Source organism: Thamnophis sirtalis, unplaced genomic scaffold, assembly GCF_051295495.1.
Source record: "Thamnophis sirtalis isolate CommonGarterSnake01/CBP01778 unplaced genomic scaffold, rThaSir2_p1.2 scaffold_7, whole genome shotgun sequence".
NCBI lineage: Eukaryota > Metazoa > Chordata > Lepidosauria > Squamata > Natricidae > Thamnophis > Thamnophis sirtalis.
This window is the reverse complement of record NW_028261387.1, coordinates 63,940,587-64,200,030: the sequence shown is the minus strand read 5'-3', so window position 1 is coordinate 64,200,030 and position 259,444 is coordinate 63,940,587. Positions and strand designations below refer to the sequence as shown.

General features: G+C 38.4%; 5 protein-coding genes and 1 long non-coding RNA gene across 13 annotated transcripts; 2 read left to right on the top strand and 4 right to left on the bottom strand.

Moving 5' to 3' along the window:
* The first annotated feature begins 3,436 nt into the window (after window positions 1–3,436).
* LOC148044697 (TLD domain-containing protein 2-like) lies at window positions 3,437–17,347 on the top strand. Its single transcript, XM_087720856.1, has 5 exons — window positions 3,437–3,586; window positions 13,468–13,620; window positions 14,927–15,022; window positions 16,173–16,246; window positions 17,188–17,347. Exons 1-5 carry the CDS (start codon window positions 3,437–3,439, stop codon window positions 17,321–17,323), a joined length of 609 nt encoding a protein of 202 aa, XP_087576982.1. The 3' UTR covers window positions 17,324–17,347.
* A 4,755-nt stretch (window positions 17,348–22,102) lies between these two features.
* SAMHD1 (SAM and HD domain containing deoxynucleoside triphosphate triphosphohydrolase 1) lies at window positions 22,103–50,346 on the bottom strand. Its single transcript, XM_087720303.1, has 16 exons — window positions 50,034–50,346; window positions 43,170–43,236; window positions 41,228–41,306; window positions 38,622–38,782; window positions 37,823–37,938; window positions 35,146–35,216; window positions 34,309–34,464; window positions 33,265–33,365; window positions 31,025–31,133; window positions 30,127–30,218; window positions 29,559–29,674; window positions 27,973–28,112; window positions 25,331–25,426; window positions 24,916–25,020; window positions 24,145–24,282; window positions 22,103–23,748 (listed from the first exon to the last, which is right to left on the bottom strand). The coding sequence occupies exons 1-16, from the start codon at window positions 50,239–50,241 to the stop codon at window positions 23,638–23,640; spliced, it is 1,866 nt and encodes a 621-aa protein (XP_087576429.1). The 5' UTR covers window positions 50,242–50,346; the 3' UTR covers window positions 22,103–23,637.
* Window positions 50,347–56,374: 6,028 nt separating this feature from the next.
* RBL1 (RB transcriptional corepressor like 1) lies at window positions 56,375–79,356 on the bottom strand. 3 transcript variants are annotated; one of them, XM_014062964.2, is made up of 22 exons: window positions 79,187–79,356; window positions 76,115–76,248; window positions 74,870–75,070; window positions 74,432–74,496; window positions 74,214–74,342; window positions 73,956–74,116; window positions 72,396–72,445; window positions 71,700–71,877; window positions 70,194–70,360; window positions 69,759–69,871; window positions 68,912–69,015; window positions 67,932–68,069; window positions 67,541–67,705; window positions 67,204–67,339; window positions 65,333–65,569; window positions 64,497–64,705; window positions 62,633–62,809; window positions 60,983–61,054; window positions 60,782–60,857; window positions 59,647–59,783; window positions 57,407–57,571; window positions 56,375–56,686 (listed from the first exon to the last, which is right to left on the bottom strand). In XM_014062964.2, the coding sequence occupies exons 1-22, from the start codon at window positions 79,334–79,336 to the stop codon at window positions 56,516–56,518; spliced, it is 3,135 nt and encodes a 1,044-aa protein (XP_013918439.2). In that variant the 5' UTR covers window positions 79,337–79,356; the 3' UTR covers window positions 56,375–56,515. The 3 variants fall into 3 exon arrangements, with proteins under 3 accessions (XP_013918439.2, XP_087576427.1, XP_087576426.1); XM_087720301.1 differs by lacking the exon at window positions 79,187–79,356 and adding an exon at window positions 75,951–75,992 and having other exon boundaries at window positions 74,870–74,927; window positions 76,115–76,249; XM_087720300.1 differs by lacking the exon at window positions 67,932–68,069.
* A 6,377-nt stretch (window positions 79,357–85,733) lies between these two features.
* CHD6 (chromodomain helicase DNA binding protein 6) lies at window positions 85,734–216,198 on the bottom strand. Of its 6 annotated transcripts, none has more exons than XM_087720295.1 (40): window positions 216,063–216,198; window positions 182,846–183,169; window positions 166,190–166,317; window positions 164,336–164,391; window positions 154,834–155,351; window positions 143,751–143,898; window positions 141,577–141,726; window positions 139,284–139,349; window positions 138,500–138,558; window positions 137,888–138,005; window positions 134,606–134,692; window positions 132,474–132,608; window positions 130,145–130,266; window positions 128,726–128,969; window positions 126,649–126,825; window positions 125,883–126,026; window positions 124,910–125,165; window positions 124,219–124,429; window positions 122,576–122,771; window positions 121,109–121,273; window positions 120,776–120,955; window positions 119,792–119,902; window positions 115,580–115,782; window positions 114,456–114,655; window positions 110,396–110,555; window positions 109,132–109,221; window positions 107,057–107,160; window positions 105,499–105,628; window positions 104,559–104,619; window positions 103,465–103,519; window positions 102,314–102,533; window positions 101,076–101,284; window positions 98,467–100,050; window positions 97,756–97,904; window positions 96,438–96,644; window positions 95,379–95,822; window positions 93,255–93,437; window positions 93,056–93,175; window positions 90,927–91,031; window positions 85,734–89,247 (listed from the first exon to the last, which is right to left on the bottom strand). In XM_087720295.1, the coding sequence occupies exons 4-40, from the start codon at window positions 164,366–164,368 to the stop codon at window positions 88,345–88,347; spliced, it is 8,247 nt and encodes a 2,748-aa protein (XP_087576421.1). In that variant the 5' UTR covers window positions 164,369–164,391; window positions 166,190–166,317; window positions 182,846–183,169; window positions 216,063–216,198; the 3' UTR covers window positions 85,734–88,344. The 6 variants fall into 6 exon arrangements, with proteins under 6 accessions (XP_087576421.1, XP_087576420.1, XP_087576423.1 ...); XM_087720294.1 differs by lacking the exon at window positions 216,063–216,198 and adding an exon at window positions 215,590–215,695; XM_087720297.1 differs by lacking the exon at window positions 216,063–216,198 and adding an exon at window positions 215,590–215,695 and having other exon boundaries at window positions 120,776–120,949.
* On the bottom strand, window positions 147,267–149,584 carry LOC148044695 (uncharacterized). Its single transcript, XM_087720299.1, has 2 exons — window positions 147,772–149,584; window positions 147,267–147,722 (listed from the first exon to the last, which is right to left on the bottom strand). Exon 1 carries the CDS (start codon window positions 149,029–149,031, stop codon window positions 148,060–148,062), a length of 972 nt encoding a protein of 323 aa, XP_087576425.1. The 5' UTR covers window positions 149,032–149,584; the 3' UTR covers window positions 147,267–147,722; window positions 147,772–148,059.
* A 445-nt stretch (window positions 216,199–216,643) lies between the features above and the next one.
* Window positions 216,644–230,040, top strand: LOC148044694 (uncharacterized). Its single transcript, XR_015697345.1, has 3 exons — window positions 216,644–217,590; window positions 218,004–218,077; window positions 229,663–230,040. It is a non-coding gene; the product is annotated as an uncharacterized LOC148044694 (long non-coding RNA).
* The last annotated feature ends 29,404 nt before the right edge of the window (window positions 230,041–259,444 follow it).

Genomic DNA, 259,444 nt, shown 5'->3' with positions numbered 1-259,444 from the left:
TTGTCGTCTGTTCCATGTTTTCAAATAAAAAGGCAGTAATTTTTTTTTTAAAGAGAGACTTTGAAGTAATTACAAATTTGATATCTAGCGACAGCACCTGCTATGATAAAGCAGATGTAAAGTGAGATTTGGACATTAAGTGTGAAACTTACTGGGTCAGGCTGGACAGCCTCTTAGAGCCCCTTTATGTCTATATTAAAGCCACATAGACAGAGTTGCAAAAGAAACAGGAAGCCAGTGGCTGACCATAAGATGTCTCTATGTCAAAAGCCTATGTCAAAAGTCCTAGGTTCAATTGAAGTTCGTTAATGACACGTACTCCATAAACAAAAGAAGTAAGACCCCATCTCCTTATAAGGCTTTCTCCTCAAGGTAACCACTAAGAAATGTGTTAAGTATTTCCGTGTTGCAATGCTTTTGAGAATGCATAAGAATGTGTGCTTTGATAATAAAGGTTGTTCAGAACTTGCAATGCTAAGCCATGGGCTAGCTTTCTGAACCTGGCTGCCAAATAAACTTTTCCTGTATCCTGAGAAGTCTAAAGCCTGTCATTTTCTGCAACAATGTGGTCCCATGTTCTAATCTGACTTCCCAACTCTCCTGAGCTTCCATTCTCTGGTTTCCTCTCCATGCAAAAAAGGTCTCGGACCCTTCCCCTCCTCAGACATGAGTGCGTTCCTTGGAGTCAGTGTTGAGACTTGGTGACCATGCAGTTTTCTTGGCAAGATTTAAGAAGTGGTTTGCCATTGCCTGCCTCCTAGAGCTGAGAGAGAGTGACTGGTCGAAGTCACCCAACTGGCTTTAGCAGGAACTAGTTGCCAGGTTTCTAGTTTGATCCCTTAATCCCTTAATTTAGTTTTGATCCCTTATAATTCTCCAATGTATAGTCACACACACCCTTCTAATTTAGTGCAATGGAAGAAAAACAAATATTGAGTCCTAAATCAAACAAAATCTTATTTCCCTTTTTCTTTTTGTATTATTCACTTCTCATCCACATGTCTTGGCAGGTAGTGATCTTTCTTCATCTCTGAAACTAACCAGGGATGGAGAATTATAATTTATAAGCTTGCAAGAAATTGAAAATGACAGTTCAGTTCATGTCCTGCCTATATTTCCTTATCTTGCCTCTTAATATTTGGACAAAATGAATCATCTAAGAAGGATGAGACAAATCGTGGGAAAAGAAAAGTGCATTCGCTAAAGTTTCATTTGACAATATTTTGGAAAGGCTCAAGTTTGAGAGTGATTGCCACTTTGGATGGATGGGAAAATGCCATGAGCTTGTTAAATATAAGGAAAATGGTCATTTAAAATATCATTTCAAGTATTTAAGGACAACTAAAGCATTATAATGCTACACAGAATATAACAGTATCTAGTGACAATCTACACACAGATGTTTAAGAAGTTTTAAGATTATCTCATAAAGATGAACTAAAGAAGTAGAAATATACACCTGTATCCATAGAAGCATAGCTATAGAGCAGGGGTGTCAAATTCATGTCATCACATGACGCATCAGGACTTTTTCCCCCTTCGCTAAACCAGGCATAGGCATGTGACGCATCCAGCCCGTGGACCACCCTGCTATAGAGGGGGACTGCAAGTGCCCTTTCTTGGTTTGGTTAACCACTAAACCAAACCAAGAAAGGGCACACATACAAAATATAGGCAATAGAGCTTACAGCCCCAAGGATTCTGTCCAATTATTTTGCCTTAACTGGCTCCACTGTGTCCTAATTACTTCCAAAGAATCTGCCCAGTTGGCATCTTAATTCCAAGAAAAGTCAAGCAACTTTATCCAACAGATCCTGAAAATATTCTTCACAGTGGCACTACAAAGGCTCCCATAGTCGTCCCTCCTTACCCAGAAAAGACCTGTTTAAGAGTGCTGCCCATTGCCATAGACTAAAAAGAACAGCCCATCATCTGGGTCATTTCCTACTATTGATTTAAAGTGCTACCCAAATATACTGGAGAAGGCAGACAGCTTATATTGCTATGGAATTTGTTCTTCCATTCTCAATCCCTTTCCTACCACCACTGTGGGAGTAAGTGGGAGACAAATCCTAGCAGATGTCTATGGAGATTCTCAATCATCCAGGACATGGTTGTCCAAAGGTGCCTTTTCAAGAGGCAACTGGACTCTCTGGTTTTTCTTTGAAGATGTTTTGCTTCTCATCCAAGAAACTTCTCCGAAGAGTTAAAAAGCACCTTTGGGAAATCCTAGCAGAATTTAAATATGCTGAGGCTGCCTTTAAATGTTATTGGGATAAGGGAGAAAACATCCCTTTAATGGCTGTACAACTAAGGGTAATGATTCAAGCTGTCTCATTCATGGCTGAAGACCAGATGAAGCCAAACACAGCAGGAAAAGGATACGGCCAGTGTATAGCTATAAGAGCCTGTCAGGGAAACTCCCTTTGATTCTGAGATATTTTTTCGCCACTGGCCTCTCTCTAGAGCAGGGGTCCCCATGGACCACTATATATGACCTGCCTATTGACTGGATGGGTGGGTGTGACTAGGTGGTCATGTGACGGAGTGGACGTAGCCAATTTGATGTCACTCACATCGAGGGGGGCCTCGCCGGCCTCCCCTCCCAGCCACTCCTCGCCTGCCCATCCGGGCTCCTTAGGGCCCCAATAGGAAACAGTTGTTGGAACTAAGCAGCCACCAGGAGAAAGAGTTGGCAAAATAACTGGCTCAGTTCAAATTGGATCTAACGGAGAAGGAGGCTAAGTAGAAGTATCTCACTGAGGACTATGAGCATAGGCTTTCCAAACAGAGGGAAGACCTGAAGGAGTGCAAGGCCAGGTACCAGCGCCTGGAGGCTCAGCAGACTGAGATGGTCTGCCAGTTCCAGACCATGATGCAGTCCCACTGGAAAGAAGAGCTCTTCGCCCAAAGTCCCACACCAGGAGGCTGAAGCAGACCGCAAATCAGAATTTCTGCTCCCCTGCGACCCACACAAAAGGACCCTGAAGGGCTCCCCACTCTCTGTAATACACATATTCATTGCACATATCCAGCCTAGGGGCTTTAGTTTGAAGACCCCTGATTTAGTGCAATATAAAAAATGCAAATAATTTTTCTGTGGACTACCAACATTTTGGACCACCAGTGATCGGCTGCTCTAGAGCACTCAGCGTGAAAATAAACCTGTTCCTTATTCCCTGGCGATGACGGGGAATCCCTTTTGGAGCGCTCTGTCCCGAACGAAAGTGTTTTTTTTTTTGAGGGGGGGTGGACTTTCCTATTCTAGTCTCTTTGGCAAATGCCCGGCAACCGCCCACCAGGTAGCGGCTCCTCGATGAACTTTTCCCGCCCCCTTGTTCCACTTGCCAGCACCTCGAAAGCGCTGCAGCTCCGCAGCTTCCAAGCCCTGCACCTGAAGGAAGGCGCACAGCTGCTCCGTGTCCCAGGATCAAGGATGGAGGCTAGTGGAACCCGCCGAGTCCGCAGCGGCAACGCCGCGCTTTTGAGGCGTCTGGAAGTGATCGGCCGAGCTGGTGGGACAGGCCAGTTTAAGGGCGCCTTCCCGGCTGCCGTTCGACATGGCTCTGCCGCACTGACGAGAAGGGCAAGCAGATGCGATCCTTCGCTTACGCGGACTCCGGACCTGCCCCGTTGCCACCTCGCGTTAACACGGGCGAGTCGGCGGAGGGAGGGAGGGAAGGAAGGAAGGAGCCACGTGACTGCTGCTGGCTTCTCCCGATCGGGAGGGGCTGTCAGGAATGGGGACCTTTTCGCGCGTCCCTCGGTCCCGCTGCAGATTCACCCGGCCACGTTAACAAGAGCTGGAAAGGCGTGGGAATAAGAGCCGCCTTTGAGAGCACGACGCGCCAATGGACCCATCCATCATTTTTGATTCCCCCGCCCCTTTCGGAGAAATGAGCTGATAGCTGATATCGCCTTTCGATCCAGGCTGATCGGGACAAAGGGGACATGTCTACCCAGACTCTGAGGTCTGAATCGGCCTGCTTGTCGTCTGTTCCATCTTTTCAAATAAAAAGGTAGTAATTTTTTTTTAAAGAGAGACTTTGAAGTAATTACAAATTTGATATCTAGCGACAGCACCTGCTATGATAAAGCAGATGTAAAGTGAGATTTGGACATTAAGTGTGAAACTTACTGGGTCAGGCTGGACAGCCTCTTAGAGCCCCTTTATGTCTATATTAAAGCCACATAGACAGAGTTGCAAAAGAAACAGGAAGCCAGTGGTTGACCATAAGATGTCTCTATGTCAAAAGCCTAGGTCGAAAGTCCTAGGTTCAATTAAAGTTCATTAATGACACGTACTCCATAAACAAAAGAAGTAAGACCCCATCTCCTTATAAGGCTTTCTCCTCAAGGTAACCACTAAGAAATGTTTTAAGTATTTCCATGTGGCAATGCTTTTGAGAATGTATAAGAATGTGTGCTTCGATAATAAAGGTTGTTCAGAACTTGCAATGCTAAGCCATGGGCTAGCTTTCTGAACCTGGCTGCCAAATAAACTTTTCCTGTATCCTGAGAAGTCTAAAGCCTGTCATTTTCTGCAGCAATGTGGTCCCATGTTCTAATCTGACTTCCCAACTCTCCTGAGCTTCCATTCTCTGGTTTCCTCTCCATGCAAAAAAGGTCTCGGACCCTTCCCCTCCTCAGACATGAGTGCGTTCCTTGGAGTCAGTGTTGAGACTTGGTGACCATGCAGTTTTCTTGGCAAGATTTAAGAAGTGGTTTGCCATTGCCTGCCTCCTAGAGCTGAGAGAGAGTGACTGGTCGAAGTCACCCAACTGGCTTTAGCAGGAACTAGTTGCCAGGTTTCTAGTTTGATCCCTTAATCCCTTAATTTAGTTTTGATCCCTTATAATTCTCCAATGTATAGTCACACACACCCTTCTAATTTAGTGCAATGGAAGAAAAACAAATATTGAGTCCTAAATCAAAAAAATCTTATTTCCCTTTTTTTTTTTTGTATTATTCACTTCCTCATTCACATGTCTTGGCAGGTAGTGATCTTTCTTCATCTCTGAAACTAACCAGGGATGGAGAATTATAATTTATAAGCTTGCAAGAAATTGAAAATGACAGTTCAGTTCATGTCCTGCCTATATTTCCTTATCTTGCCTCTTAATATTTGGACAAAATGAATCATCTAAGAAGGATGAGACAAATCGTGGGAAAAGAAAAGTGCATTCGCTAAAGTTTCATTTGACAATATTTTGGAAAGGCTCAAGTTTGAGAGTGATAGCCACTTTGGATGGATGGGAAAATGCCATGAGCTTGTTAAATATAAGGAAAATGGTCATTTAAAATATCATTTCAAGTATTTAAGGACAACTAAAGCATTATAATGCTACACAGAATATAACAGTATCTAGTGACAATCTACACACAGATGTTTAAGAAGTTTTAAGATTATCTCATAAAGGACTTCCTGTGGGCATGGCCTGTTGCCGAGGAGGGCTCCACCGAGCTCCTCAGAGATCTGGTCTGTATATCTAAATAAGATCATAGATAGCACCCCTTTTTGGCTAAGAAAGGGGCAGGGAGGATAGCTCCGTAGGTTAGGGTCTATTCGTAAGCCACAGCCCTTTTCTTTTTTTGGCTGTGGAAGAGATTAGATCCAGCCGAAGCGGAGCCTTTATCTCCGGCCAGTTCTTCTCAGCTGCCTTTTTTTTTTTTTTGGCAGCCCCAGACAGGCTAGCCCCCCCCAGGACAAAACAAAGTTTTTTTCAAGCTAGAGTTGATACGGGAGGGTACCACCCCTGTGAGATTTATGCTTTTATTACTATCTTAAATACCAGCACCATTTGTCTTAAAGACTTCTTTGTTTAAATAGACTTCAAAATGGCGATTTCTCTCCCTGGATGATTACTGGATGTACTTAGCCGGGCTTATCTTCCTGCAGACCGCTCCTTAAGAAAATAAACTCTTTTTCTTTGGAAATAGAGGGGAGCGAAGCGCTGCTTACTTGTTTATCTATTATGGCACCCAGATCAAAGAAACGTCTTGCTACAAATGTGTCTAAAGAATTTAAACAATCTTTTTTGGAAACACAGCCTTTGTCTCCTACGCCCTCTACTGGAGAAGTTTTAACACAGGAATATCTCTTTAAAATATTTAATGCCCTTAAGCAAGAACTTAAGGAATTTGTATTGCAACTTTATGATGATCTAAAATCTAAAGTTAATCAAATGAAGGCGAATACGTTTGCAGCCGTGTCTGCCCTGTCAGATTACTCTGCTGAAATAGAGAACAAATTGGAAAGTCTGGAGAAGGCTAATTTTGATTTGACTACCAATATTCAAATTTTACAAGAAAAAATTAGAAATAACGAAGAACAGCTTATGATGCTAAATTTTGATAGGAAGGCATTTTCAATAAGAGTCAGAGGATTCCGTGAAAAGGAGCAAGAGAATTTGAAACAGACATTTGCTGAAGCCTTCAGCCATGCGCTGGGAAGCCCGGGACTTAACTTTGATTGGCAGATTCGGAAAATCTATCGCCAGAACTCATTGATAGCGGAACAGCGACAGCTCCCGAGGGACATAATTATACATTTCTCTACAAAAGAATCTAGAAACGCGATTGAGCAAAAGTTTCATAATAACAGTCTCCGAGTTGATGACCAGGACGTGATTGTCTTCAAAGATATACCTTTCCAGATGTTGAAAGCAAGAAGGGACTACACTTTTTTAACTAAAGAGCTTAGGAGTCAACAGATTCGATACAGATGGGAGGCCCCTGCCGGCATCACGGTTACATTTGAGAATCAAAGATTTCGTCTTAACTCTGTTTCGGAGGCTCAAGATTTCTATTGTAGGATTCTGAAGGCGGGACTTCCTGACGCGCTTGGAAGAGAGGAGAGACAAGCGGAAGGAAAAAGCAAACGGCTGGCCATGCGGCTGCAAGATGGAGGGGGTAGCCCCTCCTCCCTCGGAGAAGCAGAAGAACGCAGATCGAGAATTTAGATACTTCAAAAGACTTCCTAAAGTTGAGGACTGAATGGGGGTTTGAGACCTCTCTCCGGTAGAAAAAGTGGACTAATTTTTATCAGAAGGGAAAGCTGGGTGAAACTACTTTGAGCTAGATTCTAAAGTAACGTTAGCATAAATCTGATAGTGGTTAAAAGAATGCGGAATGATTTATGTTGTTTAAACTTTGTTAGATGGGACTATTTTAAAATAGAAGGTTAACTGACTCTTGCTGAAAGCATTATTTGAATATGATCCATGCTATTTAACTTTTATTTGAAGGGAAAGTTGGTTGTAATAGTTCTGAGTTATTTTTCAAATAAACACTAGTATAAATTTGATAGTGGTAAATATTAGACAAGCAAGAGATGAGGGTAAAATGCATGTGGAATGAACTACGTTATTTGTGGTAAATATCAGACAAGCAAGGGATGAGGGCAAAATTTACGTTGTTTAAAGCTTATTAGAACAGGAAGCCGCTTGGGATTATCTTAAGATAACTGTAAAAAGAATGTGGAATGATTTATGTTGTTTAAACTTTGTTAGAAGCGACTACCTTAAAATAGAAGGTTAACTGAATCTTGCTGAAAGTATTATTGGAATATGTGGAATGATTCATGCTACAAATCGCTCTGAGTTATATTTTAAACAAATGGTAGTACTACGTTATTTGTGATAAATATTAGACAAGCAAGGGATGAGGGCAAAATTTATGTTGTTTAAAGCTTATTAGAACAGGAAGCCGCTTGGGATTATCTTAAGATAACTGTAAAAAGAATGTGGAATGATTTATGTTGTTTAAACTTTGTTAGAAGCGACTACCTTAAAATAGAAGGTTAACTGAATTTTGCTGAAAGTATTATTGGAATATGTGGAATGATTCATGCTACAAATCGCTCTGAGTTATATTTTAAACAAATGGTAGTATAAATTTGATAGTGGTAAATATCAGACAAGTGGGGGATGAGGGTAAAATACATGTGGAATGAACTAAGTTATTTAAATTCTATTAGAAGGGGAAGTCGGTTGGAATTATCTTAAGACAGAAATTGATTCCTGTGTAAAGTAATATCTGATCTACGCTGCTTAACTTTACTAAGAAGGGGAAATCGGGTTAGATTATTTTGAATTACTGTTTGAAAAAGGGGTAAAGAAAGATCATTTACGTTGTTTAAATTTTACTAGATGGGAAAGTTTGATTACTTGTCTGTAAAGTTATATTTGAATATATGGCATAAACTACGCTGCTTAAATCTTACTGGAAGGGATCATGAGGTTTAGGAAGGGAACGGGAGAGTCTACAGAAGGTCGGGGTAAATAGCAAAGAAGTAAGAGATGAGAATAAAATATAGATAGAATGATTTATACTATTTAAGCATAGATAAAGATGGGGGGCTGAGATCAACACAAAGAGTGGTTTCTTTTTTCTTTTTTCTCTTTTCTCTTTTCTTTTTTTCCTTTTTTTTTCTTTCTCTGCTTTTCTTTTTTTTTTTTTTGATATATTACTTTTATTTTTTAATCCATATGTATACAAGATATTTTAGATAGAAGGTAGTGCCAGGTGTGGGCCCTGGGAAGTCGGGAGGATTAGGGATGGGGATTGTGGGGGGTGGGGTGGGGGGGTGTTAATATAGTTTTAATAAGAACAAGAATGTATTTATATACGGTGGTTCCTTTTTTATTATTATTATTATTATTATTATTATTATTATTATTATTATTTTCCTTGGTTCACTTTACTTTTATCAGATCAAACAACACTCGAATAAAGGCATACACCAAGGAGGGAGGTAGAGGGAAGGAAGAGGGAGGAGTAAGGAAGGAGTAAGGGGAATGTAAGGAGTAAGGGGAATGTAAGGAGGGTGTCTGGGGAGTAAGGGGAGAAGGAAGGCTTGAGGGGAAAGGGAAGTAGGAGGGGAGTGTTAGAGGGAGAAAGGAAAGTTGGAGGGGGTAGATGGGGTGTATGGAGGATGCAAGGGTTAGGTGGGGTTGTGAATGATGAGTTGTGTTTCCTTTTTACTTGTTCGTGTTATTCCCTTTTTCTTTTTTTTTCTTTTCTTATAGTAAATACCCTGTATATAAATGATTGCAAATGGAATGTGAAAATTGAATAAAATATTAAAAAAAAAAAAAAAGATTATCTCATAAAGATGAACTAAAGAAGTAGAAATATACACCTGTATCCATAGAAGCATAGCTATAGAGCAGGGGTGTCAAACTCATGTCATCACGTGACGCATCAGGACTTTTTCCCCCTTCGCTAAACCAGGCATAGGCATGTGACGCATCCAGCCCGTGGACCACCCTGCTATAGAGGGGGACTGCAAGTGCCCTTTCTTGGTTTGGTTAACCACTAAACCAAACCAAGAAAGGGCACACATACAAAATATAGGCAATAGAGCTTACAGCCCCAAGGATTCTGTCCAATTATTTTGCCTTAACTGGCTCCACTGTGTCCTAATTACTTCCAAAGAATCTGCCCAGTTGGCATCTTAATTCCAAGAAAAGTCAAGCAACTTTATCCAACAGATCTATTTGGACATTCAATTCATTCCTCTGAAAACATAGCTCACATATTTTTTGAAACATTTAAATGGATAATTGTTGTGGCCCAGCAGGAACCATTGGAGCTGCCACCAGACTCCGACAGCAAGGGGCCCGATGAGTCGGCTCTGGAGGATGTGGAGGACCCTGGACAGAGTTCAGATTCAACTCAATCACAAAGCTTATTGCAGTGTTTTTCAACCTTTTTGTGCAAAGGCACACTTTTTTCATGAAAAAAATCACGAGGCACACCACCATTAGAAAATGTTTAAAAAATTTAACTCTGTGCCTATATTGACTATATATAAAGTAATTTTCCCACGGCACACCTTACACTATGTCACAGCACACTAGTGTGCTGCGGCACAGTGGTTGAAAAACACTGGCTTATTGGACACACCCTCTAACATTACTACAGGGGAATCCAATCTCAGATTTTAGTATCAGAGCAGATCATGCTTACTATGAAACAGGGAATCCAAGTGACCATGTAACAACATATTCTTTTCTATCCCATGTAGTTTGATTGTAACATATTTCTACTCTTTGAATAGACTAGACTAGACTAGACTAGACTAGACTAGACTAGACTAGAATAGAATAGAATAGAATAGAATAGAATAGCAGTATTGGAAGGGACCTTGGAGGTCTTGTGGGTCCAATCCCCTGCCTAGGCAAGAAACCCTTCACCACTTCAGACAAATGTTTATCCAACACCTTCTTAAAGACTTCCAGTGTTGGAGCATTCACAACTTCTGGAGGAAAGCTGTTCCACTGATTAATTGTTCTGTCAGGAAATTTCTCCTCAGTTCTAAGTTGCTTCTCTCCTTGTTTAGTTTCCACCCATTGCTTCTTGTTCTACCCTCAGGTGCTTTGGAGAATAGTTTGACTCCCTCTTCTTTGTGGCAATCCCTGAAATATTGGAACACTGCTATCATGTCAACCCTAGTCATTCTTTTCATTCTTTTTTTTTTTGCAATGATTTTGTTTTTTGCCAATTTCATGGATAAATCCAGGGAGATTTTTTGACAACGGTAGAGAAGTAAGTTTTCCATTTACTTCTTATGAAATATTGACCTGGCAGGTTTTTTTTTTACGTAGTATTGAGATATTTTATTAGACATGATCAGACCTGCCACAAACTTATACCTCTAATACAAATGATCCTTGGCTCCATTTGTTGAGAAAAGTATAGTGTTATTTGAAGTGCACTGCAGTAGTTCATAGCCAGAACTGAGAATCGGGTGCCAAAATCTCTAAGTCCAACTTTTCCCTCCTGTAACTATCTCCCATTTCCCACCCCCATCAACCAGTAAGGTTCAAGCAAGCCTATCCAAGCAGAGATTGGTATGCAGTTGGTATGCCAGGTGACCTTGAAGAAGAATCTCCAAGAGATACAGCATTCACTTTCGTTTTCCCCCTTGCTTCCCCACTCCCAGTACTTCATGGCAGTCTGTTACAATATAGTAGCGAAGCACAAGGAAGCTGACAATTACACTTTTATTAAGTTTCTGAAACCCATGGAGAGCCATTGCAATAATTCATCTGGGAAATGACCGGGGTTTAAGTGACTGTGAACAAAATATCCCAGTCCAGGAATGACTGCAATTGATGCATGAGATGGATCTGTTTAAAGGCATGACTATCACTTGTCCCACAAACAGAATTTTCAATAACTCTTCAGCCAATTTCCCAGGGTTGTTAGAATGATAGAGAATGCTAATATTGGATGCCCAGAAATCTAATGAGATATAAATGTACAAATTAACCACCCAGAGGTCTAGTTCCAATACGATTATTCCAAAAGATACAACTTACTAATTTTAGTAGACTTTGAATGCCAGAAATTAGAATGCTAAATAATAGTGTAGTTTTGTGGCTGCTATAATTTGCTTTTAAAAAGATATGCACTTAGCATTAATTGCAATACAGACGATCTTATGCCCCACTTCTAAGATGTAAAGAAGCACATGAACAAGATAGGCATAAGAACTGTTCACAGCATGAACAGTTGCATTTCGTTCACCAGTCTCATTTCTATGGAAAATGCTTTATGACGGTGAATTTTCTACAGAATGCAAAGTCAGGTCTAAGCCTCTTTGCTGCTTCTCCAGCCTGAATTCACAATGACTTCTAGGCACAGTTCATTTCCCCCATCATTTCTGATAGATTGCACAAGGGAGCCAGTGATGATATTCAATTTTTTTACCACCAGTTTGTGGGCCTGGCTTGCTGGGCGTGGCTTGGCTTGGTGGGCATGGCTTGGTGGGCGTGGCAGAGGAAGGATACTGTAAAATCCCCATTCCCTCCCCACTCCAGGGGAAGGTTACTGCAAAATCCCCATTTCCTCCCAATCAGCTGGGATTCAGGAGGCAGAGAATAGATGGGGATGGGGCCAGTTAGAGGTGGTATTTACCAGTTCTCTGAACTACTCAAAATTTCTGCTATCGATTCTCTAGAACTGGTCAGAACCTGCTGAATACCACCTCTGAAGGGAGTGCAAAAGAAGGGTCCTTTTTATCTATCATTAATATGTTTGCTTGAAGCTCAGTCACAACTATTGGCTGCCAATTGGACAGAACCTAAAAATATTGTGGCTCATCCACATCATTATCTCAATTGTCATTAATTTTACATTCAAAAAGAACAGAATAGATGTAGATTTCTGATCACATCTTGACCAACCTTCTAACAATGACTTTAAAAGATGTATGGCAGCAAGTTCTTATTCTACATACTGTATATTACTGCCAGGAGTTCTGTAACAGGATTAACCCTAGTCTCAGCAAAAGCCAAATAGTGTTGATGGGATTGGGGGGGGGGGCTGCTAAAAGTTAGGAAGAAATCCAGTGGGAGGAAGAAGAATTCTTATTCTTAAATTCTAGAAATTGTAAATTGGTCAAACATTTTAGGTAGTAGGAAGATAACCATTTTACTTTTTAAAAAAAGTTGGAAAAGGTACTTTTGGTCAAGTTATACATTTTAGAAACACTCCACAAGCAATTCCATCCACAGACACATTGACTTACAACCAGCTTACGAATCCCTCAGAATCCAAATCAACCACGCAGTCAACCAGAAAGTGCACCAACCCTCAACCAATCCACGCAATTCCCCCAGCAGCAGTTCACCTCCTGACCTGATGTAACCTCTTATCACACGACACATCATAAGACTCTTCGTGATGACTCACACCTGATCCATCACAAGACCCTCACTCGACACACCCACACCTGAAGCCCTTATAAACAGAAGAACATTGACACTGACATTCCCTAAACTCTGCTGAAGATGTTACTTAGCCTGGTAATGAAATGTTTGGAAACCAACCCACAAGCTCAGAGGATGAATCCTTAACCTCATTTTAGAAACATTAAATCATATATATTTTTCTCCTGGTTTTTTAATTATTATTTTTTTGTTTTAAACACTTAAACACATCAACAAAGACATAACTTAAAACAACACTGGAACTAAAAGTTCCGTCTTATAGCAGTTACATATCGGTGAATCTTTACAGTTATCGTTTCCACTTGTGGAAGCTACATTGTGTGACTCCAACCATTGTACTTTGTAAGCCATTGTTTTTTGACTTAGGTGCTGATGGTTTAGGGTGTAAATTGAGATGTATTCACTCAACTTTGGTTAAGCAATGATTTAGCCTGGTAGGTAAATCCAGCCATTTTGTTCTCTGATACCAAATTTCCCTGGTAGGACTGATGTAGTTTCTGGCAAAGATTGAATATTTACTTTGCTTAGGTACCATCCAGAAGCTGGATGAGGGAATCTCATTTTTAGTTATGTGTTTCATAATTTGCAGCCTGCAAAGAACATGCTGATTCTAATGCAACATTTTCAAAGATGAACAAACTGAGAAGGAAAAGATAATCAAAGGAAAATAAGAGTTGTTATGGGGCGAGATGAGAAAAATTGATCTTGTTTATATGGTCCCTCTCAGCTAACTCCACATCTCCCTCTGCGAGTGACTGCCTATCCTTGGAACCTTGTCTACTGCACAGCAAGGGATGGATTTAGTCTGAAGACCATGTATAGAAGCATGAGCAACTTGGCCTCTCCTGTGTTATTGGTTATCAGGGATACTGATGAGCAGGTAACCCAAATAGGTCTAAATCACAACTTTACATATGCAAGATTGATGATATGGAAAAGAAGAATGCTAATTAACGAGGTCTAACTCAACTTTAAATAATCAAGCAATTATTCTTCTTCATTCACAACATTAAGAAGCAGTCAACAATATTCAGTAGATCCTCCTGATCCATTAGAAGGGGTTTGAAATGGGAAATGGGAATATGTAACAGAAATGGAAAGATCCACTTTACTATGATATAATAACTGCACAACCAATTGGTCTAGTGCAGGGGTGCCAAACTCAATTTAATTGAGGACCGCATCAGGGTTGTGTTTGATCTCAGGGGTCAGGTGGGCATGGCTGGGGTGGGAGTGACCAGCTCGATATAACTTATGTGTGTGGGGAGCACCACCCCTAAGGTCCATTTTCAGCTGTGATGGCCTCCTGAAGCACTCTGCCAGCAAAAACGGAGCTTGGGAGGGAGAGCTGGCAGAGTGCTGCAGAAGGCCGGCACAGCCCAAAAAGGAGCACATGACCCTTCCAAGCTCCATTTTCACTGGCAGAGTCACCATGGGCTGGTCCCTTGATGTTTCCGGGCAGCCCCATGAGCCAGATCTAAGCACCCCAGGGGCTAGCACTGGCCCGCAGCCCTTGAGCTTAACACCCTTGGTCTAGTGGTTAAGGCACCAGGCTAGAAATCAGGAGACCATGAGTTCAAATCCAGCCTTGGCATGAAAGCCACCTAGGTGACCTTGGACCAGTCATCCTCTCTCAGCCCAACTCACTTCACAGATATTTGTAAAAATAATAAAGCAGAAAATAAACAAACAGCTCATTATATGTAGATTGAAGGTAATGCAAATCAGCTTGATGGATACAAAAAAGTACCTCGCTTTACCACCCAAGGCATAAGCTGCCTCCTGAGCTACTATTTTAACAGATGATTCGGAAGCCAAGTTCCACTTTAGAAATATAAGAATTCATGCTTATAAAAAAATCTATTCATATTAATGCTAAACAAACTGTTGCTGTCTTATTATTATTTGACAACAACTATTTGAAATTCTAGGGAGTTTTGTACACAACATTGTAATAATAGAAAGGATACTGGATTTAAAAGAGAAAAATGGCTTTGAAATATAATTCAGTAATTCGTAGACTGAAGTAATCTGCATTTTAGCATGTTTAATAAATAGTCAATGTTGGTTCATTCAATATAATAGGTTAAGCAGACCATGACATCATGATGAGTAATGTGCAGAAAAATAGACAGCATTAAACTCCTGAAAGCTGAAACATATTCTCTCCTCTGTAACTTTTTCAGATATTTGGAGCTTTTTCTTCTACAACTATTCATGTGAGCAGTTGTTTTTATGGCAATGGAGAAACATTTCTGTTCTCTTTCACTCCACAACTCAAGGTGATTGAAACACCATGTTAATCTCTATGTTGAGTGAGTTGCTTTTGTATTTACAGCTTCAGGGGACAATAGGTACGCAAATTTTGCCAGTCACTAAATTGCTATGGCTATAAAGGGTGCAGTTTAAAAGATTTTGTGATATTGTTGTGTTCCAGAATATAACTTGGCCAAAATTGTTTTAATGCCAACCCTGAAAGGGTTTTTGATTAGAGAATGGGCTAGGGAAACTGAAATTTAACAGAAACTTATGAATTTCTTCTTGTGATGAAGATGAAAGAAAAAGAAAACATAAATGACGAAACAGAAAGCATATGGAAATGTTTGGGATAGAATATAACCAGTCTGGTAATTTATTTATTTAATTTATATCCTATCTTTATTATTTGTGAAAAACATATTGGATAAATAGTTGGAATAACAGTGCAGATTAAACGTGAGTTGGTATTTTGATATCATTGGGAAGACTAATGTAATTTTAGGCTGCATCAATATAAATATTGTTCCCAAGTTCAAGAAAAACTAAGAGCTCCACTTCATTCTGTATGATTCAGGCCCTAAGTTGGTATTGTTTGTTTCTGGCACCACACTTTAAGAAAGATTCAGACAACCTGAAAGAGATTTAAGGAGCAACAAGATGAGAAGAAGAGTAGCTTGAAGAACTGGGATATTTAACCTTGAGAAAAACATATTAGAGGAGAGTATAGTAGTACTCTTCCACAACATGAAAAGATGTGCCCAAAAGGTCAGTGGAAAATATTCAATGAATTTTGCTAATAGCAAAAGGACTTTGACAATGGGTTCTTCCTCTTTAGATATCTTCAGATGAAGGTCAGACAATTTTCTGTTGGGAGGGTTAATATGCATTCATACACAGAGCAGTGAATTGCATCAGCACCATAAATCAGGATGCCTTCAGGAATTGTCCAGCCAGCATGCTACCTTTCTCTGATGCTTTATTTCTATGCATATCCACACGTATGTGATCATGAACAAGAGGATAATATACAATTAGATATGATCTATTAAATCACACTATGAAAAGATTCAAGCTATCACTAGAAATATGAGTGGGAAATCTTTTTTGGAATAGGAAGCTTATATGGTTTTATTCCTAAACTGCTTAATGCTGTGCTTTTGATTCCCTTGCCAGGTATTTAAATGGTCAGGCAAAAATACCTTCTTCATGAAAGGAGATGCAGATTCTTTAGCCATTGGTGGTGGCAGGTATGTAGCTTTGAAAGATAGCTAAGTAATAAGAAAATTAATTTGTCAGTTCAGCATGCCTGCTGCAATGCAATCTTTGTGGAGAATCTCATTACCTATTTTGCATGGCTAAGGAAGATCATGAATTGGAAGAGAGTTTCCCCTATTTTTTCCTCACCAAATCTACTATTACTAGCAACAGTACATGTTCTTTTATCATCCTATTTTTGATGTTCGTAGCTCATAAATGACATTGTCAATGCTACCAGGTGTTTCGAGAAAAAACCATTTGATCTAGAACAGTAAAATTGCCCTAAAATGTGGATTGGGTCTATTGTTTTTTTTTTTACTCAATGCAAGTCATCACTATCATGCTCTCCTTAGTTCTTTCTTCTGCTATATCATGTTGACTATGTCATTCTATCTCCTATTTCCTCTCTTCATATTCTTGTTATTCTAATGATATAATGCCAGCTGTTGAGTTTTTCTGCATGTAATTTTATTGGACATTGGAATAACTACCAAGTTGTGAATATTATTACTTGTCAAAGTTACCTGCTAGGGCATTTTCTCTTCCACACTGGTCTTTTTCATTTTCATGCACCAGCAAATGTTGGAAGAATGCTAAGAGATGCAATTGAGACTATCTCCAAAATGTCCAGGGTCTCCAAGAGTATGAAAGAATTCTGCATTTGATTTTCTTAGTAGTAGTGTTAAAGTGATAGGTATGTCACAATTCTGCCAGAGGAAAGCGAGATCTTGGAGTAAAAAACAAAACGCTATATATTCAGTATAGATTCTATCACCCCATAGGACTATCCAGCATCCCAACTTAGAAAACAAATGCAAAGCTTATGTTCTAAATGGACTCCAGCAAATGAGTCAGTCTCATAATTTGTACTATTGAATAGGTTTTGTGCTATGGAAGTTATTCTATATGCCATCTCTTGCCTTGTATGCAGTGGTAAATTTGGACTCTGGCTAGATGGAGATCTGAACCATGGAGGAAGCCACCCCTGTGAAACCTTCAATAATGAGGTATTATCACCCAAAGAGGAATTCGTCATCCGAGACTTGGAAGTTTGGACACTGTCTTAACTAGAAGAAAAATCAAGACATCTCTTCATGCACTTTCCAAGCACTTAAGAGGATTTGGCCAGTAGTCTTGCATCAGTTTGTCAAATCCTTCTCAAATGAAGATAATCTTCTTGTGGATTCCGTCTTTATAGATTGGGAAGAAAGCAAGCAATGCTGGAGTCTTACCAATTTCCTAATATTTATACCCCTCAATTACCACCCTCTTCTCATTAGTAGCTACCTAAAAGTAGTTTGTCCTTTGGGTGTATCCAGGTTAGTTGTCGACATATGTAGTTCAGATAGGAAGTGATGTTTGGGTAACAATCTTATTAGGAATTGGTAAGCAATAAACGTATTTGCCACCATTGCTTGCTAGGAAAGTAACATAAACCTATTTTGTTTTTTGCTTTATCAGATACCTGACCATGTATTGTATGGGTCAAACTATTTTCATAATAGAAGCAAACATATTGCTCTTGGGATTCACCAAAGACATTTTTACTTGCTTGTAAATATTAAGTAAATAAGGAGGAATTTCACGACAATGAGTTATTAAGCAGTGGAACAAGCTGCCTCCTGGAGTTTAGGGTGTTTAATCACTGAAGCATTTCAAGGAAAAGGTTGGAAAGCCATTTCTCTAGGAAGCCAGAAGATCCTGGTCCTGAATAACAGGTTGAGCTAAGATCCCTTCCAACCCAGATTCTATACTTCGGCTTTATGCTTTTTAGCCTTTTCCTATTAGAGAAAGTTCACTTTATTAGCAATGCATTTGCAACATTTTGTCTCCAGAAATCTCTCACATCTTCTGTAATGTAATATGGACCATTTTCACTATTGTATTTCTGGCATCATTTTTAAAAAATTTCAATATTCTATCACATTTATAAATGAATAAGAAGTTGGTTGTTGTGGCTGTCCAGCATAGGAATGCTGGCAGAGCTTTTTACAATAAATTAATTTTAAGAAAAGATTTTGAAAGAAGTCAACCAGTCATGGTTTGCAAATGGATGAGTTTTCTAGCTTTTGTGAAACTCCTCTTTTAACAAGCACTGTTCTTTGACCTGGCTGAGCACACTCTGAGAGTTGCAGTGGCCCAAAGAAGGAAAAAAAGAGATAATTTCAGAAAACAATATTTGCTCCCAGTCAATTCAACATTTCTCTTGATTTGTCTTCTTTCTCTTAGTTCTATTGTTACGAAATTATCTAGTGAAATTCCTAAAAATTATTTTAAAGCGGGTTAAATTGTGCAGTGTTCCTATTAATAGTCTCCTGACCTTCTAATTTGAACTGTATCAAAAAGCTACAAATATATTTAGCTTGATATAAAATAACATGGAATATGGGAAGGACCCAATAAACAATTTAGATACTCAAGTCATCCTAATGGCAAACCAAGTCAAGAATGGTCTTTTCAGATTAAAATTGGGTGAAATAGCTCGTATTGTACTCTGCTAGACAGAAACATAATTCAGATCATCATTGAAAGATTCAAGTGAGCTGAAAAAAATAACATGAAATCTAACAGATACGTGCTAATGTCTTTACTAAAAGGCAAAAAAAAAATCAGACATAAAGAGACATACTTGGGTTACTGGAAAAGATTTTGTACATTATCAGTATGATATGACTGGAAGAAAGGAACATTCATTTTAAAGGCATACTGTATGTACTCTATAGTCTTTGCAGCTGGGGAGGAAGCTGGGGAAGGGGTAAAAATTTTGTGCATCATGAATTTGCACCCATGTATAGGATAACCTGAATAGATAGCTGAATAGATAAAGGAGGACAAATGGGGGCAAAAGGAGGACACACTGTTTAACATTTGCATTTACATTCATTGGAGGGTAAGGAATTGCAAGTTAAGTAAACAGGCACACAATGGGGAATATACACTGAGATGAATGTATACTGCTCAAAAAAATAAAGGGAACACTTAAACAACACAATGTAACGCCAAGTCAATCACACTTCTGTGAAATCAAACTGTCCACTTAGGTAGCAACACTGATTGACAATTTCACATGCTGTTGTGCACATGGAATAGACAACAGGTGGAAAGCATAGGCAGTTAGCAAGACATCCCCAATAAAGGAATGGATCTGCAGGTGGTGACCACAGACCACTTCTCAGTTCTTATGCTTTCTGGCTGATGGTTTGGTCACCTTTGAATGCCGGTGGTGCTTTCACTCTATTGGTAGCATGAGACGGAGTCTACAACCCACACAAGTGGCTCAGATAGTGCAGCTCATCCAGGATGGCACATCAATGCGAGCTGTGGCAAGGTTTGCTGTGTCTGTCAGCGTAGTGTCCAGAGCATGGAGGAACTACCAGGAGACAGGCCAGTACATCAGGAGACATGGAGGAGGCCGTAGAAGGGCAACAACCCAGCATCAGGACCACTACTTCCACCTTTGTGCAAGGAGGGACAGGAGGAGCACTGCCAGAGCCCTGCAAAATGACCTCCAGCAGGCCACAAATGTGCATGTGGCTGCTCAAACGGTCAGAAAGAGACTCCACCAGGGTGGTGTGAGGGCCCAATGTCCACAGGTGGGGGTTGTGTTTACAGCCCAACACTGTGCAGGACGTTTGGCATTTGCCAGAGAACACAAAGATTGGCAAATTTGCCACTGGTGTCCTGTGCTCTTCACAGAAGAAAGCAGGTTCACACTGAGCACATGTGACAGACGTGACAGGGTCTGGAGACGCCGTGGAGAATGTTCTGCTGCCTGCAACATCCTCCAGCATGACCGGTTTGGCAGTGGGTCAGTAATGGTGTGGGGTGGCATTTCTTTAGGGGGCCGCACAGCCCTCCATGTGCTCGCCAGAGGTAGCTTGACTGCCATTAGGTACCGAGATGAGATCCTCAGACCCCTTGTGAGACCATATGCTGGTGCGGTTGACCCTGGGTTCCTCCTAATGCAAGACAATGCTAGACCTCATGTGGCTGGAATGTGTCAGCAGTTCCTGCGAGACGAAGGCATTGATGCTATGGACTGGCCCGTCCATTCCCCAGACCTGAATCCAATTGAGCACATCTGGGACATTTCTCGCTCCATCCACCAACGCCATGTTGCACCAGACTGTCCAGGAGTTGGGGGATGCTTTAATCCAGATGTGAGAGACCATCCGCCACCTCATCAGGAGCATGCCCAGGTGTTGTAGGGAGGTAATACAGGCACGTGGAGGCCACACACACTACTGAGCCTCATTTTGACTTGTTTTAAGGACATTACATCAAAGTTGGATCAGCCTGTAGTGTTTGTGTCCACTTTAATTTTGAGTATAACTCCAAATCCAGACCTCCAAGGGTTGCTAAATTTGATTTCCATTGATACTTTTGTGTGATTTTGTTGTCAGCAGATTCAACTATGTAATGAAAAAAGTATTTAATAAGAATATTTCATTCATTCAGATCTAGGATGTCTTATTTTTGTGTTCCCTTTATTTTTTTGAGCAGTGTATATAGTGCTTAGTAAATAGTGCCAGTTGTTTGTCTAACATGTTTATGGTTCTGTGCCAGAAGCAGGTTAGGAGGAAAAGCCTTTAGCATGTAACTGATAAAGGTTTTATCAGTTTCAGACAACAGTGCAAGTGGGAAGATTCTAATCAATTAATTAAGGTCATAGCTCTAACTTTGTAAACTTCCTGTTAGCACTTATTAAGGGAAGCTCACATCTATATTCTTCTTCTGGGGGAAAGCTCAGATATGCAAAGGGGAGAGGCAACATTTGGCTGTCTGCTGGATGGAGGTCATGAAGACAAAATGGAAGACACACCTTCTTTTTGCTGGATATCTGGTAATTCTACCCCTGTGTAAAAAGAATGGTTTCTTATCACAAAAGCAGCAAGATAATGCCCAGGATTACCATGAACAATTCACTAACCATTTAGATCTGAAGCTGAAAGAATAGCTTGATTTACAAATAGAAGCAACGTTTGAAAATTATTTCAACTGGACCAAATACTATACTATGCTTACCCTATGGTAAGCAGGTCTTTAGGAACTTCACAATTTCTTTCTCGTCATATAAATCCTGAGCTTGTAGCAGTTTGATTCCAACAACTACAGTCTACAGTAAATCTTTGAAAAATAACTTGAGGCTCTCCTAACACAAAAACAATTAAATGTACAAAAAACCACAAACCCCCAATATATCCATATTCTAAATCCTCTGAGGGGTAAGTATAATTTTCTACACACATTATATTTTAATTACAAAGTTCTAGCTTTGTTTAAGCGTGAATATTTTAAGAAAATTTAAGAAAGGTAAGTTTCAACATATTAAGGCATAAAGCAGCAGGATGTTATTGCTGAATGAAATATTCACCGGTTGATATTCAAATTCAGGTTATAAAATGTAAAGTTAGGTTGGACTGAGTATTTTATTAACTAAATTCTATTCTGAAGGTAACAAGGGAGAGGATGTCCATCAATTCCTTACAAGCGCCTTCATATCAGTGGTGTGAAAGGTAATGCAGGTGCTGCCAAAGGAATGCATGAAAATCACTTTGGTTTTCTCCAGTGGGAATATGTGTCTATCTTCTATACCACAGAAACAATGGTTCAAGGAAGGGCAAATCTGTAGCCAATCCATCATGTTTTAAAATTAAAAAAGAGAATTCTTCTGAAACTTACTCAGATTCGTTGAATGGCCTAAAACAAAAATTATACTTTAGAATTAAATATTAGATCTTGCAATTAACAGAAACACTATGTTATTGTATAAAGTACATGTTGTAGAACTTGGTAAAGAAACAACATACTGTCCTAAACAAATAATCCATAATATCTGACTACTACAAGAAATAAAAAATGTGTTCAAGTTGGCTTCAGAGAAGCTGGAAAAATGTTTCTCTTACAGTTCCTTTTTGTCTCTTTATGGTTCAACATAATTTTCTTGTGTTTCATTGAAAGCATGAGACTTATATTGTTTTATAATTGTTTCTTTTATTATAATAATGACAAAAATATAACTTTAAAATATTGTAATATTTATTGTGCTAATGAATATTTAGCTCTAAATCAACATACATTCACCAGCTGTCATGATCTAAAAGAGTTAAGGAATTATGGAATAATCCCTTCATATAGAAAATATATGAATTTCAAGCAAGTAGCACAAGATCTCCCCCCCTTCTTAAGTTTATTTTATATATTTACTCAGAATATATATGAAACTATGGGGTTTGTTCACTGATTCATTTCACGGTTGATGGTTTGCTGGTATTTCTGCAGCAGGATATGCTGCTCCAGAATGGAGTACATCCACATATGCAAAGCTAGTTGACATTACTGTCAATGAAGCAGTACACACAGTGACAGGATGCCCTAAACCCACACCAATTGAGAAAATGTATCCTCTGGCTGGTATTGCTCCACCTAGGATTAGGACAGAAGTAGCAACAGTTGCTGAGAGAACCAAACAAATGATCTCCGACATCCTCTGAATGGATACGTGCCCCAAACTCGTCGACTTAGATCTAGGAAGAGATTTTATGGCAGGAGCAAAATTCTATTAGAAGATGGGAGGAGGACAGAATTTATGGAACAAGAAATAATCTCGAAAGAAGACACGGCTGAGGGATTTGATCTCCCTATGTTATTTGGAAGACATTGAGGGTAGGAGTGCCTAAAAGTAAGATCAACATGCTCAGGTGGGGGTTGCTGGTGGATAACAACATGCAACATGAAAGTGGGGAGAGGCAGAGTCCGTTCCATTTGTTAGCCTGTTAATTACTATCAGTAGAATGCACCAAAATGATTTGTTTCTGGTCAAAAAGGTAGCATCAATTTGGAAGTTTAAAGTTTGATCTAGACACAAAATAAATAACAATCACTTAGGTCTACTTACTATTATCTCTCTCCCCACCCCTTGAGGAAGCAACATATCAAACAGTTCAGGAGAAGATAAACCCTAATGAAAATTGGTTACCCCTCCTTGTGCAAATTTGGAGAATTTATACTTAGAAAGCTAATGTTGAATTCAGTGAAGTATTCAGATAATTATAGAAAAAAGATTTATATTGTAAAACTGAAATCTATTTGTAAGTTTCTTGTTTTTTAAACCCGGAGGCATTTTTGTATATTTTGCTATATAAACAACTTAAATTAAATTACACTTACATTAACACTAAAATAGTGTTGATAAATTATTTAGCTTTCTCAAAATCGCAGTAATATACAATTTTGTGAAAAAGTCTACAGGTATTTTTCACTGCAGTTTTTCAAAGGCACCATACAGGCTTACTCTGTAATTTTACAGAATATCTTTTGAAGAAAATTTGGCTAGAATATATGCACACACACACAGAATTGAAGGAATGTACTAACTCATTTAAAAAAGTTTTACTTTACAACTACTGTTCCTGTTTGAATCCTGATTTTCATCATCCTTATTCCACCCTTTTTTCATTGGAGTAAGTTCTGGAGCAACCACATCACCATCCTATCAAATAATAAAAAAGAAAGAAATGAAGTTTTGCATTTCAGATCAGCTGTTAAGATATTTTATCACCTTCTCTCCTGACAATTGAAATAAATATGTGTACATTTAAGGGTTAAAATATTATCAGGCCTGACGTATCCCTGTGCATGGGATAAATCATGATTTTTTAAAATTCACAATCTTTTTTATTGCTGTTAATGAAAATACCAATTTTATATAAATAACATTTTAATTTCTAGTACGTTCATTAATATAATATAGCATATGAGCAACATTTGTGTCTTACCAATGCTTATTGCAGTAGCCCATTAAGAAGTACACAGTAAAGAATTACACCTTCCAAAATTTACAGGAGGGTGGCGCATTATGAGTGTACCCTATGTATGAACGTCTTACCCGTGGTTTAGTGAAATCCTTATCCATACACCACTGAATAAAGTATTTTGTAGCAGCCTCAATTATCTTTGCATCCTTTTTTTTACAATAAACTCTGATGATCTGCTCTGCAAATTTTTCTGGGAGCAGCTGTGAAACCTTAAAGACAGAAATAATTAAAATGCTTAACTTCAATAACATTCATGATCTTTCCCAAGCAGTGAAACAAAGCACTGAAAGCCATTATAAAAGGAACATCCAATACAATCATGATAGAGCTGGTGTAGAGGATTCCCCCCTTTAAAACAAAATATCATTACAGGTAATTCGTGACTTATGACCAGTTGCTTACCAATTGTCCAAAATTACAAAGAAACCTCCAAAAAGTACTTTTGACCCAGATTTGAAGCTGCCATGGCTATTCTCCTCCAGTCACATATCATATTTTGGGTACTCAGCAACTGGTCCACATTTATGGTTACAGCCACATAACTATGATTTACATTTTTTTTCAGCAACCAGCTGATTTACTTCTGATTTCGGGCAAAAAATGGATGAGGACAAAGGATTCACTTAATAATTGCAGGATTTGCACTACAACCACAGGGTTCATGTTACAACGGCTAAAAAACCCACTGTAAACTCAGATATGGTCACATGATAACCTCATGACTTCTGAACATAATCCTGGGCTCAAATATGCTCATAAATGGAGAACCACCTGCAATATAGTGGCTATTTTAAAACCAACACATTAAACTGGCAAAACCAAACACTCCCATTTTTACTTACTTGTTCTCTTGTAATTTTAACTGCCTGAGTGATGTCAGTCTTGCAGTAAAAGCGAACGCTATTGATAGGGTTCCTTTTTTTCATTCCATAATCCATATCAATAACCTTTATGTATAGGACAAATTCAAAATAAAGCACACTTAATAATTTATATACATACATGTTAAGAAAGCAAATATATTCTATAAAAAAACAAAACCTGAGCTTGGTTGTTTTCTTGCAGATGTTTTATTACCCAAACTAAATAACATCATTACTGCTAATGATCAGCGGTAGCACTGACGCTGTTACCTAGTTTGGGTAATGAAGCATCTGCAACAAAAAGAGCAAACTCAGATAGCACTAAGAACCCCTCATTTCAACTCTGAGCTACAGATATTCTGGTAAAGCAAAACCAAAAAAGCATCTTACTTACATCGACAATAAAATCTTCAGCCTTCAGTTCCACATCTACAGAGATTGTCTTAGGTTTGGAATTAACAATTTCAGCTCGCAATCCATCATAATCTTCCTGGAAGGCATAACATTTTTAACTTTTCATTGAGTCAGCAGACAACAGTAATTTCAGAAACTTGATTAATACCTAGAAAAATATTTGAGTTATATGTATCATTTACTGCAACAAATATATAATTGCTATTACGGTATATCTATATACTGGTATCATCTATGTATATGAATATGTATATTTATATAATTTTCAAAATTAGAAATTTTTGGGAATTAGATCAAAAGTCATCTATATTGGCAAGAGAATTCTAAACTCTTCAGATGGACTGAAGTTGGAAGTGAAGTTAATCTCCATTACAAAGAGAAGGCAAATATAGGTTGGTGTATTTTAGTATTTGTTATTTCATGATAAAAATGTACGATAACATTTTCTTGAAAATATACAGTATGTAATTGAAGTATGGGTTAAGCTAAGCTTAAGTTAAGCTATGGCTCATATGACCTAGCAGCCTCTAAGGTACCTGCAGTATTAAGATGCAACACTCTTATGAATGAAAAGCAACAATTCAATTTTACAAAAAGAAAAATAAGAATATTAGTTATATATAGAACTATGGAATGAAGAATTGGAAAATCTACACTAATGTATAATTAAGAAACACAAAACATAATTATTAAATATGAAATTAATTTATTGAAAAATTCATTTTTGAAATAAAGGTTTTGGGGAGGGGTTTTTTTAGTATCTTGTGAGGTATAAGCCTTTTGAAAGCATGTGTGCCTGCACAGCAATTTAATTCTACTGCTAGTTCCAATAGAAGTTTCTGTATGTTTTGTATGTATACATGCAAATGGAAACTGCAGTCATGCAATCTTCCTAAATGAGCTGCTTTATTGTTTGATGAGATGTTTCATTTGGGCCAATTCACAAAGTATTCAATTATCACTTTTGAATACTTTGCAAAACTTAAGAATGAATAATAAGCTATACTACAAGAGCTGTAAATATAACATTTGGCTCCAGACAGCAATTTTTTATGTTTTGTGCAAACAATTAAAGAAAACAGCTCCAAGTGAATTTATCCAAAAGAGAAAATTAAAGGCACTAATAGAACGAATATAGATGAGCAATTGTCTTTTTTATTCCCTGTGATGGCTGGGACATTTTAATTAACTCATTGAACATTCTGTTGCAAAGGGAAAAAGTCCTACTTAATTCAGTCTGTTTCAACTAATTGCAAAGGGATTTTTCAATGTTCAAAAACATTTTTTTCCTGCTACCCAGTTCACTACCCAGTAATTACAAAAGGCTGCCACCTCATCTTTTCCTGTGCAACTGGGATAAAAGGGCTCATTTCTATGATCTCTATGACCCAAACACTGAAACATTAGTTCTAATTAGACAATCCTTGCCCTGTTGGCTTATTGTTTCAGAAATATTTCCTTACCCTAAAGAAGAAATAAAGTTTGGGGGAGGGGGGAAGCAGTCAAAATAGAAGCAACTACTTCTAATTTCCTACTGCCTTCCCCATTTAGTTTCCTTCTGGGAATCTGTCAAGGAACATTGGAAATCTCTCTCCCCCCCCCCATTTCCGTCTCTTCCCTTTCAGGTAGGCAGATAAAAGACTGCTGCTGCATGGACGGGGAAAGCAAAGGACTGTGAGACTGGCTCAGAAACTGTCAGAGAAGCTTGAAAATAAAGATCACATATGATAGCAGCCATGACTTTCAAAAATTTTATCCCTTGGGCGTCATGGGCTCCAGATTTTGGAAGCATTCTGTAAGTTACTCCATTTGAAGTAACTCGGTTCAGAAATTGTTGTCCTATGATGCACCATTTCATCCAATTAAATGAGGTGAGAGATTTATTAGTATAGAAATGGAGTACTCAAGCTATTAAGAATTCGGTTTAAAGGTTATCACCTTTAAAACTCTACATGGCACAGACCAAGGTTATCTGCAAGATTGCCTTTTTTCTAAGGACGTCCACCTTTCTTACCAGGTCTGATAGGTTGGGCACAGTTCTCATCCCTTCCCCAAAACATTGCTACTTTATGGGAGCGAGGAAGCATGTATTTTTTGTGGCAGTCCCTGTCCTAGGGAACACTCTTCTCCCTGAAGTTGGCCAGGCCTCTACTCTCCTAGCTTTCAAAAAAACACTGAAGAACTGGCTTTTCCTCTAAGTGCTGGGATAGGATCAGGTGACTGCTAGAAGTTTGATTGCATGTCAGGTTTTTTTGCTTATAATGTTTATTGTTTAATGAGTTTTTATGTGGTTTATATTCTTGATTGAGAGCTACCCAGAGTTTGGTATAAGATGGGCAATTATAAAAATGTTTTAAATAAAATACATGTATACATAAACATATACCATTTTGCACATAACAGAAGTAGCAATACACTGGTTCCTGCAACATTTTTAGATGCCCTCAGTCATCGTTCCCTATTTTTAATGATCCAAGTCTCAAAATATTGCCAAACTTTATGAATCATGAGAGATTTATATTTAGAAAATGTAAAAGATATAGAAAATAAATGATTGTTCAATTATTATAGCTAAATGAATTCATACAATTAAATGATTTAACCAGTGCAAATTGTCTCAACCTTTTTAATTTCCTTGCCCTCTGGTGGCTGCGTTTCTCCCAAGCATTTAAAGAGATCACGCTGCTGTATTTTACACAGAATTTCACGTGCATCACTCAGCTCTGGTTCATCAGAATGTAGAATCTTCAAAAAGATTTCATCTGCCAGAAAGCATTATATAAATAATTATTCTCACATATATTTTGTTAGCTATTTCAATAATAAACAATAATGCAAACTAAAAGAAAGAAAAGAGAATAGAAAGAACAAAATAGGGGGGGGGGATTAAAGAAAATGAAGCGAAATAAAGAAGTGACTTCCAACCTTCATTACAAGTATAGACAAATTTAGTAACCCTTCACATCTTATATGGCAACAAATAGATAGCTCTTCATCCCATATCCCATCCCATATCCCATCCCATATCTATAAGTAAACCCATAAAACAGCAACTTTTCAATCCTGGTGGCAGCAAAGAATCTGTAAAGGGTTGCCAGAACTTCGTAACAAAGTCTAATTTTAACCTTGATCACGTAAACCAACCTGTCGTTTATTCACCCGTTCTTCGGTCTTTGCTACAATCATCAGTTCTTCTTTAATGCCTTAATTATTAAAGCTAACTAAATATTTTTATACCCATAAAAAAAATATAAGACATCTTTTTCCAAGTCTAAAATGGCAACCAGTAACCTCCCAACAAACAGAAAATGCTTGTTGTATTTACGACTTTTAATCCAACTGAAGTATATCACTCATAAAATGGAGGAACAACAGGATAAGATCTTTTTTCTCATTCTCTAATTCCACAAACCCTTCTGAACTGTGGATTACATAATTGGAGTAGCCTGCAGAAATACCTTGTTTTTGAAAGGATTTGCCATTTCGGTGGAAACGCTGTTACAATATGATAGCACCTTGCTACAAAACTGAAACCTGAGAAAAATACTTCTCATGCTTAGTGTGATAAGAATTTCTGGAGAATCCACACATGCGCTCTACATGGGGCAGCCCTTGAAGAGTATTCAGAGACTTCAACTCGTCCAGAATGCAGCCATGCGAGCGATTGTGGGTGCACCTCGGCACACCCACGTTACACCTATCCTCCGCGAGCTGCACTGGCTACCAATCAGTCTCCGGATATGCTTCAAAGTGCTAGTCGTAACTTATAAAGCCCTTCATGGTATTGCATCTGGGTACTTGAGAGACCGCCTGCTGCCAATTACCCCCCAAAGACCCATTAGAACACACAGGGTTGGCCTCCTCCGGATTCCGTCTACTAGCCAATGCCACCTGGCTACTACCTGGGGGAGGGCCTTCTCTGTGGCAGCTCCGGCCCTCTGGAACGAACTCCCCGCAGGGATTTGGACCCTCACCTCTCTCCAGGCCTTCCGAAAAGCCGTCAAAACCTGGCTTTGCCGGCAGGCCTGGGGTTGATGAGTTCCCCTCCCCTCTCGACTTGTGTGGTTGTGTGATTCTTGCCTATTTTAATTACTTGTATTCTGTTCTATGTTCCCCTTTTCCCCTTTTGAGTTGTTCACCGCCCTGAGTCCCTCCCGGAGAAGGGCGGCATACAAATAATAAAATTCAATTCAATTCAATTCATTCACCTGTCAGCTTGGTATAGGCTTCCATGTCTTCCAGTGCTGTAGAGATCCGGAACATTTTTCCACCTGAGCCCTTTATTTTGATATATGGATCAGCCTTTAGAAAGGCATCAGTAATCCTAACATGAAATAGATGATACGAATTAGAAATTATTAAAAACTGTATTTTCAGAAACTATATATTTAATTATACTTAAATCTAAACAATATTTACCTTCTTCAATGAAATCTACTTTGACAATGATTAAGAGGGAAAGGAAAGGGTATGTTCAATTGAGCTACATTAGCAGAGAAAAAGTTAATTGGCTAGATTAATTTATTAAAAATATTTTGAGAAATCAATGACTCTTCTAAGTATATTAACTGCACACAACTTATTTATAAAAAGTACAGCTAGACATCAAACCTTATTGAAGCAGCATTTTCCTCCCTAATCATGTAGAGATATAATTTCTTCAAATAATATCATGTTCATTGCAAAGATATGCAGATTTAAAACCATTAAAATGCATATTTTTATAACTGTTGATTTGATCAACAACTCCCACAGAGTAGATCCTTTCAAACTTACATGGTTTCAATAATGTTGCCAACTTTGTGCTGATATGCTCTGCGGTGCAGACAGTTTCGTGTGTGGAACATGTCATACAGATTTCCAACCTCCTTTTAAATATAAAACATATTATTTCTCTGTTATTAAAACTATAGTTGCAAAACAATACAGCATTGAGGGTAATATTAACCAACTAATTCACAAAACTGTCCACTTGCAAAATCTCTGACTAATTTTAATGGTCAGTAATAATACTCTCTCCAAATGCTTTTGGAGCCGAGGTGGCGCAGTGGTTAAATGCAGCACTGCAGGCTACTGCTAGATCAGCAGTTCAGCGGTTCAAATCTCACCGGCTCAGGGTTGACTCAGCCTTCCATCCTCCAAGGTGGGTAAAATGAGGACCCGGATTGTTGGGGGCAATATGCTGACTCTCTGTAAACCGCTTAGAGAGGGCTGAAAGCCCTATGAAGCGGTATATAAGTCTACTGCTATTGCTATTGCTATTTTTCCTTAGATATCCAGAAATGAATACTGATGACTATTTTGAAGAAATAGGGGACATTTCTGGAACATTTATTATGAATAAAATATTTACTATGTAATGCTATATATCGAGTTTATACTTCTCATCCCATTCATAGCTTCTCATAAGTCTAAAAAGGATCATTATTTATTATTGCAATCTTATTGTATCAATTTTACTATAGGTTCCTGATATTGGTTTGTTTTTCTAAATAGAAATAGTGGTTTTTTAAAAAAAACAAAAACTGCTCTTGAACACAGTAATACAATGACCATTGCAAAAAATTTGTATGAGAGTTCTATAAAGATAAAATTATTTTAATCAGTAAAAATTCTCCAACAGAGATACTTCTGTGAAATAAACAAAATACACAATCTGTCTAATGGAATTTACCTTGTCGCGGGTACAAATATGCATCATATCTTTCACTTGGCACACTCGAGCAAATTTAATGAAGCGCTCATAATCAAAATTGTTTTGAATTCCAAGATGATGACAATCCCTGAATATATTCCAAGAAGACAAATAAGACCATCAAATTAATTTTTTAAAAAATCTAGTTTGCATATGAATACATTTACAATGAGTCTAATAAATATTATTGCACACAAATTAATATACAGTACTGATTTAAAATATTATTTATGGAAAGCAAAACAGTAGAAAAATTATTAAACCAAAATAGACAATGAATATGAAACAATAACAGTAATTTTTGTTTTTAATATGTTGTCTTTGTCTCGTTCCCCCCTTTCCCTTGTCTTTTGTGAGCCGCCCGGAGTCCTCCGGGAGTGGGCAGCATACAAGACAAATAAATAAATAAATAAATAAATTTCAACGCTCTATAGTGATAGACATTTTTAAAGTTAATTTATCTGATGTTCCTAAGGAGTTTCCCATAATATGAAACAATTCATAAAAGTTAGAATTTTAATTATAAAACAATACACACACACACTCACTTAAAAGTCATAGCTATCATCTAAACAACATTCTTTCTCATTTTCCACCATATTGTTCTCTACTATGAATTACAGATCCACAAGTATCATTTCACTCAGAAAAACATCAAATGTAGACTGGTCAGGATACTTATTTTTACTCAAGCTTCCTCTACAGCTTTTTGATATATTATTCTGCAGAATCAATAGGGATAGTGCTACCAGTCAAGATATTGTAAAGGTAGAATGAAAATACTTGATAATTGACATTTGTAGTGATATCAACTTACTTTACACCGAACAAAATTTGATACCAACTTAGTGGCTTATCAAAAATTTCCCAAAGTGATCCAATTAATAGCTTAGTTTCTTCTTCATTTATTTATTTATTAAAATACATGATATAATATAGCTTGAGGTAAGACTGAGTTAAGGTCTACCCATTTCTTGCTTACTTTTTAAATATATGAATACAGTTTGATATCTTTTGAAAGGATACCATGTTTTCCCGAAAATAACACAGGGTCTTATTTTCTTTTTACACACAAAATAAGGCTTGGGCCTTATTAGGAGGGGTTTATTGTTTTGGGGTTGCCGGGTGGCTGCTCTCTTGCGAGCGGGCTTCCAAAGAGCCGGGCACAGCCTCATGGGCGAATGGCTGTGTTGCACTGTCTCAGCAGCGCAACACAGCAGCCATCAAGTGACCAAGCTCACGAACAGCCACCTGGCAAATCCCCTTTCACTGACCTAGAGGTATCACCAAGCCACGTGAGCGCCTGTTCGCCATCGCCCAGCTCCCACGGCTTGGCACCTTCGAAATGGCAGTAAATGGCGCTCTGCATGGCTGGAGAGGGGGGTTGTGCGAGCGGCTGTTCCACTGTTGCTCGCACGTCTCCCAGCCTCATGATGCCCTGGCCCAGCTCTCTCTGCAGAGCCAGGGGACCTCCACTGCTGCCACCGCATGGCTTTTTCTGCGGCTTCCAAACTGAGTCTTCCGGCAGTGGCCACTCTGGGCGTACGCTCTATGGTTGTACGCTCTGCCAGCAGCTGGCCCCGGGGTTTGTCGGGTGGGTGCTCATGAGTGTAGTGACAGCGCAACACAGCCATTCGCCCATGAGACTGTGCCTGGCTCTTTGGGAGCCCGCTCGCAAAAGAGCAACCGCCCGGCAACCCCCCTCTTCAGCTGAGCACAGAGCCGCTCAGCAACCTAGCGGTATCCCGAAGGCACTAAGCAATGCGATTACCTTTGCCTCCCTCCCCCAGTTCCCGTGGCTTGGCACCCTCGGGATACCACTAGGTTGGTGAGTGGCGCTCTGCCTGGCCAGAGGTGTGGGGGGGGTGTCCAGGGGGCTTATTTGCGGGGGAGGGCTTATATTTTTGCCCACCAGAAAAATGTGGCATGGCCTTATTACCAGGACATGTTGTCATTTCGGGGAAACACGGTACCACATTATATTATTTATTATTTCTGTTTGTGCTTGCCTTTCCATCAAGATGACTAATAATCTAAAATAATACATAATAATACAAATAGCATAAAAACAATTAAAACCACGTAACATTGAAGAAGTCTAACTGCAAAAAAATATACAAAGAAAAAAAATCACTTTGTTGAAGGCATTGTACACAAAAGACTTCCAAAATCGCTTATAAAAATGTTTTCAAGACCAGTAAATAGTAAAGTTTCCATACCTGGCAAAGTAGTCCCATTTATCAACATCAATGCCACTTGTTTTGTTAGCCACTATTTCGTAAAGAAAACTCTTGTTTTTGGAACGACCACAATAGGGCCACTGGATGAGAAAGACAAAAATGTAAGCAAATACCGTCTTCGAATTAATATTTGTACCTATTTCATGGTGAAAACAAGTTAAAACAATCAGACCAAGATTTTTAAGAAGTAACTTTCCAAAGTTTTGCAAATGCTGCAGCATATTAATTGCTATAATCTGTATTTTAATCATAAAAAATTAAACAGTGGACAGTCCCAGTCCGGCCAATGACAGCGGGGTGTGGGGGCTGAGGCAGCAGCAGTGATGGAAGAAGGGTGGCAGCAGGAGGCAGGACAGTGGCGCAGTGTTGGCATAGAGGGCAGGGCATCAGTGCAGCATGGGAGTGGACAGCAGGGTAGCAGGCACTGTCCACAATAGTCCCAGTTTTTTATGTGGCCCCTTGGGAAAATTAATTGCCCACCCATTATAGATGTATTCCATAATTATTCCCATTTCTGTATAATGTCTTTTTAAAACAGTTTGCACCTTTTTTTAACATGCAATGTTTTATTTGTTCTGTCTCCATGTCATATCTGAGTAAGAGTTTATATATGTGCCCCTAGTGGATATCTTAATTCTGTATGACGTTTCAAAATTTTCCTACAAGCTCTCCCTCATTTTTGAGTTCAGTTTTTAATTTTACAGCAATGTTGAAAGTAATTTGTATTTTTTATTTGAACAGGATTGGAAAAAAAACATTTATACATCTATTCTAATGATGGCTCTCAACATGTCAGCAAGTAGCATCTTCCACCCTCAGAAATGTCAGGACTAAGCCTGGGTCTTTCCGCATGCAACTGTTTGCTCTGCTATTGGACTCCTGCACTTTACATATTAAAAATAAAAAACTAACTAAAACTAATGACCTTGACTTTTGCCCCTTTCCTCTTCTGATCCCTGTTTATTCTAGTAAATTGCACAACATTTAGATAAGATCCAGGGATATGAAAAAAATGGAACTCACCTCTTTGTCTCCCATTTTCTCCTCAACAGGACTTGCTATCTGTTCTTTGATAAAATGTATGTCTTCATCGAGCTGGAGACCATACTTTTCCATGTCTGGCTTTAAGTTATTGGAATCAATTAAGTATTCAAACATCTGAACGGAAGCCAGCTCGTGCTGTAAATATATATAGATAGATAGATATTAAATCACTTCTTTTTAAGAGAATGGCATACATAGCTAGGGAAGTCTACAATGCTTTTTAGTTCCGGCAGCTTATGATTGCTACTTCATTTGGTTGCTCAGTAGCTAAGACATTGAGATTGTCAATAAGAAAGGTCGGCAGTTCTAATCCCTAGTACAGGTCTCCTGTGTGAGCAGGGGGTTGGACAAGATGACCTCCAAGATTCCTTCCAACTCTGTTAAAAATGAAAAGCCCCCTCTAAACAGAGAGGGAGGGATGACACCACCTATCTCCTGTCTACAACACAGTCCTCTCAGCAGTCCCAAGAAGGTTCCACACACCTATTTGCAGACCAATTCAGGTAACTCTGAGACACAGATAAACCCCCAACTGACCTCAATGACTTTCAGAGAGCTAATGATCTATTCTCAGAGTGCTAACAGCCAGATAACTGCAAAGAATATAAATCCTTCCATTCCCCACCATTCGGTCAGAACTGAAGAAGCCTGTTGGATAAGAAGTAAAACATTTTCAAGGGGGAAAAAACCCCAAGGAAGTCCAGTTGCCTTCTGGAAAAGCACCTTTGGGACAACCATGACCTGGATGATTGAGAATCTCCATGAGCATGTCTCACTTACAATACATATAAATTTAATAAGAAAAATAATACCCGCCTTCCATTTTAATCCCGGGCGAGCAAGTGGAATGAATTTTCCATCAAACATATGTGAAAATGGTCCATGACCTAAAAATAAAGATTATACAATTAATATTTGGCAGAGTTAAGATGTATTTGCATGTTTTTAAATGCATAAAGATATACTCAGATACACAGACAATTGTTCCTCAAATTATGGTATTACTAAATCTATTACAGCCAAAGTATTCATTTATTGTTTATTGGAGTTTGGAGTTTGGAGTTTATTCAATTTGTAGGCCGCCCTATTCCCCAAAGGGACTCAGGGCGGCTGAACAAAGCCAAAGGAGGGGAAATTACAAAAAGTAAGACAAAGACAATCAGACAATACGAACAATTTAAAAGCACAACAGACACAGCAAATTCGAGTTGGGGGGGGGGAACTCAACCCCAGGCTTGCTGAGACAGCTAGGTCTTCACGGCCGTCCGGAAGGCCTGAAGGGTAGAGACGGTCCGAATCTCCACGGGGAGCTCGTTCCAAAGGGCCGGGGCAGCCACAGAGAAGGACCTCCTCCGAGTAGTCGCCAGCTGACATTGGCTGGCAGATGGAATACGGAGGAGGCCTAATCTGTGGGATCGAATGGGTCTGTGAACCTGAGTTGGTCATTTTTTAATCCACTCCAGTGGTGGGTTCCGGATCCCATTGCAACCAATACGATGCAACGGGGCCTGGCGTCCACCATATGCGTATGTGTACTTACCGCCCACGACGCTCTGCGATGTTCTAGCTGCTCAGCGGAGCGTCGTGCAGGCGCCCTATGGTCTGTGGGCATGCGCGGAATCCCCGAAAACCTCAAATATCGGTAAGAAGTGTGGGCGGGCGGGTGGGCCCTCCAAAGCACTGTACCGGAACGGTGCCTGGTGCTCCTGGTAGGCACTGGTACGCCCGTACTGGGGCGTACCGGTCATAACCCACCATTGATCCACTCCCCCTCTCTCTCTGATTAACAATTACACTAGAATTTAAGTTTCAAACTGTTTTCAGTTGTTTTAATTGTGTTGAAAAGATCATGTTGAAATAAGTAATTTAATCTATAGAGTAGAACTTTAAAATTTAAAAGCAATATTAAGCAGAGAAACAAGCTAGAAATAAAAAAGTGGCATCTTCTTCCTGTTACATTATTGAAAACGTGGTTTGTAATCAGTTCCTCAAAATAGGAAAACCTTTGGACTTACTATTTGTGCTAATTGATAAGACACACGATTTATCTTTCTAACAACTGCATTGCATATTAAAACCATGTTTACTTTCCCTTTCATAGAATAATTATGCTAAACTATTGCCAAGGCAAGATCTTCCTGCCTTACCTTTCTTTTAGATGTTTCTAAATATTAACATTAAATGAGTATTATTAAAATGCTGGCATGCTGCAAAGCCAAACAGTGGCACTAGAGTCATTTACAGTTATTTCTGTAAATATCTCAGAATTCGACACAAAATTGGTGGCTGGCTACAGCTTAGGTCTTTGTTATAAATGAACAGAAAGTAATCTGGGACTTAAAAGCAGGTGGCAGAAAGCTAACAACAACAAAATCAATTATTTGGGACTGAAAAGCTCCAATCAGCAACAGCAGAAATATACTTCTATAGATGTTTAACTCTCTTTGTTTCAGCATACTTGACGGGATTGGCCTTGTGACCTTCTATCTCTCTCATAGGATTTGGAGTGGACTGTCACCCCGCCTAGATTACTTCTATGTGCCCCCAAGTCACATTCCATTGGTTGACAAACACTGAATTACCATATCTCTACAACAGATAAGAGTCAAAATAATGAATTCTAGTTGAGACATTTCATAATAAAATTGACTTTTGCAAACCTTATCTATAATCTTAAAGCTCAGCAACTACATTTTAAATACTGACACAGTTTACATCAAATTAGTATCGATTTATTCTTTTGTATAGAAATTGGCTCACCTGTCTTATGTTGAATGCAATATTTTACAATTCTGCCCTACTCCTTTTCCAGAAACATGAAATCTGCATTTTTCTTTCTCAGGGCTACATACATTTGATCAAGTTAATGCAGAAGTTAATACAGTTGTTAAAACTAAGGTGGCAGGCCAAACCAAAAGGTAGGCCTCAAGCCTGAACCAAACTAAGGCTCCATGATATTAAGTTTGAACTTCTCTACATATAAACTGCTTAGCTTGCTCTTAGGATAAAACGTGGTTAGACATGAGTTATAGTATCAGCAGAAAGGATGTCTGCATCCAAAATATGCTGAGGCAAGGAATCTATTTTAGCCCATCCGCCTGCTTATCTGTTGATTTGTGTATTAGACATATATTGTTAGTTCCTCAAAAGACCAGATGTACTGTCCATTGGCTGACCCATGTATTGTGACATTCTATAGACACTATATCTCTGTAACCCAAGGACAACTCCTGAGAGGTGTTTCCAAAACCAACAGATGGTTGATGACGAGATGGGGAGGATGCGTCATCACCACGATATAAGGAAGTCCCTGAATCCCACTTGGGGTTCAGGCCATTTACTCTTTGCTATGAACCTGCGCAAATAAACCTTTCCTTCTCTGAAGTGCTGGCTTGGGTCCCATCATTTCTACAACAAAACTATCACAAGAAATAGTTTGGAATGGTATAATATTTTTATATGCATATTACGTATTAACAAAGAACTAGCTTACCCAAGTCATGACAAAGTCCAGCAATTTGAACACAGAGAATATCCCTCTGATCAATATTCAGTTCAGGTTGTCGTTCTTGCAATGCCTGCACCAAACGGCCTGCGAGATGACTAACGCTTTTCCAAAAAAGAGAAGAAATTAACTTTTCTATGTCTTGATTTATAAATAAAACAGGAGTTAAGTTGTTAATGCAATGCAATTATGAACTGGGCTATAAGGCTTATTTAAATTCTGAATTTCAATATTATATAGTAGAGAATGTTTCATGTTACTGATCTTTGTTTCGAACAAAGTGAAATGTGAACTTTAATGTGAAACAAGGAAGATTTTTTTTTCATTTTTAAAGGAAGAAAACAATATCTGCATATTCTTACCTGTATTTTATACACACTACTATGTAGACACAAGTTTTTTTTAACTTAAGCAGAAATTAAGAAAAGTTTTGCATTCTCTCCTGTTTATTCTTTGCATGGAGCATGGAAACCCTACATTATAGAGACTACACAAAGCCCAATGGTATTCGACATAATAAAATGCACTATATTCAAGATAATGTTTACATAAACTAAGTAGTCTTTCTTTTCATCTACTATCAGTAGTGGTGATTCCCAAAGTTTAAGAAAAAATACTATGTATTATAAATTTTAAGGGTATCTAAATATACACTTACATAAAGCAAAATTTAAATATACAAATCTCCCTCAATGAAAAACATATAGCAGGAACTGTCTGTTTTAAAAAATTCAGTAGAATCATTTTATTTATACAAAAGCAGTTTCTGTGTATAGTACTCCTTTACCCAAGAGAATGTTCAAAGCGATTGTTTGATGCTCCTGGGAAAACATAGTAAGTGCCACCCAATTGTTTAATATATCGTAGACGCTGAAATTGAGGTGTGTCAATGATGCGAACAAGAAGAGGATGCATTTCAATATGACCATGGATTGGATCATTAAAAACCTGGAAAAAACAAAACAACATTTAAAAATATCAGTTAATCTATAATGAACATTTCAATCAAGAATAAACATTGCCTTTTTCTAATTCTAAAAAATTAAGATAAACACAGGGTAATTAAAGGCCTGACTCACAAATAACAAATAGCCCAAATGAAAATCAACTGGGACAAATTAACCACCCATATAAAACAAAAGTTGAAAATCCCAGGCTAATGATTTAAACACTCCGTTATCTTTCTTCTGCCATTTCCAGAACTACTGTAGATGGCTACTTTCTTATCATCTTCAGTAGATTTGGGGCAGGAAATAAAGCCTGCAGAGAAAGCAGGATTTTTTAAAAAACGTTATATGTTCCAAAAATATTAGCAAAATTCTTATGGAATGTATGGACCTTGTTTGTTTGTTTGTTTGTTTGTTTGTTTTAAGCAGGGAATTTTAACTTTCCAGATTTCTAGTTTTATCATCTAAACCTCCATTTCTTCACAGAATTTAAGTAATTCTCAAAATAATATGGTCATTCTTAGAAAGTTAATGTTTGTCCCCATTCTTATCTACCAAGAAATTGTTTCTGGTTTTACTCAAAAAAGTCTGTTGCCTCCCTTTCTTGCATTAGAGGTCACAAGACATATTTAGATGCTGCTGGGAAAGCTTAAACCAGATCTCAATTATCAGGAGAAATTGATACTTTAATGTAACTCCAGCTTGAGATCTGCAGGTAATAAGTGCTTATTTTCCTGCAATAATCTTCCCTGTTTTCAAAGTTACATATATGATTAAATACCTGATTTCCTGCTTAATTTTGTTCTGGTTATATAGGATTTTTGCTTTGTTTATTATAACAACTGATTTATTAGGTGCTATCAGGTAAATGCTGACTTTTAGTGACCATATATTTTTTTCCAAGGCACTCTGTCTTCAGGTTAGTCCTTTAAGTCTTCCAATGGTAAACTCTTACTGCTGGTCATCTTCCTTTCCTCTTTCTTGATGACCCATTTGTAGGATCATCATGTATAAAGTAGGCGGCTATATGTTTTCCAAGCAAATATATCAAATTAATGAAATAACTATTTGTTATGCCAGTTATTAGAATACACTAATTAAATGTTCAAGTGCACACAGAGGCATAAAAGAAATTAGCATATCGAGTTGATGAACATCAGTGAAAGACAAGATCAGCATCTATTGGCTATTATTTTTATCATTTTAAGATTATAGTTACATTTTTAAAAAGTATATGTTTTTTGTGCTGGACATGCATATATCCGTTCAGAAAGACTGTAATAGGGATTCAGTTAAATATTGGAGATGTGTAATTCAAAATACAACATTGGTTCATACGATCCAATCCCGTTCATGTCAAAAATACCTAAGATGCTTCCAGGTTAAAAGGATTAGCTGGTAAAATCACTGTTGCCCGGGGGATGCCCAGTTGGGGGCCTTTCATGTCCCCATTAATGTGCCCACCGAAGCAGTACCTCAAACTATTATGTTGGCTGGAGGTGAAATGAGACAACAGCACTCGGGTCTCAGACTAATCGTCAACCCAGAGTCCTAACCACCACAGTCCTGTGGTTCATAGATATGGTCTTCTGTTATTGTGACTTCCTTTTAAAAAACTGTTACTTCATTTATTAATTTTGTTTTAAAGTTCGTTGAATTTTATAGACACTAATGTTCTTTTGAATTTTATAAAAAAGATTTGGAAACTAATGGAGGACAGGAAGCAGACCAGGTGGTTTAACAATTGTAAAACAACATCTAAACAAACATATGAAAATGGAAGCATGTCTATTCTCTACCATTTATACAATGTCCAAAGACTTCTGTTATATTCTATCAAGCATTTTATGGCCAGGAGAGCCAATTCCAGGTCTATTTAGAAAATTAGAAATTTGGACTGAATTGTAGCTTGTTTCCCAATGTTAAATAAACTGAATTAAGTATTAAAATAATATAGCACACTGATAGCGAACCTATGGCACACGTGCCACAGGTGGCAAATGGAGCCATTTGCTAGGGCACGCGAGGCGTTGCGCTGGCCAGCTGACTTTTGAGGCTGTTTTTCGCCCTCTGGAGGCATCAAGAGCCTTCAGGAGGCTTCCCTGAAGGCTCTGGAGGATGAAAAACGGTCCTGCAAGCAAACTAGAAGTTTGTTCCTGAACTTCCAGTTTGCCCGTAGGCTCGGTTTTTCGCACTCCGGAGGCTTCAGGGAAGCTCCTGAAGCCCCCGGAAGGCCTCCGGGGGTGGGGGAGACTGTTTTTGCTGGGTTGCGCACATAGCATTATAGGTGTGGCACGCCCGCACACGACCCACCTGCACTCCCCCCACTTTTGACACGCGAGCTAAAAAAGGTTCGCCATCACTGATATAGCATTACAGGAAGACTAATTTTGTTTGGTACATTCCTTTTTCAACATACATGATAAATAAGAAAGTGTTTGTTCACCTTTGCTATTTCAGTGTAACTCTGACTTTGTGCCAGTTTGCGCAGACAAATTAGCAGTTTCTCTTTCACTCCTACAGCACTGAAAATGAAGCATATAATATGACTTAAACAATCATTCAATATTTTATTTAGTAATGAAGTTAATATGGAAGCTAAATTAACTGCTACTAAGATATGAATTTTTACAGAAGTTTTTAGCAAAATATCTTCTGGCAGAAAGCGATGGTTATAAATCACTCATTTTTAAAGGATAATGTCATGAAGAAAAAATACATTTATTCCTATTCTAAAAGAAATGTTAAATTTACATTTACACGTTAATTTTATTAATAAGAACATATACATATTTCATTTTCTCTTTTTATCCTGAACAATGTTTTGCATAGTGTAGCTATAAAACGGTATGCATACTACCATAAGTATAAGACGCACCAAGGTTTTGAAGAGGCAAATTAAAAAAAAAGTTTTTGCACTCTGCAAATCTCCCAAAAACGGCCCATTTTTCACGAAAACGGGACCATTTTTATTTTCAAAAAAGGGCATGAATAGCCTTTAGAAGGCTTGTAGAATGCTCCTGGGGGGGGCAGAAACAAGCAAAAAAAAAAACCGTTTTTGCAAAAATGGGCTCTTTTTTGTCAAAAAAAGGGCATGGATAGCCCTTAGGAAGCTTATAGAATGCTCCTGGGGGCTGGGGGGGGGGGAATTGAGCAAAAAACGGCCCATTTTTTGCTCAGTTCTGCCTCTCCAGCCCCCAGGAGCACTCTGAAAGCCTCCTAAAAGCTATGCACAGCCATTTTGGTGAAGGGAGTCGGGGTTTGGGGAGGCAAAAAATGCTGTATTCAGTGTATAAGACGCACCCAGATTTTCAGCCTCTTTTTTGAGGGAAAAAGGAGCGTCTTATACTTCGAAAAATACAGTATATCCTCATTTACATTCTGCAAGCAAAGAAGTATCCATTGTTGGGATGCTTTATGGCAGTGTTGATTCAAAGATGTATGGCACCCACCCCTAAACCACAATGACCAATGCAAGAGACCTTTGGCAGAAATCAAAAGCTTCTTAGTGTGACTTGTTTCTGGCTCTCCAAAGGAATCAGGCAAGTCCTTCAGAGCATGTCTCTAAAAGACCCAGAGGGGCTGAAAAGACCTACACAACTTGAATTGGGTAACAGTTCTTATCAAACAGGGTACAGAAATAAGTATCCTTTTTGAAATAAGGTTACAGGGTCAAGAACAACAAACAACAGAGTGCAGGGAACAGAAACGGGATGTAAAATTAGAAAATATAGAGCGAAACACAGTAAGAATATAAATAGCATTAAAAGGACAAAGCGAAATAAGATAAAATATAAAGTCTTATTTAAAAATAAGATATTACTAGCAATAAAAGGTCACACTATGCTATATCATCAGGGATAAACTTTATTTTATTATTCATCAACAAAAGTTACTTATTGTATATCTTTGTTATAATAAAAACATTTTTGTTCAAAAGACAGATGTGAGTGTACTGTCTGAGTTTGTACTACCCATGAAATATAAGGCATCTACCAGAGAAGCGTGTCACAGTGTATACAGTGGTACTCCAAATTTCTCATTTTGAATAAATAATTTGTGAATTAGCTCAATGGGAAAACAAATTAATATTTTGTAGCGGCAGGGTATAAGCAAAATTTAAAAATAGAGGCTGTTAAATGTTTGGTATGTATTATGTTTATTTTTTCTTGTATTTTTGCTTTTTTATAGCTTCCATTTTATGTGTGTGTGTGTGTGCACTAAAGCAATATTTAAAATTTTTCCTAAGAAACAGCATCTGAAAATGAAAGCCACTTAAATATATTATCATATTTAGGCAACCAATAACAACTAAAGAGCTATGCAGATACAAAATATATAACATTCATATAATTTCTTCAATTTGAATAGATAAAAAAGTTGCTTACCAAATTCCCATTTTTTCAAGATGAGATTCAGTGAGAGTTGGTACAGTTTTACCAGTTATTTTATGTTCTAGGGAGTTAAATACATAAATTTTAACATTTCTTCTGAAATTGTCACTTTGAAATTATTTGGCAGGTTACAATTAATCTATAGGACTACAATCAATGAATAATATATAATTAATAAACCTGAAATACAGTATTGCTTTGATTCATGCAATTACAAATCTTCAGAGAAGCTGTGACAATATAGTGTATGAAGAGGCTACTAATCCATATTAGCAGTTTATTGAGAGTCAGGCAATATAAACATTTAATAATTAAAATTAAAGGCATACATATCCTGTGAGTTAGTCTTTCATATTACTGTAATAGTGATTCTTCTTGTTCCTTAAATATAGAAAAACCTGAATATTACATTTATCCACAAATAAATTAGCATAACCAGAGGACCTCCAATATACATTTCAAAACTTCCGTGGATACGAAAGGAAGTTACATAGTAAAGACTGTGAGTCTTGCCAGTGCTCTGAAGATTTGCTAATTGCATGGTAGTTTGATCTTGCTTACTTATGAGATAAGAACAATTTACTGAGCTGAGCTAGCAATTCTATGCCAGACTGTCAAAAATGTCTAGAAGACTACCACAGCCTTCTAGATTCAACTCAATCACCAAGCTTATTGGACACACCCTCTAACATTACTACAGGGGAATCCAATCTCAGATTTTAGTTATCAGAGCAGATCATGCTTACTCTGAAACAGGGAATCCAAGTGACCATGTAACAACATATTCTTTTCTATCCCATGTAGTTTGATTGTAACATATTTCTACTCTTAGAATAGAATAGAACAGAACAGAACAGAACAGAATAGCAGAGTTGGAAGGGACCTTGGAGGTCTTGGGGTCCAACCCCCTGCCTAGGCAAGAAACCCTTCACCACTTCAGACAAATGTTTATCCAACATCTTCTAAAAGACTTCCAGCATTCACAACTTCTGGGGGAAAGCTGTTTTACTGATTGTTCTGTCAAGAAATTTCTCCTCAGTTCTAAGTGGCTTCTCTTCTTGTTTAGTTTCCACCCATTGCTTCTTGTTCTACCCTCAGGTGCTTTGGAAAATAGTTTGACTCCCTCTTCTTTGTGGCAATCCCCGAAATATTGGAACACTGCTATCACCCCTAGTCCTTCTTTTCATTCTTTTTTTTTTTGCAATGATTTTGTTTTTTGCCAATTTCATGGATAAATCCAGGGAGATTTTTTGACAACGATAGAGAAGTAAGTTTTCCATTTCCTTCTTATGAAATGTTGACCTGGCAGGTTTTTTTTTTACGTAGTATTGAGATATTTTATTAGACATGATTAGACCTGCCACAAACATATACCTCTAATACAAATGATCCTTGGCTCCATTTGTTGAGAAAGGTATCGTGTTATTTGAAGTGCACTGCAGTAGTTCATAGCCAGAACTGAGAATCGGGTGCCAAAATCTCTAAGTCCAACTTTTCCCTCCTGTAACTATCTCCCATTTCCCACCCCCATCAACCAGTAAGGTTCAAGCAAGCCTATCCAAGCAGAGATTGGTATGCAGTTGGTATGCCAGGTGACCTTGAAGAAGAATCTCCAAGAGATACAGCATTCACTTTCGTTTTCCCCCTTGCTTCCCCACTCCCAGTACTTCATGGCAGTCTGTTACAATATAGTAGCGAAGCACAAGGAAGCTGACAATTACACTTTTATTAAGATTCTGAAACCAGGTCCCACTTTGTTTTTGAAGATACTGTTGGCTTCTTACTTTTTGCAAGCCTTGAAGATAGCTTGCCCAAGGAAATGAGATAAGGCATACATTCCAAGGATAGCTTCACTTTAGATAAAAGTATTCTCAGAAAAATTAGAGGCCCTAGCAAGGAAGAAAGGAATAGAGTCCCTTATACAAAAATAGGCTGATACAAGAAAGAGGTGACTGAGTAAGGGAGTCATATTCTATAAGAGGGCTGATTGTAAGGCATATAATGTGTGCTAAATGGAAGAGGAGGGGGCTGTGCAGTCCCCACTTAATGGACTACTCTTGTCATTCTTGAAAAATAAAGTACTTAATCTCATGCCTGTTGTTTCTTTGATCCCAATTCATGATAAACTTGTTAAGGAATAAAATTCCAACACAATTTAGGTCTCCCATCCCACACCTGACCCTGGTTAGTTTCCAAACCCAGGCAAGCCACCATCTGCAAAATCTCTACTGAATCACCCAGTGTAATTATTTTTATAACCAAACTCCTAAAAATTATACTTAAAATCCTACAGATTAGTCAGAAATTAATATAATTATCATTCCAGGAAAACATCAGTTTTACTAAAAAGAGCAAGCCACTAGATTAGAATATAAATTGGCAGCAAACCGTCCTTCTTACTAGCTCTGGTGATGTTATCTAATTTGGATAATGAAATGTCTGCAAGAAAACAGAGAGCCCAGAGAGCACCGAGGACTCTGCAGATAATTTTGAATTATGTTTTCTAACAATTCATTTCTACAGTCACATTTCTAAGAGAGTAATAAGTTGTGTAAACTAAGCTGGACATTAGTTTTAAACTTACTGTATCATCTGTGTCTTGTAAGATTAGGCTACAAAAAATCAATAATAGCCCAAACTCACCCAGTGAAGAACCTCATACTAAACAGAGTTCAACCTGAGTTCTAACCTCCTAATCCACTTACCTAAAAGCTCTTTATACTGTAACCTAAGCAAGACAATTCACAGGAAGATAGAGCAAGCAAGATCATTGCCAGGTGATTTCAATTGAAATATTATTTAGACATTAGCAATGATCAATTAAGAATTGGCTGTAGCAATGTGAGGAGGCGGCAAATGAAACGATTGGCTTCTGGAAGTGGGGTTGAGTTCCACAGGCAGGATTGGAAGCAGTCTAGAGGCATTTCTTCATCAATGATTTATAGCCTCAGCCAGAAATTGCTGCACTGATGTAATCATAACAAAAGCATGCCTGATATTGCTGCTACTTCCCCAAGGGCGGTATAATCCAAAAGTCAGGACATCATCCAATAGGTGAGTAACTAAAACACTAATTTTATAAAATTCATTTTAAATAATCAGTATAATAAAATGTTTGTAAAGATATAAATGTTCTCATTGGAAAAAATTGGCCCTCTTATCATGATAGAACCTATGTTTTGCATAGAGTTAATGGTGGTTTAAGATAAGATATTGGGATACAATCTGATTGCTACACATCTTGGATTAAACCAACAGCACACCATTTTAATTCATTCTAAAAGGTGTGCTGCTTAGGTCCCTAGATGACAATGTTTAAGAGAAGGGACCTAGTGTGTACCCACTCTATTTTACCTAGAAGTATGGGCAGACACCCTCAAGAGAGTGGATCCATAAGTAGGCTAAGCCCATGCCATTTAGAGCTTTAAAAGTGACAACCATTGTCTGGAAAGAAACTGGAGCCATTGCACCTCATGCAATAATGATGAAATATGAGCAAAATGTGAGGCATCTAGAACTGCAAATGCCACCACATTCTGGACCAGTTGTAGTTTCCAGATGATCTTCAAGGGCAGTCCCATGGAGAGCCATTGCAATAATTCATCTGGGAAATGACCGGGGTTTAAGTGACTGTGAACAAAATATCCCAGTCCAGGAATGACTGCAATTGATGCATGAGATGGATCTGTTTAAAGGCATGACTATCACTTGTCCCACAAACAGAATATTCAAGTCCATGAATAGCCCCAAACTGTGTGCCAGCTGTGTCTGGTGGAATACCGGCCTGGCAAGAATCAAAATGACATACAGTATTTTTCCAAGAATAAGACACACTTTAGTTTTTGGGAAGGAAAATAAGAAGAAAAATTCTCCCTCTACCTGCCAGCATCCATGGTATTCAGCTGACACATGGCAACAAGGTCAGCCAATGAATAGGCATAGCAACTAAGTTGGCAAATGAGGGCTATTTGGACTCTGAAATTTGCTGTGTGAGCAACAAGGAGACAGGAAGGAGTCTGGCTTAGCGGAGAACTGAAAGTGAAACTGCTTGTGTTTTGCTTGTATTTACTGATACCATGGAAAACTTGTTTTTGGTAATGTATTGTATATTACTATTTTGAATCCTGCTGAATCAGTTACTGTGCTTTCTGAATGTGATTGCTGCTGCAAACTCTGACCAGCCAGGTCATCTTCAGCAGGGATTGCCACAGACCATCGCTGCCTCCATGCCTCATGTTTTTGGCCTCTGGTGAGGATGGGCAGGGCTACATTCAGTGTACAAGACACACCCAAAATTTCACCCTCTTTGGGGGGGGGAAGGTGTGTCTTATACTCCGAAAAATGCAGTATCCCTGGACTCAGGAGTCCCAACAATCCAGAGCCACTTGCTAGGGCTGAGTTGAAACTGGCTCTTTCCCATCCAAACCCTAGCAGCTAGCAGGTACTGGGCCAAAAGCAGGATAGTATCACTTACATAGCAAGGAATAAAGATGTATAATTAGGCATCCTCAGCATATTGACACTGCACCTGTGAGATTAGAATGAAGCTGCCATAACTAATCATAAAACAGGTGCAAAAGCAGAGAAGACAAAAGCCAGGAATCTTATCTAAAATATTCCTTCAAGAAAGTAGATAAGAAATGAAGTCATTAAGAAAACAAAGGAAAGATGTCACCTGAACAAGTCACAGAAAGTTGGCCCTGGGCCATGAAAAAAGATACAATCCCAGCTGACCAACAAAGCAAGGACTCTGGGGAATAAAAAGAGATCCAAGCCTATTCCTAAAGTCTTCTTTGGATTCAGACTTGGCAGCCTTGTTTAAAAGGATGTTGGTGTGTGTGTGTGAAGAGGAGAATGTTATACATTACAGCCAGTAAGTTTTCCTTTACTTTAACTGTGTGTCTGTGTATTCCAAAGAACATGTTGTGCCTCAGAGTTTGCCTGGAAGTGATTTCTGTGAGTCCCTAGTTATTTTCTGGCTGTTGAACAAGGATATGTGCCTTATCTAACTGCAGTTACATCTATCTGGTAAACTAACATATTTTTTTTAATATGTTGTATTGTCTCTATGTGGAATACTGTTTGTCTCCCCCCCCCCCTTTTGAACTGTGAGCCGCCCTGAGTCCCCCCAGGGAAAAGGGCGGCATACAAATAAAGGGTAAACTAAACTAAACTAAACTAACAGGAAGCAAGGGAGGGGGAGGCTTGCAAGATCTGCATGTAACACACTACAATATCAGATGACCCTTCCTGGCCTCTTGAGTTGATATATATCATTACCTCCTTCAAGGCCAGCAGCACCAGCTGTTTCCATGATTAATGATCACATGGACCCAGCTGTGAGGCATCTCTCAAGAGGCCTTATTATTTTATTTTTATTACATTATTTTTATCCCATTATTGCTACCCAAATATACTGGAGAAGGCAGACAGCTATATTGCTATGGAATTTGTTCTTCCATTCTCAATCCCTTTCCCACCACCACGGTAGGAGTAAGTGGGAGACAAATCCTAGCAGATGTCTATGGAGATTCTCAATCATCCAGGACATGGTTGTCCAAAGGTGTTTTTTCAAGAGGCAACTGGACTCTCTGGTTTTTCTTTGAAGACGTTTTGCTTCTCATCCAAGAAACTTCTTAAGCTCTGAAGAGCTAAAAAGCATCTTTGGGAAATCCTAGCAGAGTTTAAATATACTGAGGCTGCCTTTAAATGTTATTGGGATAAGGGAGAAAACATCCCTTTAATAGCTGTACAACTAAGGGTAATGATTCAAGCTGTCTCATTCATGGCTGAAGACCAGATGAAGCCAAACACAGCAGGAAAAGGATACAGCTAGTGTATAGGTATAAGAGTCTGTCAGGGAAACTCCCTTTGATTCTGAGATATTTTTTCGCCACTGGCCTTTCTCTAGAGCAGGGGTCCCCAACCTTTTGGACATCAGGGACCAATAATTCGTAATTTTAAATCCCATGGACCACTAATATGACCTGCCTAATGACTGGATGGGTGGGTGTGACTAGGTGGTCATTTGACAGAGTGGACGTAGCCAATTTGATGTCACTCACATCGAGGGGGGCCTTGCCAGCCTCCCCTCCCAGCCACTCCTTGCCTGCCCATCCGGGCTCCTTAGGGCCCCAATAGGAAACAGTTGTTGGAACTAAGAGGCCACCAGGAGAAAGAGTTGGCAAAATAACTGGCTCAGTTCAAATTGGATCTAACGGAGAAGGAGGCTCAGTAGAAGTATCTCACTGAGGACTACGAGCATAGGCTTTCCAAACAGAGGGAAGACCTGAGGGAGTGCAAGGCCAGGTACCAGCGCCTGGAGGCTCAGCAGGCTGAGATGGTCTGCCAGTTCCAGACCATGATGCAATCCCACTGGAATGAAGAGCTCTTCGCCCAAAGCCCCACACCAGGAGGCTGGCTGAAGCAGACCCCAAATCAGAATTTCTGCTCCCCTGCCGCCCACACAAAAAGACCCTGAAGGGCTCCCCACTCTTTGTAATACACATATTCATTGCTCATATCCAGCCCAGGGGCTTTCGTTTGAGGACCCCTGATTTAGTGCAATATACAAAATGCAAATAATTTTTCTGTGGACTACCAACATTTTGGACCACCAGTGATCGGCTGCTCTAGAGCACCCAGCGTGAAAATAAACCTGCTCCTTATTCCCTGGTAATGACGGGGAATCCCTTTTGGAGCGCTCTGTCCCAAAAGAAAGTGGGTTTTTTTTTGGGGGGGGGGGGACTTTCCTATTCTAGTCTCTTTCGGCAAATGCCCGGCAACCGCCCACCAGGTGGCGGCTCCTCAATGAACTTTTCCCGCCCCCTTGTTCCACTTGCCGGCCTTCCCGCGCACCTCGAAAGCGCTGCAGCTCCTCAGCTTCCAAGCCCTGCGCCTGAAGGAAGGCGCACAGCTGCTCCGTGTCCCAGGATCGAGGATGGAGGCTAATGGAACCAATCGAGTCCGCAGCGGCAACGCCGCGCTTTTGAGGCGTCTGGAAGCCATCGGCCGAGCTGGTGGGCCAGGCCCGTTTAAGGGCGCCTTCCCGGCTGCCGTTCGACATGGCTCTGCCGCACTGATGAGAAGGGCAAGCAGATGCGATCCTTCGCTTACGCGGACTCCGGGCCCGCCCCGTTGCCACCTCACGTTAACACGGGCGAGTCGGCGGAGGGAGGGAGGGAGGGAAGGAAGGAGCCACGTGACTGCTGCTGGCTTCTCCCGATCGGGAGGGGCTGTCAGGAATGGGGACCTTTTCGCGCGTCCCTCGGTCCCGCTGCAGATTCACCCGGCCACGTTAACAAGAGCTGGAAAGGCGTGGGAATAAGAGCCGCCTTTGAGAGCACGACGCGCCAATGGACCCATCCATCATTTTTGATTCCCCCGCCCCTTTCGGAGAAATGAGCTGATAGCTATATCGCCTTTCGATCCAGGCTGATCGGGACAAAGGGGACATGTCTACCCAGACTCTGAGGTCTGAATCGGCCTGCTTGTCGTCTGTTCCGTGTTTTCAAATAAAAAGGCAGTAACTTTTTTTTTAAAGAGAGACTTTGAAGTAATTACAAATTTGATATCTAGCGACAGCACCTGCTATGATAAAGCAGATGTAAAGTGAGATTTGGACATTAAGTGTGAAACCTACTGGGTCAGGCTGGACAGCCTGTTAGAGCCCCTTTACTTCTATATTAAAGTCACGTAGACAGTTGCAAAAGAAACAGGAAGCCAGTGCCTGACCATAAGATGTCTCTATGTCGAAAGCCTATGTCGAAAGCCTATGTCAAAAGTCCTAGGTTAAATTAAAGTTCGTTAATGACACTCCATAAACAAAAGAAGTAAGACCCCATCTCCTTATAAGGCTTTCTCCTCAAGGTAACCACTAAGAAATGTGTTAAGTATTTCCGTGTTGCAATGCTTTTGAGAATGCATAAGAATGTGTGCTTCGATAATAAAGGTTGTTCAGAACTTGCAATGCTAAGCCATGGGCTAGCTTTCTGAACCTGGCTCCCAAATAAACTTTTCCTGTATCCTGAGAAGTCTAAAGCCTGTCATTTTCTGCAGCAATGTGGTCCCATGTTCTAATCTGACTTCCCAACTCTCCTGAGCTTCCATTCTCTGGTTTCCTCTCCATGCAAAAAAGGTCTCGGACCCTTCCCCTCCTCAGACATGAGTGCGTTCCTTGGAGTCAGTGTTGAGACTTGGTGATCATGCAGTTTTCTTGGCAAGATTTAAGAAGTGGTTTGCCATTGCCTGCCTCCTAGAGCTGAGAGAGAGTGACTGGTCGAAGTCACCCAACTGGCTTTAGCAGGAACTAGTTGCCAGGTTTCTAGTTTGATCCCTTAATCCCTTAATTTAGTTTTGATCCCTTATAATTCTCCAATGTATAGTCACACACACCCTTCTAATTTAGTGCAATGGAAGAAAAACAAATATTGAGTCCTAAATCAAAAAAATCTTATTTCCCTTTTTCTTTTTGTATTATTCACTTCTCATCCACATGTCTTGGCAGGTAGTGATCTTTCTTCATCTCTGAAACTAACCAGGGATGGAGAATTATAATTTATAAGCTTGCAAGAAATTGAAAATGACAGTTCAGTTCATGTCCTGCCTATATTTCCTTATCTTGCCTCTTAATATTTGGACAAAATGAATCATCTAAGAAGGATGAGACAAATCGTGGGAAAAGAAAAGTGCATTCGCTAAAGTTTCATTTGACAATATTTTGGAAAGGCTCAAGTTTGAGAGTGATAGCCAATTTGGATGGATGGAAAAATGCCATGAGTTTGTTAAATATAAGGAAAATGGTCATTTAAAATATCATTTCAAGTATTGAAGGACAACTAAAGCATTATAATACTACACAGAATATAACAGTATCTAGTGACAATCTACACACAGATGTTTAAGAAGTTTTAAGATTATCTCATAAAGATGAACTAAAGAAGTAGAAATATACACCTGTATCCATAGAAGCATAGCTATAGAGCAGGGGTGTCAAACTCATGTCATCACGTGACGCATCAGGACTTTTCCCCCCTTCGCTAAACCAGGCATAGGCATGTGACGCATCCAGCCCGTGGACCACCCTGCTATAGAGGGGGACTGCAAGCAATAGAATTTATTACATTATTTTCCAGGCATCTCACTGTCATGCAACTTTGAGTGACTTACAGTCTTATAAAACAATATTATAAAATATTAAAACAGTAAGACAATAAATACATTTTAAAAATTAAGAAATAGCTAAGATAGTGGGGAGCATACAATAGAATAGAGGTGGGATATTCTAATCCAGTAATCAACTCTAGAAAGGGACACCCCCATTTGGATCCCAGAACAATCAGCAGAATAAGATTTTGAAGCCCTTAAAGAAGACCAAAAGGGTGGGGTCAGATGTCACATAAGGAGGATATGATGTTCCAGAGGGTGGGTGCTGCAGCAGAAAAGCCTCTTCTCCTGGACCCCACTAGCTGCAATTCCTTGCCCAATGGGGTCTCAGCATGCCCCTTCTGCTGGGATGCTTGCGCTGGCAGAAAGGGCATACTATGAACTCCATTTGGAAGTCAGTGGAGTGAGTAGTGATGCAAATAGGTGCAAGGGAATGTAGTTTAGATTCCCAACTGACAATCCAGACTACATTCTGCCATGACAGGTGCTGTATCAGACACATGGGACAAAGATGTAGGCATATGGGTACACGTGAGAGAAGGCAGAGGGGGACCTTATTTGTGGTAAGCCTATTTTAGGGTTTATATTTGTGTTCAAAATCATAGGAAACTCTAATGCTTATCTATAGCAAACATAGCCAGATGAGGGGGGATTGGGGAGGAGTCCAAATAACACCCAAAAGTTTTTTTAAAAGCTCAACAACATGCAGGAAAGAAAGGGTCATTATCCAGTCCCCCAGTCATTTCCTGTTTTAGTGATTTCCTTGGTAGTTGGAATGACAACATGCCTCAGTGTTTCCTCTGTTGTATCAAAGGCAATAGGAGAACACTTTTGGTAACTGGAAGAAGTTTTTCAAAGGAAAAAAAGTAATTCATTCCTCTGAAAACATAGTTCACATATTTTTTGAAACATTTAAATGGATAATTGTTGTGGCCCAGCAGGAACCATTGGAGCTGCCACCAGACTCCGACAGCGAGGGGCCCGATGAGTCGGCTCTGGAGGATGTGAAGGACTCTGGACAGAGTTCTGACTCCAAGCAGGGAGCAGAGAGGCTTGTTGGCCACCAGGAGGCACCTGAGCCTTGGACCAGTGGGGAGGAGACAAGGGACAGTGAGCCAGATACCAGTAGTGAGTTGTTCCTGGATGCACACCATCGAAGAGCTACTAGGCGTCAGAAACAGTTGCGCAGTTACAGGAGGTAATTGCACTCAGTTGGTGGTCATTAGGCTCCTCTTCAGACTATAAAAAGACTCCTTGTGCACACACCCCTCTTTGCAGAAGTCAACGCAGGATTGAATGTTGGAGGAGATTACTGTGAGCTTGGCAGGCTGGATTGCTGCAAAGCCTTATCTGTGTTTATTGCTGCCCAAGCTTGTCTGTGCTGGTTTGCTGCCAAGGACCTGTCTGTCTGTTAATTAAATGCCATAACTTATCTCTGGCTCGGAGTGTGTGTTGGTGTGGGACGAGGGGGGGTCAGAACAGATAATAATGTTGATAAATTTCCTATTTAAATACAAAGAATGCTTGACTTATTTGCCCTCCTCAGTCATCTTCAAAACTAGATTATAAACTTACTAAATGCATCTATACTCTGAAATAACTATGATATCTGATGGGAAGATCCTTAGGTCTGGGTGAGCATTTATTTCTAGTGTAACTTGGATTTATGATAAAAGATCAGCACTATTACACAGGTTAGGGACTAGCATAAATACTTGCTTTGTGCGCTAATTTCCTCATTTTAAGTAAACATTCATTGAGGCACTGTAATTCAAATACATAATTTCCATATGGTTCAAGATAACAAAACAGTTCAAATCAGATCAGAATAAAGTTTTTTTTAATTAATAAGTTCTATTTACAAGGATAGATCCAGAGTTAAGTTCTAGAAAATAAAACAAATTTTTAAACTGGAACATCAGTCATATATCATAGTCAACTTGTAATGAATACAAAAATTATAATTAATATAAAACTCAATATAAATTATTAATGTATACTTAAGCCAAATTTCAGCACCAAACTTTGAATGTCAGACCTGAAAATATCTCTATTGAATAGATAAAGAAAGCAAGGATATAACTAGAGTTCCATGGGTAGTAAGGTAAGCCTTTGGGAGATTGGGGCCTCCATCTAAACATTAGACATCAACATGGCTATATTGGATAGACCTATTCTGATGTCTGGGTTTCTATATCAGTGGTATACTGGACCACTCCTATTAGGAGCAGAGCTGTACTACTAGAACAGGACTATAAAAATCAGACAGCCACTAAATGGCACTCATAAATTAGGGATATCTGTTATCTCTGTGTTGCCACTTAGGAATCTCAAAAGTTAGTGGAGGCAGCTGCTATGTCTATTCACAGACAACTTCTGTCTGCTGATCTATATTCCTAACTACCTCTATAACATGCATTAAATCTCAGCAACAATCATTGTTCAGTCTTTGTTTTTTTTAAAGGTTGAAGGCCTGGGAGGGCACTTTTTTCTTTGAACATCCAAGGTGCAATAAACCTTCCCTGCCTTGAATGTATTTATATCATTGAGAGAAAAGTAAGACATTAAGACTGATTGACTAGAAAAGAAAGGTAAAAACCAGTTGCATATAATTGAAACTATACTCCGAGTATAATTTTATGCAACACACTCTGTGATAACAAGCCAATATTTCAAAAGATAAAACATTTTTCTCCCCAAAGAAAAAAGACATCTTTTATAAATATGTTTAAGTCTATCATAAAATATTTTTCAGCGTATTATTTGGCTTTGTGGTGGTTTATTAAATGATAGCTCTTTCTAGAACTGATAAAACTGTTCCAAAAGCAATCTTAACAAAATTTAAATCTTTCTTTATATGAATAGAAATGCAAAATATTTTATGGTTCTTACTTTTAATAGTTAGAATGATACTTTTTGATGGAACTCCTATCTTTCTATATTTTCATAAAATATTTCTAATAAACTTCCCTCTTTATAAAAACATTCAGCATTTTTTTTAAAAAGTAGCCAACTATACTACAGTTAAAACCTTATAATATTTCATATTGATTTATGCATACACTTAATTTGATAAGGCTTATATTTTGTGTAGATACTACACAAAGGAAATAAGCTTTTCAGTTGAAAAAAAATATTTTAATAGAATGTTACAATTTACAGCTGCTTAGCAGGTGGTTAGAGCTACCAAGTAATTCATTAAAGAAGGCTGGTATACTTTATAATATTGAGCCATAAATTTCTTTGATTTAGCAAAAGTTTGATAATGCATAGAAACAGTATTTTCCTAGGAAATCATTTTCAGTGTTGACTTGGGTTTTTTGGGATGAAGGGAGAAAAAGAAATCTTAAGTTTATAGGGAGTTTTTCAGTGCTTTACAACAGTGGTCCCCAACCTTTCTGGCTTTGCAGACCGCCAGCAATGACAGGAGGGTAGAGGGGATGCTTTCACGCAACCATGGGGGGAGTGTGTGTGTGTGGGTGTGTGTGAGTGCATGCAGCTCCATTTGCACAAGTCACAGGGACATGCACCTGTCGCTCACGCAAATGGAACTGCACATGCTCACACGCTCTCCCACTGCTTGCAGGGTCCAATTCCAAACAAGCCACAGCCCCAGGGTGGGGACCCCTGCTTTACAGAATAGCTTATTCAAAACATTCATCCAACCTTTCAAACAGGGGAAATATCTACATTCTAAACTAGGACACCTTATCTTACTGGATTAATGATTAACTGTATCTTATCTTATTTTATATTAAAATAATGCATATATTCTAATATTCTTTTAAACAATAATACCAAAAATGTTGTTAAGTGAACTATAAACCCAAACCACTATGCCAGTAAATAATAGACATTGTAAATGTTGAGAAAGTCATCTTAAATCAAGATTTTCTCACAAACTCCTACTTTCACATAATTATTCCAATAACCCTTTAATAACCTTAAAATGCATTATTTAATATAGCTCTGATCAAAACCTTCAGAATAATGACATAAATTCAGAGTATAAAAATAAAAATTCATAACTGCCATAAATTTTGTTTTGATAATGGTGCATCTTAAAATTCTAATACATTGATTGATAACCGTCTACCTACAAAGCATAAAAACTTTAGGAAGGACAGAGAATTGAGTCACAAGAAAGCTTTGGTGCTCACAGCATCTTTGCTGATTTAATGGTTTGCTCTTTCACTGACAACATCTTGAAGACGTTTAAGTAAAACATCATCATTCTCCTGGCAAAGTCTCTTAGCTGGTGATTCTGTGTCACTATCAATTGATATTGCTCTCTTCTTAGGTCTCTGTCCTTCTTGTTTAATCATATTGTTAATTTCCTTCAAACTCTGTCAAATTGAAAACATCACAATCAAAAATAATGCTAAATTTCACAGTTAAAAGAGCTTAATATGTTATTAGGTTTTGATTTTTCAAAGTAAATTTGTATACTGCAATTAATATTTTCATATAATAGTCCAATTTTTATCACTGTCAGGCCTGCTGCAACTTAAATCTCTAACTAGAATCGATCCTTGGCTCCATTTGTTGAGAAAGATATTGTTTTATTAAAAGCCAGTGCATTGCAATTGCATGCCAAAATTCATAAATTCAGCTTTTCCCTCTCTTCTCTGCCTCCCCCCACGCCACCCTCTCCCCCCAAATAGTTCAAGCAAGATGTTTTGAGAATGGTCACTTCAAACATAGGTTGGTATACAGCTGCTTTCTTCTCCCAGCTGGGTGATCTTGAAACAGCCAACCAGGGAGATTGGGAGGGGGGGAGGGGAATACAGCAGTTCCTCTTGCTTTCCCCCAGCAGTAACTTTTGCTTTCCCTCCCAAGCAAGGCTCCTCTCCCATCAACTTCCCCATAGTTCTTAGCAGACTGTCACCTCATGGTATAGAAGTACAAGCTGAGAGTGAGGTGGCAGTTGAGTCACTTTCAAATTTTCAATATAATATTTAATTATCATACTGTTATCTGGATCCTTTAAAAAGATCAGAAAGACTATACTGAAGTCAACATTTAAATATGATATTTTTAACTCTTGTTAGAAAAATATATCTTACCTTAGAGGGGCTCCCATTAAATTTATATAATAGTGCACTCTTAGGTGTTAGGCAAGAACCATTCTTGTGTGGTGAAACATAAAGAGAATGTTGCTGAGAAATTCGCCGAGGAGATACTGGTAACTGTTTAATGCTGGGGAAGGGGGAAAGCGGAGGTGCTTCCACCTGGGGAGAAAAAAATTACACTTAGATACTTTTTTATTATAACTTGAATTAATGTGTGTTTACTCAGAAGTTGGCCCTCTTTCACATCGGAGGACTGATCTTTTAAAATTATTGTTTTTATTCCTTCTGGGAGCCAAACAAGACATTGATATTTCAGGATTTCTTTTCCCATAGTACTAGTTGTGTATAATAAAGTTGTCTTTATTAAACTGGATTAGATATGTAGAATGAATATGAAGGCTTACACAATAGGTTTTTCTGTTTGCTTCTGAAATACATTTATGGTGATATTTTTTATATTTTGGATTCATGTTTTCTCAGTTAACCTTTCATCTAACTGAAGTTTAAAAAATGACAGTCATTTCTCTGCTCAAGTTATTTTATACCCCAACTAGCTGATAGCTCTTTTTTCTTCACTTAAGATTTCTAGAAGCTGTAGCCATTATTTAGCAAAAACTAAACCAAAATCATCATCAGATAGTTCAGCTGTACTCCAGTTTTTGGTACTGAAGTTTTAACTCACAGTATGATTTTCAACTACTTTAACTTCCCATTAAAATATAAACATTTAGAATATGGTATGTGAAAAGAAAATTATCTATGAAATACAGATAAGTTATTTTTAACTTATGAGTTGCATTTATATCTTGCCTTTCTTTCAAGAGATCAAATCCCCCCTGTGAATTTAATACTTGTAACAATCCCAAGAAATAGAGTGGTGATAGTGACTGGTCCAAAGCCACTTCATGGCTGAAGAAAAATTTCAATCCTATTTTCCCCACTTCCAATTACTATTCCACAACAATTAAAAATATGCTGTTACGGTAATTAAAATAAAAGAATCGTGGATTCTTGAACATTAGGAAAAGATGACTGAATTATTTTTCAAAAAAATACTTTAAAAATTAGAGATTAGCCTCTATAATAAATGAAAGCAATTTGCAATTATTCAAATAATAGTAGATAGATACTTTATGTTTTGAAGTACATTATAAGACAGATTTCCCTTGGTAACAAAAAAAGATGTTTAAAGGATTAGAAAGATAATATAGTAATTAAGTTATTGAGCTAAGAATAGGGGGACCTAAACTCTGGGCATCATTTGCCACTGAAGCTCACTGGGTCAATCACTTTCCTTCAGCCTAACCATGCTAACAGGGTTAGAAGGGAGCACTATATATACTGCCATCTGCTCTTGAATGAAAAATGGTAATTAATTGAATGCCATTAATTTTTAGAAAATTTTAGCTAACCCATCCTTATATATTATCTTTGAAAAAATTTCATTTGCTTTAAGTTCTAAATTCATACAAACTATGTGATAAATAAGAAGTTTAACAGAAACATAAATAGGTCAATTAGTACAGTTAATGAATCCTACAAAATTGTTACATTATTCAAATTCACATTTGTTGAAGTGATATTTCTATGGAAAATACGATAATTGGTTTCAGCTTAATGGAAATAGGCAATTAACATTTTAAAATATAAATGTAATATGCTTTATCAATTATTACTGTCATTAATAGATAAATCCACATCCACAGCAAAGCTATCTCTTGTATTTTGGTGCAGGTATTCAAAATGAGCTTCTTTTTTAAGCTTCTCTTGAACATAACTTCTTTTTTAGAAATTAGTGTCTAATACCTCAACAGTAAACGTGCATGCACTAGCTTTATCTTGTTCTAGCCTCAACTGTGCATGCACTAACTGAATTTTGTCTCACATCAAATGCAACTTGGTATTAATTTATAATTTCTTTTAAATAAATTTGTCACGCTATTCAAACATGGAAAAATGAAGGAAATTTAAAGGATGGGAAAAATAAATTAGTTTTTGCCAGAGCTTAGAAAGGTAAAAGTTGCCCTCTGTAGGAGAATACTGTCTAGCTGAAGATTACTATTGCGATGACCAGCTTTTCTTAATCATATAAGATGGGTATCTGGTGTTCAATTATAACCTGAATGGATGTATATTGTTAGAGATAATCCACCTCTCTTTATATCTAAGATGAGCAAAAAAAAAACCAGTAATCAAATTGTATGAACCCATTTGAAAATTTGAGAGTCACATACCATATAATCATGGTTGGAAACATATTTCAGTACAAAGTTTATCACTTTTTTTACATAAATAGTGTTGTAAAACATTATAAGATCGCTTCTATCTTCTTTTTCCAAATCTCTATAATTGTTCATCTTCCCGCAGACACCTTTGAAAAGAAGACAGAAGGCAAGATAAATATAATAAGCTTCTAAATTTAAAAAGGGAAGCAGAAAATATGTTGGCTTTACCACAAAGGCTATTTTTCCTCCCTTCTCTTTCCACCACCTGCCCAATCTGCAGAATTAATAAAAGCAAAGAACACCTGTAGATGCTTTATTTGGAAGCAAGTCACAAAAGGAATGCAAGTTAGTCCTATATACATATACAGTACATAGGATTGTAGTCTAAATGGTATTGCAATAAATATTGGTTGATCTAGTGCACATACATGAAGTAAACCAGATCACCATGTGTTAAATACAGACCAGGTTCCCTACCTAGCACTGTCACTATCACTGATGGTTTTGTTAGCAACAAAACTAGCACAACACATTTCTGTATATACGCTATATGAGAAAAAAACAGCAAGAAACCATGGCTAAATGTCATGTCAGGAATTAATTTTTACTGAGAGTAAACCCTATTGAACATGGACATCCTTTGAGTAAGTACACTTATGTTGGGAAAAATATTGAATACTAAAATACTTTGAAACCACGTTTCTTAGAATAGATTTAATTCTATTTCTGGGGCTGTTTTGTATAAAATCCAAGTCGCTGGGTATATCATGAACTAAAATGTTTCACTTAATCAGAAAATGGAGGTCACAATGCAAATATCTTGATATTATTTGTGAAGCCCACAGATTAAATTTTCAACTACATTTCCTTATTTGTATTATAACGGATATCACTCCGGTTGTTCCTATTCCCTTCTTTATGTAACAGTCAGCCTTGAAATATGTTAAAATGTTTTAATTTATGATTAAGGGGGGGGTAAGTAAGACAGTATTTTCAAACCTATAGACATATTTTAAAATAATAAAATGGTTTTTTATCTAATTTTGAATAGTCAGGCAACATATTCTAAATGTCCCATATTCAAGAGAATCCTATTGTCAAGTATACCTTTTAGCTTAAAATAGTGTAATTACCACCCTCTTACCTTCATTTGACATGCTTTCATGTTTTACATCTATTGCATCAGCTTGTACTTTTTTCAGTAAGACACTTCTATATACCTAGAGAACAAAAGACAGCAAAATTTTGTAAGTTGAGGGAGCATGATTGGAACTGTTCTTAAAACTGCAGATAGTATTTAAATAACAAAAACAAAATGTTTATAAATGTGCTGAAATATACTTACATAGCTGTTAGCTTGTGGCTGATTTCTATAACTTTTCATTATGTCTTGAAAAGTTCTTTCTTCTTTAGACACCTGAGCCAGAAGCAATTGTAACTGATTAAAAAGAAAAGGTCCCTACCGGTATACATAAACCTAAAATACACTATATTGCCAAAAGTATTCGCTCACCCATCCAAATAATCAGAATCAGGTGTTCCAATCACTTCCATGGCCAAGGTGTATAAAATCAAGTACCTAGGCATGCAGACTGTTTTTACAAACATTTGTGAAAGAATGGGTCGCTCTCAGGAGCTTAGTGAATTCCAGTGTGGAACTGTGATAGGATGCCACCTGTGCAACAAATCCAGTCGTGAAATTTCCTCGCTCCTAAATATTCCAGTCAACTGTCAGCTGTATTATAAGAACGTGGAAGTGTTTGGGAACAACAGCAACTAAGCCACGAAGTGGTTGGTAGGCCATGTAAACTCATCCAACATCAGTGTGCGACCTCACAAATGTGCTTCTGGAAGAATGGTCAAAAATTCCCATAAACACACTCCTAAACCTTGTGGACAGCCTTCCCAGAAGAGTTGAAGCTGTTATAGCTGCAAAGGGTGGACCGACGTCATATTGAACCCTATGGATTAGGAATGGGATGTCACTTAAATTCATATGCGAGTAAAGGCAGGGGAGCGAATACTTTTGGCAATATACTGTAGCTTTGTATAGCATTTTCAAAGAAGAGTCATTGTATATAGCACAACTAGGAAAAAACCTGTTCTCTATTCTTTCTGAATCTTGCTAAAAATTTGATCTCAAATATTAGAGGTCCACACCTAATAAAATTTAAGTATTTAAACTAATTCAATGTCTTGTTTGCTTAGCAACTGCTAACTTGGTTTCTCACTTCTAACAAATTAGAGAAAATTATTTTTCTTCCTGTAATCTGCTACCTGATTTTCATATTCATTTTCCACCAACCACATAATTTGGAATTTAAAAAATAAGTGGAAAGTATAGATTGCTTCAAACAATCACAAATACTTTAGATATGAACTGAAATGAGATTGTTAGAAACTGTTGTATGATAACAAAAATCTGATAAGCTACTAGTGGCAGTAGTAGTAATTTTATTTAACATGTGCTTGCAGAGAAAAGTATGTTCTAGAAAGGGACTAATTATGTATAAAAGGAAAGGGCATTCAATCAAACTTCTCTATAATGATGCTATGCAGTACTTCAGAAAAAATGAGTTTGCAAGAACCAATATAACTCTAAAGCAGCAGTGTCTTCTTTAGGGAATCACACTGCACACTGCAGTTGCTAGAAATCAGAAAATATATTATTGCTTTAAAGAATTGCACACAGGAGCTACATTTGTGCTCTTATTTTGAAGTACCCTTTTCCAATTTATTTTCAAAGCATAATCTTTCTTTTTTCCATATAACCATCTGTGCTGTAGTAATAATGGAAAATAGCCTATTACCTATTGCAGCAGTATCCTGCTTAGGTAGCCAAAAGAAAGCATTTATTTAGAGTACCTGGAAACAAAGAACCTAGAAATATGCAAAACATTTTAAGAATATTTGTTCTTTAAGCAATTTATTAAAACAAGGTATTACAAAGTTCATTCCAGAACATTAAAAAATTACATTTTGAAGGTTCTCTTACCTTTGCCATGATATAAAAAGCACAGAGAAGAAGCTGATCCAAGTGTCTATCTTTCATTAGGTCTGTACAATGGACTAAAGTGTATTCAAAACAAGTCCATATCTTCCCTCGTAAATCATTGGAAACATCCAGTTTTGAGCAGAGATCACGTAATCGAACACTTGCCAAATTGTATACCTAAGAGGAAAGGCCACACTAAGGATTTTTTTGTTTGTTTATTTTCAGGAATTTGAATCACTTCTGAAAAATGAGTAGTGGTATAATGTTTCTAAGTTTTTTTTTTTTGCAAGTTTATTACTATAATGCTGAAAATTACTGTGTAATTTAATTATTCCATCAAGATTTTAGAAACTCTATATGAATAGCAACTATCAGGTTACTCCCAAAGATACCAAAGAAATATATCATGACTATTAGGTCTTATCTTTACCAAATGGTGTGTTTTTTTCATTGATTTTTTCTTTCATATTTCTTCTCAATTAAGCCAGAATAGGTATTAGCCAAGCAGATCACTGTGCATGCAGCTGTTTGCTTTTTCCTCGCTTACCATTTTCATTTTTTCTGCTCTTGGATGATGCAAGTCTGTATTCTTTTTTTGCCTTCTATTTTTCTGAGTTCATTTTTAATAGCTTTCTTGCTTTTGCTTGTTAATCATGTCATCATCAGTGATATTTAAATATCACTGAGTAGTGATATTGTTAAATTAGAACAATTAGAAAGCAATAAAGATGGATTTTTATAATAAAAAAATTAGAACAATTAGTGAAAAGACTTGCCTCCAGAAGTTGTGGGTTTTTAAGGAGGTTGGACAATCATTTGTCTGAAAATGGTATAGGGTTTTGCTTAAGAAGGGTTTTGAACTAGAAGACCTCCCATGTCCCTTCCAACTTTGTAATTTTGTTATGTTACCTGACTAGCAATTCATTTGCAGATTCATTTGCTTATTATTTTAAATAAGTCTCAAATATTCAGGAATATTGATCCTGTTTCTCCTTCATGCCCTTCTATTTGAAGTTTCCTATTCTAAAGTTCAATGGACCTACTACAGGTTTGACTTCCTCAGCAATTTTCAGTTATGTATATGTTATATTTGAACGCACCATAGTCAATTTAATCTATTCCAGATTGAGTAATGAGTGCTACTTAGAATTAATCCTAAATTGATCAGAACAGTTTTAGAGCAGTTTTTAAAGAGTGTTTAGAAAGCTAATCTCTTTATCGTTTATATGAAAACTATACAAAAGTTTTGGAATTATCTTGGATTCTAGTTGGATATCTCTCTTATTCTAATTTCAACATCACTTTGAGAATTTTAACCAGGGAAAGAATACTCAAAATACAAACATATTTTAGGTTTCCATCCATAACTATTCTGCAGAGAGGTCTGCCTCCCATATTTCTGACCTTTAAATAGTTATACTCATTGGTGTTGCATGTATTTTTTTTTCTTAAAGAGTTTTCTTTAAGACATGCACTTAAATTGTGTTTTGGTTTATAAGCTTCTAACATTAACATGTAAGATCTGCAAAAAAGTGCCTTTCCAGATGTCTTTTTAGTTTATAATTCTTTGTTCTTGTTAGCAAGTTATGTTTTACTGTGGATTCATATTTGAGTTCATCTCATTGTGATTATAAAAAAAATATTGGTTTATAACAAACATTTTTATTTTCTAGAGATTATCCATTATAAGTACAATAGTCCTCATATCATGTTAGCTTTCAAAGTGTGTTGTGGTTTTTAATAACTCTATCTTGTGTATAGCTTTTACTGATTTTAATATGTTATTATTTTTATGAACGATTTCTGCTAGTGGTCATGGTGGAATATCATTTTAATACAAAACATATTTGCAAATACATTCTACCTTTCTGAAAAAAAGTGCTAGAGATCCAGTTTTCTTTGGCTTGTTTCCTGCTGAATGAATGGGTTCACTTGGAGGAAGCTGACTTGGACAAACAGTCATTAAAGCATCAGCACTGAGTGGGACTTGTCCATAGCTGTCCACTTTAGAGTCTTCAAATAGGTTGACTGCAATAGGTATCAATGTGATCCTTCCTGTCTCATTTGTGTTACCTAAGATACACACAAAAGTTACCGATCTGTTTATAATATCCTTTCTAAGGCTAGAATAAACATTCTGAAAATGCAGATTAAGTCAATACAGAAGACTCTACATCTTAATTCAACCTTAATTTTTTCAACAGATTAATGTAATTTAGGAATAGGTGATTCATGGGTCTACTGAGGTTCCCCATTGTTGCCTCAATAAACACTGCATTTTGTATTTACAGTAATGTGTATTTGTCTCCAGCTATTCCTATGATACAGCATAATATGAAGTTAAAAAAAATGGCCAGCCCTGAAATATTTCCCCATGGATGCCTCCAAAGCAATACATTTCTACAAAATTATACCTAGAAGTAACTAAAGACTTTTTGCTACCCAAGTGAGCTTATATTTTACTTCCAACACTTTCATCAGGGACTGTCCAGTGATAAGAAGCTAAATTATTTGGATACCAATCACACAAAATGCTATTAAGTAGCTTTCCCCCCCTGCTGGTTAAAAAAAAAGTAACACTAAATTGAACAATTTGGTTTTTTTTCATACCCATATCAGTTATTTCATTCCAAAAATGTTCACTACCATTACCTCTTGCCATTAAAAATTCTAATAAAAATTGTATTATTTCATACCAACCGTGCAATGGGATTGTTACTTTTTGCCTTGTTACTGCAGTTTGTGCCATATTTAGAGCAATTTCATCAGGTGAAATAGACATATGCTTGTCAGTGGTCAGCTTCATTGCTTCAGCACATTTTTTCTCTACAGATTTTGTGGGAGGGCTTTCATCTCCAAAAAGCCTTCTTTTAGCACTCCCTGCCATAGGAGAATTGTAACGGTCATGAATGGAGATTGGAGACAACAGCTGCAAATCTAAAATAAAAGAGAAAAACATTACTTCAAAATGCAGTAAATCAGAGACAAAATATTTTGCATTTGGAACTATACAAATTAGACTATGTTCAAAAGTGGAACACTGAGGGCCAAATAATACGTCTATAGTCTTATAATAATAAAATTAGTTTTCATTTTACAATAAATTATAATACTGTATTCCACTGGAATATTTTTTGAATTTATATCTAACTGAACTTTTCAGTTCTCTGCAAACCAAGGAATTTACTAGAAAATGTAGTATACTCAGTTTGTGTAAAATAAGGAGTGAAGAGACATTATCTGAAGGATCTGTTCTTTGACAGTGGGACAGTGAAAATCATGACTATCAGCCTCATTTCATATTGCTTTAGTCCATTTCCTGGTGCCAGTTATTGTCATTTCAATTTGGTTACACTTTCTCAAACACATTTTATTGAAAGGGATAAACTTTCAAGAGATGCAGCTTATTTCATCAGATCATGGAGTAACTAGACTGATCTAGAATTTAATATGGGATGGGAGCATGGAACTGCAGGGGTTATATTGATGCAGGCTACATATGAGAAGATTACAAGTATCATCAATTGACAGTTTTAACATGTTAAAATCCATTGTGTTTGTGAAAACTTCCTGAGATTGCTTGAAATTTTCTGATGTATGCGAGTCCAGCAATATCTTCAATTGTGTTTATTAAAGTCTCATTTTTTCCAAAACAGTCTCTTTAAGGTCTGCCATAAAATGTTTTGAGAAGTTGAAATGTCCAGGTATTACCTCATCTGACTCCTGATATCACATTGTGGCCATTAATTCTGTCCCATTTAGAACAGCATGTGAAGGCACCTTTAATATTGAGTGTGTACTTGTTGGGGCCTGTGAAAGTATAATTGGTATAGATTTGATGCTTTAAAAAAATCTTGAATTTCTTGCAAGGTCTGGGCAAGGGAGGCATACCTAGCATATTTGGGATTCACTGAGAGAGGTTTGATATAGTGGTTAAAATATCAGACTAGAAACTAGGATACTGAGTTCCAATCTTGTTTTGGGTGCAAACCAGTTGGATAGTCAGTCACTTCTCTCAGCCCTAGGAAGAAGGAACTAGTAAGTCACTTCTGAAAAATGCTGCCAAATACTGCAAACCTGCCAGGGGCAGCTGCCAGGAATCAAAACTGACTTAAATGTTTTCCCTGTCACTGTTGCACTAAAATAGATGACTGATGAATCAGCAGCATCGGCCCACATCCATATTTGCAGCTAGCCTCCTCACTGTCTTCAACAGTATTGGAAGTGTTTGCCTGTACGCAGGTGGACAGCTTTGGTATATCACAGTGGAGAACTGGATGGAAATGACAATTCAAGCAAGCTTAGTTATAAAATAACAAGTTCTCTTTTCACAGCCTAGTTTTCTTACTTACAAGCTCATATACTTTTCTGATTTTCTTTAGATGTTTTCTACAACCAATATTTAAGTATAGAAATATTACAGCACTAATAAAATTGAACTTAAAAACCTTTGTTGTATGGTTTTTAGAAAGAAAAACACTAAAATATGTTTCATCTAGATTTCAATTAGATTTAATTCTATCACTGTATCTAAGTAGATGTTCTTTTAGATATAAAATAATTCAACTTACCTCTTCTGTGACTGCCCTCATGATTTGTCCGAACCTCTTTTACTCTGGGATGCATTATAGGAGATGCTGGCATCATAGGAAGATATCCTAATCCTTTTCCTCCATTTCCTGTTTCAAAATTACTTGGAAATATTACCTGGAGAAGAAAAGATAACAATTTCAAGAGGTAAAAAATCATATTGTTTTACAATTCTGTTATAACTCATGTTTTTAATACAAGGAATTGAGCCTTAACATGTTTTAGTGAGACAGTATTTCCAGCGTTTCAAATGAAAATGATATACGTATCAGAATATTTTTCCTGTGTTAAATATGAATTGTTTGCCGGACAGCATACTTCATCACAGCGAGGAACCTCATCTTCTGAGGCTTGAAGAGCATCCCAAAGTACAGAGTCTTCTCTCCAGGCTAGATTTTCAAGTATCTGTTCCTCAATGCTGTTGAGGTGTTTTACCATATCTCTTGAGAGTCCTTCTTCCGAACGTATCAACACTTCAATCACCTTAAGTGCAGAAAGTAATTTAGTCACATACATACATAATACAAATCCAAATTTTATCTACCCCAATGTAGCAGTACAAAATACTTCATACACGTTTCATTTTACAAATTTAAGCATTTGTGATTTTTCATAGTAAACTATTGTTTAAAATATTTATTTTCCTCAGAATAGTTTTTAAAACACCTTATATAACACCACTTTCTTGCATACCTTTTCCTGTGCTTACCTTGTAGAAATAGAATGGCTTGACATTAAGAATATCAATGATCCAGGGAAAAGTTCTCGGTGAACGATATGCAAACAGAACTATTTCAAAACAACATGCAAGCAAAGAGCAATGGAAAATATCTTGTTCTAAAATGGTCTAGAAAGAAGAAGAAAATATTTGAAAGCTATAATCATACAAAAATTCTTTTCAAATTTTTAAAAATATTAGGAATACCAAGTGGATTCTTTGGAATTATCTGAGGTTAGATTTTATGAGAATCAATGACATCATACAGTAACCGTGATATTCAATATTCTGAGCATGAGGAACCCCAACCCATGAAATGTTACAACCCATCACAATTCTTATTTATACTGCAGTGAAGCAGCCCGGGTTAAGCATTGGTACAATAAGCAAAAAACAAAAAGGGCCATTTACTCATTTGTTGAATAATGATTAATAGAATATCAAGACATCAATTTCTTAGAAACATGTTGATACAATATTGCTAATTTGAGAAATCAGTGTTGCTGTATTTTTCTGTTGCAAAATAATCAAATCATTAGTACAGAACATAATTCATTTTTCGCACTCATTAGTTCACTGGTAGGTCACTGAATTAAAAAATCCCTTTAATATAATTTTTTAAAAACTCACTGCTATGATAGTACTCAATTATTATGAACTTTGAATTGCACATTTCATTGTAGAAGAAATTCCTTTGTAAAACCCATAAAAAAAATGTGTTCAGGAATATTTCAGTTCAAATAGCATCTGGAGAATCATAGCTTTGAAGAACATTTTTCACAATAAAATATAGTTTCCAAAATAAGATAACTGACATGTGAATTGAATGAAGCAGCAATAAACTGTGAAAAATACAAGAAGATTCTATTTTCAGAATGAAAAAAAAGCACAGCAAATAACAAGTGAATTATGAAACCATTTGATTTTTTTCAAAGTATTCTATTTTTTTTTCTCCATAGTTCTGAACTTACAGACATGTCTTTGCCAGGCAGCCTTCGCTTTTCTTGTATCATTATAGTTTCCAAACTTTTATAGTACAAAATTTCTGCCAATCTTAATCGATGAAGAGCAAAATCTGAAAATTAAGTCAAATGTTGATGTTTAATGATTAATAATAAATACATAAATAAGGAGGTTAATACTTAAAAGCTTGTCCAGTTTATCTGCAATTTTTCTATAAAACAGTATGTGACTTTATATTGATCAAGAAAGCATTAAAGGCTTCAGATCTTAATGAGTAAATTATATGCAGAATTATCAAACAACAAATTCCACTACTTATAGCATTTATATTTGAGTAAATGAATATACACCTGTAAATGCAAAAGATATTTAATAATAGAGACCATCAAATTCTAGAACTGTCCTTAATCCTGTTTGTACTCTAGAAAATTAATCATCATTTTGTAGTTTATTTTTATAAAACTAGCAAAAAAGAACAAATTTTCTAGATAAAATTCTAGGCAAGGATTTTCATGAGAATAAGAAATTTTAATGGAACCATTTCATTTCCAGACTCTTCAGAGGAATATAAAAGTTGATATTTTTGAGCAGAATGATTTAAGTCTGCTTTTGAAATACTTTATACCTTCAAAGTTATAATATAGAGAACAATCAGAGTCATCTGTGAAATAAAGTTGGTATTTTTATGGTAGTATTTTGCTTTCATCAAAAAAGGGACCAACAATATGTAATTTCTTACATTCTATGCAGTTAATTAACTGTTAGTTAACTCAATGTGTATCTCTGAGACCAAAGAGAGAAATATTCTTTCAATAGCTTTGGCTTTGCAATATATAATTTTTTTCATATCCTTACCTAAATGGCATACCAGTTGATCATTGACAGACAGAGTATAATTCTGACGGAAAATATCACCTATTTTTTTCACTCCTTTCAGGATATTCTCCATAGGATTCCGTGTACATGATCTATAGTGGAATATAAAAAGACATACTTTAAACACGATGAGCAAATAGAGTCTTGTTTAAAACAAAACATTAATATGCATTTCAAATTAATTAGAAGTGATTTAATATTTTTTAAATAATAAACTTTACAAACAAGTTTCCCATTATCATTTTAACAAGTAGATGCTTAATTTGCCCTGTAACATTTGAAGTTAGAATTCAGGAAACATAGCATGGTTGTTTATTATCAAATAAAATATCAAGTGTTCTAAGATATCATCAGAAAAATGAAAGACAGAAGTTATAGATACGAGCAACATAAAGCAAATGCAATTCAACTTACTCAAAAATAGCTACAAGCTGTTCACTTGGTTCATTTTTCAATCCTGCTACAATACTTTGTAAACGGCTCACACTCTGTGTTGCAGAAGCAACTGGTGTAATTACTGATTCCTTCTCTTTCAAGTAACTCCTGCCAGTTAAAGGGGTTGATGGTGCAAAGGATCTTTTCTGAAAGTCAAATTAAATGTGTTTAAATTGTTTTGGCCAACTGGGTAGAACAACACCACCATATAAATTTCAACAATTAAAAACAAATTCAGAAATCATTGATATTATGCAGAGACACAATATTACAATAACAGATGTATTCTCACTTTCCCATGGCAGGTCTTTTGTGCCAAAAATTACTGAGTTTCAGATATTCTGAAATCGGTAGAGAATAATATTGCTGTTCCTCACACAACCCCTCCCGCCTTCAAATCTATCAATACCGTATATACTCGAGTATAGGCCGACCCGAATATAAGCCGAGGCATCTAATTTTACCACAAAAAACTGGAAAAGTTATTGACTCAAGTATAAGCCTAGGGTGGGAAATGCAGCAGCTACCGGTAAATTTCAAAAATAAAAATAGATACCAATAATGTTTTTGAATATTTATTTCAAAGAAAAACAGTAAACTAGCGGTGTATTCAATGAAATACTTCACTCACCTCATGATGCTGATGTCCCGCTGTGATGATGATGTCCCGTGCAGCCACGGAAGCGATGTCCCGCCTCCTATGACACACGGCACAGTGATTCCTATCATTGGATCACTGTACCAGAGGAGGTGGGACATCGCTATGTGGCTGCTTGCCATAACAAGGAGGAGGTGGGACATTGTTGCAGAGTGGCAGGAGGGGGAGGAAGGGGAATCGTAAGATAGCCCTGCGTTACATTAGAACGTGAGGAGGGGGGATGGTGCAGTGCGCGCTGCGTGGCAAACTGACACAGAGGGAGGGGAAACTCACAGGGGCACTGGGCCATTCACGAGTGTCACCCAGTGGCATGGCCCCGCCCCTTTTTCTCCTCCATTTCGGGCAAATTTTTCACTGACTCGAGTATAAGCCGAGGCGGCTTTTTTCAGCCCAAAAAGTGGGCTGAAAAACTAGGCTTATACTCGAGTATATACAGTAATAGGCACAAGTTATGTATGACCTGTAAAATGATTGGTTTCAGATAGTATGGCAAGCCTCTATTCATTATGGTGGAAATGAACCTTAATCAATTTCAGTCCTACATATCCTCTTCCAATACAGTTCCTGACTTCTGAAAACGAATTACACAATAGTTTTGCAGTAAGTGCAACATACTTTCCACATATTTGGCAATATTCATTTATCTGCGCTAACAACAGATGAACCATTTCAGCGGTTGATCTGAGATCACCACAGAAAGAATTCCTTTTTTCAAAATTTTTATGCTTGCCATGACAGTTGATTAACGACTAGGCTAAAAATATATCATCCAAGTTATTCTTTAATACTACAACAAATGCATTTATTTCACACAAAACTTAAATTACTTCAAAATGTTGTTGAAGATGACATTCAACATGAGCTCTTATATTTCCGCATGGTGTAGCTGCACAACATTTTTTAGGTGTTCCAATTTCTTCTTCTGCATCTGCTCCCAAGAAAACTCTTTCATCAAAATCACCTTTTGTGAGAACATATTCTTCATATTCTTTATTTAGGGCTTTGCTGAAAAAACAAGCAATATGAAAGCTGATTTATTATTCCTTATCAATATACTCAATTATATTTTCCTTATCTTCCTACTGATTAAAAAAGAAAAGAATAATTTGATGTGATAGCAGGGAAAATGAAGCACCAGCAATTAATAAAGACCTTTAAAATTCCAATCTTCTTTCATGATGCTGGAAACACTCTGATTAAATGGGGCTGTTTGAAAGTTTTTTTTATTTCTAGAACTAGAGTCTAACATAAATAAATTCCCTAAATCCTATCCATAGCCTATTCAGGGTAATTATAATATGGTTTTACCTCATATTCATAAATACTCCCCAACAGCAATTCACCATATAACCCAGGCAACAGTAAAAACCTTAGTTTTAAAAATTCAGTGAGCAACTATTCCATCAGCTACCATACCTGTTATTAAAAATCAATCTAATTTGCAAGCTAAAATCACACAGAACAGCCACTTTTATAATATTTTAATATATACTTTAAATAGTGTGATTAAACAAAACACTTACTTGTTATTTACAAAGTAGCTTGGATCCAAAAGACAATCTCCTTTTAAAATCTAAAATCATTAGAAAAGCAGAAGCAGATAAACAAAAGCAAGGTATTAGACTATTTTCTGATAGACATAGTTTGTTGTAGTTTGTGTAATTTTTTAAAAGTTTAATAAAAGAAAACAATGTTCAATTCTAATTTCCTAATTTATTTATCCACTCATGCAAAGCTCATAAGCTTCTGGTTTATTATGTCAGAATTAATACTTTATTGTGAAGGTAAGTATGTTCCTAGAGACCTGCTACTATTCAAAAACTGACAAAGATAGTAAATAAATAAGAAGCCCACCTCTCTGGACGTCAAAACTGGATTGCAATATAGGTAGTCATTGACTTATGACCACAATTGATCCCAAAATTTCTGTTGCTAAGCAAAGCATTTGTTAAGTGAGTTTACCCTATTTATGACTTTTCTTGCCAGTTGTTAAGTGAATCACTATAGTTGTTAAGTTAGTAACATGGTTGTTAAGTGAATCCGGTTTTCCCTTTGACTTTGCTTGTCAGAAGCTCACAAAAGTTGATCACATGACCCCGGTCACTGCAACTGTCATAAATGTGAATCAATTACCAAGTGCCTGAATTTTGATCATGTCTTCTTGGGGATGCTGCAATGGTCATAAGTGTGAAAAACGGTCATAAGTCACTTTTGCAACCTCACTAAATGAACTTTTGAATGTTAAGGACTACCTGTACCCATACTGTTACTAAACAGAACCACTACTGGTAACTTTAGAAAGAGATGCTTTCTTTGTAGATGACCAAAAGAGAAATCATAATGAACTATCAGATCTAACATTTCTTTAATTTTAACTATTTATATTGCAGGCTCCAACCTAAGCACTGTTCACCTTTATTGAACTCCCAGAATTCTCAACTATGGCAATGCTCATGGAGAATGCTGGGAGTTCCAGAAGTCCATACTTCTGGAAAACATGTTGGTGAAGATGCCATATTGTAATACATAAGATTGGTGGTAGAAAGGTTGTTTGTAAGAGTTGAATTGCTTGATAACATTAAGTATATCCTGTTTCCCTGAAAATAAGGCCTCCCTGGATAATAAGCCCAATTGGGCTTTTGAGCATGTGCGCTAAAATAAGCCCTTCCCCCGAAAATAAGCCCTCCCTGAAAATATTGCAATACAGTAGCCGCCATGAGGTGACCACCCTCACCACCTCCTGCACCTCAAAAATATTAAGACCTCCCTGAAAATAAGGCCAAGTGCTTATTTCGGGGGGGGGGGAGAAAATAAGACCCTGTCTTATTTTCGGGGAAACACGGTCATAGGCAGAGTGCTTCTAATTTCTAATCAAAGGCAGCAGAAAATATTTTTTGGGGGGGGAAAGGTAAATACAGTGCTACAACATACAAGAGTTAAAAGATTATCGTTTCATAACTAAATTTTTGACAGTGCATTTCTAAGTATACATTTAAAGTGAACATTTCAGGAACAAATGTTTATCCTAGCAATGAAAATTTTAAGCATAATTACATGATTAGTAATTATTTTTGATTGTATACCTTCCTATCATAGAGCTTTGAAATATATGGCTTAAAATAATGTTCTTTTATGCCTTTGGCATCTACCAAAAGTCCATCATGTGATTCACACAGTGTAGAAATAATGCATGGTGGGCTTTCAGAAGTTCTGGAGTCAGTTGTATGAAAGTCTTCTGGCAAACCTTTAAAAAAAATGTCCCATAAATTTAGTATGTATTTATTTTTAAAAACAAATTAAAACTTTGCATTGCAGTTGGGAGACAATAATAAGGAACATACCTTTGAAAGATGGATTTATTAAATCTTTTTTATATGGACACAGAAGTGCATTTGCAAAAATCATATCCAAGCAGCATAAAAGTAAATGATATGAGTTCACTAGATCATCTCCAATCATACTGAAATTACCTTTAAAACAGAATACATCAAGTCATTTAACAATACAGCTAAAATATTTAATTAAAAATAGGCAATAAAGCTAAGCCATTATAAATTACCCTTTGTGTAGACAAATAGAGTCCAGCAGAAGTTGAATAGATCTTTAGCACTACAGGGTACCCGTCTATTGGAAGAGAAGTCTCATTTTAGTTGTAAATTATTACTTAGAATTACTGAAAATCACACAGAAGACTTAGATTCTATTAAATTTAAGAAGGACCATAAATGATTAACATACCATTTTGGAATGTTCAAGCATCTGCTACCATACCAATCCTATTATATCCATGTTTTTATGCATACAATATTCCATTAAAAGGTTCACACCATATTACACAAGCCCTTTACTTTCTCAACTACATTATTGAAAAAGATGTGCCTGGAGTCTGCCAAGAAGTATACCAAGGAATTTTATAATATTATATATTTACATTGCTCACTTTACTTTTTTTAGCAACATGAAATCCAAAATACCACAAAACCTTTGAGCATCTTACCTTTGTTTCCTGCTTCTTTGAAATTTGGGTTGTTCTTCATAAGGATTTTTAAATATATCTAAAAAGATTGGGGTATATTTTTTGAATATTACTGTGGACACTTCAAAGTTTCTCTCCAACTTCTCTACTCTCTCTCGAAATTCTTGACATAGGTTTGACATGTCCATCCATTTTTTCATTTTACTAAAAAACTGAATTAAGCTTAAAAGAAAACAAAATCAAATTATACATTTAATTTCTGTAGACATTCTCAGTCTATTTTATAACAATTTCATTAAGAATGCATTAATACATGCATATCACAATACGTTAATGAACATAACTAAAAATGCAGAGACTTCACTAAAACCACTGTTTGAAATAATATGAAGACACTATATTAATATCATAGTCATTAGGTAAACATGACTGAACCAGCTAATTATAATCCTGTAAAATAGGCTAGTGTGAAAAATGGTGATTAGCATTACTCAATGTGCTTGATTACACTGATTTGTTGAACAATGGTTTATTGAATACATTAACAATGGCTCGGATTCAGACTACACTCTAAATCAAAGAAAAATCATATTATAGCTTAATATTTAATTACCTGACCAAACCATCTACTTTCATAAAATCTTGAGTCCAATGTATTGTCATTCTTTCTTTGGAATGCTTAATAAAAAACAAGGTCAAGTCTCTGTGCTACTCTTAACAATGACCTTAAATCATAATTTTATTTGCTTTTGGCTTAGCATATTGCGTTAACACAATTATTGTGGCTTATAAATTACTATAAAGACATTTTTCTCTAAACACAGTCATTGTTCCTTATTCCTTAGAACATACCATATCTTAGACTGATCTGTTCAGTCAGTTAATATAATTACTATATCCCTCTTTACCTTGCTGCCTATGATCCTTAATAAGAAACAGTAAATGCATTAACACTGAACTCTCTACATAACCATATTATCACAACAAAAATTGCTTGATTTAGGTAACAATGCTTGATTTAGGTAACAATTAATAATGCTTGATTTAGGTAACAATAGTAACATAATCATTGTTATGATAATATTAACCAAAGTGCAGATACCAAATTCATTGCAATTTCCACTTGGAATGTTAGTCATCTCAGCTGTATCAGGGGTAGACAATAAAAGTAGGCATTCGTTTATGCAAGCTTTGAACCAAATTTAATATTTCTATTGCAATTTTAGACCAGAACGGTACAGGGAATATTGTTTAAAACAAAAATACCTTAACTTCGCTGAACGCAGAATTCTGGTCAGTGAGACACAATTTCCTTTCATCAAACTACTTCCCACAGTAGGCACTACACTTCTACGGCAAGCAACATAGAGAGCACAAGCCAACCAATGTATAATGTCTCCCTGCAAAAATAAGTTATTTACTGTTTTTAGGATTAATAATGATGATTATAGTGTGAATAAATACATTTAGCAAGAAGCTTTATAAATTAATAAGAACAATTCTGATTTGGTAGATAAAAAGAAAAGTTTAATAATGTATTTAATTCACAACATTAAATGTAAAGTTTAATAAATACTTATTTAACCCGAGCCATGTTATTTTACTTTACTAGAATATTTTTAATTGTTGAGATTTTTAAAAACTCCTATTGTTATAAGAGAGTCTGGCTAAATATAATTTTATTTTCATTCATAGTATGCTTTTTATGTTTATTCATTTTACTGTTTAAGCAGATTTCTATTCTGATTATTGGATGAAATAAAGTAAATTTTAATTTAACTTTTTATCTTTGAAATCCCTTTGGATAAAACCACTGGGAGGCTTATTCCTTTGAAAGATCTATTAAAATATATTATCTATATTCCAATACAAGATTGCCAGTTACAAAGAATGGCATAAAGCACTTTACACAAAAAAAAATTATTTCATTTTTTTTCCAATTGAATTTTGGTAATTTTCTGCCTTGCATAGAGATATAACAGTCACATGAAAGAGTACTTTTAAACCAAAGAATCTAATAATTACCAGCAGTCCTCAACTTTCAACCATTTGTTCAGCAGCCAAATTTATGATGGTGCTGGAAAAATGGGCTTGCAATATGTACCTGAAGTTACAGCTGCTGTTACACCCTGTTTCAAATGATCAAAATTCAGCCCATAGCAGACTGCATGCACTTATGACCTGCAGCTTTAGCTGGAAATGGGAGGGAGGTTTCCAAAGACTTTATTTTAATTTTAAAAATCTATCTTTCAATATTTAACCCTATCCTATTCCCAAGGGGCATTTATCCAGTTTGACAACTGAAATTCTGTCCAGAGGCCAACATTCCAGCAGCTCAGGCTATCTATTCTATTAGCAGACATTTGTCTTATATAGACCTCGACTTATGACCATAATTGTGCCTAAAATTTCTGTTGTAAGCTGAGACATTTGTTAAGGAAGTTTTGCCCCATTTTACAATCTTTCTTGCCATAGTTAAATGAACAACTGCAGTGGTTAAATTAGTAACACAATTGTTAAGTGAATCTGGCTTCCCCATTGCCTTTGCTTGTCAGAAGGTTGCAAAATGTGATCATGTGACTCCAAGGACACTGCAACCATCATAAATATGAGCAATGGCTAGAATGCAATATTGTAGTCTAATTCTGCTGACTGCCGTTTGATTCTGACCCACTCAAGGTTGGCTCAGCCTTCCATACTTCCAAGATTGGTAAAATGAGGACCCAGATTGTTGAGGGTAATATGCTGACTCTGCAAACCACTTAGAGAGGGCCATAGAGCTCTATGAAGCAGTATATAAGTCTAAGTGTGATGATTGATGTCTGAATTTTGGTTATGTAACCAGGGGATGCTACAAGTCATAAGTATGAAAAACGGTAATAAGTTACAGTTTTCAGTGCTGTTGTAATTTTGAACAGTCAATAAATTAACTGCTATAAATTGAGAACTACAGCACCTGTACTATGTTTATGAATCTATGATTCATTATACTGTAGTTTAAATTATGCTCCCACTGAATACCATTTATCTTTATACATCTTGAACATATTTTGTTTTGTCCCAAGGCTCCTGTGAAATTCTTTTGCGGATTTTGAATTCATTTATTTATTTCACTAGCTAGCCAAACAACTACATGTATGTGAATAGAAATTTAGCAGGTATTTTAAGATAGCTCACTGAAACAGTAGGAAAATAAAAATATTAGAAGATTGCAGAATGAAAGCTCAGAGGATGATAATGATTATAGTATCTTTTATTCCAATGAACTTTATTAAAGTGTATTTTCAGTATTTAATGCAAACCCCCAAAATATCAAAATAAACGAAGTTATGCCAGCTTTTTAACATCTCACATGACATGTCAAAGAATTGGATTATACTCTGCCATACATACATCTCATTAAAACATAATATGAAATGAAACTGGAGAAACTGAAATATGTATGTGTATGGAAATAATATGCATTTGCTTTGTTGTGGAAATATCGTTTGGAATGCCATAATCTAGAATAATGTAAAATAATTTTGCTCAATAACTCAGTTTTCTAGGTTCATACAATATACTGAATCATAAACCTTACAGTTTGGGGATCACACAGCGTATTGGCCTAAGTTATAATTCACTGCTTTTACGCTTGATTATATCAAGAGATAGTCATTCTATTTCTGGATAGTAATTCTTATTATTTAAGAATAACTTTTATGTGGTTCATATTCAGTATTTATACATTAAGACTTCTAAAGCTGTAGTACAGAAAAAGCAAGGCTCCGTATTTCCATCTCCTGAGGCAGTATTTTAATATCATCTTCAAGGAAATGTTCTAATGAACAATTAAAATAACACAGCACAAGAAGTTCCGGCCATCTGTATGTCTTTTTTCCTTGGCTTTTTCCGCTTTTTATCAAAATCCTTTCCGGGCTTATCTGTGACTTATTGCATTGAGTTAAATGGTTCTTCTATGGATCTCAGAAGATTTAAGACTCGTCAATGATCGTTCTTAGTTCGATGGCGAGCATTCATCTTTTCCGACGTCCACCCATAAGACCGCAGAAGGTCCCTGGGTCACAGCTCTTAAAAAGTGCTTTAAAAGGCAGTAATAAAAACTTCCTAGGAAACGGGACACTTGAGAGCCCCGTTCAGGACATGCCCTAGTCGAGTGTTGCTGAGACCCAGGAGCCCCAATCTAGGATTGTATACACACACAAACACACTACACCCACACACACCAAGAACAAGGAAGCCCCGGGATCTGCGTGGCCCCTCGAGCATTTAACCAGCTGCAGGGATTCAGTCAACCAGCCACCCATCCCTTCCTTGACAGACAAGCCGCCTCCCCACCTCAAGGCTGTAGGTGCCCCGCAAGGCTGTGAAATCCCGGAGGGCTTCCGAAGCGCTGTCAACGTCCAGATTGAGTTCCTGACACAAATGGTCGAGGGCGGCCCGGACAGGGCACTGCACAGCGGCAGCCTCCTCTCCTTCTTGCGACATGAGCGCAACCGTCCCGGCAGCCACAGGCGCTGCCTTACCCACAATGCTTTTCGCCGAGCGCGCCAAAACGCCTCAACCTGTAATGGCCAAGGAGACGCCCCTTCCGCCCCGCCCCCTTCCCCGCCTACGCCAGGCCGGCGGCTCGGTCGGAGTCTTCTGCCGGCGTTCCGCCTGGTCTCCTGTACGCGCTTACGTCATTGGTTTTTGCATATGCTCAAGCGTCGTTGTGATCTCCGAGGGAGATTCGCGCAAGGTGCTTGGTTAGTTTTGGGGGTCCTGTGTGGTGCCAACTACGCAACATTTGTGGTCATTCTTCTTCTTGGGCACAGCGAAGAAGAACGCCGAGAGAGGGAGATTCTTGGTTTTAAACGCCTGGCTTAGAGAATGCTTTATCACAATAGGTGCAGAGGCTTAGGAACAACTGTTGCGTCTAAGTAACGCAGCTACTTCCCAATTCTCTGGAGATGGTATGTTTTTATAGAGGAAAAATACTATATATAATATCCAATAAATCCAATAATCTCAGATGGTAATACACTAAGATTATTAATAGCACTTTCCTTTGTATATCGGTTACATTATAATACGTTGTCGCGTTTGTTTAGGACAGTAACATCCAGGACATATTCATCAATAACAGACTGAATTTATCCACTCTTGACAATATGAGTACAGGTAGACCTTCACTTAACCACAATTGGGAACAAAATTTTCATTGTTAAGCAAGGTGGCTGTTAATGTGAGGCACACCCAATTTTAGGACGTTTCTTGCCATGCTTTTAAGCAACTCACGCAGTTGTTAAATGAATCATACAGTTGATAAGTAACTCTACCTCCCTCCCCCCCCCTTGATTTTGCTTGTCTGGGGTTGTCTTCCAAAATGATCCCTTCTCCACACAGCACATGTCCAGCACACTCCACACAGCACATATTCACAACATTGCTTAGCCACAGCATTCTTGGTCCCAATTATCATGGTAACCCGAGAATTACCTGTAAAAGAAGCCAGAAGTCAAGAGAACTGTAATCCAAGTAAACATAAACAAAACCTTGCATAATTTTCAAAACCTTGCATAATTTTCATGAACACAGAGGAAGAGGAGGGAGAAGCATATTCATATTTGCAATGTTACTTTGAGTTTTTAATAAAAGTAATATTAGCATGCACTGCTTTTCTAATCTGATCTACCTTGAAGGGCTGACAAGTTTCCATGTTTGGAGTCACCCCACCACTCCACCCAAGAACACATCTGACATGGTGTAATTGTAGCCACATTCCTTTTATTTCTCCAGCTAACTTGGCTGAAAAACGTTTGAAGTTGGTATTATTTTGTAAAATCTTAAGATTTACTTCTCATAACTTGCAGGCTACTGTTACTATTTTAATAAGCACAATTGGTTTATAATGCCTGATGGCTTGTGGTGAAGTAATTTCTATTTAGAATCTTCTCATTTCAACACATTCCGGAAGACCAACTGTGTTGGTTTATTTGAATAAAGAAGCTGATGGCAGTTTGAAGACCAGCATATTCTACGACAGAACCTAAATTCATGTTTTAAGATCGTCACAGTATATTGATTAAGATATAAGTGATGATGTATGTCCATTGTTTTCGAAGAGGACCTTGACATCTAATTGGTTGTAGGCTGTCCACTGTGTGTCTGCAGGTGGCTGGTAAGTCCTATGTGGGCATGGAACGTTCTGCCACATGTCGGGCAGACATGTGTGGGCACCATTCTTGCAGCATTTGTAGCTCTGGCTTCTCTTGTGCTAAAGATGTAAGTAAGTAATGGGTGGCTACACAAATACATACAACCACAAACAGAACAAAGAAAAATATGACAAAATTGACTTGTTTGATTAGGAAAAGTCAAAAACTACATTTGTTAGGGACTGGAAACCTTTCACCTTTTTGCTAAAAATGGAAAATACTGAGGCATAATGTAACCTTAGATAGGATAAAATATAAATGCCTTTGTAACATGTAAAAAAGACCGAAAGCCTTCCCTTCCTTACTTCCATTCTTCCCTTCTGCTCTTCCCTTTGTTTTTTCTCTTTTATTTACTTATTACTTTTATTTCTATTTCCTATTTCTTAACCTCCCATCTCCCTCAAAGAAGAACTCTGAGCAGTGTACAATATAATCAGTATATAACAATGTATAAAATCAACATTAAAATCAGAATTATTTTAAGATTTAAAAGTTTTAAAATTATAAAAATATAATAAAAATTCAAAAGGTGAAAACTTCCAAGATGGGAGAGTTAGCCGATGTTAATATAGGCAGTTTTCATATGGCAGCCAGCCCCACATTTGAGAGGGATTTTGTATGCAAGGCTGCATAGTCAAGTTTTGACCACTTTGCAGAAAGAAAAAAGATTGGGCTGACTGCCGTGTTCCACATTGCAGGGACAGCAGCAGAGAACTCCTCCTTCCTAGACCCTGCCAGCCAAAGTTCTTTGACAGGGTCTGCAGCATATCCTCCCTGCTAGAATGAGTGGGAGGGACTGATGGGATGAAGCTGATTCCATAGCTTGTTTGGCCCTATGCTGGACAGAGCTTTATAGGTGACGACCAATACTTTGAATTGAACTTTGGCACTTAGTGCAGATCGCAAAGTATTATATATGCCATCCTTTGGGCACCCAATATGGCTCTTGCGACCCCATTCTGCATCAGCTGAAGCTTCCAGATACTTTTCAAGAGTAGCACATTGCAATAGTCTAATCAGCAGAAGCTACAGCATAACTGCCAGTGGACAACAGTGAGTCTCTCTCTGTCCAGGAAGTGGGATGACTGATGCACAATGTACAATTAGGCAAAGACTCTCTTAGCCACAGCTGCCACTTGCTGTTTGAGCAGGAGCCATGCATCCAGGAGAATCCCCAAGTTACCACTGGGTCTGCCTGGATTTACTGCAACCCCATCAAGGACCAAAGATGATAAACTTGATAGAGAGAGGCCCTGTTGAAGTCTTTTGTTTCCTGTTTAGACCCCAACAGCTTCCAGGCACTGTGATAGGACATCCACTGAATCATTCACTTTACCAGTGATAGAGAGATATACCTGGGTTTCATCAGTGTATTGGTGGCACCACATACCATGGGGATGATCTCACCCAATGGTTTCATGTAGATGTTAAATAGGAGCTAAGAGCATTGAGCTTTGTGAGACCCCCACAAAGGAGGGGCCATGAGCTGGACCTCTCGCTCCCCATTAAAATTAATTGGGACCAGCCTCAGAGGATGGTGAACCAGCACAAAATTGTGCTGCCCATGCCCAACTCCCAAAAGGATTTCATAGCTGATAGTATCAAAAGCCGCTGAGATCAGAGGAGAGCAAGAATGGATGCATCACCTCCATCCCACTCATGCCACAGATCATCCAGGAGTGTGACCAATGAAGTTTCAGGCCCTTATCTATGGGCCTGAAACCAGACTGAAAAGGATCCAGATAGTCTGTTTTCTCCAGGGTCCTCTGGAATTTGAAACTTTTTCAACCACCTTTCCTAGAAAGAACTGGGAGTCTTGACAAAAATTGTCAAGCATGGGTTCAGCAATGGCTTCTTGTGTAGGGAGCAAACCAGCACTCTCCGAGACGGATAAATTCATCATCACTGTAACCCACCCATCTACTTTACTTTTCTTTCCTCTTTTTTTTAACTTGGCATTGTTTTATTCTGTAAGAAAACTTGAATAAAAACAAGTTTAAAAAAAGGATAAAGAACAAAGAAACATAGTTAACTCCCCAATCAAGAGCAATGAAACCAGCCTTCCATGGTAAAAAAACACAAGGCAATTGAGATTACAAGTGGAAAACCAGCTATTTCCTTAGCAACAATTACTTTCTGTGGTCTATCAGGGTGTCTTTGAATAAATGATTTATATTTTAAAAAATGGAAATTGTCATCTATATGTAGCCTGCCCCCTTTTTATACCCTTGGTAGTTGTTTTCTTATGATTTCTTAAAAATCATTTATAAGAGTAATACTGATCTAGAACCATATACTGGATTTATAGAGATCTAAGTAGACCCACATGGATTAGGTAAATTATTGCCAGTTTTGGAAGAGAATATGATACATTTAAAACCAAAATAGTTGCTTCCATAGACTGTCAATTATATTAACAAATATCTGCCTTTTAAAAGCCTTCTGTGGATCCAGGTATGTTATAAGTCAAGTAGTTCATTTTTCTTTGTGTTGGCATCTATGTACCTTTTGTGCATTTATTTTATTAATGGATTTGATAATTCCATTGCCCAAGAATTGGCAAAATATCCTTGTCCTGTTTCTATATAAAGGGTACTTGCTTTTAAAATAATAATTCATAGCGAAGGAACTATAACTGAAAGAAACAGAATCTTGTACTGCAGAATTTTTAGGAAATGTTCATACTATACTATATATTGTCAATCTGCATCATCAAAAGAAGAAAAGGAAAACACTAAGAACCTAGAACTTTTTGGTACCTTAATTACTATATTGTTCAATTGAATTGCATGTGTTGCTGTTATACTTCAGTTATCTAGGCCATAACAGATTGGTTATATGTTTTAGGGTAGTTTAATATTCTAAATTAATTTGACTGCCCTCCAAAACATGTTTAAAGGTGCACACAAATTATCACCTGCATTATGAAATATATTTTTAATGATTTTCATTTTTTCCCCATAGTTCTCCACATTTTCAAGAAACTACCCTCTGCACAATGCTTCCCAACTGAACAGAAATATGAAGCTAAGCCAAGTTGAATATATGCAACAAGCTTTTGGATTTAATTTAATTAATTGATCAGTTAAAATATAGGGAGCTTACATTTTTATTTTTCCTAAATGAGCCGTTCTTTACCTTGTTCAAAGACCAGCAGGATGGAGAGGGAGAGGTAGCAGGACTGTGATATAATCTGATATAAGCTGCCTGGTTTTGATGCTGGTACCAAGACCAGGTTTGGGTTCACAATCTAAAATCTTTTCTCAGCAATAATGGTATTTTTAAGATGCATTCCATTCCAAAGGCTGGTGTCCTGAGATGGGAAGTAAATACTTAATCTTATTCTGATAAACTGTTATTTTCCTGATTGCTCATTTGTACCCTATGACTATCATTAAGTGCTGTACCTTATGATGAAGAATATATCTTGTCTTTTTATGTACGCTGAGAGCATATGCACCAAAGACAAATTCCTTGTGTCCAATCACACTGGCCAATAAAGAATTCTATTCTATTCTATTCTATTCTTCTATTTTGTTGAAATAGCAGGAAGATAGCAGCTCAGTTGTGGATCACTGAACAGGCGCAAGTGAGAATTCACATATGATAAACTCTGAAATATGGTTTATAAACTATAATTGCTAATTTTAATTATGTTAAAACTAAGCAAACAATATTAATGCTTGGCAAGATTTCTGCACCCATTCTCTGATGATAGGGACAATGTTTATCATGCTCAAAAGTTTTCTATTTAGATCAAATGTGATAGCAACTGAGTAACTTATCAGCTGATACTAGATCAAATTAAGATATAAATAATGGAACATCCAATCTCGTAGGTTTTTTCTCTTTAAGAGAAAGTGCATCAGTGAGTTTCAATTCAAGTTCCTACCTAGCTTCAAATTTCTTATATAATTTTTTCATTTAAAATATTGAATGTAGTTGATGTATTATTGCAGTGATTACTATATATTACAAATTTTACAATGCATGCCTATAATGAAATTGATCTCTTAAAAGATATCTGCTTAAGTAGAATATTCTAAATAACAACTTTATTTTTATATTAAATCCTGTCATCCAAGGCTCGGGTTTTTTTTTAATCTTCATATTCTGGTTAACTTGTTGCATACACAGATTTTGAATGACAAACTGTTTATCTTAAACAAAGTATACTATTCCTATTCTTAAAAAAATAACAGATTTAAGAATCAGAGCAAGCATGTTCATTAGCGATTTTTCTTTTGGAAATTTAATATCGAAATCATTTATTGGCATCTTCATTGTAGCACATTCTTCAAAGAGATTCTCAGGATCTCTGCTGGTGAAACTACCACATTTTGTTCTTGCTAGTTAAACATGCTGTGCAAATTCAGTGGATGATATGCATGAATTACTAGAAAATTATCCTAATAATGAACTTCTTTGCAAATCCATAGATACATGAACTGGAAATATTCTAATTGTATAGCTTGGGCTTCTCCCCACAGAAAAGTACTATCTAATGTAAGGGATGGCTTAAAAATAGTACTCATGTTTAGTTTCTTGAATTATGTGTAAATATTCTATAATCAGAGAAATACCCTAAGCTATTTTTAACCATTGCAGAGTTATCACAGCAGAGTATTCTTGGGTCAATCAGATAGAAAATATGAAAGAAAGAAAGCTGCAGGCCAAAACGGTGCTCATGCTAAGAAAAAGGCAATTCATGTTTAGTTCCAAATCAAGCAAAACAATCAGAAATAGATTTCCTAGAAAAAGGTATGTACATTTTTTTTGCAAGGCTCAGCCAAGTTTTTTTTTTTTAAAAAAAGAAACACATAATATAGGCACTAAATTCAAAAATTAAAATTTTGACCTTTAAATCTATGCATTGTACAAGCACAGACACTTTATTTTAACAGCACATCTTTTGGTGATTTATGTTGGTGTGAGTGTTCATGAAGTAAATGAGAAATTCGCATATGTTTTTAAAATGGATATGAAAAAAGCCATTTATGCCTTTCACTGTAAATAAGCCAAAACAGCTTCACACTGCAAAAGGGTCACATATTGAAAGTCAAACGAAGCCTACAAACATACATTAAAAAAGAAAGGACAAGGTATATAGAACATGCTGACAAACTAAAATTCAGTTTCAACCCTGTTCCTTATAAATGTAACCCTGCCAAACATTCGTATATATTACAAGTAGACTCCAGATAAGAGATTTGCATCCATTGACAGTAAGGCTTTCAAGATATATGAAGTTTTATAGCATTTGTATTTTAAGGATTTAGGGCAAGTACATGGTTTTTTTTTTACTAAATAAAAAGTTATTAGTACTTAAAAGGTTCAAAAATATATCAAGTGATTTTTTTTACATAAATAAATTATATTGATTTTGGATTTAACAGCTGAAAAAACCCTCTTTGCTTCCATTGGAGGCAAAGCTGAACAAAATGTTAGTCAAACAGAGATAGCAGCACTTCTAAGAAATCTGTCAATAGCCATACAGTATCTGTCCTATACAGCTGTATTAAATAGGGTCTATAATATTATCCAATTGTTCTACAACAGTGTAACCAAATTATGTAATTTGTTGGTATTGATTCCAATCCAATAGTATAAATTCACTGCAACATGCAGCCTTAATTTTAATTCATGGGTAACAGACTTCTTTGAGATGCTAAATTTAACATGTACACACTTTAAAATCCCAAATGTATAAAAGACAATGAAAAAAGCATCATAAATAAATAATGCAAACTGAAATAGTTATGTCAAAAACATTTGGACCACCTGATAAATTAGCAAACGGTAAAAGGAAAAAAAATAAAAAGTACAGTAAATTGTGACAAACCAAGTGTGAAACTGAATACTAGCATACACTCCCAAGCCCCTTTAAATGGTCTGCCATTTAAACATCGCACCACATTGTTTTTCAAGTCTCAAATCACGAGCTATAAATTAGAACAAGCCCAAGTGAAAGAAAAGTGACACAGGAGTGGGAATAAAGATAACTATGTAAGAACTGTTCTTGGGTGCAATTTAACATTTAAAATTGGCATATGTTTTTAAACAGTTTCGTTTAAAAGACAAAACGTATATGTGGAGATGCTGGGAAATATCATTTAAGAGTGCAAGGGCTCAAGAGGAATGGAAAGAAATAGCAAAAATGTTTTCACAGTCTGATAAAGAAATGAAGGATAAAGCCAAGTTATGAAACTTTGACAATCTCTGCCAAAGTCCAACTATAATGGAAAAATCCATTCCACAGCTTTTAAAAAAAGAGTTTTCAAAGTTTACACAAAGAAAGAAAAAAATGATATAACTTAGGTCCAGTTCCCACTTATGAAAATTTCATTGCTTTCTTCTTCCCTGGGGAAAAAATGCCAAGTGCCTTTGTGAAAAATGAGTAGTACAAAGTTGAAAAAATAATTGGTAGTTATTATAACCCTCTTCATGCCACTGTATTTTTTTAATAAAGGTAAGTTGTGCATAAATTTCTCAGCAGGAGCTGAAATGGGCTTGATATCTAAAGAAAAAAAAACTGAAATGCATCTTAAACATAAAACAAGATTTTCTTTTAGAAATATAAAAGTTAAGTAATCTTTCCCCTTACAGCAGTTTGTTTCCAAAACTTTGTAGTGTGACCAGGAAGAAATTATATATCTACTATTAATGCCTTAAAAAAAGAAATGAATATATGCATTTCAATCATTAGTTATATACTTCTGTCTATACTACTATTCTAGTAAACATGATAAAATAGGGAAATACTTTAAATCAAAAAATACACATTAGCACTTACTATAGCTGTGCTTTTTACTCCAAAATACAAGATTTGTTTTTTTTAAATTCAGTGTCATTGTAAAAACATCAACCTTTTCCTGTGTTCTGTATTTTCTTCTAAAAGAAGCACTTTCTTTTACCAGATTTTTTTTTTCTTTTACACAAGCAAGCAGTTTTGGGAATGACCACGTACTATTATTTGGAAGAAGGGAGGGATGACCAGTTTTAGAGATGATCAGATATTTTACTACTGTTTGAAATAAGGGAAGGGTGAATGGCGGACAAATGAACCAGAATTCCATTCCTCCCACACTGTTAGAACACTGCTTATTTCTATGGCAAGACCTTGCAACTATTAAATTGTCACCATAGTTTTCTTACCAGGAATTAGGTAGATAATATTACTTACAGAAACACAGTTTTTATGAAGGTGAGGTGGGGACAAAGAGCAATAACAAATATTTATGGGATGAGAAACAAGCCACAATATTTTTTTCAGAAAACAAAAAACAAAAAAAAAATCTAATTGATATTTTTAATTTCTTTTAACTCCTTCTCTTCCTCCTCCTCTGCTGGTACATCACGTTCATGCTCCATTGACACATATGGCATTTGTTCTGTACAGTTTTGTTTGTTAGCATGTTCCTTGTCAGATAGTGAGAGCGTTTCTGGTTCCACATTTGCTAATTCCCCTTTAGTTTTCTTTTTTTTCCTTTTCTGACTTTCTAGGTTTGTTGCCTCTGAGTGTCTGGTTTGTTGAAGACCTGGCAAGGCCATGCCAATACCAGGAGAAAGAAACATTGAGGGATATATCAGTCCAGATGACATTCCAGGAATAAGAAATGGGTTAAAGGCTACAGGACTACTGGTTGTTATTGCAGGTTCTGACTGATCAGAAAATGAATTAGGACTCAATTTGTCTTCAGAAACAGTTTCTATTTTTGAACCTGGGGTATTCTGTTTGTCTTCAGTTTCATTTTCTGAATGTGTTGTACCACTTTTAGTTGTGCTTGCTAATGACGTTGGAGCAGTTGAAGTACAAGTAGTAGCTATTGATGGATTAAGAAGTCCTCCAACACCAAACATCTGTGGTACAGCAGCCATGCCTGGTAACATCATTGGCAACATACTCAGAGTACTTTTGACATCCTCCCCAGCAGGTACTGCTGCAAATCCAGCAGGAAAGCCAACCAGTCCAGCCAAAGGAATGCCTTGCATGTTTCTCATACTCTGAAGTCCTACTAAATCCATTCCAGCAATAAGTCCATTCATGAATAATGGTCCCATTCCAGACGAAGCATCTGCTCCTATACCCGGAGCTTTAAAGAGTTCACTTCTTGGCCTTCTTCCTCTTCGTCGAGGTCCAACATCTCGGAGTACAGGCTCAGTGAGAATACGATGAAACTTGCTTTCAGGTAAAAAACCCTGAGAATGGAAAACAAAACAAAATTTCCACAAGTTATTGCTAAGGATAATAAAACTCTGAGGTTAACGAGGATCTTAGCTGTAGGAATAAATTCTCAAATATCATTCTGTGTTGTTCAAAATTATGGACAATGTGGAGACTTTCATAAAGACAAAACTATTTGCATAGAAATCTGAACCTTGATTTTGTAGATTAAATTATGTATTCATTTAAAAGTTGTGAATTTCCCCTAAAATAGAGTAATTTTTAACACATACAAAGTGCTATTAGATTAGGAAAGCAGTCCTTTTAATTCATAATTCTTTCACACAATGGTCAATGGCATGCATAACTACTCAGAGCTGCTCCACTGAGTTAAACAGAACTTATTTCTAAATAAGTGGATTTGGAACTTTAGCCTCAACTATTTTATTGTAGATTATACTCAATAATACTGGAATGCTATTAATTCTGTCTCTCACACTCATTTCCAGAGGAATCTAAATCTTTAAAAAATGTTGTATTCTTATTCAAAAGTTAGCAAAAAATATTATTGCAGTCATTATAAAACTTTGAGATTACTTTGGGGATGCATTAAGGATGAAATGCTGAATAGAAGGAATCATATGAATCATAGAATACTTTCTCAATGAAATCCAAAGAGTTTAGTAAGGAAAACAATTAAGTTATTACTTGATATTTTGGCTGACACTTCATACAAATGAATCATCAGTGCAAAAAGGCAAATCTGTCAACTTGGCCATACAGTGTACCTCATATTTAACTATTACTCAAAGGTAATCATTAAAATAATATTGCAGTTGCATATATTAGGAACTCTTCTACCTGTCCATGAAAATAGAAGGTTGGGAAAAGAAGATAAAACAAAAACTGTTCATTAACTGTTCAGTTATCACTGTGCCGAAAAGAGGGACTCACAGTTGGTCTTTGCACTTAATACCATCAGCGTCTCTGTGGTCACATGACCACAATTCAGGTGCTTGGCAACCAGCATGTATTTATAGTGGTTGCAGTAGGGGTGGTAATCTTTTTTGCTGCAATCATTAAGTGAAACACTGTGGTCATTAAGTGAATCCACTGACAGTCGGAAGCTGACTTGAAAGTTTGCAAATGGTGAGTATATGATCCCAGAATGCTGCAACACAGTGGTGGGATCCTACCGGTTTAACAACCAGTTCGCCCAAACTGGTAGCTCCGGCAATCAACTGGGAGTGAACCGGTTCAAGTGAGTCGGCCCGCCCTCCCCTGTCCCCTCACCTATATCTTCTCAGCTGAGTCACGCAGCAGAGTGGATTGTGCGCCTCAGCTGTTTTCCTCCCCACCACTAATGCAGAAAGCAAGTTGTCTCAAAACAGCACACACGCGCACAGCGAAGTGCACGATCACCGAACCAGTTGTTAAACCGATAGGATCCCACCACTGGGTTGCAGCATTCTGGGATCATATATTCACCATTTGCAAGCTTTCAAGTCGGCTTCCGACAGTCAGTGGATTCGCTTAATGACCACAGTGTTTCACTTAATGATTGCAGTGAAAAAGATTGTAAAATAGGCTAAAGTCATGTGACGAGTCATTTAATGACTGCACTGCGTAGTGGTGGGAAGTTCCAATCCCAATTGTGGTTGTAAATTGAGGAATATCTGTAATGGCACAGATTTTCCCTTTTTTTTTTACTTACTGAAAGTTTAACTATGTCAGACCAGTCTGCTGCAACAGCATACTCCATGTTTGCATCAAGCCACCTTGGTAACTCCTTCAAAGCTGGTGCCATGGCTCCCCCTAACTGCAAAACACAGAGAAAGAGTGACCTCCTCCGCATACAACTTCTAAGCCACACAATTAAGCATTTAACTATTTAGCTCTCCACTTATTTTCCAACTGCTCATTTCTTGTCTTTTTTAAAAAGAAAGATCTGTTTATTTTATGCTGTTAATTCCCTTATGCAAGAAAATAAATATCTACTTTCCCAGCTTACTCTGTACTAATGAATGCCACAATATGGGAAGACCCTTCAGACAGAAAGAAGAAACATAGTTGATGCAGTATTTTAAACAAATATTCTTACAGAGGAGGAGCAACTAGCATCTGTTCTTCCTCAGGAAACTTTAGAGAGGCAGAAATATAAAAAATCCTAATCATGTCCAGCAGACAGTTTAAAATAAAATTAAACTTTTACAAAAAATTTCTAGAACTCTCTGTTCTTAACCCAATTGCTCTACAAAGAATTTTCTACCTTTATTTTGCTAAGAAGGAACCTAGTGATATAAATCAAATACTGTAAATATGTATTTATTAACCAATACGAACTCAACAATGTGATGAGAAGATTACCAGGTGATAGAGGCAAAATTCAAAATGATAGAATCTAGCTTATATGTGCTTTCCTAAGGCTACAGCATGAAAATGGTAGTATAAATCTCCACCTAATAATGCTTGTCTTTATTTAATTCCTGCAATGCATTCCGTGGAAATCACTTTAATATTGCCTATTTTCTCAGCCAACAAACTTTAATCAGCAAATAATTGTAGCTTGCCATATAATACAGCAAACTAAACTTTCCATGTTTTAATAATCAATTAAATGCTAAATTGTTATAGTTCCAACCTATTTTTTTAAAATATCAGATTATCTTTCCTTAGCAGTTCCCCACTTCAGAAAGAAAGGGGTCTACAGTTTAAACACCAGGCCAAGGTTTTCACGAGAAGCATATTTACTTGGAGACGAGGATACTTATATTTAAATGATTCCGATGCTACTCCTTTTGCATATGCAGTTCAAATGCATAAAGCGCAGGAGAGAATTGAATTGAAGAAATAAAGATACATCTTAGAATTTTCACTTCCTTCCAGAAAAGAAAATAGATGGATGAAGACCCAGATAAAATTTCCAGATTGTGGACTGATTGATAGATTGATTTGTCAGAGTGCGCACTGTTAGGAATATAATCTAATGGTTCGGTTGGCAATATATAAATCATATAGCAATGCTGTACCTGTTTCTTTAAATCATACTGTAAAATGTGATTGGTTGCTGTTTTCCTCAATTGACCATAAGAGGGAGCCAGAATGACTGTTAGCTCTCTGTTCGTTAGATGCTGGGCTAATCTGATCTGAGTGCCGTGAGCTATTGTAAGTTTTGCAACTGCTAGCAAACTTTGAGTTCTGAACTGATTATATGATACTGGACTATGTTATTTGGATTATCCCTTAACTGAAAGACATTGATGATTGACTGTCTTATCTGTGTATGACTTGGACTGTTTGATGGACTCTGATACCTCTATTTCCACAAAAGTAAAAGCCTATTTAAACTGCAGTGTCTCTGTATGCTGGTTTGTGTGTTCTCCAACACAACTCTCACAATGTTTCTCTGAATGTACTCGCTCTCCCAACAGGGAGCTTATCTAACACGCACAGTGTGACTATTTTGAGACAACCCAGAAGCAAAATACAGTAAACAGAGGTTTGTCTTTCAAATAGTGGTTTATCTACAAGGAATACATACATACCATATGAGGCAATGTCAGGCAATCAGTCATCAACTATAGCATGGAGAGGCCCCTGACAGGGCCTCTCTTATATATACAGCCTCTTAAAGTGATAACTTAAATAACTCTGCTGACTCATTATCATTGCCTCATCATTTCAGTATTACAGCATTACAACATTACAGCAGCTGGTCAGCTATTAAATGACATGATTGGAATAATATGAATAAATATATTATTCATAATATATAAAAAGGCAGAAAAAGCTTTACTGGCTCAAGTCAAAGACAACATTACTTGTAAGAACACTTTCACTTACCTTCCGTCCTGTGCCCTTATGCACCACAGGCACCCGTTCCTCTCCTGTGAGAGAATTTATGTCTAGCTTGCTAGGATCTTTACAACGCTGCCTTCTTTGTTTAGGCTTTTCTATAAAATTCTGAAAGGAAAAGAAAGAGCAAATATGAGGGAACCCCAAATAATACTGTCCCGCACTGGAATACAAAACTTGCACTTACTGTGCCAAAGCCAGGGATTTCGAGAGTGTAATCAGACTGCTGTCTCAGCCAATCCAGAAGACTCTTGTTTGGAACAATCTTATCTGTCTGGACATTGGTAGCTGGAGCTGTCTGTTGACTTGAGGTAGTTATAACTGGCCCATCTGAATTAGAATTACTTGTGACGGTCTGACCTTCATCTTCCTGAATAACACGAGGAGGAGAAATAAAGAAAAAAAGGCAGTCCTCAGATATAAATTCTAATATTTTACATATGTTTATATGTAGATCTTTACTACGTAAATTACAATTGCTTGTAAGGAAAAAGGGATTTAATCTTTCAAAAACCATATTTGTCTATTTAATCTGGATTAATGACTGACACAGAAACTTTCAGAAATTAGCCCTTGTCTGCCTTCAACATAAGTGCTATTATTTGATCCCACTGAAGCCCCAGCAAGTATTAGGATCCCCAATTGTTCTTAGATTTATTCTATTAATGTGATAAGACACATTTCAAAAATATCAAATTGCTTTAATGCTTTTATTGGATTTAATACCTAAAGGAAGAAATCTACAGAATAGGGATATGATGCATTAAGTTAGCAGTAGCAGCTGAAAAAGAAAAACTATTTTGGGGAAGAGGGAAAGAAGATAAGATACACACATTTCCTCGTATCTGGAAGCATGTTATTCTTGGCTATACTGGAATATATCAAGATATAGAGAATGAAGGACCTTTCACATGTAAGGGGTGACCAAAAGATTTACAGCACTTTACTATTGCTATGTGTTGCTTGTCAATAATTGGGTTAGACTTTATCATCAAAGCAACAAGGAATAGTACTTTTGAGCTATTTGATTAATTTGTCTGAGTTGTTTTGCTTATAATAAAACTTTCCAGTCTTTAAAATATGTAATATATTGCACTACAACAATACAATATATGATTGTTTTCTTTGTGTTAATTACTAATTACTATATGACATATCCTCCTGTTTTAGTTATATGGGTATTGTGATGATCAGAAAGTATATTGAAAGAGAAAATAATCCACACAGTTCAGGTCTAAGACTAAATCCATCAAAGCTAAAGCTCTATAACCTTTTGCCAGGAAAGCCTGTTAAAAAAAATCAAAAACTCATTTCTGATTAGCAGCAGCTAACAGCATATGGTTTTTAATAAAATATGTTCGAGAAAATGCCATCAGACTTTTTCAGATTTTTTGACAACATACATCTAACACAGCTGTCCTCCTACAGAAAAGCCTGGGGAATTCAAACTTGAAGTAACTAATCAAAAGCAGGCAACTGCCACCTCCTCAGGTGAGTTCCTAAAAGAAAGGAGTCCCAGTCCATTAGGTTTAGTTCTTTTGCCTTCATTCCAGGAAGAGATCCCTCAGTTAAGCAAGAAGTATCATCCAACCTGCAGAAGGATTGGAGAATTGGAAGGAAATCTCTATCTAGAAAAAAATGGAGCTAGATGCAAATTAGGCTTGGTTAAAAATATTGTATCATGGATTAATGTGAGGTGTTTCCCTGTATTTTAATAATCTTATTTTGGACTGAGAATGTGTCTAGATATAGGGATTCACGTCTGGAGTTTAGCTGTGAATTAAAGCAAGATTCATGAGATTTTATGTTTCTCCATTGTCCTAAATTTTCATTTAGGTGCTTAACCTTGATCTACACAACCGTATCTTCTGAAACCACTAGTCTCATTCTGATGGCAAATTTAGCTTACATTTCAGCCACTCTACTAGCCACAAAAGAAAGAAAACTAGAAGCGGAACAAATTTTTCCAATTTTATTCCTCCCAAATATTATAGAGTAATTTTCTCTGTAAAGAGAGAGAGGTGACAGTGGCCAAAAGTACTGTCTCCACATTCAGGATTGGGAAAGAGTGTAATAGTAGGGATTATGGGACAGGGGCTTGGGATCCTTGATTCAGGAAGCCAGAAGGATTTAGTTGTACTGTGATGGATTTTTAAAAACTTCCCTTTCTGCCGAGTGTAGGCCTCCAAAGCAGCTTTCAACAATCGAAGTCAGAAAATCTCCAAAGGGTGCAACAATTGCCCAGGGGAAATTTGGTCCATTGTCCAAAGAAAACTGAAAATAACAAATGAGTATAGGGATTTGTACTCACGGGCAGCCCTGTCTGGAGGCTTCTCTCCTTCAAAAGTATCAGGTCAATCCCTTCCACATTTTTTCTCCTACCCCGTCGTCTTCTGATAGCAGCATCATCTCTTCGCAAGCTTCCATTGACAATCTGCCCTGTGACAGGATGAATAAGCCCTGCTTGAAGGATTCCAGACAAGTCCATGCCAAGGGAGCCCTGCAGAGCATTCACGGTCCCTAGCTTAGGTATATTTGTGCTCATGGAAAATGGAGTGCTGCTTGCTGAAGTTCCATCTGGCACTCTTGAGAGATCTACTGCATCCCGCCAGCCATTTAACACAGCTGAAGGGTGGGAGTGGGATGCTGCAAGCTGATCAAGACTCCGGTGCTTGGCATCTCTCTCCATTTCAAATTCATATGATTGCCGGTGCTTGGATTCATCTTTGACAAAGGTGGGAGCCAAAAAAGTTTCCTGTGGTTAAAGCCAGAGCCAGAAAGGTCACTTTTTATGATTAGTGGTATACAAAATGTACAGCTGCAGAATCTATGGCACCTCTTTACAAAAGGGATACCTCCATGCCCGTAACAATTAGAAAAGTTGACTTCTGCTCTCCATTATTCCCTCCTTTGCTGAAAATATTAAAAACATTGTCTTGAAGAAAGAAACAATCTCTCCTAGAGTTGTAGTGTCACATTCAAATGTAATTTAAATTAAAAGCTAGTTGGATTAGTTAAAAGTTAAATTAAAATTAACAAAGTCTTCATCTTATATTTTCCCAACTTATTCAAGGAACTCCCTTACAATTTTTTTCTATAAGCCTTAAAGAGATGCAACCTCTCACTAAGGAGTTATATCACTAACTGGATATTTGGACCACTGATAATAATCAATAAATAATGTGAATGATATCTCTCTGGGAGACCACATTAATGGTCTTCATCGCCTGCCACATAACCTTGATACACCAAAGATATTAGCACATAGTAAGTACAATGAAATAGGAAATATGCAATAGTTTTCTCTATAGGAACAGGAGTCTGAAATATGATACAAATAACTTTTAATAGAATGGATAGCCAAGCTTACCTTTGGGAGTTGTGTCGCTAACATTCCATTGCTGAAACTGGATTCAGAGACTTCTGGTTCAGTATAGCCACTCCTATTGCAAGTACTGCTGACTAAGGCAGGAGTGGGCATCATATATGGTATGTCAAAAGATTGACTGGAAGAAGGCCACTTTCCCTTTAAGATTGCATGACAGATGTTGTCAATACGGTTAATGATCACTCGATCCTGCCAAAGAATAGATATTCTTTGTTTAGTTGTATACGTTGGCATACCCTCATAATGCTCAGGAAAACTAAAATTAGTGAACAAACTCAACCTAAGACTCCTTTTCAAATAGGATGTTGAGAGATTGATTGGTCTGTGTATTTACTATTCTGTTTATCAAGAATATCATCACGCTCCAGGCCTGGGAATGCAGACACATAGTTACTCTTATGAATACAGTACATACCATATCAGGAACCTATGCATTAAATATCTGAGAGATTGCACACTAAAAAGGAAGCATGAGATTATTAGTTTATATCTATAAAGTATGTCAACAACCACGGTTACTCCAATGTGATACTCTCTGGAACTGCATTTTAGGAGGAGGGAATCAAGATGGGGAGGCAAATAAAAGAAAAAATATGGTAGATACTATGAAGGAAGGTTGCCACAGAATGTTACTGATTGAATGGCCAACGATGAAATGAGATCAACATTTCTGTCTTTTTAAAAATAATATCTGCATTAAAATATATTTTTTTCAAAGGAGAAATGTCCCAACCTTTATAAATATGTAAAGCAGGAAACTAGTACTACATACATTCACAAAGGAAAGGAGCTGTGATCTTGACTGTTGGACCCCTCCAAAGGATGATTATGCCATTAGAATCACACGTACAAAACATTTCTACTTTGTATATTAAAACACACAAATACCTATAGAAAGTAATGTTCATGTCTATCAAAATACAGTATAACATAAGTAGCATGACAGAAGAATGTTAAATTTACAGAAATTAATCAGAGCTACATAGAAAATTGGCACCTGCCTGTATGAAATATAGAAATAAAGAAAACTCTATAATGGCTTCTGCAGCTTAGAATGATCTGTGAATCTAGTCAACAAGACAATTCACAGATAGCGGAAGACTCATTAAAATAATTCCTCTTTTCTAATGAGGGGGACACCATTTTTTCCCTCGATTTCACCCCCTTAGAGTATGCCATATGATTCCAGATGTTGTTGATGTGCGGAAAAAATCTTGAGAAGATATGGGAAGTTGCTCTCAGTTCTCACTGAGCATTGATCTAAATCCTTTATTTATGCATACTGAAACTACAAAGTTACCTTGGGCCACTCTGAGAAAGAGTAGAGTGTCTTCTCCTGTAAAAGCTGAGCTATGGTAGGCGCCCGAACATCATGAAGGTCATCACTCTCTCCAGGAACAGCAAATGCAGAGCTCTTACTTTCATCTTCAGAAAACTTCTCAAAACCATCTAGTTTTTTAAAAAAAAGCAGTCTTGAAATTACTACATTGATGACTCTCAACAAATGACTGAAATAAAAGATACTTAGATGTCAGTTGCAGTATTCACTATTTCGGAGCTTTCTGCACTCCTAAAATAGCACTTAGGGTTTTTTTGTTGAATAAATAAAAGCAAAGTCATTTTTTTCATATTTTTCACAATTACATCTTTGTATTTTGTTTGAGTGATGATTAAAATTGATATGGCTACAATGTTAAAAAAGGAAAAACCTTACATGGGGTGCACTGATGTAACTTTTTCATGATTGCTTTAAGTAGTATCCTAGAGAGTTACAATTAATTAGCAATCATAGCTACACGGTTTTCTTTTTTTTTTAATGGAGTAGAAAAGTCCGTTTACTAATCTCTATTTTTCTGTTTTAGTTTATTTTAATTAACAATAAATGGGAAGCCGTGATGCCGCAAAGTGTCAAGCTGTAGCATCATCCTTACTGATGTGAACATTTCTAGTCCAACATATGCCCAAATTGAAAAAATGTAAAGAATTGAAATATTCCTTCATAATAATCTACCTTGATTTTGACTTATTCCATCCCTCTTGTCTAGGTCTTGGTGTTCACACTCTTCTTCTTCTCTCTTTATTTCGTTCTCATAAAGAGATTGAGTAACAGGACTATCTCTCTTCTCCTCAGAATCATCTCCCCAGAGGTCTCCTTCCATGCAAACCGGGTGTTGCTTAAGGAGTTCCACTTGAATTGCTGAAGCCTGGCTTCTTGCAGAGTGATGGTAGTGGTGGTGACAGGTCTGAATCTCCTGCAAGCCTGGGGTGTGCTCCTCAAGGCTTTCACACTCAGCTTGATCATCCTCACCCATCCCTGGCTCACTATCACATTTGGATGCTGCCAGCTCACTTGAGACTGATTCAACCAGGATCTTATTCCTTTCCTCCATTAATGCATCCAGGGTGGTGAGAATACATGAATTGTGTTTCTGTTCCTCCTGTGTTCTACATTTGGCTTCTCCTCTATCTTTCCCAATGTCGGTTACTGTTTCCAGATGATCTTCCTCTTCCTCTTCTTCCTCCTCCTCTTCCTCTTCACTATGGCTTTGACTCTGCATTAATTTCTCCTCCAAACTATTTTCATGCAATAAGCCCATCAATCTCTTCTCAGGTTGTACTTTGATGTCAAAATTATGAAGACTTGGACCATAGACCCCTATGCTCAGAACACTCTCCACACCATCTCTTTCAAAGGGAACTGCTTTTGGGCTCATATACTGACTTTCCATATGCTGAAGGGCATTACAGGTTTCCTGAGCAAAATTCTCGGAAGGCTTTGCCTCCTTCTCTGAAAGCTCCTGTCCTAGATTTTGACCTTCCAACTGATCACTGCCAAATTGCAAATGATCCAAGTAGGTGGACTCTCGTATGGTCTCAGCATCACAACTAGAGAGGTCTTCATCCCCATCTGTTTTGCCCTCTGCCACTTTGGTAGCATTGCTGCTGATGTCTGTGCAGCTAGGGCTGTCACGAGCAAAAGAACTGTGCTCACTATTGCAGGCCTTCTCATCATACATCATGCATGACAAAGAGTCAGGCAAAGAACTCTCATCATAGTTAGCGGAAATCATACTTCGGACCTTAGACATGAAATTTTCACAGCTCCCATCCTGAGAGGCATTTTCAGCCTGCAAAAGATCATTCCCTGAGATCATTAGCTTAGCACAGTTTTCTGTTTCTGCCTCTGCTGATGCCTGCTTTCTTTCTGCTTGATTATACAAAGGCGAGTAATATAGTTTAGAATTTGCTTGGTGGTGACAGCATAAGTGTTCTTCTCCAAGGAGCCCTGTCCTTTTATTCTGAGCGTAATTTCTGTAAGCATCCAGAAACGACAACTGTGGATCATTCATTATGTAATAGTCTGTGCGATTCAGTCCGTGCTTTGCCGTACCAATTAGCAGGTCCCGATCATGTTTACCGCATTCCCACCAAACAGGGAGGTATAGGCTTGGGCGGCAAAGTTTGAGTCTTTCATGTAACTGTGGACACCTCAACACTTGCTCACGGATCTTCCGCAAGAGTTCAATTCGATACAGCGTCCTTGCAGCACGTTCCTCTGTGATGGGTTCCACATAAATATTGGGATCTGTTGGGCCTATGCAAATAAATATAAGGTACAATAGATAAAACCAGAACCAATGAGAGAGAGAAAGTAAGAGGGAGGGAGGGAGAGAGAGATGCTGTAGCAGAATAGTTTTAAATTAAATCAAAGTGAAATAAATTTTCTGTGTCAGGATAGTTGATACTGACTCTAGTGTTCAAAGCTGTAGCGTAAGATGACAGTGAGGGGGAAAAAAGTTCAGAAAAAGGAAGATGGCTTATAGCCTGGGATGCCCTGCTACATATATTGGGGCCATTACGGTTCACATCAGCTTAGACAAAGAGAGGACTAGCATCTGTTATGAGTTGTTTTGGAATAGTTTTGCCATGTGAAATCACTCAAGCCCCTATATATAAACAAAATCTTTCAAATAATTGATAGATATATCACTTTTCTAAGAGCACTATACCTGGAGATCTCCCCTTATTTTATCTCCATAACAAAACCCTGTGAAGCAGATCATACTGAGAGAAAGTGGCTGTTCCAGAAGGGAGTTTCCTTGACTGAGAGTGGGCTGAGTCCTAGTCTCTTCAATCCTAGCCTCCATGGTCATTTCAAGGCCTCTCTTAGTAATAAATGGTCTCCTTGGATTTTTAGAGCTTTCAATCTGAAGATGAAACTACATTGGAATCCTTGAAATAGCAATAGCAGAGGCTTATATACCACTTTACAGTGCTTTACAGCCCTCTCTAAGCGGTCAGCATATTGCCCCAACAATCTGGGTCCTCATTTCTATCCACCTTGGAAGGATGGAAGGATGAGTCAACCTTGAGCCGGTGAGATTTGAACTGACAAACCGCAGCTAGCAGTCAGCTGAAGTAACCTGAAGTACTGCATTCTAACCACTGCGCCACCTTGGCTCTCAATGGATGGAAAACGTATTTACAGCAAAAGAGAGAGACACTTTGAAGACTAAAGATACTCAGAAGCTATGATAATTGTAATAGTATAAAGAATGACATGGAAGAAATCTTAAGCAGGAAACACTCAACAGCAACCCCTGAATATTTCTTACTCACCATCATCTTTCCAGTGGGGCAACCGACAAACATTTTTACACATAGCAACAAAGTTATAGAAATATTTTTCTAAACTTTCGTCAGTTTTCTTCTCCAAGCGTGAAATGGATCGGAATTGAGTCCAATCAAAGACTTTCTTTTCTGGCTCATAAATGACTCCAAATGAGGAGACTGTGCGATAGAAATCTGCTTGCTCTCTTCTGGTCCATCTGAAGAATGCACGAGGAATACAAATAAATATATCAAAATTGCATTTTCATCCCAATACTTATTATTATTTATTATATTTATATATCATTCCACTCCCAGAAATTCTTCCATGGTTGCAGTTTGGAATTAATTTTGATTATGAAAGAAGTCTATGTGCTGAAAACAGCTTAGTATGGACAATTATGAAGAACATGGCCCTGTCACATAATCCATAGGGCAGTTTCTCAATATAATCCCAGTTTATTGAAACATAAATACCAGGTTTCTTCCTTAAATATTAATCAGAAAGGCATCTTTTATCTTCTATAAAACCATATGTGTGAAGAAATACCTTGCTTTTCCATGGGCAAAGGAGGGAATACATTACTGAAGAAGGACAAAGCTTAAGGTTCGTTTGTTTGTTTGTTTAATAACCAGCAGTCACTATGGCAACTAGTGTAAAATAAATTAATAATCTTGTTTGGGTCTGACATTCCTATAATTTCTTTTCAAATTCATCTTGGCTTCCAGGTTTGTGCAGGAGGCCTTCAGGTCCAAAACGGGGCACCTTTTTTTTCGCTATCTAGTTCTAAGATTAGTGTGGAGAACAGATCATGTTTTAAAGTCATAATTATGCAGAAACATTGAAAATTCAAATGGGTTCACAAATTTTAAGCATGACTGTAATCCTTGAATTTTCATTAAGTTTGAAGCTAAGAAAATGGGGAAGAATGCCATGCAACTGTTCAAGTGACTATCCTATGTTTGCAAGTTCAAAGCTGGGAGAATGCCAATAACTTGCCAGAAAGAGATACCACATGATCACAATAAGCATATTTAGAATATAAGTATTAAAACATGCGCAGTCTATATTGCAGATTTACATTATACCAAAATCTAAAGTCAAAATATGAATTCAGATGTCTAATTGTACAGTAGTATCCGCATGATTACAATCAAAATGAAAAGCCAGAGAATAGGAAGCAGTTGTTCAGAATTAGCAATATCCGAATAAACTTAAGACTGATTTTTACAGTTTACTCTGTTACCTCTTCTGTATTTCATTGTTCATAGGGTCCATTTCATTGGCTCTCCTAATCATTTCCTCTTGGAGCCAATAGCCATGCTTACAAGTTCCAATAACATCAGGTCTAGGCAGCAGTTCTTTGCGGTTGCAACGCTGATAGATAGTGACTAGACGCCGAAGTCTGGCTGTGAGAGCAGATGACACAGGCCAGCTGGATTTGTCTGGGTCGGAGCCATCCTGGGCTTCAAACATCAACAAGGTTATTAGTATTTAACACAACCTAAAGAATCCTTTCACTGACATCCTCTATTCACTTAGATATATTGGAATATATAGCCTGATGCAGCATATTCATATGAACTCTGATTTACCGTACTTAACCCTATTAATCCAATTTCCTGAATTCCCTTGACACACAGAATTATAATTAAATGACTAAGTTTTCACAAGCTAAAATATGCTTCATTTATTTATAGCTGAGTATGTCTTGAAGGCAATAATCACTGTTTGCACTAATCCTTAGTTCTGTGGTTGTGACAGGCACTCACATTTCTTTTTGAGTCCTTCAATGTTTAAACACTCCTTAACAATAAGAGTTCCACAATGGAGTCAATTGTCCTTTGGTAGAGATGGTCAACTAGAGACAGGCAGCCATCTCTTGTGGATGATTTCTCTTGAGGGCTAGACTTCATGGCCTAAAACAAATGTCTTCATCCAACTCTATGATTGCATTATTTTGTTTGTTTTGCTCTTCTCAGTCTCTTTCATAATAATAGTAACAAAAATTGAAGGTGAATGATTTTAAAAAATTGCACAAAGATAGGTACGCATAAATGGAATAAAGCAAGCTAGATCTTAAATTGCAAACTACTTTGCAAACAATTTATTAACATTTCCAGCTGCGCTCAGCTGTACACCACTTTCAAAGATTGTAAAGCACCATTTGTTCTAAGCCATTTTAAGTATTCAAAGGAAAGAGAAATGAAAGCATTTGAAGAAGCAGCTAATATTTAGAGAAATAGGTCTCCAATATTATTGAGTTTTTCCATAATGATATTTGAATTATATTTTTATGGTAGGCATTTTATAGGCAATAGTTACACTAGAAAAGCTAACAAACTGCTATTTGAGCCAAAAAATTATTTTAAAGAACATTCAGATGCACAGCCTCACCTGCCACATTATCATCCTTCTTCTCAGGAACTGGACCACAAGTATCAGAAATTTCCTATGGAAAGACAAACTGCTGTCAATAAAATGCAATTTAAATCCTGGCAAATAGGACAAATTTGAGCACACAAAACAAGTAATTAATTAGGGACTGATATGTTGTTTCATTTCTATAGATTAGAAATGCTGAGTAGGAAGCTGGGAAGTGAAATCTCAATTCCTTTAGAGCAGTGGTTCCCAAACTTGGCAACTTTAAGACTTGTGGACTTCAACTCCCAGAATTCTCCAGCCAGCTCTGCTCTGCTGGCTGGAGAATTCTGGGAGTTGAAGTCCACAAGTCTTAAAGTTGCCAAGTTTGGGAACCACTGCTTTAGAGAATGCAGAGCTGAGAAAACTGGCTACATCTCTTAAAATATGCAGGAAGAAATACAATCTATATCACTTTCATTACTGTATATGGGGTAAAGATACTATTACGAATCTGCTTGAAAACCATGTCGATCTCCGGATGCGCTTCAAGGTGCTACTGATCACCCATAAAGCCCTACATGGCAGTGGATCTGGATACTTGAGAGACCGCCTTCTGCCAATTACCTCCCTACGACCTATAAGATCCCATAGGTTAGGCCTCCTCCGCATTCCATCGGCCAGCCAGTGTCGGCTGGCAACCACAAGGAGGAGGGCCTTCTCAGCAGCGGCCCCGACCCTTTGGAACGAGCTCCCCGTAGAGATTCGCACCCTCTCCACCGTCCAGGCCTTCCGCACAGCCTTGAAGAACTGGCTCGCCCGTCAGGCCTGGGGATAAGGACCATTACCCCGCCCGAATGTTGTATGCATGTTGCTTATTATTTTATTATGTGTTGTCGTCTTAGTGTTGTATTCCCCCCTCCCTGGTTTTCTGTGAGCCGCCCTGAGTCCCCTCAGGGAAAAGGGCGGCCTACAAATAAAATCAAATGAAATGAAATGAAATGAAATGTTAAGGTCAAGATGAGTCAGAATAAAATGGCTAAAGGTGATACTTGTTTTTTCAAATTGCAAAACAACTTTAAAACAGAAAACAGGTAGAATGAGCAATCCACTTTCTGCCTTGGACTTACCTCCTGTTTCTCTACTCCAGCAAGTCTATCTGCACTGCTCTCTTCTTTGTCTGTATTTCCTCTGAGAAAAAGAATCCAACATGAAATTAATCTATAGAAACTTTGCAAGTCAAAGCCATTCTAATAAAGCTCTCCAAATGCAAATATCACTGAGGTAATAACTGTGTTGGCTCCTTTATTCCTGCCATACATATGAATCTGCTTTATAGAGAAATTTATGTAACTTGTATGCCGTGCATACACTATTCCATCCCCATGTTTTTGCAGTCTTAATGTGACAAAAACACTAACAATTATTGCTATTTAATTTTTAAAGATTATGACTCTATATGTGTATGCAAAGCTCTAAGTAAATAGATGGAAAAGAGGACAAATAATGTAAAGGAGATTTTACTATGAGTCCTAACAGTATTTCAAGGGATGCTCGTTTGTCGGAGGATTGAAAAAAGGAAATAATATACTTAAAATATTTTAAATGTATTATAAGTATAACTAGAACATAGATGCAATATATATTACAAAATTTGAATCAGTAATAATTATCTATGAAAAGATCACTGGTGATGGTGGAAACTACAGGGAGATAGGAAAAGTAAAGCACAGGGAAAATTGATAGGTAAGCACTCAGGGCACAGGCCATTTGGGGGTGGGGGCGGGGGTGGAAGCACACTAATATTGCCTGACTTGTGCCATAAAATTCCTTTAGATTTAGTTTCAACTGAAACCCAGAACAACTAACATGTTCCAAGGTCTTGTGTGGTCGAACTACAGACCACCCAAAAAGGTTTGGCAGAACTTTTGAAACACAGTGTAGTTGTTTCAGATTCAAGACAAAATGTTTTCTGTTTTGTACATACCCTTATGCGCTAACTGTATTAGAAGTACAAACTCTCAGGCAACTCTACTCCTGTGACGGTTCTCCCTGCCCAGTTTGACTTACCGTTCTGGAGCATCCTGTACTCCATCAGTGACATTCTGCTCCGCACACAGCAGTTTCTCATCTGGCATGCCCACTTTCTCAAGAAAACACAGAGCTGGGTCAGCTCGCATTGCATTGTACCGTTCATAACCTAATAAAATAATTAAAACAGTTAAGTATTATCCAAAGAACAACTTAAAGCCATACTACTACTCCCTTAACAACCACATAAACAAAAAAAGTAAGAGCAGAATGACTAATTTCTTTATAGGATTCAGTGCCATTTCTGTTTGTATATGTGAATCTCAAAAACCTATAGAAACCAAACAGGATTTCAAATAGGTCAACCATGTAAGACAAGAAAATTTATGAAATATTATATTTAAAAACATTTTTGAGATGCAGAGACATGTAGGGGTAGTTCTTAATTAACAATAGTAATTGGGACTGGAATTTTCATCCCTAAGTGATGTGGTCATAAAGCACAAATTCAAGTGAATGTCAAGTGACTACTTCACTTAGTAATGGCTATCCCAGTTGTTTTGGTTGTCATTATACACTGAATCTCACTGTTCATTAGAAAAGGATCCATCCCAATCCAATCCATTTCAGCATTGGTTCCTCCCAGTCCTGAGCCTCAGTGAGATAGCAGACTGCTTCCTCTTGAATTCCCCACTCCACCTATGCCCTTTTTCCTAACCATACCTGTTCCCAATACCCAGACCTGCCCGCCACCATACATGTTACACCATATACCACTATTGCACCAGCTGGGAACTTCTTTCACCCTAGTGCATCTGGGCCTCCTCCTGCATCTCATCCAGGGTCTCCGTTCATGCCATACCCAGGAAATCCATTTGCAGTAGGCTTACATTCCTACTCCACCTGGGGTCTTAACAAAAGAAGCCTGGTATGTAAAAGAAGGCTCCAGCTAGGTGATAGGACAACTGGCAGCAGCGGGTAGGCAAAGAGCCAAAAAAGGCACTTTTTTGGGATGAGAAATGGGAATGAGAATTTGACCCAAATTTTGTTCATGTGAACAGAAAGGAGCTTCAACAGCCAGAACAGCCAATCATAAGTCCTTTAGTTCAGCACTATCATAATTGCTGGTTGCTGAACTAATAGACATAAGTAAGGACTACCTGTACTGAACTAAATCACAATCCAGGTAATGCATCACTCACACACCTTCTTTTTCACAATCTGAATATATAATATGTATAATCACATATTATTACTTTACTTTACTTTGGTCAAATTGTACAGGAGCTGCTGCAGCCTACTGTTCATATTTCTCAGAGGTCCAACAAATTTAATGAAGCCAATTCATTGGTAAGTGTTCATAAGATTTCCCTCAGAAAAGAATGTGATCCTTGTTTAGGCATCTAATATATACTAATGTGCATGAGCAGCACAACTCATAAAACTGGCGTGTCTTTTTTTAGGCTTTCATGGAAGCCTGAAAAGAGAGGTGGAAGGAGGGAATGCTGCATTTGCACCAGTAATGAAATATTTCCTCCAAAGCATTTTATATAAGAGAAATGTCTATGAAAGGTCCATCCCACATGAAAGGAAATACCATGTTTAAAAACTCCAATGAGGAGGGATTTATCTGCATCAGCATTCCACCAGTCCACAGGAATCTCCACATAGTCAATGTCTGGCAGCAAGACATCTAAATCTCTGCAAAGGATAAAGCATATTTCAACAGTCATAAACAGGTCTGGGCACATATTTAAATTACTTTTGTAAAAGGTTTACCTTAAATAATGTTAAGAAAAAGGACCTAATGAAATCTGTGTAAAAGAATGATATGAAACCACTGTAAAAAGCTGTGCTGTATTACCAGCTCTGATAATTATTCATTAATCTAGCATTTGGCTTCTAATGTCTACTTTAAAGTCTGGGTATTTTTATAAGTATACTCAAACTGGACTATATGGCATCATTTTAAATTAGATTCTAAAAGATGCTCAGAGCACATCTACCTACAACTCTTTAAAATAGCTGCAACTCTTCTTCTAAGAGCCAAGGTGGCGCAGTGGTTAAATGCAGCACTGCAGGCTACTGCTAGATCAGAAGGTCAGCGGTTCAAATCTCACCGGCTCAGGGTTGATTCAGCCCTCCATCCTTCCGAGGTGGGTAAAATGAGGACCCAGATTGTTGGGGGCAATATGCTGACTCTCTGTAAACCGCTTAGAGAGGCCTGAAAGGCCTATGAAGCGGTATATAAGTCTACTGCTATTGCTATTATTGCTATTGCTATTGCTATTCTCATAGATATCAACTGCAAAATTTGGGGGAAAGTCATAGATGCTTTAAAGAACTGCACAAATCATACTTGAGGAACCATCTCACCCCTATGAGACAGGCTGCCCCGCCCATGCCGGCAGAGAAGGAATGTTGCGGATCCCATCAGTCAAGGAATTCCATCTGATGGGGATCAGAAAAAGAGCCTTCTCTGCTGTGCCCCAACCCTTTGGAACATCTTGTCCTCAAAATGAGTTTGACTCCCACTCTGCCAGTTGGCTTGAAGCCCCAATGGGAGAGTATCACATTGGAGGTAGTTGATCAACTAATAGCAACTCCCCTCTCGCTCCCCCATACATTCTACTCCTTTTTCCCCCATCTTTTAATTTTAGTTATAATTTGTATTTTATTATAATTTTATTGTGATTTTACACATTTGTAGATCTATATTTACGGCTTTATTTTGATGTTGTTAGCTACCCAGAGTCACTTTGCAACAAAATGAGCAACAAACAAATTTAATAAATAAAATAATAAGTAAAATAAATATCTGTGAACCCACTTAATTCAAAGAGGTTGCTTCAGTTGATGGTGGTAGATTTTTTAAATCAAAACTGATGGGGTTAATAATTAACTAATAAGTATATATTAATGCTAACATTATTTCCCCTAGTAGCATTTTACTAGAGGAATAATTGAATCAACAGAATTTCAGCACTTTTCATATACCAATCACATATACCTAACGTTACACTATGAAAGGGGCAACTCTCACTCAAAAGAAAACCAATAGGTGTAAATCAAATTTGTTTATATTTGGTTCAGTTAATTTTTCTGTTATAATCTTGGAATACTTTGGTAATAGGTAAAATTAATACTTTTCATTACAGTACTATTATAGTATTTTTTTGCAAATTTCAAAGCAGTACTACTTTTGTTTAATATTATTTACTCTGCTAAAAAACTGGATTCATATGTCATGTTATATTTTAATGTGGTTTGTTTGAATTTGGCTTGTTATCTGAACCCATCACTGTGGTTCAGAATAACCATAGTGGTTGTAAATCATTATTTAGCACTTAGTAATGTCTAAATCTAACACATCATAATTAAACAATAACTTATACAATATATGAACTCAGAGAAATACTATAGACTGCATGCATGTAGTTTGCTCTAAACTCTGTGTTATGTATGTTCATTCATTCATTCTCTTTTAACTGAGAGCATATTCAATATGAATATATATATATATGCATTCAGAGTCCTACAGTTCCCTGCTAAGTGTTAAACTTATGCACATGCAAGAACTGCAATCCAAGCACATGCTGTCTATACTTCCAATATTGTGACTATAACACAACAGATTATAAAGCAAAACTCCAGAAGGCTAATGTAACATACTTGGCAGGGGTTCCTTCAAAGGCTTTATCAGCTGCCTCCCCCAGCACTTCAGCTTTCAAGTAATAGAGCATCCGTACTCTCAACAGCACTCTGCCAAAAGGAAAAGCAGAAGGTAACTCAGACAGTAAATCTGAGTTTCAACATGCTTTCCAGACCCACTTTAAGTTTACAGGATGTGTTGCCTTGTTTGTTGGCAATGGGGACTGCTATGATGCCATTCAAAGTTAGCACCATGGGGACCAAACACCATTCTTCTAGAAAATAATCTTCAAAAAGCTGGTATTGGTGAATAAGAAGTAAGAGATAGCTCACTTGCAGATGAAATTCATTGTCATAAAAATCTAATTGGCTGTAAGATTACTGGGCAGTGTTAAATAATAACCAAGTAAGTAAACCAGCCAATAGCAGTAGATAATCTAAATGAGACCATAACACCCAATAAGTGTGAATAAAAATATTTTAAAATTATACATGAGTTAAGGAAATGATAAGGAACTAGATGCTATAAGCAATGAAATTAAGAATAATATCCAGAAAGCTAAAAGCATGGTGCTTATTAACATCTCTTAATATCTACTTACTGATGCATGTCCTCCCCCTCACACCCCACATGCTTGCTCCATGAGGGGCAATTTATAGTACTTACATCCGTTGTTGAGATGCAAGTATTTAATGGCAACATTTGTGTGACATCACTGTATTTATGTCATTAATTTGGCATGACTTTGGTTTGATGCAGATGTCACTGCATCTTAATTATATTTGGGACATAGGAGATTACAAACTTCCATCATGTCTTCTGCACACAAGAGAAGTTACTAAATTTTTCAAATTGCAAACTGGCTCATAAAAACCTAAGAAATATCCACAAGGTTTTTACAATATTTGTTCCATGTAAACATGCCTTTTAATTTTTAGAGAAAAAGAGAAAAGAGTAATTTATACATTGGAAAGCCCTGCCCAAAATCTGGGCCAATTTGTTTTGGTTATAAATGCATGGACTGTGTTCCTAGTCCCATATGTTCTGGAAAAGAATGTGTGTTAAAAAGGAAAACAACAATAGCAATTAAAATTTTATCATCTATTCTCTAGAGCTTGTTAGCCAATTTCCATGGATCTATCTCACGGAATACATTTTTAAATACAAGCACCAATTCACGAGCCACTTCTAAGTTTCAAGACTGGCTTAGAATTTAGAACAGGGAAAATCAGATAAGTGTTCAAGAAGTATGAAAGCAGTGTCTTAATGCTTCCATTTGCTCACTTATTGCAATGTTGTTTCAGATGCTTTTTGTAGCTATCATCATGTAGGACAATTTCAGGGTTGCAAGTAGTAAGCCAATCTGCATTCTTAATCTCGGGTAACAGCATTTGACTTTTGGTTTTCTTCCCCTTCCTTCCTCTTGGCACTGGAGCTGATAATCCTGCAACAGACAAGGGAAAGCATATGAGCAGCACTGCTGAATCAGGATGTGTCTATATAATTGCAAATCAAAACAGAAAAAATAGTTCAGATGTAAATGGAACTGGCAGAGCACAAACACATTCTTCTCTTTGTAGTCCATCCCAGACATCTAATTATTCAAATAGAACCTGGGATTGGGAAAATGTACAATTCTTGCCCACATCTGGTAGTTGGAGTGGCATATAACCATAACGAAGTTCCTGGGTTACTTGTAGACCACACATTATACAGTTACGTTTCCAAAAAGGTAATTTAATATCACAAAGATAGATGCAGAATTCCCCTTTGCTAACTTCAAACTATGAACACCTAGCTCTTCAGAAAGTCAAGAAATATGAAATAAAATAAAAATCATGACTTCAGAAAAACTGCATTAAACTGTTCTGCTTTATTTATCAGTAATTATATATATGTAAACACACACACACCTCCCCCCCCCAATTCAGACACAGATTCTCCAAGGATTTCATTGACAGAATCCTTTTATTTTAGCAACAATATTTACTCAAGCCTCTATGCTGCTCCAATAAGAAAATTAAAAACAATACAAGGAAAGCCAAAAGTAATCAAAACCAATCATCACCCCACTCTCAAATCAATCAACAGTGCCAGTCAAGATCCTCAGAGGCAGAATCATTTTTTCATCCTGCCCCCAAATGACTTCTTGGAGAGACAGGTCTTAATTGCTTTATGGAAACTTAAAGCGGGAAGGATCTGACCTTATGTTGGGAAAAGGCTGTTTCAGAGGATGGGAAATCTTGACCACAGAGTCCATCATGGCCATATTCCTTCAGAGGCAGGAGCAATTTACTTTTTCTTCCCAATCTCACTGGATGGGCAGATTCCACCTGGAGCAGGCAGTCTCAGAAATACCTAGGCCTCAAGCCATATAGAACATTAAAGGCAACAACTACCAACTTGAATTGTACTGGACACTAAACTGGCAACTCCAATGCAACTCCTATAATAGAGGTGTCACAAAAGGAAACCTAGGATTCCCCAAACTATACTTTCAATCAGTTTCCATTTCTAATTGGGCAGACTCATGTCGAGTTAGTGCCAACAGTTGATACATGAAATGACAAGGACATGATTGATTATCAATAAAGCCTCCCATTCTAGAAATAGTCAAAACTAATGCACAAGATATAATTGTTTAAAGGCCCTCCTGGCCAAAGTCTCTACTTGTTAATCTAAGCAGGAGATGTGAGTCAAAGCGGACCATATACTACAAACCAGTTCTGCCAAGAGAAATGCACCCCTGCAAGAGATGAATTTTCTCCAGACTGATGTATGAATTTATACTATAGTTATATTATGGTTCAGCTAAGCCTGTTTGTCTCTGGTCAAATTGTGACAGCCTTAAGCTACTGGAACAAAATCTTCATTGCCATCTCCTGCACAGCCAATGGTGGAGGTATATAACTGGATATCATCAGATATCATGTTGACAGATAACTTCCCTCAATGACTTCATGTGAATGTTAAACATATTGGGGCGGGGGGGATAACCAAGTCATGTGGCACTTTAAATGTAGCTTCAATGGTTTGATCTCTCCTCCCCAACCAACTGGTACTGAGAACTACTGTAAAAAGTGCCTCCTCTCCTAATTATCACAGGTATTCCAGAAAGGTACTGTTTCTTTAATTGACTTCTTAGGCCATACAGTTGCCAGCAACTCAGCAGCATATAAAGAATTACAAACAACAATAATAAAAATGATTGCACTGTGGAGGAGACTAGAGAAACCATTGTATTGATCAAAGAAGAAGCATGCTAATCCTGCCTAAACATATAGAAAAGGCAAAACCAACTGGAGAAGGCAGTCCCACAGATGCCTAGGCCCTGAACCATGTAAGGCTATATAGATTATCATTAGCAGTTTAAATTAGAATCCAAACCCACCATTAACCAGATCAAACTAGAGATGTTACATGTGTACATTGAGGTGTGCCACAGCTACTTGAATTGCGTCATTCAGGATCAGCTATATCTACCAAATGGCCTTCAAGGTCAGATACATATAGCACAATCAATGGTTTTGAAGCAAATGAGTTTCAGGAGCACTAGGAGAGTTGTACTGCCACTATATCCTGGCCCAAACACTTTTATAGGCTCCTTTGCATCCCCTGAGGCAATATACAGAAGAACAAAAACATATGGATTTTCCTTTCAAGTCTTTTAAATGCATAGCAACCTCCCTCTTGAGTCAAGAGATAGTTGCAAAGAGAACCACCTTATTGTAGTCATTGATAAAAGATATCTAAATTGCATACAATCAGTTTCTAAGATCTGTAATGTAAGTGCTTTCTTCTTGTCATAAATTTAATTAATTAGAATTGGACTTTCTTGGCTATGAGCCACTGATAGGGATTTGAGCACCCAAATTAAAACCTCTCTCTCCTCAGTACCATGCTAAAATATATCAGCGGTTTTTAATTGGTTAAATAGTCTACATTTCATGTCAATGTACAAGGAAAAATATAATTATATAGCCATGTCCTCTCCTGAAACATTCCCCACATTATTCTCTATTGCTCCTACTACAAATATATGCAATTGCAATTAATATAGGAGGAAATAAACATTGTAAACAAAACAAAAATAATTATCAACATATAAAGCCAGAGGGGGGAAAAACAAGGAATTCTTCTTCCAAAAAATAATTAACCCCCAGATAACAGAATATGAAGCCAAATTTCCCAAATTGCCTGGAAATATGAATGTCAGAGGAGAATTATGCATATGTAATGAAGTCACCATCAATCAGAAATGAGCATAGGGAACAAACAAGGTCCATCACAGTGTGTGATATTAATTTCAAAATTCCACATCCTTCTTGATATCAGCTGAAGAAAGCAATGCTGTTTCCTAAACTACTTCTACTAGTTCAGGAATGAGAAGAAATAGCAGTAATCAATAAATCAACAATACTGATTTGGGGATTCCATACTAACATACACTCTGAATAGTGGTCAAGGTACCATACCAAAAAATGGAAAGGAATTACAATAATTGATCTAAAATCACTCTTAAAACTTCACCTGGAATCCAGAACTGTATGTTACTAATAAAACTCTATTAACCCACAGAAGAGCATTATATAACAGTCAGTTTGCTGGAATAGAATTGGGTGACCCAATCTTATCTTCAGGCATGGATACTCACTGGGTATCTATGTGAGATAGTATTTCTCACTCCAGCCCACCTAATAGAACTGTTATGGGAATAAAGCATTGGAAAATTATTATGAAAGCAGGTTTATTCTCCTAGAGAAAAAAAAGATATAAATCTAACAAGCTGCAAACAAAATTAAAAATTGAAAAGGTATCTCTGAATGCTTCAGGATGATAAGCTTATTGTGTAATCATTTTATTTCATTGTCTGAATGTTATGGGGTGTTCAGATATTATAATCATTCATTTGTATCCTTCCTGCTTCCACCTATTTTTATCTTTCTTCCATTTCTTACCTTATTATAGAAAATTATTTCAAGTGTTTAGTATAGAAAGGGCATCAAATTCACTTTGGTGGTATAAGAAGCCATTTTATATGGATATAACTGTTGTTGCAGATAAATGTCAAACAAGGGATAATAGATGTTAAAGAAGTAAATACAGAATGTACATTTTGAATTTATCAAGAAGCATTTTAATAGTTCATCTTGAAAAAAAATATTAGATGGACATCTTCAGGATTAACAAAATCTGAAATTCTCTGATTAAAAAATATTCTCCAACTGAAGAAATCTCATCTTTCAGAAAAGTATGATTCACTAATCAGATTAATCAATTTTTATTATTTATTAAGTAGCTTAAAGAAATAAGATTAGAACACCACAACATTCATTTCTGGTACCTGAATGGTTCTGTAGGGCTTGATTTTGTCCATCCTTTGTTGGAGTGATCAAATCCCAAATAAAACTCTTAATCTTCTCATCTCCCTTATAATGTCTAACACAGTAGACCAGCAGTGCTCGGCAGATCATCTCCATATCTTTTTCATTGAGATGCCATTTAAACCGGCCATGGGTCAGAATGTCTTTCCAACGTCCCCAGCTTGAGAAAAACAGATGCACAGTGTACAAAAACTATCAGAATTTCTGTAAAATGTTCATACAATTACCGTATTTTTCAGAGCATAAGATGCACCAGAGTATAAGATGCACCAAGGTTTTGAAGAGGCAAATTAAAAAAAAAAAAAAGGTTTTGCACTCTGCAAACCTCCCAAAAATGGCCCTTTTTTTTGCAAAAACTGGCCCGTTTCCATCCCCCCAAAAGGCATGAATAGCCTTTAGGGGGCTTGCAGAGTGCTTCTGGCAGGGTGGGGGGCCAAAAACAAACACAAAACGGCCCATTTTTCGTGAAAATGGGCCTGTTTTTCATTAAAAAAGGGCATGGATAATAGCCTTTAGGAAGCTTATAGAGTGCTCCTAGGGACTGGGGGGAGGGTAAAATTGAGCAAAAAGCGGGCCGTTTTTCACTCATTTATGCCCTCCCCAGCCCCCAGGAGCTCTCTGAATGCTTCCTACAAGCTATGCATGGCCATTTTGGTGAAGGGGGCAAGGTTTCAGGAAGCAAAAAATGCTGTATTCAGTGTATAAGACACACCTAGATTTTCAGCCTCTTTTTTGAGGGAAAAATGTGTGTCTTATACTCCAAAAAATAAGGTACTTTCTCATTAATTTATGAAAAAATAGAAGAGATATATAAACAATAGGAAACAAAAATTAGCAAAAAATGGTAAAAGAGGCAGCAAGGGAGCTAAAGGGATTTCTGTTTACCATAAAATAAAAAGAGGAATTACTCCACAAATTTTAATGTATAGCAATGGAAGAAAGTGCCAAAGGTAGCAGAATTATAGGAACTGGAATATTACCCTGAATTCAACGTTCAAAATACTATTTTTTTAAAAGAACTGCAATAATCCTTATATATAATACAGGACTGAACATTTAAGAGAGATTTAACAAAGAAACACACCCAAATATAAGCAGATTTTTCTCCACACGAAAACATTCTGCCCTTAAGTACCGACGTGTTTTTTCATTGAGACGCCGTGAACGTGTGGGTCGCTCATCAGAGTCACTGTCCAGCTCTGAAAACTCCATCAGCTCATCTTCCTCAAAGGAGTTGTAGTGTTTGGTTTGCTTACGGACACGGGGCCTGTCAATCACTAGGCTCTCCTAAAGGGGGGAAGGGGTTAACAAAAATATATATGTATAATTCTGGTATCTTACCCCAAACCGCTCATCAGCATGCTTAGCTACACATTTTTATGCTAGTGGTTAATACAATGATACATCGATCTAAGATATGACTGAACATTCAAATTTTACTTAATAATGTTTGTTAAGTTTTCAAAATTCTTGATTTCACACACTTTTTTCTTTATCTCGATGTTATTTTAATATGCTTGTTATAAAAAATAGTTTTTAAACTTTTTGTGATATAAATTAAATGGCTTTGCTGAGTTTGAAAAAATAAATGATTTGTTTATTGTCACTAAAACCTGACCTGACTTTGAAATGTGTGGTGTATTCTTTTTTTTAAAGCTATTATAAAGAGGCACGATGGCAATCAGTTTAAGATTGCTTATACAGATACTAATCAAACTAAAATTTGCATCCACATAAGGATCATCAGGAGAAAACGCTGAAAACAATGCCAACAAACTGAAAATTAGATTCTAAAGCATCAGATTGATTACTTTTTTTAAAAAGAAACAAACAATAATATCTCTTTTATTATAAACATTTAAAATTTAACAGCTGGAATGAAAATGAATTGCAAATACCATCATCAGTTACAGTTACACTTTGCCAGACATGCACATACAAAACAGAGACTATGTTTTTGACCTCCCCGTTAAACAATCACACTGATTTTCAATTATTTCTATCCACAGCCATGTGAATCTTAATGTGTTAACAGCAACATATGGGGGGGTGGGGTGGGTGTAAGGGCCTTTGTGATCTGTTGCTTAGCAATCTTCCTTGTGCTGCTGCCTAAGCTCCCTTTTGCCTTTCCCGCTGCCATTTGCTAAGCTGGAGCTTCACAAGGTAGGACCCCCAAGGGTTTACTGACGTCACTTCTGCAAGAGGAAGTTAGTATTGAGAAACCAGCTGTTTAACTGAAGAGGTAAACAAAATGATTGGGCACAAAGAGAAAGCATTTATAATGTTTTATTTTTGTAGGTATATAACAGTGGTGGGTTGCAGGTGGTACGCCCCGGTATGGGCGTACCGGAGCCAGCCCGGAGCACTGGATACCGTTCCGGTACAGTACCCGCCCGCCCTCCTTACCGTGTTTTAAAGCTGTTGGCACTTCTGTGCACGGTGCATACAGCACCTGCACAACGCTCCGCTGAGCAGCTGGACCGTAGCGGAGGCTTGCGGAAGCGTCATTTCCAGCTACAATGCATGCATGTGTGCCGCGCGTGTGTATGTGGGTGACATCGGGGCTGTTCTAACCATACCAATTGGAACCAAATCCGGAACCCACCACTGGTATATAATAAGAATTAAGATCCTCTTATCCAAAATACACTGCATCCATATTTTTTATATTCTATGCTTCTACTTTAAAAAAGGTTGGTTCTGATGGTTGGAATAGTCTGATATACCAGACACCCACTGCCATTCAAAGGGAATCTCATATTTTAGCTCTGGAAAGGAAGTAGGTGGTAGATTTTCCCTTTTAATGCAACAGCTTTTTGTTTCTAAACAAGCTTCAAAAGAAATAAAAGTTGACATTTTGGGAATAAATCAGCCCTACCTCTGGCACTGTGTAGAGTAAAAGAGTGATGCTGAGGTATTAAATTGAAATGAATTACAGATAGGCCTTGACTTAGAACCATTTGTTTAGTGATCATTCAAACTTATATCATCACTGAAAAAAGGGACATGATCGTTTTTCCCATGTACAACCACTGTAGCATTCCCATGGTCACATGATCACTTGGCAGCTGGCTCTTATTTATGATGGCTGCAAAGTCCTGGGGTCACCTTTTGTGACCTTCTGACAAGCAGTCAATGAGGAAACCAGATTTACTTAACCATGTTATTAACTTAACAACTGCAGTGATTCACTTAACAAAGATGTTAAGAACGGTTGTAAAATGGGACAAAATTAACTTAACTGTCTTGCTTAGCAACATAAAATTTTGTGCTCAGTTGTAGTCATAACTCGAGGATTATCTGCATACTGCTGTCAGAGAAATATAATGCAAATTTATTGGACCACTGTGATCCAAAGATTAAAATACTCATTTTTTCCAAGATGAATGCAAATGAAGAAACTAGTAGTGATCCATTCATTTGCTGTTTGTTACACGTGAACAAGATCCAGAGTTCAATTAGCTGTTTTATTACTCAAGCCTACACACAGAAATCTTTTCTGACTAATGGTTTGCATCTGGATTAGATTAGATGAGGTTCAACAGCATTCAAAGAAGGGTCAGATTTCACCCTCTTCTGCCCATGTAGGGACTCCAGACTAATTCCCTGCTTGACTCCTTCCCCTGGCTTGGCCCGTCTCTCTTCAACATTACCAGCATGTTTGTTTTAGATATATAAAATCCTAATTCAAAGTGATCTTTCTATTCTCAAATATATTTTTTTAAAAGACATTAAAAGATATTCACCCAACTAAAGCATGTTTTTAAATATGTTTCACAAAATAAAATATTAGGGAAACCTAATTTTTTAATATATCAGTAAAGTTTCTGCCTGGTCCTTGTCAGCATGGGATTATGGTGGTTTGTTTCTTTAAGTAGATGTTGCAAAAAGGGGGGAAACAACCTTAATTACATATTCCAAAATTTTACATTTTCACAATATCCCTTGATTTGCTGTCATAGCGTTGAGTATCTAAATTGCTACATGTAATGATAAGGATAAATTGCTTTTTAGGTTCAATTTAGAAACAGAGTTACAATTTTAAATAGTATTGAATGATCAGCTCTAAAATACAACCCAGCATCATTCAAAATGTTAATACCAAATTCAATCACTGTCTTTTCTTTTGCTATCTATCTTGAGGTAGTTACGTTTTCTTTCATTTAAAAAAAATTGTGCTGATTTTAAGTAAAAACACTCTTAACTTATTCTGAATGATTTTATGCAAGTAGATTGAGAGAGTATAATGTTAGGTAGACAGTTTACATTTAATATGGTAGGCTGTGTGGCTATAATTTTAAACAGAATGGCTTTGACATAGCATGAATATGATTTTATGATTCTTATTAAAGAATTTTAAAAAAGATGAAAACAATTCAAATTTTAGACATAAAATAAAGAAAAATAGTGAATAAATGAAAGATATTAGGAAAAATAAAGGATTATAAAGATTATAAAGAAGTGGTTTCTGGTTTCCCTAGCTTTGCCCTCTCTCAAAGGTTACATCATAATTTACCCTTTCTGATCGTCAGTCCCATAAATCAGAAGTTTATCCTTTCTCCAGCAAAAAGTTCATAAGGGATTTCTAGTCACAAATAAAAGTAGTTATTGTTGTTTTCTTAATGAGACAATCATCTCTACTAATTCCATCATCTTCACCAACCATTACGAGTATTTCAGAATCTTCCCATGTTTGTGCTTGTGATATTATTGCATCGGTTGTCTAATAGCAACAGCACTTAGACTTATATATGGCTTCATAGTGCTTTACAGCTCTCTTTAAACAGTTTACAGAGTCAACGTATTTTCCCCCATATTTGGGTCCTCATTTTACCAACCTCGAAAGGATGGAAAGGGAGTCAACCTTTAGCCGGTTAGGATCGAACTCCTGACAATGAGCTGAATTATCCTGCAATACTGAATTCTAACTACTACGCCACCACGCCTCCAAAATACTACGGCTCCTTACACAAAAATAATGTTGCATAATGTTTTCCAACTGTCTAGCTATTAATATCCTACTTTGTGCATCATAACACGCTGTTCCTGTCAACAAAAACTCAGTATCAGTATTTACAAAACAGATTTAGGATACAGATAGAAAGATCAAGAATTCCTATAGAAGTTACCTACACATACTCTGCATTCATCCCATATATTATTAGTGCCCCAAAACCTCAGTAAAACCTTTAACCCTAACCAATGTGTAATTAGGAGAACTTTTTGCAGTCAGCTCTGAGAATATGTAAATTTGGGAATGCAACTTAAGTTTCCAGAATAAATACATCATAATTACCTTTTCATCTCTTGCATCAGTATCCAATTCAGCTATTTTTGCCCATTTCTGCCAGAAGTTGGGATCATCCAATGAAATGTCAGTTCTGTTTCCTGAAGCAACAAAGCTGGCCTGGGAGTAAAATGCAAATTAATAGATTGTAAATAATAGAAAATCCCCATAAACCCTAGATGCCAAGCCAATTCTTAAACAAAGACCTAACCAGAGACATCCATAGGGGGGGAGGAGCAAGGAGAAATGATTAAAGCAACTATGTGGCTATACAACTCAAGCTGTGTCCTGCACACAACCAAAACATGAATTGAAACCACACTGGAATGGAATGTTGCTCGCCTTTGTTATTTTTTATGGAAACCTTGATCCTATAGTACCTTTGGAGCTTATGTATGGATAATATGGCTGAAAGCAGAAGACGATGGCTTGAAACTATTGTTTTTCATCTCTGTTAAACTATTCATTCTTTGAACACGTTAAGTTTAGTGATCATGGCAAACTATAATTTGGTTTAGTTTTTTTGACAATCATATAACAACTCAGCCAAGCCAAGTCTTAACAGAATATGAATCAATCATGTAGTTGATAATTCTGAATAAAATCTGTTTTCTAAATTACTCTATTTTCATTGATATATAATACTATCAAATTAAGAATATAGTGGGATATGAAAGCAGAAAAAAATTTAATCTTTACATAAGGAATGAATAAGATGTAACCTTCTAGATGTTGTAGGACTAACTCCATTCATCCCTCATGATTCCAACTGATTCCACTGGTTCCAACTGATCGAAGGTGGAATTCAACATGAGAATTATATCTCTGATTTGGGGAGAAATGGCTATCTAATACCAACAGGACTTGTACAAAACAACAAGAAGCTGTAGACTCCTTTCATGTTCTTTTTTGCATGTAGCTAATAAAAAGTAAAACTAAAACAATTTCCCACAATAAACTTAGATGGTTTTGTCCCCATAGCACACAACCAACCTTGGAAAATGTGGAGCCTTTCCCTTCAGTTTGAATAGTGATGGTTTGGGTCCTACGTTGCAGGATTTGATCTATGTCTTCTTCACAGAATTTGGAGCCTTCATCTTCTTCATCCATTAAAGCCCCATAAGCACCTTTTCGCAATAGGTCTTCAACCTCCATCTTGGAGAGCTGCTGCACCTTCCAGAAACAGACAGACTGATTGATTCCAGAATGGGAAAAAAGACAGGAACTCATGACAACTTCCAGATATAAGTTGACATGAAAATCTAAGGAGGAAGGGGAATAAAGATTAGAAGACCTCTAGGTCTTGCCTGTATAGGATACCCTTACCCCATTGTTGCTTCCCTTGCGGTTGATATCCTGCAACACTGCCTTGTCTAATCCTAGTTTCAAGCTGGCTTTGTCAAACATCTCTCGTTCATAGGAATTTCTGGTGATGAGGCGATAGACTTTAACTGCCTTGCTTTGCCCTATTCGGTGGCAGCGAGCCTGAGCCTACAGGAGGAGAAAGACATCACTCAAAGTAGAGTTGGCAGAACTGGGTTGAGGGAAAGATTAAGTTTCCTCAAGAAGAATATATCCCACACATGCCATCACCTAAACCATCATCTCCCACTCATGCCTTTCCCAATATAATTCCACTTTTCAGTAGCACATTGGGAGCCATATTCCAAACAATAGGTGGGGTCAGGACAAAACTAAAGATCAATCTAATTCAAATTTAAAATTAAGTATAGTGGGAAAATAATTTCCTCATCTGGCATATTTAAAATTATAAATTGGTAACTTCTTGAGTTAGTCCAGGCTTCTGAAGGGTAGATATGGCTGACAATGTTTACTTCTCACTTAAAATATTTAAACTACTTCCCAATAGGGATTTCCAACATTGAACTTAGACAATGAAGATTAGCTATCAGGCTAAGGCCCCTAATATGAACTATGAAACAAAAACAACTGTAGTTAAATTAACCCATTGCACTCCATTAAATAATCAAAATATGACCCATCTGAATGTTCAAGTAACTTTTATCAATACAGTAAAATCTCAATTTGAAAGGCAACATTGAACTGGACATGTCTTCTCACCCCACCCTCCATACAAGATAATATTTCTTTCATAGAGCTGGAAAGTGTCCAAGAAGGAGGGTCTGTGTCCTTTATTGTGGAGGCAAAAAGCTTGCCACTCCAGAAACTTAGTAATCCCATAGCAGCAAGAGTGTGCATGTGTAATTAACAGGACAGGGCACTTTTAAATTCTTTCTTGGTGGTTTCTCTCCTTAGCTATCATCTGCAATGCAACAGGGCACTTTAGGTTTGGTTTTCTGGACATCGTGCAAGTTCCTGACAGTTTGAAAGAATCAGGACACTTAATGTATATGTTTATGCAGGCATAATTCTACTTTTGGATTAATCAAACATTTAAATTTAACAGATGCTTCTTCCCTCCAGATGGTGTATATACCTTTTATTCTAGTTGAAACAATATGCCTTGGGCCTTTGTTGTTCTTTGCTGTTTTGTGTTTCTAAGCCTTTTAATCTTATTAAGGATATTATAAGCTGTTCGGAATCTCCTGACAGAAGTGACATATCAATCTGAGTAACAACATAAAACAAATCAAATGCATATACATATCAAACTGGAAGAGGTATTTATTGTGGTCCATGTCCTTTCAAGCACTTTTGTCTTCAGAGCAGCTGAATTCATATTTTCATAGGTCTTCTACATAATTTATATTCCCAGAGATAGCACTAAATTTCTCCTCAATCACCCCTTGGGCCATCTCATCTCTCAAATACCTGCAGATCATTCTGTGGATTCCAATCTGAGTCAAAGATGATACAGGTATCAGCAGCAGTAAGATTGATGCCTAGCCCTCCTGCCCTTGTGCAGAGCAAGAAAACAAAACGGTCTGAATCTGGCTTGCAGAAGCGATCGATTGCAGCCTGACGTAAATTCCCACGAACCCGGCCATCAATGCGCTCATAAGTATATCTGTATAAATGGAAGTCCATGTATTATTTTAGAAGTTTACTATAAGACTAGGAAACCCTGCTTCCATCTACCCACATTAGCAATACAGCTTTGGGATAGTAATAACTTGATTCAATTACCTCAGATTAGCACAGGAGTATCAAACTTACGTCATCACGGCAGCGTCATGTGACATATCGGGACTTTTTCCCCCTTTGCTAAACCGGGCATGGGTGTGGCCAGCGTGTGATGCACCCGGCCCATGGGCCGGGAGTTTGACAGCCCTGGTCTAGCATAACTTCTCCCAACCTGACGGTCATTAAGAAAGCAAGAAGGCTAATCTAGATGATAAAGGTATCAATAATCAGTCTCCCCCTTTCACAACAATGCTATGTGTGAGATGACACATGGTTTAAGTCCAAAGATTATACAATGCATTATACGAGAAAAATATTTCTCAGCCCTTCTGAAACAATAAAACAAACAACTGCATTTTTCTCAATATTGATTGATATCTATGTCTACAAGAATAATGTTACTAGTTTGCTACCTGACTAGCTGTATGAATGGAGCCTGCTGGAAATCTATTTTTGATCTGTGAGTATAAATATTCAAACATAGATCAATGCTCTCTCCGAGAAACTGACATACAGCATCTGAAAGTCAAAAGCATTCAGTAATATGATAGATTTTTCTGAAACTTGATTCCTTTCCTTCAACTTCTTCTCTATGTTTCTCCACTTCCTTTCCAAACTGAAAGGAAGACGGAACATACTTGAGAGTCATTCATAAGAGAAGTAGATGCTTTCAGACCAGCAAATGTCCTAGTCCATAAGGCTATTCTCTTCTCTGCAGTGCTCTGAGCGTCATTTAAGTTAATCTCCTACAGCTTCTTCACAGCACTACAACCCCTATTTTTCTTGAGAACTCTTGTCTGTTCCTATAAAGGCAAGATTTTATTTTAGTGATTTGCAAAATGACTAACATGAAAAGGACAATGTTGCCACCAAGCAATTGGCAAGGAGGAGGAAATCCTGCAGTTCTAATGACTACATTGACAATTTGATTGATTTCTGAGCTGCAGCATGCTCCTTCTATAAAGACAGATGCTGGATGACATCAATATTCCAAAAGTAGCCTTGCAACTAATTATGTTTACAAAAAACTGAAGAAATATTTCAGTTCAACATTTTTTTTCAATATAAGCCTTATATATGTTTGAAAAATACATTTCTCCTGCAAAGGATAAAAAAGGCAAAGTCTGAAACAGCATGCAGAGACAAACAAAATCAGAGCGAAAAGAGGAAAAAATAACAAGGTGGTGAAAGAATCTAAGACAATGAGAAGAAAATAGTATATACAGATGCACTAGAAGATACGTATAGTCTTATGAACTTATAGCCAAATAATTGCTTAGAATTGATCCAAATGATGCTCTTTTCTGCATAAGCTTCTAGACTGTACTGACCGCCGCTGGATGAGATAATCCTCCAGGATATCAAGGCAGCGCACCATCTGGGAGAAGATCAACACCTTGTGCCCGCCTGCAATCAGCTTTGGCAGCAATTTATCAATCAGCACCAGCTTGCCTGCTGCCTGGATCATTGCCTGCAACTGGAAATCAGGAGCTTCTGAGTTGTGGGTTTTACGGAAATCTTCTAGGATCTTTTCCTCTGCTCCTAACCCAGAAATAGAAGGGAGGGGGGGGGGAATCAGTAGGAATTAAGTTGCATAACCAATATGAAAAGCAATCCCATCATATAACATTCTAGCAGAAAACCTCTGGTGCTATTCCTTATTTTTACCAAGGCTTTGTAAAAAATACAAAGCAAATGCCAATTTTTATTCCTTTATGAAACATACATTCTTATAAAACGTACATTCTGTACACACATATAAGCATTCTTCATCTTTGATTCATCCACAATCTTTCAGCTAAGTACACAGAGCAATATTTGTTACTGTTATGAGGCTTTCCAAATGAAAAATAAATGAAAGCAATCATTATGCTACCATCATCAACTAACTAGGAAGGTAGCAAAGAAAACCAAGCAAAACATTGCTGACTATTGATGGGCAAATGGAAAATTGAAGCACCATTATTTCCCCATCATACGTTAAGTGGGCTGGAGTGCCCAACTTCCAGCCCTACCTCTTACCGTTAATGAGGTAGGGATGATTGCAGCACTTGCGCAACTCCATCATGGTATTGATGAGGTTAGGCATGTTATGCTGGTTAGCACCCTTGGATAGAAAGCTAAAATTTTTCTCCAGGATGGCTCGATAGTATTTCTTCTGGATGTTGGTCAGCTCTACTTCAATGATGGTCTCCTGTTTAGGTGCTAGATTCTTCTCCACATCATCCTTCAGCCTTCGCAGCATCATGGGTTTTAGAAGAGACTGGAGTTTCTTCACCTGTCGGGATTAAAAAATATAATCTACCAATATCATATATAACACTTTCCCAATAATTCATGAAAGTAATACAGAAAATAATTCTCAGTGATGCCAGGGCTAGTACGTTGAGGGAATATGTAACTGCTCAAATTATAAGATTATCATATTAGGGCAAAACCGCGTAATTGTACTATTTGTTTTCCAGCTCCTAGATTCAGCAAGAAAGTATGTACATGCAACACAGATAGTAAAGGCACCTTTGGAAAACATGAGTATAAATGCAGATATATCTAAATATCCAGTGATATATGAAAAATGAAAATCTTGGTGAATTAGGTTTGTTGGCAAGTAAATTACATATACTTTTCAATATGGTTGCATATGACCAGAAATATTTTGTATATGAAGAAATTGAGGATATGTTTATATATAATGAATGTTTTGAGTTTGCTGCATTGTATTCTTTCTTTTAAAAAAAGTGCAAATCAGAATACAAAAATAATAACAGAGATCTATTTTATCCAAAAAAAAGTATGGTCACACCATAGTTTGAGCAACCTTTTTGCACTGTTTATTTCTATACCCTTTTGTCACTGTAGCCAAATGCTTACTCAGTAGATAACTTAAGTTCATCTGCAAGAAACTGTCAACCCCACCCCCACCCCAATTTCCTTGGGCAAAAATCATAGTAAATCCATATCAGTGGAGAATTTATTAAACTGTTTTCTTGCTTACCTGTTCTTCTGTTTTGAGATCCCCAAATTCCTCAAGAAAGGCTGTCTCAGATGGGAACTGTTGTGGTTCCAAGAAGTTCAACAAGCTGAAGAGCTCCTCCACTGAGTTCTGCAGGGGTGTCCCAGTCAGCAGCACTTTATGTTCCTGTTTACCATTCAAGGAAAGATCATAATAGTCAAGTTACAGAAAGAACATGATAAGATTAGGCTTTATTTCCTAACATTGCTGCCGCAATATTTTTGTTGACTGCAGATCTCACTGCAAGTCAAAAATATTGTTTTCAGTTCTAGAAGCCTGGGACTGTTTTTACATCTTTAAAGCCAGCAGATATTCTGCTCATCTAATCACCCTTTAAGGAATATACAGACTTCATTTTGCCAAGCTAGAAAAGCTTATAGGAAACCTTTCTATATTTCAAGTCACTTAACCGTAAGCAACATTCACAGGCCATCAGATGTAACTACTATTAAAGCTGAAAACCATACAAAAATCTTCAGTTTCTATGGTTCTAGCATGCACACAGTAGAAGAAATATTTAGCTAGCAGAAAACTATAATAAATATTTTCTGTTATATTTTTGAAGCCACAGAACAATGAGATACTATAAAGTATAATAGCACTTGATGAAGACCTAAGAAATATTAAAGAAATGAATACACTTTCATATATGCACGTGTGCCTGCAGTATCTTTCATGTGCTTCTGTAATATGCAGAGTCAAATTTCCATATGATTCAGAAGAGCAATACCATTTGAAAAATTCTCACCAGACACATGAGCTTTAATCCTTCCAGTAATTTGCAGTTCCTGTTCTTGAGCCGATGGGCCTCATCAATAACCACACAACGCCAGTGGATCTTCTTCAGCTCTGGACAATCTGCCAAGATCATCTCAAACGTGGTAATAACTACCTGGAATTTGAAGAGCCCAGGAAGAGGAATACCCTAAGGATGATATTATAAAAAATAAGTTGGAATTTACATTCCTAGATAGCAATTAGTGCTGATCAGTTATGATTGCATTCCTGGTAGATGTTCGCTGAATACTGCAACAAACTACATGGTGTCTGAAACAAATGCATCAAAAGGAGATTTACATGTTCTACTTAAAAGGTTATGAGGGATCTACTTCATAATACAGGTAGTCCTCACTTAATGACCATTCATTTAGTGATTCTTCGAAGTAATGCTAGTGCTGGAAGAAAATGACTTATAACCAGTCCTTGCCACTTACATGATTGCAATTTGGGCACTTGGCAAGCATTACACATTTAAGACAGTTGCAGTGTCACACAAACAAATAATTACCATTTGCAACATTCTCAGCTGGCTTCCAATAAGAAAAGTCAATGAAGAAGCCATTTTCAATGGAGGAAGTTGCAAGTTGTGGTCATGTGATGTCTCATGACCATAGGTGACTCACCTAAAGACTGCAACCAGAACTGCCAGAACTTTAATAATTAAGCAGGGCAGTGACATGATGTTTTGCTTAATGACTACTTTGCTTAGCTACAGACTTGCTGATGAAAATTAGGGTTCTTAAATGAGGACTACCTGTGCTATTAATTAGCCATGACCATTCTCTTATTCATACAAATATTCAGCATTTTAATTATAGTGGTATAATTCCACTATCTGTCTGAGATCCTTTAAGGCTAAGACTATCTGTCTACATGCAGAAAATCCAAAGAAATGCAATGTGAATCTAGACCTGCAATCCAAAGGCAACCAATCCACACAAATACATTTTTCCATGTTGTAGTGTGCCTCTCTGGTTTTCTGTACAGGTAGTCCTCAAGTTATAACCATTTGTTCAGCAACTGTTCAAAATTATGAAAGCATTGAACAAAGGGACTTACAACCAGTCCTTGAAGTTCTGACCACCGCAGCACCCCTTTGCTCACATAAACAAAATTTAGGCATTGGTAAACAGCTTGCACTTATGATTGGTTGCAGTCCCATATACTCTTTCCCTCACCTTGATGAGCTTGCACACCTCTCTCCCACCTCCGACTTGCGTGCATCCTGTGTCAAGCCTCTCAGATCCTTCCTACCCCCTGCAACAAGCTACTATGGCACCCACACTGTTCTTACATGAACTCCCTTCGCTTCCTGTTTAACAACCCACATGGGGTTACAATAACAGTTGGGACTGCCTGTATTTGTGTTACCAAGTGATTCAGTCACATGACATCCAGTGGTGGGATATGATCGGTACACCCCGGTACGGGCATACCAGTGCTTGCTGGGAGCACCTGGTACCGTTCCGGTGCTCCAGAGGGTCCACCCGTCTGCTCATGCTCCTTTACCTGTATTTGAGCTGTTCGGGGCTTCCACACACATGCACGGAGCGTACAGCGCCTGCGTGAGGCTCCGCTGAGCAGCTCGAGCATCGCAGAGGCGTCGCAGGCATGCGCGCACTGTGCATGTGCTACATGCATTCATATGGTGGACGCTTGGCCCTGTTGCACCGTATCGGTTGCACCGTATCCAGAACCCACCACTGATGACATCACATTTACAACCACATTGCTAAGTGACAGCAGTCCTGGTAGCAACTGCCATTTTAATCTGAGGATTACCTGTAGTGTGTTTTGATTTTAAAAATGGCGAAGAAACATCCTGAATCTTTATTTTCAAGTCATCAAACATGGGACACTACTTAGCTAAGAAATGCCTAAATACAAGTTGGCCTTTCTTGTTACCTCTACATTTAGTGTTTCCACTGTCCCTTCTCAAAAGCTTTATTTTTAATCAATTCTCCCCATTCCACACTACAGATTATATTCCCAAGGCTGAAAACAAGCAAGAAAAAGTTCCTTAAAATATATACAGTAGCACAAACCTGTGTATCCCGATAAACCATCTCATACTGCTGGATCATCTGGCGGCTTATCTGGCTGCCATGGTACACAATGGCATTCAACTCAGTCCAAGTACGGAATTCTCGCTCCCAGTTTGTGATGGTGGAAAGTGGAGCAATGATGAGAAATGGACCTCGAAGACCCATCAGATAGATCTCAAAGAGGAATGTAATGGACTGGATCGTCTTCCCCAAACCCATTTCATCAGCCAGAATGCAGTTTTTCCTGTGGAAATGCCACAGCAGCCATTACAAAACTTTGGAAGCCCTTCTGAAAACGATTCCTTTACCAATGGGTGAAGTCCCCTGCAGACTAATACTGACACAAAATATTGCCTATGAGAGTTTTTTTAACCAACTTTTTATTCACTCTGCCATTTTAAAACAACTTTCTTTGTTCTTGGGATTTATTTCCAAATGCTGTGGTAATGAACAATGCATTTCCATTAGTGCATATGGAAAATTCACTTTTTCTTGAAGAGTCTATTCATCTTGAGAATTTCACCCTTTTGCAGTTCCTAAGCAAGGCTTCTTTCTCAATTTTTCCCTTCCCTATCCAGTTACCTCTTTCTTCGCCTCATTCACATCCAGTTTTGATCTCCCGTTCCTCTTTCCTTCCCTTTCCAGTGCAGCTATCCCTTCTCCTTAACTCATCTCCAGCCTGCTTTTTTGTCCTTTTTTGGGGGGAAGTTTCTGCTGAAAGGAGGGAAGGTAATGTGTGTATAATGTGTTTTTGCACGTGAGAGTTGCTTGTGTATGATAAAATAAATGGCTGGTAAATGCCAATGAGAGATCAATTAATTTTATAAATGGGACATCTTATTTTACAATGAATTAATTTTAATTAGACATTGTTCATTCAGCTAGTATCCTTTTTTACCTTCCCTTGTCTTTTTTTGGAATACGGATTTGGCAAGCATATAAACACACACCCATGAATCACACACAAGTGTGACATGCACACACATTCACAGGAGACAGGAAAAGCTCCATGTCTAGTTCTAACTGGAGATGGGACCCTTGGCTGACCAGATCCTGCGGAATCCAGAGGAATTTTATCGGTGTTTATATTTTTTTCCTATCTACTCTTCCTTTGGGCAGAGGAGCATTCAACTCAATGTAAATAACTTTGCAGGTAAATATGGAGGGCCTAAAGAGTATAGCAACATCATATGTACGAAATGCTGAGTTAACTTCCCCAACTTTCATGTTTTTAACTTTCAATATATTGTCCCAAATGGTTAAAATAGTTTTAAAATGTATGTAACAATGTGCACCTGCACCTACATTCACAGGCAGGGTGTGATCCAGAAAAGAATTAATAAGACAAACCAGAAACAATTCCCACAATTTCAGGAATATTATTATTATCCCCACTGAGAATGCCTATTTGCAACCCACCTATTATACCAGTTAAAAAGCAGCCAATTCATTCCCTCCAGCTGGTATTCCCGCAATTCGTTGTTATTCTTATAGTCCCGAGACTTCTCTAGCTTTTGCCAAGACTCTGAGGCAGGACGCTCCTACGACATAAAAAAATGAATTAGGGATGGAGGAAGGGAGAAAGCAAGGAAGAAATTGTATTGATCAGGAGACTCCCTGACCAGTTTGGGTCAATAGATATATTTGAAAAATGGTAAGGAGTATGTAGAGTATCATTGTAGATATACTACAGCCTCCCTCACAAATTTACCAGAATATGGAATTTGATCTCGGCTACATTTCTCTTCCTCTCTATTTAATACAGGAATATTTACCAACAAAACGTAAGATAGCAGCTACTCATCATATGTATTGTCTAAAAATAATGATATAGTCTATGTACTGTGGTAGAGAGGGGGCAATGATGACAAGTAAACCTCAAAGATCCATCAACTAGACCTTAGGGAAGAATGTAATAGAGTGGATTGCCTTCCAGAATATAGGTGAATCCACAAGGACTTTGCTATTCTGACTCATTTCTGATCATTTAGGCTACTGCAATCAGCTCTAGATGGGACTGCCTTTAAAGAGCTCTTGCAGCTTCATATAGTCCAAACTGCAACAGATCAGTGTATTTCCAGTATTCACTGCTCATGTTCATTATGTATTTGCTGCAGAGTCTGTATTGCTTTTAAAATATTGGTACTAAAATCAGTCAGATTCAAGCCAGATAGCCTTTTCTATCTTGCCAGAAAAAGTAGCAGGTGATTCTCTGCTTTCGGGAAGTGGAGGAAGCTGAAGCATGGAGGCACTGTCATTGTAGCAGTGTCAGGCATCTGGAATGGCCTCCCACTATAAATTACACAAGTCCCAATTTTAGTTACCTTCCAGAAATAATTGTCTTTTGGATTGTTTAGACGGACTGATTTTTTGGATTTGGGGTTTATATGTTTGCCTTTACTAGATTATCACTGTGTTAATTATATATTATTAGAAAACCAAAGTGAGCCCTATGGAAGTGCAGTGGGGTATAAATAAACAAACAAATAAATAAAATGTTACAGCAAAATATACGACCCACTGCAGTGATATATTCTGATCAATAAGCTATAGGTTGGAAACATGACAATTAAATGAATATATCAGTGGCTTGAAACTCAGACTCAAGGAATGCTAATAAATAGTTCCCCATTAAACTGGAGGGATTGTATCGGCTAGGATCTCACAAGGTTTAAGTCTCATCCTATACTTCTCAGATTTGCAAATTACTTGGCAATTTTGATAAGCATTCTTTCCATTTCCTAATGGATAGAAATAGAAATGAAATTCTGATAGATTAGAGAAATTTAATAGAGACAAATACAATATAGGAAATAAAAATAAAAGGATACTTAAGATCTAGGGACCTTGGTTTTCTTTCCTTGTTTTGTCCAAAACCCACCCTGTGATATCTGCCCCATAAATTTCCCCATTATAGATTTAAAAAATCTAATCTATATGTGGCAGAAAAACGAAGAAATACTGTAGTATTACTTTTGCAAACCACATAAAGAAACAGCATCAAAAGAACATATAAGAAAATGTATACAAATCATAACTTAGGAATAAAAGTATTTTAAAACGCAGAAACCGAGGGGGAGCTTTTTAACCAAAATATGGGAACCAGTAGATCAACTAAATCAATAAATCTATATAAAATAGCAGAATTAGATAATTAGATAAGTAAAGTATTTTTGCCCTTACTTAAACATATTTCTTCAGCTTCTGGCAAATATACATACAAACATACATAAAATATATCCAATTTGCCAATCATTATCTCAGGGAGAAAAACACCCTCTGTAAAATATAAGGAAATATGTTTTTGTATTTTGAAATATATTTTTGGAAAGGATAAACAATAAAATTGTATGTTTATTTATTGGAAAAATAGTTCAGTCGATCCATAGGACTGCAGCAGTGTGTAAGTTCCTCTGCTTAGGGCACTGAGAAACAGATTGGAATTTCCATGGACAACATGGGATACTATCTTCAACTTAGAAAATCCTATTTCTTCCTTTATTTTGTACTCTGACTGGCACAGTACAAATGGCAAAGGCATCTGAATGAAGACAAGAGAGGAATGCTCAGAGCTGCTGAGTTAAAGTACCAAGAAAAGACATAGCAAAGAATGGCAAAATTTAAAAAAAAACACTGCCAAATAAATGGCTCTGAAAGAGGAAATTATGCTGAACCACAATATTCTATTTCACGCATAACTATCAGTTTTTTCCCCCCCAACAAAACCAAAGCTTAATTCATTTTTTACCAAGGATTTAAGTTCTGGAGGAATTTGGAGAAATTCAAACTCTTTAATCTTCCCAGGATCAACATCCTCCTCAAGTTCCCAAGTACTTTCTTCATAGGGTAAGGAGCACCACTTCACCAGGTAGTGAGTCACCTCCTACAATCCAGGAACAACAAAAGGAGAAGCAGTGAGGGCTCAAAACAAAAAGCAACAAAGAATAAATAATGGAACTCTTTGAAGAAAGATAACCTTGGGGGGGGGGGGGAGAGAATCAAGATCATTATTAATTTGGTAAGATGAAACATATGATGTATGCAGGGGTATAACCATGATTGATATGATCATGGATACAACTTTAGAACCAGCTTTCACATGCTTCCAAAGAAAAGGAAAAACCTTTATATATATAAAAAAAGCCCTCTATCTTTCCAGAATCACTTTCGACTGTGAGATGGGCAACATATACATTTAATAAATAAATAAACATTTCCTCACAAAAAGGAGACATCAACTTCCAAGTGTACTTTTTTATGTAAATGTTTTTTAAAAAGGTAAACTCATAAAACATTTAGTCATCATTTGTTAATCAAAAACCCATGTTTTATCTTTTTTCTTAATAGAAATAATTGATTTAACATGAAAGGCAGGGAGTAGAAATATGGATTTTCAAAGATATGGATGTTCCACGGCATTTCCATAGGCCTTGGGAGAGAGGGATGATTTAGTATCAATACTCTCACTTATCTCTAATTTTTAAGACCACATACACTGTATAATTACACAGGTACATGGGAGGAGAAAAACATCCAAAATTAGGAATTTTGTCACCATGTAAAAATTATCTCCATATCTCATTTCTAACTTTTGTGTTACAAGTAGAAGAATATTTTCTTATAGCTATACAAAGGTTCATAATCACATAATTCCAAATGTGGAGTGAAAACTGAATAATGCTTTATCATTTACACTGAGATAAATTGTAAGAATTAAACCAATATATACTTATTTTAATTAATTCAGAAAGGTTTAAAGCATTTGTTAAAAAGTAGAACACTTCTCTATAGCCTCCTTCTCCCATCTGGTTTTCATTAAAATATGGAATTATAAAGACTTTACGTTGATTCCATTCTTTTTTTTTAGGTACAGGAATATTGCCTATATTGACTGGTAGATTCTTACTTTTCAAACCAGGAGGCTAAAGCAACCATAACTGGGCTGCAAAAATGCAACAAAAAGATGCACAAATTTATAAGCTGCCATCTAACAGTCATCTGGATTTTTGCAGTCCAGATGTAGTATGCCTTACCAAACAGAACTGAACCTGGGGTTTACTGCATGCACAACGTATGATGTGATAGCGTCAACTCCTAATAAATTTGACAACTGCTGAGATTTAAGGCCCATTTAGAGCATTTTACAGACATCATCACTGCCTTGAGGGGAGTTGGAACTCTCCTATTTACAAATTTGGTACTACTATGCTCCATTCTCAGTCATATGGAGCTTAGAGCCAGGAAGATGCCAAGGACTATACCCAAGGTGCTATGTTGTGGAGCACAGCTCTGAGGCATGAGAAATTAAAAGAATCTGAATTTTTTAAAGCCAGCTAAGGAATGTACCTCTCAAGCGTGGAGTGGGCTCTGCCTGAACTCTTGTCACTTTTCCATGAAGCAGAACACCTATATCATAATTGTGCTGATCTTATCAGTTCTAAACCAAAGTTACAAGGCAACATATCTCTTCCAAGGGAGCTGTGCAGTTCAAAGGAGAAGTCTCTTTCTAGACTATATTTGAGAATGGGTTATGAAGAAAAAAAAGGAGGCTGATTTTTATAGTTGCAATTTAAATACACATATGACTACAGAGATCTCAGAAAAATTGTCCTACAGAAACTTTATTCTAGTCACACAATGACTACATTTCAGTAATCTCTTATTTCCAGCACTAAACTTGCTGAGTCAGCAGGACAAACTGCATGGACGTTCACAATTACTTAGCTGAAAAACTCTTGGCAATTAAGAGACAGATTTGGTGGGGGGGGGGGAATTGTATCACTGTGTTTTACTAAGAAGCAGCTCCCTCTGCTTCCCAGACTGAGGTCAGCCATGGAAAATCAAGAATGTGGGTATGTGAATTGCAAATAACAATCATACCTCCCCAGTTTCGGAGTCCTTTGTGTGAGCCACTTCTAGAATTCTATCAACTTCCACATAGTCTGGATTGAACAGATCTTCATCAGGCTGGCAAAATAAGAATCAAACAGCAGATATGCATTAGGTCATGTTAGGCCTAGCCAGGAAAGAAAAACCAGTTTCTCAAGTTATTAATTTATGTCAGATGGCGAAACAAGAAAGTCACATGGGATGACAGAAATAAAAGTTTGGGCTTCCTGAACTAGCAAGAAGGAAGCAATTTTTACTGTCAAATGATTTCATTTTATTTTTAATAGAGTTGCAAGCAAAACAGCTCTTTAGCAGGTTCTTCCCTGGACTTTCTTGTAGAAATAAAAGCTTTGGCAGCTTTTTTCCTTACATACCTCAGTTGCAATCTTTGAAATATAAGCCCCAAATAGATGTGTGAAGACCAAGAGATCTTAGAAAAATAATTCCACCCAAACCTCCTTATTTTCACTTGTAAAACTGCAAATTCTGCTCATCTAGAATAAAAGTGTAAAGGTTCAGAGCAGAAACTCAACTCTTCCAAATGCTCCACTAAAGGTAAAGGTTCCCCTCACACATATGTGCTAGTCGTTCCTGACTCTAGGGGGCGGTGCCAAAGAGCCAGTGCTATCTGAAGACATCTCCGTGGTCATGTGGCCGGCATGACTAATGCCAAAGGCACACGGGACACTGTTACTTTCCCATTTTTCTACTTGCATTTTTACATGCTTTCGAAACTCCTAGGTTGGCAGAAGCTGGGACAAGTAACGGGAGCTCACTCCCTTATGAGGCACTAGGAATTCGAACCGCCGAACTGCCGACCATTCTGATTGACAAGCTCAGCGTCTTAAACCACTGAGCCCCTGTGTCCCTAAAAATGCTCTACTACTTCCCACTAAAAATAAATGAAACTAAATATAAAAAAAAAGATAGCAGTGGATAATGGTTACATAACATGAAAGGACATTCTTTGGAATTTGGAGCTGTGTTGGGATCCCTGAAGAATATAAGGGTGGATAGCATTCGAAGAGTCCAGCTGAGAAGACTTTATCTCTCTTCTTCAAGCAGAGAGTTTGAAACTTATTTCCACTTTTTACCTTTTCCCAACTAGTTCCCCATACCCTGAAACTAGAAAAATGTTTAATTTTGTAGAAAGAGACTACAATTTCCTATAGATAGTCCTTGAATTATGATGGCAATTGGGATCAGGATTGCTGTCACTAAGTGATATGGTTGTAAAGCACAACATCATGTAACTGGATAGCAAAGCTATGGCAATCCTGACAGTCCTGGAATCCCAGATAAGAAATACAAGGGTGTCACAGAGAAATAGGGGAGGCCAGGGAAGGTTAGGGAGGTCCAGTACAGGTTGCATGTGATTTGGGGGGAAGCCAAGGAGGGCCTGGGAGGGCTGGTGGAGGCTGCAAGCAGGTAGGGAGTTGCTGCAGGCTAGAACAACTTACGGAAACAACTTGAGACATTTGCTGTCAGCTTCCACATTGACTTTGCTTGTGGGAAGCTGGGAAGAAAAGTCACAAATAGCAACCACTTGGCCACAGCTGCCTGTATCATCATAATCACAAGCTGAACAACCAAGCTCCTGGAATGGGGTCACGTGATGGGGATACTACTTTGGGAACCAGTCCTATGTCCATTCTTTCAGTGCCACCATAACTTTGAATGGTTGCTGAATAAATGAACATGAGCCAAGGACTACCTGTATGGAAAGCGTGAGTTTTATGCCAACATTTCTTTTTCAAGATGCTGGTTGGAAGCAATTACCAAACAAAAACAGCAACCGTAAATCAACCAATATTCTCACTGAGTATTCATCTTGAGCTGTCAGAAATATAAATATCTATTATGATAAGATTGAAATTACCATACTAAATGAACAGGACATCAATTATTTATCTCTGCTCAGGAGAAAGTCAACCTCTTCCATTCCAATTCCACAATACATCCACAATAGCATCACATGTAACAACATGATAGTTAGAAAGAGCACTCTAAAAACAAGATTCTCAGGTATCTGTTGGCTGGCAACATGCCATTATATAAACCTTTCTATTCCTGATTTCCCCTGGCAGAGGTACAATAATTTTGTACTTTTATTTATCTAGGTCAGGGGTGTCAAACTCAAGACCCGGGAGCTGGATCTGGCTTGCAGGGTGCTTAGATCTTTCCCAGAGGCCCGCCCTGGAAACAGCGAAGGACCTGCCCACGGTGCCTCTGCTAGCGAAAAAGAAGCTTGTGAGGGCCACCCACGTCCCACCTGGGCTCTGTTTTCAGCTGCAACAGCCTCCTGCAATCTTCTGCCAACGAAAATGGAGTTCAGGGAGTCCACACGCATCCTGCCCAGGCTCTGTTTTTGGCAGCGACAGCCTCCTGCACCCCTCTGTCGACTAAAATGGAGCAGAGGGAGGCTGCATGCAGCCCACCCATGCGCTTGGGCTGCGTGTGACCTCCCCGAGTTCTGTTTTCACTGGCAGAGGCTGCAGGAGACTGTCATGGTTAAAAATAGAGACTTGATGAGTGACATTGAGCTGTCCATGCCCACCCTGTCCATGCCCTGGCCACACACCCTGGCCCCGAGGTCAAACACAACCCTGATGTTACTCTCAATGAAATCGCTGATGACTCCTGATGATACCCCTGATCTAGGCCATCATCATCATCTATTAATTTAAATTTATTATCCCCACCGATTCCTATAGACTCAAAACAGTTTATAAAATTCAGAGTTAAAATCAATTTTTAAAAAGTTAAATGAGTTACAATGGCAATTGGGAACACGATTGCCATAGCTAAGCAATTTGGTTATAAAGTGCAACATTATATGACTGCATGATTAGCAATAGCAATCCAAGAATTCTTGGTTGTAATCATAACCCCCAAGACATGTGGGTCATTAAGCAGAAAGTAGAGGGCATCCCAGGTAAGAAGCATGGGGATGCCATGGGGGAGAGGCTCAGGGAGATCTGGCAAAGATTGCTTATAAGTTGGGGGTTGCTGCAGTTCGGATTGAACTCAGGCAATTTGGGAAATGCGGATGTGAGTCCCTGTGTACAAGGGCAGGCAGGCTAGTAAAGGAGAGTCAAAGACAAGCTCTTTAACCATAATTTTGCTTTAGTTTACAGCAATGGTGCTGCTTATATGCGTACACATTGCTAATTGCATATATCCACAATACCACAAAAAATAGCCCCCGTTAGCAGAACTTTTAAAATATTCTGAGAAAGTACATAAAATCAACCAGGAAAATTCATTACTGACCTCAGTGAAAATGTGCTTCATTTGGGCCTGTTTATTGCGAAAGCGTTTAATCTTCTGGGAGATCCGGGGATCTTTTTCTAGCTCCTCCATGGTGGCCCATTTACAGTGCAAATAAGAACTATGAATTAATAAAAAGTATCATTCAGATTATTAAGAAGGAACCAGGAAGACATGTACATGATTGGCATTTTAAGACAAACTTGTCCAAATCTCACTTCCTTCAAGTATGTAATTGGATCACAATATCTATATCTTCCCAAAAGCTGAAGTGTAATTTACAGCTAATATCATGTTTAAATGTTAAGAAAAATACAATCAAATAAGCATATTCTGGCAGAAGTATGCATAAAACTGTAATGTATTAGCTTACTAGTGTTTCCCCAAACATATAAATTGAGGGGAAAAAATACAAAAATTCAAACATTAGGGATAGTGTTGCAGAAATCAGCTATAAGGAATTTAAAGTTGGAAAAATATGAAATTGAGCAAAATCAATTTTGACAAATCAGTCAACTTCTACTATGACGAAATAGATGCTACTTTATACGTTTTGGACATCCAAAACAGAACAGTACGTAGCACATTGATAAGACAAACACATGCTATACGTACAAATTGCGGTACTTTACATAGAACTCTTCCTGTTCATAAGTTGCTCCTCCAGGATAAATCTGGAACAACAATTATTTGTTTGATTGTTTCTTTAATTATATAGATATATTATACTCATTAATGCTTACCATCCATTATATATTATTTATTTATCTATTTCTCAGTTTCTCTATTTATTTATTTATCCATCCATCCATTCAATCAATCAATATCTATAGCTGCCCATCTCAATCAATGATTCTGGGCAGCTTACAAATAAAAAAATACATTACAATTAAAAATACTGAAAACATTTTAAAATAATAAAAACAAATAAACCATCCAGATTTTTGGAAGTGGTGTTATGGAATAAACCAGCAGAGAATATGTTTCAGATCTGAACATCCACTTACATACTGGAATTGGTGAGGGGAGGAAGCAACTTTTGAGGCACAATTTTGCCATCAGTTGCATTCTGAATTTAAGTACCCACTCTAGGCAAAGAGAGAACAATATCCCTCTGCCTTGAGCTTCAAACTGAACACTTGCCCCGGCTTCCAACAGGACTTCCAAATTCCAGACTATTCATTCACTGCATAAAGAAGCTAAGCTCCAAACAGAATAGTCCTACTATTCATTATCATATTACTGTGGGAAAAAAATTATGATAAAGTAAATAATTTACAGCATCTTCTTATAATACCAAGGGTTATAATTTAACACAATCGATCCTATTCTTTCCTTTCCATAGAATAATAACTCATAAAGGAACTGAAAGGGCTCCGATGACAAGGGAGGCTCTCACCTCTTTCTGCACCATCCTGGAGGCAAGAATTTTCTCAATGATGTTGGCATCGTCCTCAGGAGGTTCCTATGGAGCAGAGGCAGGAAGAAGGAAGTTTAGATGCCCAGATGTGATCGTGGCATTTAGTGTTTTAAAGCAGCAGTCACCAACTCGTGGTCCGTGAGAAAATTTTGGTGGTCCACAGAAAAATTATTTTGCATTTTTTATATTGCATTAAATTAGGGGTCCTCAAACTACAGGCCCTGGGCCGGATACATGCAATGAACTTGCTGCTGCAGAGAGTCTCCCTCTTTGGGGTCTTTTTGTGCGGGTCAGAGGGGAGGGGCAGAAATTCCAACTTGGGGTCTACTTCAGCCTCCTGATGCGGTGCTTTGGATGAAAGCTGGAGGGAAGTGCTGCTGGTGGCAAAGAGCCAGATGGCTTTGCTCCAGCGGCACTGTATCATGGCCTGGAACTGGCTCACCATCTCAGCCCGCTGAACCTCCACATGCCGGTACTTGGCCTTGCACTCCCACAGGTCTTCCCTCTGCTTGGAAAGCCTATGCTCATAGACCTCCATGAGATGCTTCTGCTGAGCCTCCTTCTCGGTCAGATCCAATTTGAACTGATCCAGGTGGCTGCTTAGCTCCAACAACTGCTCCCTAAGGAGCCCGGGCGGGCCAGGAGTGGCTGGGAGGGGAGAGTAGAGGCCGGCAAGGCACCCCTCGATGTGAGTGACATCAAGTTGACCACACCCACCTTGTCACATGACCACCTAGCCACACCCACCCAGCCAGTCATTAGGCTGAGCATATTAGTGGTCCGCAGGATTTAAAATTATGAATTTAGTGGTCCCTGAGACCCAAAAGGTTTGGGACTCCTGTTTTAAAGCAATGTACATTCAAAGTTGGACCTTCAGTATTCAAAGACATCTCTTGGAATTAATAGACAGTGTACTTCTTGTCATGTAAAATCACATCATTGCAATTTGTAATCTCTTGATAGTTTCCCCACTGACTTTGATGGACGATTGTTAGGTCCAGTCATGTAACTGCAAGTTGTTTGTGGCCATCATAATTGTGAGCTGGCTGTCAAGTACCCAAATCACAATCACATTACCACCAGGATATTGTGACGGCCACAATTCTGAGGATCCTTGTTCGGTACCATCGTAACTTTAAACAGACACTGAACTAACGGTCATCAAAGGTACATCATGATGACTACTTATACAGTATATGATGTACAATTCTATTCTGGTCTTGTCTATTCTAATGATCATATATTTATTCCCATATAAAAACAAAGTGGCAGATAAATGGGTGAGAGTGCCTGAAGATTACTAAAGATAATCACTGAAAACAAACTATCATCTTATGAACTGAATTTAGTTTACATATGTATTTCTGCTCCTTGCACACTTTCTCTGCATCTCTCCCAGACCCGACAGGATTATTCTTGTGTGGGGGAAAAGGAGGAGAACAGTGTTTTACAGTATATATATTTACCTCCTTTAGTTACCTATACAGTAATAAAGGTGGGATAAAATATAATTAATAAAGAAGGTATTTGGAGGAGGGGTGCCATTGTGTTAGTGTTGAGTCCTGGCAAGTGCTTGGACAAGTTCCTGCAGTTTTCTTGGCAAAATTTTGGAATGGTTTGCCATTCCCTGCTTCCTAAGCGAAAGACTGGTCCAAAGTTACCCAGTTAACGTTGTGCCTAAGGTGGAACTACTACTTAAAGAATCTCCCAGTTCCCAGGGGGATGCCTTAACCACTACACCAAACTGATTCTTAAGTCATTTTAATGTTGCTTTAATTATAATAGAAGCTTATCATGATTATTAATCTTTGCTTATAATTAAATATAAAGAACTACTCTAAGAAATTTTCTAAAGTGGAACAAATACGGAGAAATCAAAATCAGATTAGAATGTCATTTGGGAAATACTTATTTGGTAGTAAATTAAGTAAGAATAGATTCTGGGTATGTATATATTATTACATTTCAAGTGACAGAACATAATCAGTTAAATGATTCACTTATTTGGGATAACTTAAATTTGCAGAAAAAGGTTAATGCTGCATTTTTCTGGTATATCACCCCACATGTTATCCTCGATTGGGAATTTATTACAAATGAATGCACTCTACAATTCAGTTTAGAAAAAAAAACATTGATTTTACTCAAGATAAGTAATTCTTTTATAATTGCTGCAAACATGATCTCACATGTCTTACTGTGCTATGAATTCACAGGCAAATGGATTTTTTAAGTGGAACTAAGTTTTGTTTCCCAATTCTCCCAGCCATACCTCTGCTTGCCAAGCCAAGGTAGATGCAGAAAGTGCAGAAGCTCGGCCAGCACCCAGTACAGCTATTGTTTCACCATCATCATCAACCACCTTGAAATCCAAGTCTTCATTATACTTCCTACGCTTCACCTGGCGTCCGGAACGGCGCTTCTGTACAGCAAACAGAGATTCAAACATGGTAGAAGAGATATATACAATATTGCTTAGCTGAAATCCAGCCCTTGTCCAGGTTATACAAAGAAACACACATTGCTTAAATTTGGCCAATAGGTTGCCAGCAAGTGAGAAAATTAGGGCACCAGAAGCTTGAACTAAACAAAATGTTGTAAGACATAGACATATGATTTAGCTTCTCACTTCAAAAGTTTGAACATCCCATCCCAAAAATAAATGATGCCAAATCAATGAAGCCAATATTTCAAACGATGGAGAGTGCATCCTTCCATGTACTAGTTTTATCATACTGAAAAGCTCTAAAAAATACACCAACATAAGACAAGACGTAGACAAGTTAAGACATAAAGCAGGAAATGAATACAAATCTGTGTGTGTGTGTTTTCCTACTTTTTCATAATAAATTACATTTCTATTCCATCACCACCTGGTCCTAGAATACTTTGCCAACCCTCTAGGCAGTTTTGGATAGCAAGGAAAGAAAGGGAGAAAACTGCCAATCCTAAAAATTGCCTGCCAATTTATCTAAATTCTGAAAAAGAAGAAAATTGTTTTTGCCCACTTTCTATCTTTCCTGGAGTCATATTTAAACCACACGCTGCTCTTGCATACTGCATATATTCTTTAAGTAAACACACTGCTCAATTCAGAAATCACTTTCAGACAGTTCTCTTTACATCAAGTGATCTTTTAATATAACACTTTCAGAAAATTCCCTATGGAGTGCCTCTCCTGCCTAACTTCAGCTCTTTCTGATCAATATCAGTGAATCTGATAGTTCACCCTTGTCTGTTGATTACTTCATGATTCAACCCTTGAGAAATTACAACTGAATATGTGAACCGAAATGCTCTGCATCTTAGTCAATGGCCTAGGTCAAATAAAATGTTAAAATCATTAACCACTTTGGGCTAGGTTCATATATGATGCTAAGCCAAAGCAACTTCAATGTACTTTAAAGTGATAGGTAAACTAAACAAATGTGAAGGGATGTCTTTCTTATACTTTATCTGTGAAGGCCCGTTCACATAATTGCAAGTCGAGATAATACAGTCCATATGGTGAACATAACTCCTGTAAAAAAGATGTGTGATGTTCCTATGATTGTTTTGTGAATTTATGGAATGCTTGTGGCCAACAGAGGTCTATTGATTGGGAACATAAAAGTGTGCACACATTAAACTGAATGATGTGCTGCAAAGCTCAATAATGCAATAAGCATATGCAAATTATTGTATCAAGGACAAAGATAGTTGTTATTATTTATTAAATTGTTATGCTGGTCATCCTGCAGTACAAGTCAAAATTGTGATTAGGAGGGAAAATACAGAAAATAGAGAAGGAATGAAGACAGAAGTGCAAAACAAATATAGGGTGGAAGATTTAACAGTGAGAGAAGAAAGAGAACACGTCAAGAAAGATAAGGTTGAATTATGTTGATGAGATCCTCACCAAACTGTGGTAAAAAGTTTAGGCAACTAAAGGCAATTAGAGCCATGGAGCCGCAGTGGTTAGAATGCAAAAATGCAGGCTAACTCTGCCAACTGCCAGCAGTTCAATCCTGACCAGCTCAAGGTTGACTCACCCTTCCATCCTTCTGAGGTTGGTAAAATGAGAACCCAGATTGTTGGGGGCAATATGCTGATTCTGTAAAATGCTTAGAGAGGGCTCTAGAGCACTGTGAAGCAGTATATGAGTCTAAGTGCTGTTGCTATTGTTAATGTGTAAACTGGTGTATGGGTGTGGTAGAAGCTCTAAATTGTGTCTAGAAACAATCTTACATTTTTTGTTTTAAAAAAATCTTTATTTGAATGACTACAATTTGACAACTTTCCACATTTCCAGTTCTGTGTAAAAGCTAATATACAGGTACATTTTGGTGGGACCCTAACAATCAGAACCAAAGAATAATAGGAACTAGCGAAGCATAAACTGGTTGTACTCATGAGAAAACTGTAGCAATACTAAATTGTTTCATATCCATAAAGATTCAAGTATACCTGACTGTCAACTGATTCAACAGATTCTTCAAGGTTTTGTCCAGACAATGAAAGGAGGCCTTGATCCAATTCTAAACTATCAAGTGACGTGTCATTTTTCCTTTTTCCTTTCTTCTTCTTTTCAACAGGAGTTGGTCCTTGCTCCATACTGCAGGTACAAATGAATAGCATTATAGCATCACAGTAAGTATCAATGAACTGTGAAGGATGTGTGTTTTTGTTTTACTTTTTTATAGTTTTCTTATGTATGATGTACACTGAAGGCAGCATTTAAAGACAGCATTTAATTTCGTTGTACAAAGTACAATGACAATAAAGTAAACTTAAACTCAGTATCCATCATTCATGTTTTACCCCAAAACTACCCATGAAAAAAAAAATTTTTTTTTTTTGGTTTTTCAGAAAGTGTCATACCTTTTGCAGTCAATAGCCAAATTCAAAATACCACGGAGAAGCAATGTCTTTGTGAGGGTTTTTTCTACTGCACTCTTTTCTGCTTACCCAAACACAATTTTAAAGGCAAAGGGATTACTCTCTCCAACACTGAGCAATACATATTCAAATATATACAATTTTAGTCTGAAAAAAAGCACTTAAAGCACTTTGGGCTGCTCACTTTGATTTCCAACTAACTTTCTTTTGTGGAAACTATTTCACATAACTATTATTTCTGAGCCTTTGCAAACAAAACATATATAAAGATATGACATCTACAAGTTCACAACTAAAACTATTATGACTACAGAAATTGGTTTTTAATCTAAGACAGTCAGCAAAATACAGGCCCTGTTAAAGTATTGCATTTGTATGTAAGTTTCTTTATTTACACTGTCCCCTTCTTCCATTTAATTGAAAAATTTTCCACTTATAAGTAACCAGGCAAACTAAAAATAATGGTTATAAGTACCACATTATTAACATAATCATGTGAAATATAATTGGGAATCTTTTTCTTCTTCTGATTCTCACCTGTAATGTGTCCAATTCTACAGCTCATCAGGGAAGGCAGATGTCCTCTTAAATGATATAAAGTAGAGATGCATAACTTTTTATTGGCTGATGGCCATACTAAGCCTTTGAATAGTGTACCATGGGCTACATTCCAAAAAGTAATATGTAGGGCCAGGCAAAATTAATTTTGGTTTTGTTTCAATTACATTTACCTTGTATTAAAATTAAGTAATAGTTAACTAATCGTTTTGAAGGATTTTGGAGTAGTATCCAAGGTTTCCAGAAGAAGCATACAGCCCTGGGACCTCTTTTTATATATTTCTGATGCAAATCATCCCTTTGTGTATAATATTATTATTTGTATATAATAATAAGTAATAGATAACAGCAACTATAGTAGTATATTTAAGATGTGAAATACTAGAGCATTGCAGCTTTATCTTCCAAATAAGTATTTAATCATATTTTCCCAATATTTTTATTAAATGTTACAATTAAAAAGCTAAAAGGTAACACAACCAAAAGAAACAGCAAAAAAAAGAAAAAAGAAAAATTGGATGGGGGGAAAAAGAATGGAAAGAAAAATAGAAAGAAAAAATAAGAATACTGTATAATAAAGAAAAAGAAAAGAAATAAAGAACTAACTTCTCCTTCCGTCAGAACAAGTAGCATGTTTCCCAGAAAACTTTTCATAAGTGCTTGGCCTTATTTTCAGAGAGGTCTTATTATTCTTGAAGTGCAGGAGGCCCCACAGCTGATCCGGAAAGGGCCAGAAGTTCTGTCTCTATTTCTGGCACACTCTTGCCAGCCCTAGCGTCACTGGGTCTGCTGCTCTTTTTGCGGCCGCCACTAAAAGAATGGGCACAGTAGCTAAGATTTGCGGGTGCTGCCTCCACAAGGCCATTCCACGTAGATGGCACACATGCCAGACAAGTATAGCTATGTACACACTAGTGGGAAGTTCTAGGTTGGCAGCTACTATGGCAATAATATAGCTGAATTCATCTTTTAGCCAAAGTGAAATCAAGTCAATGTTTTATTTAGCTTGCTATAATTCTAATAAAAAGCAAACCTCACTCCTTTCTAGCACTGATGATGATAATGAAATCATCATTAGCTGGGTAATGAAACATCTTCAAGTAAACAACCAAGCTCAGAGAATACCAAGGATTATATTATGCCATAATATATTTGTTTGTTCTTTGGCTTAGTATCAAGTACAAGTCTATCTATTATGACCTAGAAATATGTGCAACTAAAACACTATGGCTTATTAAACAAGCCATTTAAAAAATCCTATCTAATGCATAAACCAAACTCATCTATATTTCACATATATAGTATCATACAATTTTCTTCTCAACTGATATTAGAGGAGATATTTTTGTTTTTCCCCAACTAAAAATAAAATGAGGATACAGAAGCTAGCAGTGACCAAATTCATGAATCTTCTTAAATTCCATGTAGAAATAAATTACTCAGAAAATAACCATTATTTTAACTTTACATGCTGTAAAGTTAACTGTGCAATAGAAAATGGGATAGTTTAAAGAAACAAGGAGGGTTTGGGGAAAGGTAACAGGGAAATTATGAATATAATAGACAAGTGATTTAACTCACTTGGCTGTTTTTCAAAGAGAATCTATGCTAATTGGATTACAAATTATCTGATGTCAACAGATTATCCATCTTCATAAATGGAAGTAAAAGTTAGTTACAATATTTCCTTCAAGATGCAAAAAAAAAGAAAAAAGAAAAAATCCAGTGGGGAGCGAACAAGGGCATTTAACTATGGAGTACTTTTCTATTTTGGTTCTGAAAAAAATGTCTAGCAGTTGTGCATATTGTAAAAAAGGTAGCTAGAATAAATCTAATTGAAATAATCTAAATACTCCATACCTAATATTTATCATTTTTTTTTAATTTTTTTTTATTTTTTCATTTTTTTTTTTTTTTTTTAAGTTTTAAATATTTTATTTCATTTTCATTTTCATTTTCATTTTGTACAATCACTTATATACTGTGCAAAGAAAAAAGGAAAAAAAAAAAAACCCCCCAACATAACACTTCATTCCCCCATACACCCTCTCTTCCCCCTCCAACTTTCCTTTCACCCCTCCAACATTCCCCTCTTCTACTTCCCTTCCCCCTCAGACATCTCCCCCTCCCTCCATTTACCCTCCTTACATTCCCTCTCACTCCCTCTTTACTTCTCCCTTCTCTTTCCCTCTTCTCCCCACTTTGGTGTATCCATACAATTCAATTTGTTTTTTACAATAAAAGTAGAAAAAGAAAAAAAGAAAAAGAAAAAAAAAAAACGGCAGTACACAAGTGAATTCTTATTGTTCTAAGGATTGAAACTGTAATTCCACCCTCCCCCCTCCCCCCTATAATCCCCCCTCCCTAACCCCCTTACGGCTTCGCAGGTCCCATGCCCGGCATAATTCTTTAACAAGCATTTAAGTATAATAAGGCCAACTAACTTTAAAATTTAAAAAAAGTAAGATAAAAGTAGCCAAAAAGAAAAAGGAAAAATAGTAGAAAATAAGAAATAATAAAAAAAAAAAAACACCCACACTCACACACAAAAAGGAGAAAGAAACAAAAAGGGTCATAAGCCCACTACGTTACCACAGCTTCCCATTATCTATAAATCTTAATCAATGTGACTCATTCCAAATTTCGATTATTTTACTACTTGCAGGGTTTCAAACTATATTAGAGCCAGGTAAGTTGATCAGTTAGAATTCCCCAACTAAAAATCTCCTTGCTTTGTCTATCTATTCAAACCTTTAATTTATCTCCTTTTTTATCCAAGTATCCAAACCTTTCTATAACACCATTAACTCAAATACTTCTTTCATTTTTCATTTCCAACACCTCCCTTTCTATCCTTACCCACCTCCACATATAAATTTTTTACCTTCCACCCTGCCTTTATCCATATCCACATATATATTTTATCCATATTCGTTGCTCCTCCCATATTTACTCCACTTTCCTGAAGATTCTCCGACCAAACTTTCTTAACCTTATATTAATATAGCAACTCAAACAAACATCAACTTACGTTCTAGCCCCATGTAATCTAATTAAACTTTCGCTGCCCTTCCCTCTCCCACGCACCTCCCAACTCCGTTTGTCCCAAACCACAACTCAAAAAGATCACAATTTCCGCTCTCTTCACCTAAAAGAATAGTTCATGCGCAATTAAAGTTAGAGTTCAAACAAAATTTCTGTACAATATATGTCCCCAATCAGCAACGCTTCTTTCAGTCTCCATGTCTCATCATCGATATGCCACTTTTCCATTTTATCCCAGACGGAAATCATAAAGCTTTAAAAACATCGCTAGTCTTTATTCTTTAGTCTTCTGCCCTTCCGGAAGAGAAAAGCAACACGCTCCACCTTGTAACCACGTGTCTCGCTGTTTGTCTTCTCCTTCTCCCTGTCTCTCCCCAGATCCGGATGAATCAGGAAGTCCCGCCTTCAGGGTCTCGTAGTAAAATTTTCGGGCTTCACAGACAGAGTTAATGCGGTGTTTTTGGTCGCCAAATGTAACTGTAATACCAGCTGGGACTTCCCATCTATATGAAATCTGAGAGTTTCTGAGTTCTTCGGTTAAGAAAGCATACTGTCTCCTTGATCTTAACATTTGAAATGGTATTTCCTTAAAAACAATCAAGTCGTCCCCGTCAATTCTCAACCTCTTTCCGTAGAGCCTCTGTGTTATCTCATTTCTAGATTCCCTTGTAGTAAAGTATATTATTATGTCCCTCGGAAGCTGTCGCTGTTTTGCTACCCAGGAATTCTGGCGGTAAATTCTTTGAATCTGCCAATCAAAGTTAAGTCCCGGACTTCCCACCAAGCGGCTGAAAGCCTCAAAGAATGTCTGTTTCAAATTCTCCTGTTGGTTTTCACGCAGCCCTCTAACACGTATAGCAAAGGCAGACTTGTTATAATTTAATTTGACAATTTCTTTTTGTGCAGATTCAATTTCCTGTTCTAACGTTTGAATTTTTGATATCAGATTAAGGTTACTTTCTTCCAAAAGTTCCAATTTGTCCTCCGTTTCAGCAATATAATCTGTCATGACTGTCATTACCCCGATTATATCCTGCTTTGCCTGAGCAATTTTAGCATCAAATTCATCAGATAAATCCGAAATCAGTTGATTAATCTCCTGTCTGAAATCATTAAGCGTTTTAAGAAGGAATTCTTGTGTTAGCAAATCTCCCGTGGAGGGTGTAGGAAACAAGGGTAGCGGCTTCATGGCATTTTTGGGAGATATATTATTAAGGAGGCGCTTCTGTCTAAGTTTGGGAGCCATTCCAGAATAAAAATAAGAGAATCCAGCGAGCCAAAAATCAAAGTCTGTGCTCCCCTCAGATAATCTTTTAGCAATTAGTACGGAGAAGCCTTCAGGAGGGTAGGGTCAGCTAGCTGCGTCAGATCAAACACAAAAGCTACGAGATCGCCATCTTGTGACGCAGTTAAAAAAAGAAGAGAGGGAGCCTTTTGCGAGATTGAAGCTGGTATTTTAAATAGTAATAGAGAAAGTTCCTCGGGAATGTTCCCCGCCCGAATTGGCTTTTAAATAGCTTAGTTTTGTCCTGGGGGGGAGGCAATCTGCCTAGGCTGCAAAAAAAAAGCAGCGCGGAAAACTGGCCGGAGTAAAGGCTCAGCTAATGTTGAACCTCTTCTCCATTCACAGCAAAAAAAAAAAAAGCTATGAATTACAAAGAGATCCTAACGACTGACCTTCTCCCTGCCCCTTTCTGCCAGAAAGGAGAGATATCTATAGATCTTATAAGATATACGAACCAGAGTCCTGGCAGGAGCTTTACTTAGCTCCCGACGGCGGCAGCCCCTCCCCTCGAAGCCCTAATATTTATCATTGATATTGTGCATATCACCTGTAAATTGCAATTTGTTTTGGTTTTTTTAAATCATTGATGTGCAGCATTTCTGCAAAAGAATCACGGTTGCTCTATAATCTATTTGTTATCATATTTGGTGTTCCGGGGAGGACAGGGACTGGGAAATGTATTAGTTTTCACACATTCTGAATACAATGGATGATGGTCTGGGAAGAGATTACTGGCAAACTGCTACCAACAGTCTGGTATTTTGTAGCCATACTGAATGAGCCCCTTGTTGTTTTTTCAGAAAGTCAGGCCCAGCACTGTAGAATCTAAAAACTCATCAGTGGTTTGAAAACTGACTGTTTAGTTATAAATTTACATGGATGTAGATTTACCAAGTTAAAAAGGAAAGCCTTGTAGCGGCTTCATATACAACAGCAGCTGCATATTAACTGCTGTGAAAAGCCTGAATCCATACTGATTCTCTGGAGTATATACTTACACCTTTACAAATAAGCTCTGCATACTTGCAATAAACTTACAGACTGGAAGCATAATGTGTAATTCAAATCTTCAGAAAACAGAAATGCAAGGAATCCTTCCTAATTGTAAAATAAATTCAATATTTTATGTTTATAGAGATTCTCAGCTATGGTTGTCCCAAAGGTGCTTTTTCGAAAAGCAACTAGACTTTTTCTTTTTTCTTTTTTGCTTGAAGACATTTCGTTTTTCATCCAAGAATCTTCTTCAGTTCTTCAAGCAAAAAAAAAAAAACAAAGTCCATTTGCCTTTTGAAAAAGCACTTTCAGTTCAATATTTTATCTCACCTTCCAAGCCTATGTACCATTCCAGAGAACATTCACCGTGTTCAATGTGCATTCATTCCAAGTGCCTCAACCATTAGACATTTCATCCTTTCATCCTCTATGGCTTGAACAATCAGTTTTCCACTAACTGTCTTGTATGTGACAATATTCCCTTCTTGATACTCAGTCTTTATGTTAGTCTAATCAATTTCTCTTGCAAACTTAATGTTATCTTCAACTGGTGAAACTTTCATCTCCTCCTGATCAGAGATCAAATGCAAGTACATAAACTTATGTATGACAGTTCACTGACAGTATTTCATTCATAAAACTTGTATTAAAGAAATATCTTTAAGGAATCTTCTGTACATACAGCCTGAGTACATTATCATGTCAGTTCAGTTTTCTACAGTGCTTCTCAGATGAATGTCTAGTTTTGAAAATGTGTCATCTTCAACATCACCCAAAACATAGTTCATTTCATATTAAATAGAAGAAAATAAGAGTCTAATATCCTTTGTTTAACAATGATGATTGTGCTAGTGCATCAAGATCTGCAAAGCACACTTATATAGTAGGCATATTCTCATTTGTTTGGTTTCAGGCATTTGATACCAGCATTTATATCAAACAAGAAACAGATGAGTTAGTATTGATTGATAAAGACATCAACAATAAAATACTCACAAGTACTGCAGAAAATTGAATGTTTGTATCCTGCATTTTAACCTGAGGTATAGTTATGCATCTTGTTTCATAAAAGGCAATTTATCTGTTTTGATATTACTTTCACATCACATCTTTATGTTGCAATTTTATAGAATATTGCTATTTGCTACAAATATGTAAAGAATAACTCTCATAATGTAACTTTCTAGGGCAGGTGTGAGCAGATGACATGCTTCTAATTGCATTAGAAGCTGTGGAAGTGCAGTGCTGCTGGTGCTTTCAATTTTGTAATAAGTCCCCAGACATTGGTTCTGTAGTTACAATTAGCAACCATTCCATTGATAGATGTTGAAGCTTACTATGATTAGAAATGATTTAGAGGAGATTATGCCACAATTACCAGATGCTTATAGAGTTTGCAGCAATGGCTCTATTTGCATATACTTTACTGTGACATTTTGGAAGCAACATTCCTCAACTATGTACTTTTGAACATGTTTTGTGAAGGAATCAATGGTCATGAATCCAGGTTCCCCAAAACTGAAACAGCAACAATGATCAGTTTGTCACCAAATTGCCCACCAGGAGCATGGTTTGCAGAAATCTTAGGCTCATTGACAAGCATTTAATTAGGTAGTACAATAAGATTTTTTTAAACATTCTTAGTATCTTTTCATATGGTTAGAAGATTAACCATTAAAAATATATATGGCTGAGCATATTTCTTCCACAGAACCTCTTCAAAATTAACCAAATTCACTTTGTTTCCATAGACTTCAGATGATATTTATAATGTGCTGATTCTTAGTAAAAAAAAAAGGCCAGAAGGTCAGAGGCAAGCAATCTGGAGAGCTCTGTGAAGAAAATGCTGTAATAAAGATACAAACACGTCCCAATATTTTGCCTCTTCCAGAACCATTTACTTTTTCTTAGTTCTGCCCCTTACCCAAAATTTGAAAATACTGTTCTTTGGCCTAAATTGGTGCTCAGTTAAATTTCTCCAGATTGACTCAGCCTTCCATCCTTCCGAGGTGGGTAAAATGAGGACCCAGATTGTTGGGGGCAATATGCTGACTCTCTGTAAACCGCTTAGAGAGGCCTGAAAGGCCTATGAAGCGGTATATAAGTCTACTGCTATTGCTATTGATGCCAGTATCAATTGGCTCAGCACAGTATATGTAGAGCCTGCTAAGGACAGCCTAATATTCCCTGGCTCAACTAATCTAGCTGGCTTCTCCAACTGAGTTGGGCTGAACATCGTTCAAGATGAGACTCATGACAACTCTTTGATTTCAGGAACATTACATAGTTCCTATGGTTTAGTTACATACTTAAACCTACACTACTTTCAAACCTCTTTCAATTTTACTCTCACAATAGCATGATTTTTCTTTTATATAATACATGCTGAATTTCCATAGAACAAGGATCCCCAACCCCGGGCCGCAGCATACCAGCAACTGGGCCATGCAAGTAAGCGAAGCCCCATCTGCGGGAGGCAAGCAGCACATGAAACCACATCCCCTTTGGAGAAACCTTTCTCCATGGAATCGGTCCCTGGTGCCCAAAAGGGTGCAGGCCACTGCTATAGAAGTAACTATTATCAGCTTCTGGCTACTGCAGAAAAGTAGATAACATTTTTTTTCATTTAAGTATACACCCTAATATTGTTACAAGAAATACCTGTATACATGCTTAAGAGGCTTAAAATTTTACACAGTACAAATTAGTAATCCTTGTCAAATCCAGCATTATATTTTAATTTTAATCATACAAATAACATAAATGCAAGACATTATCAGCTCTGTGAATATCTATAGCTAGTAAAAGGGAGGCCAAACAGCAAAGGTTTTAGACAACTATGAGTTATATGAGTTTCTCTCAAAATCAGCAACTCTTTCATAAATAAACAACTAGTTTACATATCCAGAAATCTAATATGAAGGCGTAAACTTTTCTCTATCATGGCTTAATACCACTAAGATCCATATCATTTTGGAAGTTTGTGAAACGCTCATTCTAAAAGAAACTGTGTCACAGCTACATTGGGAAACTGGATTTATCTCTTGGTGATCTCAGTCACCAAGTAACTGTAGGAAGACAATTGGTCTTATTCAATTTTTACCAAATTTGATAAGAGAATAATGTTGGACAAATAGGCTAAGTTTTGTGTCCCACTTAGACTTTCAGGTCATTATGCAAAAAGGATCTCACAAAAAAGCAAGCTTTAGTGAATCAAGTTACTGATCACAAATACAATTGTATTCATTTATTCTGTTCAAACCAGGGGTGGGTTCCTGCCAGTTCTAACCTCTTCTATAGAAGAGATTCCACAAATTCTACCGTGCCGTTTAGAACCAGTTCCAGCTCCCTCCCCCTGCCCGTCTGCACATCATCAAGATGAAGAGCGAGAGGAGGAATTCTGGGAGTTGAAGTCCACAAGTCTTAAAGCTGTCAAGTTTGAACACCCCTGGGGTTTTTTTTCCTAAAGGGTTAGGGGTACGAGGGTCTTGTAACTTGACAGCTTTAAGACTTGTGTGCTTCAAATGCCAGAGTCCCTTTGGTTGCTAAGCAAGAGCACTGTTAAGTGAGTTTAACCACATTTTACAAGTTGGCCACGCCCACCCAGTCACATGACTGCCAAACCACTCCCACTCTGTCACATGGCTGGCAAGCCACTCCCACCTGGTCACATGGCCTGCAAGTTACTCCCACAAAGCAGGCCACACCTACAGAAGAGGTTCTAAAAAAAATTTGAAACCCACCACTGGTTCAAACCCTTGTATATAGCATTCAACACAAGGTATTATTGCCAAGTCAACCAAAATAGAATTAAATCACTTTCATATGTACACAGCTTAGGACTTCTTCTCTAGTAGAAGATGCTATACATGGACAATTTTACAATTTAAGGCACAGCCACGATATCCATGATGATGCTAAAATGATTGCACACATTCAATGATATCATCCAGCATGTATATTTTTATGTACTTCAGTGTTGCGATCTCGTGCAATTAAATCATGGCATTTGCATGCTAACATCACCACACACATGATTGTACGTCTTGCCCTCCATGGACATCCACAAGCAGAGCCAATCAGATTTTTTTCCCAACTAACAATGAACAAGCCATCATCACAAACAATTTCCATTGCATTGTGACTAACTAAATGAGCAACTTAGAAGAAATGAAGTTGAAAACAAGTACCATAATTCTATTAAAATTCCATTTAATCACTCTCACAGGGAGAAAAACATAAAAGAGGCTTTAATAGCTACATCAAAAGTGGAGTTATATGATTCCAGATTCTCAACAATTAATATTATTGTAGTAGTATCTATGAATTTTGTGAACAGTACTCATATGCTAATATTCAGATCCTGCAACATGCACTGCAAATATATATTCTAGCAGTATAGAAATATAATATGAAAATGCATGACATAACCTTATAACATTGCATTATAACTCATATCTACTGTATTTCAAAAGGTTCCTTATTTATATCTATATATGTATGTATCATGGAAGAGTTTCTTTATTCAATTATCCTCTGGAAGAATTTCCCCAGGCACTGGAATTCTGGAAACTCTCCCAAAAGAAAAGAAAAATGCCCCAACATAATTTCCTCTACAAGCTTAATTCAAGTTGCACTAATGCTCTTCTAGGATAAACTCAGTTGCAACGGTAAAGACTCATCACATTCAAAGTCCACTATAAGAAAACTACTGCCAGAGAAGCAGCTAAATGAGCAATTTGACACATAAAAGCATGCAGAGCAACCAACCTGGATTTCTTGGGCTTGGCTTTGGAGGAAGTCTCTAAGATGTTCTTCTTCTCTTTGGACTCCTTTGGGGCTTTAGGCTCCCGAGGCTTCCTGGGTTTCTTGGCCCCTTCCTGCTTGGGCTCCTTGGGCTTTTTGGGCTCCTTGGGCTTTTGGGGATCTTTTGGTTCCTTAGGTTCTCTTTTCCTCTTTGGTTTTACTTCTCTCTCATTGCCCAGCTCTTGCTGCCCCAGATCTTTTTTCTTTCGTTTCTTTTTTACCCCAGTACCCCCAACCCCATCGTCCTGCATCCCATTATGGCAGGTTATCATATTCTGCACAATCTCACTGGGTACCTCCACAGACAGCACATTTTGATGGTCCTTATGGGCCAGGCTCACACTGGCCAAGTCAGAGATTGTCAGCAAGTCACTCAAATCTTCCTGATCTGGACTTCCATCAAAAGGGGACCGTGGCTTGCATTCAAAGGTGATGGAGTCATCAGACATTGGGGAATGAGTCAATACTTTAAAATTTGGCAGCTATATATATATATTAAAAAAGGAGAGAAAGAAATATCATTTTAAATAGAATTATTTAGCAGTTTATGCAGAGACATTCTTTATGGGAGCATATAATGAAGTAAAGGAAATATATTATTTTTCAAAAATCTGCTTCACAAATATTATTTTGAAATATGGCAATGGAACGCTTCAGTACTTAATTCTGGAGTATACGTCCCAATGTCAGATACTTAGCTCACTACTTCGTCTAATTCTAAAATTTGTGTGAGATAAGGATGTTGGGAGAATAAAATCCATTTCTCAACTGCTTTAACTGCTTCACAACAGGAAATAATAAACATGTATGCCAGATTGTTCTGAAAAAGAATCGGGGTTACTTGCATATTAAAAGGTTTATGAATTGCCCAATTCAGGATTCTAATTAAACACTGGAAGATATTATATATGATGAAACTTCTTGCCCATTTACAATGATAGAGGAATAGCATCTAGAATTTAATGAAAGGCTACAAGTTATGCCCATAAACAAAATCCTTGTTTAGCAATCACAATTGGAACTGGCAGTTAAGCAAAGTAGTCACCAAGTGAAATTGCAACTGGGCTTATAATTTTACTTCAACTTTCCTTTGCTTTAGAGACTTGCAAAGGTCGTAAATGCAAGAATAGAAATGTGCATATTTATTGTTAACCTATTTCCATCCTCCATCCTGCTTCAATATTAGCAAGAACTTCAAAAATCCATTCAGTATCACTATGTGTAAGAAGTATTAAGCAAAATCTAAAACATAAATTTGGTATTATGGTAAAAGACATGGCTCATCCACTATCAATATCTTAAAACACAGTACCCTACATTTTAACCAATGCTACTACATTTCAGAAGAATTTCAACATTTATTCATACTTGTGATCATTGATACCTTTTCCCAATCGCTGTGTTGCTTTTGTAAACTGTGTCAAGGAACTGTATGACCTGAATCTATAAAACCTTTTACAATCTGGTCAAAGTGGTCAATCTAAGTGGTTGCAATGTTACATAAGAAAAAGAAGATAAATTACTACCTCAATGTAGCTAAATTAAGAGCCACTTTAAAGCAATAATTTGTTTGTGAAGATGTCGTATTTGGCAGATTTCTGTGTCTGTTTCAGCATATGTGATTATCAGTTTTGTCGTTAGCACCTTTGCTTTTATTTGGAAACAATGCATCAGTTTTGACACACATTCTGTGGAGAATGTAGTCTTCTCCTTTGTTTATATATAAGCACTGAAAAATGTTGGCTTTCAATTTAAGAATTTAATTTAAAAAAATGTGAACAAAAATCTCATTGAAATCAAGATTATTCTTATAAGCTGGGCTACAGAGAAGTTCCCTAAAGATGGGTTTAGGATAAACACCTGTGAGCAGGACAAGAAGTAACAGATGGAAACTTAGCAAGGAGAGATCCAACCCAGAACTAAGGAGAAGTTTCCTGACAGTGAGGACAATTAACCAATAGAATGGCTTGCCTCCAGAAGTTGTAGGTTCTCCACTGCTGGATGTTTTTAAGAAGAGATTGGACAGCCATTTGTCCAGAATTGCATACAGTCTCCTGCTTTATCAGAGAATTGGACTAGAAGATCTCCAAGGTCACTTCCAACTTTGATATTCTGTATCCTCCCTTACTCACTCCCCATTTACAGTGTTTCCCTGAAAATAAGACAGGGTCTTATTTTATTTTGACCCACAAAATATAGCTTGGGCCTTATTATCAGGGGAGGGCTTATTGTTTTTGGTTGCCAGGCGGTTGCTCTCTTGCGAGTGGGCTCCCGAAGAGCCGGGCACAGCCTCAGGGTCGAATGGCTGTGTTGCGCTGTTGCAATAGCAACACAGCAGCCATGAGGTGACCACACTCACAAGCAGCCATCCAGCAACCCCCATTTCCAGCTGGGCACAGCACCATTCACTGACCTAGTTATCTGTTATTAACAGTTATCTCATGCTACAGAATACTATGCTGGTCATAAATGCAATGATTGGTCACAAAGCTGTTTTTTTACAACATTGTAACTTTGAATGATTGCTAAATGAATGGTTGCTACCATGTTTCCCCAAAAATACGACATGTCCTGAAACTAAGGCCATGCCACATTTTTTGGGTGCCCAAAAATATAAGGCCCCCTGAAAATAAGCCCCCTGGACAATCCCCCCCTCTGGCCTGGCAAAGGACCACTCGCCAACCTAGCAGTATCCCGAAGGTGCCAAGCCACGGGAATGAGGTGGAGGGCAAAGGCGCTCATGTTGCTTGGCGCCTTCGGTATACTGCTAGGCCAGTCAGCAGTGTTGTGCCCAGCTGGAGAGGAGGGTTGCCAGGCGACTGCTCTCTTGTGAGCGGGCTCCCGAAGAGCCGGACACAGCCTCAGGGTCAAGCGGTTGTGTTGCACTGTCGCAGCAGCAACACAGCAGCCATGAGGTGACCACACAAATGAGCAGGCACCCAGCAACCCGCCTTTCCAGCCGGGCACAGCGCTATTCACTGACCTAGGGTATTGCCAAGCCGCGAGAGCACCTGTTCGCCACCCTCAGGCTCCAGCGGCTCGGCACCTTCGGAATGCCCCATGGTCAGTGAATGGGGCTCTGCATGGCTGGAGTGAGGGGTTGTGTGAGCAGCTTTTCCGCTTCCCACTCGTGCGACTCCCAGGCTCACAATGCCCTTGCCTAACTCTCCCTGCAGAGCCAGGGCATCTCCACTGCTTGCTGTCGCCACCCGCCACATGGCTTTTTCTGTGGCTTCAAAAGCATGGTGGTAGGATGCCGAGTCTTCCGGCAGTTGCCGCTCTAGGAGTACGCTCTATGTTTGTACGCTCTGGGAGTATGCTCTGCGGGCAGCAATAAGGTAAGAAATTCATAAGAACAATATTAAATGACACAGCAAACAGGAAGATCACATTTTGTTCCCTTTCATGACAACACTAAAAGGAATGTAATTTGTGACAAGCATATACTGTGTGTATGTGCGTGCACGCAATATATATGTGTGTGTATATATAATTGTGATAATATACACACATATATACATACATATTACACTTTGCTTTTTTTATGAAAAAAGGGCATTGGAAGAATATCTGAAGAATAGTGAAAAAGATGCCCTGAAGCTAGTATACCAGGACAGCTTATTGAGTACTAGAAAGGCCAAACTGATCTACAAGAAAAACCAAATGGAGAAAAGAGACATAGAAGGACAAAGCATTACATGACCAGTACATTCAAAAAAATAGCAGGCAAAATAAATAATAACAAGACCTGGCAATGGCTAACAGCAGAAATGTTGGGAAAAAAGGCAGAGAGGCTAATTCTGGCTGCACAAAACCAAGCCTTAAGAACAAATGCATACGAAGCCAGAATTAAGAAGATAGCAAACACAGCAAGTACTGCCTCTGCGAGGAAGCTGAAGAAACAGTGGACCACCCGGTTAGCTGCATGACAAAGTAGCAAAACTGGAAGATCTGCAAGAAATGTCATTTGCCTGCAAGCAAGAACTGGTAGGACCATAAACTACAGAAAGTTATAGAAAATGTAGATATTAAAATTGCTCTGGGACTTATTCAAACTGACGACACACCTGCAACATAACACCCCAGACTTAATGATTGTTGATAAGAAAGGCAAAGAAAAGAAAAGAAAATACAAAGACCTGCAAATAGAAATAGAATGACTGTGGCAAAAGAAAGCAAAGGTAGAACCAATAGTAATAGGTCCCTGGGTGCAATCTCAAAAAAACTGGAGCCAATGAACACCATTGGCATTGAAAATTCACCATCAGTGTATTGCAAAAGGCACCTTTCTAGGAACAGCTTACATCTTGCAATGATACCTATAACAATATCAGATATCAACATTGGCCTATCCTTGGTCTTGGGAAGGACTCGATAGATGAATAAAAATTTCAAATCTAGTCTAAACATTTTGCTCATTTTGCCACAAACCACAAAAATAATAATCCTCAATGAGGAACTATCTTGACATCGTTGTAGAGCTCGTGTGCTCTTATGAAAATGACCGCTATAGGCCTTGATGGCAGTGTGACTGAAGGCTACTTACTGGAGACTAGTGGGCTTCCTTGTACTATTGGTTGGCGTCTGTCAGAACATAATGCTGAATTTAATGGACTAGGAGTCCAATGCAGCAGAACATTGTTTATATTCCTGTATACCTACAAGAAATATTATCTGAATTCTTATTTGTAACTTTGAAAGCTATTTCCACTCAGTTACTGCATTAGTGGATCCAATAAACAAATAATCTAACATATTATAAGACTGCTCACTTTATTTCTATTAAAAGTCAGAGTAAGAATATTCCTGCACATGTTCATAATAAAAGTTACTTCTGTGCTTATAGGTTACCTTATGAATATGTATTTGTATAATTCTTACCAAGTCACAATTATTGAGTTCCTGTTGCATTATTAATTCTCCTTGATTTAGGAAAAGCTATTTTTGGTTAATTTTACATGATTGTATATGGTCATCAGTAATCTAAAAGACAAATTAATGGCTGAATTAATTTAAAACAGCACAATGCTATTGAGAAATAAATTTTATTTAGTTAAATCTATTTCTATAGCAGTATACATAATTGTTCATCATAGAGAAAAATCTATGTGGACATTAAGAGTCGAAAATGACTTGAAGGCATATAATCAATCAATCCATGATTGCATGCATAAATTGCTTTTGTACAGCTCAGTCTCATACTGCTTGCTGTTTAGTCATGACAGAGTTGAGCATCATAAAAGTTTAATAATAAGGTTATGCCATATCTAAAAATTATGGTCCTTTAAATATTTTCCTTAAGATCTTATGAATATAAAAATGATTACAAGTTAATAAAATGTGTAATTAAAAGTTTTGTTTTATATACTACTGCAGTTCTTTCTCTGTTTTACTGCTTCTATGCTTGTTCATTTTCTGTTCTAGATATAGCAATAGCAATATCACTTAGTTTTATTCTAATTTTAATTTTTTTAAACTACCTTGCAAATCTGCATAGATAATCCCTAAGTAGCAATAGCAATAACACTTGGACTTATATACCGCTTCACAGTGCTTTTACAGCCCTCTCTAAGCAATTTACAGAGTCAGCATATTGCCCTTAATAATCTGGGTCCTCATTTTACCGACTTCAGAAGGATGAAAGGCTGAGTCAACCTTGAGCCTGGTGAGATTAGATCTATCAAATTTCAGTCAGCCAGCAGTCAGCAAAAGTAGCCTGCAGTACTGCATTCTAACCACTGCGCCATCATGGCTCTTATATTGTATAAATGCTTTTCTACGTAAGCAGCATGTGAATTTTTTTGTAAATTTGTTTGTATAAACAAACAAAAAAACACCCAATTGTGGCAAATCTGCTCACATTTATATCACTACAGAGATTTGTTAACAATCAGATTCTATAAAACTGACTCACATTCCAAAGTATTTCAGACTTCCTTCAGGAAGGAAAAAATAAAGATGCCAGGAGTAGAATTATAAATGCTGAACCACTATTCTTCCTAGCATGTACTAACGTACTACCTAATGTAGTTAGAAGCCACTAAAATTATTAGTGCTTTCCGATTTCAATAACATCCAAATGTCTCTTCAAATGCAGTATGCAATTTATCTATGGGATTTTTATTGATTGATTGGATTTTTTGTATTCCGCCTTTATTTCTTTATAGGTAATTCAAGGTGGTGAACATACATAATACTCCTTCCTCCTCCTACTTTCCCCACAACAGCAACCCTGTGAGATGGATGGGGCTGAGAGAGACTAATTAGTCCAGAGCACTTAGTTAGAATATGATAAGCTAACATTATTAATGATTAACTAGTATTTTTTTTCTTTTTTCTCCTTCTCCTTTCTCTTTCTTATGGGGACTTTGATATTGATTATAAATATTCCAACTTGACTACAAGAACAGGTCTTCATATACTTAATATTATATTTGTTGAAGAAGCTATTATTTCAAATGTTAATAAGAGGACTGTCAGCTTAGAATATTCTGAAACAATGTTCTGTTTAAGCAAAGAACCTATGTGCCATTACTGATGCAAAATATATACAACAGTTCAGTTTGTAGAGGATGTTATCAGGAATTCAAAAGCATCCATAGTAGGACCAAAGATCTGTGCTTCCCATCAGAAACTGTGTAAACACTGTTCGAGTACTGCACTTTAAAGGCAAACTGTCAAGATAAGTAGACTTCAAAAATGTGACCTACTTCTTTAACCATTTGCCTGTATATTTGCAAAGTAGATAGAGCTCCTTAGGCAGTTTTGAAAAGCACTTCAAAAGAGGTCACTAAAATGTAATTAATCCACCATTCATAACAGAAATATGACTGGCTTACCACAGGCCATGGAGTACCATGCAATCCCAACAGATATTTAACTTGTAGGTTTAACACTGCACATATCAAGGGAGAAAGGATGCTGAGTCTATCATTCAGCTTTTTTTTCTACATGTCTTTCACCAACAGCAATTTGTATAGCTAACTTGAAAAAGAAGAACATGCATATGAAGAAGACAACCAATCCGCAGGTAGAGCTTTGTTTTTTATTTTATTTACTTAAGTTTTAAAGTAAGAAACTCTTCTTGATTTAAAAAGCAGTTTGCATCTTCAATGCTAACATAAGCTGTTCAAATCAACCTTATTGTCTTATATTTGCTTCCACTGCTGTTTCAGAAAAATGTCTCCTGCCGTATCTAAATATTGGGCAGTGTAGCAACACAACATGAATCTGAATGTCATTGTCACGTTTGCAAATTAGAATAAAAAATCCAAAATAGATGTAAACGTATCAGGATGTCTATAGTCATCAGCTTCTATTTCTATATTTCTGGGGAAACAAGTCTTGAGATTTTAACCATATAAGGAATTTATTTATTTATTTATTTATTTATTTATTTATTTATTTATTTATTTATTTATTTATTTATTTATTTATTTATTTATTTATTTATTTATTTATTTATTTATTTATTTATTTATTTATTTATTTATTTATTTATTTATAGATTTATAATGTAGTCCAAGAGAGTTAATTCAATGTTTTTAAATTAATATGCTAATTCTATCAAGGGACTTCTTACCCTAAGTTTCTTTAAGCCATCCCTTTTTTCATCCACTTCTAGAAAAAGGTGAAAGAAAGAAAACAACAAATGTTTAAAACTAGCCCTTGCTAGGACAGACATTGATAACAGACAAATAAATATATTTACTTGCCACTTTTTGATATCCTTCTCAAGTGTACTAAACACTGTAAGCACCAATCTCTATTCCGAACAGAGTTAACAGGGCATCAAATCTATTTTGATTGTTCAGAATCAAACCAGAGGGCCCAATGTTGTTTTCTAACCCAATATGCCATCATTGTAGCTCTATCATGCTAACTCTCAATACATAAAAACAGAGTAAATAAAAACACTAAGTTAAAAATTATTAAAAGTCATAAATCTACACATTTGTATGACAAGGTAAGCTATATCTCTAGGCCCTTTCATCTAAACCTCTGATGAAAAAGGTACCCAAAGGACGTTTTACAAAGTTAAATAGGGACATGAAAAGACAAAAGACTGGAAAGTAATAGACTATTGCACATGGTAAAGCACAAATATTTTCCATCTGTGGTAACATTTTTAACATGCTTCCTCTCTCCTTCCAGAATAATGCAGTTTGGAGAAGATATATTTCACAGCTCATCAATGTATGCTCCAAGTCACTTCACTAGAAATTATTACCAAAGAAAAGGAGGTGATATAAATACAGATCTATCCAAGGCTTCAGTATTTTACAGGAAAAATAGACTTCCAAGGTAAAACATAAATCTTACTACAACTGCTCTAATGCATAAAAGGAAACACTTACAAAGGGCAGCAATACAGATTCTCCTTCAAAATACATTTGCTACAATCTGCTACATGACATAAAGCAGTTTCTCTGCTATTATTTGGATTGCTTGGCAATTTATTAAACAAACTGTAGAGAAAGAACATAGGGGGTTAATCTGTGGCCTTCATGGAACATTTAACTTCCTCTTCCCCTTCTATTTCTTACAGTCACTGCTGCCTTTATCTTGGAAACAAACTCAATGGTTGGCTGCCAAAGAATGAAAGCAACATCACTGAGAAAGGAGATTCAAGGGAATTTTTTCCCATAGCATTCAGTAGTATCCTGCTAATTGACAAATAAACATACCCACATCATGCATTTGGGAAGGAAGGTACATGTATGTCCATCCTATTTAACAAGGAATGCAGTCCTCCTGCGTCCTACATTGAGCTTTGAAGATTAGTAGCAGCAAATCATGGGTTGACTCAATGCTTCTCTGAAGCTCAAAGGCACATTCCAAACTCCTCAAATTCTATCTTAGGAAAAATAATCATATAATTTCTATTCACAAGAAACTCAGGTTCAATTAGACATATTACAGTTTCCAAGAGCAAGAATCACACCATCAAGCCACCCTCTTGATTTTTTTTTATTCAAACAAATAGAGAGGTACAGGTACAACTTATTTATGGAAGTTCCATCGTTAAATCATTGATATCATGTCATACCTAATTTTACGACAACTTTGAGTATGGTCTTTAAGTAAATCACATGTTCATTAAGTGAATGTAACTTCCCTAATGGACTTTTTTTTGCTGGAAATTGGCAAAAAAGGTTTCAAATCGTGATCATGGGCCTACAGGATGATACAACCAACTAAAAATGTAAGCTGGATGCTAAGCACCCAAACTGCAATCAAGTGACCATGGGGATGGTGTGATGGTCATATGTGTGAGTATAGGTCGTCGTTTTTTCCAAGATCATAATAACTAGAAATATCATTAAGTGAATAGTCATAATTCAAGGACTACCTGTATTTCTTTTTCTCTCCTATGCAAGTAGAAATTATGGAACTAACTGCTGAACCATAATATACCAAGGAATGTTACACATATCAATTTTTGCAAAAAGTGAAATTTACCAACCTGTTTTTCTTTCTTCTGTATTTTCATGATCATCAATTTTGTGGTATATATTATTTCTGCAAAATATAAAACAAAACTCATTCTACAAATTCAAACACAGAAGATCAGTCTGGGAAGTCTTTTTATATCATGCACTTTCAAATGTTCTACTGTTCACTTAATAAAAATATTATCCATGAAAGATGAGCTTCTAGAACATAAATAACAAAGTTCCTGTGACACCTTAAAAGATTTGCTAGTTTAATGTGACATAACTTTTTAAAGAACTTATTAGCTTTTAAAATATCAAAGGACAATATTGTGGTTTTTTTTTTTTTGCAGTTATAGAAATCCAATTTATTCCTTTTACTGATGGGGCAGGTTCATCTGGAGAAAGAGAAGAACACTTTATGCACTGGAGTAAAAGCAGAATTGTGGTTTTTTAAAAACAAACAAACAAGCAAAAATACAGCTATGTCCTAACCACATTTGTTGAGCAACAAACCCTATTAAATGTAGAAATGCTTACTGCTGAACAGATATAATTGGGAATGCACTATAAATAAGTTGCTGAATACAAGATAACACTACTGTACAGTGTCAAAGATATTGACAAACAGCTCTAGTTTATAAATAAATGCAATACCTTTTCAGTTGCTAAGGTATTCAAATTACCATAATTTATTATTCCTGATGAAAACATTGTTACCCATAAGGATATGTCACCTCTAGTGCTCTTCTATGGAAATGAGGCACAAAAATAAATAAGCATGTACAGAATTCCTAATTCCTCTACTATGACTGATGAGTTGGAATACAGATCTGGATGTTAAAATCCACTACATTGGAGGAAACTCAGATGAAAGAGGATTCTCTTAAAAGAAAGGGCTAAATATAAAAGTCATACAAAGGTTAGCTTCTGCTTTCCCCGAGGAGCCCTTTCCCCAATCAGAATCTACTTGTTATGTACTGGGAGCAAATGTACAGAGCTCCTATCTCGCAAGTAATTAAGCAATTTCATGACACTTAAATTGTTTACATTTTTGAATGTATACGGAAGCTAAATATCAACAAAATAAAAGATCATACACAGAGCACATATACACATCAATGTTGGTTTTGATCAGTTTGTTTAGCTTTAGTTATTATGCACTGTTGGTGATTATGATAAATTTTGGCTTGCATTTTAAAATTCAGAAACTTTCCTATTGCTCTGATTCATTGGCTCAGCTTTGATGAGTATATTCATGTCTTTTAGAGTTTGAGTTTTCAGAATACTTATAAGTGAAGAATTTTTAGTTTGTAGAGCCTCATATTTGCAGTATAGTATTTTTGATTTTATGGTTGTAACATTAAGATTATTCATATAAAGATTAAGCAGCAGGAAACACCCTTAATACAGGTATTACAAGCACAATACAGACACTCAGGTCCAGCAGAGAAAATAAGAATGCATGGGTTGTTCTTATGTTTGCACAGATCAGACAGGCAGATTCCCAAAAAAGAAGTTGCTGAAACTGTAGCTTCAGTGTGGTATAATGGTTAAGTATTGGACCAGCACTTGGGAGACACATATTTAAGTCTATGCTCATCCATAGCATGATTGTTGTTTCCCAATCTATCTGATAGTACTATTGTGGGGAAAAGGGAACACGTGTACCCTGCCTTGAGCTGCTGAATCCATAAATCAACAAACAAGACTCTGGATTGATAATAATCCATGCTGATTGCTACCCCCCTAACAGCGAAATTAGTCCAGTGGATAGCTTTTAATTTGAAAAAAGAATTAGAAAATATGAAGACAAAACCCAATCAAAGCACAGCAAGAGACTATTTTCCATCCACCCTAGCAGCACACAAAGAAAATGCACTTGCCTTTTCCAGGAGCAATACATTGCCTTTTTTTGAGGAGAGGAATGAAGGAACTTGTTCAGTTCAAAAATTGGAAACCAAAGAATGCGAACACTTCAAAGTAAGATCTCCTCCATTTTTATTTCAGTATCCTACAAGAGACATAAAATAATCTCATTATTTCTTTCCTATTACAATAAAGACAAGAGAGGAGAGTTATCGCAGCAGCATCTCTAAATATATATATAAAAAAGGACATTTACATGTGAAATGATGTTCAAATCAGTGACAAATCAAATCTGTCTTATTCCAAAGACAAAATGTTTCATTACAGCTGACCAAAAAAGAGCCTAGACCCGTGATGGCAAATCTCTGGCACGTGTGCCAGAAGTGGCACGCAGAGCCATTTCTCCTGGCATGCGGAGCCATCACCAGTTGCTTTTCCGGGTTCGGGTGCTGCAGCCAGATGGTGGGGAAGGGACAAAGATGTGGCAGTCACCCGTTCTCGCCACCGCAACTCCTTCGCCCTTGGTAACAGCGACTGCTCCGCTGCTGCTTCAAGCCGGGACGCTGGAGGAGCTGCTGGCAGGGGAGGCAAGCTACCTGTATAAAGACGCCACCGAGGGCCTGGCAGAATATATCCCGGCTGGAAGCAGCAGTGTTCCAGACCGCGGATCCTTATCAGAGTTGTGGGCTGGAGCCATGCAAGTAGCCCGCTCAGGGTGGGGAGGGATGGAAGCCCTTGCCCGTCCTTGCCATTGCCGCCCCCTAGCCCCTGGCAGCTGTCACAGTACTGCTTCTGGCTGGGATGCTGAAGCAGCCAGAAGGAAAGCTGCCATGGGGGAGGTGGGCCAGGCAGACACTGATTGCAGATGCTTCTGGTGCATCTGATAGAACAGGCGGAATGACTACTAGGACCTGAGGAGGCAGCATGGGCGTAGTCAATACGCCTGGCAGAGGCGGTAGTGGCGACAGCATTGTAGGGAGCGGGCCGAGGGGTTGCCCCATAACCCAGATCGGGAACATGGAGCCAGGAAATGGGTCTCCCAGGGTGTCAACTGGCCAAAGCATTGGCCTTCACAGGCCGCAATAGAGACTGTGTGCTGGGTGGGGTGGTCGCAAGGCTTGGGGCCCAGCATGGGCCAGCTCGGCTACCCCACCAAGAGGAGTGGTTTCCTCTATTGCCTCCAAAGGTGGCGGGGAGTGTCAGGTGCGGCTGCTGTGGATGTAAGTGGAAGGTGCTGGGTCTATTTCTTCCAAAACGGCCGTTATATTCCTCCCTGGGCTTCATCTCCTGGGCTGGTGGAGCAAGAGCCCAGGGCCAAGACCATCAGCCACAGCCTCCATTTCCAAGAGCAGGCTATTCAGTTGCCCCCAGTGCAATCCAGGAGACAGCAAAGAGCCTTGGGAGGATGGGGAAGGCTGTTTTTGCCCTCCCCATGCTCCTTGAAATCTGGAGCCCAGGGAGGACGAAAACGGGTCTATCGAGGGCCAAAGGGGGGGGTCCATGCGCATGCGTAGGGTGTGCGTGCACATTCATGCGCATGGGGATTGCACAAATAGCATTATGGCTATGGCACACCCACGTATGACCTCCTTGCGCTCCCCCCACTTTTGGCACAGGAGCCCAAAAAGGTTCGCCATCCCTGGCCTACACATTGCAAATGATTTCTTAGTTTTATTCTAATTTTATTTTTTTTAACCTAGCCTGCAAATCTGCGTAGATAATCCCTAAGTAGCAATAGCAATAACACTTGGACTTATATACCACTTCACAGGGTTTTTATAGCCTTCCCTAAGCAGTTTACAGAGTCATCATATTGCCCCAACAATCTAGGTCCTCATTTTACCCACCTCGGAAGGATGGAAGACTGAGTCAACCTTGGGCCTGGTGGGATATGAACTGCCAGATTGCAGACAGGCGGCAGCAGAAGTAGCCTACAGTACTCCACTATAACCACTGTGCCAATTTATTAGTATTCGTAGTAATTAATTAGTAATAATTAGTAAACTATTATTATTTGCAAGTGATTACTGCTTCTGAAAAAATAACAAATCCTCTAAAATCAGCCCATTGCCTAGACAGAAATGCGTTTTGTCCTCCAGATTGGCTGGGTTGGTTTTTTCCCATTAGTACTGAAAATGTTTTGTGTCTTCTGCTTTCTTGATTCATAGTGGTTTACTATTGTGGCAAAAGCCGTGCAACACACAACTTCACAAGGATAGCATGGCAATTAATTAGTGGTGCTTTTGCACAGGTCAAATTCCACCATGCAAACATAATTTGGGATTTGTTATTGCCATTTTAATTTGAGAATGGGCAACTAGCAATGGAAGTAGTATCTCAAGAAAGCTAAAGAAAGGTGGAGACACCAAATTTAGGAACAACCTTTCTGGAACAGGAACGTTATTTTCTCAGTTTCCTGGAATAAATCTCTCTCTTGAAACTACTCTCTCTTGAAAATCAAGCTGATGCAAGGTTACAATATTCACAGAACAGCATGAACTCAGAAACACTTGAAGATCAAGAAAAGTAATTCAGCATTATATAGAAGTCTGTCATCTTATTTTAGAGACTCAAATGTAATGGCTCCATAAGGTAAAAAGCAAACTTGGACAAAGAGCCATTATAAACCATTCAAGTACCTCTTACAAATCTCAAAATACAAGAAAATTCTGCCACCCATGAACCTTTTATTGGATCAAGCAGATGTGGTTTTTTTTTCACTACTACCAAAGACCTAATGGAGTCAATTGGATAAAATAATTTGATTACAAATAAGATCCAGGGCACACTTTTTAAAAACTCCATGTAAAAAATATACCCATGTATACAAATGTTTACAATTGTTACAAAAGCAAAGCAAAATATATATAAAAGTCCTGCAATGTAGAAAACAAAAATAGCATAACAATCAGTTGATTATCAGCTATTTCCGAAACATGTGCAATGAATGAGAGAACAGTTTGCAAATTCACTGAGCAAAATTAAAATCTCTTTTGACTACATAAATTATATTTTACTCTAAAAATATATGCATGATTACTATTCTGGGCTTCTTTCTTTCAAAACAGTTTCTGTTGGAAATGTGGAACTACCATGTCTATGCAGATAATTTAAAAGTTCAATAATGCCCAAAATAGAGAATTTAATTGGCATTTTATTTGTTCAAAAAGGGCAAGTGCAATTGTGACTCATGTATAACACACTGAATAGCTGGAAGTAGAAGGCTGCTTTTTTTCATACACTGAACGTGGAAAGCTGGGATTTTTAATAAATGTATCCAAATAGCAAGGCTGGTTTTAGGTACTACACAATTTGATTTACAGAGTTAGATAAATGAGTGGAATATAGTGTTCTGCCACAGGCATCAAAATGACTTAGACTGGGGCCCTTTTATTCCACAGCTTTTTCTTGTTGCGACTTGTTCTTTTTCAACTAATTTCAGGATTTGAATTCAGGACTTTCTGCATACAAAGCATGTGGTCTTCTATTAAGCTGCAAGTAACCTATATTTGAACCCATTCAAAATTATAACATGAAACTTCAAATGAATGACTACAAAGAATAGGTAGCTCTAACATGAAAACAAAGGTATTCAAGCTGTATGCTAATAATAAAAAGTGGTAACTCCACCACATGAGGCAAATATAACTATCTCAAAACTCTGCCAAACAATTGGCAGAAAACTGTAAATGTAAAATTTGGCTTCAGCTTTAAGTATTGTTCCTCCTGCCTACTGTTCAGTAATTAAAAAAAAATATTAGTGGACACTTATGCAGTTAAATTCTAATGCATCAACTTTATTATTATTATTATTTTTAAAAAGAACCTACACTGGTTTTTAAAAGCTGCAAAATTGCAAAAAGAAGGGGTTATTTGTTCACAGAGTCCTAACTAATCAGCACTGTTTATAGCTGGTTTCTGCTGCAAACTCACAAAACTGGTTTTCCCTGAACTCAATTCTAGGTTTATTAAAAAAAAAAAGTTCATTTGCAAAGATCAATGTACACCACTTGAATAATGCTTTTGTTCAACAGGATGGCCAAAGAGATGCTTATAAGAGGCCCACAAGCAGGAGCATTCTACTATGAATATTCCTAAGACTTGTAGTCAGTGACATACTAAATATACTGCATATCAGCCAATGCGACTAAATAGAATTACCTTTCATTAAATGTCTAATCATCTTTTTCCTCCTAGAACCTGGAAGCAAAATCCAACTTTTAATCTCCTTTCTTACTATAATCAGTTTTCTTACTCTATTTTTTCTGAATGACTGGTATCTCCCTAATCACCTTATACTTCTTCTCCCAACTTCGTTTTTTGGAACTGTTAACTTGTAAAAGAATATTATTCATTCATTCATTCATTCATTCATTCATTTATTTAGCAAAAGTAGGCCCTGCTTTTTAATGTACCAACTCAAGACAGGCCTTTCCCAAGGAAAGAATCCAGATATTACAATTCCTTTCAGATTAGTCAAATTTCTAGTGACTTTACTTCACATGGTTTTCAGGCATCTCTAATTCCCTATATTCTTTGCCTTGAATGTTTGTTCTCAATATTTATTTATTCATTCAATTTTTATAGCTGTCCATCTCAACCAAGTGACCCCGAGCAGCTAACAATTACATGCTTATAAAGTTTTAAATTACTTTTATGTATTTTTTTTTTTTAGTTTACTGTAAATTGTTTGGGAAACCCTTCACTGAGCTGCAAAACAGCACAGAAATGTATCTGCTGCAACGGCATCACCTCTGAAATTCTACTCATTTGGATTTTAGCATGACTAGAAATACTGTATATACATGTAATTCATAATTCCTACTACATAACTGGCAGTCAATTAATGGACAATGGTCATTTTTCAGATTATAGCTACTAATAAAAGTAGCTAAAACATATCTGCAAAGTAGTAACAATAAAGAGTGAAGTATCTCTTATTATCTATTTACTATTCTTGCCTTCAGAACTTTCCAAGATACCAATTTCATGCATCTGATCATATCCGTGCTTTTACAAATAGATATGCTGAGATTCTTTCTCTGTATTTAAGTATCCAAATAATAAAATTTCTCCATTTAATCTCAAATGAGGCTGCTCAATTTTCTAAATGGTTATCTTATGAACATGAGAATGTTCTCACACAAGCTTTGTTTGTTTGATTGGTTGGTTGGTTGGTTGATTACTTGCTTGGAAATGGTTTTATATCTCAAGGATATTTTTATACAGATATTTCTTACAAATTGGCTAAGCATTTTATAAAACAAACAACAAAATCTTCCAAGCAGTGATTCAGACAAAAAGCTACCTCCCATATGAACAAAAATGTTTCCAAACAAATGTAATAATCAATTGAATCTATCCTAGGTAGTCCTTCTTTATTACTATTGCTGAAAATCATTTGCCTATTATACTATTCTCTTTTATTAATTGTCATTTCCTATGTATGACACATTCTTGAACAAAGCTTATATTATAATCTTACAGAGTTTTATACACTGATGTATAATGTGAAAGAACGTTGATCCTTACCTGAATGTTTCTTTTCTGCAGCAAAGGCGAGAGGGGATACAACAGGGTTAAGTCACAGCCTGATTGGTCCAGAAACTGAGGGAATTTTATTAAAGTCACCATTCTTCCATATTGGTTCCCAGTTTCCTTGAGGTCAAATGGAAAAGCTATAATCTTATGTAAGGCAATAACTGGAAAACACATACAGACCATACACACATCCTACCCAACCCCGACCGCCCCTCACCGGGCCTATCTGCACTATCTAGGGCAGGATGTAGCCCCTCCCGCCTTTGCTGCAGAAAAGAAACATTCAGGTAAGGACCAACATTCTTTTTCCTGTAGCTCGGCGAGAGGGGCTACAACAGGGACATATCCAAGCTAAGTCCCTGGGTGGGATGAAGACCCCGGGGGAGGGGAGGTCACTACCTGCTGAAGGACATGATGCCTGAAAGACGTGTCTGCTGAGGCGAAACAGTCCAAACGGTAGTGTCGAATAAAGGGCGTCAGGGAGGCCCAGGTGGCCACCCTACAGATGTCCTCCAGAGAAGCCGTAGTGGCCCATGTGGCCGTGGTAGCGGCACTGCGTGTGGAATGGGCCATGAACCCTTGGGGAGGGGCCCTGCCCGAGGCCAAGTAAGCCTCACTGATGGCTTGTCTCAACCATCTACCAATGGTGGCAGATGAAACCCTAGCACCCAGTGTGCTGGACTGAAAGGATAGAAAGAGAGCCTCTGACCAGCGGAAGGGGGATGTCCACCTAAGGTAGATACGCAAGGTGCGACGGACATCCAGCCGGTTCCATACGTGTTCCCTCTCTTGAGAAGGAGACGGGTAGAAATTGGGAAGTATGATTTCCTGCGATCTGTGAAACAGAGTGTTGACCTTCGGGATGAAGGTGGGATCTAATCTAAGGATGACCCTGTCCTGATGGAATTGGCAAAAGTCATCCCTGGATGACAAAGCTCCCAACTCTGATATGAGTTGAGCCAAGGTGACTGCGATGAGAAAAACTACCTTCAAAGTGAGGAATCTGAGGTGAACTGTCCTCAGAGGCTCGAAAGGGGCACCCATGAGGGCCCTGAGTACGGTAGAAAGGTCCCATGTTGGAAAGTGATGCATGTGAGGCAGCCATAAGTTTGCCGCCCCTTTAAGGAACCGCTTAACTAAGGGGGCTTGGGACAAGAAGAAACAACCATCCCCTGCCAGGACTCAAGACAGGGTCGCCACCTGCCTACGTAAGGTGTTATGGGAAAGGCCGATATCCAGGCCGTGTTGGAGAAGCTCTAGGACCTGGGCAATGGACGCATGGGCAGGGGAGAGACGAAGTTTCTCGCACCAGGAGGCAAACACCGACCACGTGGAATTATATATTTGTGTGGTCGACGGGCGTCTGGCCGCCTTGATTGTGGAGTTGACCTTAGCCGAGAGGTGAGCCCCCATTAGGAGGTGCCACTCAAGTGCCAGGTGGTCAGTTGGAGCCACTGGGGCTCCAGATGCTTTAGGACCCCCTGGCACAGGGCAATCTCCTCCTGGGGGATCCTCCACGGGGAGAGACGGACAGCAGATGGAGGTCTGCAAACGAAGGCTGCCTCGGCCAATATGGGGCTACTAGGATGGCCACGTTGTCCGTCAAGAGGAGGACAGGCCTTGGACTGTCCCTGAAATCTACCCCTATCCTGATAGAAAGGTCGCTGGCCCTGCCTGTCGTACCTATAGGGGGCGTAGCATTGCTATCTGAAGTCAGGCTCAGGGGGCGGTACGAAGAAGGTCTCCTGTAAGAAGAGGAATGAGTGTCCTGCTTCTTGGAATTAGAAGGGAGAATCTTCTTCTTATCCTTGTTTTCCACAAGGATTGGTTCAAGTAAGTCCCCGAAAAGGTTCTGATCGGTGAAAGGAGCGGCAGCCAACCCCCACTTGGACTTGTTGTCTATTTGCCAATTGCGAAGCCACAAGAGGCATCTAGAAATGACTGAAGTGGCCAACGCCTGGATGCAAACTTAATGGAATCTAATGTGGCATCCGCCGAAAACTGGGTGGCTGCAATAATTTTTGCCAGGTCCTAATGGACCCGTTCATCTTGGATTGGAATGCGATCCTGCAACTGGCGCAGCCACATGACCGTTGTCCAGTTAAAGTAGGAAGAAGCGGCTGCAGATTTAATCGCCCAGGCGGAAGCTGTAAAATTTTTGCGTAAGGTGAGCTCTGCTCGCTTATCCTCGGGCTTGTTTATCTGCTACATCCCCGGAGACAACAGTGGAGGCGCTGACTAGGAGTGCAATGGGAGGATTTACGGTCAGTAACTGAAGGGCCTTAGAAAAAGCCTGCTCCATACTGTAGAAGCGGCAGTCATTGCTTCCTGGATTGGGCAAGGAAGATGGCCGGGACCATTGGTTCTGAACTACCTTCAGGAAAAGGGGTGGAGCTGGTACCTCCTTCTTATCTGTATTTGGATTAATAAATATAGCAAGGTTGGGGTCCCTCTGTTGAGAGACTGGCGGGGCCCCAGTGCCAATTTGAGTAGTCTTCTTAGCCTTGTGCAATAGGGGCTTGAACGCCGGAGGTGTAAAGAGGCCTGGGAATCTGGAGGAATAGCCTCCTCCTCATCTGAGAAGCCTAATTCTGGATGCGCACCCTCCCCCAATGCAGAGGCCTCACTGACCACCAATGAGGAATGAGCCCTGGCCTTCGCCTAGGCCCCGGGCCGGGGAAGGAGACCTGTGGCGCCTATTGTTAGAGAGGGATCTAGAAGTTCTTTGTGATGACTGGTCCCTTTGGATTAACCCGGATGTGATGCCTCTAGATATTGCTGAGGCGATAAGCCTTCTGATGCTCTCAGGTAAGAGGTCTAAATCTTCCAGGTCCTCCTCCAAAGGTCGCGTGGTAGACGGGCCTTGAGGGGCTAGGAGGGAGGGAGGTAGATAATCCCCGGATCCCCTATCTGAAGGCTCACCACCCCCATCCCTAAATGATCTAGGGGAAATAGGGGGAGAAGGGGAGGGCACCTGCCTGTCACGTCTGGCTAGGGAGACTGAAGGGGACGAAGGGCTGAAACCCCTAGGAAGAGAGGGAGAGGGGGGAAGAATGGGCCTCACCGAAGACCTGGATCTGTCTGGAGAAGTGGGTCGAACATGGCCACTGTTTTCTCCAAGGTCTTCTGTCTGCAGAGCTCATCTCTTACTGTGGCCCTAGAGGGGCACTGATCCCCAGACAGTTTAGAAATCGTCACCCTAGGCCTCATCCTGGCCTGGCCTTCCTCTCTCTCTTCCCCATTGCTCCCCTCAGGGGCCTGAGCCGCCCCGGTGCTTGTAGAGGCCATGCCTCACTCATGTGGCTGGTCTGCTTGGAAGTTGAACCAGAGCCTTTTCGACCTTGATGTATGGTTGCGCTGTCGGTTGGAAGGGATCTTGCCGTTGATCACAATGTAGGCCTTGCCCATGTGGAGGTTGCCACCACGAGGTTGCTCCAAAATGGCCACCGCGCCTTGTGGCGAAAGGAGATAGAGGCCTCCCAGTAAGGCAACTCTGAGGTGGAAGCCTCTCGGCGAGTCAATTAGTAGCGCTGCTCCAACTTGCTTTGGCTGCGTGGCCGTGCTGCTGCACAGGCTTCTGGAGCGCTCTTAGGACACACTTCGGCAAGGCTAGAATGACATGCCCAATTTCCTCCGCCGCGGCGAAGTGTTAAGGTGCGGTGACTTTAGGGTGCATCTGGGATAATCCCGGCAACTCGGCTTGCGTTCCGCCGATCTAAGGACGATCTTGTCCTTCTGCCTACCCTGTCGCCTTAAGCCTCTAACAATCTCAGCTGCGATGGGAGCTCGTCACTCCTGCACGCCCAGGAGTCAGATAAGCCCTTTTGCCCAGAGGCAAGGACCGGAAGCCCTGCCTCCTTATGAGACTGACTAGCAACTTCAATGGCCGGCAGTCCAAAAATTTAGCAATTTAGAGTATCCAATTAATCGAATTAAACAACTATTTAATAACAGGAGACTGAGAGGAAACTGGGAACCAATAGGGAAGGATGGTGACTTTAAGAAAATTCCCTCAGTCTCTGGACCAATCAGGCTGTGATTTAACCCTGTTGTAGCCCCTCCCGCCAAGCTGCAGGAAAATTTCAACCTTTTCTGTGACATATTTTCCCATTGTTCCATTTATATAATGAAAAATGTTAGCACACTTTATCATACAGTTTTTCAACATAGAATATTTGTACCTCAGGATTGAACTATGGGGTCCTTGGTGCTCTGTGAGCTTGGTTGTTTTCTTGCAAACATTTTATTATTCAATGGGCAATAAAAGTGCTAGGACTTGTGATGTTACCTAATTGGGTAATAAAACATCTGTAAGCTTAAAAAACACCAAGGACCTCAGACTCTTTCACTTATTGTTTCAACTTTCAGTAAAAGTTTATACAATTTAACAATTATATGTTCATTATTTGACTATAATTCTATTTCAAACGTAAGTTCTTTTGTCTACTTTAAATCTTTCTAAAAATTGTAAGAAAACCATTGACAATTACATCTCTTTGCCATCAGTTGTTCTCTTAATTTTGTTTTACACTCCCTTTGACATAATTCTAATAGTTAACCATTTATGCTTGCTTATTATTTCTCATCTATAACATGTTCCTTGTGGTGAAAGCCACAAAGATATTTTTGGGTGCAACCTGGGTTTGCATCTATATATTCTCAACATGTCGCACTAACATAGTAGTTTTTAAAATCCACATTGACCTTGACTTTGTCATACCACAAATATCTAAGCTACCCAAGTCTCAGATCATGATTTTTTAACTCCAAAAATCCTCTTATTGGTATGATGATGATGATGATTCTATTGCTTTGAATGTACACAGAGAGCTTCTGCATTGGGGACAAATTCCTTGTGTGTCTAATCACACCTAGTATTCTATTCTATTCCAAAATAAAGAAGCGATAGGACAGTGGGCATCCTTGTCTTGTTCCTTTTGTATCTCATAGGGATAAATCTCCATTAATAATTATTATCCATTTTATGATATTTCTCTAAAATTCCTATCTTCCAGAACCTTAAATAAGAAAACCCAGTTCAAATTGTCAAAGGTCTTTTCCAAGATCAATGTAGCTTTTTTTTCATTATGTTGTTCCAAGTATTCCAAAATTCCCAACATATTTCTGACATCCTTTAACTATCTTTTAGATTAAAAAACACATTGATCCTCATTAATAAATTATTGAAAAATTATTTTCCGTCTATCAGCTAAAGTTGTTACAATTTGTAGTTATTATTCACTAATACTGGTCTATAGTTTGTAGTTAAAATGAAATCTTGTCCCTCTTTAGGTTTTAATGCAATATTGCCTCTTTCCAATTCTCTACATCTTTCCTACTTGTAAATAAGAGTTCATCATGTTTTGTAAAACCTATAAAAGTTCATTCTCAAAATATTTATAATAACAACTTAATCATCCATCTGTTCCAGGAACGTTTCCTAGTTTAATCTTTTTTTTAAATAGCTTCAGAAACTTCCCTTTTTATTATAGATCTATTCATAATATTACTGTACTTCTGCAATGCTTGGTAAATTTTGTTTCTTTAGATATTTTTATCTTTAGATATCTATTTTCTCTAAAGAGATGTCACTTCCTTTATACAAATCAAAATAATATTGATGAAATGTTTTTAATGCCCGTACTGTCCATTAATACAATATCTTCTTATAATTTCAGTATCATTTTCTTACTTGTTCTGTTTGTAATTTGTATGCTAACCATTTTTCTGGTTTATTTGCACATTGAAAATTTTTTGATTTGCATAATTCAGTTTTATTTCCATTTCTCTTGCTGTTAACATAGATAATTACTGTGGTAAAAGCTTAATTTGTTGATAAATATGTATCTTCTCTGGAGAATTTACTAGAGAATTTATTTATCTTTTCTCTCTATTTAATTTGAAATAGCTTGTTTTTCTCTTGATCTCTTTTTAAGTTCATTATTATTTTGCATAAAACAACTTCTAATAGAAACTTTACTTGCATCCCAAACCATTATTTTACCAGCTAAAGAGAAACATTCTTAAATCAGTGCCTTTACTTAAATTATTTCAAAAAAAAAATTAGTTTCTTTTTTAAATCCTCCACTATTGCTTTTTTCTCTAGCAAAATTTCAGTCTCCATTCTCCAGGGAATCTTCAGAGATGTATCACGTATAGTATAGAGAAAAATAATTTTGAATCTGTAAAATCTATTTCAGTTTACTTTAGAATAGATACTATCCACACTGGTCCTAGATTTTCTCCATCAGAAAAGACTATAGACACAGGAGTGCTATAGACATGCTTAAATATAATATAAATATTGTACATAAATAAATAAATAAATATCTCCAAAACTTCTCAATGCTGTTAATAATTTCAACGTTGTAGAAGTATCCAGGTCCAATTCAAAATGAAAAGATGTTTAAGTATACTCCTATTGCAGAGTTTAGACTTTAGACCTGAGGGACGCATCTATGGCCCAGGGGCCAGTTACGGCCCGCCTAAGGGCCGTAACATTGCCTGCCCACTTGCCAGCCCCCACCCTTCGGCCAAGGCAGGCCTTCCCTTTGCGAGCCCCATGGGCTGGAACTGGAAGGTAAGGTCAACTGCGGGGGAGGGAAATCCACCCCAGACTCACCGTACGTAAGGCCTCCTGGGGAGGGGGTGGACATGGCGAGCTCAGCTGCCTTTTGGGCCTGTCTATAGAAGGAAACGAAAGCCTCCCAGACCCCACTTTTTCCCCAAACTTGGGGGGGGGGGGAAGGAGGTGAAGGAGTCCTCTTCTGCGCCTGCCAGTAGCTACCCAAACTTCTCTGCTTGCTCTGGGAAAACAGCGCTCTCCGCCTCTGCTTCTTAGCTCGGGCTTCCTCCATTCATCCATCCCTGGAGTGGGGATCAACCAGCGCACTCCAAGCGGGGATGCAACCACAGCAGATCGTCAGCCCAGCCCGAAAGAGGCTCCTGCAAGCTAGCAGGTGCCTGTTGCCGAAGCAGGGCTGGCAAGATGCAAGTGAACCAGGTAGTGGCTGTCACAACAGCCGCCCCTGCCACCTTATTCCCGCCCTTGCCTGATGCTAAGCCTCACACAGCTGATTAATGCCAGGTCTGGGAGAGGCTCCAGTGTCCATGAGTGTGGAGATCCTAAGTAAATCAGCAATTTGTAGGAGCAAATTCCAATTCTAGATTTTTCCAGCCCTGGCCAATTGTAGATGTCAACGATGCCCATAAAAACATTTCTTAACATGGGAATCAGAGGCATCTGTGAGGCAGACCCTTATCCTGATTCAGAAACAATCTTGGGGCTGAGAAGAGTTGCTGCAAAACTGAGTTTCCTGAAGTGGACAACTAGACTCCTAAACAACTTAAAAAACAATGTAGTAAAAAGAAAAGTCAACCAAGAGTAACATGTAAACAAAAGCAAATAAAACACTCCCAGGAGCAAAACAAATTAAAGTTTAACTCGTGTGTATTGTTTAAGGGACTGCTAAATTGGCAAAATGGACTGCTAAATTGGCCACGCCCACCCAGTCACATGACCACATAGCCACACCCACTGAGTCGGTCCAGCCACCAACAGTCTCAGGGACTGTGAATTGACCCTCTGTTTTAAAAGTTTTTAAAAGTTAGACAATCCAAATTCCTTTTGCAATAGCCTAAATGGTTTAAAATTTTAACTGCAGTAAGTTATCCTAAAGACTGAATATCCCTGAAGAGATCATTAGTTATATTTTAAGAGAAGTTGATAACTTTCTACAATTGTTTATATTTATGGTGCAGGGGGAAGTTATTTCTTTATATATCTTTGTTTTTCCTGTTTTCATTGTTTTTCTTTTTTGCATGTTTTTATTCTTTTATTTCTTAGTTTGTATTAGTTTTTATCTTTTTAATTGCAATGTTTAGTAAAATTATTATAAAAAAGAGTATTCCTGATGAATTCCAAAATAAAAATGTATGTAGTTTTCAGATTAAGATTATTCCTGTATAAATTCATCATGTGACTAAGCGTTAAAATTATTCTTTACTTCCCATGGTTTATAAAAAGATCATGCAGCCTTTACTTCTGAAAACACAGCTGAATTTTGACTAAAAATAAACTTGCCCCTCTGAAGATATCAGAAGAATCACATAATACATTTCTAGCAGAGATGGGTTGCTCCCAGTTTTACTACCAGTTAGCAGCACTGCGCACGCATGCACAGTTCAATGTAAATTGTTCTTCGCACATGTGTAGAACACACTACTAAACAACATGCTGGCAACTGCAACAACAACTGGGGAACCAGTTCGGGGATGTGGCCAGCCTGGGTCTCTGCCAATTCTGCAACTCAGACCAAAATACCACTACCAGTTCAGCCGAACTGTGCCAAACCAGTAGCAACCCACCTCAGATTTCTAGCTATGCCCATATAATTTTAGGCCTTGATCATTTGGAAACAGAAGTCAAAACATATACCAGATTAAAAATCAAAACCACAATCACAAAATAGCCATAATTTGGATAAAGAAAATCTAGAATGTACCCTTTTTCCCATAAAAACTTTATTAACAATTTATCAAACTCTTTGAAATAATCTAAGCATATTAGGATGAAAATCCCTTGGAGTATGTGTATTAGTCCTGATACCATATTCCATAAACCCGATGTAGCCTATGTAGTTGGTTTATGTGGATCCAAAACACTGGGTCAAAATATTAACAATAAATAAACTATGATTCAGTTAACCAAGGCAAGTATTGTATATTATGATAATATAGCCAGAGGAAGATTCAGAAACAGAAGGCCAAATAAAAAGCAGATAATGAGATTATCAGACATTCCAGCATATGTGTCCTTGAAAAATAGAAGTGCTAATTTAAGCAAATTCAGAGCTAATGGGTACACAAACATTCATGCCAGCCAAGAAAATACTCCGCTTTCTAGCATTTCATTAGGCAAAACTGCAGGTAGAAGTGATAAGCAGTGAAAGGGACCTTGAAAAATAACTTCTCCTAAAATGGCAATAGAGAAAGAAATTTAAAAATGCTAAGAGTGCAAACTGCATTTGCACATAACAGAAAACTGAATGAGACATACATTCATCCTTCCAAAGCTGAGTAAATGAGTGGCAACTCAGCTAGTGCTCTGGGCTAAAAGCGAACTTAGCACATTTTGTGCTAAGCCATGGTTTGCTTTAAAATAAACTGATACATTACTTGCATTCTACTAAAATAAGCAGAGTTACTTGGATATTTTCTTATAAGAAAGGAGGGGCAGAAAATTAAGAAACGTTTGTAGTAGGTAGGCAAAGAAATGAGTTGACTCTTAAGAGTTAAAAAGAGACAGTGTATGAAGAGAGGGATATTATACTCTAAAAAAAAAGCTGTCATTCTATAAATATACATGGAATTCTGATATTTGAAACCAAACAAGTTATGTCTGCAGGTAATCCTTGACTTACACTTGTTCAGTGGCCAAAGTTACAGCATCACTGAATGGACTTATAACCAATGGCTGTCAAAGCACCCCATGGTCATATAATCAAAACTCAGGCCCTTGGCAGCCTGCCCACCCTTAAGACCTCAGGGAATGTTTCAACTTCTTCCACCTGCCTGTTCTCTCCCCATATATGCCGCCCGGAGTCCTTCGGGAGTGGGCAGCATACAAGACAAATAAACTAAACTAAACTAAACTTTTACACACACACACCCGCACGCCATAACCCCTACTATGCTAGTTGATTTTCACCATCTTCTTGTTTCCGCTGCTGACCAAGCATGCCTGGCAGCTTCTGAGCACACAATAGTTTCTTCCCCAAGTGATACATGGCGGTTTCCTCACAAACCATGGGAAGATGGCCGCGCATGCCTAGCAGCTGCCTTGCAAAAGGCCAGACACACTTCAGCAGCAGCAGCAGCAATAAGATGGTGAAGGTCAGCTGGGGTGGGATCAGAGGATGGCAGGGAATTCAGAGTGCAGTGTGGTAAAGGAGACTATAGCTTCCTGGGGCAGCTGTAGCTTTGCACTACACTGCTGGGTCAGGCCTTACCACTGCAGACTGAAGATCAGGGGTTTCTTGCAGCCCCCCAAAACCCTTTAAGTCACATTGCTGAGCTGAGCTGGGGTGGTTGAGACTTCCAGGGGTGGCTGAAACTTTGTACAATGTTGTGGCTCAGAATGTCCAGTTGCTTCTTGCAAAAGGACCTTTGGGACAACCATGATCTAGACGACTGAGAATCGCCATAGACAAGCCATTTCAGGCTTTCCCTTCGCAACCCAAATCCTTAGCTCCAATCCCAAACCTATTTGCATATTCTTCCCCCATCTCTGTCCTTTCGGCCACCTTGCATTTCCCTTGTGGGTTGGCAAGCAGCCCCAGAACTGCACAGCTCTGGGGGTGCTTTCCATGCTGTAGCTCAGGCTTTTTGGTGAGCTGCAGTTCTTTGAAAACGTTTTGCTTCTCATCCGAAAAACCTCTTCATCTCAGAGCTGAAGAAGCTTCTCAGATAAGAAGCGAAACATCTTCAAAGAATAACCAGAAAATCCGTTTTTTTGGATAAGAAGGGGAAGTCTTCAAAGAACTGCAGCTCACCAAAAAGCCTGAGCTACAGCATGGCGAGCAGCCCCAGATCTGTGCAGTTCTGAGCTGCTTGCCAACCCACAAGGAAATGCAAGGTGGCCATTTTAACCTACAATTACTATTAGTCCAGCTAGCTGAAATTCATTAGAACTGAACAAAACCTGCTATCCATCAATATGAAATAGGTAGACAGCTCAGATCTTATGAACTGGTATGGTAAGGATTAACTAATATATTTTTTCCAGGCTCCAATATGTCCAGGAAATTTTACTATTTTTAGTTTGTGCTAACTGGCATTAACAGTAAAGAAAATCTGATGGTGAACTACAATACTACATATGCAAAAGTATTTTTTAAAGTATTAAAATCTAGATAAATTGGGACAATTTATGGGACAACTATCATCCTATCTCCAACATTTTTCTTTTAGGGGAGGGTATTCAGAGTGTGGTGAGGTGTTATATAGAGATGTATATGGATCGTTTTCAGTCAGGATTAAGGGCAATAAGTAAGATGGAAGCCACACTGCTTGATTGATTGATGACCTTTTCTGGAACTTTAATGGGAGAAAGGTAAACCTTCTGGTCCTACCAGATCACTCGGTAGTCTTCAATACCATCACCAATGGTATCCTTTCAGACCATATGCAAGGCACTGTGTTCAATGATTCCACTCCTTCCTCAATGAACAGTTCTAGTCAATGGCTGTAGAGAAGGAAAAACTGATCCAATGCAACAGAACTTGGTTTTCTCCTTCCTACTTTTTATATCTACATGAAGCCACTCAGAGAAGTCATCCATCAGTTCAGAGTGTAGCAACATCAATATATTGATGATTCCCAGTTGTACATGGCCACCTGGATCACAGAAGTGATGCAGTCAAAGTCTTGTCCTGGTGTCTGGAGGCTGTTAGGATCTAAATGGGAAGAAACAGGTTGAAGTTGAAACTGAGTAAGATGGAGCTGCTGGTTGTTCATAGAAGCTCTTTGTCATAGCAATAGCAATAGCAGTTAGACTTATATACTGCTTCATAGGGCTTTCAGCCCTCTCTAGCGGTTTACAGAGTCAGCATATTGCCCCCAACAACAATCCGGGTCCTCATTTTACCCACCTCGGATGGATGGAAGGCTGAGTCAACCCTGAGCCGGTGAGATTTGAACAGCCGAACTGCAGAACTGCAGTCAGCTGAAGTAGCCTGCAGTGCTGCATTTAACCACTGCACCACCTCGGTCATCTCTAGTACTGTCTAGTACTGTCTCTTGAAAGAAAGGCACTACTTCTGTGTACTACTCTCCAACCAGTGGACACTCACAGCTATTGTTGAATGGGCAAGTGGCTGTGGGCTGGGAGAACCTCTGCCCAGTTTCAAATGCTGCAACACTTAGATTGCAAGAAAAACTCATCTGATTAACACTTGGCTGGATTACTGCAATGTGCTCTGCATGAGACTGCTTTAAAGATTGCCTGAAACTCCAGCTGGTACAAAACATGTAGGCCCATCTACTAACTGGGCCAAGAGCTCATTTTTGTTATATTATGTCCCTTGCAGCGATTGCAAAGAGATTTCTGAGAGCAATTTAAAGTACTGTTTTTATTCTGTATGACATTGTGGTACCCCCAAAATTGCTTCTCTCAAAGTGTGACATGAAAGGTCTAAGAAAAAGAGTGGCTGAGTCCATGAAATAAGGGGGATTGAGATCAGGAGACACGGAGCCCTCATGTTACTGAACACCCTTTCTTTGGAAGTCAAATTTACCTAACATCTAGAAACAAGTTAAGACACGGGTATCAAACTTGCGGTGTCACATGGTCATCACGTGACGTGTCACAACGTTTTCCCCCTTCATGAAGCTGGGGTGGGTGCGGCTTACACGTGATGCATCCGGCCGGTGGGCGCCAGTTTGACACCCCTGAATTCAGACAAGTGGCACTCTTCTAGAGAGCTTATAATATCATTCTAGGACATTTGTAGGTATCGCTCAGGTTTTATATTTAAGGGTGATTGTTTCTGTTTGTACAATACAAACAGTTTGTTCTGTTTTACAAAATCTTATGAATAAAATAGTATCACAATACCAATGCCTGGATACACACAGCATACTAAGATGATAATTTGTTTAAATCGGCTACAGTTAACTTAGTTTGCATAATACAAATAATAAACCATGTTTTGCAAATACAATGGCTAGATTCACATCACATGATAATCTCCCCCCTCAAAAAAAGTTTCTTAATTAACATGTTTTATATATCCAGACCAATCTTTCTATTTCTCTTGGAAACATGGTATGTTTTGCTTTACGCCTACCTCTTTTCTACTTTTTAATTTGTTCATTACATGCTTCCTCAGCCAGCCAATATTTCTTACTTTTTCTGCCACATTGTTGTCCTATTTTCAAAACTAATCAGGCCACCATGGAACATTTCTAATCTCTGAATGTATCACTGGGTGGATACTTACTTTGTATGATACTTTATGTATTATTGTAGAAAGCTATAGTGGCTAATAACTGAAATTGATTCTAGATTCAACACTTTTCAAAATGCATTCAATTACATATCTGATAAAAATAATAATAGAAAGACTTACACCAGCAAGCTGAATGTAATAATACAAGTAACATACAATTCAGTATATATTGGAAAATTTCCAACAATTGCTTCCAATATCATAGTTCTTTCTAGTCTTTGGATATGTACGTGTGTTTCAATGAATGTAAAGACTTTAACGGTAAAACAAGTGCTCCATTTTTTTATTCTGCCATCTTAAATCTGATAGCAGCATTCATGTAGTTACACTCTTATATTAAAACAACCAGCAATGTATAATGATTAAGGTGCTGGATTATGATCAGAGAAATCCAGATTCAAGTGCTGCATCCCAAAGTTCAGGGTGTGATTCTTGACCAGATATTACCTCTCCACTATAATTTGTTTTGTTCACATGGTTATTATTTGTGGGGGGGGGGGGAGACATTGAAGGAGGAAACACAATATACATGATTGCAGGTTCCTTGATGTAAAAATTGAATTAAAGTGCTACCAACTACATTAATGGCTGGGGACAAGAGGGATGAAACACTTAAATCCAAATGTGGTGTGGTGTGGTGTGGTGTGGTGTGTTGTGGTGTGTGTGTGTGTGTGTGTGTGTGTGTGAGAGAGAGAGAGAGAGAGAGAGAGAGGGAGGGAGGGAGGGAGGGAGGGAGGGAGAGGGAGAGGGGGGGAGTTTTCTGCTATGGAATCAATTCCAGATTTAATTCAAAGTGCTGGTTCTTGCCTAAATGGATCAGGAATTGGAAATCTTATGAAGTATTCTATTTGTATCATCTTTCCATAGTGTCCATTGAATAAAAGTTGGCTTTGTTCCAAATTCAGGCTCACCAAAGTGCCCGGAAATCCCTTATTGAGTACCATTTGCCTTGAAGATATACTTTTGTTATATGGGAAGAGAAACCTGGCTTTCTGGATAGACCTTGATCAGATTTAATTTATGATTCATACCACTACTGCTTTCTCTCTTACTCTTTTTATTTATTTGTCTTCTGTAGTCTTTGTTGTTGTTACCCTGTGCTACTCTCTCTGTTTCACTGGTTTTATTTTTTCTTTGTTTTTGATTTTTGATTTTCTTTAATTTGTTGCCATGTAGCCAGGCTGTCTGGAGGTGATTATGGGCAGGAGATAGACTAATGAACTAAAGTTTAATCAAGACAAGACAGAAAGCAGTTCTTTCTAGATAATATTGACTTAAAATACAAATCCATTTATTGGAAGACATTATATTGCTAGTTTGTAGTCTGAGAGAGCTCAGAAATCTAACTTTATTCCAGCATGCTCAAGAGTTACTGAGGCCTAATGAATCTTTGATCAGTTTAATTTAATATGGCAGTCACTATCTGCCTTTTTTGGGGACTAAACATCTAACTCTTGAGGCAGATGGTTAGCTATATCACTTGTGCTATATCTGTGATGGCGAATATGTGGCACGTGGAGCCATATTCGCCAGCACAGCAGCCCTCCGCTGCAGCACGCATGTACACGCTGGCCAGCTGATTTTCTGCCTTCCGGAGGGTTGGGGGGAACCGTTTTTGCCCTCCCCAGGATTCAAAAAAGCCTTCAGAGCCTAGAAAGGGCAAAAAACAGGCCCAATGGGCAAACCGGAAGTTCATTTCTGAACTTCCGGTTGACCCATTGGGCCTGTTTTTTGCCCTCCCCAGGCTCCGGAGACTTTCCTGAAGCCTAGGAAGGGCGAAAACAGCACGGAGGCCCTTGATTGATTACCTTTTCTGGGTGTTGCTTGCGCATGCACAGGTGGGGGGGAGGTCACTCGTGCATGTGTAAGTGGGGAGGTCACTCGTGCATGTGCAGGTGGGTGGTCTCACGCACATGCACCCGAGTGCGCCCACACAGTTTTGGCACACCTTTAGAAAAAGGTTAGCCATCACTGTGCTATATTGTCTACTATTTGGGATTTTTGTTCAAGAATGGAATTGTACACCAATAATGCTTATTGAGAACATAAATTTCTTCTTACTCTGACTTCTAAGAGTTGGCATAATTCAAAGAACTAGCCAAAGAACTAGGCTTTTCTTTTAAAAAATGTGGGACTATGAAACATTTCATTTAAATCTTTCCATTCATCAAGGTTAACTGAGACTCAACAAGCTTTAAAATTTGTTCAGCTTGTTCCACAAAAGTTTTCCCATTGACTACACAAAGACTCTCCTATCTTATAACAGAACTAAATAAATAAAAGCTTTCCCTCTCAAATATTGTCATTTTATTGGATATCATATAGCAGAGTTCCTAACCTGAGGTACAGGGGTATATGAACTTGGATAGCCCCACTCGAATGGTGTGATTGTTGCATTTTTTCTCTTTTAATATGCTGTATTGTTCATTGTTTGTCGTTTCCCCCCTCCCTTTTGAATTGTGAGCCGCCCTGAGTCCCTTCAGGGAAAAGGGCGGCATACAAATAAAGGTAAAATTAAAAAAAAAAAAAAGATAGGGAAAAATTGTAACTTTATTTTCAGTAGCCTCTAACTAAATGTAGCTTTTCTTTCAATTATGTATATGGTAACAATGAAATTTATGGTCTCCAGACCTCAAAAATGTTTGTTAACTTTACTGAAGTCTAGTGAAGTTAATAGTTTGTTAAGTCCACTAAATGTTTATGGTGTACTTATTTTACCATAAAACAGTATTGTTATTCAATTAATGGATTAATAAAGAAGCACATCTTACTATGTTATGTATTTGTTATTTAGCAGTTCAAACACAATTGATTTCCTTTGCAATGCAATTTATGTATGCTGTTTTATGCATTTAAACACATTTTACTGAGGACGGGTCTGACAGTTTCCCATGATCCTCAAAAAAGGTTAAGAAAAACTGCCACAGTAAATAGTGGCATGTGATGATAATAATGGTAGGATTTCTTTGTTAGTAGATTATTAATAACCAAATTTGATTATTGCTCTGGAAATGGCAGAAATATTTTTATAACCCTTAGAATTATGATTTATTTTTCATTTATTAGATTTGTGAACCATCTATCTTGCCTAGAGGTGACTCTGAGCAGCTTACAATCATTAAAAGCCAGTAAACATTAAAACAATAACAATAAATAGCAATAATAAGAACTTTCAATTAAAAGATGGGGAAGAAGGGAGCAGGATTCATACGGGAAGAAGTAGGATCTATGATGTTACTATTAAAACTAAATTATGATGATGATCTTTCTCATTTAAGGTTTTAATCTTGTCATAAAACATGTTTGTACTTTAAAATTTTAAAATAAAAGAAACCTACCATGGGCTTAATTGCACTTTCTGAGAAAGAAAAATATGTTTAAGTAAACTACAATGCATTAATGTGATCTACTTGCAAAAGAATTGAGATATAATTTCACAAAACAATAAACTGTTTACTCCTAATAACTGGGTTTTATTCCTTATGAACTATGTACAGCAGAGGGCCCCAATCCCCAGGCCGCAGACAGGGCACCAGTCTGCGGCCTGACAAAGACCAATCAGTACAAGCAAGCAAAGCCCCAAAGCCCCATCCGTGCATGCATGGTATCCGGCAATGTGAAAAACCACACACTCGTTCCATGGAAAAAAAGCGCTTTGTGGAATCAATCCCTGACGCATAAAAGATTGGGGGCCGCTGATGTACAGGAACCTCTATACAGTCCATTATATTATACAATATGCCCAGTTTCAGGCTACAGGTGAAACAGAAATTGTGTCAGGTTAGTAGTTTAATGGAAGCCTGCAGGCTGTGACAGAAGATATTCTGGAGATGTAATCAGATTGTTAATTAATATATATGCCTAGAAGCATTGCCACCTGTCTTGTTCCTTTTATCAAGTGCCCTTCTATAATTCCCTGAAGTAAGCAAAGATGCACAGATAAAACACGGGCAGCCTACAAGAAAAGCCAACCTTTTGTTCACAGCTATGGCTGCTTAGTTAGATACATACATCCTGGCTAGCAAAAAGGGCTGCAACATTAAAGCAAAGGATCGGTGGTGCAATCCAGAGGGAACTCAAACAACAACATTCCTGTGGTCTAAAGAGGAGTGGGAGGGAGAGATTTGCTGTGAAAGATGCAGCCAGCCATATGAAGCAATTCCGTTAAGAAATGTCTCCTTCCCTTCCCTGGAATTCACCAAAATACTTGAAAGGAGAGGGGGCAGGTGCATTTTACAGTGTTAAGAGAGAGAATCCATTGCCTTCAAATATGAAAGAAGCAGACTGCTCCACAAATCCTGCAGCAAGTTCTGTATATGTCTACAATGCAGCCATGGAGCAGAAGGTGTGTGTGGAGGGGGGGAGGTGCATTGACAGTAATGTAGGAATTCAAGCTGAAATGCCTGTGTGGCAGAGCAAAAACTCAGTTTGTTATGTTCTTACTTCACTGCCTCAGAAACGAGAATCACAAAGCAAGAATCAGCAGGAAGATGTGGTCCATAGCCCCTACAAAGCCAATAAGCCATGTACCCTCCACAATTGGATTTATTACATTTATTACATTTATATGCCGCCCTTTTCCCCGAAGGGGACAATCTCTTCCTCTATACATCATCTTCTTTTAAGGGGATGCAGTGATTGCTATCAACTAGAAAACAAACCACCAGCTAAACAGCTAAAAATGTTGTATAAGGCACTAACTCTTGCTCCAGTGGAAAGTGGGGCTTTCCACATGCCTCTTTTAAATACATAAAAATTCAATACAGAGTCTCTAATCTGGAATTTAAGGGGAGTGGGGAAAAGGAGTTTCTAATGTTTTTATTGTTTGAAGGCATACAGAAATAAAGAAGTTACAAATAAAACAAATGCAGAAAATAAAGCCAGGATCCCTACAAAACTAATCCAGTATAAATTATAGTAATTCCTTATCTGCCCTACATTACATAAAGTATAAGGGAACCTCTCCCTTTCATGAAACTATAGTACTGCCTTGAAAATCAGGGCTGTCCCCTGATAAGAATAGGTGGATTCCCCTCAAGGACTGGGCCTCCAATGTTTTGTTTCATTCAGTTGCCGAATATGATATTTCCCCCCCTCAGTTAACATACTACAACCTAAGAAAGCAAAATGTGATATGCTTTCACAGCCCCGTTTTGGTCTTCGATACCACTGAAGTACGCATTCTTGCTTCTGCATTTCTTTTTTCTAAGTTTTTGGGGGTGATTATTTTTCTCACATCCATATGACAAGGCTCTTAAGCCATCAGGTGAGACAGAATTTTAAGAAGTTCCTTTCTTTTCTACTTCTTTGGAGTAGCCTATTTTCCCCATGAGCTGCCTTAGTTCAGTGTACAACTCAGGACTGCAGGGGTTCATGAGTGCCAAGCTCATGCAAGTGGGAAGGCTGGGCCAATAGAAATCCTTTCCTTATAGGAGATTTGAACTACTATACTGACCCTATCTAAGACAGCTCATGTATTCTGGTCCACCAACCCCTTTCTTTTGATCTACAGTCCAAGGCAATGCCCCTCAATTCTTCAGTTGCCATAGCAGCAATGGGAAGAGGGGAAGTTGATTCACCTATATTGGCTGCTGCTGTACTGCCCCCATGAAAAATTCCTGGCCGGTGGGGGGGCAGTTATTGATGTTGGTGTTACCTGGGGAAAATCTGCTAGAGGGCCATCTCTACTGTTGCCATAGAAGTGATCAAATCCTGAGTACAAATTCTGGGTACAAAGCTGAGAAAGGAAGCCTGAATTTCATTTCATTTCATTTACAGTACCTATATCTTCGCTATCTTTCTTTGATTTATTTAAATTACATTTGCCTTTTAAAAAAAACTTAGTAATTTGTGGATTAAATATAAGATAATATGTGCAGATCAGAGTTGAATTGCTAGCACTGATGATGTTATGTAGTTGGGTAATGAAACATTTGAAAAAAACAACCAGGACTCAGAGAGCCTCGTGGTTCCCACAGAAAAAACCTATATGAAACTATGCAAATTATAACAAGAGGGGGGGGGAACCAGAAATAGAGAAAAAACATAAACTAAAACTGTGTCTTTCTGTCCACCTTTCTATGCAATCCAATTCCACTCAGAAAGTGTTATTTGTTATATATATGTTATACATGTACATATACATATACATATACATACACATACATACATACATACATACATACATATATATATATTTGTTTTCATAGATTTTGAAGACCCGAATACAAGACCAGCATATATATAAATTGATATAAATGTGGTCAATAACTTACTAATTAAAAAACCATGAAGATTAAAATAAGATCATACATAGCCATTTAGTATCATGTTCAAAATATGTAACCTGATCAGTATGGTTCTTACTTTTCTGGCTATAATAAACTACCTATCAGCACCAACATAAAAAGATATTTCAATTTTTGAATACACCAATTTATTGTAGAATCTAGACTATCCTGCTTTTTTAAGAAAATAGTTCTTGCTATTTTCACCAACATCCAGCTAATAAATATACAGAATAAATTAATATTAATTAACAGACTGGTTTTGGAAACCATTATTTGCAGAGCTATGGCTTTTTATCTTCCTAAACTCTAAGTTTGCATATATGCATTGAATTAGGACAAGATTTCTGATCAAGGACAGACATATTAAAACTACAGTAAAGATTCAGAAGCAGTCTGCAGTCTTCCACAGATTTTTAAACATAAGACACTTGTATTAATATACTAAGTTTGTACTAAGAAATACTATGCTGATTACGTTTTCAAATTCCAATTAGGAAGAATTAGAAATGGAAGCCTTGCTTGTTTCAAACCCACTTAGTGTGCAAGAAGTCATATACCATAGTTAAATATGAAGAGGAAAAAGTACATTAGCACTATGTGCTTTCTAACCAACACATGTGGCCTGGTATATTGGAAACACTACCTATTTTGTATATGTTAATGATATACAACACACACCAGTTTATTGTTATTCTGAAAGTTGCAGGTATATAATTTAGAAAATAGAAAATAAAATCCTATTGTCTCTTAATTTTGAATTTTTATAAACATGTTTAGTTTTCAATTTCTTCATTAGATGCATAACATTTTTTACATCAGCATGATATTGTCACGCATATTTCCTTCAATAATTAAGGATACAGATCTCTTAACTATTCATAAAGTTTTTATATAAAACATTTTTATATTTCAGCTAAAGGGCAGTACTTTACTATATTTCTCATCTTAAAAATTGATATACAGTAAACAAATAAATAATGCTGCTTCCCTCATAGGATTAAAATAGAGTATTTCTTCTTAAAAGTTGTCATTCTAAAGAGAAGCTGTGTAAAAAAAAAGCAAGTTTGTGGAAAACAGATAGCTCAGGAAAATTTAAATGTATCAACAACTGCTGTTTCACTAATCAATGACATTCTAAAATAAACAGTAAGATCTTGTTGCATAAATGGAAGAAATTTCCACCATGTTCTATAATGTGGGTACAAAAACATAGAGGACTAAAGAAAACTGGCCCAGTATTTAGCTGTCTCAGGATTCCAAGACAGGAATGAAGTACAGCATTTCAATCATTCAAGATTCAGTTAATGACATTGAAAAGTGGCAATGAATACTAATCAGTTCTGTTTAAAATTGTTTTTAAAAGGTATAAGTTTTTTTAAAAAAATAAAACATAAAAAAATGTTGACTCTTCTAGCTACATTTTTCAATCTCACGATTACTTAACAGAACAGAAATATTTGTTTTCATACTGTATTTTATAATCATACCTGACCATAGTTTTCATTTACATCCCATCTGCTTAATTAGCTTAATCATACTAAATTAAGTTTTGTTTTGACTTAATTATCTTTATGTCTTTGAAGATATTCCCTTGTATGCTTCAGGAAATCTATTTCAGGGATATTGCTGGTCCAGTTGAAGGAGCTACATTATGCAATTTGTCCATATTTAATGGCCCATTTCAATCTGGATAAGTTACATAAGTAAATTTGCATTATCAACAATTTTACTCGTCCTTAATATTCAAGTGGGAAAAAGACCGTTGTCTTACCTCAACAGTAGTTCTCTGTGCACTGCAGGAGAATCCAAGTGTGGGCTTAACTTCTGTCTATCTGCCTGATGATTGAGTTTGAAAAGCTTTGGCCATTCCTCCCTGGCTCAACTTCTTCCAGTTTCTCAATGAAGGCATAGACCAGAATATTACTTGTAATATCATGAAAATAAATTGTACATGGACGCCGGACCCCAGATCTTTTTTGGTGGGATTGGATTCTTCTGCAGTGTACAGAGAACTACCGTTCCTCTGTGCATTGCTTAGAGAATCCAAGAGTGGGATATACCCAAACTTAGTGTCTCAAGGGCAGGCGACAGGTTGGTTCAGGGTCCTCTCCGTTGAATGAACCCTCTGAAGTACATGTTGTCCAAGCAACGCCTCAGCCAAGCCAAATGAGTCCAGCTTGTAATACCTGACAAAGGCGATCGTGAAGCCCAGGTTACACCCCTACAAATTTCCACCACTGATGCCTGAGTAGCCCAAGTGGCAGTGGTGGCTGCACTCCTTGTGGAGTAAGCTGTAATGTGACCTGGTACCCTTCTGGCTTGATGTTCGTAGGCCATTGCTATGCAGGCCTTTAACCATCGGCTAATTGTGGCCAGAGTCACTTTCTTGCCCATGGACACAGGCTGGAACAAAACAAAGAGTCCTTCAGTTCATAAAAAGGAAGCCGTCCTCTTAATGTATCAACAGATCACTCTTCTGACATCCAGTTTATGCCATTGTTGTTCAGTAGGATGTCTTGCGTCTGGACAAAAGTCCAGTAAAATGACCTCTGGGGCCCTGTGAAACCAGGAGTTCACTTTAGGAATAAAGATACATCTAGTCTCAAAATGACAGGTTGTCAAGGAGAGAAAGCGCTGCTAGCTCAGAAATTCTCCTGGCCACGAGGAAGGTGACTTTGAAGGTCAAAGGCTTGAGGCTCATTGTTTTAAATGGTTCGAATGGTGGAGAGGTGGGAGCCTACAAAACGATGGAGAGGTCCCATGAAGGGTAACTATGTACCACCATCGGTCTCAGATTTGCTGCTCCCTTCAAGAAACTGCGTACTCTTAGATGTTGAGAAAGGGTGAGCCTGTGATCACTTCTCAGAATTGTGGACAAAGCGGCCACCTGATTCTGAAGAGTGTTGGTAGAGAGATCCTTGTGTAGTCCGTGTTGTAAGAAATCGAGGATCTGAGGAATTGGCACCATAAGAGGGTTGAAAAGACCCCTGGAGCACCATCTGCACAATGCAGCCCAGGATGCATTGTAAATGCAGTTAGTGGACGCCTCTCTAGATTCCTGGATGGTCTGGATAACTCACCCAGAGAAGTTGTCCCTGCTCAGCATGTCCCTCTCAAGTGCCAAATGGTCAACTGGAGCTACTGAGGCTCCGGGTGGACCAGTACCCCCTGGCTGAGAGTGATCCTGTCCTGGGATATCCTCCATGGCTGTGACATGGATAGGCTGATTAAATCCGCGAACCATGGGCATCTGGGCCAGTGAGGAATGATTAGAAGAACCTCCACTCTCTCTGTGATCATCTTCCTGACTACCCTAGGGGTGAGGGCAAGAGATGGGAAAGTGTACAGGAGTTCCTACAGCCAAGGGCTGTGAAGAGCGATGGTGCCCTCTGCTCCTGGTGTCTGGAACAAGGAGAAGAATCTTGGGAGATGAGCATTCTCCAGTGCGGCGAACAGGTCCACTGACAATTGACTGAATCTCTGGGAGATGTGCTGTAACAGATCCAAATGCAGACACCATTCTGAGTGGTCGATTGTAGCCCTGCTCAACCAGTCTGCTTGAATATTGGTTGTTCCGGAAATATGTTCCGTTCAAATGGAGAGGATGTGGGTCTCTGCCCAAAGGCCTAGTCTCGCCGCCTATTGCATCATGGCCTTGGAGTGGGTGCCCCCTTATTGATTCACATGTACCTTGGCAGCCATGTTGTCTGTCAACAGGAGAACATGTTGACTGGCTAGCCTGTCCTGGAACCAACGTAGGGCAAGATGAGCTGCCCTGAGTTCCAGCCAGTTAATGTTGTTCTCCAGCTCCTCCTGTGACCATTGTCCCTGTGTTATCTGAGACCGGAAATGGGAGCCAAATAGACAGGCATCCAAGGTCACTGTCACACAACTGGACTCCTTGAAGACAGAACTCCTCTCTATGATAGGAGAAGTCCACCAGAGGAATGACTGACATACTCTCAGAGGCACTCGTACCTTGGAAGTGGAGTTGCTTCTGCCTGATCTTTGATAAGACAACAGGAACCATTTCAATGGTCAGGTGTGCAATTGCACCCATAGTACCACTGAGATACAGGAAATCATATTTACCAATAGGCGGGAAAGAATGATCAGAGGTGCAGATCGTTGAGACTGGATTGAGGCTACTAGCATCCGTATGCTGGAACGGCGATCTTGGGAGAGCAAGACTGTGCAAGATGTTGTCTATTACCGCCCCCAAGTGAAGAAGCCTGGTACTGGGTATCAAATGACTCTTTTCTACATTCATGGAAAATCCATGTGTCTGTAATGTTCGAATCTTGATGCACAGGTTCTACTGCGCTTAAGGAGAGGGAACAATGATTGGATGAGAAAGGGCGTTGGTACTTACCTGATACGCCTCTTCTCATAGTGGGGGGAGGAGTATCCAGGATGGGTGTTGACTTTGTCCTCTCACGATTGGATGAGTCAGATAAGCTCTTTGGGTAACGCCCCCTGGCCAGCAGGACTACCCATTCTTTTGACGAAGAGCTCCATCCGACTCGTTGCACCATTCACTCCAGACTCTTAATTCAGTTCTTAGCTTTTATCGTCTTCAACATCAATCTTTATATAACTTCATAAAACTGTGAACATAAAACTTAGTCGTACAAACATAGTCAGGGAGGGACTGGATACTCCTCCCCCCACTATGAGAAGAGGCGTATCAGGTAAGTACCAACGCCCTTTCTCCATAGTGAGGGGGGAGGAGTATCCAGGATGGGACGTACCAAAGCCTGCACGTCCCTAGGGAGGGAGACCCCAGAGGCCCCATGTCCCCCGCTTGTGCCAGTTGAGGCGTGGGCTCCGCCCTGTGAACCACCTGCAACGCCCTGCGTCCAAGAGGCCCTGCGTCCAAGAGGCTTTTGCCCTGCGGGGTAAAGAGTCCAGTTTATGGTTCCTAGCAAAGGGAGAGGGGGAAGCCCACGTGGCTGCCCTGCAGATTCCGGCCAGGGCTGTCTGCGTGGCCCAGGCCCTGGATGTGGCTGCGCTCCGCGTGGAGTGAGCTGTGATATGATTGGTGTCTGTAAGCCCTGTGATTGGTATGCAGTGGCAACGCAGGTTTGCAACCACCTACCTATTGTGGTGGAAGTCACCCTGTTACCCAGGCCCCTATTTGGAAGGAAACAAACAGAGCTTCGGATTTCCTGACTGGCCTGGTTCTCCTGAGAGAATCCTCAGGGCCCTCCTTATGCCCAGAGTGAGCCCCTTCTTTCCCCCCGTCTGGACAGAAGTTGGGCAAATCAGTTCCTGGGTTTGATGGAAGCAGAAGCCCACCTTGGGATGAAGGGCGTAACCCCACTCTGTCTTAGTGGGGGAAGCAGAGACCCTCCCCGGTGGAGAGCTTGCAGTTCATATATCTGCCTGGCGGGGGGGATGGCCACCAGAAAGGCCACCGTGAGAATCAGGAACTTAAGGGAAGCTGTTCGTAAAGGCTCAGATGGAGCACCTATTGGAGCGTCCCCTACCCTGTGTAAGTCCCGGGAATGGTACTTGAACGCTGCGTGCGGTTTGGGGTTGGAAGCCCCCTTGAGGAATTGTCTGACCACAGGAAGGTGAGTCAAGCTCTGGTTCCTGCCACGCAGGACAACTGGCGAGAAGTCTGGGACCTGTCTCCTAATTGTGTTAGAAGCTAACCCTCTGTCCCGGCCTGCCTGGAAGAGGTCCAGAATCTGAGGCACTAAGGCCTGGCTAGGATTGTGCCCCAGGGAATTACACCATGAGGCAGAGGCCTGCCACATGGAGCCATATATACGCTCTGTGGAAGGTGTGCGGGCAGTCTGGATAGTCTGCATCACCCTGGGGGGGGGGGAGGGTCTTTCCCCAGGATGCTCCGTTCCAAGAGCTAAGCGGTCAGCTGGAGCCATTGACGGTCTGGGTGCTCCAGCGACCCCTGGTTAAGGGATATTCCCTCCAGGGGGAATCTCCATGGCCTCTCCGTTGAAGGCGACTGGAGCTCTGCAACCACAGTCTCCGGGGCCAGAGAGGCGCCAAGAGAACCCCTTCTGCCCCCTCCCGAAGGGTTTCCCATATGACCCTGGGGATCAGGGGTAAGGGCGGAAGGCATACCGACAACCCCTGGTCCAGGGGCTTCGCAGATCGTCCGCCCCTTCTGCCCCCCCCCCCATGTCTGGTACCTGGAGATGACCCTCAGGAGCTGAGCGTTGAGGGCGTGGCGGATAAGTCGATCTCCGGGTGTCCGAAGCACTCTGCCATTTCCTTGAAGATTGCTGGCTGCAGCTTCCGCTCCACACTGTCCCCTTGGTCCGGCTGAGCCAGTCGGCTCTGATGTATCCCACCCCTGCTATATGTTCTGCCCTCAGCGAAAGTTGTCTAAATTCATAGGCTATCTGAGGTGCTTCTGCGATCTCTCATAGTCGGGCATCCCATTCTGAGTTTGTGGTGGGTTCTGGCATGGGGACCAGCCTATCTGACCCTTTCCCCCCCCCCCCCGGCCATAAGGGTGCTATGATTCTATGGCTAGGATTAGCGCAGAGATATTCTGAATGTAAACACCGATGGAGTTTAATGGGCGGCCACTAGAGTGTGTGTAACGATGAAGAGAGGGAAGCTAAGGCTCACAATAAAGGCCTGCCACAAAGGTAAAATAATAATAATAACAAGAATCACAACAACAATAATAATAATAAAATAAAATACAAAAAGGGGGGCATCTTCCCGCCTGATAAAACCAAGAAAGCTTAAGGAAACAAGTGGTCCCTTGCTGGGAGAAAGTGGCCCGAAGGTGACAGGCAGCAGGGGTAGAGCCGAACTATTTAACTCGTGCTTGGCATCTGTCTTTACCAGCAGGGATAAACTATCCAACCTATCAAAAACAGCACCCCAAATTCAGATTAGGGACCCAAGATGAGATAGGGAAGAAATGGTAGCCTGTCTATCTTAGGCAAGGTCCAATTCCCAGGACCGGGTTACACCCCAGGGATCTGAAGGAGCTGGCGGATGAGATCTCCAAACAACTGAAACTATATCTATCAGAGCTCCTGGAGTACCGGAGAACCACTATAGAATTGCTGATGTGATTCCCCCCCTTCAGAAAGTGAGAAAACCGGCTCGAGAGCCCAAAGCCAACATGGGTTTGTCAAAAACAGATCATACTAGATTAGCCATAGTGAATGTTGTGTTTTATAGTTAATTTTTTATTCACGTTTCTTTTATGTCTTGTTTTGCACTCCCTTCCCCCATTGTTGTAAGCCGCCCTGAGTCCCCTCAGGGAAAAGGGCGGTCTATAAATGTTCAATAAATCTAAATCTACAAATCTTCTTAGATTACGGTGACAACCCTAGTGGACCATAGGAATGCCATTGATATAGTTAACTTGGACTTCAGCAAGTCCTGATAAGGTAGACCATAACCTACTACTACTTTATCTACTACTAGATAAAGTAGAAGACTGAGGATTAGACCTAGTCACACCAGGTGCCTTGGTAACTGGTGTACACACCTGTACTCCTCAATGGGACTGCCTCTTCATGGAAGGAAGAGTGCAGTGAGTCCCCCAAGGCTGAGTGTTGAGCCCAGTACTCTTCAACATCTTCATCAGTGATTTGAATGAGGGTGTTAGGTGTGTAAGCTAACATTTGGGATAGCAAAATAAATGCCATGATAGTAGTACTGTTTCTTTAAGCGGTCATGAGAAGGAGCCAGAATGACTGTTAGCTCTCTGTTTGTTAAATGCTGATGGGGGGGGGGGGGGTCATCAGGTTAGCAGGTGACCCCAAGCTGGCAGGAATAGCCAACACTTCAGAATACAGGCTAAAGATACAGAAGGATCTTGGTACCCTTGAACATTGGGCACTACCTAGGGAAATGGGATTCAAAGAGGTAAGGTTCTACCTTTAGGCAACGAAGGTGAAGTGCACAGGTACAGAATACCTTGCTCCACAGTAGTAACTGTGAAGGGGATCTTGGAGTCCTGGTGGACCACCCTTTAATATGAGCCAGCGGTGTGCAATAGCTGCCAGAAAACCTAACACAGTTTTTGGCTGCATAAACAGAGGAATAGAATCAAGCTCCCGTGAAGTGTTCATTCCACCTTATAAGGCCTTGGAAAGGCCAGATTGGAATTCTGCATTCAATTTGGTCACCATGATGTAGAAAGGATGTGGGGGTTCTAGGGAGAGTGCAGAGAAGAGCAACAGAGGGATCAGGCTGGAGGCTAAAGCCTATGAAGAACGGTTGCAGGAATTGGGCAGGTCTAGTTTACTGAAGGAAAGACTAGTGGAGACGTGATAGCAGTGTTCCAATATCTCAGGGGTTGCCACAGGGAAGAGGCAACCTGATTATCCTCCAAGGCATCTGAGTGCAGAATTAGAAGTACTGGGTGGAATCTAATGAGGAGAGAAGCAACTTAGAACTGGGGAGAAATTTCCTGACAGTTAGACAATTAATCAGTGGAACAACCTGCCTCCGGACGTTGTGAATGCCCCAACAGTGGAAGATTTTTTAAGCAGCTGTTGGATGGTAATAGCAATAGCAGTTAGAATTATATACTGCTTCATAGGGCTTTCAGCCCTAAGTGGTTTACAGAGTCAGCTGTTAACCATTGAGCTACAGGGCTGACTAGTAATGATAGCCATTTGTCTGAAATGGTGTAGGAATTTCTGCTTAGGCAAGGGGTTGGGCTAGAAGACCTACAAGGTTCCTGCCCCCTCTGCTATTGTATTGCATAGTATTGTATTGTATAGCATTTGCTCTTTGCCTATTCACCCCCACCCTTGGAAAGCCTTGGGGGAGGGGGGTAATCTCTAACCTGATTGGAGGTTCTTCTGTCTCTCCCTGGGGGCTGAATACTCTTCCTCGGCTTGGCCACGTGGGGCCCCTCCCCCCTTCTTTCCAAATGGTTTTGCAAGGCAATTGCCATCGCCCCGCCCTCAGAACTTAGCCACAAAAAACAGCTTTTGTTTTGCCTCCTACTCAGGGACTTCCCGCCCCTCCCCCCCCTTCTCCTACTCAAGGAGAATTTTCTTAAGGGTGAAGGAGACTTAGCCCCCCCCCAAAAAACGCTGCTCTTGCTGGAAGCCTTTTTCTGATGGCATTCTCGCCAAGTCTCTTTCTCCTCCTTAAAGGAGAGTGTCCTTAAGGGTGGGGGGGGGGCTTTTCCTGTTACTATGCAGTTAGAAAGGGAGAGAACGGGCTTTTAGGCAGGATTTATGAAGCACCAAGCCGAAGGGAATCCTCCTCTGGGAGGTGAGGAGTTCTCAGGTTGGGGGGGGGGGTTCGTGCAGTCTTGATTCATCTAGGAAGTAGGGGGGGGGAGATCCACCGCCTGCCTCTAACTCCCTTAACAAGCCTCCTGTTGGCCCTTTGCTGCATCCCCCGCCCTTGGCTAATGCCTCTGCGATGGTTTCTCACCTTTCAAGGGCTCCACAAGCCTCCGGTTGTGGCTGGAGGGCTGAGATTTGAGGCTCTGAGCTGCTGGGGGCAGCCATTTTGGACCATGTGGTTTCAAGATGGCCCCGGCTCCAAATTCAAACGGCTCCTCCTTGCTGGAGCACATGGAAATGGCTTTTGCCTTTGCAGGCTTGCCATGGTTGCAGCTCTCTCCCCTGTCTTCCGCAGCTCTAAGCCTTTCCGGCTCTCACCTTGTCGGCTGCCAGCACAGGTGTTCCAGGGTATTTTAGCCAGCTTCGTGGCTCAACCCGAGGGGAGCAGAGGAGCGCTTCTGCTCCTGATTAGCCTCTGCATCAAGGGCTGCTTCTAGGAAGCATATTGCCCTCTCCTCCTGCCTGCCCGGCAATTGTCCTCCCTGAGTGACTCCGTCTCACTCAGTGGCCAGGGCAGCGTGCCGCCCCAGGGGGCTTGTGGCAGTCCAGTCCTTGCAGGAGGAGGCTGTGTTCGATGAAGGGAGGCAGGATTCGCCGGATCCAAGTTTATTTTCCTTACTCCTTTGTAAATTACTGGAGTTACTGAGTAGTGCAACTTTTCCTTGAGGAGATGAGTCAGAAGAATGGGTAGTCCTGCTGGCCAGGGGGCGTTACCCAAAGAGCTTATCTGACTCATCCAATCGTGAGAGGACAAAGTCAACACCCATCCTGGATACTCCTCCCCCCTCACTATGGAGAATGTCATCCGGGTAACATTGCATGCGCACTGGTTGTGATCTTAGGTGCACTGCAATTGCCGCTAGTAGTTTGATGTAAGTCCTGGGTGGTGATGACAGGCCAAACAGCACAGCCTGGTATTGGTAGTGGTGCCCTGCAAAACAAAACCTAAGGAACCCTCTGTGGGATATGTGGATGGGAACATGCAAGTAGGCCTCTTTGATATCTATAGATGTCAGGAGATCTCCCTCTCGAATGCAACCCAAGATGGATTGTATGGACTGCATTTTGAAGCGTTTGTATGCCAAGTGGACATTGAGCCATTTGAGATATGGGATAGCTCTCCACCACCACCACCCCAAGCTCTTTGGGACTAAGAAGAATATCAAGAATATCAAGTAAATCCCACAACCCTCCTTACCTGCTGGAACCAGTTTGATTGCCTTGATCTCTAATAGGTTTCGGATCTCAGTAATCATGAGCTCCCCTTTTAAGGAGTATCTTGGACTGGGGCAGCTGATGAAATGCTGTGGGGGGAGGGACACAAATTCTAGGGTGAGGCCCAGCCTCACTGTCTGCAGAACCCACACATCTGTGGTGGTGTTCTCCTACTGGTGAAGGATTGCAAACAACCACCAATGGGCAGGTTGTGTTGGAAATCATTTAGCTCTTTGGAAAGGTCTGTTGCCAGACCCTCAAAAAGGTCTCTTGGCATAGGGGTGCTGTCTGGCTCTGTCCCTGAAGGATTGCCTGCTTCAGCCATTTTAAAGAGCCAATCAGACTAGCATCAACCACAATGACACCACCTTTTCAGGGAATGTTTGACTGCAGCACCAGAAACAATGGTGATTAATCTTTAGAGTGTGACCGAGTTCTCAGACAGTGAGCCTGGGATCTATGTCTTCCACTGTGCACCCTCGGTCAGTTGCCAGTCCGTAGATAGAATAATCAGGTGAAGACACTAGAAGAACCTCTGCTGCTGCTTCATCACTATCGGAGACCCTTGCCACCATTGCCACAACCTTTGGGCATGCTCAAGGAATGGCAGCCCTGCTGACAGCCTCAAATTTAAGAAGAGCAGCTTTGGCGTGCAAAAAATTCCGATGCCTCAAACCATCTTTTCTGGCTTGCCACACTTCCCAGGTGTGCGCGATCAAAATGGCCACCCTGCCAACAATCAAAATGGTGGCGGACTAAACAGGTTTTGGTGCGAAACTAGGAATCAGCCTCAGTCGACTCTGACCTTGCCGCAGTGCTCTCGCCACTCTGAGTGCAATGTTCGACACTCGCTGGAAGAGCCTCCGGACTCAAATAGAAGTTGCTTCTCTCGTTGCAATGACAAGCAGACAATGCATTTGTGAAGGGAAGAAAAGGCTGAGCGCCCCTCAAACGGCCTGCCCTTTGCAGTTTTCACTGTGCTTGCTTGAAGAATCCAAATTTAGGTAATATAATTAATTTTCTACCTAATCTGCTCAATTGACAAGAGAGAAATTTTGGACACGTCTTTCGGGTTCAGACTGAGTTGAGAAACTGGAAGCAATTGAGCCAGGGATGCATGGCACAGAAGAATATGACATTTCCTTCAATATGCCAGTAATCCTTGACTTACGATCACAATTGGATTCTGGAATTTTGGACATTAAAATGATGCAGTTGTTTCCATATTTTTCAGAGTATAAGACGCACCTTTTTCCCTCAAAAAAGAGGGTGGAAATCTGGGTGCGTCTTGTACACTGAACACAGCATTTTTGGCCTACTGAAACCCCGCCCCTTTGCAAAAATGGCCATGCATAGTCTTTGGGAGGCTTCCAGACTTCTCCTAGGGGCTGGGGAGATCAAAAATGAGCAAAACATTGACAGTTTTTTGCTCATTTTTGCCCTCCCCCCAGCCCCCAGGACCATTCTATAAGCCTCCTAAAGGCTATGCATACCCTTTTTTTTGACAAAAAGTGGGCCTGTTTCCGTGAAAAGCGGGCCATTTTTGGGAGGTCTTCAGAGTGCAAAAACTTTTTTTTTTAATTTGCCTCTTCAAAATCTTGGTGCGTCTTATACTCCGGTGCATCTTAAACTCCAAAAAATGCAGTCAGTAAGTCCTCAATGACTAGACCCAATTTTATAGTCATTTTTATCATGGTCGTTAAGTAAATCAACAGTTGTTAAGCAAATCACATGGTCATTAAACAAATCCAGCTTCTCTCATTAACTTCGCTTCTCAGAAGCTAGCTGGGAAGGTCACAAATGATCATGTGACCACAAGATGCTGCAACTATGTAAATGTGAGCTGGTTGCCAAGCACCCAAATTTGCAATGTGTAACTGTGTGGGTGATGCAACAGCCATAACTGTGAAGTCATTTTTCAAAGAACATAGTAAATTTTAATCACTGTTAAATGGTCACAAATCAAGCACTAACTGTATTTGTTCTACTATGTAGCATGATAATAAACTGTTCTTAGATGCGGAAAAGCAGTAGTATCCTGCAAACAGTTTAAAATTCCTACTATATTACTTTTATAACAGCGCACTTCTCACCAGACAACCAACAATGAACTAGGACTGCGATGGATGATATACAATCTACGTACTGTACATATCAATGATGTTGTGCACAGTACATAAATATATCCATACATAACTTTGGCCTTTTCTGAAAAAACTACCTCAAACCGAGAGTATTTCTAAGTTATTTCCTTAGCATATTTTCATTTTTTTCAAGTTTTCTTCCAGTAGTAACATTTCCTCCATTGCTTTTCCCAACTCCATTTGTGCAGTAAAACAGTCAAATATAGTCAGGTACAAGTAATCTTTGACTTCTGATCATTCATTTAACAACTGTTTGAAGTTATAATGGTGCTGAAAAAAATGAGTTTTGACTGGTTCTTGCATTTACAACCATTACAGCATCCTTGCAGTCATGTGATCAAAATCCAGTTGCTTGGCAACTAGCTTCTATTTACGACAGTTACAGCAGCCAAGATCACATGATTGCCATTTGGGACCTTCTCAGATGGCTTGTGACAAGCTAGGTCAATGGGGGAAGCTAGATTCCCTTAACAGCTGCATGATTAATGAATGAAGCAAAAAAAGACATAAAAATAAAATCTTCACTTAATGATCACTTGTTTAGTGACAGACGTTCCAGGCTGTGGTTGTAAGTTGAGGACTACCTATAGTGAGCAATCTTCTCATTAACTGAACTGAACTGAACTCTGCTGTTTTATCACTTAGCAGAGATCCATGAGAGACCAGGGATGTCAAACTCAAGGCCCGGGTGCCAGATCCAGCCTGCAGGTGCTTAGATCTGGCCCACAAGGCCGCCCTGGAAACAGTAAAGGACTGGCCCGCAGTGCCTCTGCCAGTGAAAATGGGCTCCCGATCATCTGTTTTTGACTGCGACAATATCCTGCAACCTTCTGCCAGCAAAAACAGAGCTCAGGAGGGCCACGTTGCAGCCAAAATCGGAGCTCAGGAGCCCATTTTCGCTGGCAGAGCACTCTGGATACCATAGGTATCGACACGAGTGACATTAAGCTGGCCACACCCACCCAGCCATGTTCACCCCCCCCCCCAGAGTCAAACACAACCCTGATGCGGCCCTCAATGAAATTGAGTTTTACACCCCTGCTCTAGACAATGACTCATAGTGGGTCTCAGGTGACCCCATCCTCCATATATTTTATTTTCCATCTCCAATAAAGAAATGTCAAAAATCTACTTGTTGCAGCTCAACAGGAAGAAGGGAAATTTAAATATGTGGAGCATATTTTAGTTTACAATCAAGCATATCCGAAGTCCAGACATTTAATTACAAAATAGTGTATTTTACTTGTACATAACAGCAGGCTCCCACTTCTAGGACTTACAGTCCAACAACCATGCAACACACTAGGCTAGAGAAGGCTAAAGAACTTTGACATTGACTTATAATTAATTCCAGATAAAATATGGGAGTTTAGCTAGTTCTTATTTGCTGTAGTCCCAACAAGAATGCCTCTCAGGAAATCAGCATTCCCAAAATGTAATAAGAGGTAGGGAAAACTTAAAAGTTACTGAGAAAGTTAAAAGAAAAAATGACTACACATTTCATTTTTATGCAAGCTTATTTACATAGTAATCACTCAGTGAACCTTGCACAATCATTTAAAAACAAAAATTATGCACACTGAAGCAAATAGATATATAACACATCTCATTTGGTTTTATAACTGTTATGTTTATAGGGACAGCGGGATTCTAAAAAGAGCAAAAAAAGGATTGTGCCTGAAAAGTTCTTATACTGAGAAGTTTGAATGAGATCCTTACACAAACTTGTTGAATTGACTAGATGACAAATACACTGTACCATTCCAGTCATCTGATTTCCAAAAGGACATTATGAACTGGAAAGGGTTCAGACAAATGGAAAATAGAAGTGATGACACATTGGAAATTATGTTATATATGAAAGGCTAAAAGCAATTAAGAGAAAAAGCAGTTTGGAGCATGAAAAAAAATTCTAAAAATTGTGTACTGTATTTTCTTACTCATAATATCACAGTTATGCCAATGGACAAACAACGTGTTCAGTACAGTTAATGAAGACGTATCTTTAGGTTAGCCTTATTAGGTTTGGGGATTCCTTTAAGTTGAGGCTGATATGGAAAAAAATACCTTGGAGAATGTTGTTCCCTCGGATAAATGTCCTTTTAATAAAATGTGCTTTAATTTTGTAAAAATACCCTGAGTTGTTCTGGAGCTGGGCAGCCTAGAAACTTTAATAACAACAATGTAATAAAGCACAAGCAGAATGCTGGAAAGGAAAAATCTTACATGGTCAATTTCTACAAAAGATTAAGAAAAAGTGGATAAAGATAAAACCTGGCAATGGCTTATAATTGGAACATTAAAAAAGAAACTAAAGGGTTGATTGTGGTTGTTCAAGAATAAGCTACTGGTATATGAATTAATGTAATCAAGGTCAGAATTGAAAAATCATCAAAAGATTCAAAGTGCAGGTTGTGCAAAGGAACAGAAGAAACAGTACAAAATTGACTGACTATAACATAACACAGTTGTCAGAATGATTCACTGGAATATCTGTAAAAAATAGTATGTGCCAGTAATGAAAATTTGGTGGAAACATAACAGTTTGAAATAATAGTTGAAAATGAGGAGGTTAAAATATTGTGGGATTTCTGAATACAAACTGATAAAAGTCTTGGCACAAAATACACCATATTTTACCCCAGATATTTAGACTGGATTTGACATTGTTATCAACCCACTGAATCCTTCCCAGGGATAGGCAGATGTAATTTTTGTAGTTTCATGGTGTTAAAAAGATATCACTGCAAGATATAAACTGTTCCAAGTAAAGCTGCATTTTACAATTGACTTGTGATTTTGTCAATACCAATGGTGTTCAGGTGATGCTCTAGTAATTTTGGGATTGCACCCAAGGTGCCTATTACTATTGGTACTACCTTTGCATTCTTTTGCCACAGTTCTTCTACTTTCATTTGGAGGTCTTTGTATTTTATTTTTCTTCTCCAGTTTTTTTCCCCTTCCACCCTCTGTCCCCAGGCTATATCATCTAACCATAACATCTACCTATCCCAAGTCTTTTGGAGGATAGGTAAATAAAAATTCTAAATCCTGTCTAAAAATCTGACTGACTGTACGATAATAATAATGTATGATCTGCTACAACTTATACAAAAGGCAAGAACCTTACACTCTTTAAAAATGGATTAGATAATTTCATATAAATTTTCTTCAACCTGGCACCACCAAGGTATGCTAGATTACTACAACCACAAGGAATCCTCCTTGATCCTACTCATGAACTGCATAAACCATTCTTCACAAAAAAGCACTTTATTTTTTCACTTCCTCGCTAGGCATCTGCAAATACTGGGAGGTTATGTAAAGATTATTAAAAGTAACTAGATAATCCATGATTTATGGGGTCATCTTTCCTTACTTAAACAGAGAAACAGAATGAACCCCCCAAAAAGGCAAAAAAGCAGTGGGAACAAGAGCAACTTCCTGCTGGCTTCCCCATGGACTTTGCTTATGGAAAGTTGGCAGGAAGCATTGGCAAACATGATCACTTCCTGATGCCTCCCCACATTCAGATCCATCAAAATGTCTGTATGTCCCTTGCCCATCACCTGGATTTTGTTGAACAGTGTTGAACCATGGAACCATTTACCAAGAAAGGTAGTTGCCTCTCTTAAGTGAATGTCTTCAAGCAGGAGCTAGACAGCCATCTATAATAAATACCATAAATTGGATTCCTACATGAATTTGATGGTATAAATGACCTCTTCCCATTCTATGATTAGAATCATAGAACAGGAAGGCCCATTTATTTTTTCAGTCTAAGTATTAACCCACATGGAGACATTTTAACAGAAAATAAAAAGCCTGGGAAAAGATGACATTTGACCAGCCTTAAGTCTTAGTTCTGTTTGAATATCTTGCAATACATGTATTTTCCAGCACAAGACAGCTTCATATTTCACATCTGATGTGTAACAGTGATAGCAATAGCCCAGCTTTCAAACCCTGACAACCAGGAACATTCTCCTCCCACAGTACAATGTATTTGGAGTGCACTTGGTTATAAACATATATTTTATGTACACAACGTATGCCATTTGACACCTGCAAGTCAGTAGTTATTCTGAAATAATAAGCTTCTAGTCCTCATGCTGATAAGGAATTTTTGAAAGTCTGATATTCTGAAAGCTGCTTAAACCAAACAAATGCCTGAAAATGTAACTGAGTGCAGCGTGTGAATTTTTAAGTAATTTTCTCATTTTAACAGAGGCTAAAGGTGAAGGTTACTTAGCATCTTTCCATTAGGATTGTTAAGACAGCATAAGTGCATGATGGTAAACCTATGGCATGGTGCCACAGGTGGCACGCAGAGCCCTCGTCCCAGCCCAGCTCCACCGCACAGGCGCGTGCACCTCCTGCCGGCCAGCTGGTCTTCGGGTGTCTGCTGTGCGTGTGGCGGGGGGGAACATGCACGGGTGGGTCACTCACATTGCATTTTGGGGCCTTGCGTGGTCCCCCCACACCCTATTTTGGCCCTGGAAAGCTTCCTGCACCAGCCAAAAATGGGGGAGACGGGGTGAATGGACGCGAGGGGGAGGGGAGCGCAGGGTGTCACACATGCATGCACGGGGGGTCACACATGCATGCACAGGAGGGGCGCATGGGGGGTTACGCACGCATTGCGGACACATGATTGCACTGTCGCACATGCTTTCGGCACGCGATGACAAAAAGGTTAGCCATCATTGACATAAGGTCCTGCCTCTTCAGTTTTCTTTTGGACTAAAATAAATTCAGTACTGACAGGAAAAATGCCTGCTTGGTTTTATTCTGGGTTTAAGGATGCTCTTTGCAACACTTGAGAATGCTTTATCTAAAATATGAACCTATGAAACCGATTCCCTTATTTTAAATTCAATCCAATCTATTCGGACTACTTACCTGACAAATTACTCTGGCTGTATTATGTGTAATAATCTCCCATTTGGGTTTTATTTTTATTTTTGTTTATTGTTTTATTTGCATTTAATTGCTTTTGTAGTATGTTTTTAATAGTAGGTTTTTTTTATCTGCCCGGAATCACTTTGTGTGAGGTAGGTGCCCATATAAATGTGACACAGAAAATGAAAGTAAATAAATAAACAATACATTGAAAGGAAAGATGACATTTAGTTTACTCCTGATGACAGTTTTCTATAAGTAAAGAATTGTATTTTTGCATTGATGAGCATTGTAAACAATGACCCACTTGCATTTTGAAATGATTCAGAACTATTCAAAGGTGAACTTCTTAACGAATACAAAATTGTAGAATAATTGACTAATAAAGCAAGGAAAAAAACATTACTAACAAATAAACAAATGCTTTTTTTTCAGATCCTGACTTTAACAGCTAATTGTAAAGCTACTATCAGAATTGGTAGGAAATGTTAAGAATGTTAAGTACAGCATGACATTCATGTAAGATAGAAACAACTGGCTCACATTGCTAACATAGCTAGAAAAAAACACAGTTTCTGCAATTCTTATGTAAAACTACGGTAATAGTGGAGTGTACAGCTAATCAGTGCATTGATGATGTCATCTAGTCAGGTAATGAAATGTCTGCACCCAAACAACAGTTCAGGCTCATCAAGGACTCCACAGTTCAACCCTGAACTACATATATTCTCTTTTATTGTAAATTAAGAGACACAATAAAATCACACCTTTATCTGGAATATTCCCAATGCAAATTTTATTGAGACAAATGAGATGTGCCCAAATAAAGACTGCACACTATCAAATGTACAGATGTGCAATTCCCATCACCTTAATACCAATAATCTGGCAGTAACTTTGTAGTAAGTAGAAAGTGAGAGCTTAATTAGCAGTTGATGATTTCCAAATCGCATTGAACTAGTAGTTCGACTCTCATTACTGATCTTGCACAAATACATCTTAAAATACATATTTCATACACTTTGATTGGGAGCCTCCCAGAGTTGGTTGAAAGATGGATGGTTATATATATGCTTTAAGAAATAAATGAGCTTAAAACCTTAGAAGTAGCAAAAAAAGACAAGAAAGCCATTGAGAAACCATGACAATATCTTTGAAATAATTTGAGTTAAATTTCCAAAACGATTTACGTGTTTCCCCAAAAATAAGACAGGGTCTTATTTTCTTTTGACACCCCCCCCAAAATAGGTACTTGGCCTTATTTTGGGGGAGATCTTATTATTTTTGAGGTGCAGGAGGCAGAGAGCGTGGTCACCTCATGGCTGCTGCTGTGTTGCAATATTTTTTGGGAAGGGCTTATTGTCCGGGGAGTTCTTATTTTCGGGAAAACAGAGTAGTTGATATACAAAACTCACATAACAATATTTAAATGTGCATTTCTGCCTAGAAGTAAGTTCCATTCCTCTGTGGCTTATTGTTTTAAGATTTTTTTTAGTTCATTTTTGTGAGAGAAAATATAGTTCCTCTATCTGTAACCTATATATTTATAATCATGGGGGCTGGGGAGAAATGACTCTTGATTCTGCTGAGTTACTAGACTTCAAGTTTCTTTGCAATGGCAAGACCTCTCATCCTCTATGCCAAATTAAAACTTGAGCAAATAGGTTCAAACCTATTCCCTGATCTGCCTCATTGTACAAACTCTACTTTGTCCAAATCTTCCCTCTCCTCTTTTCTACAGTATTTTTTAATTGAGGTTTCCAAACCCAAGCTGTGAAAATGCTGTAGACAACTTGTACTGATTCATATATGTATGAAACTGGCAACTGTCTAATTAAGCTGGAACAAAGTAAGACTAATCTCTAAAGTAAAATATAAAATCTCTAAAGTAAAATATAAAGTTAAATAATAGCTTCTATAGGTCTTTTAAATAAAAATGTTCAAATAGAGGTAAGATACTTTTTAAAACAAAATTCCATACCAGTTTGTATGCATTCTTTTATCACCGATCAAACAGGAGCCCCAGTACTTTAAAGCTATCAATGAAGTAATTACATAGAGAATTACTTTTTCATCAAATGTCCTATAAAGCTATCATATACAGAGTTTCATCTGGAAAATCGTGCATATATTGCTGTAATGAGGTAATATGACATCTAAGTAGTTGCATTTTGAAAAGATATTGAAGGAGAGTGCCTGTCCATAAAAATATAGGAAAATAATTCTAGCTAATTTGAATGCCCATGTTTCTAGGTTCTAATCACTTTCACTCTAGCATTATAAAGGAACTGTTTATCAGAATTTCTGTCAATTATTTTGACTGGTCCTGAGAATTGGGAAGTGGTTATGGATTTAGGTGGAGCAAATGGGACTTTCTGTAGGAAAGAGGAAAAAAAGAGGAGTCATGTATGATTGACCAATGATCTTAACATGAAACGTGTAAAAATGTTACGGCCAGTAAAAAAGCAAGCCATTTGTAAGAACTTTGAAATCCATGCCACGATTACTAAGAACCAACATGGCTTTGTAAAACAATAAATCAGGTAATACAAACATTGTCCCCTTCTTTGATTTAGTAATTATTCTACTGGACAAGGCGAATACTGTGGATATAATCAATCTTGATTTCAGCAAATCTTCTGACAAAATTCTACAGGCGTTCTCACTAACAAGTGCAGTTAAGTGAAGTAGGAATTAGTGAGATTCCACAGGGATAATTTTTGTGGGCACTATTATTCAACCTTTTTATTAGTTACTTGATTGATGGCACTGATGGACTGTTTGCCAATTTATGAATGACGTAACATTAGAAAGTCTAGAATATTCAGGATGACAAAACAACACTGTAGCCTAATCTGGGCAGGTTGGAAGACTAGGCAAAGAGGAACAAGGCATTCCTTAAGAGGGAAATATGTCAGGTATTACATTTGGGGGTGAAAAAATGAGGGACATATGTACATTCATGGCTTGAAAAGCCTATTTCTAAGACAGACTTTGATGACATTATTGACAACAAGCTAAACATGACCTAGTGTCAGACTGGTGCTAGAAGGGCTAATGCAGCTCTGGGAAGCATCAAAAGGACCACTGGAAATCATTATTTCTTTCCAGTTGGCATTGGTGAGACCACAGCTGGCATACAACTTCAGGTATCCCACTTACAGAATATTGACAAGTGGGAGATGGCGCAAAAGGAGGACAAAAATGATGACACAGATACTTCAGGATCTGCTCTCTGATGGCCAGCTGAATGTTCACTAAGATGACGAAGGAGAAATGTTAGCTGTGTTAAAGTACATAAAAGGAAGCTCCAGGAAAGGTATCATGAACTGTTTTCTATGGCAACAGAAACCAGAATCAGAAATAACAGGCATGAGTTGCAGCTACCATGATTTGATTTAAATATAAGAGAAAACTTCCTGATAGTTAAGATCTATACAACTATGAAATACTCTACTAAAGGGTTCATCTCTGGAAATCTTTAAGAAGAAGCCAGCCACGTCTTATGAATGAGCTAAACAGTTTTTCAGTATGTTGCAGAAGGATGAACTAGACTATTCTTATAGTCCCTTTAAACTTTATAATCCTATAAATTCTATGATACCGATATAAACTCAATCAATGCATAGTTTCACTTCTGGCTTTAATCTATTAAAAGTGACATAATAACAAATATTTAAAATACTGGCAAAACCATAAAAACTAGATTTGCATTTTTATATCCACTGATTGTACAAAAGGCTCAACCACAATAAACATTATTTTTTATTTTGGTTTCCAAGCAAATATGCCATGGCTGCTTTGCATGTCAGAGAATTAATCCAAAGACTATGTGTGGTATCCAATAGCTTGTTTCTGTCAAAAATTTGCATTTATCAATAGGAAGAGGATTTCCCACCATTTAAGTATATTCAAATATTTTAGCAAGGCTCCAATCCTATGGGGCAGTTTTTGAGGTTGCACATGACATCGTATCAGTGAGGGTAGGACAAGGAAGTTGATAATGTGAGATGATTCTTTCTCACATTAAGGAATTCCTTCTAGAGTCCTAAAGGTAGTATAGAAATATGGTCAGTACAGACAAATCATATTAATGAAAGGATGATCTTAATAGCAAGATACTACAAAAATAATTAAATTTATAATTAATATGATAATCCCAGAAATTATTTCAATATATCTGTCTGCAATATTAAAATACTATTACCAGGACTAGAGCACCATCAACAAAAACAATAATTAATATTCTTATCCAGTTTTGAACAACAGTATTAGCAAATTTTGAGTGATCCCCAAAAGCTAAGCAGGGTCACCTGGTTGTACTTAAGACAGGAGACCACCAGGAAATTGCATTTCTAAAGTTTTGCCTGGAAAGTCATAAAACATTCTGAAAAATCTATATGTGAACTGGGCTACTTAAAGAGAACAGATAAAAGTCACAATGTCTCTAAACAGGAAAGGAGACAACATAAATAGTGAGATACTAAGGATTAGAACATCACTTGATTCAATTTTTTAATAATAGTTCAGAAACATTATAGGCTACCAGGATACTGATTGATTTTATCCCATATTTAATTTAAATATGTAAACTAAATGTTCTTCCAAGGCATTCACAGTAACATACATGATTATAAGGGCCCCATTTTAGTCTTCCAACAGATCAGTAGATTAAAGATCAAATATTGTGGCATGTCCAGTCTATTCAACGCACTATACTGGCTCTATTTTGCCCAACAATCCAACCAGCAATCTCATAAATATAAAATGCCTCATCAGTTTCCCCTCTTTCCAATTTTAAGATATCAAACAATTGTCAGAAAGTCAAATCAGTGCAGAGAAAATGTTTCGGTTTAAATGAAAATGGTTTCCCAAACTGTAACTCATATGATTATATTCCTTCTCTTTATATTATTAGCATGCAGGTTTACCTCTAACTGCCTAGATAGTTTAGGCCAATCAACTTATTGATCAATACTACTCTATCAAAAAAATCATCTAGAATAAGAAATAAAGAATTTCCAAAGAAATCATCATCAACATGATGATTAAAGCTTTGTAATCCCACTACAGGTTCACTAGGAAACAGCAGCAATAGAATGAATGAGAAGTTACTTTAAAGAGACTTGTTATGCTTTCTGTATACTGCAAAGTCACAAACAATCTATGTCTGATTTGCACCCAGCAAAAGAGGAGGAACATATGATCTGGCAATGATGATAGCTTTGTCCACAGCTGCTCTTGCAGTATAGAAAGCCCTACTCATTAACTGCTTTCACAAGCAGCTTGGTTTCTGTTTTCCAATCATTTCAGGATTAGAAAATGTCCTTGCTTGCTCTGTGTATAAAGAAACCCTGAGAGAGATGATTTTGTAGATTTTAAATTGTGTTGCTGGCTGCAATTATGTTACAATATAAAACTGTAAAAGTATAAAATATTTTAAAATCACAGCTTTTATTATACACAATTAATATCTGTTAATTTTGGGTTTGGGGTGTTTTTTTTATTAGCAGTATTTCCAAAATCATTATTTGGAATACTCACTTTGTGGATTCCCAAAAAGGGGGATTGGGAAACATTTTTAACTCAACTAAAGCTCCACTTCAATATACCCTCCATCACGTTACATCCATACTATATACAATGCTAGTTCCCAAGGTCACTTTTCCAAGTCTATGGGATTTTTTTTCTGCACAAAGCTATACACAGACTCCTATGTATTGTGCAGAATGTCCATAAATTCTGGGATGTTGAATGAACATGGTTCTCGAAAGCTATTCTGAGGCTAGAACTCTAAAAATTTCCAAACAGCATGGGCAACAGCTGCACTGGTTGGGGATTCTGGGATCTCCCATGTTTGGAGGACACCAGACAAGAGAGGTTATCATGGAATGTGTCATAATCCACCACTGCACTACAGTAGTTTTATACAACATCCGAGATCCCAATTTGCTCTTTTGCCCTAAAAGTCTCAGGAATACTAACATCTCCACTTTGATTTTTCAAAATGTGCCAATATTTGCAAGCCAAACAACCACCAGTTCTCGTTTATCATAATGCAGAAGATCATGGCAATGCCGCCGGAGAGCACACAAAACAATGCAGAAAGGAGCGGACGGGGGTTTCCAACTCTCTATCGATGCTAAATCTCTCTCTCTCTAAGCCCCCAAATTGCACCAAACTTGGTCATGGTTGCAGGAATGCACATGACTCATGGACGTACTGTGGATGGATCTGCAACCGAGGCAGGTGGGCAGGACTCTTGTGTTTGTGTGTGTCTGTGTGAACGCGCGTGTGCCAAGAATGCCTCGAAAGGGGGAGGGATGGGGGGTGGAAGGAGTGGGGGGGGGAGGAAAAGCAAACTGCAGTGCGTGGGACCAGACTCAAGGGAGGCGCAGCTGGGCTTGGACGGCGCATCCTCCTTATCGCCACCCATGCAAAACAGTGGGCAGGCGCAGAGAACTTCTGGGGGTGAGAGGGTCATCGGGAGCCGTCGCAGCCGTAGCCCTCCGCCCGCCCGGAGAACGACCAAGGGAGGAGCTGCGGGTCATCTTCCCTCCCCCCCCACTCCGAAGCCCCGTTCTTTTAAGAGAGGAGGTTGGCGCTGCAAGGGGCACCGCCGCTCGCTGAGTCCAGGCGGGCATCCTCCTCCTCCTCCTCTCCTGCTGAGCAAATCTGCGCAGAGGGCATCACATGAGCCATCCCCTCCCTGACGCCCAGGGCCCGAAGGTCCGCTCCCAAGGGCAGAGCCACCCCAACGCCATGACAGTGCCCGAGAGGAGGCTTAAGCGTTCGGCATGCCCCCTCCAGGCTGAGCTCAGGCCGCCTGGATGGCCGGCTGGCCGACCGACCGACCGACTGACCGCCGGCTCTTCGGCTCTTAGCGCCTTGCCGGCTTTGGCCGGGCAGCCCGAGTTCATTCATAGCCAGTCCCCGGGCCGGGCCGGTGCACCCCGAGCGCTCCTGGCGAGCGCACGGCGCGCCAATAAAAAGTTCAGAGCACAACTTACCTAAAATGGCTCCTGCAGCAGCCAAAATACAAACAGCTATTATTTGGTGAAGTTTAGCCCAGACACCCTGCAAGGACAGCCTAGCCTGACACCGGCACGCCCCCACATCGCCGCCACTGGTTACCCGTAGACCCCCAGCTCCTGCCATTGGAGCGGCGGCCCGTCAGCCAAACGCAACCCGCTCCAAGCTTGGCTGCAGTGTGCTTATTGCCAGCTCCATTGTGCTCCTATTTGCATTGATGTGATCGCGGCCGGGATTGGCTGTGGCAGAAGCCGTGCAATTCCCCCCCCCCTCTCCTCCCCAACACCTCCTCAACAATTCCTGGTGCTTCCCGGATCCGCAGTCCCGGTGCTTCTGTCCCCCTCTCTCTCTGGCACCTGAGGCAACTGTGGATGCAACTTTCTCAAAGCTCGGAAGGGCAAGCTAGATTTCCCCCACCCCATTACCTCCAGTCAAGGGGGGATTTACTTACTTCAAATAGCATTAGAGAAGAAGGGAGGGAGAAGAAGGGGGAGAACCTCCCCCCCCTTTGCATTCCACGTCTTTGCTCGCTTTTCGTTTCCCGGATGTGAAATTTCCTGCATTTAAAGCACCGTCTGGAGGTGGGACGTGCAACCTCCGAACTGGACGCTGCAGATCTTTCTTTGGTGCCTGCGAAGTAGGAATCCGGCGTGGTGGTACTCCGAGGATGTCAAGTTGCCTTGGTTTAAAGAGCCGCTGATCACGACTATCCTTACAAGCTGTTCATCCGCAGAGCTGCTCTCTCTCTCTCTCTCTCTCCTCCCCACCTCCACTAAAAATTATGTTGAGTAATTATGGCTGCAGTGGAAATATATAAAATACATCCTGAACCACCACCACCAACTCCTTTTTTTCCCTAAGATAATTTAAGATCAATTTTATCACTGATCAATTAAACCCTACAATTAAAATGCTTTTTGAATCATTCTATAAAATATATTAATTCCTGGAAAAATTGAACTAGATTATATACTTTCTATCCATTATTGTTTTTTTTCCATACACCAACTATGATTCTGTTATTACTCCTTGGGAAATATGTAAGATCAAATTGCTTGTGGCACTAGTTGAATAGATTCATGTCAAACATCTGTGTATAGAGAACTTTACATATACATATGTTCCACTATATGCCAGAGCCCAGTTTGTATCACATTTACTATATGCTGTTCAATGGAATAGTGATGTAACATTACGACTCTGGGCAGATTTATAAGGTGGAAGGAAAGTGTTTTTTTGTTGTTGGTTTTTGTTTTGCTAAACCAATCTCCTTCAAACTGATACACTTTCAGCTTTCCAACCATTATTTATTTTGTAAACAATTTTGAGAAGTGTCAATCAAATATATCTGGAGTTTGTCAAGTTAGGAAAAGTTACACATACACATTAATTTACACAACAGACTGAATAATAAACTACTGAGCTATACTGTTAATGTGTGTTATGTGAATCAATCCCTTGTAGCTAATGTATAATTTGATGAGTCATAAATCTAAGTGACTTAGTGAGTAAATCATATTAAGTACAGTTACACATTGTGCAACTGCTATCTTTACAGAGATGGTTATGCTATGATGACCTGGTGGTAAGCCTTGGTCTAATGACACCCATGCTGGATGTGAATTCAAAGAACTGTCATTTTGAAAAATCTGGATTACATCACACTGAGGGAGATTATATTAAACTAACTGTAACCCAACTCTTGTTTTTCATGAATCATAGCATCACTAGTACCAGACTAGTTAGAGTGTAAGCTTTGGAGAGTGAGGTTTTGGTTTGAAGACATGGGTAGGAGAAGTACTATGTCTAAGTTCTAGAGCAGAGAAGTGCATTTGAGAACCATTTGAGTCTTAACAGAGTGGAGAATGCATTTTGGATATAGCTTTGCCAATTAATCAGTTAAAGATATTGGGGAAAAGCAGTATTCGTCCCCCTTCCACACAAACAGAAACATTCATCTATAGAAGATAAAGATGCAGGTAAGCTAAACCAGCAGATAAAATATCAGCAGCAAAACAAGATTAATTAAATGATCAAGTTAGCCTTCTGAGAAGTTTTATTAAACTATCCTTTCAATATGCTAATATGTTTTATCTGTACCTAAAATGTATTATTTATATAATTATCAGTGAAAATTCTAAATGAACCCTGCATTGTATTTTTGTGTTCTCCTAACTAAAATTCTTTATTATAATCCACTATACAAATGAAAGACATAGTAACATTTCAGAACATGGTACAGTGCGCTTGGCAAAAACATAACAGAAAACATTAAAAATGCATTTTTTTTTCATTTATTTGAACAGTATTAACTTGTCTTATTCATTTTAATGAGATAAAATCAGGTGATGCTGATATTCTGTTGCAATAATTATTTTTTCTTCTTTTACAGTTATCAAATAGTCACTTGCACCTGTAGGAGGAATGGCATGGTCTGGATTCCTTTGAAATTACCTTTTTTTAAATGTTTGTAATTTATTTTTGGAAATAGTTTAACAATTCTTTCAGGCTACTCTTGTGAATATAAATTTTATTCAACTCTAGAGATGCTAATCTGATGCTGAAAAGAGAGAAGTTTTTTATCCATCCTACTGCTTAATGGCTAATGTTGATGTAGTCTCACTATAGAAACTTAAGGCAAGGAAGTTGCAAAGAAGTTGCTTATTTTAACTTTTCTATGCTATAGGTACAAAGTGTGAACAATATTCCGTTAATATAATAACTCTCCTAGAACAATACAAAGATTAACCTATATTAAAACATGTAAGCTACTGAGCCTAAATAATGATTTAGGCTCAGTATATTACACATTTTAATATAGATTAATTTTTCTATTGCTCTAGGAGAGTTATTATATTAACTGAATATTGTTCAGTGTTTTGTACCTATAGCATACAGAAGCATGAAACATCAAATGCTCAGGGAATGAAAAATGATTTCACCAAGAATCGAAACTGAAACAAAATTTTGTAATAATTTTAATGAATTTTCCTGGAAATTGTTTGTTCAAACAATTGTTCTAATTGGTGAAGGCTTCCTAAAAAGATAAAGTGCTGAGGTCCATTTTGTTACAGTTAGTCCTCGTCTTATGTCCACAACTGAGCCCAAAATTTGCTAAACAAGACAGTTGAGTGAGTTTTGCTCCATTTGTGACTTTTCTTGCCACGGTTGTTAAGTGAATCATTGCAATTATTCAGTTAGTAACATGGTTGTTAAGTGAACCTGGATCCTAACCCTAACCCATTTACTTTGCTTGGCAAAAGTTTGCAAAAGATGAACATATGACCCTGTCATAAATACATGCCAGTTGCCAAGCATCCAAATTTTGGTGATGTGACCATCGGGATGCTCCAATGGTCATAAGTGTGAAAAATGGTGATAAGTCACTTTTTCAGTGCCATTGTAACTTCACACGGTCACGAGATGGATGATTGTAAGTCGAAGACTACCTGGATTACATATGGATGGTACCTACATTTTTTTCTGTGGGTTCCTTTTGTCCATGCAGGATAGTTTTCATGAAGAAAGATATTCTGTATTTTGCCTTCAAATATTTTTAAACTTGTTCTAAGTAAATAAATATTTCAAATTATAGTGTGACTTCCTAGTCACTATATTGAAGTCTGCAGGGCATTTCTTGGGAGCCCAAAAGACCCTTTCCTGTATCATCTTCTGACTTCTTGTAATGTTTATCCCTGAAATCCATATGGGCACACTCTGTTCTTCTTTAGAACAGCCATGAAGACTTGGGTGGAAATTAAACCCTTCACATCATTGCACTTCCCATCTTTTATCTTCATTCTTTATTTATTTTACTGCAATTTATTGAGCGTTGTGATTGCCCAGAATCATTGAGAATTGGGCAGTGTACAACTTTAATATGTTACTATTATTATAAACAACAATGTGAAACGATAAAAATGCCACATCCAAACAAAACATCTGGCTGACTGTATGACCAGCTTGATGGACCAATTATTATGGTCCATCACATAGTCAGCCACATGTTCAGACTGGATTTGGCATTTTTGTCATCCTATCGACTCCTTCCCAAAGATCTGGAATAGGTGTGAATGTTTTATGGTGTTACGGATATCTTGCAGGATGTAAGTTTTTCTGTATACTAATATGTGAAATCACAGTGGCCAGTTTTTAGCCGAAATTGACCCTGTAATGCTTTTCCTTGCCAGCATTCTGTTCAAGGTTTTATTACTTTATTTCAATATAATTTCAAGCTCTCCAAAGCCATGGTGAGATGGGCAACAAACAAATTTAATAAATAAATAAATATTTATGTTTTATTTCCTGTACCTTCCATAAGTTCCCAATTTTAATTTGACTGGCTAATCAGTCAGTGCATTCTTCTTTTCTTTGATAGTTTGTTTGACTTGAAGTAAATCTCTGCCTCCATTTCTGCAGTGCAGGTATAATCTATCAATATCACTACTGGGATGTAATGCATGGTGAATACTGATAAGTTTTATTGTTTTATGTTCAGTTCAGGTTGTATCCAGTTAATAATTCCATCGTGTATCGTGTCATAGGTATGGCTCAGGTATTGATGGCTTTGATGATGTTTCAACCATCCAATTTTGTCTTTAACAATTTTCTTACTATTTGGATCTATTCCTAACTAACCACATTTTTAACTTGTCCCTGCTTGATGTTATCTAACTGCAAAATGCCCAGATACTTGTAGGCTTCATGCCGATATACCCTGGTGCTTTGGCCATTAGGCATTTCAATTCCACTACTATTCACTTCTCATGTATTGCTACTGTGGTATATTTCTGTAGGACTAATTTCATTGCTATACCTGTGCTAAAATACTTACAGTATTTGTTGCTGAATAGGATTTCAATTTCTGATTTTCCATATGCTTTTAGATCATCTGTATAAAGCAGATGTGTTATTTTAGTAGCAGTTTTTATTGTTGGGTAGCCACAATTTGTTTGCTTTAAAATCAATCAAAGATGGATTGTAGCCATCACATATATAGGTAATCCTTGACTTGGACCTGTTGCTTAATGACCAAAATTATGATGGACTTAAAAAAATTTCTTACATCCTGTCCTCAAAGTTATGACTGCCGTACCACCTCTGCAATCACATGGTCGCATTTCAGGCGCTTAGCAACCAGCTCACATCTACGACCGGTTGCAACATCCTGTAGTCATGTGGTTGTGTTTTGTGAGCACAAAATGGCAAAAAATACCCATCGGATAAGATTTAGATTTGAACTTATGACCATGTGATTTGCTTAATGATCACAATGACTTAATAACCATTGAAAAAATGGCAGTGACCTATAACTAAAATGTTGGGCTCAATTGTTGTAAATTGAGGACTACATGTCATAAGGCTGATAAGGACTAACCCTTGGAAGATGCTTCTCCTAATGTTGACTAGCACATATTTTTCATTTCGCGCCACCAATTCTGCTTTTATTGCTTTATTTTTTTTATAAACATTCTAATGTTTTTACCAAAACCAGATGTTCCCAAATATTTTGGAAGTTTTTATTTTTATTTTGGCTAGGCTACATTTGCAAGGTGGAGTATGAAAACACTCAAGAATATCAATTTGGAATGAGATACTGTATATCACAGCTGTCTATATACTTTATATTGTATAATCCTAAGTATCTTAGTCCAGCCCAGAATTTGGCTTCATCAAGATGAAGGGCCTAGGATAGGGGTCAGCAATCTGTGGCTCTGGAGCAGTATGTGGCTCTTTCATCCCTCTGCTGTGGCTCCCTATTGCTCAAAATATGTGTTACACCCGCCAATGTGCGACACCCACTGGAATGTGATTTCTTGAGCTTTTCAATCCCCAGTAGGCCAAACATGGTGAAATCCAAGAAAAGAAAAGTTTCAGAAGAAAACAGAATGCTTACTTCAACTACATATACTAGTTTTGTGGCTACTCAGGAAATAGTCATACATGGGAAGGATTTTGTCACTCCCGGTCTTTTCTGTGGTAAACGGGTCCAAATGGCTCTTTGAGTGTTTAAGATTGCCAATCCCTGGCCTAGGATGTAGCAGATAGCAGATAGACACAAAGAGAATTGAGAGTTTTTACTAAAGGTAAATTAATAAATGTCATATGCCCCATGAAATTTCTACAGTCTGCCCTCCTGATTTCTCTATGCAATTAATAGAAATTAATTAATTTCTCTTTGCAACTTTCTTCTAAAACAGATTTTTCCATTTCTTCCTATTTAATAGGCTACTGCTTGTATACTTAGGTTACTCCAGTTTCATCAGAATTTTAATTATTTTCTGTTCAAATGAGAAATTAATGAGCTTTTTTGTATAGGATATGCTTTTCATCTGATGCGACAGGCTTTTTAAAAAGAAAACTGTACCTGATTTGGTTGATCTAGACCCAAAAGAGCCATGAAAGCATTGGATTCTGAATAGGTTGACGTGTGTGTGTGTGTATGTATGTATGTGTATATATATGTATGTATGTGTATATATATGTATGTATGTGTATATATATATATATATATATATATATGTATGTATGTGTATATATATATATATATATATATATATATATATATATATATATATATATATATATTTTCATTCATTCATTCATTCATTCATTCATTCATTCATTCATTCATTCATTCATTCATTCATTCCCTATAAAGGTTGGATGGATATTTTACAAATCTATGCAGAGAGTCCTCAACTTATGACTATTAGTTTAGTAACTATTTGATGTTATGACGCCTTTGAAAAAAATGATTTATGATCAGTTCTTCTACTTACAATTATTGTGGCGTCCCTGTGATCATATGGTCACAATTTGGGCACTTATTAACTTAAGCTTCTATTTGTGATGGTTGCAGTGCTTTTTTCGCCCTCCCCAGGCTCCTATAAAGCCTCTGGAGCCTGGGGAGGGCGAAAAAACAATGCAAAAAATGAGGGGGTTGTGCATGTAGTGCATTCATACGCACTGGGGGGCGCATTGCATTATGGGTGCAGCACGCCCATGCACGACTTCCCTGCGCTTTCCCACTTATGGCACGCGGGCCAAAAAAGGTTCGCCATCACTGTTCTATACTCTAATTGTATTACTATCATACATTTACAATGTTCTCTATACTATATTCTACTACTATTATTTCTTTGCTGTTGTAGAGCAATGTTTTCCTCTTATGTAGTCTATTCTGTCTTTAATTCCTCAATGGCTGTAATGGCGAACTTATGGCACGCAGAGCCCTCTCTGCGGGCATGCCAGCCATCGCCCCAGCCCAGCTCCACCAGGCATGCATGTATGACTCCTGCCGGCCAGCTGGTCTTCAGGTCTCTGTCAGGCATGCATGGGGGAGGATGCACATGCACATGTGTGGGGGTGAGGCGGATGTGCGGGGGGGACTTGCATTGCAGTTTGGGGCTTCACACAGCACTCCCACACCATGTTTTGGCTTCCAGCTTGGTGCAAGAGGCCTTCCAGGAAGCCAAAATGGGGCATGGGGGCACCGCACGAGCACCTTCCATTTTGAGTCTGGAAAGCCTCCTGCACCAACCTGGAAGCCAAAATGGGAGAGGCGATAGGGCACATGTGCAGAGAGATGTGCAGGGAGCACAGAGGTGTCATGCCACGCATGTGTGGGGTCAGGGTACATGCGCAGGGATCATGCAGGTGGGTTGTGCATGCATTGCATTACAAGTGTGGGTGCTTTCGGCACTCAACGACAGGTTAGCCATTACTGCTCTATGGGATTTCTTCTATTTTTTTTTCTTCTCTGTTAATGGCCAGCATATGAGGTACTTGCAGCTTTCCACCTGTATTTTGCTTTGCCTCTCCTCCCCCCCCCCCGCTGGACCACCAACTCCCTTTGAAGGGGGGGGGAACCCTTCTTTTATTTGGCTGATGGTAGCAGAGCTCCCAAACACATGTCTATCTCCTCCATTATCCTCTCACACCTTTTTGAAGATTGCAACTTTATTAGCAACTCTGCCATGCTGACTCTGGGGAGAAGGTCAGATAAGAAGGGAGGAAGGCAGCACAGGTGCCTGCAATTTTTTCTGGCAGCCTCTTTTTCAAGATGGTAGTTGTGAGGTATAAGACAATCTTCCCAAATGGGACTCTCTAGACCTGATGGACTATACCGACCATCTGTCACAGTCAAAATGATTTTTGTTAATTCTCCATTTTCCAGCCTAATGATCGTCACTAGCTATATTCACACAAAACTCAGGACTACAAATTTGTATCAAGTACATGCTGTCCTAGTATGTGTGTGAACCCATTTGGTTTGTTTAGTTAATGGCTCCATATGTTGTGCCATTCCCGAGAAGTGAGGTAACTAAGGTATGTTTAAGTTAACCATAAGTATGTCATGTGAATATAGCTGAAAGCAGTCTGGATTTGCTTGAAAATGTTCAGCATACTTAGGTGATTTGCATCCATTTCCTAGCATTTCCAGAACACAATTCAAAATTGCTGTGTTCTACTATGAATTATACTTTGATTTGGTAGTCTGGACAAACATGGTTTTATCATGTTACCTGGGAATTGCTTGATCCTGGGATTCCTGAGGAAGTGGACAGGATCATTAAACCTCATAATACTGGAACCTGAGTTAGACCCATGTCCCTCCTGGTTAAGTCTTCCTGGAAGGTGATGTATGATCGGGTCCATGTAGTAATAAATTCATACTGTGTTAGGTAAGCTCCCTGTTGGGAGAGCAAGTGCGTTCAGGGAAGCATTGTGAGAGTTGTGTTGGAGAACACACAAACCAGCATATCAAGACACTGCAGTTTAAATAGGCTTTTACTTTTGTGGAAATAGAGGTATCAGAGTCCATCAAACAGTCCAAGTCATACACGGATAAGACAGTCAGTCATCAATGTCTTTCAGTTAAGGGATAATCCAAATAACATAGTCCATAATCATACAAACAGTCTGGTACTCAAAGTTTGCTAGCAGTTGCAAAACTTACAATAGCTCATGGCACTTTCTAACAGCCAGCTTCCAAAACACTCAGATCAGATCAGCCCAGCATCTAACAAACAGAGAGTTAACAATCATTCTGGCTCCCTCTTACAGCTGATTGAGGAAACAGCAACCAATCACATTTTACAGTATGATTTAAAGAAACAGGTACAGCATTGCTATATGATTTATATATTGCCAACCCAACCCTAACATACTGGAATGATGGAATGGTTCTGCCTACCTTGCAGGAGATGGTAAGCCCCTTCCTCTTCCTTAGGGTCCCAAACAAGTTTCATTCAGTCTCCGCCCATCTCTTTTTGGGCCAAGTTGTTAAGAAGATTATCAGATTGCAGTTGTAGAAGATCCTGGAAGAAACGGATAATATAGACCAGTAATGGCTAACCTTTTCATTGTCGTGTGCCAAAAGTGCGCACATGCATGTGAGAGCGTGCGTGCATGTGCCCACACTCATATTGCAATGCATGCACTTCCCCTTGTGTGCGCTCACCCCTGCGCAGGCCGACATGACTCCCCCCCTCCATATGTGCTTGCGACCCCCCCAACCCCATTTTGGGCCTAGAAGGCCTCCCTGCAGCCTCCTGGGACCAAAAACTGGGTGCAGCCCCCTGTGCTGCCCCCACACATGCATGCATGACCCCGCACATGTGTGCACATCTGCTACATGCGCCTCACACATGCAGAACCAAAACCCAAAAATTGGCTGACCAGCAGGAGGCGCGTGCACATGCACAGTGGAGCTGAGCTGGGATGACAGCTTGCGTGCCTGCAGACTGGGCTCCATGTGCCACTTATGGCACGCATGCTGTAGGTTCACCATCACAGATCTAGACTCACTTCAGCCAGGTTTCAGACTGGGTTATAGTATGGAAACAGTATTGATCTCATTGTAGATACACTCTATCTATCATGATCTCTGAATCAATTACACATCCTGGGAGGAATGTGTTGAGATCATTCTCCTCCTTTCTCAGTGGTTCCTAAGTTGATAGATGGGGAAAGGTGAAGCCCCTAGTTTGTAGACTGCGTCTGGATTCAATGCTGTTGTCCCTACTATCTAACATGCACATAAAACTACTGGACAATGTCATCCATCAATATGAAATTAGGTTTTACTAATATGGTGATGATATTCAACTGTTGATTGCTGGTTGAACAAGTCATGTAATCAAAATTTAAGAAATGTAAGTTCTTACAATCATGTTTTAAATAAACCAAATATAGTAGCAGCTACCATGGGGTATGGGAATAGAGTGAAACAGGTGTGTGTATATCTCTAAGAGCTGATTTTACTGTATGACACCGTAAATTTGCAGCCTCACATCATGCATTATGATGGTTTGACCAGAAAGCACACAACTATGCCAAAGGTTGCCCTGAAAAGCTATATTTGCACAAAATGCTTTCCCATGGTCAACTGAATCATGGTTTACTCAATAAATCAATTTTCTGGGTTTGCGTAATACTGAAACATAAATGACTACATGGCTTGAGTTTACATAAGATGATTGGCTGAAATATGGTTGGCTACTCAGTGCATGAAGTGAATAGAGCTAGACAGCTTGGAGCCTCAAAATAAATCTTAGAAAATCACTGAAGTTATTCCTCTTTGGGATTAACATTACTTTAGACAAAAGACAAGGTAGCATCTTATATGATAGGCATGCATAAATGCATAACACAGGGCACAACTATAATTTGGTCTAATATTTGGAATGATACTGCTTCAAATATTCAGTTAATCAGTTAAATTTATATATCTTTGCTGAAGAATGGCCTACTACTAGAATATTTGATTTGCAGAATTTATCCTTTAATAAAAGGCTACTGAAAATGTAAATTACATTTAGAGACCTGTCATTTTTAGATACTGTATTAAGTATATGTTTCTCTATGATAAGTAAAAATGGCTGAAAAATTTAATACAAATACTCTATGTATCTCAGCTTAATTTTATCATTTCATCTAAATACCCTGTGTTGCATTCCACACATTCAGCAGCTTTGCAGTTCTCAAGGGGACTGTATATGTCGTGTGTGTGTAAATCTTATATATGCATCTTGGAAAGAATTCTTGAACTACCAATCATACTTAAGATAACTACGGTAAATGGAATTTATCTTGTCATTCTAGCTGATGAAGAATTGGGCATTGGCTATCCAGAAAACTACTTTGGTTCCTTTTGTTTTCACTTTCAGAAATCCATGCAAAACTCAATTTTTCTGGAGAATAATACAGATATTGACTAATTCTGAAATACTAAATGCACTGAAGAGGTATGACCCATTGAATGCAATAGCATAGTGCTTGCAATTAAAAATAAATTTGAAAGCAAGTCACTAATCCATTCTGTTTATAAATTACTTGATATATTCAGCTTTGGTTCTAATTAACCAAGATAAATTTGGTTAATTGGAGATTCTGATCTCCATGTAATTCAGGCATACTGTGATATATCGGCCAAAAATTCAAATTTCTTCTCCATAACTACTACTTGTTTTGTGATTAAAGAAACAGAGAAAGAATCAAAACAAACAAATAAGAAAGTCCCATGAGTTGGTGATATAAGAATCAGCTATGCTTAATCTTGTTTTATATATCCTAGTAAGCCGGAAGTTGATAACTAGAAGCTGCAATCTACATTTCTGGATGAGACAGTGGTGGGGAGTTCCTTTCCCCCCTCTTTGTGGGAAGGATATTGTTTGAATTATAATAACTATTATTTTGCAAATTTTAGCTTCTTTACAAATTTTGTGAATTTTCTATCTTAAATGTCACAAAAAACATCTCCAGTTTTGAGTCAGAGGGAGATCCGGAAGAAATGAAAAGGGAATTTTCATACAGACCGGATGCATCTTGTACTGAGCCGTAGTTTAAGCATGGCTTAGTGGATAAACCACAACTATCAGATTCACATGCTGATAGCATGTGATTTATATTTATATAGGCAGTCCAAACTTCATCTGGAAGCTCAGATAAACAATAAGCCAGAAGTTGTCCAAATTAACTCAGACAAGGATTTGCATTTCCACTTTTACCCATAGGGCCAGCTATGACCCCTACATAACCTCTACACAACCCCATAGGAATCTGACAACAGCCAATTGAATATTAAAGGACATGTTAAAGGCTATTATAATTATAATTTGAATTTATTTTATTAAAAAATCTTAAATTTTCTCACATATAAATCTGTTACTCGGGATGTTTCTTTTTTTAATGACCCAGAAGTGATTTTGAGAAGCCACCAAAGCAGGGCTGATGGTAATATGGCTGTCCCATGACTACCACTTAATAAGGAGGCTCTGTATAGGTTGCATGGCTATTTATTACTATTAACATTAATTTAATCAAGTATTTAATTGCTTGGAATATTTCTACTTTCCATTGGATACAAGGTTTGAGTTTACAACTGCACTGAAAAAATTAGGAGAATTTTTGTTTATGTTTAGTTTTGAGAAAAAAACACATTGGCTAAATAGCATTCATATATAAGCTAACTAATTCCTGATTTGTCATAGCATTAAGCATTTTAATGTCCTTTTCCCATTAGATTTCATCGTTTATCTTTTCTGGGCACAGTTTGAAGTTGTTACTGTTATTCTTTTGTTACATTAGCTTTTATATTTACATTGTTATAAAGTTTATTCAAGAAAGAGAAAGTATATATAGGCAGGATTCCTATGACAATATTATTAATTCTAGTTTTAAAGATAAGGAAATACAAAAGCATGGCCACTCTTTCTATTTCAATTGGAAATAATAGGAAATGGGTTGCAAAATAGCTGGATATCACAGTATTGGAGAAGACTGACAAACTTATAGCAGTAAAACTGGAAAACAAACAAATGATATGTTATTCTGTATAAGTTCTTACTCTGTTAAAAAAAAGTGTAATTAAGCTGAGGTCATTTAATGCAATGTTTTGAACATTTATTATAACCACACTGATTTTTGCAATTAGCTGTTTTTTAGACAGGGGTTTCTAGGTCTTGTAGTTGTCTTTGAAGCACAAAGCTGCATGTATATTGTGACATTTCTCAAGCAGCCAACAACAGCAGCTGCCACGCAATCTTCTCTGCCAGACAGAAGAATTTGATGAAAAGTAGGAGGGAAGAGAAGGAAAAAAAACCCCTAACTCCCATTTTTATTCGCTGCTGATTTAAGAGTCCAGATGTTCCTTTGTTAGAAACAGGCAGACACCTTTATACCCCAAGAATTCATTAAGCAATTTCTGCTAAAAAGGACAAAACCAAAATCACAAGGGTATCAATTAGTACCTGTTTGTTGTTGAACTGAGGGCTAATGTAGAGAAAGCAAACTTGTCTTGTTCACCTTCTGACTAGGTTTCAAAAGGGAACTTTTAGAATGAAAAATAGAACTGTAATTAGGTTTCTCACCTTGAATTAGATGGAGCCTCTCTTAGAGATTAGGGTAGAAAAACAGAATCCAAAGCATACACAGGGACAGAATTTTCAGGTTATTTTTCGGCAAACCAGCAATATTACTTAGCTAAATGGAAGGAAGGACGATAAAGTCATTATGGGCAATGATATATATGACATCAGTAAAGGCACAGAGGCAGCTAGAAGGACATAGAATTAGAAAACTTTACACTTCTATACCCAACATGTGTATTTTGCTGTTGAATTAACGAATTTGTGTCGGGACTTTTTTTGTTAAAAAATGTTAACTGGAATATAAAAGAACGATGTAATGGGATGGGGTTGAGTACACATACCTGGAAGGTGGTAGAACAATCTCTTTGAATCTCACCATGGGTGTCTAAATTCTCCCCCATCTCCAATCTCTACTGCACCTTCTCACCACTTCTGGGAAGAACCTATTTGGTAAAGATATCCAGATAAATATTCTCTGAGGCTAGAGAAGGCAATATGACAGCCTTTTCATCTTCTTTCCTTCTTTAGGTTAACCAAGAAGGAAGAGTCTTAAATTTGTTTCTGAATGAGAGTCACCAATACATAATCTGCTCTATGTGTACCCACCTAACAAAATCTGAATAGGTCAGATCAATCTATGATATTTGAAATAAACAAAATGTATATTCCATCTAGGTCCATTGGCTCATAACCTGTCCAATCCAAATTTCAAGGGTATAGACTGCGTCCTCTGAGGTCCATTAATAACGGCAGCAAGACTGTTGGTGGCGCAAGATTGGAAGAAGGAAGATTTGCCTACAATTCAAGAATGGACATTGAAAGTCACAAATTTAGCCAAGATGGCTAAAATATCTGCATATCTTAAAGACCACTCAAATGAGAGATATAAACGAGACTGGAAAAAATGGATTGATTATATACAAAATAAATATGGGACTAAGAAATTCCAGATAGCCTATGCTTAAGATCAGGAATGATTTAAATTGTTTAAAGATAGCTTAGCAAGAAGGAGCTAAGCTCAATGTAGAGATGTTGTTAATTCTTATTCTTTTTTTTCCCAATATATTTTAGACCGTGTTTGTTAAAAATCTATACCATGTACAGATCTATACCATGTACAATCTATACCCCCCTGACTGGGAAGTCAGGGGGGGGAGGAGGTCGGGGCGAGGGTGGGTGGAGGGAATATATTAGGTTAGACAAGAGGTGTTAGATCTCAATGTAATGTGACTTCACATGCATACTGTTCTTTTTTAATTTTTCTTTAAAAATAGGATAGGCCAAGTATATTGATATGTAGCGGAAATACACCAAGGAGCGGAGGAGTGGGAAAGAAGAAAGGTGGGCAGAGAGGGATGGGAGAGAGGGTGGGAGGGAAAGGTGAGAAGGAAGGGGGGGAGTGGATGTGGAGAGAGGAGTGGTAGAGGGGGAGGGGAAGTAGGGTAGAGGGGGATGATGGAGGGAAGATAGAAAGTTGGTGGGTGGTGGAAGAAAGAGGTGTATGGAGAGCGGAAAAGTTATATTGCGTTTCTATTTTCTGGGGCCTTGTTGACAAGAGGAATTGATGCAATTATTGTTTAATGCTGTATGGTGTTGGCTATGTACAGTATACATGTGAGTGTATGAAAATGAAAATAAAAAATTTGTGACAAATTTCAAGGGTACAGATTGCTTTTTATATCTGGCATTTAGCCAATCCCAGGGAGAAATGCTTTCATTGCTTCTGAAAAAGCAACATAAAATTAGCCTTCTGTTCTTTAAAGGATCACTCTTGATTTTCATTGAGGTTCATTTTCCTGGGCTTTGGATAGCTTTATCCATTTGCCTGATTGACAATTCAGATTTGATTGACAATTCCAGTATAAATTTCCTTTAACTTTTGTGCACGAACTCCTTGGGATAGCCTTACTTGCTAATCACTAACAGGATACTTATAAGCATTATAAATATATAACATTGGTGCTTTTATCCCTGAACTATTTCCAAGTTAAAATAGTTATTTGCTGTGCTGATTGCATCACTTAGGGAAACCTCTTTTTTCCCTGTATATAACATGTAATTCTAGTTGCAATGTTTTTATTTATATTCTTAAGTGTGCATAAATAATTCTCACATATTTTGAATCAATTTAAATTTTAACCTTCAAAAATGTGGATTTTGTTCCAAGCTAATTTGCTCTCTTCATGCCTGAACTTCACCAATCTATTGTGTGGAAAAGACATTACAATTGCAGTTCAGTTGCCCAAGGACATTTGTCCAAGTCTGGCCAAGAGAGACCATTCTTTAGAATGGATTAACAAAGTTGTGCTTTAATGAATATAAATCATAGATTAGTTCCATATTTCAGGCATGCTAACAAGGAACAAATGTACAGCTTCAGACAGGTGTGTAATAAGTGTGCATCTATACAATATTCAAAATGATGCTAATACTGGATTTACTTATGCCATGTTTCTTTCTAAATAAAGAAGTTCAGTCTGTTTTTTTCCCCCATTTCTAGCTTGTGAGTGCCAAAAATGAAAGATGGTAATAGACTGTGCTAATCGTGTGGAAGTTAAAGACCAATACTTCTGGAGGATACTAAACAGCCATGGAAAGTGGCTGGCTTTTGCCAAACAAACTGTTCAGTGTATTTTTTATTTTAATAATTGGACTTTCTCCTGATGAAAAACAAGAACAGAAACTAAAGAACTACTAACTAAATAGTCTGGAAATACAGAGTCGAAGCCTTAAAAGGTTGGTGCATTACAAATCTTAATTACTGCTAGTTATTGCCCATTTTGCTTAAGTCTAATTAATGTTGCAGACCTGAAATCTATGAAAGACCACAGGTTCCCTAGTAACAAATCACTGAAACTGATCCTATCTGAGTTATAATACCGATTCTCAGCACAGTTAAATATTAGAAAACAGTGCTAAATCATATCTGTTGTGGTAGGACACACTTGGATATGGCCTGTTGTCACTCAGAAATATGTTTCTGATAGGATGATTCTGCACATTTTGAGGCTCTTCCTCTGGTAGAGATTGTCGAAAATAGTATTTCTTAATATCAGCAGTTTTAAGATGTGTGGACTTCAACTCCCAGAATTCCTCAGCCACAAGTTATGTTGAAGTCCCCACGTCCCCAGGTTGCTAAACTTGAGAAACAGTGGTCTAAAAGCAGTCTAGAGAGTGTAATAAGACGAATTGCCAAAAAAGTAAGCCTATTTGGCTATAAGGGAATCTCCATGGCCTAGATTTGTAAGAAGCATTATCTCGGTTTTCCAAAACATCTGTTATAACAGTTCCGATAATAACATTGATATTCTGATTCAAACAAACTGGAAGTTGATTATCTGTGAATATCTGGAGCGCATACCAGCCACAAGATGTTGGTTGCGATACAGACATGATTTCACTGTTGATGGGGGAAAAAATACCTGGCAGTGAAACTGATTGAAGATGCTTGGAGCTGAATACGAGAAGCAGGTGCTAGAACAAGGAGACCTACTGTTTGGTCATTTGCATTTAATTGGCTGCCTAGATGCTGTATCAACCTGGTGATGAGCCTGATTGGATAAACTACCATACTGGTTTCAATCAGCAGGTGTTGAAGCAAAAACTTTCCTGATGGCCATCTGGATTATAAATTGTTTTCTGAACATAGTGTGTCATAAAATGTTGAGGTTTTTTTTTAAAAAAAAACTGTTTTCAAATATACAGGCTTCATAGGAAGTGTTTCATTTCTTTATTAGAATTATTTGTTGTTGTAATTTATTGAAGTTGCTTTTTTGTTATTAGAGAAAGGCAAAAGAGAGGAAAAGCATTTGCTGATGGATATTCTGAGATACTTGAAAAAATTAATTAAAATGAATGTGTATTAGGGTTGGTATTATAATTATGTCAATCTTGAACATTAACTTATTTATTTTTCAATTTTCCATTAAACCAACATACAAATCTCAGTGAATTGAAATGAAAATGTGAGATTTCTGAGCAACAGCTGAATTGGGCCAATTTTAAACAAATCCTAAGATTCAACTGTATCGAATGCTGTATATAAATACTGTACAGTATTTTCCCACAGTATTCTAATTATACAGTGAGACAATGTAAGTACATTTTCTAAACTTTAAATAGCAGCCAACACTGCTTAATCAGAGAATCAGTAGGGCCACTATTGCTGTGAAAACAATTGGAAGGAACCTCTATTGGAATGGGAAAGGGTCCATTTTATCACTATGGATACAACCTCTTCAGGCTTTGAATTAGTCCTGATTGAATACAGAGAAACAATGGGTTGGATTCCAGAATCCATAAATGAAGGAAAACAGCTACTAGTAAAGTTCTGGACGTGTAAAATAGCACATATAACCTGCACTTCTTGTGCTTCTGTTTCCGCTTGTACTAACCCAAATGAGAGACCATTTTTGAACCGAATTTTATCTTTAATGTCCAAGGGTCTAATGTATACTGTATATAGTTATAATCTTCCTGAAAGAAAGAAAAAGAAAACCTTTCACATTCAGGAGGAAATTTTTGGATCCAACTCACTGATTTTAAAATATACTGCATATTTTTTTAATCAAGAAACCAAGTTTCATTAAAAAGCTACCAGAAAGTACAGTTGTTTGGAATAGGAGAGAAATAGGAATAAAAACTATCTGGAATGTAATGGTGATTTCCTCAAAGTCTTTTCATGTTGTCATAAAATAATTAAAATAAATGGCAAGTTTATTCAGGCTTCTCTGAAGAGAGCTTTTTGTAGAGATGGTGCCATGACAATAGAGTTGCATCTTAATATTACAGCCATGAGGCATTTTATATTGGAACAGATTATGTCCTTCGGTTATTCTTCAGATCCTAGGCTGGCTCGCCCAATAATCAGGAAAGATATCAAATCAATGGCAGACTGGTTTTTCTCATCGGTCATTGCAGTCCTATCATTGATGGATGGTTGTTTTTTTTTTGTTTTTTTTTGTTTTTTGCTTTTTACCATTCTTTGATTGAAAGTTGCTAGTAATACTGTATGCACACATACCAAAGAGTATGGGGGGAAGCAATGCATTTATCAGTTATTAAATGTGAGCCCTATCTTTTCTATAATGAGATCATCTGCTCGTTTTAGCATCACAACAAAATTGAGAGTTGGAATAAAAGTGACCAGCCAAAATCACTCCAATAAATCAAGGGTCAAATGGGGATTTACAGTACATCTGAATCATTTTCACTATAATTATCTCACACACACACACACACACACACACAAACAAAACTGACAATATTACCCTCAGGGTTTGATTACTATAATTTCTGAAATTTAAAATTCTAACATTTCTTTTAACAGCATGTGATTTCTGAATCTGAAGGACAGCTAGTAGACAAAGAAAGTTTCTTTTTCCCTTTCATTTTCTCAAAAATTTATTCACAAAAACTATGATGCTATCTACTGGCAATACTCAATACTGCATTAAATAGAGATTTTGCACTCTGATTATGGTGTTGCCACCAGTGTTGTCTCTCAGTGCACTAGGAAAGATATACAGTACATCAGGACACTTCCACCTAGTATAGAAATATATTAATTGGCCCCAGCTATATTACGATGCATTTTTCAGGTTGACCAAATGGTCTAAATGGAGTGTTCCAGAAGACATTTCTATCAGACGCAAATCTTCCTTCATGTTTCACCACAATGCATTTGTTGTGACTGAAAGACCCACTGATTTCTGCTGAAAGAAGAGAAAGATGATGGGAACCACATTTCTTCCTGAATATTTCTGGGCAAACAAGTCAGTTTTAACAGTCCAAGAGATCCACATCTAAAACCTGTATTTTAGCCCCTCCTCTCTGTCATATCTCTGAAGGTTTTTCTTTTCTTTCTTTCTTTTTTTTGTCTAGAACCAGCAATCCAGGAAATGGGAATGTCCAAAGAAACCCAAAATACAGAAGTAGTTATACTTTTAATATATTAATTTAATTGAAAAACATTGTATTCATCGAATCTGGTTGTTTTAAGAAATATATCTAACCTTGAGAGGGCAGTGCTTTTAAAAAAAACCTCCCCCACATGATAGGCTCCTGATTGTTGAAATGGTACCATCAGATCAGAATACAGAAGCATAAACATTAGGTTGCCTAAGACCCTTTAAATATAACTCAAGTATACTGGGAAACTCACAGGAACGTCCAGCCTCTTATATCTTCATATCTGCATATAAGAGAATAAGAGATGTTGTTAGGCATTGTGATGCGCTATTTCCTCATGCTATTTATAGAAGCAGTCATCACTAGTGTACCCATGTTGATTCATTGGAGCTATTTCAGCCTATCTGCCTCCAGCATGTGCTGTTTTTATTTCTTTTACTGTGTTTCTGCAGCCAGCTTACCTGATTAAATCAAAAATAATTCTTACTAAGTAAACACCCGGCACATGCACTTCTGCAGGTAACATCCTAGTGTCATTCTGTTTTCGATAACTTCCCCAAAGCCAGGCTTTCTAAATTGAATGCAGTAACTTTGTGCTTTAGTGATAGCTTAGAAGAAACAGCACTTGATGTCCTGGAGATAAGATCTTTCCTTCTGGATTTCTCTTTCAGCAAGTCCATCATTTTGTTTTTATACATAATTGCAAGATCAATGATTGTATCAGAACTCAGAAAATGCAGCCATTCATTTTAGACAGGTCCATTCAAACTACTATAAATTCTTCCTTCGTTTAAGCACCTTCTTTTTGTTTTGGACTGGAACTGTCTAAATTACGATAAAAAGATGTTGCTACAAGGATCATGTCTAGAACTTAGTTTCTTAAAAATAGTGTTGTGGCAGTGTAACATTCTTTTGTTAAATACTATTTTATTGTGTTAACCTCTTTTGCAAAACGATTGCCAGAATAATATTTTAATTAATATTATAATGGGATGCTGTAGAGCCAGGCAGGGGGCACCTGCAACCTCCACTACTGGTTCAAGCGAACCGGTCTGAACCGGTAGAATACCATCTCTGTTCCAATCCTGATATACTCTGGAACTTCCCAACCAAGACCTCACCTGCTGAGCATCTACCTCTCTCAGTGTAGCCGTTTTCCAGCCTATGCTAGGTTCTTTTCTTGTAGTGAGACAGGTGCTACATACTAGAACAAAGTACTGTAATATCTGTCTTACATTGGGACAAAGAGACAGTATTTGCAGGAAAAAAAAATCAGAGATATTCTTTCCAGTCCCCTAACCCTGGGCAAAAACTCTAGGAATGAATCAGACTCTCAGCTGCTATTACTTTAAAGGGTGAACAACTGCAGCAAGGAATGCTTTACGGCTCTGCTCACTGAGATTCTCATATATGTGTTGATTCGTTGTGCTGTATTGTTTTCAGATAACTGTATTTTGACTATAACAACTTAGCATAACAACTGAGGATGCATTACAAAACACATAATATGCAAGTATTTTAAAGAAGGCAAGAAAGCCATCAAAAACAATCTCCTTAACCATATTTTGAGGTACTAAAAGTATTAATTACAATTTTAGAGGAAGGCCTTTCCATTCTTTACAAAACAACAGATTGTTAGAAAGGACTTAGGACTCCAATTGTCTGTCAACAGGATAAGTCTCCCCAAATTAACAGAAATATACCAATGAATAGAGTCTCTCTGAGGGAAAAAGGCAGCTTACAAAAATGAAATAAAATAAATGAATTCAGCTACTGGTTGAGGAGGCAATGGCTAAGAATGCTGCTGACTGCTCCATTTTTAAGTCCCCGTCATCGTCCCCTAGTTCTGTGACCCAGGCCAAAACTGCTATTAAGGTGCTGGGCAATGTTGGGATTCAAATTTTTTTACTACCGGTTATGTAGGTGTGGCATGGTGGGCGTGGCACGGCATGGCTTGGCTTGGTGGGCATGGCATGGCGGGTGTCACAGGGGAAGGTTACTGCAAAATCCCCATTTCCTTCCAATCAGCTGGGAATCAGGAGGCAGATAATAGATGGGGGTAGAGCCAGTCAGAGGTGGTATTTACCGTTTCTACGAACTACTCAAAATTTCCACTACTGGTTTTCCAGAACTGGTCAGAACCTGCTGAATACCTACCTCTGGTGCTGAGGACAAAATCCATCAGCCCTGAGGTGTTTTCAGAACTGAATTTGCTGCCATTCAATTCCAGTTGCTGTACAAATGGTATTTGGAGGAAAGGGGATGGTGCTAAGCATCATATAATACATAATATTGTAAGCTCTACCATTTTCTCTTACTTTTTATATATATTTTATGGCATAGCAAGGTTTCAGAGAGGAAATGCTTTAAATACCTGTAATATCATTTTTGAGGTAGGATAGTCAGAACTTGTTTTTCCAGATCTAACCATACTATAGATCTGTAGAAAGACATCTGGATTTGTATTCACTTGTTTTTCTTATTATTCCTAATTTTAAATCACTGAAAGGAACTTCAACATTCATCTAGGGCAAGCCTGGCAAGCTTTTTATACCTGGAGCCTTCATATAATAATCCTCTGGGGAAATGAGAGTCGAGATTGTGAAGGCAGCGATGTAAAGGGATACAAAAATACGTTTTTCCTGGGATTTTGGCTTTTCTTACCTTAAAAACAAGAAAGAAAAATCAGTGGTGCAATTACAAGGATTACCAAAAATAAATAAATGGTGGCCCATTCTTGAACTGCTGAGACAAAAAAAAAAGATTGCCACTACTTTATGGTGATCATTCAACATCCATTTAACAACTAAAGGGCCATCATTTTTTGAAGCAGTCTTTTCCACTGTTAAACAGTTTCTGCTTTCTGAAACCTGTCATTTCTGCAGCAGAAAATAAATGTTTTCTTCTGTGTTTGTGGCAGTTTTTCTAATATTTGAAAATGACAACATGACGTTCTACAATTTGACTTATTTTCTTATATTTGTATGTGGGGGTGTGCATACTTATATCCCACCCTGTTTGGTTGGTTTTTCTTCTCTTTGGATTTATTTATTTTTTCTTTATGCATGCTATGCATAAATAAAACTATTATTAAAAAAAGAATGGCTATGGTATTTCAATCAAAATAAACAACAGCAAGGAAAGCTTAATGATATAGGAGAGGTTTCTAAATATAATTTCCTTGTCAACGAAAACTGGGTTAAAATAAACAAGCTGTGAATGACTGAATTGGTATTATTTATATGGTGTAATTGAACTACTACTTAATTATAAGGAATTAAATTACTGAGCAGGAACAAGTCCAGCTATTAAATATGAATTGAAGACATGGATAAAATTATTCTCACAGCAGACTAAATAGCTAACACCAAGCAACCGAATAGCTTTGTTAAGGGATACTTTGTAATACAATTAGATCATTAATGATTGGCTGAAAGACCACCCATTCAAATAAATAAATAGTTTGAACAGAGTGCTTTGAGAACAAAGAAACTATTTCATGTATGAATGAATTTTGGGAGTGGGGGAATAAACTCTCGTATTTAACCTTGCTAGTCAAATGTTACTAGGCAAATACAGAATTTATCAGCCACCTTTTATATTAAACCATATCGCTTTAATTCAGCTGAAGATGTGAGCTCTAATTTGCAAAAGTTTATGCTCTAATAAATCTGATACTGTATACTGCCTCCTTTTATGAAAAGCACATTCATTTTTTGTTCACATTTTTCTTATGCCTTTCCATTCACGGTGCTTAGGGCGAAGGGTAATTTTGAGATGAAAAAGTTGTAAATCTGAGGCCCACTGAGAGAAAGGTAGACAGGCGTGACGTTAACATCTGGCATGCTTAGGCATTTGCTGGGATATCAGGTAGCTTCCTCTGCAAGACTCCATTTCAGTCCTTAACTAACTCCAGGATTGGAATTTCAGGGCCTTGTGGGAAATTAGGGGAAACAGTGGCTAAGACGCCGAGCTTGTCAATCAGAAAGGTTGGCAGTTTGGCAGTTTGAATGCCTAGTGCCACGTAATGGGGTGAGGTCTCGTTACTTGTCCCATCTTCTGCCAACCTAGCAGTTTAAAAGCAAGTAGAAAAGTAGGGACCATCTTTGGTGGGAAGGTAACAGCGTTCCGTGCACCTTCGGCATTTAGTCATACCAGCCACATGCCCACGGAGACATCTTCAGACAGTGCTGGCTCCTTGGCTTTGAAACGGAGATGAGCACTGCCCTCTAGAGCTGGGAACGACTAGCACATATGTGCAAGGGGAACCTTTACCTTTACCTTATGGGATATTAAAATGGCAGCTCCAGGCACAACTAATATGGTCCTACTATTTAAAGGACACAGCCAACCAGCCACAACAGTATCTTCATATCCAGTCAGTTTAGCAGACCCAAATCATCAAGTTGAATTAGCAGAAAATATGCTTGCCTAAATTTCACTGGCGAAACTGTCAAGCCCTCATTTCACATAGTTTTCTTTCCTCTCGCACTAGGCATCATTTCTTGGTGAGTGAAACAAACAGCAGTTGCTCTCCTTAATATGTGATGGGGCAGGGTAGGGTGAGTGTGCTTGCAAAAGAAAATGTGTTTATCCAAGCAGGAATATCTATGGGGAAGGGTAAAAAAACGAAGATGGCAAAGATATAATTGAATCTTCTCATTCGCCTGCTCACTGGTTCCTGCAGTCTGCATGAATTGCAGATTGTGAATGGCCTTCAAAGGCTTCATTGTAGTAGTCCAATCTAGTGGTGATGAGGATACGTTTTAACATTGCCAGGGTCTCCTGCTTCAGGTAGAGGTCCAAATCATATTATGACCAGGAAAAGTATTTTTGTATTTTTTTTGTATTTTATTAGGATTTATAGGCCGCCCTTTTCCCTGAGGGGACTCAGGGCGGCTTACAATCATAGGGAGGGGGTGAAATGCAAAAACAAACAATATGTGAATAAAATAAAATGATAAAAACACAACTTGCATTCAACACTCAACACTCGGGCGGGGTGAAATTGGAAACCTATCCCCAGGCCTGTTGGGATAGCCAGGTCTTAAGGGCTGTGCGGAAGGCCTGGACGGTGGTGAGGGTGCGTATCTCGACGGGGAGGTTGTTCCACAGGGTCGGAGCTGCAACAGAAAAGGCTCTCCTCCGTGTAGTCGCCAGTCGGCATTGACTGGCGGATTGAATTCGGAGGAGGCCCAGTCTGTGCGATCTAATCGGTCGAAGAGAGGTAATCGGCAGAAGGCGGTCTCTCAAGTACTCAGATCCACTACCATGGAGTGCTTTGAAGGTGGTCATCAACACCCTGAAGCGCACCCGGAGATCAACAGGTAGCCAGTGCAGCTCGCGGAGGATGGGTGTTATGTGGGCGAACCGCGGTGCGCCCACTATCACTCGCGCGGCCGCATTCTGAACTAACTGCAGTCGCCGGATGCACTTCATGGGCAGCCCCATGTAGAGCACATTGCTCTTTGCTTTTTTTGTAAGACATCCAGAGTCATAATAAATTAGTCTATAATGTAATTAATACATTAATATATAAATAAATATTATCTTCTTCAGAGGAGATTGATTAAAAATGATAAAACTATCCCTGATTACCAAAAGTATTTAGGCAGAAAAAGGAAATGAGATACAAAGTTTGAGTCTGACTTAAGTACATCTAAAAGTATGAGGGGAACCATGAATGTAGCATCAGCTAATATGAGTATGAACCTGTCCATCAATTAATGTTAGCATCCTGCCATGAAAGTTTCATACTTAATTAAAATTGTGGATTTTTTTCCTTCCTACACATCTTTGTAGGGACATGGTGGTTCAGCAGCTAAGATGCTGAGCTTGTCGATCAGAAGGTCGGCAGCTCAGCAGTTCGAATCCCTAACACTGCATAACAGAGTGAGCTCCTGTTACTGGTCCCAGATTCTGCCAACCCAGCAGTTCGAAAGCATGTAAAAATGCAAGTAGAAAAACAGGGACCACTTTGGTGGGACGGTAACAGTGTTCCATGCACCTTCAGCGTTGAGTCATGCCGGTCACATGACCACAGAGATGTCTTTGGACAGTGCTGGCTCTTCAGCTTAGGAACAGAGATGAGCATCACCCCTAGAGCCGGAAACAAGTAGCATGGGTGTGTGGGAGAGCCTAAAACTTTATTTTTACACTTTTTTGTATCTGTTTGCAAGAAATTGTTCTGTGCAATTCACCAATAATAATCACATATCTTCTGAAACCTGCAAAGTACTACTTCAGTCTAGAAATACTGCATCTTTCATTTGGAAGACAAGACCACAGATACAGTAGAAATGTAGCCATGAGAAACTAGCTTTCTTGGAATAATTCTTGTTCTTAGTTGAGCTAAAGATCTGGCAATGAGCAGAGAGGGTAGGAGATGACAGAATGAGTATTTCAGATTGAAAGCAGCCCATTGGTGAGTTGCAATTTATTTTACTACCAGTTCGCTTGTGCATGTTCATGCGCCTGCATGCGCTCGTGTAATCGTGCAATGCTTCTGCACATGAGCAGTTGCGTCCTGTCAGGTGGACAGAGCCTCCCGCTGCCGCCCCTACCGGTTCACCCGAACTAGGGTGAACCAGCAGCAACCCATCTCTGAAGCAGCCCCATATGCAAGAGCTTCTTGTATGGAAGGGCTTATAGATTGTGAAGCAGTTTTTTCTCCAAAGGTTTTTCCATTCCAGAATGATGAACTGGCATTTTAAATTGTGAGAATAACATTGAAGGCTGCAGTGGGAAGGGTATTGATGCAGAATAGACATCCGTGTGTCCACAAGAAGATGGACTCTGGATTGAGTTGTCTCTTTTCTAAGATCTCTTTGTCTTTGAATGGTATTCCTAATCCCTGTTACTAAAAAGAATGAGACCACAGAAATAATAATAAAGCAGTAAATTAGCAGATACAAGGAACAAGTTGCACACTATAGGCAGAATGTTCATGTTCAAGTTCAGTTGAATCAGCAGCAGAGAGCAAAGAGCTGCTCCTGCAAAAAAAAGCAGACGAAACAATGGATCACCTTGTTGGTTACTACAACAAGTTCACACAGACTGACCACAAATAATGGCATGACAACGCAGGCATTGGAATACCTGCAAGAAGTTCCATTTGTTTGCAAGCAAGAACTGGTGGGACCACAACGTGGAGAAAGTCATAGAATATGAAGAAGCTAAAGTGCTCTGGATTTCAAAATTCAAACAGACAAGCCTCAGGTTCACAGCACACAAGACTTCGTGTTTATAGGGAAGAAAAACAAAAAAGTTTAAGGTAGTGGATGTTGCAGTACCTGGAGACAGACGTAGAGGAGAGAAAGAAGTAGAGAAAATTTACCAAATATAAAGACCAACAAATAGAAGTAGAATGACTGTGGCAAAAGAAAGGAAAGGTAGTACCAATAGTGAAAGGGACCTTAAGTCCCTGTTATTATTGGTGTAGTGCTCCATCAGTCAATTACTATTTGGGACAATTTATATCCTTTGATGAGATCTTTAACACCATCAAATAACAAAATCTACCTATCCCAAGGTCCTTGGAAAGGACTGAGTCGGTGGATAAAGATATCAAAGCCAGTCTAAGAATCTGGCTGATTGTGATGATGAACCTAATACTGTACATAGAAAGAAACACAATTAAATTGTATCTAGGCCAGTGATGGCGAACCTTTTTTGACTCGTGTGCCAAAAGTGGGGAGAGTGTAGGTGGGTTGTCCGCGGGCGTGCCACATACATAATGCTTTGCACACGACCCCAGTGTGCAGGCGCACAGGACCAGCATTCCCCCCACTTTTGGCGTGCTTTTTTCGCCCTCCCCAGGCTCCAGAGGCTTTATAGGAGTCTGGGGAGGCGAAAACAGCCCCCCCTGGAGGCCCTCCGAAGGCTTCAGGAGCTTCCCTGAAGCCTCCGGAGCATGAAAAACTGACCCTATGGGCAAACCGGAAGTTCAGGAACGGATTGGCTGGAGTCCAGGCCAATCCAATCAGTGAGCCGCAGGCTGGGCTAGCTTAAATTTGTAGGATAGAACGGAATGATGAGCCAGCCCAGCGAGCTAGCAGCTGATGGGCGGGGGAGCGAGGGAGCTGTGAGCGCCAAAAAAAGTGTGTGTTTTTAAGAAGCGTGCGGGACGCGGGAAAATTCATGAAAAGGCGTGGCTGTCCCACCAAAAGCGGGACGTCTGGTCACCCTAGTTATATTAGATAATAATTCATGAAAATAGAGATAGTAGCCATGATTTTTGCCTGCAGATTGAGAACAGAGTCATGCAGTTAGAATTAACTCTTCTTTCTTCCAAATATTTATGATAAAGGCATAAACCCATGTTTATTTCTACAGATCTTCAGCGAACTGTGCTGTCAAAATAAATAAAAACAGATAAATGCAGAGCAAACAGAATAATAGAAAGAGTAAATATAATTTTTTCTGTGCCATGATAAATGTATTAATTACTCTATCTTTCATGCTAGAGAAGTATCCAGCTGAGCTATATATTTTCAGTTTTGTAAAGCAAGTTAATTAGGATTAATCATCATTTATTAATGAATAAATAAGATTTTCAAAAGCCCTTGTTTTGTTTTAAAAGCAAAGAAAGATGTTTAATGAGAACATTCACTAATAAAAACCATATTTAAAACTATCATAATATTTCTTTATTTGCATAGAAAAAAATAACATAATAAAAGATAATTAGCAGCATGTGCACCATCTCTACTACTCAATTTCCACAGTTTAGATAATTAATTATTGTAGTGAAATGCATCATTATGGCTAATTTTAGAATATCCAACAGCTGCAAGGTCATAGTGGTAACAATCTGAATGTGTAATTGGGGAAAAAACATGAAAGCCAGTCATATAATTTTTATTAGATAATAATATTGAATTGAGCTCACATATATAGTAAGCACTTTAAATAAAATTAACTGCATGATTTAGCAATATTACCACATAAATGTCAGCCATGAAAATGAAGTTTCTTTTCTTTTCTTTTCTTTTCTGTGATACTTGTGGCAATGGATGTAGGAAGCATTGTATCACCTTTACCTAAAACCTGTAGGAATGTAGAACTATTCATAGGGATGGTATATGAGACAAATGCAATACTGGAAAAAGTAGTACTGTTTCCAATACACAACAACTTCCATTTGAGTTCCAGCTCCTCCTGAGACAAGTCCTTTCCTATCTTCAGTTTATGTGAGATTAACCTCAGTGAGGTAATTATGAAATGCACACCTTAGAAGAAATCAGTGGCCACCATTTCATATTGTTCCAAAAAAAAAAAATTTTCATAGGAAATCCAAGTTACCAAGATTTGAACTTGACTCATAGAGGTCTTTATTCGAACTTTTATAACTAGCAATAGCAATAGCAGTTAGACTTATATACCGCTTCATAGGGCTTTCAGCCCTCTCTAAGCGGTTTACAGAGTCAGCATATTGCCCCCAAAAATCTGGGTCCTCATTTTACCCACCTCGGAAGGATGGAAGGCTGAGTCAACCTTGAGCCGGTGAGATTTGAACAGCCGAACTGCAAAACTGTAGTCAGCTGAAGTAGCCTGCAGTGCTGCACTCTAACCACTGCGCCACCTCGGCTCTGTTTAAAAGGTGGCTCAGTGGCTAAGATGCTGAACTTGTCAATCAGAAAGGTCGGCAGTTTGGTGGTTCGAATCCCTAGCGCTGCGTAACAGAGTGAGCTCCTGTTACTTGTCCCAGCTTCTACCAACCTAGCAGTTCAAAAGCATGTAAAAATGCAAGTACAAAAATAGGGACCACTTTGGTGGGAAGGTAACAGTGCTCTGTGCACTTTCGGCATTTAGTCATGCCGGCCACATGACCACGGAGACATCTTTGGACAGCGCTGGCTCTTCGGCTTTAAAGCAAGATGAGCACCACCCCTAGAGTAGGGAACAACTAGCATATATGTGTGAGGGGAACCTTTACCTTTTTAACTGTTTCAAATACCATAGTAAATGCATAGGGCAACACTCAGCTATTTAAAAACACACTTTGTTCCTTCTGTATCCCCCCAGTTCCCCTCCCCCCTGAGATCATTGGATGCTTCCTAACTTCATTGACAAATTCCTTTCATGATTCATGCTGTAGCCGCTGAATTGCAAGCTTTTCTTAAAGTGATGGAAGGGTTAGAATTTATCACTTTATACTGTACCCTGATGTTGAGACAAATAAGCTCTGCCTGTCAAACTTAACAAATACAATGAGTGTAGGTGAAATCTCTAGGGTTATAAATAGAATTATACCAATATGAATCAGATCAAAATCCATTTTATGATTTTTTTTTCTAAAAAGGGGCACTTAACATGCTTCTATTGCTTGTTCGCTGTAGGTAGTCTGAGCGATGTTGCCTCCAAATTTCATTGATTTATTTCATTATGGTTGTTGATAAAACAAACATTTTTTTAAAGAAAGGAGCTGTTATTTCTGTTCATAACTTTAATAGATTATTTTGAAAACCACTATGAGAGGATACATTTGTCACTTGTTAATAAGGTTCTATCATTATTACAGAATAGTCTATGGATGTTTTCTTGCAGAATTGACCATGTGGGAGACATTTGCTTATCTAGCATTTATGAATGCAATTTTCTAGGCAACCTGATGTCCTTTCCCCCTGATTATTGTTTACATAGCCAAAAGAAAATAAAAACCCATTTCTTTTTGCATTTGCTCCAAGGAAAAAAACATCTTTCTAATCCATTCGCCAGTCTGGTGTCATCTGATGGTGTTGGACCTAAGCATAGTATACAAAATTGTCTGCTACAACGTCCTATCTGTCAACAACTACTTCAGCTTCAACCACAATAATACATGGGCAAACGATCAATACAAACTCAAGGTAACCACTCCAAACTCAATTGCAGAAAATACGACTTCAGCAACAGAATAGTCAACGCCTGGAATGCTCTACTGGACTCCGTTTTTACAGCCTCAAACCCTCACAGCTTCAACCTTAAACTGTCTACTGTGGACCTCACCCCTTTTCTAAGAGGTCCATAAAGGGGGCATGCATAAGCGCACCAACGCGCCTACCATCCCTGTCCTACTGTCCCTATATATTTGTATTCATTTCCTTTGTTCATGTCCATGTTCATACTTATACCTGCTATCTTGTATATACTTGACACACTAATAAATAAATAAGTAAAATTTCTATAAGCATCCAATTAATACGCCAACAACGAGATTGTGGGAGTTCAATTTATTCCATTCGTTTCAAGTCATCCAAATGATTTGTTTCTGCATTCCAAATATTATCATAAAAATATTTGCTTCTTAGATATGCCCCCACTCTTTAGTCCATTTTACTCACTTGGCTGGACAGCACTTACTTGTATAGAAATATATTTAGCCTATGAACGTAATATAAATATGTACTTGGCAAAAAATGCTAACTACCCAAACTACCCTGTATAACACTAGGTTTACTATATATCACATGAAGTACAACATTTTACACAGCCCTGGGTTTTCAATAGAGACTAAGTGGCCAGTTTTAAGTTTTTGGGTGTTACCATAAAAGAGGACCTCACATTGCAGCACTGGTCAAAAGGGCCCAGCAGAGGTTATACTACCTGAGACGTCTCAGGAAACAACAACTGAATGAAAAACAGCTGGTCACCTTCTACTGCTGCACTATAGAGTATTTTAACTTACTGCACCTGTGTATGGTTTGCTAATTGCATAGTGGCAATTAGGACAGCGCACCAGAGGGTTAACATCATTGCCCAGAGGATCATTGGTTGCCCTCTCCTCTCTTTGGAAGAACTTTATAGCTCCCTCTGCCTTAAGAAAGTTCAAAACATTGTTAAAGATCCATCTCATCCAGGGCACCCCTTTTTTGAACTATTACCATCTGGCAGACAGTACAGGCAATAAAAACAAGGACAAATAGGCTGAAAACAGCTTCTATCCCAAAGAAGTAACTATATTGAATTCTACTGTAAGGTGATCAGACGTCCCGATTTTGGCAGGACAGTCACGATTTATAACAATTTGTCCCGTGTCCTGGGGCGTTTTAAAAGAGTCCCGATTTTCTGGCTTCATGTTAAAAGCCCAGTGGATTTGCTTAAGAAATTCTAACCGGGGCAAGATAAAAGACACTCTGTATAACCCTCTCTCTCTGTCTCAGTACTTTCATTGTAGATATTAAAACTTTAAAGCAAGAAAAAAGACCCCCCCACCCTTTTACCTCCTTTTATAAGAAAAAATGACCCAGTACCATAGAGCTCCATTGGCTAGAGAAGTCACGAGTTCCTTCTTGGATTTCCTGGAGGGGAGGGGCACGGAGGTTGGAGGTCGGCTCTTGTGGAAAAAATGGTGGCAAAGTTTCTTTGAAAAATATTTCCCTGACTAATTTCACCATTTTAATTTGCTCAGTTCTTTATATTAACATCTACATCATTCTGGATTGACTTGGAATGACTGCCTGCTGGTAAGTGAGCTGGGTTTTTTTCTTTTATTTTTTTTAATGTATTTTAAAATAATATTTTATTTATTGTGCATTTTTTAAAATAGTTTTATTCTGTGTGGATTCTTTTTTTAAATTGTCTTAGACTATTTAAAAAAAGATTCTATCCAAAATAAATTGAAGTGAAACCATTTTTAAAAATTCTATGCACAATACTTTGAAATATATTGTTCATAGAATTTTTAAAAATAGTTTTGCTTCAATTTATTCTGTGTGGAATAGTTTGAAATGTTTTACTTCAAATTATTCTGTGTGGATTCTTTTCTTAAATTGTCTTAGACTATTTAAAAAAAGATTCTATCCAAAATACAAAATGCCAGCTCGTTTCGTTTCGTTCGTTTATTGGTTTTGTATGCCCAATCCCGAAGGACTCCGGGCAGCTCACAATAAAATGGGGGAGGGGATATATAAGACAATACAAACAATATTAAAATACACAACAGTCACAAATGGAGCGCAGCTGGCTAGTTCAACAGCCCCCAGCCTGCCAGAACAGCCAGGACTTAGTAGCTTTACGGAAGGCCGGGAGGGTAGTAAGGGTCCGGATCTCCACGGGGAGCTCATTCCAGAGGGCTGGAGCAGCAACAGAGAAGGCTCTCCCCCGGGGGGTCGCCAGCCGACATTGGCTGGCAGATGGGTCCCGGAGAAGGCCGAGCCTGTGTGATCGAATCGGTCTTTGGGAGGTAATCGGCAGGAGGCGGTCTCTCAGGTACCCAGGTCCGATGCCATGCAGGGCTTTATAAGTAACAATTAGCACCTTGAAGCGAGTCCGGAGACCGATGGTCAGCCAGTGCAGCTCGCAGAGGATAGGTGTAACGTGGGTGTACCTAGGTGCACCCACAATCGCTCGCGCGGCTGCATTCTGGACTAGCTGAAGTCTTCGAACACTTTTCAAGGGCAGCCCCATGTAGAGCGCATTACAGTAATCCAGTCTTGAGGTGATGAGGGCATGAGTGACTATCTGAAGTGCTGCAGTTATTCACTTAAGAACTATGGCAAGAAAGATGGTATAATGTCCAAAGTTACAATGGCAATGAAAAAAGTGACTAATTACCATTTTTCACACTTAGCGACCATTTTCACACTTAGCAACCGTTGCAGCATCCTAATGGTCACGTGATCAAAATTTTGATGTTTGGCATCAGTTACAATTTATATTTGTAAATTGTAGTTATGTTGAAATAAAAAAATATAACAATACTATTTTTGCATTGTATGAAAAATTTTGTTGCTCCGTATACAATTTTTAATCATCCCCCCCCCCAGTCAAAGGTGTCCCTCTTTACCAATCTGAAAATCTGGTCACCTTATTCTACTGTATAGTGTAATATTAATGCAGTATCAGGGGTTTTCAGTTCAATTTAGTATAGAACCATGATGGAGCCCTCTCTGTGGGCAAGAGCACCGGCCACCTGGTCTTCAAGTTTCCAGTGCTTTGGCATTCAATTCAAATTGATTTTAAAAAGATATGAGTTTCTGTTACCTTTGTTTACTGGATTGCAATTCGATCCCACGGCTAAAATTATCACCACTAGATTTTTCTCTCAAACAGTTAACTTACATTATGGCTTTTAGGTAAGTTCCCCATTTGGAGAGCGAGTTCGTTCAGAAAAGCGTTGTGAGAGTTGTGTTGGAGAACACACAAACCAGCATACAGGGACACTGTAGTTTAAATAGGCTTTTACTTTCATGGAAATAGAGGTATCAGAGTCCATCAAACAGTCCAAGTCATACACGGATAAGACAGTCAGTCATCAATGTCTTTCAGTTAAGGGATAAACCAAATAACATAATCCAGTATCATATAATCAGTTCAGTACTCAAAGTTTGCTAGCAGTTGCAAAATTTACAATAGCTCACGGCACTTTCTAACAGCCAGCTTCCAAAACACTCAGATCAGATCAGCCCAGCATCTAACAAACAGAGAGCTAACAATCATTCTGGCTCCCTCTTACGGCCGATTGAGGAAAACAGCAACCAATCACATTTTACAGCATGATTTAAAGAAACAGGTATAGCAGTGTTACATGATTTATATATTGCCAAGCCAACCGTTAGATTATATTCCTAACAATGGTACTTGACAAGGAAGTCTCTGATTCCCCCTAATCTTCAATATGTTTCTTGAACTATTGGCTTTTTCTTTTAGATAGTGTCAGGATATTAAAGACATAATGGTATTCAACATTGAATATATATAGATTCTAAAATAAATTTTCTGGGTAAACATCTTTTTAATGCATTTTATAATATATTGAATTTAATATTACCAAATGTATACATGCAATTTTAGTAGATAGATTTTCATGGTTAAAGCTCCCACAAAGTCTTTGGAATTAGATTAATGTTATTGAAATATACAATGCATTAAGATTAATACACATTTTAAGAAAGTTCCCAGTGTTAATTCCTATTAGATATTTCACATAAATAAATACATAAATAAGCTCCTAAAATATCTTTGCCAAAAATTGTATCTATCTATAAGGGTATCTTATAAGAAATCTTGGCAAGTTTTAGAGTTGTAAAGCCACAAACAAGGATCCTTGTTTGAAAGCTGCCATGTGTATTTTGTTATCAGTCGGTGTTTACGTAATAATCCCAAATCACATCGAGAAATTAACACCAAGTACAACTGACATTTGGAAATATTTATTTATTCTATATTTATTTACAAGTCTTTATTTATCAAATTTCTACACTATTCATCCCACCTGCATGGCTCTGGGCAATTTACAAATGAAAAGTTAAACATGAGAAATTAAACAAGCAAGAAAAAGAGAAGAAAAGAAGATATTAAGGAAACACCCCTGGTCTACATGCTTTAGCTGCCTTTGAGTTCGCTGCAATTTCAACTTGTCTAAGATACTGTATGTTACATTTGAAGCAAAACCATCCATTGAGTTTTATGAAGTATTCAAATATGAAATGCAAGTTAGTATCAATTATACATTTGACATGTGGAAGCAAAAATGGAAAAACAATAGATCCAGGTGTTTAAAAATGTGTATCATTTAAAGATGAAATTAAATAATCAGAAATTGTTATGTTGAATCTATTGGACCCTTCAAAGAATGTTTAAAAAGGAATGACTGTAAATTTTCTTGTGGTAATGTAAGAAATTTGACAGTTCTTTAACACACAGGATTTGATTCTGTTCTTTTATAACTTTGCTTTTGTTTAAAATCAATACTTGCGTTAATTTAATTTTTGGAAAGAAAAATTACTGTTATGGATCTCAACATAATGTTTAACTATATTTGTGAAACATGGAATTTGTCATTTTATGAAAAGCTTTGGCTCTATTGAGCCTGGGGCATGGCAAAAAGCATAATTCTATGTAATTGGACAGAAAGTCATTATCCAGATTTTAAGGAATGAATCCAAGGATATGAGTTTGTTGTTTAATTTTTAAAGTCCTCTGTGTTCTAAAAATGTTGAGATGACACAGAATTGTCTAGATTTAATTATTAACCTCACAGTTAAATTAAGCTTAGATTGCTATGCCCATTTATTATCTAGATCTTGATTTCTGATAATTGGGGTGAGGGTACAGTTTAGTTCATTGTAATTACAAATATATTTAGAAGTTGGGCTTTTTTTAGCATAGCTATTATTTAACATTAGACTAGGCTATTTTCTTTTGTATTTCACCATTTTCACAAGCAAGGCTAATTTTTTTTAAAAATGGCAGTGATCAATAGAATATACCATCAAATTCCATTGATGCAAAAGTTCTGTACATGCTGCCAATCCAAGATTGAACATCTGCCGAATTTCTTCTTTCCTTTCTTTGATATACATTTGAGTAACAAAAGATCCTCATATACTGGGTTTTTGTCATCTAGATTTTGATGAGGCCAAGCGGGCAGGGATGAGCAAAGCCTTCAGAAGAGCTGTTTGGAAATGAGCAGTTCAGACAAAGCATCTCTTTTCAAATGAACTAGTGGGGGATTTTTTCCAGGTTGTGTGGCAGCTCGGGATACTCCTCCTGGCGGTCCCCGCATATCTATGCACAGCTGCTCTGTGGCGAAGAATGTAGAGACAGCCAAGAGCAGAGCCCCATGAGCCTGGGAAAAGATGCAGCTGCTTTGGGGATCTGAAAAGTGATCTTTGATATGGGTGTTCTGAAGCCATTTTTAAAGGATTTGCACAGTAAATGGAGTAGTCTATATTTACAGTAGCTATTGACATTTTGCTTGGATGCAAAGGCTGAGTCAGTAGTTCACATGTTGTTACACTGCCTATTGTATCACTTGTGGCATCTGCTTAACCTGATTGACAGAATTGTGAGGTCTTTCTGATCAAAAGAGTATTACCTTCTTCCTGCAACAACTAATTTTGACAGCCACTATAAAAGTTGCCAACTTTGAAGCATTAACCATGACTGGCCGTTAATACCTTGCTCTCGTTATTAATTTCAGGTTTGGTTTTTCTGTATGCCAAATTCTGAACCAGTGTTTTCTTGTGAGCTGGAACTGTAAATAAATGATTTGATGTGATTAGCAAAATTTTGGTCATATTCTTGTGGCTGCCCTCATGACACTTTTTGCACTCCCCCACTGCAGATGTCACTCTTAATGTCTTTAAGAGTGACATCTGCCAATTTATCCTAATCTTCACTTAATATAGTGAATCAATTCAATGATTAATCTGAGTGTATTTTAGTTTAGCTTGTGTAAATCACATTTAATAAATTTGATTATGGGGCCCTGATCACAATGGGAGCTGTTGTATTATGAGTTAACAAAATGGATGTTCAGGGACAGCATGAATGTAGAAAACACATGGAATTCCTGTACTCTCACGTATGATGTAGTGAAGGTTGTTACAAATAATCCTCATTTAGCAACTGCCTCATTTAGTGACTGTTTACAGTTAGAAAGGTAAAGAAAGAGTAACTTTACAATAAATCCTTGTATTTATGACTTTCAAAGCAAAGCTGAAGTAAAATCATAAGTACGGTTGCAATTTCATTTAGTGACTGTTTCCATATCAGCCCTTTCCCATGTGTGGGGGTGATAAGTACTTGAATTTAATGAGGGCAGTCATTCAGAATGATGCTATCTGCTTTATCGTGCAGTTATGTTTACTGCTTTATAAAAAATTAATTCAAAGAAAAATAAAATCCCAAAATAGGTTTTTTTCTTACGTTACTAGTTTTATTTGTTTATAGTTTCATACTGGGCACCTTGCCCACTCTGGGTGCTTCCATTACTAGTAAATGCATAAATAGATTTATCTCACAATAGGATGCCATTTAGAGAATTTGTCAAAGTTTTTCTTCTTTTTCTTTTTTCACTTGTTTGCAGTTGTTTCATTACCTGACATCATCAGTGCTAGTGAGTATAGGGTTTCCTCCCTGTTTATATAGGGCTTGCCCTGTCAGTATTGATGGGAAGGTCGCTTTCCCCTTGGTAATTCCCTCCATAGGTTATTATTATGTTATGCTTGATTGTTTACCCCATATTAATCTCTGCTTATCTGAGTGTTAATTGCTGAAGAGGATGTATTCTGGTCTTTCCATTTCTTTCTTAGGTTTTTTATTGTCTCTTCTGAATGATGTAAAATGTGGTTTATCTCTATGTGTCTGTTGATGGCTAATTTATCTGAATGCCAAGTTTCCAGGATTTAACTTGGTGTAGGCTGCTCATAGTGTCCCAATTGAAACTATGGTTGAGTCTGTCCATCTGTGGCAAGACAAAGGAGTTTTCATCCTCTCTACCGTTTACTAGTTGGTGTTCATGGATGGGCTCTACTACCCCTTTATCTGTCCTACATAGCGGGTATTATAGTCCTTACACTGTATGTTGTTGATTATTCCTGTTTTTTCCTCTTGTGCTGTGGAGTCTTTTAGTTCTAAAATTCCGTTTCAAAAGAATTGCCTGATATTTTTTTCATCAGCTATTAATACATCCTTGCAAAACAGAAACGATGTTTCTCAAACCCTTGCCTGATATTTCAACCTGGCTACAAAATATTGTAATAGGAAGACTGCTCTGCTTCCAAACAGCGCAAAAGCCTCATGCCTGACTCCATTAGATAAGCCTCCAAGGCAGAAAGTCTTGCCATTCCAATCCTGTTTCCATTCAAAACGAAATAATACAGACAACAATGTTGAGGATGGTCTCTTTTTAAAAAAAAATAAATCAGCAACTCAGCTGCAAAAATTAAAAAAAAGGATTTCCTTCTAAAGTAGCATCAGTATTTTTTTAAAGCAGAGCAGCAACACAAACACAAACAAGCAAGAGAAGTTCAGAGATCTTTTTATCTGATTAAGGTTGCTAAGCGACAGCTTTCTCGGGTCTCTGTGTGTTCCTGTCACATGATTTCTATTGCCATGGAAACGACTCCCTTGATATCCATGTGCTCAGCATGTGTATTCCACTTTGCCGCTGGCTCTTGGAGAGAGAGAGAAAAAAGGCAGTCATGCGGCATGCAATGAACGCAAAAACAAAACAAAAAATCAGGAGAATAGGGAACAGAATCATTTCTTTAAAAACCGGCTATCTTCGTATTCAAATGAGCTCTAAATAGAAAGGAAAAGTGCCGGCCACTTATTCTGGCTGGTTTCTGCAGACTTGGGCCATGACGATATGGGAGCCAAGACGAAGATTGCGATGTTTAGAGTTAATGTTCCTTCTGCTCTGCAAAGTTACACATATGTTTCCCCATGCAGCAAAAGGAGAAAGGGTAGCAATGGCTACTAATGATGGTTTTATATTTACTACCAGTAGAATCAGATTTAGATATCTGAATTACAAATATTGGTAGTGTTACCCAGTGGTATTATAGCATATTTTGGGGATATGACTTGGATCAGCTGGAAAATTAATACAGAGTTTTCTTCATTTTCAATATTTTGGCTGATTAGTATATGAAACCGTGAGTAAACTATCATGCCACTTTTACAAATATGCAGTCATTAGATTCTGCAAGACTTTTACTGATGGCAATGGCTTACGCTATGATCAGATGTTTATTCCAGACATAACTGAGAATACCACAGCTGTCACAAACCGACATAATTCCATGGGGACAAACAACATATGTGAAGGGGATTAGATGCAGAACTACAAAAAGCAAGCCACTTGAGCCTTCTATGAACTAAATTTCTATTATGGAAAGCAAGCAGCCGTCGGTTCCTAAAGACACATAGGGAATTGGTAGAACTCCAACTCTTGGCACTTAGATTAATGTTACTTTGTGCATCACTGGATACAAGCAAAGGAAAAACTGGGAGTTGGCTACAGGGAAGGAATTCTTACCCCTTGATTTGTCAAGACGAACTGCATGCTTCCTACAGCACTGCAGAGCTCCCTTCTCAGTGTCTTTCTCCGTGCAAATTAATTTTGGGAAAAATTGGCTCTTGGACAAAAAAGTCTGTCCCCAGTGAGCCTTTCATGTGCTATTAACTAATCTGATTTCTAAACATTCCTAAAATGTAATTGTGTGTGTCTCTTTACACAGCAGAATAGTTATTTAAATTATCTGCAGTTGGAATGGTAGTCAGAAAAAGATAAATGTTACCTCTAGCCACTGGTAGTCAGGGAACCGTAGAGCTGCACATTACCTTTGCAACATGAGATGCAAGCTAAACTGAGTTAAATCCACGGAAGAGGAGAGGAAAGTAAAGCTGATTCCTGTCTTTAAAAAGCTAATCTAGAAACGTAACATTACATTTGCACTCAACAAAGCATTAGTGCAGTGGTGGCTTTCAAAATGTTTTAGAACCTCTTCTGTAGGTGTGGCCTGCTTTGTGGGAGTAGCTTGCCAACCATGTGACTGGGTGGGAGTGGCTTGCCAGCCATGTGACTGGATGGGCGTTACCAATTAGTAAAATGTGGTGAAACTCACTTAACAACGCTCATGCTTAGCAACCCAAATGTTGGCTCAGAAACTCTGGCATTTGAAGCATGCAAGTCTTAAAGCTGTCAAGTTACAAGACTCTTGCACCCCTAACCCTTTAGAAAAACAAAACCCGGGGGTGTTCAAACTTGACAGCTTTAAGACTTGTGGACTTCAACTCCCAGAATTTCTCCTCCAGTCATGTTGGCTCAGGAACTCTGGCATTGAAGCATGCAAGTCTTAAAGCTGTCAAGTTACAAGACCCTTGCACCCCTAACCCTTTAGAAAAAAAACCCCAGGGGTGTTCAAACCTGACAGCTTTAAGACTTGTGGACTTCAACTGCCAGAATTCCTCCTCTCGTTCTTCACCTTGATGATGTGGGGATGGGCAGGGAGAGGGACCTGGAACCGGTTCTAAACGGCACTGTAGATTTGTGGAACCTCTTCTATAGAAGAGGTTAGAACTGGCAGGAACCCACCCCTGCATTAGTGAGATAAACAGCATCCTTTCTTAAGTCAAGAAGGACAGGCAAATCTGCAAGATTTAAATGGAAAAAAAAATCTTATGGGATGTTTGATTTTTGACATAATGTAAGAGAGAGTGAATAAAACCTGGCAGTAAAGACATATTCTGCTTTGCTGCATAATCATAATCTGCGTAGAAAATTCTAGGGCAGTGTTGGTGAACCTTTTTGGCACATAGTGCCAAAACAGGGGCATGTGCTTGTGTGTGTGCGCATGCGTGTGCACCAGGAAGATGATCTTTTAGTTTCCAGCCTACGCATGTGCGAAGAACAGCTGGCTGGTGCACATGCATGCACCAGAAACTGGAAGATCATCTTCCTGACATGTGCACCACGTGTCTGCTCTTTCAGTTTCCGGTGCTCCCGCGCATGTGAAGACCAGCTGGCCAGAGTGCCGGAACCCAGAAGACTAACGGGTGATAGCTCATGTGCCCAGAGAGATTGCTCTGCATGCCACTTCCAGCACACGTATCATAGTTTGCCATCATGGTCCTAGGGTATAAAGCACATTATGTATAGCTTAATTGGAAAAGTATAGTATATATGACAAAAGAATTGAAGGAAGCATTCATAACCTGCAAGTACTATAGCCTGTTATCAATATTTAATATTCATATCTCTTAGATTTGGGGACAAAAATTACATATTAAAATTGGAGATTCATAGAGGAGAGTCTTTCCTTTGATTTCTTGCTCCCACGTTCCCAGCTTATCTTCTTGGTTGTTCTTCATTTCATTGGCTTCAAAAATGTTACACTTTCAAGTTAGTCCACATGCAGTATGAAATATATAATGGCTCAGAAACAAAAGAACAGAGGAAGGAACACAACAGCCATATGCCATGCAGCAGAGGCAAGATACACCTAGTAGCTAAAGCCTACCTCCTACTTGTAGCTTTTCTGGTAATCAGTTGGTAAATGGTTATGGTTGAGTTAATTAAACATTAACTCTGAGTCTGGCTGAGATGATGTCATGTTGTTTTCTAGCAACGAACATATATAATTTAGAAGAGTGGGAGATCAGTACCTAAGCTTTACATATTAGAGCTTTGTACGTCTGGAATCAGCCACACAACTACACAACCTTTTAAAAAAGCAGCTGTAGAAAGTACACTTAGAAGATTGGATTTATTTTCTGTTAGATGGATATGCACAGTAATTTCCGACAGGCTTGGGCCAGACTGGGAAAGAAATCTAAGGCGTGGATCATGCAGATAAATGGTGAAACTATGTAGGTAGCAGCAGATTTAATTTCAGTGCTTTCCATTATTATCATTCTAGACCAGCAATGTCAAACTCAAGGTGTTTAAATCTGGCCCATGGGGCCAGCTTGGAAATATTAAAGGACTGGCCCGTGGTGTCTGTGCCAGCCAAAATGGGCCACAGGGGGTCCTATGAGGCCCCATATGGCCCATTTTCAGCCTCCCCAGCCTCCAGCAGCACTCTGCCGACCAAAAACGATGCCTTGCGGGGACCTCTGCGTTTTGACCAGCAGAGTGCTGCTGGAGGCTGGGGAGGCTGAAAATAGGCTGAGCGGTGGGCGAGTGGGGTCTCCGTGTGCCCCATCTCCTGCAGGACCCTGCTGCCCACAAAGTGCTGCAGGAGGCTGTTCAGGCCAAAATTCGGCCACACGGGGGCCCTCACAGGGCGTCCATGCACCCTATTTTGGGCAGCAGGGTCCTGCAGGAGAATCCCCCACCACCCTGTGGAGAACTGCAATGCTGATCCAGCCCTTGAAAAAATCCAGTTTGACACCCCTAATCTAGACTATAATGCAAGTGAACTCTGAATCCTAGATCTCTGGATCTCTGGACCTTTTTCTTATGGCGTGCCACACACATGTGCCCACACTAATTCAATCCTCCCTGCCCACCTGCACATGCGTGTGCAACCTTCCCCCATGCATGTGCGCACAATCCCTCCCCAGGCTCCGGAGGCTTTCTTGAAGCCTGGGGAGGGTGAAAATGGCCTACACCAACCCCCCGGAGGCCCTCCAGAAGCTGGAAACGGATCGTTTCTGAACTTCCGATTGGCCCATTGAGGGCATTTTTCGCCCTCCCCAGACTTCAGGAAAGCCTCCGGAGCCTGAGGAGGATGAAAAATGGCCCCAACAAGCCAACTGGAAGTTCGGCACACGCATGCCAGCAAATATGGCTCCGCATGCCACTTGTGGCACCTGTGCCATAGGTTTGCCATTACAACCCTAGAGAGATAAGTATACTTTATGTCTCAGTGGGGAAGATGTATTGCCTAGGTTGAGCTAGTTTGCTAATTGTGTCCTTTCTTGGAATGTGCAGCCTGCTTTCCTCACATCACAGACTGACTATTGCAGGTTTTTTTTTTCTAGCCCTGCCTTTGAAGACTATATTTTGAGATTATCTGAAACAAGCAGTACCGAATCCAGCCTGCTTACTAGTGGGGAAGTGTCATATAACACTGTTCTTGCAAGCTCCAAAGTACAATTGCAAAATGTTGCTTTCAACGTCCTTTCTATCTGAGAGCCTAGGTCTTCATAAGGTTACCTGCTTCATGAAGAACTAACCCACCCAGAAAATTTGCTCCTGCAAGGAGATCAAAGGGGAATTTAGATCAATTGATTGATTGAGTGTGCTGTATCTCTTCTCTGCCTCGCTTCTGGAGTTTAGCTGGCTTTCCTTCCTCTTTACAGTGTTTTAAAAGATAACCAGGATAGAGATCTTCCATGGGGCATTAAAAGGTAAAGGTAAAGGTTCCCCTTGCACATATGTGATAGTCATTCCTGATTCTAAGGGGTGGTGCTCATCTTGTTTCAAAGCCGAAGAGCCAGCACTGTTCGAAGATGTCTCTGTGGTCATGTGGCCGGCATGACTCAGCGCCAAAGGCGGATGGAACACTGTTACCTTCCCACCAATGGTGATTCCTATTTTTTCTACTTGCATTTTTACATGCTTTCAAACTGCTAGGTTGGCAGAAGCTGGGACCAGTAACAGGAGCTCACTCCGTTATGTGGCCCTAGGGATTTGAACTGCTGAAATGCCAACCTGATCGACAAGCTCAGCATCTTAGCCACTGAGCTACCGCGTCCCATGGGGCATTATGGATTAATTAATTGCACTGTCCAATTTCTGTCCTGCTGCAATCTGGTTCACCGATTTTCAATTCAAATTTATTATGATTGTAGTCTGTAGATTGCATGACTCATCATGTCTCTTTAGGAAATTTTTTAAGTGCATTGCTATTATTTTTAATGTCTTTATTAAACTATATCCTAGACCCTATCTCACTGCATTATCGTTAGCAGACATTCTTGAAAATAAACATTTGTTAAAAATATTGTGATTGAAAAAGAATTATCAGTTCAAAATATGGTTTAGATGACTTGATTTAAATAGGGACTGGGACATGAGGAAAGCATGACGAGACTTTAGAGCAGGGAATATAGTAGTATGAAGACAGTGCTGGCTTCAGTTGTCAATGACCCGTAACAGAGCTAGAATAGGGTGCTGCATTCATCCTTATACTCCTTTATCCCTTTCAGTACTGCTAACAAGTTCCCTTCTGGACCATCTGTGGATGTTGAGGGTGGAAGACAATTCCTCAATGCTCAAATTTAGGCTGTGAGTGTGGGAGGGGAGAGATTATGCTCTGGGCTGCATACTTGTGGGTTGTCCCAGAGTTCGACTCTTTCCCCCTTCTGTTTAACATCTAGATCAGGG

Bases quoted from the DNA above. Each gene is read 5' to 3' on its own strand.
- LOC148044695 (XM_087720299.1), bottom strand. From the start codon at position 149,031: ATGGCTCCCAAACTTAGACAGAAGCGCCTCCTTAATAATATATCTCCC.
- RBL1 (XM_014062964.2), bottom strand. From the start codon at position 79,336: ATGTCGCAAGAAGGAGAGGAGGCTGCCGCTGTGCAGTGCCCTGTCCGG. The intron at 72,446-73,955 runs GTATACAATCAA...TAATGATTTTAG, and splicing joins CAAAGCTCTATGATAGGAAG to ATTTTAAAAGGAGATTGTCT. The intron at 62,810-64,496 runs GTAGAATGTATT...CTTTCCTCTTAG, and splicing joins TAGCACTTTTTTTCAGAAAG to GTATACAATTTGGCAAGTGT.
- LOC148044697 (XM_087720856.1), top strand. From the start codon at position 3,437: ATGGAGGCTAGTGGAACCCGCCGAGTCCGCAGCGGCAACGCCGCGCTT. The intron at 15,023-16,172 runs GTGATTGAAACA...TTCCCTTGCCAG, and splicing joins CTTTCACTCCACAACTCAAG to GTATTTAAATGGTCAGGCAA. The intron at 16,247-17,187 runs GTATGTAGCTTT...CCTTGTATGCAG, and splicing joins TTAGCCATTGGTGGTGGCAG to TGGTAAATTTGGACTCTGGC.
- SAMHD1 (XM_087720303.1), bottom strand. From the start codon at position 50,241: ATGTCGAACGGCAGCCGGGAAGGCGCCCTTAAACGGGCCTGGCCCACC. The intron at 34,465-35,145 runs GCGGGTATTATT...ATATATTTACAG, and splicing joins GCCCGGGATTAAAATGGAAG to CACGAGCTGGCTTCCGTTCA. The intron at 31,134-33,264 runs GTATGGAAACTT...GAATATATTCAG, and splicing joins AAATGGGACTACTTTGCCAG to GGATTGTCATCATCTTGGAA.
- CHD6 (XM_087720295.1), bottom strand. From the start codon at position 164,368: ATGATCATGAAAATACAGAAGAAAGAAAAACAG. The intron at 128,970-130,144 runs GTGGGTTGCAAA...GCATTTCCACAG, and splicing joins CTTTTTAACTGGTATAATAG to GAAAAACTGCATTCTGGCTG. The intron at 89,248-90,926 runs GTAAGTAAAAAA...TTCCATTCTCAG, and splicing joins CTGACATAGTTAAACTTTCA to GGTTTTTTACCTGAAAGCAA.